At 42.0% G+C, this 284,857-nt stretch overlaps 20 protein-coding genes across 29 annotated transcripts; 6 read left to right on the top strand and 14 right to left on the bottom strand.

Annotated features, from left to right (window-relative positions):
* Positions 1-1,243: 1,243 nt before the first annotated feature.
* got1l1 (glutamic-oxaloacetic transaminase 1 like 1) lies at positions 1,244-8,843 on the top strand (the record flags this gene model as incomplete). Its single annotated transcript, XM_084552331.1, has 8 exons — positions 1,244-1,418; positions 2,528-2,709; positions 3,003-3,126; positions 3,831-4,048; positions 4,136-4,286; positions 5,230-5,395; positions 6,079-6,221; positions 6,782-8,843. The coding sequence occupies 8 exons, from the start codon at positions 1,244-1,246 to the stop codon at positions 6,913-6,915; spliced, it is 1,293 nt and encodes a 430-aa protein (XP_084408457.1). The 3' UTR covers positions 6,916-8,843.
* Positions 8,844-16,685: 7,842 nt separating this feature from the next.
* prlhr2a (prolactin releasing hormone receptor 2a) lies at positions 16,686-19,455 on the top strand (the record flags this gene model as incomplete). Its single annotated transcript, XM_084550617.1, is given in 3 exon segments — positions 16,686-16,736; positions 16,740-17,215; positions 17,951-19,455. Coding segments are annotated over 3 exon segments (1,164 nt in total). The 3' UTR covers positions 18,588-19,455.
* Positions 19,456-19,991: 536 nt separating this feature from the next.
* On the bottom strand, positions 19,992-32,145 carry rab11fip1a (RAB11 family interacting protein 1 (class I) a). Of its 2 annotated transcripts, XM_084551185.1 has the most exons (6): positions 31,158-32,145; positions 26,442-26,878; positions 25,378-26,311; positions 22,342-23,994; positions 21,874-21,979; positions 19,992-21,349 (listed from the first exon to the last, which is right to left on the bottom strand). In XM_084551185.1, the coding sequence occupies exons 1-6, from the start codon at positions 31,505-31,507 to the stop codon at positions 21,146-21,148; spliced, it is 3,684 nt and encodes a 1,227-aa protein (XP_084407311.1). In that variant the 5' UTR covers positions 31,508-32,145; the 3' UTR covers positions 19,992-21,145. The 2 variants fall into 2 exon arrangements, with proteins under 2 accessions (XP_084407311.1, XP_084407312.1); XM_084551186.1 differs by lacking the exon at positions 22,342-23,994 and having other exon boundaries at positions 31,158-32,135.
* A 668-nt stretch (positions 32,146-32,813) lies between these two features.
* Positions 32,814-68,989, bottom strand: adgra2 (adhesion G protein-coupled receptor A2). Its single transcript, XM_084550689.1, has 19 exons — positions 68,053-68,989; positions 50,943-51,014; positions 41,882-41,953; positions 40,885-40,956; positions 40,726-40,797; positions 40,238-40,401; positions 39,623-39,836; positions 39,246-39,410; positions 38,938-39,136; positions 38,673-38,822; positions 38,424-38,585; positions 38,117-38,317; positions 37,800-37,989; positions 37,310-37,518; positions 37,093-37,220; positions 36,890-37,013; positions 36,646-36,794; positions 35,816-35,905; positions 32,814-35,666 (listed from the first exon to the last, which is right to left on the bottom strand). The coding sequence occupies exons 1-19, from the start codon at positions 68,352-68,354 to the stop codon at positions 34,247-34,249; spliced, it is 4,155 nt and encodes a 1,384-aa protein (XP_084406815.1). The 5' UTR covers positions 68,355-68,989; the 3' UTR covers positions 32,814-34,246.
* Positions 68,990-72,845: 3,856 nt separating this feature from the next.
* pdlim2 (PDZ and LIM domain 2 (mystique)) lies at positions 72,846-106,486 on the bottom strand. The gene is made up of 10 exons (XM_084552213.1): positions 106,230-106,486; positions 97,090-97,206; positions 94,222-94,373; positions 91,342-91,411; positions 90,878-91,029; positions 90,002-90,065; positions 78,466-78,584; positions 74,988-75,136; positions 74,152-74,263; positions 72,846-74,060 (listed from the first exon to the last, which is right to left on the bottom strand). Exons 2-10 carry the CDS (start codon positions 97,180-97,182, stop codon positions 73,868-73,870), a joined length of 1,104 nt encoding a protein of 367 aa, XP_084408339.1. The 5' UTR covers positions 97,183-97,206; positions 106,230-106,486; the 3' UTR covers positions 72,846-73,867.
* A 945-nt stretch (positions 106,487-107,431) lies between these two features.
* sorbs3 (sorbin and SH3 domain containing 3) lies at positions 107,432-128,525 on the bottom strand. 5 transcript variants are annotated; one of them, XM_084550686.1, is made up of 21 exons: positions 125,958-126,094; positions 121,318-121,390; positions 120,392-120,580; positions 119,066-119,138; positions 118,492-118,625; positions 118,325-118,388; positions 117,589-117,627; positions 117,425-117,512; positions 116,509-116,617; positions 114,920-114,973; positions 114,649-114,756; positions 113,951-114,006; positions 112,620-112,690; positions 112,004-112,065; positions 111,856-111,902; positions 111,544-111,658; positions 111,324-111,449; positions 110,102-110,635; positions 109,866-109,969; positions 109,646-109,752; positions 107,432-108,381 (listed from the first exon to the last, which is right to left on the bottom strand). In XM_084550686.1, the coding sequence occupies exons 2-21, from the start codon at positions 121,327-121,329 to the stop codon at positions 108,374-108,376; spliced, it is 2,100 nt and encodes a 699-aa protein (XP_084406812.1). In that variant the 5' UTR covers positions 121,330-121,390; positions 125,958-126,094; the 3' UTR covers positions 107,432-108,373. The 5 variants fall into 5 exon arrangements, with proteins under 5 accessions (XP_084406812.1, XP_084406814.1, XP_084406811.1 ...); XM_084550688.1 differs by having other exon boundaries at positions 107,433-108,966; positions 110,534-110,635; XM_084550685.1 differs by lacking the exon at positions 125,958-126,094 and adding an exon at positions 128,485-128,525 and having other exon boundaries at positions 107,436-108,966.
* A 3,488-nt stretch (positions 128,526-132,013) lies between these two features.
* Positions 132,014-134,405, bottom strand: LOC311492832 (E3 ubiquitin-protein ligase NEURL3). Of its 2 annotated transcripts, none has more exons than XM_084551249.1 (4): positions 134,312-134,405; positions 132,952-133,464; positions 132,684-132,839; positions 132,014-132,568 (listed from the first exon to the last, which is right to left on the bottom strand). In XM_084551249.1, exons 1-4 carry the CDS (start codon positions 134,340-134,342, stop codon positions 132,381-132,383), a joined length of 888 nt encoding a protein of 295 aa, XP_084407375.1. In that variant the 5' UTR covers positions 134,343-134,405; the 3' UTR covers positions 132,014-132,380. The 2 variants fall into 2 exon arrangements, with proteins under 2 accessions (XP_084407375.1, XP_084407376.1); XM_084551250.1 differs by having other exon boundaries at positions 132,952-133,461; positions 134,312-134,359.
* A 3,002-nt stretch (positions 134,406-137,407) lies between these two features.
* On the top strand, positions 137,408-139,490 carry nkx6.3 (NK6 homeobox 3). The gene is made up of 3 exons (XM_084550819.1): positions 137,408-137,971; positions 138,509-138,678; positions 139,031-139,490. The coding sequence occupies exons 1-3, from the start codon at positions 137,557-137,559 to the stop codon at positions 139,259-139,261; spliced, it is 816 nt and encodes a 271-aa protein (XP_084406945.1). The 5' UTR covers positions 137,408-137,556; the 3' UTR covers positions 139,262-139,490.
* A 1,644-nt stretch (positions 139,491-141,134) lies between these two features.
* On the bottom strand, positions 141,135-158,942 carry inpp5l (inositol polyphosphate-5-phosphatase L). The gene is made up of 16 exons (XM_084551441.1): positions 158,603-158,942; positions 152,662-152,703; positions 152,264-152,364; positions 151,523-151,610; positions 148,631-148,694; positions 147,934-148,037; positions 147,629-147,681; positions 145,556-145,675; positions 145,229-145,313; positions 145,037-145,132; positions 144,875-144,949; positions 144,546-144,619; positions 144,339-144,450; positions 143,878-143,946; positions 143,732-143,791; positions 141,135-142,928 (listed from the first exon to the last, which is right to left on the bottom strand). The coding sequence occupies exons 1-15, from the start codon at positions 158,660-158,662 to the stop codon at positions 143,750-143,752; spliced, it is 1,185 nt and encodes a 394-aa protein (XP_084407567.1). The 5' UTR covers positions 158,663-158,942; the 3' UTR covers positions 141,135-142,928; positions 143,732-143,749.
* Positions 158,943-161,795: 2,853 nt separating this feature from the next.
* LOC311492735 (glycerol-3-phosphate acyltransferase 4) lies at positions 161,796-176,108 on the bottom strand. Its single transcript, XM_084551112.1, has 13 exons — positions 175,063-176,108; positions 173,656-174,325; positions 170,692-170,761; positions 170,289-170,589; positions 168,636-168,710; positions 168,455-168,544; positions 166,362-166,455; positions 166,117-166,232; positions 165,930-165,985; positions 165,744-165,829; positions 165,507-165,635; positions 164,178-164,257; positions 161,796-163,209 (listed from the first exon to the last, which is right to left on the bottom strand). The coding sequence occupies exons 2-13, from the start codon at positions 173,821-173,823 to the stop codon at positions 163,101-163,103; spliced, it is 1,374 nt and encodes a 457-aa protein (XP_084407238.1). The 5' UTR covers positions 173,824-174,325; positions 175,063-176,108; the 3' UTR covers positions 161,796-163,100.
* A 575-nt stretch (positions 176,109-176,683) lies between these two features.
* On the bottom strand, positions 176,684-181,215 carry polr3d (polymerase (RNA) III (DNA directed) polypeptide D). The gene is made up of 9 exons (XM_084552157.1): positions 180,946-181,215; positions 179,938-180,105; positions 179,525-179,568; positions 179,283-179,437; positions 179,070-179,194; positions 178,823-178,982; positions 178,435-178,682; positions 178,200-178,352; positions 176,684-177,432 (listed from the first exon to the last, which is right to left on the bottom strand). The coding sequence occupies exons 2-9, from the start codon at positions 180,097-180,099 to the stop codon at positions 177,316-177,318; spliced, it is 1,164 nt and encodes a 387-aa protein (XP_084408283.1). The 5' UTR covers positions 180,100-180,105; positions 180,946-181,215; the 3' UTR covers positions 176,684-177,315.
* Positions 181,216-185,238: 4,023 nt separating this feature from the next.
* Positions 185,239-188,484, top strand: phyhip (phytanoyl-CoA 2-hydroxylase interacting protein). The gene is made up of 4 exons (XM_084550966.1): positions 185,239-185,735; positions 187,038-187,212; positions 187,385-187,502; positions 187,595-188,484. Exons 1-4 carry the CDS (start codon positions 185,568-185,570, stop codon positions 188,139-188,141), a joined length of 1,008 nt encoding a protein of 335 aa, XP_084407092.1. The 5' UTR covers positions 185,239-185,567; the 3' UTR covers positions 188,142-188,484.
* A 647-nt stretch (positions 188,485-189,131) lies between these two features.
* Positions 189,132-190,758, bottom strand: ppp1r3c2b (protein phosphatase 1 regulatory subunit 3C2, duplicate b; the record flags this gene model as incomplete). The annotated part of the gene is given in 4 exon segments (XM_084550781.1): positions 189,132-189,993; positions 190,182-190,220; positions 190,222-190,255; positions 190,327-190,758. Coding segments are annotated over 4 exon segments (996 nt in total). The 5' UTR covers positions 190,388-190,758.
* A 1,156-nt stretch (positions 190,759-191,914) lies between these two features.
* gins4 (GINS complex subunit 4 (Sld5 homolog)) lies at positions 191,915-197,216 on the bottom strand. Its single transcript, XM_084550638.1, has 8 exons — positions 196,744-197,216; positions 196,571-196,657; positions 193,658-193,771; positions 193,470-193,567; positions 193,300-193,388; positions 193,065-193,155; positions 192,818-192,922; positions 191,915-192,555 (listed from the first exon to the last, which is right to left on the bottom strand). Exons 1-7 carry the CDS (start codon positions 196,840-196,842, stop codon positions 192,826-192,828), a joined length of 675 nt encoding a protein of 224 aa, XP_084406764.1. The 5' UTR covers positions 196,843-197,216; the 3' UTR covers positions 191,915-192,555; positions 192,818-192,825.
* Positions 197,217-198,973: 1,757 nt separating this feature from the next.
* arid5a (AT-rich interactive domain 5A) lies at positions 198,974-206,641 on the bottom strand. The gene is made up of 7 exons (XM_084551248.1): positions 205,649-206,641; positions 204,367-204,437; positions 202,058-202,226; positions 201,910-201,962; positions 201,110-201,207; positions 200,867-201,026; positions 198,974-200,759 (listed from the first exon to the last, which is right to left on the bottom strand). Exons 1-7 carry the CDS (start codon positions 205,767-205,769, stop codon positions 199,584-199,586), a joined length of 1,848 nt encoding a protein of 615 aa, XP_084407374.1. The 5' UTR covers positions 205,770-206,641; the 3' UTR covers positions 198,974-199,583.
* A 2,279-nt stretch (positions 206,642-208,920) lies between these two features.
* Positions 208,921-218,857, bottom strand: dbnlb (drebrin-like b). Of its 3 annotated transcripts, XM_084551867.1 has the most exons (15): positions 218,466-218,857; positions 216,119-216,174; positions 215,773-215,885; positions 215,609-215,683; positions 215,166-215,315; positions 214,655-214,732; positions 213,411-213,562; positions 213,251-213,305; positions 213,006-213,077; positions 212,641-212,764; positions 212,268-212,384; positions 211,796-211,870; positions 211,521-211,579; positions 211,368-211,440; positions 208,921-210,246 (listed from the first exon to the last, which is right to left on the bottom strand). In XM_084551867.1, exons 1-15 carry the CDS (start codon positions 218,546-218,548, stop codon positions 210,110-210,112), a joined length of 1,419 nt encoding a protein of 472 aa, XP_084407993.1. In that variant the 5' UTR covers positions 218,549-218,857; the 3' UTR covers positions 208,921-210,109. The 3 variants fall into 3 exon arrangements, with proteins under 3 accessions (XP_084407993.1, XP_084407994.1, XP_084407995.1); XM_084551868.1 differs by lacking the exon at positions 212,268-212,384 and having other exon boundaries at positions 218,466-218,726; XM_084551869.1 differs by lacking the exons at positions 211,796-211,870; positions 212,268-212,384 and having other exon boundaries at positions 218,466-218,728.
* Positions 218,858-219,248: 391 nt separating this feature from the next.
* On the bottom strand, positions 219,249-225,599 carry ube2d4 (ubiquitin conjugating enzyme E2 D4). The gene is made up of 7 exons (XM_084551624.1): positions 225,333-225,599; positions 223,664-223,727; positions 223,489-223,520; positions 223,261-223,338; positions 223,001-223,106; positions 222,516-222,609; positions 219,249-221,924 (listed from the first exon to the last, which is right to left on the bottom strand). Exons 1-7 carry the CDS (start codon positions 225,354-225,356, stop codon positions 221,879-221,881), a joined length of 444 nt encoding a protein of 147 aa, XP_084407750.1. The 5' UTR covers positions 225,357-225,599; the 3' UTR covers positions 219,249-221,878.
* A 14,237-nt stretch (positions 225,600-239,836) lies between these two features.
* On the top strand, positions 239,837-270,889 carry tcf7l1b (transcription factor 7 like 1b). Of its 2 annotated transcripts, none has more exons than XM_084551111.1 (12): positions 239,837-240,727; positions 240,846-240,918; positions 241,024-241,151; positions 258,544-258,627; positions 265,506-265,641; positions 265,993-266,095; positions 266,707-266,790; positions 268,511-268,654; positions 268,773-268,932; positions 269,021-269,128; positions 269,335-269,386; positions 269,983-270,889. In XM_084551111.1, exons 1-12 carry the CDS (start codon positions 240,542-240,544, stop codon positions 270,459-270,461), a joined length of 1,737 nt encoding a protein of 578 aa, XP_084407237.1. In that variant the 5' UTR covers positions 239,837-240,541; the 3' UTR covers positions 270,462-270,889. The 2 variants fall into 2 exon arrangements, with proteins under 2 accessions (XP_084407237.1, XP_084407236.1); XM_084551110.1 differs by having other exon boundaries at positions 268,770-268,932.
* A 3,875-nt stretch (positions 270,890-274,764) lies between these two features.
* tgoln2 (trans-golgi network protein 2) lies at positions 274,765-280,527 on the top strand. Its single transcript, XM_084551582.1, has 4 exons — positions 274,765-275,742; positions 277,485-278,485; positions 279,096-279,179; positions 279,265-280,527. The coding sequence occupies exons 1-4, from the start codon at positions 275,688-275,690 to the stop codon at positions 279,268-279,270; spliced, it is 1,146 nt and encodes a 381-aa protein (XP_084407708.1). The 5' UTR covers positions 274,765-275,687; the 3' UTR covers positions 279,271-280,527.
* Positions 280,528-282,216: 1,689 nt separating this feature from the next.
* On the bottom strand, positions 282,217-283,238 carry LOC311493065 (dual specificity protein phosphatase 18-like). Its single transcript, XM_084551583.1, has one exon. It carries the CDS (start codon positions 282,865-282,867, stop codon positions 282,328-282,330), a length of 540 nt encoding a protein of 179 aa, XP_084407709.1. The 5' UTR covers positions 282,868-283,238; the 3' UTR covers positions 282,217-282,327.
* Positions 283,239-284,857: the final 1,619 nt, after the last annotated feature.

Below are 284,857 nucleotides of genomic sequence, written 5' to 3'. Positions count from 1 at the left end.
CGTTTCATTTTCGGCCCGAAAATATAACCAAACAGCCCTATTCTTTCTCTCGTTGCTGCTGGCCGAGCCTGGCTGGTAGCGGTGGGCGGTGTTCGGTCACCTGGCGCTGCGGAGTCACATGACGGTAGGCCTACAACAAACTCACGCGAGGGGGAGGAGGAGCAAAACGAGCCTGATCTGCTCTGTGACAGCAGCGGCATCTAGACAAACAGAGTCAGGTCGCTTCTTTAATGAAACGAGAGAAACTGAAACTTAAGTATCGATCTCATTACATTGGTATCGATCAATCTCGATAGCAACGTTGGTATCGATATTATCGATATTTGGATCGATCCGCCCACCTCTACCGGGCAGGCTGCTCAAATGTCCCTTAAACAGCTTCTTAAAGAACCCCCCTTGCTCAGCTAATTGTCGAGCCTAACTGCTTGGTTTGGCCATCTACTGCCATCTAGTGCAGTGATTTGTGATTTCCAGCTTCAAAGACTGGCTCACTTATTTCTCTCCTTTGAAATAATAGCTGTGAGATGTTCTGGGGTTTTCATTTGCCTTGAGATTCACTGCCGCTTCTTCATCCCCTTGAAATGACTGTTCTTCAATTCTGTGCCTGGAAGAAACCCTCTGTATCCAAGAGGCATAACGCAGGAGCCCTGTGGTGGATTGTTATATGAAGAACAGGTGTCTGGACATATTTAATAAACACACGTATACAGAACATTACTTCCAAAAGCATATTTAAATGTCAAATGTACAAGTCCACACTTAGCAGCACAATGAAGAGGTTGTTTGAGACAGGCGAAATGAATCAGTGAAAGCCAGGGCTGCTGGAAGTTCTTTGCAAAAATATGTGCACTGATCTGCCTTTATTAAATGCCGCCTCTCCTTCCAAATTGTGTTTTCATTAAATAACGGCAGCTTCAGGTCAGCTAAAAAGCATCCAAACAAACCTTAATGAGGACATGAGGGCCCTCTTTGAGCCGATTTGCTGTCAGATTCACAGGCTGAGGCGAATACATCTGGGGCCAGTCCTTGCCCAAACTGATAGCTGATCCTCTCATTTGCAGACAGCCTGACCAGTTTGATGATGACAAAGGTAAACTCACCAGACCCACAAATTCGGGAGTGACAAACTCATCCATCACCGTTGCCTGGGCGACAGTAGCCAAATACATGCTGTAGCTTAGCAACAGTGCCTAAACAAAAAAGGCTTCCAGCTAGTGGACTGCTTTGTTTGGCTGGGATCAAGATGAGCCGACCCGACAGCAGCCTTGACAAAAAAGGGGTCAACCAAAATGGAGACCCGGGAGGTCATCGCTCCGTGTTTACCGATACTCACACATCAGCAGTGAGTCCTGAAAAAAGGCTGCTGTCTGCCTTTAAGAAAGACACTGAGGCTAAAAAGGTTTACCTGGCAGGGAGAGGTGAGTCCGCTCATTTCATTAAGCTTTTTGTGTGTTTTCCTTCATCAGCAAATGAGAGAAGAGATGCATGTTCAACCACTAAATCCTGCTGTTACAGGTTTGCTTCAGTGCAAAAATGTCAGAATTATTCAGGCGTAGTTTGAACTCTTCGTACAGAATAATGTGCCTTTTTGGAAATAAGCGAAATAAAACATGTGTCAGTCACGTTTCTTTCATGGTACATAGACGCGAGCAGAAAAAAAAAAGGATTTCTCTGTATCTGGCTGCCTCGGCTTTAAATCACAGCACTACAGTGGTTACCTGGGGCCATTTACAGTGAATTATTACATAAAATGACCCATTCACTGTGAAAGTTAGGTTATTACCGACTTATACTTTTGATGGAGAGTTCACAATGAGCCAGAACAAGAATTTCAGTAAAATCAATCCCTCCCCTGGCAGTCAGCATTTACAGAGCAGCTGCTCTAAGATTCAGTGTTTTTTTGTAAAACAGGGACAAAATGTGGATGTGACTGCACCATTAGGTTGTTGAAGGTGCATTTTAAAGCCTGGAGGATGAGTCCCCTGTCACTGTGATCAGCTGTTAGGTGCTGACAGGGGCTGCTAGAGGCCCTCTGTGGACCCAAGGGAAATAACTGCAGGCAAACTCTGCCATAAAATTGCTTCAATTTACACTTTTTAACACTTTTTACAGTACAATAGCTAGCTAAATCTTTGCAGAGATAATGCAATACACAAGCTGTTTTGACAACAACTGCCCAAGGATCGATACCTTAGTGCATGTGTTTATTTCTGTGACACCCACTCATTATCTATAACCTCTTATCTTTCAGGGTGTCACACGGGGCTGGAGCTAACTGCTGGCACGCCTACCGCAAATTAGAATAACTAGAAAACACATGGACGCAACAGAAAATTCTTGAGGCAACAGTGCCAGCCACTGTATCATCTTTTCGCCTTCTATATGATATGATCATCACAAATCACACATTGAAATTTGTCAGCACACATTCAAGATATACTATATTTGTTCTAAACGAGGATGGACATAATGGCACTGTGACTGTGTCCAGGATTTTTCAATTAGTTGCCTTTGCTGCCTTTCACAGAGTATTACAACGAGGAAGGGACGACCTTTGAATTGTGTCTTGTTGGAAAAATCAAGCAACAGTTAAGCGCCGATCCAACTCTTCGTCCAGAGTATCCTTCTTCTCTCGGCCTGGCAGAATTCACGCAGCAAGCCACAGAGGTTTCTCTGGGGAAGAGGTCTAGAGCTATAGTGGAGAACCGGGTAATCTCACCTGTACATACAACAAACTGTAACTCCTTCCTGCAGCAGCATATACTACACTTACTGTATTTATGTTGGCACCTGATTTTGCTCACTACCAAACACACAGAGATGAAGCCGTAGCCTGCAGCCTATCAAGCAAATCAGGCAGGCTACGGCCATTACTTGGAGGTGCTGTAAAGAGCAAATTGTCAAACCATCGATTTACCTGCAGCCGCAACCTCAGAATGAATCAATACAAGTGTCCTTAACTTCAGTCATAGACATAACCCGGCTCTTGGTGTTTGTTGCAGGTGTTAGGTGTGCAGACTCCCGGTTTTATTGCTGCTGTGCGTCTTGGAGCTGAACTCCTGAGGCACTGGCCCGATGACCGTCCAGCCTGGAGTGGGAAAGTCTACCTTTCTGCCCCATGTGATGGTAATTAAAGCATAACTTCCTCGACAAAAAAAAAACAAAAACACATTTTGAGGATATAACACCCCTTGTTTTAAAATGTTGCCCATTAAATTACAGTATAATTATAATAATAATAACAATAATAATAATAATACATTTTATTTTATGGTGCCTTTCAGATCACCCATGGTCACCCAAAGTATGCTCTTGAAGCATAGATACATGACTAAGCTGACGATTCCAGTGATGTAGTGGAAGCCCCACAAGTGGTTTACATGACAATGATTATCAAAGGAGAAGATGACTCATATACCATAAATAACTAAACGAAACAAATGATTCAAAAATAATAGCCAACACCTGTGTCCATAGCAACTCATATTACTGTGACATGCTTCCGAAGGACAGAAGTTGGTAAAGAGCTATTCAACATGAATAGACGTTAACTTGACACACATGAGACAAGCAGTGAGAAAAATGACTGTATTAATAAAGAATATTCACTTGGTTTTTGCAAATGTAGATCGGGAGCTGGAGTTGAACATGAACATTTTTGTACTTGGATTGCGCTCTTTAATTTTCATTTTAATATGATGTGTAGACCTACGCATACTCTGCATGTGATAACAGTAGTGGCACATGTAAGGGATGAAAACAGCGCTGATACATTGATTTATACAGCTTTAAGCATCTAATATAATGTGTTGTCTTGATCCTCCCTGCAGAGTCACTGGCCGGTGTCTTTCAGGGCGCAGGGATCAAAGATATCCGTGAGTATTATTACTGGGATGACAGACACCGGGGCGTCTGTTTGGAGAAGCTTCTGGAGGATTTGGAGAAAGCTCCAGAGCAAAGTGTTGTTGTTCTGTCAGCGTCCGCCCACTATCCGACTGGAGCAGACATTTCCCAGGATCAATGGGCTGTGATTACGCAACTTCTCAAGGTAATGGCTGACTACATTTATGGTTATCAAGAAAGGCTACAACGACTTAGATCCTCATTTGCCGTCTCTCTACGCTGTCTCCAACAGAGGCGCAGACTTTTTCCTTTCCTCTTGTTGCCCACTCATGGTCTCTGTTATGGAGATTTAGGGCGAGATGCTTGGCCTGTTCAGTTCTGTGAGTCGCAGGGAATGGAGCTCCTCTGTGCCCAGTCGTTCTCCTCTTGCTTCGGACTGTATGGTGAGAAAATAGTGTTAAGAATAATTTGCACCAAATGGACTGTACATGTCAAATTAAGACTTTGATGATGTTTAATCAGTGCAACAGTCAATCAGAACTCAGTTTCTTTTGTGCAGTAAGACAGTGTCTGTCCCTAATGCAATATACACCGATCAGGCATAACATTATGACCTAATATTCCATAGGTCTCCCTTGTGACTCCAAAACAGTTGTGACTCCTCAGAGAATGGACATGGGCCTTCTGAGGGTGTCCTGTGTTGTCTGGCAACAGAATACTGTCAGTGGGGGCCTTTGGGTCCTATGGGTTGATAGAAAATTGATCGGTTTAGGATCTAGTGAATTTGGAGGCCAGGTCAACACCTTCTGCTTTTTCATGTTTTCTGAGTTGTTCCTAAAGCGTTTTTGTGTGTGTGTCTGTGTCAGGCTGCATCCTGCTGGGGATGGCTGCTGCCATCAAGGAGTGTCATAGCTATGGGGTGGGGGTGCCTGGTCTGGTCTAGGTGTGTGGTACATGTCTAAGTAACATCCACACGGATGCCAGGTCCAAAGTTTCCCAGCAGAACATTGAATTGTCACAAGATGGTCAATGTTATTTACTTCTCCTGTCAGTGGGTTTAATGTTGTGGCTGATCGGTGAATGTATTATATATGAATGTATACATTCATGTCTCAGTCATTGTGCACCAACAAAGGCACATTCATGAACAGGGTTGACTGTTGTGTGTTCCATTGCCTTGCAATTTCACTATTTGCTTTTTTTCCCTCCATGATATTGAGAATATTCATGTGCACAGAATGGAGAGAATTGCTTTGTTTTCTGATGCAAACGTGTACATGTACGGATTGATTTCAGTAATAGCATTTCAAGTGGTAGAGTATAACATTACTTCTGTTCTGGATTACAATGTGCCTTTAGAACGGCTCATCTTCCTCTCCTCCCCAGGTGAAGCTGTTGGACACCTCCTGTGCGTCTTCAAGCAGAACTCAGTCCTGTTGTCTGTGCAGTCTCAAGCCGAGACAATAGTGAGAACACTGTGGGCCCAACCATCCGTAGGAGGAGCTCATGTTGTCGCCACCGTGCTCGGTAACTCAGCACATCTTGGTGAATGGTGAGATATGTTCCACTTGAAGGAATTCTCTGGTATTTATGTAATATGGTTTGATGTTAGCATTACCACAACATCAGTATGTGTCTCTAGCTGAGGTTTCAGAAGGTTGGTCGAGGTCACATTTTGTGATGGTGCAGTATGGCGAGGTAGAACCCAAATGCAGTACACACACAACGAGGCGAGGGGTAATCCAGCATAAAGTAGTTTAACAAAAGTAATCCAGAAACCCATAAAGATGTCAAAACACAAGGAAACTACTAGAAACTGGAGGGAACACAGGCATGGAATAACAAGGAAAACCACAAAACATCAAATGAAAAACACAGACAAACTGAGAGAGGACAAAGGGAAAGGCAGGACGATATTAGCACACCTGAGCAGAAGGGTGACGGGGCACAGGTGATCAAACGATCAAAGAGGGGAAACACAGGAAGTAAAGCAGGACAAGAAACACCAAGGAAGAAACGAAACAAAATAAAAAAGACACACAAAGACAGAAAGAAACCAAACAAGATTACAACAGATGTATCAAAACCACAAGATCATGACAATAATGGTAGTGGTGACAAAATCCTCCATTTGTTAAATGCACCTCTTGCAAAATGGGTCTTTTGATATTTTGTCTGTATTGGATTGCATATTTTATACATATATTATCAAACTGTTGTTGTTTGTGTTTGCAGGCAGGGAGAAGTTAAGCACATTGTCAAGAGATGCATGCTGATTAGAGCCATTTTAAGAGAAAAGCTGAGGCTTTTGGGAACTCCAGGATGCTGGGATCACCTGACTCACCAAGGTGGACTCTTCTGTTGTGCAGGCTTGAATGGTGAGCAGCATACAGCCTACAGTTTCACATTTTTGAAAGGATTTTCCTGACAGCACACGATTCACTGCGCAAGCCAAGGACAAAATGAAATGCTGTCAGACAACTCGTTTCCATAGCTCCTTTTTTTTTTTGTGTGCTAATCTGCATGATCTTTTCAAATGGATAATTGGCTTTCACAGGACATTTTTTTCATGTTCATGCACCGAGTCAAGGTCTGACATTCTGCCTCTGTTTGAGAGGAATAATACACTGTTGCACATAGTTATGAAACTTCAACTTGCAACACACATTAGCATCAGGCACACATTAACTTTTATGTGTGCCTGATGCATCTGTCCTTGATTTTGGTACCACCAGAGGGATATGCAGGGATATATTTTAAGCTTCTTAAATCAAGTGATTGCTAAATATATGATTACTTATTCAGGCTTTTTCCAGCTTTTTAATTCCATTATGTAACAATAAAACATATAAACCCATTATTCATCTCATTAATTATATACTGATGCACTTCCACTTGTATGACTTGATTTTTTTTTTTTTCTTTTGGACCATTTCAGGTCACCAAGTAGAGTTTCTGTCAAACAGGAGGCACGTGTACCTGCTCCCCAGTGGTTGCTTGAATGTGAGCGCAATCAGCGGCTCTAATCTGGGCTATATAGCCGAGTCCATTCATCTGGCTGTGACCACTTGACGTGGACCACGAGGCTTCTAACATTTTATAACAGTCACAGTGACACCCCTATCCATTCACTCTCACATGCACACACACATTCACACACCAGTGCCATGCACCGGAGGCAACTGGGAGTTCAGTGTCTTGCTCAAGGATACTTGGGCATATGGCATGTTCCAGGGATCAAACAGCTAACCCCTCCTGTTCGTGGACATCCTGCTCTACCTACTGAGCCAGAGTGACTGAAACGCACTGAAACTGAGCCTTTCGCTTGTTATGTATTCAGTTTCAAGTTCACTGTGATTGCAAGTAATGCAAAGAAAAAACAGGCAAGCAGTAATGCAATTACTTATTGAACTGGTGCTGACTTTTCACACAAAATCCAACAGTCAGCAAGATTGAATTAACACCTGGTTTGTATGAGTTGTTCAAACGCTAAAATGTGTAAAAATGTCAGTTTGTGTCTATTTTGGGTCCTGTCAGTGTTGTTTTTACGCCCCAGTTCTTGATTCAAAGTGTTAATTAAGTAACTTTAGAAGCACAGGTAAACAGATTTCTTTTCCTTTAGACAAAGAGTGGTTTCCATCGACTTCTGTCTTAAATTTAGGCGAAGCTTCATGTTTAAGAGCAAACACCGGGATGGTGTCAATCTTCTCAAATGTACTGTACCCTCTGCAGAATATTTTGTGTACTGTAAAATGTTTGCTTCATGTACAGTGAGAAATGTATCTGTGATCATTGTCATGACTGGAAAAGAGTCATTTTATTTTAAACCGAGTGTTCACTGAGTTTTTGTAAAATCAAGGACAGTGTAGTGTGAACACAGTGTGAATAATTATTGTCTATTGTGAAGAAGAGATGCTGTCCTCCGGAGCACTGAATCAAACAGTACTGAATTATCTGTGACTCACTGGTAACCTTTGGAGGAATAAGCCTTAGACAGAAAACCACAAATTGGTTTGATGGATGCTATCTGGCTTTGTAAATTCTTAGTAGCTGTTGCGATTGTCAGCACCAGAAACTGCCTATGCCTGAACAAAGCAGACCTCGGATGCGTCTAGAAGTTGTATTCTTCTGTACTATTATTCCATCCTCCATTCTATTTAACTATCACCAGTCACTATGACAAACGTCTCTTTTGCCTCATATTACAAATTTCCAATCAATCGGGTTCACATTCATATCTGACTAATGTTTATATGGCAGAAAGATCGGATTAGAAACACAATAAGTCAAATGATTTTCATTTAAATCTTATTTCCAAACTCATTTCACGGTCACCACAGGATTAAGAAGTTTCGAGTTGTATTTATATTGGAGCTCCAGTGCATTTCCCTTGCGCTCAGCTAACAAACATTCCCAAATGATATGAATCTATTTAACAGCAAATGCTTGTTCATCTGAAAACATCAGTGAGTAATCCTCTCCTCTATCATGCATATCTGTGTGGCGGTAATAAAGCAATACAAAAATTTGTGTTATTTTCTGATTCTGATAAAGAAACACGTACTTTTTGGAAAACACTGGGCTTTTACCTAAATAAATTTATATCCTCGGGAGCTCTCCATTCATTTGTGAGATGTGCCATTATTGTCGCCGCACGCTGTTTAGTTCTGAGAAACAGGTTGCGACAAGGTGTTTAATGGAGGCAGTGTCCTCACGCTTTTCATTTCACTGAACCTAGGTGACCAACTAGGATAATAATCATGCACCATCATACAGAGTCTGAGCCATTAGATTTCCCTTTGATTTGAATTTGAACATGCTTGCATGTACACAGCGCTGCGGATATTTGCTCGCAACAAGTTTGTGAGAAGTTGTTCAAATGCATCCGGTAGTTATGCCCACATACTGTGTGGATAAAGGTGGATGCCTAAATATAAAAAATTACCATGACAACCAAAAGTTCACAAGGTGCAAAATTCAAAAGTAAGCAGCTACATCCACTATTTAATTTTCTCAGCATACGCAAGCAGCAACATTGACGTTAAGACAGTCTGTGACAGAGCATAATCACATACCAGATAACTGTCGCAACTTTGTTGTGCAGCAGGTTGCCAACCTGGGCAGCAACTCTGGGACACACCTGGGAACTACTGAAGATGAGTTTCATCAATTTCAGGTGTATAGCTGGTTTAGCCCTAACACACACTTGTAATCTGAAAAGGATGCACTGATTGACGGCAATTGGTGATTAAATAATGACTCACACTGAACACTGAACAAATGCTATTAGCTTCAAGCGAAAACAGAACATAATACCATCGAAATGACAATTACTGAGAGATTGTCTGGAAACACAGCCATCATTTCAAGTGGGGTGTGAATAGCACCAAAATGATCTGAGCTGTGTCCTCTTCTGTTGTAGCAGTAATTTGAAATATGCATGGCTTTCTAAACTATGAAAAGGATTAATACCTTTTCTAAAATTGTCATCTGGCTCCTGCAGATCGAAAAGCATTTTCATCGATTGACTATTGTGTCACACATTGAGTTGTGACCTGACCTGCTGACTGACCATGTCTGTTCATCATAGAACAAATAACAGCTGTGCTTGAGGCAGAGATTTCAAGGCATAGATCATAAACATGTACAGTATGTCTTAGTTTTGACAGCAGTTCTTTGAATCACTGCTTTGACACACTGGAGGCCTGGTTGTCAAGGTCACAATGACAAGGTTTACGTGCCCGTGTTTAGTAGGCTATATATGTATGTTTACTGTCTGACTAGAAAATGTTAAATTTACTAAACAGTCACAAGAGTTTTTGGTGAGATACTGAAATAATGAAGCATGAGTCAGATAACTGTTAAGAGATAAACAGGGGTTTTAATTAATGCAGAATCGACCGGGGTTATTTCACAACCTTACGGCTATTGATTCAATAGCTAAGGACTTATTTCATTGCAACGGTCAACCTCATAAATGCAGGTCAACCTAATAATTTCAGGAAAAAATAAATAAATGCGAGGATCAAGATTTATCCTGTGGGGGACCAAGAATGAGCAAGATTTCAGTCCGTTTAATATTTATTGACATTTTCATCCATCCCTAAAAAGTCATTTGACTTTTCACATGTTCTTCTTCAAGTTAAACTGTAACCTGATTGTACAGCACTAACAGCAGGTAACTATTTCTACATAAATCCTCATTAGTTTTGATACAATAAACGGGATGATACCCGTGCGATTTATTGTCCCCATGGGGAAATTTCTCTTGCGCTCAAATGCTGCACATGTGTAACTGCCACCATAGAGAATAGTGTAATAAAACAAATAATAAGTCCAAAAGCACATCACAACCACAAATGACGCATCTAAAAACCTATATAAAACTAATTCAATAGAATAAATGCTGTAAAAGAGAGTCTAATTCAAAAGTTGCATTATTTTTTATTCCTATTTTTATTCCTCTGAGTAGTTACCAGCTGCATACAAGCTTTGAATGTTGAATCTGAAGGTTGTACTTGATAGCAATACAAATCCATCTGCAGAGAAGTACACAGTAGAGGCTGATCAGATCCTCTGGCAATTTAATGTTCAGGTTTCCCGCTCAAGTCTTTTTTTTCTCGCTCGTGTGCGGCCTCGGAGACAAGTGGACGAGCAATGCTAGCAGCCCTGAGAACAACTTAGTGGCAGAACTGAATGCCAAACTGCTGTTATTACATTTGAAGACACTTAAATCAACAAGGGACAACAACCCCCAAGAATGAATGTTTGATTAATTATTTTTCTGTTAAGAACAGGGAAGAGAAAACTGGACAACATTTGACCGTGTATAGATTTTTCAGTAGTCACTTGAATGAAAATGCTGCAAAGCCCTTTAACGATATTGAAAGACGAGGAAATTCTGCGAAATATAAAAGCTCCATTTAAAAATTCTAAGTCAACGAGTCTTACTGCAATTTCTCCTGTGGCTTCTGCTATTTTAATCTCCCCTATATTGTTTCAGAAGAAATTTTGCCAATAATATAATTTCCACAGAGTTTTTTAAAAGCTCATTTGGTTTGCTGAGTCAAGAGATTAACTTTCCTTCTTTTCATAATTGATAGCATGTTTTGTTTTTTTTCTTCCAGTAACCTTGAGGATATGTGGTTTGCTTCTGTCTCAACAGATCGTGCTGACAGGAGACCTGGGAACTGCACTATGATCGACCGCATACTGAAAGAAGAGTGGGATGAGTTAGCCTCCATTGATCACAACCAAACTCTATAAATGCTTTAAATGAATGTGCTGAAACCTCAGACAGTGGATAACACGGCCATGGCCAACGTCACATCAGGATCTCCTCTCCAAAGCCTGTTCATCTGGCTCCGTACATGGCTTTTGATTCAGAATCAATCCCACTAATGACAGCATACAGCCAAGGCTGTTTTGTCTCTGCCTTGGCTTGTTTAGGAGAAGCTGAGAGTTAGTTTGCACAAATGAAGCGCCGTGCTTACAGAGCTCCATCTCTGGTTGTCCTCCTCACAAAAGCCACTCAACAATCAGACGCCACATTACGTCACCTCCTTATCAGTCTGCTCCTCTGTCCCCTTTGCAAATATTTGTGACCGTGGAAGGATGACGGCTCAGGCATTTAGTGATCTCTCCTGCACTAAACCAGATAGGAGTGTGACCTGTTGGGCATGTGTCAGCAACCATTACTCATGACTATGGAGCGCCATTTGTAAAGTTGCGTATGTTGAAGTGAACACACAATTATTCCCACATTTAACTCCAAAAACATTTTTAAAAAATGAGGTATGAATTTTTTAAAGTCACTTTTATGTCACATTTGTTAAATGTAAAATCTGAATGTTCAATCTTATGTCTAAATGTTAAATATTAAATCTAAATGTTCAATGTTACATCTAAACGTTAAATCTAAATGTTATATGTAGCGCTGGGTGAAACTAAACATTGAGCTACTATTCTAGGGGAATGGACCATATACTGTACAGACCCACACATTACTACTGTTTGTCTAACCTAGTAAAGACCAACAAAAGGTCCGTTGGTAACCCTGATTACCATCCAAGGTGGTGCCTCTACCACTGTGAACAGGAATGTACTCCAAATTTCCTTGAGTACAACGTACTTTGTGTCTCTTTACTGATACACGTACCATTCCTGTCTTTTGTTGATACCATTGTGTCATTCAGTGCATACAGTGGCACTTTCTCCAAGTAAAAAGTGAGCTCGGCTATCAGGAGACAGAACAGTCAGTCAAGGAAGCAAATATTACAGATGGATTCGGATTAAACACTTTTTTCCAATGTTTTCTATGGATTGTACTGTAACTAAGAACTGTTTTTGCTTTGTTCCCTTGTGTTTTTATGGGTTTCTTAAAACAGTAATGCCAACACTGGATTAATGCTATGATTTTCCAGTTAAACAGCGTTTCTATCCCCATGTGTAGCGTACTACATTGTGTTAGGGCACATCCTCCAAGTACATGTCACACTAGATGACATAAGTGGCCTTTAGTTAAAGGTGAATCTCAAAAAGGTGACATGCAACTTTCTCAGCTGAAGACTGTTTGAGAAATGTAAATTATAGTATTTTAATTAGACATTAGTGACCTCTGACCACTTAAATGTAATCTTTTTGATTCATCAAGTTACTCTTGTCCTGTTTATATATCTCAAACAGAAGAATACAACTGTGTGATTGCTTACAGACATCTTACCCATCCCTGTACCTACCCCTTACCAGTACCAAGAAAATTGGTGCTAAATCCATCAGTTACTCAATATGTTGTTGACACAGACATCCTCAAATACCTTACTTGGCAAACAGCATACAAAGTTCAGATGGAGTAAGATCCTTCTCTACATTACATTTCTATGGCATTCAGTGAACATATTAGATGATTACTATAGTGCTACTCTTATTTGGTTGGAAACAACATTTTACCATTATTGTTGTCCTTTTGAAGAGAGTTAATGTTATGAGTTTTTTTTTTTGCAAATCTAGCATTTAATGGGACAAATCCACTGTGAGAGTTTGGCGAGCAGCAAACAACTACCTCTGCTGTTGAAAGTTCATGGCTGTGAAAATAAAACACCATCTAGTGTAAAAAGCTTGACTGATGTCCTGTGTTCTTTTGATAAAATAGATAGAACGTTATATCCAGCTCTGACTTCTACAATACCTGGGTTTTAGTGCATAAACATGGCTGTATTTGTTCAAGTCTCTGTTGAAACACTCAGTCCTCTGGTTGTGGACATAACCTCACAATAAGACAGGGCCCTGACTCATGAACTTCTCAGGAGGCATCAATAGACAAATAAAATTTGGAAACAATATACTCATCGAGCTGTAGCCATTCTTCTCCTAGAAAAAACACCTTACACCCTTCGCAGGCCTTACATGACAACCCACACAGTCTTTGGAGAGCAGATGCGCCGCGTGCATCACTTCTCCAACATCTGGATGCTCAGTTGACACTTTCAGGTCCAATTGTTGGTCACTGAAGCTGTTAAATTTGGATGTTGGGATATTATAGTCTTGCAGTAACTTTTAGAAAGTTGGATTTGAGACTGAAAGAATGGATGCAGCCTTATTAAAGTTTCCAGCCTTTTAGCGTCTTGGGAAATCTGGTGCATTCTTGGTTACCATCCTATAAAGAAAAGATTGTGATACTGAGCATATAACAACCATTTACTGATTTTTTTTTTTTTTTACTGATTTCCTCTGTTAGTCATCAATATATGAGAACTAGTGAGGGAGAAGTCTAAAATTGTGCTGTATGTTAAATATAGGATTATTTCAATGAATGACATGGACAATCAAAATATTTTATCAGCTCAATAACAGATCAACGATCGACAGGATCAACAGGGTGAAAGCTGTTAATGCTGTTGATGTGGCGTCGCAGTTACCTTGTAAGGTGTTAGTGTTTTACAATATGTATAAAGACTGAGTCAACTCTCACTTTTTGTACACATGCTTTTTAAGTTGCCTGACCCCGATGCAGTGCCACTGGAGCACTGAGGAGACATTTACGTCCAGATAGCATTAGCTTTATAAACAATACATTTTAAATGTGTATTGTAGATGACCAGCAGACAGTGCAGCAGGATCAAAACGAACGGGCTTAGCACGGAGCACGTTGATCGCTAGCTAACCTAGCAAAGAGTAGGCTACATCTGCTGAGCTAGCATTAGATAGTTTTAGCTACAAGCTAACGCTAAACTCTGTTCGGTACATGCTACACTAGTAGGAAGACAAACTTAGCTGGAAGGAGTCGCCGTCGCTACCCCTGGAGATGAAGATACATTGCTGAAATTCCGAATTGCTGGTAGTCAGTGAAGGGCAGAGAGCGAAACCGCTTATTGTTTTGGTACTTCCGCTGACCGGCAGCGTGAATTAGCATAGTAGCTAAATATTTAGTTTCACCAAGTGCTGACATTTACATTTAAAATTTAGATACAGTATAACATTTTACATTTATATTTAACATTTAGATATAACATTTATATTTAACATTTAGATATACATTTATATTTAACATTTAGATATAACATTTATATTTAACATTTAGATATACATTTATATTTAACATTTAGATATAACATTTATATTTAACATTTAGATATAACATTTGACATTTACATTTAACATTTAGATAATATTTAACATTTAGATATAATATTTAACATGTATTATTCAACGTTTAGATTTAACATTTATTTTACGAGAACAGTAAATAAGACGATAAGTCCATAAATATAGTTGCAAATGTGACATGAAAGTGAAAAAACCTAATCAACCTAAACCTAATCACACCTAATTTTTTAATGCAATGACATGTCAATTTGAAGGGACACGCATGGAGGAGAATGCAGAAATGCAATGTAATGTACTGTAATGTACTGTCATTTGTCTAATATTGTGTACTGAATTAGTAGACTTCCACCTGTACACGCTATATAGGCAATTTGGGGTTTGTAGGATAAATTATCTTCCACGTCAGAAACTCCTTCAGTCGTCAGAGCTTTCAATCAAGTTTAAAGCAGATATAAAAACAGATCCATCCCCCATCAGACAGACTGCACCTGTTGATAGCCTGGCAACACGCAGTCCCTTAACAACGACAGTCTAAGTGTTTTCAGTGCTGTTTCAGAGAGCGAATGCATGACTTTAATTCCTGCCCAGAAACGCACACGCGTTCATTTGAGTGAGAAGCGCGCATCTCTCCAGAGGCGCACAGGAGCTCCGCGTTGGATATCCTCTGCTCTGATCTGATAGTCTGCGTCTGAAAACGGAGAAACCAACACACGGTAGGTGGTGGTGCTACTTAGGCTCAATTACTATTTATTTAAAGTATTTAATGCCAAACTAAAAGTCAGAACATCGAATATTTTAATTGAAAATGAAAACGATGCAAACATGCGTGAAATGCATTTCTCCTAAAGTTAATGTACTGTGCTCGAGTTAAGGGGCTTTAAAACACCTCATTGTGTGTTACTGATATTTTTGACAGAGCGTTATTCTAAGGCAACATATGTACAGTGAATGAGTTCAGTGCCTTACATTGATGATTGCTCAGCTAAACTATTAAACTGATGGTAGCTACAACACTTATTATGCATTGATTCTGTGCCAGAAGAGATACAGCAATATTAAAATCAGCTGGGAAAAAAATCTCACCCTGACAGAACAGATGAGCCAAAGATCATTATTTTATTTCATCGTTTAAATTTACGTTCATGAAAACAATAGCCACACTAATGGCTGGTGAAATTAAATGTTACTTCTCTCTGTCCACTTCCACTATCTATCGTAGGATGTATGATATTGTGGCGTCAATGCTGAGCACAGTCTGCTGCTGCAACCTGTACTATAGTAACCTGTGTTTTTAAAGGAAACTGGCAAAACACACACACACACACACAGAGAGAGAGCTGAGGAAACTGTTACAGTTAATGGTTTATCTGATTCAGATTCTTTTCTCTTTTTTTTTTTTCCAATATTACACTGCTTTATAATGGTAACTTGGTTATTTTGATGAACTGGCATCAAGAAAGGAATTTTGGGACCTTTGGGTGAAATTGCAGCAGAAATTGTTGTAATTTACTGTGAAAAAAAAAGAAAGTGATTTTTTTCGTCTGCTTCGTCTCAAAGAGATCAATATTTTCAGTTAATTCAAAAACTGAATCAGCATCTTCTGCAAGTCTTTAATAATAGTAATAATAATAACAATAATAATGATAAGTGATTGCCAAACGTGTCCCTGCTGATTGGAAGCATGGCCTACCAGCTGGATATGTCCTTCAGTTATGTTGTGTATACTTCACTTCCCCATTACAGCTATATGAATTGAATTAATTCAGCTAGGACAAACATCTCCCGTGTTGTCCAGACAAACACGGCACATGCGCAGTGTATGGACGGATGATGGTCTCAAGTAAGTCTGAGTCACGCAGCAGCATTTGCTTTAATATTCATTGTTGAAGTTGAATTATTTGAAAGGCACCTGGCTCAGGGGGACATGCTGCCTACAGGATGACAGAATTACATTTGGAGCAATAACTTCCACTAATGTGGGACTTGAAACCGAAATAGAAGCATGTCTCTGGGGTGATTTCAAAATAATGAGGGGAAACTTTGCTGTGTTTTGAGCTGGCTCATGAAACTGCTGCCTTATCTACCTTACACATGATTGTAATAAAAAATACACATTTCTTCCGATGTTTATTAAGTTAGGAAACTACATATCCGTCTGCAGTAACGAGATTTGTGTTCATCAGTCATTCAGCATGCTCTTGTCTCCAAATCTCAGCCTTGGTTTTGTTTCACACTGCATGTTCTTGAATACACAGACTCAACTTAATCATAATTTCATCCCCCTAGGCTAACACCATCCTCTCATGATGGAGGGCACAGGCAGCGGCTGGGCAGTCGAGCTCACCCCCTCTTGTGTGATGCATGATGTGAATGGGAATGACTCTGGTCAGGTGTTTGAGGTGGCGCTGCAGAACAGCTCCACCAAGCGCAGCTCCCAGTTTGTGGGCGTGGAGCTGCTGCAGTCCTTCAAGCTGCTCATCATTCCCTGCTACACTCTGGTGGCTCTGGTCGGAGTCTTTGGCAATTACCTGCTCCTCTACGTCATTTGCCGCACCCACAAGATGCACAACGTCACCAACTTTTTTATTGGGAACCTGGCTTTCTCTGACATGCTGATGTGCGCCACGTGCGTTCCCTTCACGCTGGCCTACGCCTTCAACCCACACGGCTGGGTCTTCGGCCGCTTCATGTGCTACCTGGTGTACCTCATCCAGCCGGTGACCGTGTACGTGTCGGTCTTCACCCTCACTGCCATTGGCGTGGACAGGTAAGACAGAATGAGCCATAATGAGGACTGCGGACAATATTTGTAAGTTGATTTCAACTGAAATTTTTAAAAATGCATCCAGCGTATGTCCTAATCCTAATCATCAGATGGGCAAAAAGCAACAAAGTAGAAAGTTTTCCATTTGAAGCATTTATGCAAATAGCTTCAGTCCGCCGTATAGAACCCGTACTGCTCAAGAGGCCTGACAATGAGCATCACTATCTGTTAAAGAAAATTACACAGGATTGCAGAGGAAGCTGCAGATGCACCTGGATTCTTGTGCTATGAGCTCTGAAAATAGTTAAGATTACTCTAACATATTTGTAATAAGTAAGTAATCCTTGAGATGTTACAAGGATAAGCGATCCAGAAGTAGTGTTCTCTCTGCTTCAAATATTTTCTCGTTATCGTTTTTTTTTTCTAGCTCTGAAGAGATATTACGCAATGAGGCACAAAGAGGCTGAAAAAATGATTTATCGGCCTGCAACACGTTGCTCAGTGGCCTGCTTTGTTTGTTGACCTTGCATAGAGTGAAAAAGCTGAATTGGATTGGATGTTTGTGAAGCTAAAAACATAATGATGTATTTGATTGGATGGAAACTGCCAGTGTTTTGGCCTGGTGATTACACTGACTGGTGAATGTTGCTGTTCTTCACCCCTCAAATGAGGTCTGTGTTTTACACGTTTCCATCTGTTTCTGTCTACCGTCTTTTCTTCTCCTTTATTTCTCGGCAGATATTATGCCACCGTGCACCCGCTGAAAAAGCGTCTCTCAGTCTTGGCGTCCACCTACCTTCTGTCTGGGATTTGGCTGCTGTCCTGTGGTTTGGTGGCTCCGGCTGTGGCTCACACCTACCACGTGGAGTTCAAGAATGAAGGCTTCACCATCTGCGAGGAGTTCTGGATGGGCCAGGAGAGGGGGCGGCTGGCCTACGCGTACAGCACTCTCTTTATCACCTACGTGCTCCCTCTGTCGGCGCTCTGCATCTCTTACCTCTGCATCTCCGTCAAACTGCGGAACTGTGTCGTACCTGGCCACCACACCCAGAGCCAGGCGGAGGCTCAGCGCATGCGCAAACGTAAGACCTTCCGGCTGGTGAGCCTGGTGGTGGCGGCGTTTGGGATCTGCTGGATGCCCATCAGCGTGTTCAACGTTCTGCGGGACATTGACATTGATCTGATCGATAAGCGGTACTTCCTGCTCATCCAGCTGCTCTGTCACCTGTGTGCCATGAGCTCATCCTGTTGTAATCCTTTCCTCTATGCCTGGCTGCACGACCGCTTCCGTGCTGAGCTCCGCAAAATGTTCACATGCCGCCGTCGCATTGGCATCTCAGCCAACAACTGTGCCACAGCGAGCGTGGTTCTGTGAAGCTCCTGTGTGTTGGTGCCATTCTGGTTATATTCTGATCACATTCAAGCAATGCAGAAGTAGACAGATAGTATTTCTGCGTCTGTAAGGTGATGCAGCTTTCCCTCAACACCTACGTGATACCACAACAAAAACATCCCCGTTGTTTATCAGTACGCGTAGAAGACAACTCAGCTGTGTTACACTGAGCTCCAGAGATGTGTTCTACAGTAAATGATTCCACTTGTCTTTACTTGTCAAACCCTGGTGCCTACATTACCCACAATGCAGGTAAACCAGCAACGATTTGACCAGAGATTTGGATGAGATAGGAGCTTTAAGCTACAGATATGTGGCAGGTTCAGTTCTTTTTAACTGCACATCCCCAGATTTATTTCATCGTCAGACCTGATCCCTTTAATCTAGGAACCCGGCAACTATTGTCTAATGACTTAGCCTCTACAGGCAACAGACAATATTGTGGGCCTTCTGGTGTATCATGCAGATGACGCTCAGACTATAACCACTTTAAACCACAAAAAAAAAAATGATTTGCTTATGGTACTGTCTTGACAGATTCAAAGCAAGGTTTACCACACAGCAACCAAAGCCTGCTCAGTGACGTAATTGGTCAATATTAGTCAGACTATCTATAGAAAAATGAAATTCCAAAGTCTTGTGTAGAAATTCTGCATATTCATATACAGATGTCTGTTCATAGTTGCATCAGACTCAACTGGCATTACCATCATTTGTGGCAATTTGTAGTCTTGTTGCATAAAGTCTACAACTTTTTATACTGTGAGACATCTAAACACACGTGAAAGATCAATGGAGTTACCCTTTAAGCCTGAACTCAGCTGATTGGTTGTTGTCTGCCATATGTGTCTGTACAATCACTCTGGGTAGTTTGCCTTAGATTGAACTTATCTATTTTTGAAATGTCTCATCAGCATGTAAAAATAGTGTTGCTGTATATATTTTGGTGTTTCAGGTCATTGTTGGTTTTCATCCTTTCTAAACAGGCAACAGGGATTTGTTGCCAACATTTTAGCATGTTAAAGTGAATAAAGGACTATTGTGTAGATTAACATTTCACTTATGTATGTTTTCACATCGAGCGGCACAGTGGCGTGGTTCGAGTCAATGGGCCAACTAGGCCTTTCTGTGTGGAGTTTGCATGTTCTCCCTGTGCCTGCGTGGGTTCTCTCTGGGTACTTCAGCTTCCTCCCACTGTCGTTAGGTTAAGTGGTGATTCTAAATTGGCTGTAGGTGTGCATGGTTGAATGGTTGTCTGTCTCTGTGTGTCAGCCCTATGATAGACTGGCCACCTGTCCAGGGTGCTCACAAGACAAGCGGTTACAGAAGATGAAAGAATGACTGAATGTTTTCGCACCAAGTGTAAATTACCACAAACACAAACACTTTGGTGACATAATTAGTGTCTTTATTTCAAATAAAAGCATAGTGTTCAGAATCACTGCTTCCAGGCGTTCACATCACCAGTACTATTATTGTTTTGTGTTTTGTCGGACAAACACTCCATAGGTCGGGCTGTACACTGTATGAGCTCTCACTCCACGGAAAGAAGCGAGGAAAAAACAACATCCCTCTATTCAACAAACCATACACCACATTAATGAACGGAGGCTTGAAGGCACAGGTCTGTACGTTCTGAAGATTAATATTGCTGTCATCTGGTTTGCTACCAAGACATGAAACAGTTCTAGTTTGTAAAGGCATTCATTAGTGTAGTTCAAATACAAAGACAAGGCTGGCTATTAATAAAACAGAGTGCATTATTGTTTCTCTGGTGATTAGCTTTTGATTATCTCTTGGATTTTATATTTCATCAACACAACACAAACATCACAGTGATCGCAATCTTGCATAAACTTTAGAAGAGCTGGATTCTGTACTTGCAAAATATATACATTATATAATAGTTGCTTGCTTTTAGTCATGCTGGTTTTCTAAATAACACCTCTTCAAAGCAACAATAGGCACAATATCTCTGACATTCGACTGTGGTGAGTGCAAGGGACTATGGTGTTGATTGTCCGGTTAAAAAAACAAAACAAATCAATGCTTTCAGAAGAAAGTTTAAAAAGACTTACGTGGTGGAGGGACAGATGCATTAATGGCTGTATGAAGTTAAGCATTTGATCATTCATCACGCAGCAATAAATTACACAGAGCCCAGTGTATAAAGTCAATAGAATATTTTTTTAAAGTATATTAAATAAAGCTCAACCCTTTATTATAAGTATGGTACATTAATCAATATTCTGAATATATTCTTAAGTAACAAAGCAAATTGCAGTACCGTAGTGTCAAAACAAATACATTCATTTGCTTGTATAAAGGTTTTTTCTTTGCTTGTTTATTAATCATCAAAAGTTCAGAGACAGCTTGTCAACAGTCTCAAACCTATTGACTCTAAAAAAGTGCATATGCTCTAAGACTTTCATCCTGTCTCTCAGTACACAGTGACAACAGAATTAAAAAATAAAAATAAACACACAAGAAACCGACTTAGTGTCCATACGTGAGGCTCTCTTGCTCTAGGAGACATTCCCTTACACTGGCTTAAAAGCGTTGAGGGATTGCAGGATACTGGGCTGCTCATCAATGACGCGGACCAGCAGGTTGTCTATGTACTCTTCGAGCTCAGTGATCTTGGCATCCTTCCTGGACAGATCGGTTTGCTGCTTCACCACTAGCGTGATCAGCTCTTCCTGCGTCAGCTGAGTGTAAGGCCCACTTCGCACTGTGTCCGCCACCTGAGGGGCGTGAAAAGACACGGATACAGTACATGTGTCACTATTAAAATATACTGACTGATTTATTGAACTGTTGACAGCTTGTTGGTTTGTCCCTGGAGACAATAAACTCTTGACGCAGGGTTACATTTATATTACAACCCCACTGTATATTGCGGTTAAAATAATTAAACTCCATCTGCTTAGATATTTCTAAATAATTATAATAATTTCTTTAGTCAATCTGCTATGACCAACAATAATTTCAGACTAGATGTGATTTTAGACTTGTAAAATCCTTCAGGTAGGAGCTACCAACAGGAATTTTTGTCAAGAAAATAATTTTACAATTCAGTTCAATTCTAGGAAATGAATGACCACTATTAAATAAGCACAATGTAGATTTTGCTACAAGGCGAAACAGTCCAGGTCAGGCTTTCTCTTGCAGCTAAATCTAGTTAGCTTTCTGTATTTCTGTGAGGGGATGTGTGAAATCGGTTGGCACTTTTCATCCCAGAATATAATTTATGGCAACAAGACAGTACCTTAATCTTCCCTGGTGTGCTCTCCCGAGCCCTTATTTCTTTCACAGCAGGATTGCTGATGGGCTGCTGGATCTCAGCTGAGCTCATGGGTTTCACAGGATGAGGCCTGTAAAGAAAGCGTATATGTTATCATAAAGACCTAAAAGGTATAAATGACAAGTTTAAATGCAGCAAGTTAAAAAAGATAGAAAATCGTCGCAGAAAATGCAAAAAAAAAGAAAAGAAAAATATTATATGCACTTGAAAAAGAATCAACAGTATAGCATTTTGTCATCTTGCATATGATTTCACCGTGATTGAAGTGCAGAACATAGAATTAATATCATGGGGGAAGTAGAAAAGAAGAGCTTTTGTGTTAGTCACACCCAAAATACATCCCAACAACAACTTATCACAACAGAACAGCGCCCAGTGCAATGCGGCATGTTCACAAAGGCAGACTTTGTGCATAGCCTAGTGCAATCTCACCTGCGTGGAGTTAAGCCTAGCCCACCTCCAATGCTATTCTGAGTACTGACAGGCTGAACCTCAGAGGGTGAGACCCATGCTCGCAAAAGTGTCTTTCCCCCAGACAAACTTCCTGCCTGGGATGCTGGCTCCTCCATAACAACTGGTAGGGGCTGTGAGGAAGTCAAAGCTGACTGTACGACAAAAGGTTCTGCTCCAAATGGATCCTCTCTTTCATAAAAATCGCTTTGTGTTTTCAGATCAGCTTGAGACTGCAGTGAGGCATCTCTTGTGGAGAAACTTTCATTAGGCGTGGGTAAGCTTGTTCTTTCTTTATGTGCTGGCTCTTGTTGAGACATGAAAGTCTGATCATCTGAGTGAGTTGTGGGTGTGAGAATCTTCTTTCCCCTCTGCGAATTCTTTCTTTGAAAAACAGGACTGGCACGTTTTGACCCATCGTCCATTTTCTTGTGTTGACTATGTTTGCTTGCATCGTTGTCATTAAAGCTTCCGAAGGGCTCTGCGGGTTTTTCTTGAGCAAAAATTTTATCAAGATCCTCTACTGTCATTCCTCGATCTTCAGGTTCCTGCTCTTTCTGTACATTGCCAATTAAACTGTCATTTACTTCTTCATTCGGCTTCAGGTGTGCCCACGGGTCTTTGGGAATAAGGTCAGTACTGGGGAATGGGTCAAAGTCTGCAAAGTTCTCCTTTGCCTGCCCGCCTTCTTGTTGTGTTGGTTGGCTAACCCTTTGTCTGGGTTTAGCTGTGGGTACTTCTTTGTTCGTGGTGACTTTCCTTTTATCGTCTGATGAAGTTCTGTCCATGTCCATTTGTCTCTGTGGCGTGGGTTCGGATGTTGCTGCAGGTGAAGGGTGCAGCACCTTTCTTCCTCCATCTCTGGATGTCCCTCTACTTGAGGTCTCAGCAGACACTGGGACTGTAGATGGATTAGTCTTCATGAGAGATTGGTGAGTGGTGTTCTGGCTTTGTCTTTGACTGGAAACTACTACTGGCTGCGGGAGTGGGGAAGCCACTGGTTTAGGTGGAGCAGGGGCAGCTACTTTCTTTGATGATATAGGTTTGGTCTCCTGGGGTTGTGTCTGATAATGTCTCATGGCAGGGCTCTCCTGAGACATGGAAGACCTAGGACTTGGTACATGCTCTACTGGGCCATCCACGCTCATCTCTGGACCCAGAAAAACAGGATCGTCTCTATGTCTCTGATTGACCTCAGCTATTATGTGATCCCATCGAGTCTGCCCTTGCACTCCGTGTCTTTTCTGAGGAAAGAGGGTTTCATAATCAGGAAGTGGTACAGACTTATTTGCGGCCTCTTGCGTTCCATCTGCCTCTACGTATGCGGGGTTGTTGATCTCTCGGACATGAACTTGATTTCCTCCCGTTTGTGTGCCTGCATACATGGGTGGAAGGAGGGCTTTCTTGTTCTGAGCTGCCATTGTGGGTGAAGATCCCCCAGATGACAAATTCTCTGTGCTGCCAGACAAGCTTCGCCTTATGTTTTGCGGTGCTAGGGACGTGTGGAGGTTGGAGAAAGTACCAGGGGACTCAGATGGGACACTAGAGAGGGTGGACTCTGAGTGGGCAGGAGAAGAGCACAGCTGAGCAGGGTTTTGGCAGTCACTGGGTTCAGGCTCCAAAGATTGAGCCAATCTGCCAAGGAGTGAAAACAAAGGCCTACAGGTCAGTGTGACCACAAGTCACTTCACCAATGTAAAACCCATCACCAGTTAAACCAGTGTATTGCATGTCAACAAGCTGGAAACTAATTCAATTCATTCCCAGCCACAACCTTGCATAATGTAGCCCATTTTTTTCATATTTAACACAAAACATTCATAGCTCTTCACAACTTTCCCAAACCATATAAACAGGGAATAATGTGATGTTTCTGTGACCCCTTACAAAAACATTATCACATTAATGCACCAAAAGGAGCAACCACTAAATAAGACAAAATAATTTGGTCTTAAAATGGTCCACAGTTTAATGTTATTGGCCAATCTACACACACAACGTCTGACAGTCATATGACTTCGAATAACTTTGTATTTTTACATGTGACTTGGCCACGCTGAGGTTGTCCACTACAAAGAGATCATCCTACAATGAGTCACAAATCACAAGTAAATGCCACAAACAACTTAAACTGCCTCGGCTAACAAACATTCTTGAAAATAAGGGCTTCTGTAAAACAATGGCACAAACAAAGCAAAATCCTCTTACCATTACGACTGCAGTCCAATCCAGTCCACAAACAACTACAACAAATCTAATCTAAAAAGTTAACCGAACAACCGCGAAGAAAGCAACACTGTGGCTCAGTCAGCCCTTATGAGCTCTGTTCACTCCACAACCTGTTCCACAGCATCTTCAGTAACAGAAGCCACACCTAGTATCTGATCCGTACAGAGACCAAACTGGTCCAACAAGTCCGTCAGCCATTGGAAGGAATTCAGACAATCACAAGGCTAAGTCATTGTTAACACAAAAAGGAAAGAAAGTTGTGTTTTTTACCAAAGTTTCAGTTGACAGACATGGTGAAGAGAAAGACTTCACAAACAAGTGTTTCAGCTTTCTGAAATAGGATTTCTAACTGGTATCAATTACATGTTAATTATATGCAGTATGTGTAAATGGATAGAAATAAAGAATGGAAAAAAAAGTTAAATACAATAGCTACACTATCAAAATAGTGCCAGCACAGACAGTTTATTTTGCAGTACCAGTGAAGACAATAGTCAAATGCCACTGAAGACAGTCTAAGTATTGCAGTGAGACTGCAAACAACCAATAGCATCCCAAGTGGCATAACACTAACAGTATTAGTGCAGAGTGACTTGCTGGGAGCTATGGTTAGAAATGAGGATTTGGTACTGTAGGGTCACTGATCCCCAGGCAATCTTATTACTCTTTGTGTGTACGTATGGATGTGTCAAATGCAGAAACAAATTACTTGCATGCGTATATATACACTTGGCCCGTAAAGCTGATATACATTGACATCCACATTTAATGTAGCCAAAGGAGACCTACCTGGGTTTGACTGCAGACACTTTAGCATTGCGGTTGAGGAAGACCGTGGCAGAGGGGTTTTGTGGTTTGATGCTGGATTTCTGAGGATCCGCTTGGCTTTCATTATTGCTTAATGGAGGATCAGACCTGAGGGGAACGTCCTCAAATGGGTTGGTGGAGTGGTGAGAGACTGGCTGGTTGGGTTCTCTTAAGTCGCGCCGAGGGGCTGGGGTGGGAAGCTGCTCCTCCTTAGTTTGTTGCTGTACCTCCTCCTTTTTCTCCTCTTTCTTTCTGATCATACCGAAGAGAGACGACAGCCTGTCACTCATGGAAGCCTCCTCCTGACGTTTCTGCTCCTCAGCTTTGCGGCGTTCCTCCTCGACCTGGTTTTCTTCTGCTTCCAGGGTGCTACGTTGTTCTTCTTGCCTCCTCCTTTCCTCCTCCTCTTCCTTATGTTTCTTCCTCCTTGCTTCATCCTCAAGGAAGCGTCTTTTCCTCTCCTGTTCCTCTTGGTTTCTGCGCTCCTCTTCCTCCTGCAGTCTCTTGGCCTCTGCCTTGTATTTCGCCTCTTCCTCTAGCCTCTTTGCTTCTGCTATACGCCTTTCTTCTGCCTTTCTTCTATCCTCCTCCTCTTGATGGCGCTGTTGCTCCAGTAAAGCCTTATCTGTAGACTCGCGGCTGTGAGGGGTGGCAGTATTAAATGAATCTGCAGGGAGATCAGAGGTGTGTTTACGAACGTCCTCAACAGAGCCTTGGCCTGAGCTGTTCAGACTCAGTGTAGATCCACTCTTGGGCTCTGTCTCCTCTGCGTACACATGGCTGCCGTTGATGCACAGGTTGTTCAGGTCACTGTTGCTCTGCTTGGAGCGACTCAGTAGGGAGAAAGGACCCAGAGACACCTTGCTGTCTGAGCTGCCTGTTCGCTTGTGTCCCAGGAATTTGAATTTCTTTTTAACTGTGGGAGAGACAGTGAAACATGAAGTCATTGTTGAAATACAAAACACCATTATTTACTGTGCAGAGGAAAACTAGCACTGTCAACACACAGTCATCAAACAGTAAAGAGCACAGAAAGGTTTCATTACCTTCAGGAGAGTCCACATTGAGGCCAGATGAGCGGCTGCTACTGAGAGATGAATTCTTCTCAGGGAGAGTACCTAATGTAGACATAGACTGAGAGATGTTACGCTGCAAGTTGGATTTAGGCGCAAAGAGGTTTTTGAGTTTAGATTTCTTTTTTGTTCCTGGAGATTGATTAAGTGACTGTGCATCAGCCTCTCCCTCGCTGTCTGTGAGGACCTGGCTGACAGAGGGGACAATAGCCGAAGCAGAGTCTGAGAAGCCATCTTTCTTCTTCCCACGGACTTTGTCCTTAATCTTGGAGATGCGGGAGCGCGGCTTGTCCTGCATAGAGAGGTCAAACATGCTGGCTGACAAGTTGTTTCTCATAAACTGAATATCTAGCAGCACCTCCCCTCGCTCCTTGTCCTGCTTTCCACTCTTGTCCACCAGCTTGAACCATCTGAAAATGACAGAAAGAAAGGATCAGATGACTAAAATGATTCTTGTGGACGGAATTTCTTTCAGAATTAATGATCATAACTATTGTGCATTATTTGCACCCACATTTTAACGGTTAATCTAATCTCAGACACACTTCAAAACCTAAAACAGTGACACCTAATTTATAAGCCTGGGTCACCTACGCAAAAACCTGGCGTGCACCTTCTCAGAAATGTAACTGCGTGTTGCAGTTACGGCTGTGACTGGTCTAAAAGGTACCTCCTTGTTCACATGACTGAGCAGCTGGACAAGCACATAAAGTTCTCCTTTGTTCAGGCTCCTACAAATCATCAGCTCAGATGTCTTCTCAATGTTCTGTGTTTCAGTGATTTCTGTAAAAGTTACTGATGATCAACATTAACTATCTTAAACTCCAACATGAGCTGCTAAGTTTCACTTGCCATTCACAGTTAAACTCAAGGCTGACCAGTCGCCTTCTAGTGTTTTAATTACATAATTACAGAACAATACAGCCACACCAAGGCACAGGTATAAATGCTTTTGACAGCGCTCTAACCCCTTAAGCCGTAGGCTCTACGTAGACCAGTCGCAGGAGTATAAACTACGCTCGAAACTCAAACTTCCACTTGTCCTCAATGGACTTTATTGAACCCCGAAGGAAAATTCTGGTTGTTCCTGGCCTTGTCTTGATATCAGTGTATATTACGACAAAAGAAACATATGACACTAGTTAAATTGTGCGGAAAAGGTAATGATTTACTTTTATTATTCTTGGCTTATTATTTCAGAACACGTGATGGGCATGTTTTACTATTTTTTGATATTACATCCAGTCCTATATACCTGCCGTGTAAACACACAGTGTGTAAGACTTGTGCAATGTGAAGGAGACAGAGCATTTGCAAACAGGAAAGAAACTGTAAAAAGTGTTTTTGACATCTACCACGTTTGCTTTTGCTTACAAGTAAACATTTATACCACTTTATAGAATATACCAGTATGTATAATGAGTATCACCATACAGTATTTAAATACAAATATGGTTTGAGCCTCAATAAGATCACTTCAGCAGGAGTAATATTATGTTATTTGCAAGATGAATATAAAAAACAATGAATCACCATCAGTCATGCCATAAATAGATGCTGAAACAAAATGACTTCCTGTTAACTTACAGTATGTCAGAGAGATTGGCTGATATACATCATTAACTAGTGTGCAGCTTGTTCCAGTTCCTGTTGGTAGTACCATGCCAACCGCAGATAAAGCCTGACAATTACAGCTTTGTTTGGGCTCTCCCCTCTCATGTCCTCTCTGTTGTACAGGATCAGCACTTATTGTTTGCAAGGGAAAGGTAAGAGTGTTCTGGAGGGCGCTACTTAAAAGCGAGCCAAAACAAGCAATTACCGCCATTACACACGAGCGTTTTCTTGTCCAATTTAAGTCCTGCTACTGTTCGATGTACTAATACTGTGGCAGAAGTGCCCATTATGAAAAGCCTTTTCCCTTTGTGAATTTGTGTTCTGCTTCACTTCAAGTAAAGGTGTTAATCCCTAGCATCATTTTGTACAACATGTGAAACATTTTAAGGTTCAGTATAACATATAAACAGATAAACTGAGATAAATGGAGATAAATGTAAGACACTCATGCCTGTATTTAAGCACGGCGTCTATTAACCAGACAGTTCATACAGAGTTTACTGTCATGGCATTCATTTTTTAGTGTCATGAGGCAGACTTCCAGACAGCTTCTTGTGGGAATAACAGCCGGGAAACAAGCATGGGAGTGTACCAGCATTCCTCACACTTTCACACACACACAGGGAGGTGCTGTGCAGTACGTGATGTAATGAAAGTTACTCTGAACTTAATTCAAACGTTTCTCTTCTCCCACCCTAAACAGAGACTGCCAAGGCAAACAATCGCTAACCAAGTCAAACCACAAGGACATGGAGATAACACATTCTCAAGACGGTTGAGAAGTCGTTTGTCGCTATTCTTGCCTACATCAATTACAAGAGGGTGTACAATTAAACTACACAATGCATTGCTACAGTTATTAAGACAGAGTCAGGGTGTACATGTTCAGTATTGTTTGCATAGAAATACAGAGCCATGCCTCTGATCCATGTGCTCATAGGTCCTACAGGACAGGTTCCCTCTGTTTGCTGTTGAAAAACGCTTCTTTTAAATGTGTAATGATTAACAGGGGAGCCCGTGTTTATCCTGTGAGTCGACACCTGACAGAATTTCACCAATAAAACAATGAGGTGTAAAGAGAGTCAAATACGGAAATGTTGCATCGAAGTGTTGTTATCGTTGCACTGACGTCATGTGCTGACAATTAATTGTACTACAAAGGATCATTAAGTGACAATACCTTATTTAGAATGACGTTAATGCCACAGGAGGAAAGCTTTATTTGTATTCAGTGACGTTGATGCTAATGCTGGGTGAATACTGTATGTCAGAAAAGGAAATTCTTTACAGCCAATGCTCTACCCTTTGTTTACAAAATAAATACTGTGGCTCAGGTGTCTGAACAAATGAACCTGACTCAGGGAACTCACTCTGGAAGTGGTCCAATATAACGACTCCAAAATATCTAGAGCTCTCGATTGGCTGAGTGACAGAAAACTGGAAATGTATCTATCTGTCTATCTATCTATCTACTGACAGTAAACTAAACAAGAAAACTGAAGATGTCAACTTTGGCTTCAAGAATATGTGACAGCAAAATGAATGCAAATAATCACTGTTTGTTTTTATCAATTATTTGAGAAAAATATCAAAAATGTTTTTGAAAAGACTGAGAAAAATGTAGCTCAAATAGAGCTGCAAATACGCAAAAATGGCAATTATTTAACTATGACTATCATAATCTTTAACAAGCTCAGATTCTGTGGCCTTAAAACCGAAGTTCATCTCGAATTTGTTCTTTTGTGCTAGAGGTAACAGTGGGGTTCCCTTCGAGATGGAAAACAAAGTATTCAGTGTCACACCCTGCATTAGCACAATGGGGAGGCAGGATAGTAATCTAACACCACGCTCTTCGAGGCACAAAAAAGCAACATCCAAGGCCCAGCATGCATACTGGATCCTTAAAGGAGACGCAGGGAACAAGACAAGCGGGGAGTTGAGACATGAAAAGGAAATAGAAAGGAATGAACTTTGCCATGAAGGTGTAAAAACCTACTGGGCAAACACAAGATAACATTTCAGATATGACGGTACAATAACCAAGTGGATGAGGTCATTCCAGCACCATATCTTGGCTGTCCTTGTTTGAGTGATTACTGAAAATGCACAACCTCGAGCTCACTCTTTACCAATGGTCACTTCAAAATTAGAGGCCATGAGAAGAGTTTACCAGTGTGGAAAATGTCTATATTAGACTATAATATTTTTAAACTTCCTCTTATATAAGAGGGTGTGTGTATATACCAATTCCACACTAAGACCATGTTTTATTTTGGTTCCTGTTACACCCACGCTACACCCATGCTACGTCAAACCACAGATGTCATTCATATAATGCATATGGGTGTGAGCACACGCCTTGTAAGTTAGTAAATAGCCTGGAGGAATGTGGCAGCTTAACAGAAGCAAAACGATTTGGAGACAGGCCTCTATCTTCTAGCTGGCAGTGACAAAGTTGGCGTCCCACCAGCTTACCAAGTAAAAGTCTCAGACAAACGGTTAGGGTTGGCCCAACGAAAACAGACGAGGAAAAACAAGAACAATAACCTTAGACTGTTCAAGATACCAGGCACTGATACGAAGAGGCAGTCTAACAACATGTTCACGGTCTGTTGATAATACCAACTTTGACTATTAGTGATGTGTAGAAGGTGCCGTGACAATTTCAAGTGCAATTGGAAAACCTGAACCGTGTAGACTCAATCACTTAATGGAAAATGGAAATATGCTTTAAAAAGAAGCAGCCTCAGCTCAAAACAATGTAGGAAAAGAAATGTTAATGAATACCAGAAATAAAGAGGGGTGTGTATTGGAGGTTAAAGTAACCTAATATTTGTTTAACTACCTGTTTCTTGGAGGGACAAATTGTCAGTCCATGTTTATGTGGCGTACAGCTCTGTGACCCAGAAGAAGATGAACTTACAGAAGAATAAGTTTGTCTGAACTTGTGCATAACTAAGTGGGACCCAACACTTAACCTTAAAAACAAGCAACAACAACACAGATAGATCTAATGTTACCATTGTTGAGAGTGGTTTAAAAGCCAACTGTGTCCACATAACCGTAGTTACTCACTCTGCCTTTTTGCGGGACTTGTTTTCATGGAGGTCCAGTAAGTTGACCACGGCTTGTCCCAGGAACTTGTCGAGTCCCACCTGAGCTCGGTGCATTACTATGATATACAGCGTACAGCGCTCGGCGTTTCCCGGGTGGAAGAGCGGCAGGTCGAAGGCAGCCTCCTCTTTCCACACCGGAGCGACACATTTCTCCGCCACGGACGTAGAAAACTTGTCCTTGGCCACCTGGATGATGGCATAGGCGTCGTTGGTGCCATTCTTGCCCTTAACACGCAGGTTCCGAGCCTGATGCACCGTTACCTGGACACTCGTGGGATACCACTGCTGGCTCTGGTCGGCCAGAGACATCGCGAAAGTACGTTAAGCTCCTATCAAAAGTCAGTCCTAATAGTTTTTTAAGATTCGTTCAAAACGTCGGACTGGTTGTTAACCTCTTCCTGAAGTCAGTCCTGCGTCCTCTGCGGCTTTGGGTTTTTGGTTACCTAGCTTGCCTACAGTCCAGGAAGCTCGGTTTGATGTCGTAATACTTCTCCCTCCTCTTCGCAGCGCTACACCTAAGCCTCTGATGACATTTGAGTTGAGTAACACTCGGTAAACCAAACGGACGCTAGTGCTAGCCTGGGTAACCCACCCAGAACATCTCTGCAGTGGGACTAATTCCTTTAAGAGGCTTTCATCAGCACAATTCTCCTACTTTGTTTTACTGCTAAGTTGAACACTCCACTTCCCTGATGTCACGAGTTCCCACCCATACTCTACATAGCGCCCTCCGATTGGCTCATATTTCTGTCAGTTTTTAAAGTCGGTCGCTGATTGGGCGGCTGAGGAGGAAGGCGTTGAGACGTTGAAGACCGTTAACCAGCCCAGCAGTATTAGTCACTGATCATAAAAAAAATATGACAACAATTAATACTGACCTGAGCCCAGTGATGGAAATGTAATACTTCAAATATAGAACACGAGTTTTCTTACTTTACTTTGGGCCTTAGATGACCGCGTATGAGACTGAAATGTCTTGAAAATAAAGCTCACACATTGTGACTGCACAGAATAAATAAATAATAATACGCCAATAAAATGCAGATATGCACATTAGACATTTTAAAATCACGTTGTTATTTACTGGTCTGCACTAAGACCTAAACAAATATAATGTTGTTTGTTCTAAGTGAAACTGTGTTAGATTTCCTCAATGTGAATCCACGAGTGTGCTAAACTGCCCAGAGCAAAGCAGGATGAAAACACATGTTTTATCTCACACTGACAGCTACAACTTGTTCTGTCCACCACCACCAGCAGCCCTAATGTTTAAGTCTAAGTGCATATTAGGCAACATTTTAGGTATTTTAGGCAACATCCTTTTACCAAAAGAATGTTGCCTAAATAGCAGAAGATAACATTTCATATCACGTCACATGTTTTTTTTGTCTGGTGTAAATATGCACAGCGGAGTTCGCTCCACAGACTGAATGTTTTGGAACATTTAGTAAAATGTTTCATTAATAACTTGAAATGTGAATTATCGAAAAGCCAAGTGTCAGAGGATTCATACTTTGGTACATGCTAGAAATAAATTAAAACCTAAGATAGAAATGGATGAATCATTATTCAAAGAGCATCTTATGATGGTTCAGTACTTCCTCTTGAATACACTCTACAACTGTGGACTTGGTCACAAAATCATAGTTATTGACGCAGAGGCAAAGTCAAGATCAGACCTATGGCTCTTAAGAGTCATAAACAGGGCATGTCTTTTGTTTATTTTCCATTAGAGGTTCATTATAAGTCAAAGTCACATGCTCGTTGGGACTGCTCAAAATGCTCAGAATATGTAATAGTAGGCCGACATGCCACAGACTGATGACAACACCAGGTGTGCTGCAACAATATGTAGTGGCCCAAAGAACAATGGAAAGCGCCTTGGCAATGAAGTGCATAATAGAAATACTGCTTCCTGTTGCTGAAATTTCCTGAATTGCATGTGTATCAAACTGATTAAAAAACAGAAGTATGACTCAGGCTTTTGTAAGTCTACTCAAATGTACTGCTTGTATTCTAGTCGAGCACCTGGTATGTAGAAATATTTGTAGAATGTAGAAATGTAGAAATGTAGAAATTACACTTCTGTCATTGCACCAGAATTGTATTTTACTGTTGGATGAATTTGTCATTGTAAAACCTGTGAAATATCAGTACTATATAAGGTTAATACATTTTTTAGTGCAACACCAACTGAGAAGTGTTTCTGCTATCCAGGAGGGGGCAGTCAATCAGATATTTGTATTCTTTCTAAATTTGCCACACAAGAGAAGCTCTTCCAGTGCTGATGGGAGTACAAAGAAAAAAAGGAAACATTTTTTATAATCAAAAGTCTCGCATAGTGTTTTTAATTCACTCTGAGATTCTGTACAACCACATTCACGCAAATCCTCTCTCACTCTGCTGTGCACACACACACACACACATGCGCACACACATACATGCATAAACACAGAGAGAACGTACAAGTGCATATGTGAGCACACACAAACAGTTACTTGAAGCAAACGTAATGGTGAAAGATTGTCCACAGATTAAATGCATATAGCCGTACTTCGGAAATGGGCCATCTTCTGTTCCATTTCATGCTATAGTTGATATGCATAGAAAAATCACAACTGCAACAATAAAGCTTTCATTAGACATCCAAAATCAACATTATATGTCAATTTCAGAGACATCTTGTACATTTTTGGAAAGTGAATAAAATAAATGCGTATCTTATGTTTGAAAATGACATTAAAAAAACCTGCGTTATTCAATTCAATTCAATTCAATTTTATTTATATAGCGTCAATAACAATACAAATCGTCTCAAGACGCTTTACAAAAACCCGGCCTGAAACCCCCAGAGCAAGCCTTATTATTTTTTTCCATTTCACAGCAAACTCTTACGATGCTACAGAGGCAAAAGTACCAGTTTAGGGTCCTGGATGCCTTCGTGATATTACATCTTAAATTATATAATTATTAAAAGACCATACAACATAACCCTGTCATTTAGGATTTCATTAAGGTCATGCATAGATGTTCACATGTAAGTATAGTTTATACTGTGGTTTCACTTTTCCACAAGCCACTCTTCATTCCAACAGAGCTCTGGGATTGGTCGGTGCCACTCATGTCCTGCTCCAGCTCTAGCACAGAGTTTTTTAGGGTGCCATTTGGGGCTGCGGCCCCTGGCACAGTGGTGGTGACACTGTTCAAAGGGTACGAGCAGCGCTTAGTTTCGCGTTCCGCAGATGCGGCCAGTTTCAAATTGTCTTTGCTGGCACATCGACGCTGAGCACCGTGCATGGCCGCTCTGCTGGCCATAGACGGCAGCAGTGGGAAAGGTTTGCGGCTTCCACTGCTGCCCCCGTCACTTCCCTCTGAGGGGCTGGTGGCTACTGACTCTCCCACTCGCTTCCCATTTGTCAGTGGGCTGCCCTGGTTCTCTGAGAGGCTGTGGTGGAGGCTGCCATTCTCACTTGTGGCAGCTTTGTAAACAGCATGTGATGAGTTGAGGTGCTCTAAACCTGTGGGGCCCAAAGCTCCAAGACTGCCCCCACCTCCAGCAGTCCTTAGAGCTTTGAGACGATAGTGACCTCTGCCCTCACCCCGATGATAATACTGGCTACTTCCTTGTTTAGTTCTGCTACTCACTTTCCTTCTCTGAGGATGTACAGGTGCTGCAGAGTTAATGATGGGAGGAACATTGTTTGTTGGCTTGGTGACGTTGTCAGTACTGGTGCTAGTGTTGTTGCCGGTAGGGACACGTGAGGTGTTGTTTGCATTGTCTTGTGCCACCTGCAGCAGGTTGGTGAGCTTGCAAGGCCCAGGGCCGACGCTGCTGATCCCACTTGGTGTGGATGATGACCTGGCTGATGAAGAGTTGTGAGAGTCACCGGGTGGATGGCAGTTGATGAAAAGCTGGGATCCCTGCTCAGACGTCTGCACCCCACTCCCAGTAGTGCAGGTGTGTGTGTAAGTTGACATGGGATGTGCGCGTTGATAACCCGGGCAACAAGCCAGCCATGAGGCCTGCACATCCAGACGTCGGAAGCAGTGGTGCACCACCAGAAACACCCCCAAAACTATGGCGGTCACCCCATAGAGACAGCTGAATAACAAGCTAGTGTGGCCTGTTAGCCACATTGCCATGGCTCCACAACACCACAGAACCACAAAAAGGAAATGGGTGGCCACCAGTACAGAGAACTGTGTCTTCAGAGAGTACTGGTCCTCTGGAGGCACGACAGGGCTTATAGGTCCCACCGCCGAGTCTGTGGACAGCAGGCTGGTGCTTCCTGCCAGCGCAGGATGGCTCTCAGTCACAGGAGTGGACAAGGTGGTTCCTGTGCATTTTTTGGCCACACGGTGCCTCAGGCGAAACACAGTGCACAGGAAATAGATCCAGGTCACCAACACAACTAGGCCGGCAGGGACAAAGAATGACCCCAGACTTGAGCGCCAGACCAGCCAGCAGCTGCATGAGCAGAAAAGATGGAGGAAGAGTCAGTGCAAAACAAGGACATCTTTGTGTATTCAACATATCTCTCTGAATTATTCACTTCAGCACCAAACAAAATAACACAAAGCCCAAGTGACTCAAGGATAAAACAGAAAAGCACTTACTAAGGGCTGTTGTCTCCATAGTTGTTGACATTGACAGCTGCGGTGATCCCACAAATGATAAGGGGAACTCCATCAGCTATCAAATAAAACCTTGAATGACAGAGAACACCATATCAAACAAAGGTTCCCAGCTGCAGTTTTAGAAATAAAAAGCAGTTCTTGTTTGTGCCACAGGATGCTGTATGACCTTTGGCTGCTACAATGTTTTTGAAAGTGAGCATGACCGTATCATTTTCCTTTTTCTGTTTTAATGTCTCTCCGGCTGTCTATAATCTGCACAGAGCTGTGTGACCTTGCACTCTCTTAGTGGGCAGAGGGTTACAAGGGTCAATATAGGCTCCCAAAGTCTGTGATTTATTGCAGCCTGGTCCCATGTGGCCAAGCGGGCAACAAAGGAGTGGCTGGAGGTCCAGCGAGGTCAGGGGCACTGTGTATGATTGCAGCTTCAAGATCACAGGGGTAGGAGAGCGAGAGAAGAAATAGAGGGGAATATTGGAGAAGACAGTGCACTCCTTGAATCAGCCAGCACAGATTTATGACAGCGCCCACTGCTTCTGTTGTGCTGGTCTCCTACATTCCTCCCCTCCCCTGCTCGGAGTTCATCTGACTTTTTCTTGCCTTACAGCAAATACTCTGTTATGTCCCTGAAGGTTTTTAAAAACAGAGGAACTATGGTTATTGAGCACAATGACCACCTTTGACGGCGCACAGTTTGGGTGGCCATGCAAAAGAACTCCTGCATCTGTCTAAAACATAAACCATATTGACAGCAAACAATAATCCCATGGTACAGGAAGTGGGTGAAGGTGAGTTGTAGCTTGTTCACTGACCTGAGCATAGGTCGCTGAGTAGGCGGAGTAGGGGAATCTCCCTCTGGCTGCCGTGGCATTCTCCACACAGCTTCTTTGTAAATGACTCTGGCGCTGACTCCGATCCACAGCAGGGTTGACAGCGAGGAGTAGTGCAGGGCAATGCCCACCTGTCATGTAATGCAGCCAGATTAGACACCAGGGTCATAGATAAAAATAATTAAAATGGATTAAAAATAATTAAAATGACAAATTCAATACATACTGCTTGACAAACCACTGGGTAGCTGGTCAAGCTTATGCCTCCTGCGTAGATTGCTGTTGTCATGGCGATGTGGAAGCAGGTATTCAGCAGTGTGTGCCAACTTTTTCTTGATATGTGAATTGAGCTGCAGGAGCACAAAGTGAAATCATGAGAATGTGTAGTAAATAACAGAAGGCAGCAGGAAGTCATAAAGACGAGAGTACCTGTGGTGTAATATATGTGTAATGATGATGGTGAAGAGGCACAGGAGCAGCACTGCAGTGCAGGCGTACACCACAGGGTGGAGCACCTTTACGGAAATGCCCGTGGAGTTGGGAAAGTCAGGCACCTCCTAAAGAGAGATCACACACGAGTCAGATGAAAGTCTCATTCAACCTCTGCCACCCCGGAAGAATGATTAAATACTCAGGGCTATCCTACCTGCAGGACAGCATAATTGCTAAGCACATAGCAGCGCATTGTGGAGGTGCTGCTGTCGCTATGGACCAGCCGGCAACCCTCCTGACTCCAGCCTCCCTGCTTCTCCGGCCCCTTAATGCTCCACTGAGCTGCCACAGCATCAGTACCGGGGGACAAGTGGCGGAGCGACACCCAGATGGGCTCCGAGTAGTTCCACACGCTGCAGCCGTCTGACAAAGATAGGGAGGAAATTATCAAGACAAAAAAAGTGCATTAGTTAAAAAATTCAGACGTGATCATGTTCATATTTCTTTATATATTTTAAAGCAATATATGATTTTTACAATGTGAGTTTTTCATTTTATGTTGCACAGTAAATAATAGCTGAAAATAAATATGTTGTCATATCTTACTTACAGAATACCAAAATAAACCAAAATTTTAATTATATTTTACTACTATGAGTAAAACAAAAATGGACTCCTTTAAATGGGCTCATGTGTTTCCTTACCAAGCCCAACAAAGATGACAGGAGTGTTGACACTACGTCTGCGAGAGTGTTCAACAGTGCTGCTCGAGTTCCCAGACAAAGGAAAAAAGCTGCCAGTTCGGAAAGCTACAAACTGTAGCTTACAGTCTGCTGTGGCATCAGGAGGAAACAGAGTTGCAGGAAGAGTCACTGACGCCAGGGCTATAGAATTCTGACGGAGAAAAAAAGGGCACATGCAAATCATGTAATGAATATTGAAATTCACCATTAAACCTGTTACCACAGCATGTGGTAACAGAGGGAACAAGGCGAAGCAAGGAGGCAGGTTTATTCTTCACCTTTAGGGGGAAATTGTTGAGGGAGGTGTTATGGGAGCCAGTGCTGCAGCGAAAATTAAGCTGTTGTTCATGAGCTGACTCTGGAATTTCCATTCCCGGGCTTCCCGCTGACACCTCATGACGCTGATATGCAGTGCAGGTTATACCAGTGAAGTGGGCTGGTCGAATTAGGTGGGCCTCCATCACAATGTTCTTAGACACCTGTAGAAATCAAGTTGCAAATTTACACACAACTCCGAAATTTCACAAATTACACAAACATCTATCTCTGTGTTTATCTCACAATAAACTATGGCTATATTTGTACCATGGAGAAGTCTTGAGCGTGACTGTGAAGCTGAGGCCAGGCCAGTGTCTCTAGCGAGTAGACGATGGAGCTACAGGCTCTCTTCTCTCTCTGAGCGAGAGCAAGGATCTGGTCATCCACCTGCATCAGGTTACTGCCCATCTCAACCATCACCTCTGACAACTGGAACAGATTTATGAGGATAATAATGTTACACCTGGCCCCCACTTGTAAAAGGCCCTTTTAATTACGCAATTAAATCTTTCCCACCTCTCGCAGCTGCTTGACATATTCCATAAACTTCTCCATGATTTGTGCCACGTACATCACGTCTACTGAGTCGGTAAAACCTGCAGCCTCGAGCGTATAGGTGCGGACTTGATGTGCGACCGTGACAGCATTGGATGCATTGATGGGCCTCTGGGATGAAAGAGCAAAAATGCAATGAGGACATGAGCTGCCATGTCAAGACACTACATCTACATTATATATATAGAACAGGGACCATGTACTGTGGTTTGACAGCCATACTGACCAGGATGAAAGTGTGCAGGACACGGGTGATGCCATTGGTGTAGTGACAGTTTGAGTAGTCACCGTCCTGCCACTTTCCAGTTCGGTCACAGTATCGAGAGGCTTTTTTCTGCTCCATACCCCCCTCGATAGTCAGAGAAGGGTAACGCAGCTGCAGGCAGTACTGATGAGAGGTGATGCCTGCCAGAGTTCTTGGCCACCTGTGGATTGAAGCCACGGAATAGTAAGAATGCTCCAGCTTTAGTATTGTAACGATATATATGTATATGTAAATAGTACGGCACATAATAATATATAGCTGTGACTAACCTGAACTCCCCACGGTTGTTGACAACTTTGTCTTCTGGACAGAAGGAGGCGCTGTTCTCCAGCACCACTATTTCTACAGTGCGAGAGGTATTGCCCCGCCCAGTAGAAACCACACACTCCCACTCTCCACTGGCCTCCACATGTACGTTGAATAGGATAAGCTCACTGGACAAAGACGATAAGGACGGCTCATTATAACACATTATTACCACACACCGCTTCAACTACAAACAGCATTCATCTTTATTTGCCCAGTATTGTCTTTGCAGCTCTTTGCAGAGATCAAAAACGTTTGAATAGCGACTGAAAGACAGCATCATCAGAACAAATTAGGGCAAACCAGGGCACTCAGTGTGTATTTATAACTTGCTATTCACCTGGTGATGAAGGTGCAGTCATGCAGCACACTCTTCTCAAGCTGGACATCCATTTCTGGGTCAGACGTCACCAGCTGACCGTTGTGACGCCAGTGTAAGGTGGTCACCTTGTCCACCAGAGCAGCGGTGCAGTGGAAGGGCAGCCGATCACCCCTGAAGACCACCTGACGTTGGGAGGGCAGAAGCGACAGGGTGTGCAGCTCCAGAGGACCGTCTGAGCAGCATGGAGGGAAAAGACGCAGATGTGACCGTTACACATCACTCTGAATAATTTCTGCTGCTCTCTCATTATCCAACCTCAGCTAAATGTTTCCACAGAAGCTATTATAAGTCGGCTGTTCTACAACAGATTGGATGCAGGCTGCAGCAATTCGTAAATGCAACCCACAGGATTAGCTGTCAACACTGCTCACTGATACTTTTAGAAATATGTGCCTTCTGAGCTGCTGGGATTAAAACACTTTTGACTCGTTTGGCCCAATAATTCTTGAAATAGCTGAGATGATCTTGAATATTATTATGGTTGCACTTTCACTGTCATTTACAGGGGCAATGTTTGAAATAAGGTGGTGAACCGCCGCATTCGCCCCCGTCTCACTGTAGAGAAGCTCTCACCACAGCTCAGCTGGCTTTCGCTTAGTCCACGCAGAGGCTTTCCTCTCAGGCTCCTGGGGAAGGCACACAAGGTTTCGTCCCCTAAACGTGCTGAACTGGAGCGGAAGAAGCCTGGGACCCAACGCAGCCCACAGTCACATGACAGGTATTCGGAGTTGAAGTTTCTAAAGGGAGACATAATCATACATGATCATGGGAGGGTTTTTAGGATTCACTCAACCTGAGCTCAGAAATACTTTCAACTGAATCTTGAATTACAACTGTTATATGTTAGACATTTCTTGTTTCCATCCTTAAATAAAGAGGCTCACTTATTTTCAGTACTGTACATAACAATTAAATTTGTTTAGGTTTGGAATATTTGTAGAGTTATCCTCTACAATATACTGTATATCACTGTGAAACACATTAAGCAGACCCTTCAGATATGTAATAGCATACTGTGAGACTGAACTTGTAGGTAAGTGCTGACAGAATTTAATACTCACACTAGCTTGAGGGACGGTAGCTCCTCGAACACCCCTGAATCCATGGTGGATATGATGTTGCCGGAGAGGATCCTAACAGAAGACAAATTGGACACAAACAAGTTAGCTTTACCACAGAGAGTTCAGGATTTTTATGGAATCAATGAATCTGTCTCTTACAGTTTAGTGAGATTGGTCAGCCCCTGGAACATGTCTGCAGTCAGGCAGCCAATGCGGTTGTTGGAAAGGTCGCTTAAAGTGTAAGAAAAAACAACAGAGGAATGTGTTAGTTATTTTCAAATTATGAGAACTTGTCTGAAGCACGCAGCCTCAGAGTGTGATGTCTCGTACGTATACAAATACATACATAGCTTGCGTTGCCTCTCGTGTATTCTACTACAGTTTGCAATTTTACTTTGCAAGCTCTGAAGTTAAAAGTTTAAATAGGCAGGCCTGCAGTCCCAGCCACTTTCCCTTATCAGGACTCCATACGATCTGAGTAAAAGTTTATCACCAGAGGGGTAAAAGCAAGGCCCCTGCTCTGTTGTCCACCTCTGAGTGTGATATATGGCTGCAGCCAGAGAGGGATCTGCTCTGTTGCACCCCTGACACTACCCGGCAGAGAGCTGTCCAGAGCATGTGTTTATCTCCCCCTGTTTGTTTTGAGAAGCCCCAGACCTTGCAGGGAAAACACAAGTAGGAGGAGGAGGGAAGGGGAGTCACACCGAGCGGCGCAGGCCAACAGTTTCGACCCATGCTGCAACCAGACCTCTGTATCCAAAAACACAACGAGTGAGCAGGGAGCGGCTGCAGACAGTTGCCTTGTCACATTCAGTGAAGTTTGAGGAGCCTCGGCGTAATCTTGAGGTTTCCTCAGGGGTGAAAGTCGGGCATAGAGAGGACATCCCAGGGCCTCCACAAAGATCAGCAGTGAAGAGGCCTTTATGGTCGCACTAACCCCAGGAGCTCAATATAAGGCACGCTGCCATGAGCTGCCAAAACAGTATATACTATCATGGGTTTGTCTCGGCTACTGTCAGTCTGTGAACAATCTTAAACAAACTAGCCTGTCTCATACATTTAAGCCAAAATTTATGAGCCTGTGTTCCTGACTTCTATTAATATGTTTGTTGCTCTGAACCCGCTCGGAATGTGGATTGTGCTGATGTGTACTTACAGTTTCCGAAGCTCAGATAGGCCTTGGAAGGCTCCAGGCATGATGGTGCTGATTAAGTTGTGCTTGAGGTCCCTGGGTGAGGGCGAGAGAGAGAGAAAATGTTAGGTCACTATGGAAATGCATGCAAGTATGACGCTGGCAAAAGAATTGTTCCACACCTCTTGCTAATAGTTAGAAGTTTAGATTGACATATCTCATGTAGGAGCTAGTAGCTTAGCATAAATGCTGGAGTCAAGGGGAAACAGGTTGCCAAGTTCTGCCCAAAATAGTAATGCAATCTGTCTACTAGTACCACCAACGGTTACTAATGAACAAATTAAATCTTGTTAGTTTAATGTTTATGAAACCAAAGTGTAAAGTGTGTAACACTTGGCCACGAGCAGAAACAACTAGCAGAGATTCCAGGAAGTTAGCGCTCATAGCCAAGAAACAGTTCAGCACATAACTGGCAGAAAATCGCCAAATGATCCGTTTCACTCTTTGATTTCTGTGGTGGGCTTTCCAAAAATGTTGAACAGTTCTCTGGGCACTAAGAGAAGGCTTCTTCGAGTCTAAAACAAACGATAGTGCAGACTCGTTTCCAAAAACCTGGCTCCTCTAGCACGACACAGCAGGATGCTTCTGCCCACAGATATGAAATCTTATCCCGGCAGCCACCTGGGTTTGAGACAAGCAGCACGCAGAGCCTTAAACAAATAAAATATCAGTGGATTCTAAAACAGCTAGCAAGAGGGTTTGTCGTATTTTCTGCTTGTTGGATCTTCCCACGATTAACTTGACCACCGCAAACCATAACTATTCATTTCTTTAACTGTCTATCTGGTTTCATATTATCTGCTGCACTTATCTCCACCCTTTTCCCATTCCACACCCATGAGTTAAGCTCTACAACCATACCCCTTCTCCACCAGCCAACCTGCATTAGATTATGAATCCAAGCCTTTTTTTTTTCTTTTTTCCTCTTTTTTCTTTTTTATCGGTCAGGTGGGAATAGCGGGGTTAGATCAGGTCAGGAGACGGATGGTTATTGACAGCGCATGTTTTCTAAGTTCCCACTGCATGAAAAATGTCTGCTCCCATCGGACCAGTCACAGAGAGGGATTTCCTTACAGGGCTTCACAGGCATCAGTGCAGTGGCGGCATTTTTTTCCTATTTCTCGCGAAGATGCCTCGTGGTATTGGGGACTTTCTGGTGTTGTTTTTTTTTGTTTTGTTTATTCACAAAGATTATCTGTCATTGCTGTTCTCTACTGAGCAGCCTCACACCACATACAACCTCAGGCATCTCTCAGCCATTGTTTTGTCCACTTTCCAAGAATTTAGCCTGTCTGGTGAATCTAGGCCAGGGAAATTGTTTTACAAAATGGCTTCCAGCAAAATGATTATACGGTGCGGTATGGCCAGGATGTACTCAAGTGATCAGAGGTTTTTGCTTTTGGTCCAAGATCCCTCTATGCCATGGTTCATATTTAGATTATAAACAGGAGACAGGTTATAATGATGGAGCGATCTGGCCTCAGACCAATAAGGCTGAAGTCTATTTGTGTTTGCCTCAAAACATTGCCTCTGACAGCTCGGCCTAGCTCTTTGAGAGTACGCCAGCTTTTCAGGCAGAACACTTTGCAACAATTTCACAGCTTTTTAAAAAGGAGGAGATATTTCCACCTCTACGATTCTGACAACAACAATACTCTACTGTGTGTTTGTGTCCTTGTGGGTCTGTCACAATGTACTGTATGTGCTGATCTTTGTGTGCCTGTGTCCCTCTCTCAATATACATGTGTTTCTGTGTGTCAGTAGCTGTATAGGATTTGTTGACCAGGGCGGGGGGAGAACAATACTGCTGTTTCCAGTCTGTGTGTCCCGGGGCTCATTAGTACAGCGATGAAAGACGAGGCACTGCCCACTGTTTCCTTTCACTGAGGTCTGTCTCTCCCTCCCCGTCTGTGTCTTTCACACTCATGCGCAAGCGTGCATTTGTAACACTGACCTCCATGTATAACCTCTATCAAACATGCATAGATTTGAATTAAAATGACAGCTAAAGCAGAAGTCATGTAAAGACCAAATCCAGATTCTCACTTCTTACGTCCCTAATTTTTCTATGAAAGTAAAGATTAAAATGTTCTTTTTTTGTGAGTGAGATCCTCTGTACTCAGCTGCTGACAACTGCACTACCAAATGGAAAATACATCAACAGAAACACAACCATCAAACTACCTAAACACACAAATACACAAACGCTTGCACAAACAAGCATGCACATGTTGCTTTTACTGTTCAAGCATACTTGATCCTAACCATAACCTGCACCAGGTCACTCTTAAACACCCACAAAGACACAGAGTCACCTGTGACATGAATAGTGCAGAGATCATAAGTTCCTTGAACTTTCTGAAGATGAGCTGTTTGAGCAGTGACCAATCTCCAAGTACTAAATCATACGCATTTCCTGTCTGGCTTGAAAGAGGACAGCGCTCTGTGTGTTTTGGCCTGCTGAATTATCAACCTCTGATACACTCTCTTGTCACCAAGCTGGGGAATGTGAAGGAGCTCACCAGAGTCAACAAGACTTGCCAAGAACTGAGCCTTTACGGTGGCCCAAATGTCAGAGCCAAATCTCTCCTGCTGCACCTCGCCACTTTCCTGCGCTCTCTGATTTGTGTCCAGTTTTATATCAAACCTACAGTCGAGTACGAGCTGCGTCTCCTGCAAGCCTCACTCTCAGGCGATGACTTGTCTGTGTGCCCTCTGGAGTAGACGGTGCCCTCTCTGACAACAGCTTCACAGCTCAGTGGCCTTGACACTGATGACAACGGCTGTCACCAAGCACGAGGATAACAGCAGAGACAAGAAAAACTTCAAAGTCTCATGCTTTCCGTGCCTGAAAATATCATTGTCTATCCCAGACATTTGAGCAGTAGCTATTATTTGTTGTTATCCTCTTCCATAGTAGCATGGCCTTCAAGAAGCTACATGATTGGTAGCAGCGTATTATTATTATTATGTCTACAGCCTTTCTGTTTGAGTTATGCTTTGTAACCTTCTGAGTGCAGGGCTTTATCCCCTTCGCCACATGTGGCCTGTACGATTGGATTGTGACAGACTCAAGCTCACTACCAGCCCAAAAGAGGCTATTGTCTGCTGCTGCTGGGCCTAATACTAGAAGCTGCCATTAAGAATCTCTTTTTTTCCTCCTCCTGATCAATGGGGCTGGTCCTCTGCCATTCTGAAGAGTCATTGCTCCGTGGGTATAGGGGATGAGCACCTGGGCCCCATGCAGACCAGACTGGAGAGGAGCGACGTGCTTGTAGGGCAGCGAGAGGGTAATAATGAAGACATGGTCTGTAAAGCGCTTCAGACATGGAGTGCTCCATTATCAGGAGCACAGCAGCAGGGACTGGAGTGCTGACATTGTTTAGGCCCTGGCCCCGGAGGGAGCTGGGAAAATGACTGAAGCCAGGAATGGCCACTCATTATCACCAGACTGGAATCAAGAATTTCCTGTTGCTGGATTTTTTTAATGGAAAACTTTACATGGGGCTAATTCCTATACAGTAAGATGCAGACAAATGTAAGCAACAGAAGACAGAAACAAATACGTCTATGGATTGAATATATTTTTGAAAAAAAGCATGGGTGTTTAACTGGCACCTTGGTTCCTGACAGAGGTCAGTGGAGACCATTTTTGTGCCGCGTGTCATTTCCTGTCTGGTTGGCGTCGCTTGCAGAGGCCCTTGCTCGTTTATTTTTACAGTTTCCTTTTTCTCCTTTTTTACTAGCTAGCGTTCCCCTGTAGGGAGGGGCAGGTGGGTTAGGGGACTCAGTACGAAGCAAAATCATCCCTGTGTATGGCCCCGTGGACCCCACCTCCCTACTCCTCAACACACTTGCTCACAATGGGGGCTCTGTAACACAGGCCCCAAACGTACTCTTGCCTTCCCCCCAAAACAGGAAACCAGGATCTGCCGAGCTCTTGTTTTTCTACTAATTTCCTGCTTTGCTGCCCCTTCCCCAGATTATTTTCTTTGCTTTTTCTGGTTCCTCTCAGATTGGCTACACCTGATCAACTTTTTTGTCTGTGTTCATAAGGAAACCAACTGCCTTAGCTCAGCCAGGAAGCTGAAGGACACTAGCTTATATCCACTGGACACATGCTTAAGATATTTTCTTTCAAACCTTGACAACCCCCATCTGATCATCCCCTGTGCTGTACTGTGGTTCAAACAAATAAGGCTCTCAACTCTGCTCATGACTGATTATAACATAAACTGTGGATCCAACCAACTGCACTGCAGTTAGCGGGATGTACAGAAAAAGCAATACTTTTATTGGACGTGTAAAATTTCCTAAGTTGATTATATGTTTCTATAATGTGCAGCAAGAGGAGATGAAGCTTGTTCTGCCAAGGAAAACTCTGGAACCACGGACCTTTATTGACTCTAGTTCTGGCTTTTGGAGTGGCCGAGAGAAGGGGGCGATGCCCTCCTTGGCAATGCTCAGAAGACCTACCAGCATGCACGGCTTCAGAAACAATGGAAGTCTGTTTACAAAGTTAATGTAACATACTTTAGATTATAATATTTGTCTTTCGGATTATTAATCATGAAAAATCCAAGCTTTCAAACTGAGTCATTCAGTCTCAATCAGTACATTAATGGAGAAAGAGTTGAAACCATGTGTTACTGGGAAGGAAACAAAGGCCGGCGTCTTTCATTCAAATTATCAATGAGAAGATATTTTCAGCCAGTAGGTGGACTACAGCATGTAGAGAGTGTCAGAGGGGAGGAACAGCGAGAGACCCAGTGAGCTGGGAGAAGGAAGATGCAAAAGTAAAGCAGAAAAGGAAGTAAGTCCAGAGAAAGCTCAAGTTCCTCCAGAGGAAAATGCCATTGAAACCATATCAAGTTTGCCGCAGGAGTGTGTGACAGGGAGTTACTGGCACATAAAGCGTACGATTTGGTAATGGGCTTATGAGCGGGCTTGCTCGCTGTTTCAATAAACCCCCAGAGCCATGACTGAGCTAGGCTTGCAATACAAACACACCCCGTTCCTTCAGTTTATCTGAAAGACACATCTGGAGTCTATCAACTCCAGCAGCACCCCCTTTCTGTTTCCACTCTCCAGCACGCTTAACCCCTTCCTCACCCTCTCCGCCCCTTAATGTCATGCACTCTCATTAGTTGACCGTTGCCCAACCAGGAACCACTCAATGGCGTGTGCGGGAGAACACACTAACACAAATGTTCATTTTTCCTGCGAGGGGGAAGCGAGACTCCCATGTGCAGCCTCTGCAGCTTTCCTTAGGTTTCCTCAGAGTGGTGGGCTGGTACAATCTGAACCTTGTCCTAACCAGACTGGTCTAGACAGAAGGGCTCCTTGCCATGTCTACACATTCTCCACTGTTTTTACATGCTATAGTGCTGCCCACCTATTTTTTTGTTCCCACTCATCAAGGTAATTCCGCTTAGCGTATGTGGAAATAATGTTAATCTCCTGCTAAGGAAAACAACTTCAGATTTATATAAGACAAACGGAAGGAGTGTGTTTTCCTTCTCTCCCTCCCTCTCCCTCCGTCTTCCTCCATTTCCCTCTCTCTACAGCCACCACCATACCATCTTTAGCCATCTCGGCTCCACTTCTCCTGTGTCAGATGGCAAAGTTGTTTAAGTTGGACTTCTTCCTAACCCCAGCAGCTCGGAATGGCAGCGAGGCGATTTCAAGGTTGGCTTCAGAGGCAGCCAGGCAAAGACTGAGTGACCCGTGTCCCCGTCTGCACGACAGATACCATCAAGTGAAAAAGTAATAAATTGGCCTCGGTATTGATAACCATGATGTTATAATGGTGTCTGTTCTATCATGCATGACATTTTCCTAAACAAATCTGCACTCTTCTCGTGGCCCGTGTGATTTATTGGTCACAGGTTTCATTACAAACTTCCCTTAATTCTTGTTGCTCTACAAGCATAAATCACAAGCAACTCCTAATTTCCTGCTTACATAATATTTCCTGCACACATACTCCTCTGTGGCGCATTGAGTGAAAGTACAGTCGTATCAGTTAGAATAGGTAGGGGTCCTTTTAGAAGTCTATCATGCTGACAACACCTTGAGCCTCTAAACAGTCCTAACCACAAGTCTCACTTCTGCCTTTCAGACCTGTCGGCTACAAACACCCTGCTGCTCCCTCATCCATCATCATCACTGCCCTCTGCTCTCCCTCCCTGCTCCATGCTCCCTCTCTCCCCGTAGGGTGAACAGACCTGGTAATGAGGGCCCCTTGTGCCCTGCCTGCCTGTCCTGTGTCCCATGGTGCAGTGGGGCCCAGCTGGACAAGAGCCAGACTGCCTCGGCCCTCTGTGCTCATTATTCTCATTACCTTCCCTCAAATCAGTGCAGGACAGGCTGCTGGGATCTGTCCACAACTCATAAAGGTCCCGGCTTGTTAGTGGGGCTGCCAGCAAAAGCTCCTATCAGAAGAGGTGGAAGTACACAAATAGGTACACAAGTACAGTGTCGCAGGCCTCCTGCTGTGTTTGAATGTGACTTATTTTGCACATTCAAACACAATTTGCTCTTAGCAAGCACCGCCACAGAAGCGAGGTACATTTCAACTGGTGTGTTCATCCCAGGAGATGGAAACACTCAAGGTATTCCAAGGTCTAAATGTAGCTGTTGGATGGTTAGCCTATTTAAAAGAGCTACAAAAACACAGTAGTCCAGTAAGAGGGCAAAAACAAACAAGCCTAAATTGCTCCTCTGCACTTGGGTGGTTTGGCAGGTTATGAAGGCAGTAGTGGCTTTGAGGAGGTTTGTCCCAATGAAAGGGCTAACTGTGTAGATTGCTGCACTGTTTGGCTCAGGCCCGGAGGAGGGTGGCCTGCCCTGGAGCTGTATTCTCCCGCTAACAACAGCAGATCAGACTGCATTCAGCTCTGAATAGAAGTCTGGTGTGAGCGCGTGGATGTGTGTGCGTGTCTGCTGAGAGAGTTACTTTTGAAATGACAAGGCAAGAAGTGAGGGCGCCCATACGAGAAAACACACTCGAGAGTTACAGTCACAATAGAGATGGGCTGAGAGTGTGAGAGTGTGTGTGTGAGCTGAGCAGACTGTTGTTTATCCTTGTCACATAGGGGATGAGGTGCAGTGTAATTCCCTGATGTGTGTTTACTCAGCCCTAGTGGGCTGGCCTTTGATTACAGCACTGACCACATAATATGAGTAACTGTTCACTACTGCTGCAAATGACAAGCACATGTAGACGACACGCTGGAAACAATGAGGAGACAAGAAGAGCCCCGGGCTGAAGAGGCAAAACGCGACTGAAATCTCACAGTATGTAGAGACAAAAACTCACAACCAGACCTCTCCTGTAGGCTCACATCTCAATGCATCCCTTCAAACCCTCCCATCACTGCAACGGTGAATTTCAATGTGGCATTTATCACGGCATTTTTCCCATGAGCTCAGATGTAATTATAAGCCGTTCATGGCTCAATTAAAGGTTGGAGACGTCAGAATGACTGAGTAAACCTCTACCGCCATGTGTCAAAGAGCCAGCAGAGTTTGAGTCAGAGCAGTGAAATGAGGCCTGCGTGATTTACGTTATGTCCTCTCCTTAAACCAGACACTTACATCTCCCACTGTGGAGCCTATGCAAGTGTGTGTGTGTATGTGTTAGTCTGTCTGTTCTGTGTCTTTCTCCCAAGTCCCAGCTTTTTGTTAAGCCTCCAGGAAAGCTCCACCCTGTTGCCCCCTGCTAGTTTAATCACTGTTCCAGGTACAGGCGGCGGTTAGTGGATAAGCTCAGGTTACCCGACCCACCGACCCTACAGCGCTACAGGGAGCCTTGTCTCCTTTCAAAAACAAGCAACATCGGCTCATTTTACATCAAACACTTCAAGCTGCAGATCTTCTTTAGCTTTCCTTTTATACCAGCTATTATCCAAGCAGCATTAGCCCCCGGGATCTTGTTGTTGTCTCTTCCTGTCAACAGTTTTATCAGAGTCCTTGGTGCCAGACTGTTGAGGTAAGAACTGACAGCTTGGCCTTGAAACCATTCAACTATGGTGTTCTCACACCAGACATAAAAAAACAGCAATTTCAGCAAATTTGGCTTTTGGTCTCGACTGGCACGTCTGGTGTGATCTCCAGTAGGTAGGTACTAACAACCTAACAACTGCAGCAAATTGCCATATTTTTCTTTCTTTCAACATTTTTGAGAAGCTCGTTATCTTCATGGGTGGCAGCCCCGAGTGGCATGTGGAACTAATATCCCTTACCTCTTACATACCCACCCTTTCTCCTTCTAGCAAAACAAGAGCGTCTGCCAGACTACAGCATCCTGACTGAAGCTTCACTACGTGTGTTGTTGCCATAAATTTTTACTGGGATGCTGGTGAAACAGCACACCTTGGAAGAAAAATGTGTTTGGTGGGAAACATGCTGGCTGTGAGCCTCACATCAGAACATACACAGAGACAGAGGCAGTAGCCTGTGGCTGAACATGAGCCAATAGCAGTTTCCTCCATGTTTCCTTTCCTGTTTGTCAACACAAGTGCTGTGCATCCTGTCATAACTCCCAAGAAATTACCTCATGTATCACTTGTCTCACACCCCATTCAGAGAGATTAAGATGCTACTAAGGAGGGCCAGACTGTCTGCAAGCCACAGGCGAAGCTGCCAACACACACCTCCTGCCAGAGATCTCCCTTATCTTGTCTTGTGGAGTGGGGCTTACCTGATAATGAAGGACTGAAGTGTAATTATGTGAAGTTTTCAACATAACTCTGTGATAGGCAGTCTGAGTGTATCGTCCTCCCTGCTGGAGAGAAGCCCATGATTGGATGGAAGCGCACAGCGCTGCTCTGATCTCCACAGATCTGTTCAGATCTCACTGATAGCCTGTCTGTATGTCTCTGCAAGGCCTGGGCCAGATGCAAGCCAAAAGCAACACACACGAGGACGCAACACATAAATCTAATCTGAGCAATAAACATGACATTGGAGCATCTGCAGAGGCGCAATCTTAATAAAACACGATAAGAAGCAGGACACTCACAGCTTCTCCAAAGCATAAAGTCCAAAGAAGGATCCATTTCTCAGAGCTCGGATTTTGTTGTGGCTCAGTAACCTGTAAAAAAAAAGAAAGAAAGAAAAAGAAAAGCATCATTAGAAATTTGCAACAGAAACTAAAATATGCAAAATAACTATCTTGATCATCAAGGTAGAGTTCAGTTTTAATCGGACATGAAAGCCAAAGTGTCCACCTGGAGCTCTGGTCACATGAGAGATTAGCCTGACCAGAGACATTAGATGTTTCCAATGAATGTTAAGAAGACAGAACAGAACATCAAGATTAGGAGAGAGGCTGTAATCTTGATAATAATTTCGCATACATTTTTACATCAAAAGGATCATTCCACTTCAAACAGACCAGGTTAATTAGCCCTTCCCCTGCCGGCAAATCATTTGGACTATTGGGCTGTTATCAGACCAGTGGGAAGTGAGTCTGAGATCATTTTGTCTGACAGAGAAATACTAAATAATTACAGTAACCGCTACGGCTCTGAGAGACTGGCCGTTGTCAAAGGCAGCTAGGATATAGAGCTTTAAGGGAGTCTTTAAAATAAGAAGCTCCGTTCTAGGGACAATATCCTGAGCTCACTGCAGAGATATTGTACAATCTTATTTTCTATATAATGCACTGAAGCTACAACCGTGAGCCTGTTAGAATTCCCAGCCTCAATGGACCCATAATTTCTAATTAGAGACCATTGGGTATTAGCAGATATGTTTGCAGTCTTGTGGATGTTTATAATGACCTATTCTACTATCTCACAAAATGCAATTAGCTTCTTTTCGGAGGAAACAAAACTACTAAGAAAGGTCATTCTCTGAAAGACCAAGAACAGGTGATGCATTTATTTAGTAAGTCACATTAAATGTCAAAAAGATCACACCAGGTACTGGTAGGTGGGGAAACTTTGAAAACAAATATGCTGCCAATCTTGATTACATTCACTACAATAGCTTCCAGTTAAACAAGTTTGATGTTTGCACAATGCACAAAAGTTTAATAGGACATCTGCGTGGAAGATGGGCACACAAAGCCAAAAAAAAAAAGAAAAAAGAAAACACGACACCAGAGAACAGGATCCATATCACATCTGTGTACACTGTGAAAAGCTGTGTCTTTGGTTCAGATTCTAAAGATTCAAACATGACTGAAGTTTTACTTAAGGTCAATACAGAATGCAACAAGTCAGTGCTGACTCGTCAATATTTAACCAAGACCAATGTGTCCTAATGCAAACTCCTAATTTTCAGGAGACAGATTTTAGTGTTTATACAATTACTGTGTCTGGCCCTGTGGATCCACTGACCAGCCCACGTCTGCTCAGCAAGAACTCAGGGTACAGCAGAGGCCCTGCTATGGCGACAGCCTGCCATCATTAACACACCCTTCAGTTTCACATCATCCTCGCCCCTACCACATGGCTTTTAATGGGCTGTTTGCGACATTAAGCGTGTTCTTAATCGAGAGAGTGAAGCTGTGTGCGCGCCTTTAAAGGAGGGAGCTGACTGTGAACAGTCTGAGAGATTTACAGATTCAGCAGCAGCAGTCAGCCCCCCTGTTTCCTGCCACATCAATAAAAACACTGCCTTCAGCTCTGCGCCTTCCCGCTCAGTTAATGACCAGATTTAATCGTCCAATCTTGGTGTAGTGGGATAAACTGGCCTGACTCACGTCTTCACTTGAGTGACTTCACTGACAGCCACAATATTAGGACGATTAGGCAAAAAAGAAAATGACAAGAGCAAAGCCAATATGGAAAGCAAATCATCTTCTGCTCCATTTATCCTGGACACCTCAGCCAGTATCTTCCTACAAATTAGAAACCAGAGAAATGCATTTTTAAACTGGGCTGCAATCGAGACACTAGAATTGCTCCACCGATAATGACTGTAATAGTAAAAGTGAGGCCTCTATGACTAGTTTGCTCAACATTTAAGACCAAAATCACTGTTTATTTTAAGCTGTGCCGTGAAAACATGCTATCAATAGAACTGCTCTCCCAAAAATTTCCAAAGTTGTAGTCCCAGAAAACCAACGTCATCCCAGATGAGAGCATTATTTCTAGCTTTGGAAAAAAATAAAAACATGTCATGTTCACAAATCCGCACTGAACGGCTGAAATAAATCATAGTTATTAAGTCAAGACATTTGAGAGTGGATGTTAGTCGAGAGCACTCCTCTCGTGGTATAGCCTGAATTTGAACCTGTGACTCCTGGGCCTTGAGGTCTCTCGCTCGACTTTGGGCACTGAATCTCTCCTATAAATGGATGCAGGCCCAAGATGAAAGCTACAGAAGATCCGGAACTGCCTGAATAATTCAATACAGATAGGAGAGGAGAAAGTCACATCTGGCAAAAAAAACAAGCCATTTAATTCAACACAGATAGTTTAGATACAGATAGTTCCTCTTTGACTAAGCTTATTATGCAGAAAACGATTAGTCAGACGATCGTGCACATGTTTGTTTTTGGTTAGCTCCGATCCCATATGTGTGCATGTCTGCAAACCTTTAAGGATAACACATTCTCTTTCATATATTTACAGCATGACTTACGCATATTCATTCTACGAGCCTGTACAGATGTGTGTGTTGTGTTCAAGTGCACCTGGAAATAAATAGCATTTTTATGTGTCTTGCAGTCACAATAATACTCATTTTAACCCACAATACCTCAAGATGGTTGACCAGGACTTAAAAGCTGACTTTCATAAATAAACAGAAACTATAAAATGAGCTAAATGAATTCCTCTTCCAGACAACAAAAGGCAGATTTCCAGGAATGCGGGGGAGTTGCAGAGACTGGACACTACTGAAGAGTCCCCAAAGCCTGATGTTTGGAGCACAGTGGTAGTGAAGGACATTGTTCTTTCATAAACAATACGGGGAGTACAACTCTGAGAAAGCGAGAGAGGCAGAACTCTGTAAACAGACAGAAATAGTCAGCGTTCCCATCAGGCTAAACAGGAAACCCAGCCAATTAGCTGTTTATTCAGAACCCGGTTACAGAGGTCAGGGGTTGTAGAGAGAGCACTTCCTGGACAGCCATCAGACAGACGGAGCAGTGTCCCAAGGCAGGTGACAGCTGAGGCATATGAAAAGGCATCGCTTCATCACAGGAAGCATACAAAGGTTAACAGAGTTTTATAAGCAAAGAAGATGAGTAGCTTCTTAGTCATAGCGGCTAAGCTACTAGGAGGCCTAATGTCTGCTCGGGACTGTTTTTCTACTTGTCTTCTACAAGTGTCTTCTTCCTGCTCAACATCTTGACTGATCAGATAGCGGAGTTAATCTGCTTTCGAGAGCTGTAAGTTGTACGGTACATGGCATGACAGTGCGCTAACTCAGTCCAGACTACGGGTGGTATATCAGAGCTGCATTTACCATCCCTCATTCACTTAACCCTTTCAAACCACAAAGGCCTCTGAGTAATCTGATGGGCTAATTGAATTCATCTCATCTCTGGAAAAAAAACAAAAAAAAAAAAAAAACAGGGCCACATGTCAGTCTCCAAGATCTTGTTCAGCCATTTCATATAATTTCGTTTACATGGAGATCAAAAAGCAGGAGGTCAGATGAAAAGAGCCAGGTCAAACAGAAGCACAGGCACCGGCTTCCCTTCTGCACAGTTCTCTTGTTGGTTGTAGAGTGCAACACATACTGTATAAACAACCACCTGCCTTCAAGTGTTAGTGTTTTCTTTGGAAATTAAATTCAGCTTTTATTACAACATTCTTTCACCAAAACCTCCAGAAAGCTGCCACCATCTTATAGGAGAAAGTCCTCCTGTACTCAAGGAACATTAAGCTGTATTTGCACAAGATGCTAATAATGAGCAACCACGTCCCCAAATAGCTAAATTTGGCAAAATTTAAAAAATAATTTGTATATTAAAATTGGCTCCGTGCTTTTTAATTTCTGAATAAAAATATGGGATGATTTAATCTTTTGATTATCCGAAGCACTTGTCGTACTAGACATAAGCTCAGGGTTTTACTTGCTGCATGATGGAGTGTGAAACGTAAAAAACATACAAAGAGTGTTGTCTAGTAAACCGCAGCAGCTCCTCCCTGCACCATGCCACTCACTTTGTTGGTTTGCTCAATTTGCTTCCTAAACCCGCAAAGCCTTTGAGGGCCACACAGGGGCATGACAGCATGTCGCAAATCGTATTTGCTCGCTGATTTACTTCCGCTCTTCCCCTGACTCGTAGCTGGGTGGATGTCTCAATGTAACAACTGCCCCAGGCCTGGTGTGGGTGTGGGTGTGTGTGTGGGTGTGTGCACCTGTGTGTACTGTAAACTGTAACGGCCTGTCAAAATGTTCCTGCAGCTGCTTTTGATTTTAGGCCGTTGTCAACCAATCAGTTTGCTGTGGAACCGTCTCTGTGGTGGAGCTGGGAAGGCCTGCTGTGTGGCATACAGCACCAGCGCAGGGAGGAGCTAACCAGAGTCTCCCGAGCTTTCCAAATGACAACCTGGCGCTGATGGACAGGGCTGGAAAACACATCCTTCTATCTCCTCTCCTAACCGCAGTTGGAATGCCATAAATCCGGACACAACAGGATGCTCTGTATGCTGTTACTCACCGCTGAGAGTTTGGTGATAATATCCTTTCACTCCCTGCTACACACACTTAAAACGTTGAAAAATTTGTAAACCCACACAGGAAATGCTCCAGCCTGGTTTGGCATTTGGTCCGGGACATCAGTGAGGCGCACTTGAGCAAAAAGCGCTGAATTCAATTGGCTGCTGTTGCCCTCTAAATATTTAAGCACGCTGGACTCAGACAGTGAGTTCTGTGTGGCTGCAGGCCTCTGCAGAAACCACAGGCAGAAAACAGGTTTCAAGGAGGGATTTATTTTTAATAAGAATTCATCTGCAGGCTAAGCTGCCTGCGCTCATTACCTATGTCTTACTCTTTGAACAATAGTAATGTTTTCTGTCGTTCTGAGGCATTCCTGCAGCATCACCAGCAAAACACCTCGAGCCGCTGCAGCGTGATCAGCGATGAAATGATGTAGAAGCTGATTAGATGCTTGACCTCCTACCTCACCCCGGGCACTGATCTAACTCCGAGGCCAAAAGAGATAGAGGGGCACAGGTTAAGCGTAATAAAGAGTTAAAACAACCCAATGGGCCGCTGTGTAAACATCATTTAACTTTGGATTGGTCTCTTACCCTCAAGGACCACACGCGAGCTGAAAGACAAGAACCCTTGAGAGAGATTGGTAACGTGGCATAAATCCAGTCCTGAATCAGAGACCAATGGGAGCCAGATAATGAGAGTGATTTTAAATGAGAGTCTCAGAGCGTCATTATTGAATTAAGCCTGCTTTAATTAGCATGCTGATTTGATAATGCACATGCTGGTCTGTGTCACAGCGGTGCTCAAGTTCATATAAATAAAAAGTAATAAGAATTTAGCCTGGAGGAAACCGAAACTCTGCTGAAAGCAACGCCATTATCCACTTTTACGCTAAGGGCACAGCATTGTGGGAGCACTTTACTAAGTGTGTCTTACAGCTGGGAACATTATACACACCAAAAAAAAAAACAGGTTTTTTTAATGCATTTTCCCCTGTTTTGCTTTCCATTTGAGTGATTTTTCCTTGCCGGCGTTTCATTTCAGGGATATAGGCAGTTCACGGAGGAGAACTAAGTGAACATGGCAGTATTTCTCTTCATATACACATCACACACATATCACTCAGAGTAATGTGGGCAGACGGAGTGGATCAACAAAATATTGTGGTTAAACCAAAGGACGGATTAAAAGCTGTATTACTTCATTTGGCTGTTACCAGTTTTTCCAACGCCACCTCCTCGACCCAAATGCCAGGTCTAATGGATCAAACGCCATTGCAGACCTCCAGTGCGTTACAGTTTAACCTCACAGGCCTCAGTCACAGAGTCACATTTCAGCTGATAGCTAATAGGATCATACCTGTGCCATAAGGGAACGACTGTACACATCTTGAGAAGGTTTCAGTGGCAGACAGTAACACACGGAAACACAAAGTGACCATTTGATGTGTTCGGGTTCCTGTCTGTGGGGATTAATTTACAGAAATAGTTGGTGCAAACCTTAATTCCTGGTTGTTATTTCTGAGTTGTGATATGTCACAATGTGTGTGTATACATGCGTCACTGATTTGCATTAATAACGTCGCCAAGAGCTACACTCTAGCATGCACAAGGCCCAAAGCCTGAAACTGAAGCAGCTAACAAACAATTGTTAATTTATACCTCAGCTTTTCCTTTTGTTTGTCTGTGAAAAAAGCACATAGCACTGAGGAAATTTGTATACGAGTCTGAAGCAGCAGTATTTTTCTTTTTTGTACTTATTTCTGTGGTATTTTTGTATTTGTCAGAAGTGATTTTCACATAGATGGAAGATAACATGTTTTGAATAAAATGTTTAATTATGTCCCCCGACGTCTGAGGTTTGGCGAAACTAAGTGTGGCTTTCTTAGTGGGCTTATAGTTTTGGGACAGTAAATGTGTGTGAGCAGGCTGTGAAACATAAAAATAAAACTGTGAAGACCATGCAGGCAGCCAACCCCAGTATAATGAAGATGTTTTTTTTTTTTGCTTGTTTGTTTTTGAAATTTACGTCTGTGCTGTCTGTCGCTTTTATCTTGAGAAAATTCTTTTATGTGTAATAGTATGACAAGCATCCAGCTCAATGACGTTTACAGTAACTCGATTGCTGGCAGTTGGAGTTCGAGTCGTGCTTCGAAAAAACCTGCATCAGTCTCTCAAAGTCCTTCCTGCTAATGGACACTCTTGCAGAGACAAGAAAGGGAAGGTGGAAAGAGGAGGAATAAAAGAGAGCAGAAGCAGAGAGATCTCTCAGACTGGGAGGTGGTTGTGTCATTTTTGTTACAATAAGTACTTTATAAGAGGCCTCCAGACTGGGCTCACTATTCAGCGCATGGGTCCATCCAAATAGCTTAACCCTTTCGTTGTAAAGGGACAGAGAGCCACCTAAGCTAGCGGTCCCACGAGCCGCCCATCCCTCCCCCCTCGCACCCTGAGCCTGTCCTCAGAGAGTCACGGCACTGAATGTAGCTGAGAGACTAAATGCCCTTGAGCACAACAGGCACTTTAGCAGCAAATGCATGTCAAGATGTGAATGTGCCCATTGTGCCTGACCCACCAGAGGGCTTGTCGCAGCTACCGGGGAACGCTGCCAAGTTACAAGTCCCATTTACCGCCTGTCATGGAAAGGAGCATCCGTGTAATTGCATGCAAAATATTTTTCATGAAATCATTTTGCAAGCCCTGATTGAGTAATTCAGTCATCAAACGGGGGGAGGAGGGCGGAAGGAGCCACATGAAGGAGTGGAACAGATTCTTGTCATCCGTCTATGTGACAAAATATATGAGTTAGATGATTTATAGTATGTCAAGACTCTTGCATTGCTCGGTTTTATTATCATACGTTTTTGCCTCGGGGCTCAGTATGGAGACCGAGCTCCTGCATCTGATATGTGCAACCACTTATTATAGAGTATACTGCATTGTGCTTGGGTTAGCAGGCTGGGCCAGGGAGTTCGGCTTTGTGGTTTGTGGCTCTGTGTGTGTGTGTGTGTGTGTGTGTGTGTGTGTGCAGATTTAGATGCACAAGTGTTTGACCTATCAGATTTATTTATATGGAAAGTATGTATGTTTAACTCGATGTGTGCATGTGTGTGCTTAAGTGGCCCAAAAGCAACTAGTCTAAAATTAAAATCTGGGTTTTTGAAATGTCTCTAATTAGAGAGGGGAGTACTGCAGCCTATTTTGAGAGCTGTGGCCATGCACGCCCTTCCCATATGTGCGTGTGTGCACAGGCAAGCAGGCTAACAATACACACTTCGGAGAGGAAGGTCATATTAGACAATTCATCGAGCTTTGCTAACAGGAACTGTCCATGAAGTGTGTTTCTATACACAATTTATGAAGGCTGAACAAGCAGTGAACTTTGAAGACATAAACAAGTAGCTACTAGGAATATTAACCGTCAGCGGACACAAGCTAAAACACAAGCGCTTTACTGTAAAGCTGCAATAAATCATGCCAATATTTAGAGTCAGAGACAAACCAAATTGGAAAGTTTATGGCTGCAGAGAATGAACACAATAGCCGATTTAATCACTGTCTAAAGTGTTTTTACGCTTTTAATGAGGCAATTTAGTGAATTTAGCCGTTTGAGACAGAGAGTGGAATGTGGTGGATGCCTGGCTAACATTGTCTCATTGTTCGGTCTCATAACCAGCCTCTGTTTTCTGCTTCTGAGCAGAGACGGCTGGGAAATCGGGCTACTTTTACAAAGGGTTGGCCAAAATCCTCCGTGCCCCCAGATACTCAGTGTCTTTACAGGCATCTGGGAGAAGGTTGCACTTTTGTTTTGTAGTGCTCTTTTTTTTCTCCTCCTCGCTGTGTGGCCGCGGCGCTTTTAGAATCGCGATCGGTGGTCATTGCCTCAGTCATATTTACTGCATGTCAACTGGTTTCAACACCAGAATTTACCACAATTTATTAAACAATCACCAGGAATGTTTTATAAAAACATGGTAAGCCGACATGCTTTCCAAAGAATGATTTGATTCGAGCTGAAGGAATGCGCACTCACAAGTGCACGGTATCTTTAAACAGTGGTTTGGTCCATCAGCACAGATTTTAATAAACCGTTATTGCTTTATTTCACAACTGACTGGAGCTGTATGCTTACAGAAGGAGCGATGGATAAAAGAATTGTAGAGACAGATTTTTAATATCTTGTGGTTCTGCGTAATAGCGCAACAACACAATAGATTGGAGTGATGGTAGAGTAATTATGTAGATGAGCTGATGCTTGTTTTTATGTTTTTACGAGTACATTTACAAGTATGTCTTTGTTTGAAGGTAAAGAGCTTCTAGTTTTTACATATTAATATGTTGTACCTCGTATGAGTATGCTTTCATAAGGAGTTACTGTACTTGTGGACACTGCCAGGGTGGCTGTTCCCAGCACAGTATCAGGAGAGTTTGTGAAATAGCCATAAAATGTTATTAAAGTGATTTGTTTGAAGCAGAGCACGAATGTGAGAGTACCGTAATGCAATTCAATTGCCGTTACTGTTCCTGCCAAAGCCAGGCAGAGGGTCCATTTGAACACAAACCATGATCTTATCCTAAGCGTTTCTGTTGCCCAAATGAAAAGGAAGACGAAAGAGGAACATAAAAATGAGACAAGATTGGCACTAAGTGTAAAAATGGGAATCCGGTCCAAGTCTCTTGGATTAAATTTCCACATCTGACTAGAGCCAACAACACCTCTCCAGCCTCTTCTGGTAGATGTTAGTCTTTCAACCTGCCACTTTATGTAAGTTGTGCTCAGTATTACGAGAAGAAATGGGAAATGTGCGTCCACATACACAAATCAACTGATGCGTTGTTGCTTACAGTCTTCATGCTGCGCTAAGCCGTCAAAACTTCTCATCTTCTCTTGCAGTGCAAATAAAACATGTTTTCCAAAATGTCAAACTGAATGCAAACTTTCTGTTCTGACCTGTTATGAAGGTAAGAAGCTCTGGATTCTCAACAGTATGTTCTGTGGTTGTGTTTCTCTCATAGCATTGTGTGCTCAGTATTTTTTTAGTTTAAATAACACATATCTAACCTAAGTTGAAAAAATGGCACACATAACAATGACATCAATGTCTGCATTGGTCCACTGGTAAGTTTTTATGTTTTTGTCTTTTTTGTGGTAGTTTTTTTTACACTGACTTAAAAAAACAAATAATAATAATAATAATTCTGCAGGGTTGTTCATGCTTTCAGCATCAGCTGTTAAAGAAGAGCTGAATTTGATATTGCATTAGTCATGGAAGTTGTGAAATGCAGGCTAATCTGGATGTCGTGTCATGATTTTGGCTCTCAATACTTGCTCTATGATCCATGACTGGCTTTCTCAAAGCCCTGAAAAGTTTGTATGTTTTATAGGAAGCTGTTTCAAAACCATTATTGACATGGTAATGAAGTTGTTTTTGTACAGCTTTACCCCCCATACCTCTAATAACACAGTTGTAGTATTCATAGTCATACATACGCAGGTGAATAAATCTAGTAAATTAATTTGACTCGAGAGTAATTAAAATGTAAATTAAGCGCATAACATAACTGAGTTTTTGAAATCCAGAAGATGATGTACTATTGCTGTGGATTACTTTTCAAGAGAAAGCATATCAGAAACACTAAAGCACACACAAGCCACAGGCATTCCCACTATAGACACCCATTATCTCCAACAGTATCCATGTGTTGCCGACCCAGAGCAGGAACCTCGGGGGCCGCTGTGGTCAGACACGGGGAGAGGGAAGTTAGCACTGGCAAAGAAAAGTCAAAGTCAGGCGTTTTTGGAGTAAGATAAGAAGAGAGCGGCGGGAAAGGGAAAACTAAAATAACAAAAAGCCACTTGAGGTATGAGATTACTGTGACAACACATCACTGTTTTTGCCAAGTTTGGGAATATCGCAGCCTTTTAATCAACAAACTCAACAAGGCGATAAGTGAAATGCACATTCATCATGCAGACATCACGGCAGCTACAGCGCGGCACCGCACAGTGGGGAGATGTCCCACTCTGGTCACATTACCTTGACCTGCGGGGGCACAATAAAATCCAAGGCTTGCATGGCATTAGCAGGTGCTGCAGCTGCAGTATAAAGCTCCGAGTATCCCGTGTCAGGCCTTTGTTTGCTTTTTTGATTTATTGCTGAGCACTGCCCCACCTAACATGTGCGGAGGAGAGCTTGCTCCCCCTCCTCTCAACACCTTTCCCCAGATAAATAAACCCTATCGCTGCAGGAATGCTTGGGGTCCACTGCTCTCCCTGCTATTGGAATTCTCCCTGCTGATAAGATGATGGTTTGGGACGTTTCAACGACATACTCCCGTCTCAACACGTACTGACTCACGGACCCAACATAAACCAGCAACACATCTGCTGGCCCTTTAGTACTCACCCACACAACAGCCACAAGTTAGAGACAAACAATGTGACTCAGAAGATGTAATGGTGATTAAAGGCACACGGATTCATAGTGCAGCCAATCGATGACAGTGCTGAAGTGAATGGGCTCTGAAGGACCTGAGGAGTCATAAGACGCAATAAACGATAACAGGCTAGATGATGGTGAACTAAACGGAGCCAAAAAATACAATTACAAAGAAACTGGATGAATGTGGGATTAAACATAAGGCTGACCTCTCCATCAGAGGCTCTGTTCCAGTAGCCAATTGGTTGTATTATTGGAGAAAGATTTCATTTCTAACCTTAACCCTAACCTGTGAAAGAGAAGATAAAGTGTAGCTACACTGGAGACTCAGTATATGCTTCAAAACATTTTGTTCTCAGGTAATTTAATCAAAAGTGCTGAAGGATTCATTTCCACCTTCTGATTCCTGGGTGAGAGTGACATAAAAAGATTTAACTCCGATCTGTTAAACTCCACCCAGGGGTCGGTTAGCTTAGTACAAGGACTAGAAACAAAGAAGCAACTAGTTTGGTTTTTGAAGACTTCAATGTTGATACGTTGAAGTTGACAAGTTATAGGACTGCTTGATTATGGCAAAAATCATAATCACGATTATTTTGATTTATACTGTAATCATGATTATTAAAGACGATTATTCACTGAACAAGCATTTATTGAACTTTTAACTCTGGTGTTTCTTTTAACACGCTAAGTTTGAACTGAAAAACAAGAAAAATACAAATAAATAAGAGAAAAATATATTAATAAAATTAATTAAATAATATGTAAATATAAAAAATAAACACTATCCCAGACTTTGTCAGGGCCAGCGTGGTGATTTTTTTTCAACAATGTATTCTTAATACAAGATTCGCAAGCGACAGTACCTCGACCAATGAGCTGACAGCAGGATTCCCGCTGTCAGCTCATTGGTCACAGAGCAGGAGACGGCCTGGGAGTAAGTTTACCGTAAATGCTCGTATAAAGCGCCCTGTTATTCATTAAATCAATTGACATTTTACACACTATTTTTGATTTTCACGGTAATACGGGACAAAGCGCGTCCCGTGTCAGCTCAATATGGGACGCGTACTTTTGTTTGTACGGGACGATTCCGTTAACCTATAGTCGCGTGACATATATTTGTTTGTTCCGAGTCAGACTCCTCGAAACCTAAGTGTTTCCACACCACAGAATTCGCTTTACCTTTCTTCCCGACAAAGGCTGCCTTTCCGATCTTCTATAATCTTCTTCTACACTGTTTTTTCGGGCGGGGGCGGAGCGGAGTGCACAGGTGGAGATGGAAGGGTTCGCTGCATTTACCACACAAGACACGGCGTGAAGCAGAATGATCGTTTTATTACGATTATCTTGTTTTCATGATCGAGGGAAGCCAAAATCGAAATCGAAATTCAATTAATCGATCAGCCCTAACAAGTTAATTTGCTAATGTTGTCAGAAATGGCCTGTGTTAAAGCGGAGAAAAAGTGTTCCCAACGGCCTCATACTTTAATTCTGACTTTGCATTTCCTACATTAAGTTACCTGGTCATGAGTTACCTGGCTTGACAAACTGTAGCTTCCAGACACCAGCAGATGCCTAGCAGTGGTGTTCTCTCAACCCAAGCCTGATGTTTCCACTTAGCGCCAAGAACTTTGTGTACACGACTTCCCATGTCGTAACCACAAGCCCAAAAGCTCCATTTGGAGGCAAATGGATGGGTTTGGGTTCCACTTGTCTACAGGTAGCAAAATCTCCCTACCATGACCTCCAAGACTAAATAATTAACCCTTGTTTAATCTACGCAAATAAATAAATAAAAAATAATTAAAATTCTAGCGAGGTGAAGCAGCAGTAATCTAGCTGTTGGCTATCGCTATTCAAGATAATTAAACAATTTGTATTAATATATCACAGAGTGGGCCTGTTACGATAAAGAGTGAAACATCTAAAAAAATTGTCAATTGTAAACAATAGGAAAAGTCCATAATACCAACGCTGGAGGTTATTTGTCACACATCCTGCCTCTCCTCTCAATACCAGGGTTAATCTGATTTATAAAACACATGATTCTAGAAACATATCGATCCAGTAGTGTTGTTGCACTGACACAAGCACACATCTGAGATTTACCACAGTTTCAACAGTAAGAGCAGGTACAGACAGACTGGAAACAGTATGTGTAAGTGTACTTAAGTTTTCTTGGCTTACTGTATCTATGACAAGAATTAGCTTGTCCCTTGTTTCTGGGTCTCTGGGAGGACGTTGGTCACGCCACGGCACTCTGGACAGAGCTATAAATGAAGCTGCATGAGTGATGTGAAATCTAAGGGAAAAGGCTTTGTGAACCTTATTTTGGAGCCGAGTCACCAGCGACTTGGTGACATGGTGAACCTTTCATATTTGACCAATGCCTCTATACATGCACTATTTAAAGTCTCGGTCACTACTGAAGCTGCAGTTAGGCTCCCTCCCCATTCCTTCGGGTTGGGACCTGATCTTGTGAGCCCGTGGGTGTAACCAAGATGGATGCAGAGTGGTGAGACATGCCTAAATGTGCTTATGTGCTAAATGTTACATGCCATCACTGTTTGCAGCTGCTTAAGCATAGCTTGGCGTAAAGATATAAAAGTAGAAAAACAAAGTTACACTTAGGCTTTTGTAGATATTAAGCAGTGAATGTTTTTACTATGGAGGTTTACAGGCACTTGTAGGCAGATGTTAAGTTTTTCCTCATGCTAAGCAAAGACTCTGCCAACTGTAGCTTCCTATAAAAGTGGTATCAAGCACATTAAGAAGTTAAAGAACAAGTTAAAACTCGGTCCAGGCCATGGTTCAGGAAGGACCTCCCCATCTGCAATAAACTGTAAATGTATATGTTACTCCAGGTCATTTACGACCATGAGCCTTCGTGGTAAAAATATTGTTGTCCTAGCTGGAATATTTTTATCTACCACTGCATTACTATCCAGCAACACTGACATACTGGGCTTAAGCTCAAACACGCAGGGAGCAACTGGAGCTGTCTTGGGCGACCGGGCATTAGGGCAAGGCTGGGCGGGATGACCCCACACCCTGAGCATCTGAGCCCACTCATTCAGCCTGGCACCCACTGAGCCAGAGCCATCCGTCATCGAGAACGATGACAACAAAATACGCAGAGGGAGGAGCACGGCATTGACTTGGGGAGAAACCACAAGCAATGAAGCACCAGCGCATTCGCACATAAACTGCCACTGTACTGTACGTTCCCTTCATTTGTCTGTTATCCATTAAAACATTAAAACAAACACAGCTGCCACCACGCAGCGCTGAGAAAGTTATTTCTCTGCATGTTTCTGAGCTGTCGCCTGGATGCATATGATATATATACACGACCAGGCGCAGATTTTTCAAATGAAACTTCGAAATAACAAAAGATTCTCATTCACACTCTTCAATGGAGCGATAACAATAGAGACATGGAGCAGTGCTTTGGAAGTGAAGCTATGCTGCTACACTGAAGAGCCCTTCCTCCTCCTCCCTCTCACCCCAGTGTCGAAGATCTGTTGGTCAGGGGCTGGGGAGTTTTTGGTCTCCAGGGGCACATCCCTCTGAACCGCCTGCCAAGCTTCTCCTCCATCCTCATTCTTGCTCAGCACTCTTTTTTTTTTTTTTTTCATTCCCCTCTTGGTTCCCACTTCTTCTGCTCCCCATGTTCAACTTTCTCCTTCACTTCAGCCTCTTTTCCACTTCCGTTATTTACTCCTAGTTACCCCCTCAACAACAGCACTTTTCAGTTTCACACTCTTATCTATTTTCCCCTCTCTGCCCTTCCGCTCCTCTTCCTCTCCAAGTGATCCAGCTCCCTTGCAGCCGTGCATAATTAGGCCAAAACACAAGCCTGCGCAGGCTCACATCTGGAAGGAGTTTGGACATGGCAGTTTCCTACCAAGACGACTAAATATTTAGGTTGAGAGTTACTGCATGTGGATGAACTCATGACAGAGGGGGTGGGATGGGGAGGGAAGTGGGGAGCTGGAGATAAAGAAAAAGAGGGAAAGTGGGACAGACGACTGGAGCTCATGGCAGAAGGCTGCGAACAGAATTATGCATTGATAAACTAGTGATGAGTGCGAGTTTGTGGAAATGGCGATTTGTGTAATCTGACAGGCAGCAGTGTAGCCGAAGCATTTACAGGCCAAAGGAGAAGGTGACAATATTGGGGCGACTGTTTGCTCCTTTATGGCTGGCAGGAGCAACAAACAGCCAACTAATAGTTTTAATAAACAAATCCCCGTTGGGATTTCCCATGAAGCTGAGGGGCCTCAGCTGGAATGTTCACAGGGGCCAGCTGTTGTGCATTACACATAGCAGCCGGCCCCGGAAGCCTTGGGCCTTGTGTCCTCCAGCCTTTGCCTGCTCAGCATGGAGGAGAGGATTCTTCCAGGCTGCCCCAGGAGAGAAGGCAGCGGGTCTGGTTGTCAGGCCCTCCGATCGTGAGGAGGAACCAGGGCGGCGTAGGGCACGGGGAACGCTCCCCTGCTGCACCTGGGATACAGTCTGCAGTCTCTGAGAGGACTGAGGAATGTCAGGAATAACACGAATATCAACACAACTCCTCACATTCCACATCTGGAGCTAATGTCATGAGCAGCGATGGGAACACAGGCGCTTGAAGAACTTGCCGAATCTTCAGGAAAACAAACTCGTTAGCCGGGAAAGGTAAAGAAAATGGCGAGTGGAATTGTTTGTTCCTCGCGCGGAGGCTCATAAAAAGTGTCACAGAATGCGAAACATCTGCACAAAAACAACCCGACCAAAATTAGTAGGTGCGTGGATAGAAGATTATCTTCAATCACCTCGACCACTGCTACCCAAGCCATTTTTTTTCCCCTCTGGTTTTAAGCAATGTGTTCCCCAGATGTTTATCCTTCCTTTATTAACCAAGAAACATAAGGCCCTATAAATGGACTGCTGGCTGGCTTTAGCTCTCCCGGGGCATAAATCCCCTTGCTTTACCTCATATGCTTGCTGCAGAGGGGCAGTTGAACATGTTCTTTTTTTCTCTTTCTCTCTTTTTTTTTTTTTTTTTTACTGTGCCCATGTACAGCCTGCAGTTCTCCCACTGTGTCAGAGTACAGAGTCTGTAACATACTGTGGGAACGTGCAGCGTCTTCAGAAAGTCTGAGCAGCTCTGAAGAAAGTGCTGCATTACGACAGAACAAAATCACCACCCCAAAAATGTGTCACTAATAGATTAAAAGGCCATGTATCACGAGCAACAGTGTGTTTTGGCCAGTGCTGTGGCCCTTTCAAGTTTGGTCCAAACAGAACACACAAATATCTGCCTCATAATTAAACATATCACAGTAAACGGGGCTAGAATTAGTGCTGTCCAGCTCTCACCAGATGTTTTTTTTTTTTCTCCTGACCAGAATGAGACAGTGAGACAGGGTGTTGCAGCATTTAAAGTAGGAACCAACCCACCAAGAAAGCAAAGGGTCTGATATATAAAAAAAATAAAATAAATCTGAATGTGTTTCTGTTTTTTCAAGTTTTCCGAAGCCAAGTCAGCTGGACCATGTGCACAAAGAGATGGTGGCGGAGGGAGAAAGTGTGAGCTGAACATGGAGCGCTTGGCTGAGTGGAATTTAAAGTGACAGAGTTGTGTCAGAGAGGCAGGACCAGATGATGGCTGCAGTCAGCCCGGCCTCGCCGATCCTCTTAATGCTTTACAGAGAGGCAACTGCTCAGCCTTCCACTACAGAGTTAAAGTAGATCAAGATGTAAACTTCTGACCTAACAAGCCTTATTACTGCAGCAAGTCCCCAATACAGTTAAAACTAAGGTCATGGGGTCGTGGGTGTGTGGGCCTGAGACTGAACACTGAACTCTTACAAGCAGTTCCATTACTCAATTAAAACTGATTTTCACTATCCCATAACACACTTGTATTTGAAATATAATTAGGAAATAAAGTTGTCATCCAAAATGTATTGATTGGTTATTACTTTTTCCACAAAATATGTTTATAGGCTACTATCAAAATCCCGGGGCAACACCATAGGACAGTCAATGGACTCAATTTCAAATTATTCCAACTCACAGTGTGACTGTCCTGTTGGGCAGCAAACTGGGATCCGGAAGTTCTGTCAACTCTTCCTTGCTGCAGCTGACCCTTTTACCCACAGCCTGGACGCCGTGCGCCTTGGAGCGCTCGTCTGTGCAGCTGCAGCCGCTGGTGGAGGCGAGCAGCCCGGGGCAAGCCTGGGTGAGCCTCGGCTCGGAGGCGGACAAGAGGAGCAGCATCAGTACCAGACGCCCCGGCAGCAGAGGGATGCCAACGCCGGGCGCAAACATTGTCCTTCGGCTGGATCTCACCTCAGCTGCACCCCCGCCTCCAGTCATCCCATATCTCCACCATGAAGCTTTCAAAGGATGGTAAGTAGGGCAAGAAGTAGCACAATTATATTTCAGGCCCGGGGTGAATGGTAAAGTAGGAGGTCCAGCACTCAGCGACGAACACGCACCACCCGGTCACTCCAAAAATATTCAGCACCGTTGATTTTCCAAGTGTCCCGTTATGTCATGGCTGCCCGGGCGCACAACTCGCTTTGGTCCAAACGGCTAATAAATCCAGTTGATGTGTGTCCATCCAAACGTCTCAAACAGCTACAAACTCGCGCAGCACTCTGTCTTTAAAAGTTACTGTTTGTATTAATTACCTTAAGAGGTTTACATCTCTTTTGGGACACTTGGGAGTGTCCAGATAGACGTTCTCTCGCCCTTTTAAAGTTAATCCAAAAGTAAAAGAGATTGAGCAGTCACTGTCAGAGCCGCCGTATCAGTTATATGAAGAAGTAAAGGGGGAAAAAAGTATAGTGGCTAACTTTTGTCAGATGCTTCCCTGCTTTTAAAAGTTTTCCTCGGTGTTTTCTCCAGTCCAGGATGTCCCCTTGCTCTCACGCGCAATTTTAAAAATTGAAGCAGAGGGGGAAAAAAATAAGCTTTAGCTCGGATGAGACGTGACCTAGTCTGCATAGACTCCTGTATAATTTCCAGAATCTAGCGGTTTTTGCCTGCTTGCCTCTGTCACACTCAAAACTCACTTAGTTACTACCCCAAGTGCGCCCATTCCGTCTTCGTCTGCGCTCTGGTCCCCGCGGTCCTAGCGCATCCGGCTCAGACAGAGTGAGTCAGACAGAGAGGAGGTTTCACATGTGGCCACCTGGACTCAATTCACACACCTTCATCAAAATGTATCACCGGGTCTCTTAGGCTATTTAAAGTGCAGGACAGGAAATTGTCTAAATGAAGCACTGCACGAAAACAAAGCAAATGCTTGTTACATAAACTATGCAAATCGACATAATTTGAATTTCTTATTCTGTATGCAGCTTATTTCCATTTGTATTGCAAAGTAAACTGATCATAAATTATTACTTATAGTGGTGTGTATTTATAATTTAAACAATAAATGAGAACGTTAATGAGCTTATTTGATCAAATATCGTTTCAGTATGGTTCCCATGCCACATATCTGTTGTTTGGCTGCTTTTCATTTTGAATCAGCGTCTGCCAACCGTGCAGGTTGTAGAAGTCAGGAAGGTCTTGATTTCAATGTGTGCCTGCGCCGAGAGAGCAAACTCAAGTTATGAATGAGTGCTTAAAGTCTCTGGTGTATTGTGTGTTTTGCCAGATCAAAGACTTTTCATTCAGTCAGCAGGAAGGAGAGGAAGCAAGACTTTTTTATAGATACACATCAGTAAGTTCTATATTGTTACAGTGCTGGAAAGTGTGATCTTGAAAATGTACAGAGTCTGAACTGTTGTACTGTTGGTGAACTCTGTGATATTTTTGCTTCTGAGAGGTTTGCTGTTGCCCATTACCAAGGTACTTCAGTGTAGGTTATAGTGCAGTTATAGTGCGCAGTAAAACTGGCTCTAAATACAGATTTGTTTTTGCAGTTCTAAAAGCCAAACCAACCTTCTGAACATTAACAATTCAGTCGAGTGAGATTGAGAGTGTTATTCTTTGCATACCATTGTTTATGTTGTCAGAGTAAGTAAAATTAATTACCTAACAAATCTACTGAATGTTGGTGCTCGCACAACTAAATGCTTTGATTTATCTTGCTCCTGCAGGGCAAAAAAATAATAATAATAAAAAAAAAGCATATACCAAACTCTATAATCTTTTGTTGAAAGAAAAATATTTAAAAAACAAAAAAAAGACATTTCCCATCCCCCTGAAAGAATCTTTCCTCAAGGTCTCCTGTTCACATTTTTGGCTACGTGTGTGGAAAGTTCCCAAAATACAGTAACAGATTTCAGTTTTAAAAATACTTTTTGATATACGAGAGGCCCGGGAGGATGGAGACCGTGGCGATTCAAATCTGGAGAGTGTTTCAGAATATGAGAAGGTGAACCAGGAAAGCTTTTGAAAAGGGATTTTATGCAATTGGGCTTGACATGTATTCTCTGAAATATCCAAACTGCAGGCACCTCAGTCATGCAAGCAGCCTGGCAGTATAATGGTGCTCTGTGCTCTGACCCACACAGCAGACCCCCGGTTTGTTATTCCTGTATATGATACTGTACGCTGGAGCGCGCTCAGAAAGCCGGTGTGATTATTGATAGAAAGCATGAGGAGTAGATGGGCGCCTGCTCAGCACTGAAACAGAGGGCTGTTTATCCAAGCTGTTAAATAAGGCTTCAAGTACAACACCCCCCTCCAACTCCACGGGGCCTAAATCTCTCTCATCTGGAGAGCACAGTTTCCATTTTAAATGTCACGTCCCAAACTGCACATTACATCAAATTGTACTTAATGGCATCCAGACAAACTTTAATGTCGTTCCAACATTTTCTCTCTATGCACACCACAGCCCCCTCGCCCCTTATAGCTAGGCAAGCAATCTCTCCTTCTCCCTGCTCCACATCTGGACTCCATTCCAGGTGGGGTATTGAGAAAGAGGAGAACACTGGGAAGGAAAGGTGGAAAGCAGAGAGGCTTGGCTCAAAAGCAGAGCTGAGATAATGCCTTAGCGCAGATTTTGGTGGAACTGAGTGTGACAGACGATAAGAGAGATGTTCGATGATTCCTCTCGGTTAGGCTCATGTTGTCCTCCAAACCCAGCGGAAATATCACAAAACAGCGTAGCCAGAGAACCAGAGTGCTGAGATTGAGGCACAGCACAGGATTGTGTTTCTGCCAGTGGATAAACAAAAGAAAACTTCCAGCCGGGAAGCAAACACCAGGCTCTCTATAAGGCCATAACTGGTTGCAGAGTCTTTTCTGAGGAGCCCGTGACATCTAGTGGTGCAACGAGCAGCACACAGAAGGTCGCCGCCTGTCACCCCCACAGTGCTGGGCACTTTCTGGATGAGTGGTTTTAATTACCAGTTTATGGGGGCATTAAACCCGCTGCTCCTATATTTTATGGGGTTATCAAATCATAACACTGTGCCAGATTTCCACTAAAGATCTTTGGTACCCCTTAAAAACTAAAATTAGTAGCAGAACAGAAGCAGCGCTCATTCCACCAGTATTGTGTTAAATAGTTTGATGATTTTAATCTTGTTTTTATATATGGTGATTTGCCATCCATGTGGAAGGACTCATACCCATAGTTTGGTCCCTTGTGCACTAGCAGTACAGTTAGAAAGCTTCATTAGCTGCATGTCTATATAAACCTATTATGCAGTTAGTTTTTCCACATTAATAATTATCTTTTAATTTGAGCTTCAGTTTGATTTTTGTGCATGCTATGGAAGTAAAGTAGATAGGTGATACTTCTGTGTGGTACCAGTGCCACTTTTTCTCCTCATCTCATTTTCCCCAAGTGCAGAGAAACACATTTGAAAGTGTTGCAATTCTGCCATCTACTGGTCAACACTATGAATTACATGACTTCTCTCCAGGTACTCCGGCTTCCCCCCTCTGTCCAAAGACATGCTCGTTAGGTTAACTGCTGATTCTAAATTGGCCGTAGGTGTGCATGTGAGCGTGAATGGTTGTCTGTCTCTCTGTGCCAACCCTGCGATAGACCAATGATCCCCTACTGTGACCTTCCAGAGGACTAGCGGTTACAGAGAATGAATGAATCCTAACAGAAATATGAAATCTAGTACTTTATATAGTTTATGTGCTCAAGGTGAAAAGCATAAAAACTTTTGACTTGCATGTTTTATGAATTTCTTACATCACTCACACAGAGTTCACATCAAAGTTCATCAAGTTCTCAAGGGTAAATAATTACCCAGGCCAATGTCATACTCTGTCAAATGTAGGCAACACCCATCCTGCCAAACCTGCTAGTCCTCGCCCATTTTTGAACGTCCTGAACTCCCGTAACCACCATATGCAAATGTGTGATCTGAAAGACAAATTAGCTGGGAAGCTGAGCAGGAAGCATACTGACAACAGATGTGTGCAGTAAGTTCAGTGTCAGGCTTTGTGGTTTGTGTAAATATGTAGTCAAACTGAGGTCATCAGTTACCTTTACCCCAGTGTTCCCAAAAACCAACATGACTGCAGGAATTTATTTTTTGTAGGTTAAAGATTTCCAAAAATGACTAATATGTATCATTTGCATCATTTTGTCATTGAAATCTGGGTTAACATTAATGTTTATATTCAAACAGGTTATTTTTCAGAGCCAGCATTTATCAAGAAAAAGCACATGTGTAATTAATAAAACTACTGGCTGCATGCCACTAGTATCATTAATGCGATCAGTTACAATTGTGTTTATCTGCAAAGACACAAAAAAATAGCTCTGTTGAAGATAAAAGACAAAACCTTCAGCTTCTTTACCAATAATTGTTACTGTACCTAGATACATTCATGGGTTAAAGGTTTACCAAATGTGAGAAAACACACACTCTGAACACACTGTACTATTCAAACACAATCATCACCACCGATGCAGCTTCAGACTGTGGTTTTATTAAGTGCCACATGAAATGTGAACATGATAGTGTATCTCTGAGTACTGCTGTAACTGGACAGGTGGCGTCCTGTGAACTAAATGTCCTGTGCATACGTTATGCCTTTTAAATGATCTGTACTGAAGAACATAGTTCAATCACAAAAACATCAAACATATTTGAATACTGAATGAATCTCCAATCCCTCAAAAGCAATAAAACAGCCAAACAATTGAGCAAATAATATGTATTTTTGTTCATTATTTCTACTTATAAATTCCGCTTACAAAAGAAATACAGAAAAACTCAAGGGCTTTTGGCCTGACTCTAGCGCACAATTCACAAACTCCTTTCTGTCTTTAACAACTTGGACCCCCTTCCCTCGTCTCTCACTCATGCACACACACAGTCATGCAAACAGATGCAGGGAAGGCACGCAGAAGCCACCACACTTCTGCATGTGAAAGCATGCACCCATACACACCCACACACACCCACACAGCACTGTCGGTGTACAGTACTTTTTTTTTTTTTTTTTTTAAATGACATGCAGTGTAGGTTAGATTTTGGTCCCTTTGTTTCAGCAGGAACTTCAAATGATGATCCTGATCCTCAGACTCAGTCCTGTTGCGTGAGTCTAAAGCGTTTGTGTTATGTAAATCTGGCCATAGTACAATGTGATGTGGCTTGAGTCCATGGCAGCTGTGAATCATTAACGCTAAGAATAGCCTAAAGAAACCACGGAGGTTGGGCCATTAGAAAAACAAAACCCCAAATTCTTATACAGTTACAAGAAAGGCAAGAAAGTGTATCATAATATTGCAAAGTATGGTTAAATGTGATCAGAAAAAAATATCCTCAGCCATGTCATTGATTAGTGTCCACCTCCATTCTTCATCTCAAGGTCTATAACTGAGTCAGATGAGGTGGAGTCTCAGGCAGACAAGCAGCCCTGTATGAACAGAGTGGGGCAGGCGTCGAGTGGCAGGCTCATTGACGAGGGGACACGGTGGCTTGAGGGGAACTGCCTGGACCCTGGTACCTCTCTTTGGCATGCTTCTCACAGTACATCACATCTCCAACCCAAAAGTGACCTCTCATCCTGAGGTTAAGGCCACAATCTGTGCAGGTGTAGCACTCTGGGTGGCGGAAGCAGTCGTCTGTGATGCGCACGGCCTGTGTGCTGTGGAAAGATGAGCGCAGTCAGAATATACTTGATAATCGAATGAGGTAAAGTGTGAACATCCCAATCGCCATAGTGACTGTACACTTACACAATGTTGGTGCCACACTTCTCACAGGTGTGGGATTTGCTGACCCCTCCCACTGATGGAGTTGGTTTGGGGACGTTGGGGGAAAGTTTACTTGGAAACCTCACAGCTGCCTCTGGAGACAAACATACACAATGTGTGAATGGAGCTGCTCATGTGGATGTTCTGACTTTCTTGTGTCTCTCTCTGTTCATGGCATCAACACTGTCTTCACTGGCCTCCATCAGTGGAGCTTGTTTGTGTTTTACACCAGTCATCATTAGCTCAAGATGCAGGGGACAAGATTCATGAATTGGGTTTCCAAACATTGACCATTATCACGTCATGAAAGAATGTTATCACTGTCTAGATTTATCTTTACTGCTATTTATCAAAGAAAAGGAGGAAAAGGAGGACAGACGAATTCCATATGATGTTCAAAATATGAACTGCGCACTGGAGGGCTCTTCTCTACATCCAGAACTAGTGATGGACATATGGAAGTCAGTAACTCAACTGCGCTGCGTGATAAACATTTGACAGGGATGGTTTCAAGATGGAGATGCAGCCAGCAAACAGGAGGAGGAGAAGATGTAAATTATGTTGCATTTGACATCATGAAAAATATCTTAAATTTAGGAGAAAGGAGTTCTGGATGTTAGCCAGTCCAAACTTTTAAAATGCATGCAGTCTGATTGGTTCTGTAACATGTGTGTGTGTGTATATATATATATATATATATATATATATATATATATATATATAAAAGCAAAGTACACATTTAATTGTATGTGAATGAAAATATGACCACCTCCATTTACAATTGTGTGCATTTATTTGTAATAAAAAGTGCTTCCAACCTTTCTCGTCGGCCTCCAGGACCTCTTGCAGCATTTTAAAGGTGTTGGACTGACGAGGTGCTGTGCGGGACTCCTTGTTCTCCTGGATCATCTTGTACACCTCCGAGTCCCTGTCGAACTTCTGCATGGCAAAGTCAGAGCTGGAACTGCTGCAGAATGAAACAACACAGGTCATAGGTTATTAAACTCAATCTAGATTGCACGCCACAGGTGAGAGACCAAACAGTATCCAGTTACACATCACATGCTCAACAGGATTCCCTTTCTATCACCTTACAACAGGTGCTGTTCTTACTTAGAAAACAGCCTCAAGGCAAAACCACAGTGCACATAAGGCTAACAGCTTAGGCTGTATAGCATGTGTGGAATGTTTCCTAAAGCACACTCACTTGCATAAATGAATTAGAAACTCCTATGTCTGACGTAAGGCATGAACTTTGCACCAACAGTCTATTCAAAAGACAAGTGACAACACGAGGAAAAACTACATTAACACTGCAGCTTGTGGTCATTTCTATGAGTGAAAGCACAGAATAGGGGCAGAAGGTGAGAGTGAACTTTCACCTTAGGGGGAGTAGACTGTCAGCTAATTGATGAATTAGAACAAAGAACACTGGGTCATTTTACAAGCACATTCTTTACCCCTACTTTTGTAGAAAAGTAGTTACTTTTTACTACCTCTTCCACTGATGTGTATACCAGGCTCCATCTACTAAGAAACATGTGCATTAAAATCTAGATTGACAGATCTACTGGTAAGTTAAATGTAGCACAAAGACCACTTATGTTCTTGTATTTGTCCGGAGGGATGTGTGAGTGTTTGCTGTCAGTAGGAACCGGTTGGCCAGGTACACACTAGTCAGGCCAGGTGTGGGTGATGCCTCTCACCTGTAGCAAGCTTGTCAACCAGTATCAGTCAACTTAACCCGATGGACTGTCCCACCTGTTGTCACTCAGAATAAAATCCCTGAATGTTTACACTTAAACAGACACCTGTGGTGTGAAGAATCTGATCCAAGACTGCTCTGATTTAACATGAAGATGTAAACGGGTCTTCTATTCAGTTATCTTAGACACAATTAAAGTAGCAGTTGTAGAGTAGTTGGGCAGGGGTAGGTTAAATATGATTTCCTCTGCATTCTTGCACAATGAATCTGAAATACAACGATTATGGTTTAATGCAGAGTTTAAGCCGCAGTTTGGTGTGTACAATGTAGGGAGCGTAGTGCTATTTATACAAAATCCTCCACTTTACTTGTTGATAGTACAAGTGATCAAACATGTAGGAAGGCCGTGTCACATCTTTTATAGTCTTAAGTATTCATGAGCCACTAACAAATACTTGCTTGTTTTCTACGTTTGTCTCCAGGCACTTTGAAACTGGATTTGTAATGAGGTCAGGTGACATGCTCTCCTAGTCAAGAGCATTTCACTATAAAAAAATAAAACAAACAAACAAAAAATCCCATTGTAACCACTGTCCATCAGCACTGTCCTAAAACTTGACCACCATGCATAAAGAGGGTTTAAGGATACTACCACTGATTAATATATCATACAGGTTTCATAAGCTTCTTAAATTCCTATGTATATGTTTTATACATTGCATTTCCCCATAAATGATCATGGCTGCAACAGGACACGGCAAACAGACAAGCCAACAAATACGTGAGCGAAACAAATGTTCAGACCCTTTCTTCTGCATCAATGAACATGGGTCAAATTGAAAACAGACCTCTAAAGCAGAGCCTCCAAGTTTTCCACATGCTCAGCTCCACCCTCAGCAATCCATTTCCCCCTTTCATTTTGCTCACCATCCCTCCTGACATGCAATCTCAAAACAAACGGAAAATCTAGGTCTAATGGGAAGAAAATAAATAACAGGACTGAGGGTCGGGGAGAATGGCATGCATCTGAACAAGCACAGTACAAAGATCTGTGGTGGAACCACATAGATTTCATAAAGCATCAGAAATTCAGCTCGCTGCTTTCAAATGCTCTTTACATCTTCACATCCATGCAGCATCTACAACTGAGACAACCGATTTCTATACCCAGGCTTGGCCTAGGGGAACAAAGATAACTTAATGATAGGGACTCAATATGCTAGCAGCAAAAACACATGTAAGAGTTGCAATCCACCTAAAACAGAATGTTTAGATAGAAAAACTCAGAAAGCGCAAACTCACCTCAAAGAAAAAAAAAAAAAAAGAGTGAACAAAGCGAGGGAACACAACTCCAGTAATAGTCCTTTTATTTCTAACAGTCAGAGAGCAATTTAGAAAATAGAAGGGAAAAAAAAAAAGACAATTTTGCACACACGCAGATGCAGAACTGAACACACACCTCTATCCAAACCAGACAAGACAGAAAAACAAGAGTCTGACTGAAAGGTGTGCCCCTGGGCTGAAACTCATTGGCCACGCGACATAAAGGGGTGGGTGAATGGGTGTCACTGAATCTGTGATTGGCTGCAGAGGAGCAGGGAGAGGCTTGCTGTGCAGGCTGGGGGCTCCAGACTGGGGGCCAATCTGGGGGAGAAGTACAATCTGTCTTTGGTAATACAGGGTGTTTGGATATGACTACAGCTGCTGACACGTCATATCACTAGCCTTGGTTACCTAGGGGGAACTGGGGCCAAAGTCAACCAGCCTGCACTGTGAAAACACAGGCACCAAGTTCTCCAGCAGAGAGTGCAGACACAAAGAATTAAGTGAGAGACTAAAAGAAAAATGTTCATTTCTGCTGGGACAAAAGCATTCCAAAAAGTGCACAAAGGGCAGCACCTGCACACTAATGAGTCACATTACTGCTACACCACCTCATCAAAGAAGGCGACGCAGGAATAAGCGGAAATGCTGGTGAGGGACACAATATGGTGCTTCCCAAAGGCTTATACTTAATTGTGGTCACAGACTATGAATGCACCTGCAAACAGCTCTAAGCACCAGCAATCAGCTGCACAAGGGCAGTGAATTTACAAACTTTGGAAATCAAGTTAATAACCTGGTTTGACAGAACAGGAGGAAACAATAACTACAATTAAACAAAAGATTTAACCATGTACCGTACTTTGACTGCTAGAAATTACTTATGTCAAGCTCACATAGATCATTTTTGCGTAACACAATCAATGCTGTAATTATTATTTCATCATTACATTAGATACCTCAGCATAATATTATGTTATCATGTAAAAATACCATATAAAAAATGTGTGCACTTTGGTGAACCTCATACAGAATGTGGTTCAAAACACTGGCACATTAACCATGAATGGTCCATGGAAACAACTGCAGGCAATGTTAAACATGATGATGTGCAATCAAGTAAGTAAAGGCACATGGACTCCATGGCTCACCATTTACTATTCGTTTTATAGTGTCTATTACACACTCAAGTTTGTGGCACATGTGCCCCAATATCTAAATATGCAACATTATAAATAAGGTCCCATCCTGTATCTGTAGTCCCTTACCTGCGTCGAGGGGACATGGGGACATCCCGGTCGATGGGGCTATGAGGTGAATAACGCCCTGGTGGGGTTGGGGTTCTGCTGGACACGTAGTTATTTCTGTAGTCTGAGGGGGAGTACTCCTGTGGAGGAAGGGGAAAACATCAAAAGTCAAACGTTTTGCAGCGGTTTGCAGAGGAATCTATTGAGACAGCGTGCAAGTGCTTAGACCATGATGCAATGTGACTGTAAAAGACACAAAAAGAGCTATGTTCAGTATACAGGAAGGAATTCACTGGCAGTGTTTCTGGATCACTGCTCTACCAAGCAGCGGTTTTTGGCACTGAACGTTTGCAGCATCGTTCTTTCAAGAAGAGACAAATCGGAGGAGCCTTTATTGTATGAGACTCTGGAATGAAGCAAAGTCTGACACACCTATGTGCAGGTTAAGATCAAAACAGGTGAGAGTCATCAGTAGTTAACAGATTGAGTTTATCTGATCACAAACACTTCATCAGACTTCATGACTTCACCACATCTGACTGAAACCTAGAGGTTATTTCGGTTTCCAAAACCAAATAAACGATACACTGAGTCACTGTTTGAGAGCACCGGGCACCACATATAATCAGAGTTTCTACTGCATGAGTCACACCCAACATTCTTCTCTTCCTGGCGTTTTCTGCTGAGCAGTCTCGATCACAGCAACCTACATTAACTTTCTATCTTGATTACCGTTTATAATCAGAGCTCTACTTCAGCCCTTAAGCTGATAAATGATGGATGGAGTGGAAACTGATTTTTGGCGAGCACTGGAGAGGCTGTATGTATTTCATTAGGATCCAAATGCTGTGCACATCTCGCGGTTAATAATGGCGCTTAAACAGTTTCCACTGTCGTAAAATGAGAAAACACTCCACATTCTGCCAAAGAGAACACTTACTTCACAAGTACTGTAATACAGGAAGGAAATGGAGAAATTTCTTGGTTAAGTGAATAAAAGTTGACCTGACAGAAGAGGGCGCTACATACCTACTTAACACACAAGCTCATAAATGAAGGTCCCAGGAGATTTGACAGTGATTTGTAACTGGTCTTAACACTGAAGGTGTGTGCTCCTGACTTTCTACTAAGAGTCAAAGATGATTTATTACACTTTAATTATGTCATAAGACAGCATAAGTGGGCAACTAGTGAAACTGACACCAGGCACATGTCCACAATAAACACTCAGCACACCTGGACTAAGTCTACACAGCACGTAAATCATCCCAGACACTTTTACTGTCAGGAATCCCAACAAACAAATAGTTTTTAACCACAGCAGTGTCTGCGTCTAACCATGTCCACCTATAATGCTGACCACTTACTGTGTACAAAAGATATGTCCATGCACTGCAACATCTAAAGACGGCCTGGTCTTTTTATAAAATGGCCAACTATTTATTTAGGTTTGCAGGAGAAACAAAGATATTACTTAATTTCAGGCCTGTGTTCAGTCAAAGGAAATTTACTCAAATAGTGATCAAATAGCCCACAGACAACTCAAGAATATGTCTCTCAGTATAAAGCTCAAAGTTTTTCTCCCTCAACCGTCACCAGCTGGCATGAGACTTGCACAAGCTCCATCCAAGGGAGAAATGGCTCCACCCGTCTCTTTGAACCAGCACAAGCTTGAGACTCAAGTTGGAGCTGATGCTGAAGCTTGGTGCCGACACAGTGGCATGGATGGAGTCAAAGATTTGTGTTTCCCATGCCAGCACCCGCTTCCAATTCAGCAACTCTTTGAACATTGTTTCTGTTCTCAATTGAGTCCAATTTTCCTCTTCTTTTTCCTTAGTGAGTGGGCAGATTAGTGGTGAATGCCAGGAAGCCTTTACCAGAAACGATCACTGGGACGTCTCCATGTGATCCCTCTCAGGATAAACCTACCACAATAACTCAAGGCTCATGAGATCACATATTTCATATCGTCAGAGTCCAAGAATATAGACATCCATGTCCTCTCCTGCTGTGAACCAATCTAAAGGGCATATACCTGATGGACATACATGATTTAGAGATTCCTTCAGGGAGACCTAGTGAAGACACACAGCATGTGCATATGAATCCACACTAATGCAAACCAAGCGCATGTTATGTAAGTGTCTGGCTACTGAATGTGGATCTGCATGCTCTCCAAGAATTCAGGGATAAAATCACATCTCTGATCTACGAGACTCAAGCAGAATGCAATGAAGTAAAGAAAAACAAAAGGAAGAGGGAGAGAGAGAAAAACAAGAACTCCACTGTGACAAGGAGTATGCAGCTGTGATTGAGTTTGACCTTAGAAAGTTAAAAAAAAACCTTTGCCCAACCAGAGCCGTTCTCCCGTCAACATTATCCATTCTGCAGTAGCCAAGGCCAGGATTTTATTGCAGTAACCATGGCACAATTGGCACTGGACTTACACTAAGCTCCCCACAACATCTTCATTGCTCCATTGCGAGTCAAAACCATTACACATGGTTGATCTCGGAGATACACTAATTTTATAAACTGCACCATTGCATTGCCAACATTGCCCCCGTGTTTGATGCACTGTTAAATTCAGGGAGGAGCACAGGCGAGCTGAGGAAAGCCTATTATTTTGTCTTGGATGGGAGCATGGTCAGAGATGGGAGAGACCACTGCAGAAAATCATCAGCCAATTTTTTGGTGGTTTCTGTGGCTGGCGAGAGGAGGAAGCTCTGATTAAAGCTGCACTGAACTGTAATCAAGAGTTCATAGTCAACAAACCCAAGATCATTAAGGCAAGTCACTGGTATGCTGTCCTGGCTTTAGGCTGCATATACAATAACATAACCAGTTATTCACTTTACAACCGGTAAGTTTGCAACTTGTATTTGTTTTGCTAAAGAGGATGTATGACCATAAGCAAACACTAACCCTCATGTTTTAAAAACTTCTTGAATTGCTTGTTATGAGCAATACGGTCGAACAAACAATATGCAATCTGCTGAAGTCACATCGGAATATTTAGCACATGTATTATTGTCTAGGTTTGTTTTTTCTCCCGCTGTTCTGAGGTGGATGGGTTCAGTTAGAAAAGGTGACGTCACTTATTTCCAGAGACCAAATTGAGAGCCACCTGAATAAAAAAAAAAAAAAAAAAAGTGACTGAAAGTTGAATGTTGTTTGCTCATGCTGCCAGGCTAGTGTCAGTCAAACCTGATCAAACCATAACCACACAGTCTTTAGAGGCCAGAGATGCTAACTATTAAAAAAACAGGTACAATAGCTATGTTTTTAAACTTTAAACTTCTTTAGTGATGGATAGTCGTATAAAGTTTTTGAAATCTCTAACTTTCTGCAAGATGTGTCCTTTGCAGCAGTAAGACAGCTGCAGAAAAGATGGCAGCCTTGTTGTGGAAGGTTGTGTTGAAGCCTGATATTTATTTGAACTATCCAACTATGTATACTCGCCTCATTCGTGACAGGGGCAAAGGGACTGGAGGCTATCCAAGCATGCAGTGGGTGAGAGACAGGCTGCAACCTTGTGTCAGTAAAAAGCAAACTGACGCTTATGGTATTCAGCTCAGTTTCAAGGTTAAAAAATAAATGAATAAACTTTTGGTGTACTTGGCCTCTGCTGAATGTGCTTTATAGGTAATATCAACCAAGACACGAGTGATGAGCTGCAATAAACCACATCTCTCAGTGCATAAAGCAAGCAGCCACCTACATTAATTGTGCCTGTCTGAGTGTTTTACACAGTTCTGCCAATATGATTTACACAATGGAGTAACTGAATCTGTGTTTATAATCACTTTGTTGCTCTCAAAAGCATTTCTGGACAACTGAACATGTGTTGTGATTTAAGTGAATAAATAACCAAGTGTTTTGCTGATGTTAAAGAAAGGCTGGCTACGGGAGACAAATATAGTGAAAAAACTGTCAAAAATGCAAAACTATCATTGTAAAACACAAACAAGGCTTTGTCTATAAGTGGCCACTTCATGACACAAACAAACAGGAAATAGCAAAGTGAAGTGAGGGCAGCTGTTTCAGATCAAGACCCATGGGAGACACTCGGGACAGTGCCAGCAGAGGAGCCTTCAGTCTGGCTCCAAGCACGCCACTTTGCATGATCATTACCACCCTGCAACTTCAATTACAGGGCACTGGCCAGCAGCACATAGAAGTGACTAGTGCCTAGAGCTGCTTATATTTTGGGAAGCCTGGTGCTGCTGTAAGAAAGTGCTTTAACTGCTCATTCACTGTCTCCACCCCAGACATGACTGCTGTATTACAATGAGGTGGGGGACACCAGACATCCTGGGCTGGGTAATAATCAGAACTGTGTACACTGTTTCCTATCCAGCAGAGCACACTGGTGGAGGTCCTGAGCAAAGACCCGAGGCTAACTGTAACCTACTCGTTATCCACTGTCACTGATGGACCCTGCCTTGTAATTATGTCTGAGCAAGGCTGAATTACTGTGTCCATATTTTGTAACAGATAAAAACACAAAATACGGTTGAACACAGGACATCATCTTATATGAAAATTCATGTCATTAACATTCTTTACCTTTTTATTGCCTCACATCACACTGCTATGGGAGGATAGAGGTCTCAGACTACAATGCTGAACATATTAATGATAGACTAGAACAGAGGGTTGATGGGTGCAAACTGTCCACAGATGCTCATGAAATGAGCCAATTTCCTATATTCTACCCAACTAAGTCTGGCATGTAATATAAACAAACAATTCTGAAGACTTGGTTATCTAATCTTAGCATATGTTTACTTTATGTTTATTTGAAAAGAGTGACATAACCTCTTACATATACAGTACCCAGTATAAACTGCAGTACACAATGAAGGCTTTAGAAGTCAAGCTAATTCTTCTCAATCCACTATAATCAGTTCTACATACAAATTCTTGGCTTTGGCTTACATAGTGCAGCATCCAATAACATGGAATAAAGTGACATATCTTTGTGACTGCAGTTGTAATATCTCCTCCTCCCTCCATTTGCTCACCGCGGCCACACACCATCAGGCCGCTCAAGATATAAACCATATGTACAAGATTATAGTCTAAATGAACAGCAGCAAGAACACAACAACAGCGTGACTGTGAACATACAGTCATGAGTGCAATGGCGCTACCGTCAGCTCCAACAAAGCAACATTTAGTTTGCCTGCATGCATGCATGCCTGTGAGACTTTACTTTCCAGTCTCCAACCCTTATCCAACATCAGTGCCAAAGTAAATTGTGCTGGTACACATGAATGTAAAAGTATATAGCCCGAGACTCATTTGACAATATTGACATCATGGAACATTTATTCCGTGCTGCAGTTTCAGTTTAATGTACATAATTCCTGAAGCTCAGTGCATGATTACTGTGGAGAAACCTGAATGTGTGAATAATGAAGCAAGTAACCGTACAGTGAATACTTTCAGAGAGTAAAGCCAAAGAAGTTTCATGTGATCATAGTGTAGGTGGTCTGAGGGGGGCACTCACACACACTGCCACTAAAACTCCAAGACACAGTGAGGGATGAATACAAGCCCGAGTGTTTATTTATACATGAAGAGTGCCATGAGCACTAACATTTCATTTCATTACTATTAAATTCCCCCACAAGGCTCCAACTGGAGCAGATTATCAAGCTCATTAGACATCTGGAGTTCATTATGGCTGGACAAAATTTTGGTGGACTTTATGTTACTTCTAATTTATGGTCACACAGATTTTCCTCTTCACATGTATTAAAATAATACATGTAATAAATAATAAATAAAAAACAAATGCACAATTTAAACCCTGTGTGTTGATCAAATTGTTAATAATGAACTGGGAGAGAGATCTAAGGTCTCCAAGAGCATCACAACAATATGTCTCAGTCTCTGGTTTCACACAGACGTCCAATAACTCTACGGCGAAACACAGTACCATGAGAACAAGCACTGCTTAATACCCTACTGACTAATTTCCACTAATGACTAAAACACAAATGTAACACATCAACAAGTTATGCATTTATGATGTCTCAAAGCAGCAGAGTTATTCCCCAGTGTTAACTGCAGAGGCCATTTTACCTCTTTAACAATTATGATTTATGATCAATTATGTGGGGGGCCTAGCAACCATCACCCTCATACATAACAGTTGTCCTGTTTGAAATGGGAGAAATATGCCAACGTGTCTATTTTTGTTGGCATGAAAATACTGAGGGCCAGTTATTCGCGTCGTTGCCTTGACGACAGCGTTTGGAATGTTGACATACCGCTCAACCACCTTCGTAAACAGCACCAACTAGTAAAAGGGTCCATCTCTCCCCGCCAACATTTCCTCATAAAACTCGCAGGGCTAACTGTCCCCATGAGTACGCCCGGAGGCGTGGAGAATCAAAAGTTCCCCAGTTTGCTTTTCCACTCCAGGGGAAAGAAAAACAGGCATGCTGATCAATCAGTGGGGATGAGGAGAGGCATGCTGCCCGTGGAGTGGCCACAATGGACCCCAAGCTTAACGGCTATGAGTCCACGTGAAAAGGCCTCACACTGTCCAGTCAGAGAGCTCACTGTGCTGAGAAGAAAACATCCCTCCACCATAGCCACTGCCAGCTCTGCTCCCCGGACACTGGCTTGGCTTAGCCCAGTACCGACATGCCAAACCAAACAAGAGGCCTAACTCATGTCCGACCGAAAACGGGGAATTATTCCAAGCCATCATCATCAAGTAAAAAGTTATGTATGCCTGTATGTAGAGTTGGAGCAGAAGCCACTACAGGTGAGTTGACCTTACCCCTGAAAGACTTTCTAATAACTGCAATTTTCAACCAACAGTGTGCGTAATATATAGCTTTTATATTTCAACTTCATTTAAAAAAAAAAAAAAAAAAAGGTTAGTTCTATTCCAAGAGCTAAGTCTTTATTTCTCCTCCCAAGCAATGACCGCAGCTTTGCACTCCAGTCCACCACAGCCTCGAGAATAGAGCAGCACAAAGCCTTTGGCTGGTGTGCAGACTGTGAGGAGAATGATGGACAGACATGTATAGGACAGAGGGTGTATGGATGAATACACACCCTGCCCTTTGTGGATAAAGAGCTTAGTGACACACGTCATTCAGTCAAGGCCATGCCACGCAATTTAGCATAAAGAGGCAAAGTTTGAACTGCACTGGGCAAAAACAGTGTGTCACCCTGCTGTAACTGGCCATATTACACTAGGATGGATATTTATAAAGTACCCTCCCTGTCCCAGCACAGGATCAGGCATCCCACTAAGGCTACCCTCAGGAACCTCAATGTGCAGCAACTGCAAACGCAGACACGGAGCTTGGTCTTAATGGCCGAGTGACGGGTCATGTCTCACGAAAAGTAATTTAGTTTTGGCCCTGCTCGCTGCAACAGAGATCATGTTGTGGTCACTTCTTGATGATATAAACAGATGCTCTGAATCATGACCACGACCAGCCAGTTGAGATACAACCTCATGCCTGGTTTTCAGGAATCTAGGATGAACATAGCCAGTCACATAAGGACATGACAAAAATTAAACTACGGGGTACAGTGTTACACTGTTTACAATCCTAAATAAAAACACTTTATCATATGTCGACCCACAGGGGTTTAAAACAATTAACTCTAGCACTAGTTTAAAAGGAAGAACTGGTACGTTAAAATGGTTGGATTGTTATGAACCCATAACATCCTTCAGACCCCAGGTCAAGAGGTATAGAAACATTCAAACATTCCAATGGCCAAATGTTCATGAAATAGACAATGTGAAGTTCATTTTCAGACATTGTTGTCCCAACTGTATCACAACTGTTTTGGAGGCACAAGGGAGACGTACACAATATTAGAAAGGTGGTCATACTGTTATGCCTGATTTGTGTATACGCAAACATGAAACTAGAAAACAAAGGTAAAAATGAATCCCATGAAGAGTATCCACACTCAGTAGTGTAAAACTGTGATGAAGAGCATTCAAGCGAGCGTTTTTTGAATGTAAAAGTCATGAACTTGTGTGTATTTTTTAACATGCATTTTCAATATTTGTCATGTGAGAACATGTATAATAATGTGCAAAGAACACGGAACAGTCTCTAGTTTTTTGAGAAGGCTTAAGTACAGTGATTGTCATCCAGCTCCCTGGTGTCCACTCTGCTCCACCCCTACCCTCCTCAGTCCCAACTCCAATCAAACAATAACAGGCCTTGTGACATGAAGAAAAAAACAGCAGCAGCCTTCCACAGCATCTGCCATCACAGCCACTATTGTACACAGGCTTTTTCTCAGGATATCCAACACCCTGGAAAATGGGGGATCCTGTTGCGCATCCCACTCTTCTCACTCAAGAAGCCAAAACATGAGTGGAAAAGCCTTTTAGGAGCTTTTCAGTGAGGTTGATCACCTGATACAGCAGCACTCTGCACCTCTCTACCAGGACAGAGACTCTTGTCATGGAGGCTCCACATCTCAGCACTCACTAGGAGGCTGTGCCCCTGCCAGCCAGAGCAGCATAATGCACAATGTATTAATGGCAGGCCTCTTCCCAGACATTTCCCCAAAGAGTGCTCTGAAAGAAATCTACTTACTAATCACAGCGTTGCAGTGGGAGGCTCATCAACACTATAAAACCAGGGCAGACATCGCCTGGAGGAAGGGGTCAGCCAAAATCCAAAACTCACATCCTCTGGGCTCATTTAACTCTAAGATACTAAATGAATAAAATAAAGCCCCCCCAAAAAAAATGCTTCCGGAGGGGCTAAGACAATACAGATTCCAACATAAGAAAAATGAGTGAAAGAATACATTTTAACATGGTAGGGAGAATGGGAGAACAGGCGACTCCAGAAATACCACAAACACGCAAGGCCGTCCCGACAGGATCCCGCTCATTCCTAAGAGTTTGCTAAGGGAGCTGCCTGCCACAACCCAGCTCCTAGTACGTTGCTGTGTAGGCCGACTTCCAGTTTCCTCCACCATGATTTGAAGGAGTGTGTTTTTGTACATAGTTTCAGAAAAAAAATCGGATATCTTTTACAATGTTCAGGAACAGATAACACAACAACAAACAATCAGCAAGCTGTAATCAGTCAGTACCCCAAGGTCCCAGTGTCTATGTCTAAATGAAGACTGTTCCAACTGCTTTCTGTACAAACTAGAGGACAAAACATCCTGACTTTTAGTTCCTAAGGTGGAACAAAATGACCCTGAATCCTATAGGTTTCATAATGCATGTCGCGTACCTCAGTGGTATTTTCTTTTTTAAGTAGACTGTCTGGTAAACATTCACATCCATTAAACTCAATCCCAAGTTTGAAAAAAAAAATAAAAATAAAAAAAGACTTCTCAAATTTTACACATTTTAAATTGAACCTGTTGATTATGTTATAAAGCTTTACAAACAGCCAAACATGACAAAATAGAGTTGTTTTTATATGTCGAGTATTACTCTTCATGACAAGCAAGCTGAACTTTATTGTAGAATCAGTACCAGCTCCAGTTTGACTTAAATACAAACCACCCTTGCACAGTTCAACTTTTATCACATTAAAATCATTATCCTTTTTAGCAGTGACAGTAAGACTTGAACCTAACAGCTTTATCATCTCCAGTTCAGTCTACTGTCTGTCTCATGTATCACTTGGGTGGGAGCCAGCTGGAGAGCTCATGTCTGCATTGGGGGTGACCAATTAATCTTGCTTTCCAATTGCTGGATGAGATTCAGAATATTTTACTCTGATCTGATTAAATTAAAAATGCAGCCATCTCTCTATGAATGGTTGCTGCTTGTCGTCTGGCTCAATATGCTGTCCACAGCATTATCAAGATTAGTGGTGATGTATAACCAACAACATTATTTTGAATGACAGGTTCCCGTTATCACATTAGTACATAACACTTAGACACAAAATACTTATTTTTACTTCAAATGTGCCTTAGCTTACAATATTATTACAGCTATTTGTCTGTTAATATCAGTTTTCGTACATCCCACATGCAGATACACTGTCTTCAAACTCAGATGTTATACCCTTCATGCCCTAAAACATCAAAGAGACAACATGCTGAGGCTTTGCATATTAGAGGGGATTCTGTGACGCATTCCTAAAGACTGTACTTTGCTGGGTCCCAGTTTCATGGTGGCTATAACTGACAGGAACATTTTATTTCAGTAAAATCTGATTACATACTGTATGTGTAGAAAAACTAATGGCCGAATCTTCAAAAGACAAACTTGGACTGAGTTGAGATCTTGGCTACACTGGTTCATCTTCCTCCCAGTGAGGAGGAGATGAAAACTACCCTAACATGAGCCACCAGTCTCAGAGACACTGCTTTGAGTGGCAGTGCATCTGAAACCTATTTATCATGCAAACAACACAAAGAATCCAAAACTGGAAGAGAAATCTTAAAACTGGACCTTCTCAGCCAGCTGCCTCTCAAGGAATGCTTGAATGTTTTGAAGTTCAAACCTCTGCATATTTATCTAACTTTATGTAATGTCCAGAGTTATAAAAATGGCTGGAATTCCTTGTGCCACTACAAAAGGTCTTGTACTGTATGTTTTTCCCGCTCTGTCATCTCACATGTTCTGTCCTCAGTGGGACCCATGCATGAGACTAAGCATGTAGGCATAGCTGAAATAGCTCATGATGAACTTTCCCACAACATTTTCTCTCTTTAACTCACTGAAGTCATTCCAGGCGCCTGAGTCCCCCCTTTTGGTTTTGTTGCTGGAATGGTAAGTAGATATAGCACAGTTCAGCTGCAGCCTTATGATAAGTCTGTATTTTACTTGTTTCCATATTTCAGGCTAATGAGCCTCAGTTTAGACAACTAAAGGTTAAGGCCATTGTTTTGATATGAATTATTTTTTTATTTTTGGACTAGGCTTTAAATGAAACAGTTCCAGACCGCTGTTGCTTAATGTCAGATATTTTCAAAGACTGACCTTTGTAGTTTATACACTCCCTGCAATAAAAATGTCAATCCCTGTCTGTATCCTGCCTTAACTGAAGTGCACTTCACAAATGATTTATAGGGCAACTTCTGTGGCATCAAAGACTAACAATTCAATAGGAAAGGCTGAGAATTCTAATGTGTTATTCTCACAGAGCAGACCAGTGGAGTCAAAATAAATACAGCCCTCACAGCAATACACAGAGGAACAACCCTTCAATTCTACAGTCTGAGTGAACTGCAGCCTAAAACTCCGACTACAGATGAGTCACAGTTTTACTTTCCATGCATGTATCCAATACATGCACCCAGACAATGATCCCGATTGCTAAATATCAATAAATATAAAATACCAAAAATCTGTGTGACAGAATTCATTGTCTGGCCAGCTGGCTGTAGGAGTAATCTCATGCTTGTTTATAACCAACTGTCTCCATCTAATTTTATAGCTGAAATTAAGTTGCATTTTTGCAGGCTAGAAATGTGTTAACTAAAGAAATGGTAGACAAGTCTTAACTGCAAATCATAGAGAACATAACTGCAACAAAAGTCAAAGTTACAAATCAACCAAAAGATAGTTGAAACTAACCTGTGACAGAGGTCTGGACAGCCTGTGACTCTTCTCCTCTGGTGACCAAGAACGCAGCTGGACACTGTAACATATGGAGGAATACAAGTCAAGGGTACATGTGTATGCACACCTACACACTGTGAGACCATTGGGTATCTCAACCTTCAGACATAACACCTGCAAATTAATTTAATGAGCTGTGATTACAGACAGGGATATTAGATTTTTTATTTTAGTAATTACTACTTAGACCAAAATAGAACACAGGGCAGGAAGATTTGTCTGTCCAGAACAGTGACAACATTTTGGTTTGAACTGTGGCCTACTAAATGTTTTCCCGGAGAGTCAACAAATGTCCGAGCATAGAGAAACCATGGTGAACGTTCCACATTCTGCCTTTTGTTAAAGTGAATGCAAACGTAGGAATGTGATATCCTGTGCATATCCTTTGTTACTACAGTACAATCCCATGGCTCCACTTTCTGTCTGTTATTCCCATACCTATTGACTCGCCTGCTGTAGAGTCAGGAGAGTACTTTCGGCAGCCTTTTGTTCAGATCCTAGCCTATTTAGACAGTGAATGGCTGGGTTTCTAAAAAACACTCAACTTCCCATCTGAACTGTGGAGCTCTGAAATATTTTTTTAAGAGCATGGTCATGTTGAAAGGATTTCTTTTTCATCTAACTGTTGAGGCTAATTGTCCAAACTGTAATTTATAAGTAATAAGATTATGTGTGCGTGACATGATCTTTTCAGACAGTGTAACCCTTTACTAATGCTGTAACAAAAGCAAACAATGAAAATGCAGAAGATTCAGGAAGAGGGTGTCAGAGGAATAGAATATATCTGATTTCCAACACAAATGCACTAAAATCCATGGTGAGGGAAGCTACCTCTTGTTGGTGGTTGGTGTCAGCCTCTCCCTCTTTCCGTCGGGGCTGGCTGGAGGATCTGGTGTGTAGGGTCCTGGGGACAGTGATGCAGGGCTGCAGATGGTGTACTCTCTGTAGTTCTGGTTCTCATCTCGGCTCACTATTACTGAATCCTACAAAACAACGCAACATATATTGAACATAACTTCAGACTTGAGAGCTTTTTGCCATACAAGTAGTGAAAGACTCTGAGATCCATAATGACACATACAAGAATATAGGAGCAAACTGTAAATTATTTTAATGTATTGTACTTGAGGGCAATAAATTTAAGGAGATATGCAATAAACCAATGTGTGATGGATGAATGAGTATAAATGAGGCACAACTTCTGTAGTCAAAACAATCTATAATATAAATCAAATAGGTACTTGTGTGGGCCATGAATAACAAAGAAAAAGACAGATTTAAGCTCCTGTACTGACCTGAAAGCGCCCGGTGAGTTGTTCGGGGGTGCTGATGCCGTTAGTCTGCCGAGGGTTGTAAAATTCAGGTCTTGAAAGACACAAAACCACAGAGATCAACTGACTGTTAAAACAAATAATATCTGACTAACCAACGTTTCCTGCTCCAGCCATGCACCGAGATAGTTTTACGATTCCATTACTGCTGAATTTCAAAAACAGACAAAAGAAAAAAAAAAAATCCATTAACGGAGTTTATGTTATTAAATATTTCAAACTGGTTAAATTACATTCACTATAAATGAATGTGCTGAATATTTGGACGCATATTATTCAAGGGAAAACCTGAGTGAAGGGAGAGAAAAATAATAAATTTTTTCAGGGTCACCTAAACTTCATTTAAAAACCAATGGTGAATTACCAGAGGAAGAGGAAGCCCCCAGTCCTGACTGTCATCGAGGGATTTATTTGTGCCAAATTTCGCTATGATAGACGACTGAATTCATGAGCTCTAGCAAAAAGTGTGTTTTGAAGTCACAGGGAACTTTGACCACCAAATCTTTCTCAGTTCACCCTCAAATCCAACTGGATGTTGACAGCAAATTTGAAGACATTCAAGGTTTTCTTTTTGATATCCCTTCTGTTGTTGCTCTGGCAAGTGTCCATCGGTATGAATCTGGAAGATTAGGATGAATACTTCAGGCTTTGTCCTCCACTTTGAAAATATCCTTTCAATCTCTCCCTTATTTTCCAACTTCTTCCTTCTTAATAGAAAACACATTCTAAGTAATTCTATTATGTTATTATATTTTCAGGGGAAAATATGAGCAGTGAAAACGCCAATGCAAACACAGAGTGCCCCACTGGCTGCAGGACCAGTGGCAGACTGCCTCTCAGCTGAGCCCAAGGTAATGAGGCACGCAGGAAGGCCTGGATGCCTGTGGTAAATCACCCAGAAACACACCTCTAGCGGCCTCGGCTGCACACACTGCTTGAAGAGAGAGATGGCAATAACACAAAAACTGATCCATAAGACGGTTCTTCCCAAAGGGGGGAATTTTAGGCCTGAAAAAGTCATTGCTTTGAAACAGGAACTGCACAGCTGAAAAATGCCACCATCTGCTTAAAAATTCTACTTTGTACCGCGGTCATCAGAACACCAGACGAAGCAGTGGTCTTTAGACATTGAAGAATATCTGAGGTCAGTGATAAGATTAGTGTCTAGACTTTAATCAATGACCTGAGGTTGCAAGATTTCTTTACAGAAGAAGAATTAGTGGTAAAAATGCTGTGACCACAGACATGTGAATGTGACATAAATCATCTGAAAACCTCTGCTGATAGTAGCTGTATGCAGCTGTCAGTGAGGGGGGCTGGAGTAAGTTGCTTCAAATAAGGTAAATGGTAAGAAAACATCTTAAAGTGAAATAAAACACCTAATATCGATAGGTATAGCAGAAGACATAGTTAGGCTGCCAAAGTGATAATCACTTAAATACTTCACTTTTAGAAACATATTTTTCTATTTGGATTTGAAAATCAAGTACTTAATATTAAATGAGCTCAACTGAAAGTTCACTACCAGCTTTGATCAAAGAGGAATCTCTGTTGTACAGTACCACCATAGCTGTGTGATAAGACTATACCCAGGAGGTATTGTGATCGCTTACTCCATTAGAGACAGGGACAGAATCCAAACGCTTTGGTAACCATGACATCACCCAGCAGGCATCAATGAACAATGAAGTCTAAACAAGATGCTGTAAACAAAGCCCAACTGAAGACTTTTGGGGGTGAACACAGCGATGGTGTGATTGCTTTGTAATTTAAAAATATATTGTGCTGGCGTGATTATGACACTGGATGCAACAACAAGCCACAAACTCGGTATACAGCAGCAGCTAGAAACAACACTTTTCTATTCTGAGGATAGACTGAAGCCAGCGTCTTCCAGTGGGCAACACCATCTGTGTTATGACGACCAGTGCCCACATCACTGTTGGTTTAATGAGGACAAACTGCCAAACAGGCGCTGAGCTAGAAAGACTAAGCACAGAAAAAACATTACAGATTTCTGCTACTCAGTTAGGATGCTCTCGATAGCTTGTCTGAATACAACTGAGTATTAATAATAATAATAATAGTTAACAGATATTATGCTTGATGAGTAACATTAAGATAGCAGCAGAGGAGTCTTGGTGGCGAGTACCACTGCAAGTTAACAGAGACAGATTAAAGACATGGCAGAACTACACAGAGGCATTGTCCTCTGCAGGCAAGGAGTAATGGTGTTGTTTCTGGCTTGGTGGGAGACATTAGGTCAGATGGGAAAAATTCACTCACATGGACGTAGGACATCCATGCAGGAAGTATGTGGAAGTGAGGGTGTGTATGTGTGCATGTTTGTGTCTGCATGCAATAAGGGAGAAAGACTAAAGAAAGAGAGCAATGGCTGACAAGAATTGAGAATGTAAGGAGGACCTTTAATCAAAAGGCCAGCTAGGAGCAGCCCCGACTCAAAGGAAAGGCTTTTTGGTAGCCAACTCCCTGTCATCCATACAAGGTCTCAAAACAAGGTTCATTAAAAGGAGCAGGGAAGGGAACACTGTGGCTCTCGTACATGCTGGCATTTCCCCTGATTACAATCACTTGTTTTGTTTGTGGCCTGCTTGCATAGTTGTTAAAAACAGCGTAAAGAATTATGTAACTGGGCCTGCGAAGGTGGCCTTGGCACACACAGAAAGATCAGGGACATATGGGATTTCCATATGGCAGACTACACTGTACAGTATTCATTTCATTTTTTATTTTTATTTATTTATTTATTTATTTTTTTTTTTAAATCCAACATACCCATATTCACAAATATTAGTCTAACAGCAGATCTGACTGCCCGCATACCTCTCCACCAGGAGCTGCAGCTGAGTTTTGGAGTTCTTGATCTTGTTCTGGGCCTCCACATTCAACATGTCGGCTGTGTTTTCCCCATTGATCTCCAAGATAATGTCACCAGGTTGCAAGTCTGCGTACTCTGCTTTGCTGCCCCCGTTGACCTGTTCAACAGAGGAATGAGCTTCAGTTAGTTTCTACTGGCCCCAGGTCATGAAAATAACACTTTATGGATGCTATTCATCTTACAGGCATAGACACCTCAGTATCTTATGACTCCATGGACAATTTGTCAGTGTGTGACTTTCGGCAATAACAAATAAGTAAATGAGAAAAGGTGTTGGAAGAGATGTTCCTCTCTTTTGTCGCATTCTTAAACCAAGTGTGTTTTATCCAACTCAGAGCACTCATTGTAAATACCAAGAGACACCACAGGATTTCTTCCACACACATGGAACAAGGCTGTGCCGGTCAATGGCAGACAGATTCATAACACCCTTGGGGAGACATCATTAGTGTGACACTACTTGACGGTTTGACGGGACCTGACCTTTGCAACCAGTCTCACCGCATGTCAAAGTCAATGCTATAACACCACATCAGAGAGAATTCCACACTAATGGGCCGAAACATAACGTCTTCACTGCCACGCTCAGCTTTGTTCCTGTGTCCCAGGAATACGCACCCTGCATGTAGGCCTAGAAAATATGGAGGTCAATGCTGTAACTGCTTAAAGTTTAGAGAGAAGTATGACATTCGCCACAAACCGTGCTTGCCTCACAATTAAAACCAGAGATGCAATAAAACAAAGAATGCACAAAATAAAAAGAGTCAGTGAGAATGAAAGTCTCTGTAAGGTCTCTCTAAAGGATATTGTATCCAAAGAGAATGCCAGTCAACGAGCTGTTTGTCAGTCAGTTTACCTAAGCAAGAGGGCAAAGGTGCCAGGTCTATGGGCCCACTTGAGAGGCAATTAAGTGTTGCTGTGGTGATCCACAATAGTGTGTGCCTTTTCTGATCAGGACATGCCTGGTTTCACATAAACTAAGATCAGCTGGGGGCTCTTTTCCAGGGTCTGTGTCCAAGAGAAACAGGGGCAAGCTATCTTTCAGGCCAACAGGAATAAAAGAGGGCATCCATGTCACCTCTGTGCCAAGCGCCTGCCACTTCAGCTGATTCAACCCTATGGCAGCTTAACCACTGTGGGAGATGGTGCAAGCCATTTCTCACGTACGGCTTTTCAGTCCCTTTAAGCAATGAAGTTTCTGTTTCAGTCTGAATTGCTGACTGACTTACCTGCACACCAACACATTTAAAAGGATGTTTGATATTTGAGACAAGCAAACACACTGGTATTGTTTGGTGTGTAGCAGTAACAAAATCAGACTTGAGCCCATTATTTATGAGAAGACCTGTTTTTCTAGCATAAGCTGTTAAGAAGGACTAAACAATAAAAAATGCTTTTGAAGTTGAAGGAGCTTGAAACCCCAGCTGTTTGAAGCATTGGTATCCTGCCATGGCTTTGCCATAATTTATTCTTTATGGTCTGACAAGCTGCTGGGGGAGTCTCAGGATGTGCAGTGGGCAGAACAGGGTGTCTCTGGCATGCAGAAGTCTGTGCAAGGTTTCCTGGTGGTGTTTACTGCACTGTCTGCTTACAGTGGTGATGTTTCCGTTTCTTCAATTCCATCTTGTCTTTTTTGAACTGAGACTGGGAAACTTAGGTCACTAAAAACAACACGAACATGCTTAAAGGGGAACTGCCGTTTTTTACAACCTGGACCTTATTTCTGGCATAAAATATGATCATTTACTCACCCATATAACTTGATGTCATTTGGAGTCGTTCGGAAGATATTTAGCTCCAGTGGACAGCCGCGTACATCCATATAGTGGGAGTGATCGGTGCACTGAAACGCAGCCTCTAAATAACGCATTATCTGCCGCGAAACTCGTTCATGTTACCAATATTTTGTTATGATACGCTAGTGCTATTCCCCGTCGAGTTCCCCCGGAGTTACCTGTTATCATCATCCAGGGTCTGTAGATTGACCTACAGACCTCTGACCTGGATGATGTCATCTCTGAGCGCCGTGTGGCTTGTTTACCTGTAACTTGCTGCTCCTAGTTTTTGCAACATGGCTCAATATTTTTCCGATTCTGAGGTTGTGGACGATGACTTTGTTTATGATGGACGTCCTTACCGTTTTGAGCCAGAGTACACAGATGAGGAGCAACACGTCCGCGATTAGATAACAGGTAACTCCGGACTCACTGGGGAATAGCACTAGCATATCATAACAAAATATTACATAATATTGGTGAAATGAACAAGTTTCGCAGCAGATAATGCGTTATTTAGAGGCTACGTTTCGGTGCCCCGATCACTCCCACTATATGGATATACGTGGCGCTCCACTGCAGCTAAATATCTTCCGAACGACTCCAAATGGAGGAGTTAACGATCGTATTTTATGCCAGAAATAAGGTCCAGGTTGTAAAAAACGGTGGTTCCCCTTTAAGTACAAATTTACTGAAGCACGTGGTAATACACAGGCAGTGACAAAACCCACATTCACACATTGCCCTCTGGGATCAGGAACCCCTCACCTCCCACCTCAGCTTCCACTGTTACTGTAATCAGTGGTTTCCTTCTAATGCAGTCTACTTCCATTCTATTCTAACGGGTTCAGTAGTCAAGGAAATAGGTACGAAGCAGCAGCGGACATAAACAAAGACAAGAACAGAGACACAGAGAGAAGGAAGTTGACTTTGCATGAAATGCCATTACAAACCCTGCCCTCTGTTTTAACAAAAACAGAGGGCAGGGTTTGATAAAGCGTGATGAAGTTCAGCAACAGGGCTCCTGCTGAAAAGTACCTTTGATACAGTTATGGCCTTCTTGAAATCCCTCCCTCCATATATTCTGAAGCCCCATGGTGAGGGACCGATTAGGTTCACTGTCAGCGCCATTGAGTGATCACTCTCGTCAAAACTCTGTAAGAAAACAAAACAAAAAAGAACATAACAAAATTAATTGTAAGTCACACGTTTCTGCTAGACAGGCTTAATATTAGATCAACAGGTGAAAACTGAACATTAGCACATCCGCCTTTCATGTCCAGCAGCCCTTCACTTCCACTGGCCTAAGTCCTCTTGGCATGGATTGTGCAACCACATCAAACAGGAATGGGGAGAATTTGAAACCAAAGACACATGACTAGCATCGCTAAAGTGCCAGTACAGCCAAAGTTTCATTAAAACCAAATGCCCTTTCAAGACAAGGAAAACAAACATAAACAAAAAATCATGCAAGCACAGCACACAAGGAGCTAAACATTTTCTTGTGGTTAACTGTGCCCATTGAATGCAATGCATATATACACACAATACATATTGAGAGTATACAGTGGTAGTATGATATGACATGTAGTATGGTAGCACTTCAGGACATCAAGTTTATGTTTAAAGTTTTTCATATGATCAGGTTTGATTTGTTTGGTAATTTGAGTGTTTTATATTTGCATGGTTAGACTATTTGGAGATTCTGCTGTGCTTTATTCTTCCTATGGTATAATAAAACCATAGGAAGAATTATGATTGTTGGTTCTCTTATAGACAGACCTATAATGAACGTCTTTAATTTAATATGAATAGACCAACAAGTCATTTGTGAGATAATTCACAAGTTTTTTGTTCCGTTTTATCCATTCATTTTACGACATGCCTCAAGATTGTGTACAGCTTTGGCTGATTATTTTTTCCAATCAAAAATAAAGGCAGCTAGACAAATAGCGATGGGAAACAGATCCACCATATGTAGATCTTTCATTTCTGGTGAGAATAGAGCTTTCATAATATTACACATTGCAAAGTTATGATCGGTGATGACAGTGTGGTGTACACTACTGTTTGTGGCATGCAGATTTTCTCTAGAAGCCTTAGAGACCCTTTTCCTTGGCTTATCTCTGTAGAAGTAGAAAAATGATGATCCACATGAGTAAACACAGGACATCTGACAAATATCATCAGGCATCCAACTCCACATTGCTGAACTTTCACTTACTCTCCTATTACTCCACTAAGTTTCTCAGCGTCAGAATTATCCTTGATTTATCACTTTGCTGACATGAACAGCATGACAAGACGATAACGTCCCTATCAGCAAGGCATTGAAGGGTAAGCCAACATGTTACAAAACATGACACAAACGTTCGATATAAGTTAAAGCCTTGTAAATACATTCTCAAACGTTTAACTATGAAGGTCGAGTATTTTCCAGCAGCTGTGCATGAAGCCTGTCTGTTGTATGACTGCATGTGGAGACAAGGAGCTCTGTGGTGTGATGATGTGATAAGCACTTACAGGTTCATAAAGACATCAGCACCTGCACATTGCAAACACACACACACACACACACCCAGAGCTGCTGTGTCTGTGACTGAAACACATCTCACTGAGCAAAAAGGTGCATGTATTTTGGCTGAAGACATCAGTGCAACACGTAATACATAGGTGCACTCTTAGATGATGACATAAGCTGTCTTAAGTATAGAGTTCTTCTTTAGAAAAGAAAAACAAACGACCACACTGAGACAATTCCTCATCTGTTGCTCAACTCTTAACACAAACAAAGATTAGTCTTGCATCAACCTCGCACGGAAAACTTACACTTCAGTGTGGTCTGTTCACTTTATATAGAGCCACAGTGCATCTGTTTTTCATGACAAACTACTCATCATTTTTTTCCTGCCTATTTACCAAACATAATTTTACTTTAGTTCAGAGAAAAGCAAAGTTACAGAAACATAAAGGAGTTGAGCAGATGGACCTGCACTGCCGTCCTTTGCGTCACTGATTACAAACTGCATAAAAACTTATCAGGGGGTAATGTGTAATGATCAAACTATAACACACAACATTGTACACGCTGTGACACACACGGGCTAACCTTGTAGAATGTAAAAGATGAGCTTACTCAGTTTATATGAATAAGGTAATAAAGTTCTGTCAATGATTACATGATTATATAATACAGTTATCAGAGTTCCTGAAAATATGAAGTGCAAGCAGGACAAACAGATATCAGAGAATCAAGTGAAGTGGATTTAGGACAGCAGCCATGATACTCCCCTAAATCCCACCAAACACTGGCCCGTTTCATCGTCTACACATTCCACAAATGTTTGGGACAAGCAGTGCAGACCTAGTTACTCATTAACAGTCTGGGCCAATTAGCTGGGTTACTGGGCTCACCATCATTAGGGTCTCTTAATTGCTGTGGCCTCCAGAAATAAGCACAGTTGTGATAATGACAGGGAGCAGCCACCCCAAACTTTCCCAGCCTCTGGGGGTGTCAATTAGTTCCAAGAGCCTCAGCAGCTTCTCCTATAGAGTGGCCATTATCAACAGAGCACCCTGCTAATTCTCTGTGTAAACGTTCACCGTTTGCATCATAAAAGTTCTAGTTGTGGACAACGTTAAGAGAAAGGATGGGGAAAATATGCAGCACAGCTGAGAGCAAAGAAAAACAACACATTGTGCTGATGATGATGATGATAAGTGGCACATTCATGTGCTGTGTTTAATTGGCCACTGATGAGCTTTTAAGAGACTGAGCTTCTGCGCACATAAAGAAAAGTGCTGAACGTAGTTTAATGAAACATGGCACATCACACAAAAGTACCATTGGGAAGTTGCCAGTATACATGAAGGTGAATTCTGTTCTGGTGACATCGAGCTGCTTTTGCCACAACACCAGTTTGGCAGCACAATTAAACACCCAACACAATGTGAGGAATTCTAGTCATGAAGTCATTTCTATGGCTCACAGTTCATCCCACGGCAGGATGTCAGCATAAGGAGAATGGGAACTGGTACTGCAGCTGGAGTGAAATGCTCACTTCTGACTAACACAACTGGCAGGTTTATGACTTACCTGCATACCAACAAACAACTAGGTGTCAAGTTTGACAGACTACAAGAGATAGCAACATTTCCTAGACATGTTCCTCTCTTGGCTCATACACTCAGCAGCAAATCTTTTATGCAAGTTCACATTAAAACTAATATTGAGAGTCTTTATCATCTCTACAATAAAGAATACATTAAATGATCCATTTGAAACAATACTTTTTATTTTTTCTATATGTAAACTAAACTATCCTCACTGGCATACAAGTACAGGCTCCAAACAGAATAATATGAAACACTCGTGAACTAATTAACATCCCCTTGTTAACATACTCTCCACTCCAACACTAAACTGGCTCCCAGCTGTGTGTAAACACACTCTACTCCATACTCCTCATTCCTCGATACCAATGTAAAGAGACTCCCTGTTTGTAGAGAGAAGGGTCTGATGGGTCCCCACTTCAAATTCCACAACAACTGAATTATGCATTTGTTTTTCTAGTTCATTCATTACAAGTCACAGTTACCGTAATGTGCTGCACATGGCTGCGTGAAGTGTAAATTGTACAATTGTTGTGGATAAGACTGGGCTGTGAGTTGACCAAGACATGAGAAGAGAGATGACAATGGAGGATTCAATGACTGGGAAGTCTCCATCTTCTAATCTTCCAAAGAAAATGTAAACTTAGGTTCAGCGCTAGGTTTGGTTAAGATTTCCCAACCCAGGCATTCACATTTTACATCATTCATTATCTAGCATATTTGCTGCCTTCAAATGAAAAATTTGAGCTAGTGGTTACAACATGGGCGGTCACATACTCAAAATGCTTGCAAATGGTAACATCAGCCGTAAGTGGTGACTGTCGCCATCTAGAAGCCACCGGGGCTCACAGTTTAGTAGTCTAACAACCGGGTAATTCAATGTTGGCATAACTGAAAAGCATAATAAAAGAATGAGGCGGTTGGAAATAAACATTTTCCTCAGACATCATAAAATTATGAAGAAAACTCTATATGACTAAATTACAATATATTAACTTGCCAAGCACCTTTGCTATTTCTGCAAACACATCACAACTTGGGCACTCGGACCCCTCACAATTAAAAACAACAATAGCTGCCAAAACAGTGAAACCTTTTATTAACCTTGACTTAACATTTGACCCCTTTAGTACCTTTAGTGCATTTCCTCAGCTTTTTTTAGTTAAGTGAACTACATATCTGTTTATGCCTGGTTTGATTTGGATTTACCTTTTTGTTCCCCATCTCATGTTGTTAAACCAAACATCACAAGGTCTTGGATAGCTGCTCAGGCAAAGCAACTAAATATATTGATTATCTGTTAAAAGAGCACCAGGTTTCCTCAACTACTAAACAGAAGCTAAAGGATCACTCTCTCTTAAAGAGCTGCCATGTCGTTTCAGCAAACAGTTATTTTTTATGTGAGAGACAAATCAAAAGCAGGTCCATTGCCTTTGAATATTATATACTGGCACAACTTATTACTTATTAGCAACATTAGACTAACAAAAATTCACACTGTTGAAGACACATATCTCAGCCTTGCTCTTGTAAAAATAAAGTACACTTCAGGATTGCAAAACTGATGAGAAAACTACAATGAGTTTGGGAATCGCTTAATTGTATTTCAGTTTCCACATGGATTTTCCAGTTCCAGCCTGCCATGTACATACTCTATATGTTAAAGGCCTTTAGGCACTTGTCACGTCTATGAGAGATTATTCCTACAGGCAAAACAGATACACACAGGCCCTTCATAAAGGTGAGATTCAAGACCCACTGCTCCGACATGCAGAAAGCCTTCAAGGATTCATTTGTAAATGGGTTGTTAGATTTATGATATATCCCCAAGGTCAAATATTCAATATAATGATTTTCTATAAATTTCTGATGTTGCTAGTAGTTCACGATACTTTCATTCATCTTCTGTAACCGCTTGTCCTGTGAAGGGTCGCGAGGGGCTGGAGCCCATCCCAGCTGTCATCGGGCGAGAGGCAGGGTACACCCTGTACAGGTCGCCAGGCTATCGCAGGGCAGTTCACGATACTTGAAATATTAAATAATGTATAAATACAGTGCTGACCCTTCTGAGGGTGTCCTGTGGTGTCTGGCAACAGAATGTTGTTAGTGGGGGCCTTCGGGTCCTGTGGGTTGAGGTGAGGGGCCTCTGTGGATCAGGCTTGTTCCAGTGCATCCCACAGATACTTGATCAGTTTGGGATCTAGTGAATTTGGAGGCCAGGTCAACTCCTTGTGCTGTTTTTTATGTTTTTTGAGTTGTTCCTAAACCATTTTTGTGTGTGTGCCTGTGTCAGGCTGCATCCTGCTGGGGATGGCTGCTGCCATCAAGGAGTGTCATTGCTATGGGGTGGGGGTGCCTGGTCTGGTCTAGGTGGGTGGTACATCTAAGTAACATCCACACGAATGCCAGGTCCAAAGGTTTCCCAGCAGAACATTGTACTATAACAAGATGGTTAGTTATTTACTACTCCTGTCAGTGGTTTTAATGTTGTGGATTATCGGTGTATCCGTCACATTGTGTAAGCTAATGCTGCTGTTATGAGAGTAAAAGTAAGTAGTATTCAGTTTTTATTTCTGTTTCAATAAAAGACATTACAAAGACATTAGCTCTGAATGAGTTAAACCTGCTAACACAAGTCTGAGATTGCGTGTGTAATTTATTTGATTGTATGTTAAAACTTATGCTGACTCACCCTTGATGAGTCACTAAATTGGATACACACGTTACCAAAACACTGTTATGACAACCAGTAGTCATATTTGATGTTACGTTAGTATTTAATGCCATCAAAAATGAATTTTAAAGAAAGAATGGATTAAAGAACATGTTGTGAGACAGCAGCGCAGGAAACTATTATCATTATTATGTTTAACAAAGTAAACACTGAGCATTAACACCTCATTTATTCCAAAGAATGAATCATTTGGAAAAACAAGTTGTTACCATATGCCCAGAGCTTGGAATTGTCAACTGCATGGCATTATAATAAAAAGTTTGATAGCTCTGTTTACTAAAATGTCTGGCATACAAACCTACTCTTCACCTCTTCCTTAGTGCTTAACTGAGAAAGTTTTTCTTAAAATCTGAGCCAAACTCCAATGGATTGAAAGAAACAAGCACTCGTTTCCCAGCATGCCGATACCGAAAGAATGGCTGATGAACATAGCAGACACATAGATTCTGCTAAAAGCTCTGGCTGAGCTTTGAGGTGAAGAAACACTCTTAGCTGAACCACTATTGCTTCAGGGGAATATTCCTGGTATGAATCACACACTTGTCAAGGCTCTCACTGGTTGCCATACAGAAGTGTGAACTTTCCATAGCACTCGTCAGTGGTGCAGTCTGCTGTTGTTGACTCTAAGCTGCGTGTCACGCAGTGAAATAACAGGTAGGCACCTACCTGGACACACACCCACTGAATAAAAGGGTGAAGAATGTAATAGCGAGCCTCTCCCTGGACTGATTCAAGGGAAATAACATTCTGTACATTCTCCAAATCACACCCATTTGGTCAGATATAGCTACAGTCTCTAAGGAGATGAGAAAATATTAACACATGATGTCAGAATGGGTGTTGGTTGATTACCTTCGGTGCTGTTACAATAGCTCATGTGTCATCAAAGTAATCATGGACTGAAATGTACTTGCACTTGAGTTACACCCTTTAAAAAAGAAAAACTAAATACATAACTAAACTAAAAAACTAAATGCATTTACAGTAAATACAAATTTACAGGTAATGGTGCTTTACTCAAGTCTCTTCCTGTCGCTTCCTAATACTTTCTACTCCACTAAATATTGTCCTTTTTGCTTCTCTACATTTATCTGACAGATTTAGTTGCTAGTTCCGTTACGGATTAAAATCTTAGTAAAGGTGTGACAAGTTGAATAAGATATTTTGTTATTAATAAACCTACCCAATAACTTATACAAGTACAGGTGGAATGATTTATTGATAACAGGAAATCTTAGAAATGCTTTGATGATGATAATATTTCAATATTTTTATGAACTTTTTATGAAACAAAACAATCAACTGATTAATAAAGAGAATGATCAGCAGATTAATCCATAAGGGATCAATGAAGTTGAACATATTTAATGCTGGATTTTTACTTGTAATTTTTACTTTTACAGTGTGGCAATAGTACTTTTACTTAAGTCAAAACTTTAAAAGTATAAAACTTTAAGGGTGAATGCTCATGGTGGGTTCCTGTAAACATCTTTGTTGCAGCACTGCTGTTATAGAGCTGACTGAATAAGGCTCACTGCGAACTATGGCTTGTAACAAAACAAGGATAGTGTAACACTGTGGAACATCACTTAGTGAGCATGTTACTGCTGTTCACGCTGAAAAGATCCGACAGCTCCACAATCAGGCCTGTTCACCACATCCTCTGCATACGCAATTGGGCACACACCAAGAACCACCATGTTCATTACATGCATGCTCTCAAAATATATGCTGCTGCAACTGTGCCACTTTCAGAAGAACGTTTGATGCTTACTTAAAAACAGTCCTTTGCCTCACAAATGGTCTACCAGTCTGATGTAAAGCGAAAGAAGTAACTGTCAAAACCATCCTGCACACTGAAAACCACACTTCTCCGGACAAGATAAAGAAAAAAAAACTTTCGTGTTTCAGACTAACAGATAAACTGACTTCCTGCGTACTCGTAAGAGGAACAAACTGCTTGTTATAGGACCAAAAAAGGTTAAATAGCCCTCCTATTGTAAAACAAACAAGAAAAATCTGTCCCGGAGTGAGAAGGTAACGACTTGGCCCTTTCTATGTTTTCTTGAAGAGCTGCTGTTTTGCTCTATCCAAAATTATAGTGGTCTGTTTTTGGTTCGTGGATGGAGCGTTCTCTCAAAAAACCAAAGCCATCAGGAAACACAACGCAAAGAATAAGAGGAGGGTAGGTAGAGCACACACACATGAAATGCAGAAGAGCACATTCACAATGAGCATACAGAAACAGCAGGCGTGAAGGTTTCACGGTGACTGTTCAAAATTATACATTCAGAAACTCCTCAAGTAGTTCCCCATCTGCTGAACAGCCAGGCCTATTTATTTTCCAAACACTCTAAGACAACTGGAGCAAGAACCATGTCTAGACATTGTAAAAGAAACGAGAAAAAGAACAGCAGCTTTGGAGAGCTGGCTTGAACTAAAGTAGACCTGCTAATTGAGATTCATCAGCCTCAACAGGAGTGAGAAAATTACACCCTCAGCAGTTGGACTAATGTGAGTTAAATACATAGAGTTTCCTGAGGCTGCACCTGGCACAGCCCCTCTATAAATCACATGGACTACCTGATGTGCAAAATAATCTTCCCCGCTCTCCTGAGTCCAGCAGGGATGGAAAGTCCACTGTAGGTACTGGAAACGTTCACTATGTGTGGGCTTAGGTTGTTCTAGTCTGTAAGAGCAGCGTCCAGTTTCCACTAATATCATGCACCATTATCCAGAACAGATCACAAGTGGGCACTATACACGTTAACTGCACACATACCCTCACTTGCAAGTTCATTAGGTACACTAGTGAAAACAAATGCCGCCTAATATAACAGTTCTGCAATAAATGCCCTTTCGTGCTTGTTTAAACAGCAGCAAGCACGAAGGTGGCAATAGCCTAACTCTTCGATTACAATGGGGTTGCCAAAATAACAGAAACATGTGTCAGTTCAACACATTACAACAGCGTTAGCAATAGTATTACAAATCACAGCCTCCAAAATGGAAACACACTTGAATTAACAGCTCTCTTAGTTATTTTAAATAAATTATTAATACCGTAACCTTCATGAAGCCTGTTACATTATAATGTATTTGTCTCACTGGTTTACCTAACTGGTAGGTGAGTGCATTTGGCATAAGCCATATTTTTTAAATGCTTAACTGCCTTAATTTTAAAGTTTCACTTTTTAATTTTTTTGAACAGAAGTATCTCAAGTATAATTACTCACACTGACTGCCATAAAAACAACAATACATAAAATTATGTAACGAGAAGATAACAAATAGCTGGACGCTAGTTTAGACGCTTCAAATCCTCACTTACCAAGGTGCCTTCTCCACCTGTTAAATCTCTGCGCCCTACTCCACAAAACACTGAACCCAGGAAGGGGTAGGTTCCTAGTCCAGCTCCTCAGCCTGAAACTGCCTCCAAAACTAAGCAGAAAGCAGCTCTACGAGCACTCAAGTGGTGCCAGCCCCTTGTCTCGGTCTCTCTTCTGATGTCAGATGTCAAGATGGCACGCCACCTGTAGCTGCGCGCTCAGAGGTTACACTGGGACGAGCTCGCGGTGCCATGTGCAGTTACCAAAATACAAAGTTTTGACACAGCCTGCGGCAACCCGGGGCGTGTCACATCACGGAGGAGGGAGGAGAAGAGAGGAGAAGAGAAGAGAGGGGAACGCTGCAGTGATAATTGAGCCATTTATCAAAAAAAAAAAAAAAAAAATCTTGCTTTGTGTCCACGCGCCACCTGCTGGCGGAGTTTGGCAGCGCAGCACGCGCTCAAACCAGATTAGGTAATTGAGGTAATGGCTTTCACCTGGTGCCACAGGTGTGACTAGCTGGCTGATTGGATAGCTGGTTTATATCAAATAAATGTGATACTAGTGTGAGTTAGCGTCGAATATCGATTTGAATCAACTTTCTGTACTTTAGGGTCGTCGATAAAACGAAAGCAGCTTCATTAAATCAGTCAGGAGTCAGTAAAACCACAAACTGCATGACTGCTTGTTCAGCATATCACTCCGCTCAGTTATCGCAGTGTTAAGTAGTTCCAAATTTACACTTAATATTAAAATGTTTTGAAATCAATCAATTGATCAACTATCAATCAAATATATGCACGTAAATACTACACGATCCATAATTATACACACTCACTTGCCAGTTCATTAGGTACACTAGCAAAAATTAATGCATTCTGATATAATAGGTACACACATGTTTCTATTAATTTGACAACCACATTTTAGTCAGTGGGCTGGGCTAAATGACAGAAACAAACTACATCCTACAAAATGACCGCACAGTTGAATTAGCACATTTCTTACTCTTGAAGGAAGATGTAGAGCAGGACTGTTGTATTAGAATGCATTTGTTTTCTCTAGGGTTGGGCTATTTACTGAAATCATATCTTTAATGAAGCTGTTTTATATTTAATGTTAGTTTTTAATCTTTCTTGCATTCCTGTTAGGTCACAGAATCAGTAACCACTTAAAATGAGCATGATGAATCAAAATAATGTATTAATCTTGAATAGACTACAGGCCTAAAGTTGTGAAAGATTATTAAACACTGATCCAGTTTGATGAAAATGTCTGTTCTTTATCCATTGTATTAAGAAGTAGATTGCAGCTTATTGTTTTTTTTTTTTTATGCTGATAATATGATCAAAACATTTAACAAAGCACAAGCACTCAAGCTACATTCGGTATCACTCTGTAATGTTTAATAGATTTTTAAAAATTACGTACCATACATATGCAATACATTTTTTAAGCAAATATATTATACTTTCAGTTTATTAAAAGGTTACAGTCTGTACAGTCATATCCTGTGCCTACTAAATATGATTCTTTTTTTTAACAGTAAAATCATGAATATATCATATAAAAATAACTTCATCAAAGGATTCCTAATTAGTACGACAAACTGGTCAAAGGCTTCACCGACACAAGCATGAGTGATTTTCCGAATACTGTTTTCAAAGTGAGAATGTCGACCCCATAAGCAGAGAAAACATTGTAAAAGCAGTAGCAGTAGTAAAGTGAGCTGGTTAGTTTTGGCACATACGGTATTAATTCAGATACTATAAAGGATCATTTGACCATTTGCTGTGGCTTTCTCTTGATTCAACTATTTAAGATAAATGCAAAATCTTGTATAAAAATTACAGAGATCTGAAATGTAATTTCAAAGCAAAGAAAGTTGTATTACAGCACAGAACACAATCCATCTCTTTACATTCACCTTTGGCTTTGCAATCCGTGGCTTCAGAGGGATACGCGTCATCCAAAAATCAATAACTTGCTTAAGAAACCTGCACATGCATTAATTCTATTTAGTTTCCTGCATACCCTTGGGGAAGGCTGTAAACGTTTCTTGATATGTCTGTGCCCTTTCTGTGCTTTACTTTGAGCACTATTTACAGATGGTCATGGTGCTTCCTCAAACCTGCCCCGGGCATTTTCACAGATCTGAATGGAAATATGGGGAGAATATTGAAAGGAAATATTAATGATCCAACAAAATGCTGAATAAAAATTCTCATCTACATTCAGAATTCTCAGCAGTGGTTTGTGGAGGCACTGTGGTGACAAAAAGCTGAATGCAGCATCGCCGATCTGTGTCAGGACCTCAGAGGGAACTGTGCTGTTCAGTGGGAAAGGAATGCAAATTTCCTCCAGCTGCAAATGGTTGTGGAGGACAAAAGTCCATTCTTTGCATCTGAAACAGTATCATCAGCATTCATTTCTTTTCTTCACAAGTGATGTGTGTGTGAAAACACTCTCCAAGTCTCTGTGCAACACACATACATGCAGCGAGGTGATGCGAGAAATCACATAATGCCGACCCCCCCTTCAACTCTCTTCTTGGAAATAGAGTGCACATGCTACTAAACCTGGTTTGGGATTGTGGTGGGGAATGGGATGAAAAAATTATTATTAGTTGGGCTCTTATGAGTCCCCGATGGATGTGGGCAAGCAGTAAGTGAGGAAGTCAAACCGGTGTCACGTAATTCCCAGGAAAAGTCCCAAAAGCATGAGTCCGTTCTGACGTACCTATAGAGGGCAGAGCAAGAGCTGTGGTTACAAAACAGAAACAAATTGGGAAAATATTCTATAACTAAAACAATGTTTTACAGTTGAAATGAACTGTGCCAGTGACTCCTGCAATGTTTCATGATGTCCACTAGAGGGCGAACTGACGCTGCAGATTGCAAAATAAAAACTACTTAATAGTCCTAGAATCACTGTTGTGTCATTTCATGTTACAACCATTGGAAATCTGTTAGGTCATTTTGTGTTTATGCGTTTGCTTGATACATCCCATTGCTTTACTTCATGGGATGTATCTTTAATGTGTGCCTTCTAAACAACTCCTATTATAAATACAAAGTTTCTATCTAATAGTCCAATACTACACAATCCAAAAGGAAAAGGAAAAATAGAGAGATGACAAATTAAGATGCTTTCATAGATTACACGCAGAGGCTGCCACTACTAAAAATATGTGAATTGTGGACTTGAAGGTCACTTTATAGTAAAACCTAACTGAACTGAAGCGGGTCAGCTGCTCTGTTTGTGCCTCAAAACCTTTGACTTTTAATCGTCCTCCATCTTTGCTTGATGTCCTGCTTCACTCTTTTGTTTCTTCAAAAAAAGACACTGAAGGCGTAACATACCCTGAAAACTGCACTTTAAAATGAAACTGCACAAATCACAAAGCTAAATCTCTTACCTACAAACCAGCCATCGTCACATTTTTCCATCACTTGTACAATGTCTCCTTCTCTGAGCTCCAACTCGTCTGAATTCTGTGGCTTGTAGTTGTAAACAGCTTTGAATCTAAAATTGCGAACACGGGCAAAACAAACAAAGTGTCTGAACCATAAATTTTTGAAAGTGCTTAGCCAGCATTGAAACAATATGAACAAATGAAAATAAATTTCCAGACGTACGGTTGGCGTTGCACCGCTGCTGAACCAGGGATGTTTGGGGCTTGTCTTTGCGGCAGGGAGTTGCCATGTGGATTAGACGGAGCAGCCCGGATTGGTATTGCACCCTGGGAAAAATAGAAACCTCATGTCAGGCATTAAGAAAAGAAAAATGAAGAGTCACATTCCTGTCTGCAAAAACAGTAACACCACGCGTGTGGACATGCTGCGATGTTCTCAGAGAGGCAGTGAGAGCGGACCTGTGAGGGGTCAGTGCATCGGGGAGTGTTGGCTGTGGGAGCTCCTGCTCTGTGAGTGGAAGGTGAAACGGCTCTAGCTGTGGGGCTCTGGTTAGCTGAGTGCGTCCCAGCCCAGTGACTGTTCTGGTTGCTGGGTGAAGCAGTTTTGGGGGTGCTGTGGAGCATACGATTTGCCGTCTCTTTAGGTACAGGTGTCTGGGTGGGGGAGCGTGACTGTGAAGCTGGGCTGCCATATGGCACAGGCGAGGACGGCTTCGTTGGGGAGTGCTCAGGTTTGGGGCTCAGGGAAGTGGGGGTGAAAGGGGACAACGGGGACCGCGGGCAGGGTGAGTGGAGTGGACGTCCTGGACTCTGGGGCCCAGGGGAACCGGGAGACAATGGCCCCGGTGAGAAGTCATCCGTGGAGTATTTGGTGCGGGGCATCTTGTTGACCTGGACATAAGTGGCAGGGAAGATGCCGCTCCGGTTTGTTCCTGAGATCCTGCCCTCCAACCACTGATCATCAACGCGCCTGGTAATGTCGATCACCTCACCCTAAAGAAAGGAAATTAGGAACATTTTTGATAACTTGCTGTAATAACTGTATACAAAGCAAATTTGAGACTGTTTATCGTGTACACATCTAAGTGATCAGTCAGTTCCTATGTGACAGTAATGGCAGCATCTTCATCTTTTAATAGATGCTTTAAAGCGATGACATCTGCACACCGACTCAAACGTTGCTCTGGTGAAAAGTCTTTCTCAGTCTGTAACTGTTGTTAGGGGTTTTGAGAAGACGTTTTCAGAAGAATATTTTGAAGTTTTGTGGAACATTTTAATTGCCTTCGTTCTGGGAAGTCAGATGATCAAAACCAAATCCCATTAATACAAAGCAGATACAAAGCTAGTGCCTGCAGCCAATTTGCTGTCCACAAAATAGACTGGCCACATACTTACATATGTTTTCATGCAGCTTAAACTAACAGCTCTGGTAGGTGCATTTTATTACACAGCCAGGCAACCAGTCTCCAGACACTGTGCTACTCGGAGTTAACCAGCTGCTCCATATGTTGGTGGTGGCAGTCTTCTCACATAATTCTTGGCAAGGCAGCATTTCAAGATTTCCAGCCAGACACTCACTTCATACGTTTCAGTACCAAAATATACAATGATATACGGAGAATAAACATCCTCCTCTCTGTGCCTGCTCCTACAGACACACTACAGAACACGAACCACTCACTTTGCGAAAAGAAAGTTCGACGGGTAGGTCGGCGTTGAAGTTATACAGAGCCACAGCTTCACCGTAGTCCAACACCTGAATAGTGGGAGGCTTTATAGGTGTTGGCTTCTCTGTAGGAGGCAGAATCTATGACGGACACAGAGATTTGTAGTCAGTTATGATGTAAGTTCATTGCATTATAGATACTGTGTTATCAGATGACGCACATAAAGAAACCCACCTCCACATAAGACGTAGGGAAAATGCCAGCTCTTCCGTGGTGTTCTCCTTCAAACCAGTTGGCATCTACCTGCCTGTGGATGTAAACAATGTCGCCCTTCTGCAGCATCAGCTCCCTGAAGAAAGAATAATGAGACACACAAAAGGAAAGAAAAAGACAGATTGCAGAATTGATTGCTTGGAAAATATACTGTGCAGAAAAATAAGACTTCAGGTTTGATCCAGAGCATTGGATGAAAATTAGATATTTCAGAAAAAAAAAAGCAAGAAAGTAATTAGATTATTTATTATATCATCTCACACTATGACTTACTTGGGTGACTGAGCCTGAAAATTGAACTTGACTCGTGCTGCTCTCATCTGGAAAAACAAACAAATTCTTCAGTGTTTTGGGAAGGCTTCCTGTATTTCTCTTTACTCTTTCCATATCTTTAGGCAACAAGAAAGTCATAGACACGTACCTTTTTCTCCTCTTTTTTAGCTGTCCGCTCCATGGTTTCATTTGCAGGGGAAAGACGGTCTACTGTGGAGCAACATGAAAGCACAAATGTATGAGTGGAGTGTAACATGGGCACTCCTTTGTTCAGCAAGTGTTGTTTTGAACGTGTAAAAGCAATCACAGCCTTAACAACTGCTTAGGTTCAAAAGGGGTCTAAAGTTTCCAGGAAAAACAATTGGATAAAGCTAATCTTTAATCAGGTCTTCCGTGTTTCACTTCCTATTTCTGTGTGCTTCCTCCCCACCCATCTACAGCCGTTTTCTAAGGAAAAAAAAAACTTGCAAAGACTTTCCGTGCCCCCACCAGCCTCGTCTAAAAAGCGAAATACCAGAGCAGAGGACAACGAGGGCAATGAAAGAGAACCATGAGACCATCAGACCATCATTAGATTACTTAAAGCTCTCATCAAATATATGCTGCTTGATTAAATGAGCGGCCTGGTTTCTGGAACTGCACGTGTCTTTCAGTGGGACAATGGATTCAAGAGAGAGGAACTCACTGACAGCGTTCTTATCAAAATCATTATCAAAGCCATTTCAGTTTGTGTGTGCTGCTGCACCGAAAGGCAATAAACTTACCATATGTGGGAGTAGAGGATGATGACGTGCCAACAGAGCGATGGACAGGCTGAGCTGATGCTGGTGAATAGCTGAAAAATATAAGAAAATATATGTTTATGTTTACATGCCTCCTAATCACGAGGAAATAGTTACTAATGGCATCAAATGACTAACAACTTTTTTTTTGCAGATTTACGGCAACGCACATCTGTTTGCAGCTGGTTTTCATACACAAGACAGAGATAAGACAAATACTCAGACAGCTAGATTGGGCGTGCAGCTGATGCTGTGGGAAAATCTGGTTTCAGTAAAGTAAGAACTTCAATTATCTTCTCAACCTCTGTCAGTCCATCAGTCCATTCATGATCAGAAGTCTGGGTGTTTCTCGGTTAAGAATTAATCCAAAGATTCCTCGCTGGCTTCCCCACAGCTGCTTTGCATATTTCCGGACAGCGTTGTTTTGTATTCCAGTGTTTGCAGCTGGGCGCCCACAGCTAAACAACACGTCCAGTTAACTGAGAGCAGCAATGAAGTGACGAATTCCCACTGCTGCTTGCTTTAAGCTTGCACGTCCCTTAAGACCGGAAAAGGTCACAACCCGTGAACTCAACTTAGCAAACAACAGCGAGAATCCTCCAGGAACGCATTACGCACATGGTGAGAAATGTGGAATGCTGTCTGCCGTTTGAAACACTGTACTTGAACTTGTTAAATGAACGGCTTCCTGACAGAATGTCTGGCACAGAGAGTCACCTGATCGACTAGCAGATACCCCGCAAAGTATTAATGGTTTCTCTGTCCAATAACAGTGCTGGATTTCTTAAAGCAGCAGGAATAAACAGGGTCAGTCACCACTAAGCAATGACCCCATAGCAAAGTGGATTAAGAGGCGAGGAGTTTTGCTCAGAGGAGGTCTGTTTTGTGTTGACTGACCCTGGATTTTCTATTAACCTGTCCTGCATTTGCTTCTACTGTATAACACAGTTTCTTTAAGATCAGCTCCATCACTAGCTTGATTTACAGCGTATGTCTGCAGGAACTTTCCCACCTGTTGGTGAAGATTTTGCGTCACTTTGACACATGAACAGAAAATGAGGAGCGTGCCACAGTTTTGCAAAGAAACAAAGGAAAAAGCCTTTTAAGTCCTATTAGATAAAGTCAGCACTGGATCAACAGTTTACACTACATGTTTGGGTCAAACTGAGTCTGTTAATGCGTCATGATGTGTAAAAAAAACACAGGTTACACTGGATTGCAGAAAGAAATAGAGCAAAAATGTGTCTTAAATTATGAAGAATGTTATTAAAACCAGCTAAACATCAGGTGCAGTGATTTTGTCATGGACTAACCTGTAGTTTGTAGCGCTGGTCTTTGGAGCAGTTACTGGATCCCTGCCCCTGGCCTCCTGCAAGCAGAGTGAACATTAAACACAGTTTGTTCCCCACAGCGCCACTAAGCCCTCTGTACTGTATCTCACAGCTTGGAGGAAATCTCGTAACAACTCAGACAAAGTAGAGGTGCTGACCACTCCCAATGGAGCAAGAAATCCCCTGGGTCCTATCCTCCTCGGGCTGCAAACAACCCCAACTCATGATCTGTCTGAGCTGTCTGCGATTCAGTCAAATTAAAGCCTATAAAGCTGATGATTCAATCACACAAGAATCAGGAAAAGCATGAGAATCAACATTTCTTGGCATGCCACTGTGGAGCTGCAAAGGAAAGTTTTAAACAACATTATCAAATAGTATGCTTGATAAGACAGTCAATTTGTAGATTTTTGGCAGGCACTTCTATGTTTGCTGTGAACTTGCAGGCAGATGATTAACAAAGCAGATCGGTGTGCGAGGCAGGCAGGCAATTCTTAGTCTGTCATCCAGATCACAGAAGGAAAAAGTGGATTTGTTCAAAGCTAGCAAGCGGAGGGATTTCATTGAGACGCAGCTTTCATATAAATTTTGGGAAGTGAGGGTGAAGGTGCGCGGGAATTCTGCTAGATTGGGCGGAGGGGGATGCTTCAGCAGAGAGAGTCAGGAGGCGGGCTCAGTACCTCACCCCGGCCTCGACGCTGCTTCTTCTGGGACAGTCGCCTCTCCAGGCCCTGAATCTCGGAGTCCAGCTCAGCCTCAAATCGACTCAGCTCAGACACCAGACTGGCCTGAGCCCAGGTAGTTATAGAGTTGGAATGGCAAAGTTAAAACACTATACACACAGTCTGAATCTGGGAGCTAATGATGTCCCTTTTCAGCTTAAAAAACCATTTAACCCTAAACGAGTGAATGCAGCAAATCAGAAAGTAAAAGTGTGTTAAAGATTCTCACCTCAATGGAAGGAGACTTTGGTTTCTCAGGAGGTTTTTTCGGGGAAAGTTGAGCCTATGAACATATAAAAAAAGATGATTCAACCAAATAAAGTGATTATACCACACACTGGGGGCTTGCATGGTTGTTTAATTGGAAATTTGTTTCAGAATTCTCATCTGCATCTACCGCTTGCCCTTTTCACTACATTAACTTTTCCCTTCTTAACCTTGCAGCCCTGCCGTGTGGAAGGATTCTGTGTCATAATCTAAGTCTTTGAATTCATAATGATGTGACCATGAGCAGTAGATCCACTAACACATTTTTGCCATGCTACCAAAAGAAGTAACCGTAATACTACAAAGACATCCATCCATGAGTATCTTAATGGAAGCCTTTTGATGAATTAGCTCCTATGACAACGCGTTTCAGTTTGTGCAGAAATAAATTCAAGCCAAAACATCTCTTAAAGATAAAATGTATGATTCATTTTCAGTTTCCAAAATTCTGAGATGTTAATACAGTAATTACAGATGTTAATACAGTAATTGCAGATGTTAATACAGTAATTACAGCTTCTCAAAGCGTATTTGACATAAGCTGGATGTCAAGATGCTAGCGGAAGTAAAACTCTTCATATTTCTCCTAAGCCATACCTCTTTCACTCTCTATATACAGAGAGATTACTCCCCCGACAGCTGATTCTATCAAACATTACTTTAAAAGGCTCTGCTGGTGAGATCCACGGAGCAATGTTCATTTTTTTTGTAAAACCTTGGCTGTATGTGTCTTTTTGAATGCCAAGGCCTTCCCCTCGGCTCGGAGTCATCCTCACTACAATCACAGACTATAAAGTCACTGTGAAGCAGCACAACCTGATATGGTCTGTGAGCTGGATTACTAAACGCCGTCCGGGGGATACAACATGGGCCGATGTCATAAGGAGGAAATGAAATAAGTCTCCTGCCGTGAGCCATTACTCACCACAAGAGGTTAACACCATAATACAAATCACAAGACACCTCAGCTCCCGTGGGGGAGTGTTAACAAAGATTTCTTTTCTTCCCAAGTGCAAACGCGAGGCACAATATGCACCAGATCTGGGACATTGTTGCATGAAAAGAAAAACTTGTGCAGACAGCGCAGGGCTATGCAAAACAATAAATTACAACCCCAGAGAGGTTGAAGTGGCAACCTCACCAGCCCATAAATCAGTGACGTTCACAACAGATCCTGATAGAGACACCAAATAAATACTGAGGTCATGTTTATTCTTGTCTGAAGCTAAATGAATGAGTGATGGGAGCCCACTGAATCTGAATCTTCTGAATAGAAGAAGTGAGCTCATCTGGTGGTAAGCAGCATCCAGCGTGCACTGTGCACTGACCACGGGTTATTAGATACCTCTCCTGAGAAGATGAAATACGAGGACTTAGGCTGCAATCCTTAAAGAAAAGGTGACCAACCTGTATTTGAGCTCCACACTGGGCAAGCAGACTACACAAAGAATTCCAGTGGCAGGAGCCAACAACAATGCCGGATAAATCTGAAGGCTAAAGAATCGCACAAGAATATTTTTATCCTTCTATTGACAGCATGTGATCCCGTACCTGTCTCCGGCTTTCTGAGGTGGTGCTCCTTCCAGGCTCAAAGTCGAATATGCTCTTCGGCTGAGGGGGCTGTTTTCCTGGGTCTGACAGCTTATCTACATCCTCGCTCCTGAAACATAACACCCCGACACACACACACACACCATGGACAGCAACTTAATCACGGCTTCATTGTGAGTGCCTGTAACAACAAATCCAAACTTGCCTGCCCCGCACATTTTCCCTCCACTTATCTTGACGTGGTTGGTATTCACATAAGACGTCACATACCCTCTGTGTGTGATGTGAGAAATAAATTCACATCTGTGTGTATTCTGCTCCCAGCTAGACATTAACCCCCCTCCCCCCCGAGTTTCATGATCCAACAGAAATAAGTATCAAACTTATTTTAGTGCAAAGGGAGTAACCTAAAGTTCAAAGCAGCATTCACACATTGGGAAATTCACAGATTTCACTTTCTCACGAAGAGTTAGATGATAAACTTTGATCTCTGTCTTCAAAATATGAAGCCAGTCACGGTTATCTTAGCACAAAAACTGAACTCAGTGATCAGAAACAGCTAATCTAGCTAAACAGCTAAAAGAAGACGTGAAGAACACGCCCTCTTTTCCAGATGTGTGCTAAGCTAAGCTAACTAACTCTAGCTTAGAGATATTTAGATCGGTGATAGTGGTATAAATCTTATCATTTACTTTGTCTTGGGCAGGTCTTTTTATTTTATCACCACCAACAAGGGACATACATCTATGGTTGACTAAAACTTTATTAACTTTACCACAGGTGTAAATTGAGTTACTGTCATTCCGTCTCAAATTAACACATGATGTTCCTTTCGTCTTTGCAGTGCACGCTGGGAAATGAACGGCCACCCCATGACCTTAAAGCAGTTTCGTCAAATCACACAGAGCGAACTCACCAGTCTGGCAGCGCTCCATAAGGCGTTAGTCTGAAGAGATCCTTGTCCGCCTCGATACTTTCCTCTGTGCTGGCAGGTAAGCGGAGCCCTGCGGATCAGAGGATCAGTGCAGATACATTTTTAAGTAGATAAAAATGATGATGTAATTTGGTGGATTCACTCACGTTCAGCGGACCACGAATCTGAATCCTCCGTGTCGGAATCTGGTAAGAAAAGAGATCAGTTTTAGACTTCTTTACACTCGGTGCTTTACACAGATAAATCAGAAAATAAGAAGACACACCTCCACGTTTCTTTCAGATACTTAGAATCACGCATGACTTGCTTTTATGGTTTTATTGCTCTTTACTCGTGACTTCATATGAGTACTTTGAACTCAAATTACTCAAATTATTGTAGTGCGCAGTAATGAAAGTGCGGACAAACGTGACATGAGTTAGTGTACTGTTCAGCAACTGCATATTTCAGCAGGATTATTTTTAATAAATAACTCAAATCTGGCTTTTGAATGATGAATGATGAGTAATCATATTACACAAGGGTAGCGAAAGAAATACCCCTAAAGGAAAAAATGGTCTAAAGAAAAACAACCCTGCAATGGTGCCACTCACTGAAAATATCACCAGGAACGTGTTTCTGTTAGGCAACACGTAAGCACAGACAAATGAACAGATTTGGGAGGGGCTGAGATAAGACACTGGATTATTGTCAGAGTTTATGAACAGAAATGACATAAGACCTAAGGGCTCTTTCATCATGTCTCATTTTGCCTCTGCAATAATGTTTGCTGGATCGTCTCTACCTGGCAGCAACAGAGAGGAATTCACTCTGGACCTGAGTGTGTGAGAAAAGAAGAAGGAGGAGGATAAGGAGGAGGAGGAGGAGGAGGAGTGTTCTTACCATCTGGCTTCTTGTGAATCTGTCTGAACATGCTCTTGTACCAGTCTCTGGGCTTGTTTACACTCTGGTGGAGGAAGAGAGGGGAGGTGCAGAAAGTAAATCAACCTGACTTATGAATATGCTGTAAAATAAAACACATCAGCTGGAACAAATGCCGTCTATCTTACTGATCTGGAGGCGATGGGCATCCCGGACTCGTCCACTGGACCAATTCCTGAAAACTTGATGAGCCTCTCCTCCCTGGTGGGGGTCCAGCTGCGTGGCAAAGTGGCAACGCCCTGGACACCGTTGGGCATCCCACCTGAGTGACAGTCGCAGCAACAAGATTGCACTGATTATGCTTTCATTTATAACTGGTTTCTGCTTTTATTTCTTATTTTGCAAATAAACAAGTCATTTCAAACCCCCCAAAATAAAAAAACTAACTTTTCTACTTCCCATGACTTTCACTGCCACATACATAATTTACTCAGGCTTCTCAGTATTAAGCTCTAAATGCACTTTTATTTAATCTCACGCTTACACTTAAACATAATGTCTAATAATTCAGTTATTGTCAAATGCCTACAACAACTTCACTAGCGACAGAGTGAACTGTTGCCTTTCTGAGCTCATAATATTAAACACGAGTGATCATTTAAGTCTCCTTTCATTTTAATTTGCACCCAAGAACTATTTATTTCCAAACTTTATTTTTTTTTAGCTGCACAGATGCCCAGGTGTGAAAATGTATAGTCTCACCATATGACTGCGAGGGTCCATAGTAGGATCCAAAGCTGAGAGTTCCTGGGCCTCCTCCATTCAGCTCAGATGCCTGGAGAAGAGCAGAAACGTGTAAATCAGTCCAAGCACAAACAAATGTACAACTTCAGCACTGGGTTTAGAAACATGTCCATGGCTGGATGCATAACATGTGATGCTTCATTTTTTCCACAGGGAGGAGCACTTGTTTATTGAATTCCACTCACTGAAAGACATGTTGTTAACACAACCTCCAGGGTATCGCAAATCAAATCAGCTTTGTTTGCCATATACACTGCCTGGCCAAAAACAAAAGTCGCCACCAAAAAAAAAAAAAAAAAGGTCATACACTCTAATAATTCAATGGACTGCCTTTAGCACACACAGCACACATTCACTGTGGCATTGTTTTCCAAGATTTATTTCCATCCAGTGTTGCGTTCATTTTTCACCAAGATCTTGTACTGATGATGGGAGAGTCTGACCACTGCACAAAGCCTTCTCCAGCACATCCCAGAGATTCTCAGTTAAGGTCTGGACTCTTTGGACTCTTTGGTGGCCAAGCCATCCTCATGCTCCCTGAACCACTCTTTCACAATTTGAGCCCGAAGAATCCTGGCATTGTCATCAGGGAAGAACAAATCCACTGATGAAATAACCTGGTCATTTAGTATATTCAGGTAGTCAGCTGACCTCATTCTTTGGGCACATAATGTTGCTGAACCTAGACCTGACCAACTGCAGCAACCCCAGATCATAGCACTGCCTGCACAGGCTTGTATAGTAGGCACTAGGCATGATGGGTGCATCACTTCATCTGCCTCTCTCTCACCCTGATCCCCCTCAAACAGACTAACATCTTTTCCGCGACCACGGGATGTGTCTTTCGACATGGTTGTTTAAGAAATGAGAAGCTACTCATTGCATCAGTTGGGGTTAAATAACTTGTTGCCAGCTGAAAGATAATCACCCATGCAATACTTATCCAATAGAAGGCTTGTACCTATTTGCTTAGTTAAATCCAGGTGGTGACTTTTTTTTTTGGCCAGGTAGTGTACATGTACACACATATATAAGAAAGTTGATCTGCATTTAACCCATTCAATTGAGCACAAATCAAATGGTGACATTTTAGGTGCTTGCATCTAAGCCATGGACATAGATGACACTGAACTAATTCTTACAGTTCCAAAGTTGCTTATTGAAACACTACTCCACAGCCTCCCAAAACATCACCATTTGCCGAAACCTGGGATCGAACCAGGGTCCTTTAGATCTTCAGTCTAACGCTCTCCCAACTGAGCTATTTCGGCACATTCCACACACCTTAAACTCTCCAGATGGCAGCCTGGCAGAGCGAAATGGACTCATGGGAGGCGTAGGGAGTCCAGGCGAGATGACCACCTCATGGGTCAACTCTGGAGACGTTAGGATGTGCTGACTTGGAGGGACCCCAGGCGCCCCGGAGAAAACGATCCGGGAGCCATTTGCATCTCCAACCGCTCCGGCGCTTTGCTAAACACAGAGGAAATAAGAAATATGTATGAATGAAAACAATGCGTGAACTCTGCTCCTGTCGTGTCCTCTTGTTGGCCATGGGTAAACAACGCACTGCATGGGAGGTCATGTGAACTTGTTAGCGGTCCAGCCATTCTCCAGAGAATAACTGCCCTCTGTGGGGGAGCAGCTGATGAAAAGACCTCTAATTTATTTAAAGCACTAGCAGTGGGAAGTGGTGTTCCACCCACTTCATCATTTCTCTTGCCGCCACTGCAGAAAGGCCTCATTGAAGGTGCAGAGTGGGGGCACTGAAACAGGAGAGGACCATTATGAGCCCATTAACTCTCTATTCACCAGCCCTCCCTATTCTCCATCAAGGGGGTGGAGCCGGGGCCAGAGAGGTTGGGACGGGGTCGTTGGTGTCAACCTCAAAGTCCAGCAGTGGTCTCCATAGTGATCTTTTTACTGCCCCGGTCCATGATGGCCGGAGTAACCCCTCTATTAGAACACCATGTATTTGAATCAGGTGCTTTGCTCCTCTCTGTGTGGTTGCCAGGGGTCATGGGAAAGCCCCTGTGCCTCCCGCTAACGGCTGAGCCGTTATCTGCACCAAAGGCATGTTGCTATGACACCTGACTGGACTTAGTTGTGTCACACTATTGAGGGTTTTTCCACGCACTTACTCACATCAGTAGCATTTGTTTAACAGTTGGAATTCTTAATGTTTAGCATAATTAAATGTACGCCTTTACCTGAGACTGCATGTGATCTGTTATGGTCCTTGTGTGACGGTTATGAAATTCCTGTGCCCAGCATCCAAATTACCTGCGAATACATACAACATCTTTATTTGAGTTAGTATTTAAATATTTCCCAACTCTCTGGCAAAAATACAAAAAAATGTAGCCACACAATATTGAACCTGAGTTTTACGTTTTTGTGCGTAATTGATAGAGCAGACGGATTACAAATCTTAACAACTTTAAGTCCTTCTTTATAAACAAGTTAAGTCCTGATCGTTGTACAGACATGTGTGACCTTTCCAACATAAAGCCGAGCTTCAAACCAGCAACCGTAGCACAGACGTCAACAGAAATACACAAATCTTTTATACAAGTATTGTATATCGCTTTTTTTTTTTCTTTCATTCTTATTCTGAATTATGCCCCTTTTAACCCTTGGTATCTCTAGCTGTGTGTGGGGGTAACACCAGGCCTCCCTGTCATAAATCCACAGCCCTGACAGCTGCTCCATTATCCCATCCCACTAGTATTCCAGAGAGTGGGAAAGTTAGCGTCACCCACTTTCCCCCCGTCACTAAGGAAAAAACCCACCCAAAACAATGAGTGTGACTCACAAGCCCGCCTCTCTCTTCCCAGCCATTCAGTGCCGTAATAAGCCGGGACTTGAAGGGACTGGATGATGGAGAAGGACGGCTACTGAGAGCGGAGAGTGGCTCCTAATCAGTTGCACCTCAGACTAACAGATTAGGACTGGTGATCCACATCAAAGGCATGTGGAGAATGAGGGGGAGGCCATTTCCGCTCGTGAATGAGGCAGGCACCTATAGTGGCTAAATGGTCCATAATAACATTGTAAGCATAGAAACCGCAGCCTCTCTACGGCCCTGGGATACCTGCAAGCCTCTGCAAAGGCAAACTAATTCTAAAACCTTGTGAACACAGGCTGTGTTAAAAACAAGTCTTATCCGGAGTGAATAAAAACAGGAGATAGAAATGGTAAGGATTTTTATGAAACGTTGCGGCTTCGTAACTTGGCAAGAAAGTAATGACCAAGTGCGAGCCAGACTAGCTACTACGCTCTGAATGCTGGCCAGCACAATTTGTGCTAATGAGTTTTCCATGCGCCATTTGCAGCTGAACATTAGCGTCTATAGCCATTGTAGTGAAGAAAGACATAAGCTCCCTGTGTCTCCGTGCACATGGTTATGAGACAGCGCAGAGGCCATGCAGTGACAGAGTCAACGTCCTAGCTTCCAGACAACAGTGTCACTCATCATGAGTCATCATCTCCAAATAAGATGCGTTACGTAACAAGAAGAAGATGGGAGCCAGGGGATCGTGTCCTCAACAACACCATTAAGGTCAGAGCATGACAGATGATTTGTTATCCCACAAAGCAATCACGGTAATCTCATTTACAGTGTGTTTCACATGCTGATGGGTTTTTACTCCTGGTCTCCCTGAAGCAGACACTTTAAAAGCTGATGAGTAATGTTCAACAGAATCTCTGAAAAGGGAACACATCAGCGCCTTTTCCATTCATTTCTGTAATTCAGTTTTCAACAGAAACACACCCTTGACGGTCATCCTGCATCATATCCATGTGTTTTACCAAATAATTTTACAAGATAATCCAGAATCAGTCATCCAGTTCAGTATTGTACCTCCATAAAGCTCCATGGGAAAATGTCAACATCCTGAATTTTAGTCCCCGGCGTGGGCTAAGCTTCAAAAACACTGCTACATTTCCCATAATTCAGCTCAATAGATTCCTGAATCTCTGAATTCCAATCTGACTTATTTGAACCATCGACCACTTTAGGTTTTTCACCATATTTCTAAAATGTTGACACACTCCACTGAAAAGCCGAAGAGATTAAATATCCTTCTCCACCAACGTGGCTTCCTGATGAGTAAGCTCAAGTCATAACACCATGTCTCATTTCTCAGGGGAGAAAAAACCAACGCAGAAATCCTCCTGCACCGAACGCATTCCCTGTTCGAGAGCACCAAACACAGTCCTACCTAATAAGGAAAAATCTGTGTTGATATCTAGCAAGAAAAAACCCTGTCCAGAAGTCTGGCTCTCTTCGGGTTTGCTCTGAAGTGCATTCTTATGTAATTACTGAGACTCACAGGAGGCACCTACAAACTCTCACACAGAGACGGGGCTTTAGAGCTGTCGGCGTCTGAGCGCCTTGATGGTCCTCGGTAAAATATGTGAAAGTTATAGGCCACGTGTTTAAAAGTTCAACCCCCGTTAGGTGTGAGGAACATAATTACAACCGGATCAGTTTTGGGATGAAACGAAAACAGAGCCATAAAAGGCCCATGTGCACCTCAGATGAGGAGATGATGTCCTGCTTTAGACAAGCCTTCTCAACACCCCATTTCCATATTTGTTGAATTCTCCTCTGCTCCTTCTTTTACATTCAGTCCAGCACGGGGTAACCGAGAACTCGGAGAATGAGAATCAGGGGGATTGAAATGATATGAGATCTCTGCCTCTGTCCCCAGGAAGCTCATCCGGTCTCTGGAAGCAGAGGCAGATGTTAAACTGTATACTGTATACACACACACTCAAAATGAAACACTGCTACGAATTAACCAAGGAAACAAGCACGAGGATTACTTCTCCTTTTTACCCCAACTTAAGAGAGCGGATGACTTTTCACTGAAATTGTTTAGCCCAAGCAGATGTACTCAGCAGCCACGAGGTCAATGAACTTAACCACACCCCTGTGATTCCTGTGAATCACAATAGAAAGTCTCCGCTGCAGGTAGTAGCAGCACAGCATTAATACAATTAATACCAGGCAAACCTTAAAAGTTGCGTGACAAGACGAAACCCTACATTATGCAGTTCATGCAACTGAAGAAACGTTAGTCATCAAATTTTCTGTGTCTTCCCCAAAATGATGTGACCAGGTCTTTCTGAGAAGACCCTGACCCACAATGACCTCCTCCTCTTATTCCAATAAAAAACTGTCCATATGTTCAACGTGCTTATTAATCAGGGAGGATGGACTGAAATAAAGTCATTAAAACATTATGACTTGATATCCGATCCATTCATTAGCGCAAGTCTTGTCTCCTGTTTGTGTGCAGGGTGGCGAGGCCAAATTATTGGGTTAATCATTGACCACTTCAGGTGAGAAGTGAAGTCTGACGATGCGAGTCCTGGATCTGAGGAAAACCAACCAAACTATCAGAATCAATATTAGCTTAAGGTGTTCTTTCCTTAACGTTGAGCTCGGACCACTGATTACCATTCAGCTTGAGCGCTCTTGAAGTGTAAAGACATCCTGATCTGCTAATGAAGTGTTTATTTCCTGAGTATTACTGCAACCTGTCCACCGACTTGACAGACAGACAAAGCCTTATCACCCTTTTGCACGTACACAGTGTAACTGCTGCCCAGCCGGTTACGTAACGGGGCCGTTAAAACACAAGAAATCCTGCCTTAAAAAGTGTCGAGATGGTAATTACAAGCACATTTACTGAGTAAATAAAACAGGCATTTATTTCTAAACATGTGAAATGAGTCACTCTGCAGCTATGTGAGGGATCACGACTGTGAGGTTGATCGCACAACCCTGCTGCCCTTCTGCAACTTCACAGAACGGAGCCCATACAAGGTCCTGGTCCCGCAAGTTTATGATATGCAGTTATTGGGGGATGCACACATTTATCAGGGGGGAAGTATTTCACCGCCTTGTATGGTGCTCCTCCAGTCTGAGCAACAGGAGGAGTCTGCATGCTTCCTGTCAATGGATTGGCGATGTGTTCCCAGGAGAAGCTCCAAAGGAATAAATCACAGCCTCCCGACGCAATAAATGACCCGACACTGAGTCGAAGTAGTTTAGTTTTATCACATTTGTTCTTACAACAAACACACTTCACATCAAAAAAGATAATTCCCCATTTGGGCGCACATAAAATCTGCCAGACAGCACATGAGAACAGTCACTCTCGGAGCACAGTAAGCGGAGAAAAATCTACAAATCCTCATGCCTGTCATGTTGCATCTTCAACTCTGGGTGTGGCCGGTGGATATGAGCAGTGACAGCTAGACCCCCAGTAATATCACAAAGGGAGTCAGGGGGGGCCGTGGAAATCTCTCTGACAGTAAGGAGAGGCTCCAGTGATGCCTGGACAGTGCTGGGGCCTTCAGGGTTGATATCTGTGGCAGGATCGGGGAGTATTCTGGCGCAACAACTGATTTGCTCTGACTCTGTGGAGTTCACCTGGCTGTACCAGTGCACACTAAACCACTGGGCAGAGCAATGAGGATTGACCTGTTGGGAAACAGTGCCCACAATCCTCTCTCTCTCTCTCTCTCTCTCTCTCTCTCCAGCTGTTTTTCCCTCCACTTGCTCAAAAAGGTCAATCAGCCAACTCCCGTAGTCTGTATCAACATCAAAACTCCACCGATCACAGCCTTGTTTTCAGGTACACTGCAAAGACACCGTAGTCCTGGGTAAACCTGAGGAACTAATCCTGTGGAGCAGCTTGTAATCCTTGAGCAGTCAGACAGGTTACTCAACCTTAAAACGCCGCACTTGCAAAACAGACTTAAGTTCCTATACAGCCGCAGAGTTTAAAATCAGATTTAAATCTGTGCTCCCGTGTGAGACGAGTGTACTCACCTTCAAAGCGGCAGCAACTCACGCCTCTTTCTGTCTGCCTGAGTCGTACATTGAAACCACACAGCAGACCTTCTCTGCACTTTCTCTCTCTGACTCTTGAAACTGGTCAGGACACACAATCTCTTCCTCTCTCTCTCTCTCTCTCTGTCCCTCTCTCTCTCTCTCTTTCTCTCTCTCTCTCTCACTTGCTCCCAGCCCTCGTTCTGCCTGCCTCCGCGGAGGACTTCCCGGTTGACAGCCATCGCCATAGCAACCCACTTCAGGCCCCCGCTCAAAAGGCACCCTGCTCTTGGCTTGTCAGTTCGGGGCACCTCCTTCAGTGAAGGAGCTCTATTGTTGTGATAAGGTGATATTTCACAGAGCAGGGTTAACCGAAAGGGGAATGCAAACAGTTCATCACCTCCACCTCCCAGACATGTCCAGCGACTCCACGATGCCCCCCCTCTAACTCTATCTCTCCCATGCCTTCTTCTCCTTTTGTGTCTGTGTGTGTGTGTGTGTGTGTGTGTGTGCAAAGGCCAGGTCTCTGGCTAACCAAAAGGCACGAAGGGAGAATAGAAGCTCTTTCTGTTCCTGCAGCTCTGGAAGTGTTTCAGGGTCATTACTCTACTCCATGCAGTCAGCCACTGACAGCACAAATCCGACTAATTTTCCCATCACGATCACACACACACACACACACACACACACACACACACACACACACACACACACACACACACCAGAAATACATTTGGACGACAAGGTTAAAGGAAATATTCAGAGGCTGAAATTATTCAAAGTAGCAGATAAGTCATTCAAATTCTGAGGACTGGATGGTTGAACGGTTGATCAAATCATTGAGCCAACAAACATGAAAAGGTAATGAGCACATGCTGAAGTTCCTGCTGCCTCTCTTGCTTATAATTCTTGCCCAAATAAAACCAGGAAGTCAATTTTCTTGCCACTAAAGACAAGTAAAGCCTGAAACCGATCCTGCTGACAGGCTCGCATCGGTGCTAAGTCTGCAGCAGGTATAGGCTGCGTTACAAGGTCCACGTTGTGATGCAGTCACCTGCTAACACGTGCCGTCATCTGCTGTGCTCACATAGGCACACTGTGTTCTGGCAGCAAACTGGAAGCAAGACAAAGAATGACATTTAACAGGGCCTTGAAAGTGGTCGATCCATTTGTTTTAAAGCGCACGTCTCTGTGTATGTGCTGGCCGGCCTCAACATGGAACTGAAGGGCTCAGCTCTTTTTTAATAATTCAGCGGTCTGGCTTGGTAGAGCAAGGCTCTGGGCAGATATCCATTTACTGAGCCTGTACTCCTCACAGGGTTGTTTTTGCCAAACAGTTGAGCTGTCGAACCTGAGGGGCGAGCTGGGCAGAGCGGGCTTTCTACGGGAGGCTCCCTTCATAATCCGCGTCCCGCTGGAGCAGACTTTCACCCCGCTGTGACCACGTCTGACACTCTGTCACTCTGCAGCTAAGTGAGGTAATCATGCAAGAGGAGATTGCAGGTTTGGCCCCGAGCTCGACACCTCTCGCACACTGGATCCTTGTTCATGTTTGTCTCCTCGTTAAGCAAACAAGAGGTTTTCCTCATTTCCGGCTCCACTTATTTTTTGACAGAGACAATCAGGATAGGAAGGAAGGTGCATGATCTTTTGAGTCTGTTCTTCCTTGAGATGGATGGACTCCAGCAGACCTTTGCCGTGCTATAAAGACCAACCACTGTCCTTTCACACAGCGCCTGTGTGTTACCACAGAAGCTCATTAAAAACATGACAGCTACAGAATCATGTGAGTGAATACACCCGGATAAGGTTATATAATAATCTCTGCTAAATGAGTATAGCTGCTGGCTTTTATTTAACCAGCAGATTCTCCATATAAGAGACAGCAAGTCTAAAAATCGCAAGATAAAGTTATCTCTAAACAAAGATATAACTGTATGAGTAAATAAACATTGCCATAATGGTGGAGGACAGATAAGGAACTGCGGACATCAGTGCTGAATATGTCATTCATACCACAGGTTGTGCTTTGAGGTAGAGCTTGTGGAATGTCTCCGGGAACAAACACAAAAGCATCAGGGTTTATTTTAGCTGTAAACAACATTTTTTCTGTCCAGAGAAGAAACATCCTAGGACAGTCGGCAACCCTCACAGGTCCTGGTGCTTATTTTCAGAATCTGAAAAATGTTCGAGAGGAAGATAACCATCTTTTGAACCACGGGCAGTAAAAAGGTGGCATGTGCTGAGGTGATGTCTTCCTCATAATACTCCCTTTCCCATGTAGTTGCTCGACAACATTCTGAGGTGACACTGTCACAACAATGATAGAGCCACGGCAAACAGCCCTGTCCTGCTCGCCTCGGTGGTTCCCATTGATAAACTGAGTGATGGAGAGCAGAGATAAGGCAGTTCTTCTCAGATCAGGATTTAAATTAAATGCTATTAAGACTTCTTAAATATTTACTTTCTAGTGATACCAAGCCCTGGTGTAGTCACAGTGAGAAGTGGAGGCAGAAGTTGTACTTACAGGAAAGTGCAGGCCCAGCAGTGAGGTCTCTTCAGTACAGACGGAGAGAGGAAGTGAATGAAAAAGAAGGAGGGAACCACTGCTGCTCTTCTCCCCTCTCTCTCCCTCTCTCTTTCTCTCCCTCTCCCTCCCTCTCTCTCTCTCATTCTCTAACAGGCTGTCTTTTATCTTTGGTGAATGATTCAGCGTGGGTCTGAATGTTTGACTGGGAGTCCGTAGGCGTGCACATGTGTGTGTGTGTGTGTGTGTGTGTGCGTGTGTGTGTGCTTGTCATGTGTGTGTTTAAAGCTCATCAGGGAGAAGGCGCTCAGTAATAGTTTCCATCCACAGCTGGAAATAATAGAGATTCCCATACAGGCACAGGCTCGGTGGAACCACCCTCCAGTGTCTAACGCGCTAAGGGAAGAGGAGGCGATTTCCAGAGCCATCTCAATAAACGGGCCTGAGTGACACACATATTATAATAGCGTGGTCTATTCACCCTCTCGGGCCTTTAGATGTCGTGCCTGTCACATTCATATGAAGCACAAAAGACGGTCTGGAGTGCTTTCTACGAGATCCAGGTGGCACAGATCATCTGCTCACCTGTCACTTTGCAAGCCCCATCTGTCCTGCGTTTCCTCAGTAAAATTTCCACACGTGCAGAACACACCAAGGCACCCCACACGTGCAAACGCTCAGACACACATCAGTATTTCCATGTTCTGTTCCAGTACCAGGCCCCGCTTACCCAACTTGCACACATGGCGGCAAAGTGTAATCATGTCGATCAGCTGCACTTTCTTTTCACTTTCTGCACAAGCGGGGAGCTTCTGTTCAGCTCCTGAGGGAGTTATCCGTCCGTTCCCGCCTACAGGCGCCCGGAAGATTCCTGCACCCTGTGTTCAGAAGGAGCTCGCCACTGCCAGCCAAGGTAAATATTTAACAGGGTGGCAGCGAGATCGGGAACCAAAGGTCACACCTCTCGAGTCCATTCTCCTGTTGGCACCTGGAAATAAGCCTGTCAACTCCTTAAAACCTAATATCCGGACGAGCAATAAACTGTTTAAAGATAGCAAAGACTTTTCTGAATCTTAGTTACAGCTGAGAAACAAGCAGCAGTTGCAATCGGTTTTCCATCAGCGGTCTAACAGCATAGGAGACTCACAGTGCTAATCAATGGAGTCATACTGCTGACCTATATCTCCAAACTAGGGAGCATTTTCCAAAAACCAATGACCACAGCGCCCAAAATATTCTCTTACTTCACTTTTACAGACTTTGTTTTGCAATTGACTTTCCTACAATAAATGGTACCACACTGCCCCCCAGTGGTTCTAAGGAGAACTGTGGCGATGATAGTTTTTACTAAGAGGCACAGACAGATGTCGCCAGAGTCATTGCCACAACATTAGACAGATTTTTTTTTTATGTTTGTTTTTTAGTATAAATTCTCACAAAAAAAAAAACACTTATTGCATTCATAGTTATTGCATTCAAACATACATATATTCTACTGTATTATATTAGATTAAATGAAACATGCAAACCATCATTACTACCAGCATGTTTTTCGCAGACTGTATATAAATAATTGGTTAGATAGCCATTGACTGAAATTGGAGCGTGTATGTAGGTTAGATTCATATCATGCTCGACACACGTATATACGTATATATGCACACACACTTGAAGAACGCATGCTGCACAAGATTTATTTTTACTGTCTTTGTTGCTCTGATACAGTCAATTCCTTTTCAGGTCAATCCTGCAGATTACATCAGACCTATAACCTATATATGTCAAGAAAGCACACCAATTGTAAGTCATCAGTCCAGGCTGCAAGCAGTCTTTTCCATCAGTGATCTGATAGTGTATGAGATTTGCACGTCTGACCCATAAAGCTAATTTTATTCTATATTCTATATTTATACTTTTGTTTTTTGTTTTTTGTTTTTTACTTATGGCTTGAATCGGGACCAGAGTAACCAGTTTCGTTCCTTCCCATGTACCAACATGTGTCGTAATGACAATAAAGAATCCTTGAATCCTTGAATCCTTGAATAACCCTAAAACCTGGAACCAGTTTCCAAAAGCAACGGACAAAGTTTCAAACAAAGGTGTCCCGGTGGTTCAAAGGAGAACTGTGTGGATTATAAGAGGCACAGACAGATGTCTCCAGAGTCACTGTCAGTCTGGAGTGGAGCGGAGTCTGTTGTAGCAGCAGAAAGCATGCTGAATGTTTTGCATTAATGCAATTCAATAGTACGACAAACCACAGTCTTCAAAATAAAAACACAGTCGAAGATTTAGAGCTGAATGTCAGAGAAAACTATAACGATAGCAAGACAATAGATACTTTTTTTTTTTTTTTTTTTTTTTTTGCAAAATAAAAGGCTCCTATCATGTTTTCCTACGTTCTCTTTGATATTAAAATCTGGAGATGATTGTTATTTGGTATCATATCCGTGGACAGACAAGGGATGCATCCATTGGTGTATTCATAAGGAAGAAGAAGGCTGAAAGCACTTCTTACGTGTGAATTGCAAGAGCAAGAACTCAACTTACAAGACATGAACCTCATTATACAAGCGTAACAAGTAGAAATCAAACATGTGGCTGCGGTCAAAACTAATCTCTCGGTGCTGTTGGTATGAAGTGTACAGTTCTGGATCACATATTCATTGCTTTCTAAGCGAGGACAAAGCCAGCGTTTTTTGTTGCTGAGATGCATTTTCGCTCCTGTCAGGAAGGTTCAGCCTCCTAAAACACCCTGCATGTGTCCAAGAGAAATGTGAGATCCAGAGTTGATTGACTCACATGTAGCAAACCAGTAGCTAAACGGTCTACTACTGAATAAAGAAATGACAAACCCTTGGATGCTGAGGGTGGTAATTTCTTGCACTGTCAGCGACATCAAGGTCAAACTAAAAAACACCTTGATTCATTTTAACCAGCGCTGTCAATCATTTACATTGCTGTGATTGTAAAAGTTGATTGCAACTGACACATTAGAGCAAAAGGTGTGTAACTGTGAACAAGTAGTGAAACTCACTGATCGTTGAACTTTCACATCCAGAGAAGGATGTCCTAAATAGGGGAATAACAGCAATATAAACATTTACTTTAACTCATTAGGAGATAGTAGCTGTGTTGATTGATTAACTGGCACCTCTATCAGTGTTAACCACCAATTGAGCAATGATTAGCAAGGCTCATTTTATCTGCCGTGCAACTGTGGTGTATGCATCTCTGCCATTTTTTGTTGTTTCCAAAATCCACAGGGTAATCTGCTCTTACATCTAAAAGCCGCCCTTTATTTTCAAAACGGTTTGTTCTTGGTACTTGAGAAAGCCCTCGATAATCAATCAGACAATCAGACTATAATCATGGTTCACATAGTCTGGTACACGTGTCATCTAGAAAGCGGTGTGTTTATTCTGCAGCTTAACAGCACGTTCAGCTAAAATAGGAATAATCGAAAGTCTGGCGGTGAATATAACAGTTTATTTTTGTTTTAACAATCAATATAATATAACATGATTTTCAGACAAACATACCTTACAAAAATAATAGATTTACCAGTGGACAAATATATACTGTACAGTTTAAATTATTATTATTATTATTTCTGTGAGTGCAATTAATATTTTTATATTATATTTTTTTTCACCGATTTATTTCACAGGTATTTTTTCAAGTTTCATGCATTTCAAGCATGATCAGAACTTCACATTCCATATCTCAGTGTTATCTTATGTAACATACTGTTCAGACATCAAGGAAAAGAGAGGTGCAAAACGTGCAACAAAATTTCCTGGTTGGACTTCAGCCAGGGACAGAGTGCTCACATGGCCCAAGATCCCCAACTGTTGGGCCTCTGCACCAGGACCCAGTGCCATACAGCGTCTTCACTGCTATAGCCACTCGTTAGTTTGTGTTTGGTGATGGCTGCCTCCTCTGAAGGAGTTGATCTCGTGCCGACACAGCGGGCAGGTGCCGAACTCCAGGGACACTTTGAAGGCGCACGTATGGCATACGCACTCGTGGCCACAGGACAGTGTGATCTTGGCCTCCTTCACCATGCACACCACGCATACTTGATCTGTTAGCGGAGGAGAGGAATCACAATTACAAGACGTCAGATACAGGTTGATTATAGGTGATTACAAGTGTGCAAGTGAAATCTGAGAGCACCGGCTGGAGGGATTCTCTCTTACCGTCTGAGACTTCCATGTCGAGGCAGGAGATGGAGTCGTTGTTTCTGTTGAGGTTTGAAACATCAGATTTTAAAGTGGGGTGACTGTCAGCATCAGGTGCAGGGAGGGGTGCAGGGCAGGATCTTCGAGTGTAAAGCAAGTCCCTTTTCTGTGAGCCTGCAGAAACAAAAATCATCAATTATCATTTTATGTATTTCATAGGAATCATGCAACACAGTTGGATAAAATAGGGCAAGCAATTTCATGTGGTTCCAGTTCTTCAACTTACCAAGGAGGTAAATGGAGGTTGTCTGTCCGTAAAGGTCTATCATGGCCCACAGTGGCCGTGTGACATCGACTCTTTTCAGCAGCTTGTGCTTAATCCTGTTGTTGATGGTAACATACACCTTCCCAGATGAAGTAACCCAAAACTCCAGCTCTGAACCTGCCCGACAGTAGGAGTCCGGCACGGGGGCAGCCCAGTGACCGTAGCCGTCGGTGAGGTCGGGGATGGCCAAGCTGGGCAGGGGCAGGGATCTGTTTTCAGGGTTCACGTCGGTGAAGCCCACTCGGAGAGCTCCGTTCCAGTTAGAGCAATCCTTCAGCACTCTCAGACGGACCCTCTCCTGGACTTTCACGGGGCGGTTGCTGAACACCACGCCGTTCCTGAACGTCCGTTGCGTCCTTTCTGCAAGGCGTCTCCCGTGGCTGAGTCGGATCATGTCTCCCACAGCCTGATGGTGGAAAGTCAGAGGGCCGAGGCAGAGCGGGCCGCATCTGTGTGACGTCTCCGACACAACTGCTGGGAAGGAACAAAAAAACACTGTTATGGATCTTGAAGAGCGAGTCGTGTCTACACGTGAAGCATAATACAAGTTCCACCTGTGCAACAATGTTGACAGACAGTCCCCACAACAACAATCTGGCATACCTGAGTGCAAAGTAGTAAAACTGGTATGAAGTTTAGACTGTCAGAAATAAATTATTATTATTTTACCTTATATTTAAATCCAGAAATGACATTTGGTTTTGTTTTGATTTACCATCACTGAATTGACAAATTCTAATAAGCTCAAGCTGTTGTGAGAATGTGAGAGAGAGTCAACCTTCTCATTAGATATAGTAATTAATTTACACCTAACAGCATGTCTCTATTACTGTTATTACGTGTTTCATTACGTGAAAACCTAATGATGAAAGTAGGACAGCAGCCTTGTGCTTTCGCTTTGATTATCATGCAACAGTTTGGCATTCACACCTAGGATTAATAATTGATCCTCCGGCCCTGTGAGGATTTTTGTTGGAGGTGTGACTCACACGGACTTGATGCATTATTCATTAGTGAGAACCGGAGTTTCCAAGAAAAATTCCATCATGCTCTTATCTCCCTCGTTATACCTTTTAAAACTGTTTTTCAAATCTGAATTAGCCAGCATCTGCTAACAAATTAATAAGACATGCAATTATCATATTTGTTTCTTGAAACACTCAAATACTTTTTTCCCCAAAAGATAAAAAAAACCTTACATTTAAAAAAAATGCAAATGCTTTACTATTTAGTCCCTTTAAGCCATTAAAACTGCATCGTTATGTTTACTTTAGAAATCAAAAGTCAAGTTTTGATTTGCAGAATAACATAACCATCTCACCAGAGCCATTGTCGCAGCTCTCCTTCACCATCTCGAAGATGCAGACGATACTTTTCTTCCTGAGCAGAGAGAATGATGTGGTACTTTGTCTGTGTCTGGCTTCATCTGTCATGAAGTGGGAGTGGAGTGGAGCTTTTAAGCGGTGCACGTGTGGTTTCACAAACACAAACATCCCCTAACTCGCATGGGAAATGGGAGTGGCTGTGGGAGGAGAATCGTTGGAAAATTACCAAAAACGTGGAGAATAGAATAGTCATGGGGTATGGAGGCGGGATCTGTTTTCATCTAACCTGCTTTACGCTACCTTTATAGGAGCAATACATATATAAAATAGATACCGCAAGCAAAAATGTTTCAGTTTCATTCTATGTCGACACCTTATGATTCCCCTTTAATAAACAAACATCACATGCACCGTAAGCTTGTGCACATTTCTCTACAAGAGACTGATAATTCTCTGATATTTCTCAGTCTCTGCATCTTTTTCTTCCCAGTGACGTGTTGAACACTGGCACTGCACGCACAAATATCCAGACTTAGCTTTTCCTTTCACCCGAGCAAACCCTACTATTTGAATATTCTCATGTCGACGTTTTTTATCAGAGCAACAGCACAACGTGCCCTTTATGAAATTAGGTACAGTTTGGCCTACTTTTAATAAAAGAGACGGTTTCACAGAACGGAAAGCCCCACCAAAAGATTGGATACCGTTTCCTTGAATGGCTGGGAATTTAGAGGAAGTCACTGTGCTGAGAGCATGCTGAAGTTTATCACCCCCTTTAAAGTTAGTAGTAGGAGTAAACCAGTGTGTAAAGTAGATATGTCGCCCTCTCCTGGACTTTCCCTTTCTAGTTTTTTGGCAGGCCTGAACATGTGACTGAATGAGGCGATGACGTGATCCACAGTAAATTTTCCATGCTTGGAAAATTACCTGCTCCGCTCCAACCACAGGAGAAACTGTCATATGACTTTTCCCAAGAAATCCCAACCATCCTGTAACCCTGGAAAATACTTCAGGGCACACTTATGAAAACGACACTGATCAGCCATAACATTAAAACCACTAAGAAGTGAATAGAAATAGACCATCTTGTGACAATGCAATGTTCTGCTGGGAAATGTTTGTACTTGGCATTCATGTGGATGTTACTTAGACATGTAGCACCCACCAGACTGACACAGACACACAGACAAAAATGGTTTAGGAACAACTCATAAAAAACTGCACAAGGTGTTGACCTGGCCTCCAAATTCACTAGATCCCAAACTGATCAAGTATCTGTGGGATACACTGGGACAAGCCTGATCCACACAGGACCCTCCCCTCGACCCATAGGACCCAAAGGCCCCCACTGACAACATTTGCCAGACACCACATGCTGATGAGTCACAACTGTTTTGGAGGTGCAAGGGAGACCTACGCAATTTTAGGAAGGTGGTCATAATGTTATGCCTGATCAGTATAGTATTATGCATATACCAGAAGAGTTGGCATCTGTAATGTGTATCTGATTCAAGTTATACATTTGTCCTTTTTACAAACAAGAAGGTAATACTCTAATCTACTAATCACTTTTATTTGTCCTCCAGTGCACAAAAAAACACAAAGTTAACACTTTTACAACAGACAACGTTTAAACCCTCAAGCACAGCAGAAACTCAATTTCTGCTATACTGAGTAGAAAGAAAAAGCTCAAGCATGAGGACAAAAACAAGTGTCATGTGACTTACAGGAAAGAGAGCGACCGTCTTCTAGACAAAGCGACAGGAAATGGTTGTAAGGCTGTTGCAATAATGAAACCGAACTCTGCAGATCAAGCCCCAGACATGCCGCACTGTCATTGTGTTAATTGCTTGAGGAGACAATTAAACAGGGACCGGAAATTTTAAAACCGACACTCATAAAAACATACGTAATAATGTAATGAGGCTACTGACTGCTACTGCTACAGCCTAGACCACAAACACAACCATTTCCACATACAGTTCTATTATTTTTTTTCCATTATATATATATATATATATATATATATATTTATTTATTTTTTACAGTAAAATTACAATAACATTAAACAGTTGTGTATTTTGTGCAACAAAAATCAGTACCATATATTAATAATACTCATAGTTAAATGAGAAATGGTTTGTTGCCATGTTAAAACTGAAGGATCTGCAAATATGGAGAGGTATTTAACATGAATTTGAAACTCTGTTTTCATTTACACCGATCAGCCATGACATTATGACCTAATATTGTGTACGTCCTCCTTTTGCTGCCAAATCAGCCCTGACCTCTTGAGGCATAGACTCCAGTAGACTAATGAAGGCGTGCTGTGGTATCTGGCACAAAGGCGGTAGCAGCAGATCCTTTAAGTCCTGCAAGTTGACACATCAGGTCTGTGAGCATATGTGTGGGTTCTGATGACTGTCTGTCAGAACAAGAGCTGCAGTAAGTCATCTGGGGGAGAGGTCGATAGGTAGTGAACACAGCAGACATGGGAACGCCTCACAAGAGCTACAGTTCTGGAGATATTTGTGTATAAATATATATATATATGCATATATTTATCTGGTATTAAACCTGGAAACAGAGCTCCTCTCCTCCTCCTCCTCCTCCTCCTCCTCCTCCTCCTCCTCCTCCTCCTCTGTGCACTCCAGCTGCACCACACTTGGTCAGACATGGCAGGCCATCAAAAAATCAACTTGTTCCCACTCCACCTGTTCAAAACACCATTAATCTGCTGCCTTCCAATAAAAGGCTTGGCTTCCAGCGCGGAGCCAATAGAAAGCCATTAAAGCTGTGAGACCCAGGCCAATCCCAGGCTGCATTCTAATGGGGCCTATCTTTATCAAGGTGCCACCGCATTTCCAGATAGTGCTTATTTATTATTTCTGAGCAGAGAGCCAGCGGGAAACATACGTCTTTGGGAGAACACCGAAATCTGTGTCCAGAGGGCTCGCCTGACCCTTCAGATATGGAGTTATCGCATGACAAACCATGGATGAGAAGAGGTGAAAGGCGAGAGTGAAGTTCATCTGCTGCTACACTGTCTCTGATGTGGTACAGTTTGACAGACACCAGGGACGTCGATAAAACTCTGCTCTTAATTGTTTGAATATTTGGAAGTGGAGCGTGTGCCCTCAAATAAAGACGTCGCCCGTGGGAGAGAAACCTCCTCTCTTGCCCATCGAAGATCTTCCGTGCTTGGATCTTACTGGATGTGTTACTGAGTCACATACTTCCCATGGATCCAAACATCCAGGGCTCCTTTCTGTTCAACAACAGTCTGAACCAGTTCCCCTCAGATCTCAAGGCACCGGTGTGCCAGTACTCAGTGCCCAACTCTTTCTACAAGCTCAACCCGGGCCTGAACAGCCAGCTGCCGCCGGGGACGCCTCACGGCATCAGCGACATCCTGAGCCGCTCCATGATGGGGATGGGCTCCCCGGGCACCACCACCCTGCTGTCCGGATACTCCACCATGGGGGGCTTCGGCCCCTCAGTCACCAGCGCGTCCGTGTACTATAACAGAGACTACAACTCCTCTCTGGGCGGCTTCTCCAAGCCCGGCGGAGAGTGCCCAATGAAGGCTCGCAGTGGGAGCTGCTGGGCAGAGAGCAGCTGTGAATGGAGAGGTGGGAGGCAGCAGTGCACCAACAGTGAGTCTAAATGCTGCAGAGTGGCCTCAGCATCCAGCTCATCAGCACAGTGCAACTTCCCTGTGTCCGTTTGTGAGGACGCAACAAGAGATGTTACACATAAGAGATGGAAGAAATATCCAGAAAACCAGCACAACGCTTGTAGTGAATCAGATTCAGGGCAGATATAAAGTTTATAGTGTCAAAAACTCAGTTATATCAAGTACTGGATGCTGGATTTAATTTATTGATCTGAAACAGTTTTCATGTGATATTATTTTTTTTAAATTTACGTTGCGTTTCGGTGGCATTTCAAACATTCAGCTGAACATTTATAAAATTTAGGTACGGAAATGATTTATAGATGATCCTGAATAAAACTTATCAGTGGATTATCAGACAATTAACTGAATCAGAGCACGATGACCGCATCTGCTTAGTTAAAGAAATAAAGAAATAATTGTCCATGTGAAATTTAGTGTTTCAGCAGGAAAGGTCATGAAAATGCTCAAAGACAAACATTCACCCCCGTACTGTTTTCTGCTCTGATATTTCCAGGCGGCGGTCCTGTTGTGGAGATGTCGAGCAGGAAGAAACACACCAGACCAACGTTTAGTGGACATCAAATATTTGCTCTGGAGAAAACCTTCGAGCAGACCAAGTACTTGGCCGGGCCTGAGAGAGCCAGGCTGGCTTATTCTCTGGGAATGACTGAATCACAAGTCAAGGTAGAGCTGATGGTACACTTCTATTAAATTGTGCATTTGTGAGTTATAACTTACTTAGATAATGTTTAATATATATATATACAATAATAATTCCTATAAATTTTAGTGATATATGTGTATGCGGTTGTGTTGTACCATGCAGGTTAAATTTTGTTCATAAAACTGCAGCAGAAATATTTTTCATTTAAGAAGTGAAAGTGGAAATTTAATTAAGGGGTTTATGAGAAAAGGTGTGTAATGCAGGGCTACCTGTTTTTAATTAGCTCACGTGTCACATACCGTTCCAGATTATCAAAGCGAAACTCACCCATCCAGAGTCACGGAAAATTAAATGGCTGCGGTTGTGTTGCAGGTGTGGTTTCAGAACCGGCGCACCAAGTGGAGGAAGAAGAGCGCCTCGGAGCCGAGCTCCACGCAGGCCGCCCACGCGGGGCAGGGCGGAGAGGCCTCGGAGAACGAGGTGGAGGACGAGGAGTACAACAAGCCCCTGGACCCGGACTCCGACGACGACAAGATCCGGCTGCTGCTTCGCAAACACCGCAGGGCGTTCTCCGTCCTGCGCCTCGGGCCCCACCAAGTCTGACCACCTGCACACGCTTCTCAGCAGACCTGCATGCTGTAACAAATATAGACGGTGGATGACAAGTTCAGGAGCATGTTCAGAAGACGTCCAGCAAAAGTTGAATAGACGAAAATCGAGATGTTTACTTTTATAAGTTACTGTATAAAATCTCTCTGGCCTGTTACACTGTTATGGGAGAATTACGCCATACACACAATTTTGTAGAAACCTGCATGAATCTGGTGGTGTATAGCCTACTAGCCTAATAAATAATAAAAAAATAAATAGACCTGAATCTATTCTTTATTATTATTTTTATTGTTATTATTTTAAACAGTTCAGGCTGTTTGTGAATTTCAAAATGCTGGTTATAAAACCACATGTGCCATATGTAAAATAACTTTACAAAACGTTCCTAATCCATGCATAAACCTAATCAAATATTTCCATAATATTTGCACGTTTATAATCAGAATATAAGGAAAAACAAATGTTTTAGAGTCTCTCTCACAAGACAAAAGGGATCAAATTTCCTCAGGCCTTCAGTTAAAATGTCAGAGAACACATTTCCAAATAAAAGCTCCATCAATGCGTACGTAATTTTAGGGCATAAATCTGGTGAATTTATTTATAAAGTAATGCCACATGTGGCGTTCTCTTACGTTGCACATGGATCACAGACTCTTTCAAAAGCAGGGACACGTGTTTGATATCATTTAAATCTGTACAGAGAAAAAAGTGCATATTTAAAGACAAAGGCTCTAGATGTGAGATATGTTATAATGAACTGTTCTGCTGTTAATCCTGCTAAATGCTTAAACTGAATAGTGACCTGAAGTTTGCTGAAATAGATTTTTATTTTTTTTTTCCCCCTTTGACTTATCTGGCTTTTGAAATACATTGTAAAAATGTTAAGGTGTGCAATGCAACACGAAACACTTGAAACTGTGCACAATAAATGATTGGGAACTATCAATCAAACTTGCGAGTTATTTATTTTTTACTGGTTTTAAATGAAAAATCGAGCTTGAACATTTGTTTTTTGTTTGCTGTGGCTCCAGTTCTGGCATATTAGCCGTCAAGTGACAGTTAAAACGAAACGGTGACCAGAATGGCACAAAAAGCCAAAGAGAGGTGCAAAGGTCAAAGGCCAAATCTTGTGTGATTTACTGGTGTGGTATGGCTTAATTGAAGACAATGGCCCCCCCCCCACCTTCATCCCACTGCAACACAAAATCAATACTAACAGACCAGTGAGTTTAGGCTGCATGTGGTTCTTCAGGCTGACATCAGGCCAGACGATTCTCTCAAATTAGAAGCCGAGGAACACTGTGGAGAAAACTTGGCTTTGTGTTGAAGTGACATGCATTTTCAAATTCTCAAATAAATGGGGGTGATGATTCAGTATTATATTTTAGTCTCCTTCCAAAGGCTCCACACACATCGTCTTAAATAACTTTCAGCCATTCCAGCTTTAGAGGGCAAGCTTAACGCCTCCTCTGGTATAGATGTCATTTTTCTGCTGCCATGAAATAAGCTGAATTCTTTAAGTGTGGAAAACTGAATGCACGCTGTGAAGACACATGAAAACACAGCCTAGCCTGCTGGTCAAGTTTTGGCTAGAAATAAAAAATTAATTCATGTTTGTTTACAGTAAAAGGTCAATTACAATCTCTTTTCCCAGAATCAGCTACAGTAAAACTGAAGCACCTTTGGATCACAGGTCGTTATGTAACCTTTCAGGTTTACAGCCCTGTTGTGTTAAATAACTGAAGATTCACGTGATCATATCTGTCATTGAATTTCCCCAAACAAGATAAGGGCAACGTAAGCAAACTGCAGATGAATGACTTTACGATTGTCCTCCTTGAGTCATGAACAACAATGCCACATATTTCTGATGGGTAACATTTTATTTACAAAAATGAAACAACGTGACGGTGTAGTGTTTGAGCAGAGTTCTTCTAAAGGTAATACTGGCCTTCTAACCAGCTCCGCTCCTGTGACAACATAGCTTACAAACAGTTTCAATCTACACAGACATTTGCATCACTTGTTTCTTGTTGCGGCGAGGTCCCGCTGCACGAACATGACAGGCCTAACTCGACTTGGAAAAATGTGTGAAAAGCGTTTCAGTATCTATTACGGGGCGTGTGCTGTTCCGCCAAGCTGTGCACGATTCACAAAACACTCAAAAAGTTTAAAATACAATAAGTAACAAACAGTTTAAATCCACTCAGTTAGTTATTATTAAAGCCAAAACATCAAACTGATAATAAACACATCAAAAAAAAAACATATTACTGCACTGGTACTACAGTATGAGACTACGAATCGAGGAGATAAAACGAGACATAAATCAAAAATAAACAGTGCCTTCTGAGTAATGTGTGGGGTGCGTGTGTGTGTATACTGTATAAACACAGGATTTCGTGAGGTTTTAGTGAAGCCATTTGATCCAAACAGCCCCGCTCTGTAACTACAGCTGTGAGTAAACATGAGAGGTCTACAGGATAATTCTTTTGGCAGTGAAATAAGGTCAATGCCAATCAGAAGAGGGCAAGAGGAAATGTCTGCGTCCCAGCCAAAGTGAGACCTGCAGAGTTATAACTTGTGAAATAAAGCACTTGGTTTAATATACAGCTGGTACATAGACAGAATGTAATGATAAGTTCAACGTGGTATGCCGAAGCGGGTAAACACAGCTGTAGATGGGCCGTTGTTGTCGTCTGCCTAGTGTCATTTCTACATGTCACAATTAAATTCCATTCTGTACTCAGGAAGCATCTGACATGTTTTGACCTGCTAGGTGTGTGTGTGTGTGTACTGGCTACACGTACTGTACGACAAACACGTCAGTAGGAAATCCTGTATGAATTATCGTGGTCTTATCTGCGGAGGACATCGAGCTAAACATGCAGACGTGCCACTGAGACGGCAGCATTCCTCTACCATGCTGTGCCTGTGGTGTAAAATGCTACAAATGACAGTGAAAAATAAATAATTAAAATACAAAATAAAAACATACACACACAGTCAGTACTGATGTCCAATACTTGATATGAAAGATCCCATATTTTTCAGTTTTAATAATAGTTTTTTACACAAGACTCTGGCTCAGAATAATACTAATATTCTACTGAATCTTAACCTAAATGTTGTTATGATACTGGATTAAAAAGTTGCCTCACTGACTGAAGAGGTTTTATAAATTATTTAGAGCCAATAAAGAATGAGTATATGCGTAATACTTTAGGTGCCTTCAAAAACAATCAAAGCAATCAAAATCACTCTAATCAAAATTTTAAAAATGCTTTACTCATGCATGTAGACAGCTACGTAAAAAGGGCCTGGTGCCGTTCAAGAAATAGCCTCCGTGGCTGCAGGCAGGAACATGGGAACATCCACACTGACGATGAGCTTTGGACATGAGATCTGAGGGCGTGTGGACAAATTTGGAAAACTGCCTCAAAAAAAATCCCTGACAGCTGCTGAAAAATCTGCGCACATATCACCAGAGCAGTACGGTATGTGGCAGTGGGATCAGAAGTGAGACACCAGTGATGTGAGAACTCAGCAGAGGCTGAGTTGAGCCCTGCGGGTGACGGGACGGTTCGGTTGTAGTGGGTAACAATCATGCTGATTACCCTCTGTGGGGCGGTGCTCTGAGGACGGCGTGGTGACAGACCTGCAGCAGACACGTACACACATCATAAATTATGTGCCAACAGAATCAAAAGCACTGGCATGAGTAGACATAGGACTCTATTCAACCTTCTTATTTCCTCTCCAAGTAGATCACAGTGCAGGCACAGGATACAGATATCTTACAAACAGTCACAGTCACATATTTACTTATTGCATATGATGTGGAAGATCTCCCTTGAAGCTAAAATGTAGCTATGCAAGGTGCCGATGCATTGGGTTTAACTTGTCTGTGCCTCAGAATGTCTCAGACAGGAATGTGAGCTGTCTGTAGCATCTTTCAAGTTCCTTCATTGCATGGATCTCATCATTTTGCAGCTCTCTGAAGAAGGACTACCATGAAAACGCCGTTCATTCTTAAAAAAAATGCATTTAAATGGCAGCAAAACAAAATCATTGCCATAAAAATGCCAATATGCTGTCCGGGACAATGAATGTCTCTCCGGCCGGCCATCCAGATGGTAATTAATGAAAAGAGGGGGCCTGAAATGCACTTAATGTGTAGCCACAGTGACAGTGGAGAGGATTCAATAGGCATAGATCAGTGAGAGGTGCTGATCGCCTGTGCTCCAACTACACTGGACACAAAGGACTGCTTGTGTCCCGTAGGCACTTCATCTTAGTTCATATCAGGGCTCCTCTGGGCCAGCCTGGTTATGGCTCTCTGGGGACCGGAGCTAGATTACTCTGATCGCTCTCTGAATCTTGTCTCTGGAATCACCACATAAGAAACATCTGCACTATCCACATGCGGTACAGTACACACACACTGGCACATAGTCTTACCACTGAGAAGACTCAGAGTCAATGGTCATTTGTCTTCAATGAGAAGGTCAGGAACACAGGCTATAAAAAAATACAAAAACATATAGGAGTCACTTCAGGTGGCAGATTAGCGACCTGCACAACATACTTCGCATTTAACCTGTTACCTTATGGTCTCCCATACAGACATTAGGACCCACTGTGTTGTAAACAACACTCTTCTCACCGTCATCTCTCTGAAAAGAAGAACAAAACAAATACAACGTCACATTCAGCAGAAAACCTCACATCCTGGTCCTTTAAGTGAAAAGATTGCAACAGTATAGACACCTGCAAGTTCAAATATCATAAGATGACATGAGCAGCACATTTACCAAGGTTTGTATGGGACTATTATGTTAAGACTGTAGAAATGGCACGCTGAGACGTACAGTGATAATAGAAAATAATAAAACGTCATATTTTGAAATGCAACTGAAATCAATTCCTGTGTGTTTTTGCGCAATGTCTTCCACTATAAGTCAACTATAAACCAGCCTTCTGCTCAGCAATGAAAAACAAATACGCACAATATGGAGAAAGTTAACAGTTTCAGCCTTAAATACAATAACAGCAAGCAGTGACTCACCCCTTGGATCAAATCTTGGGCCGTGTGTGACATGAGAATACGATCGCACCAGGCAGGGCAGCGTGTGTTCATGTACTGAGTTGGTTTAGTGTACTCTTCGCTGTAAGGGTAGCTGAGCATGACACAAAAAGATAGATATTAAGCAGAAGATATTTTTAAATTCACCATGTTTTGCTAGTCGTTCAGTCACGAGTTCAGTTATTTTACCTGGGTGGAAACGTGATGTCCTCTTCCCTAATAACGTCATGAAAGGCTGCGACTTCTTTGTCGTATTTCAAAAGCTGAGGAACAGAAGCCATTACCGATAAGAAGCAAAGGAAATGTCAACACATTAAAAAACAGGCATAATGTGAGTGAACACAACTTCAGCGCAGGTGAAAATGCAATTCACTGTCACAGTTATCGCGGTTTTTGTTTACCTCCTTTTGTATTAACTGAACTGACATTCATAGGACGTTATTTCCGCTGATAAAATCTAATCTAAAATCTGTAAAGACGTCAGATTGTTGGGTGAAAAACTGGGACTGTTTTCTTACTGCTCTGCCATTGTCCTCTCTGAAAGCGGCCTGGTGCAGGTACGCAAACAGCTTCTCCTCAATTTGAAGCAGAACCTGCAGATGGAATCAGAGTAAATTGTCAGAACTGACTAATGTCAGCTGATGTCCTAAAAGGTTTTTTGTTTGGCTTGCTTTAATCACCTGGTGATCATTGTCTTTTTCTTCACATATGATTTTCGCCACTTCGTTACTGCTGTCCTTCTTCACTGTCTGCACATCTGTAGCAGTGGACAGATGCTGGCCGAGGAAACAATAATGCACAGGGAGGGTCATAATCAGACTGATACACATCCTTGTCGCCTAAGCTTTGGGAGAACGAATGTCGCCACATACCTGTACTAGACTTTGTGTGTCCAGACGGAAGTTGAAATCCCCAAACAGGAAGAAAGGCAGAGGAGTGTAGCGGTCATCTGATATTCTGGGAAGAAATACTACTGTCAGATGTCAGTGGATCTTTGTCTTTATTAAGCTGCATAAGTATGAAAATATTATAGTGGGTGTCCTGCTTTTTGCTGGTTCAATGTCATGGCTGACTGAGACGTTTATTGGGAAGTAACCTGTAATAGTTTTGATCACTTAGTTGAACCCCGAATTGTATCTTCTGGTGTCATTTTAAACACTTTACAGTCATGCTTTTGCATCGCTGTGTGCAAGTCTGACCTGTTGATGACATATCTGAGTGCATTTTTGCGGTTGGCTGAGTAAATGGAAGGACTGGAATTGCAGGCAATGAGGTTGGAGGCATCATGGAACAGGTGGACGTTGACCAGGTCCAGACCTCTGTGAGAAACACACACACACACAGGCAAAATGTAGTTATGTGTGGCAGGTGAAGGAGGAGAAGTTTAAACAACCTGATAATGGCAGAGCCTGACATCAGATAGGCGAACATGTGTGAGGGCGTGTGTGCATTTGTGTGCCAACACAGGTGTCACTCACGAGGAGCGTTCTTATCAATGAGTGCACTCGTGTTAATGCTGAGTCCACAAACAAGCACATTTGTCTTTTGTGTCGACCGCTCGCTCCTTTTCTTTGGCTGTCACCGGAAAACAATTAATGTGCATCCAACAAATGAGCTGTGTTGACTCACAGAGTGTTTTGTCGTGGCACATGGATTTTTAGCCCCTATTGTTATTAACGCCAGGCAACAACACAGCACAGCAGATAGCGAACAGGAAACAGTTCACAGTTTATTGCAAACACAGACAGTAGCAGCAGCACCGTGTGACTTGTTTCCTGGTTCATGATATACTGTACATGTAATGTATATATATTCTTTGCTAATAAAATAAAATAAGATCCTGTAAAATCCTGCACACAGTCTGATTTTGCACAATTGTACCATAATGCTTTGCAAAAACAGTGCAAAAAACAGCTAACTTGAAGATACCCCAAAGACCATGGTGGTGAGAAAGCCTTTCAGCCAGGCCTGGGTCTTGTATCAACAAAGGTGTGAAAACCATCAACTATCAAAAGTGAATATTAAATGTCTGGTTAAATATTTACTGATTAAAGTTTGCCAGTTTTCTCGAGAAGCCGTTTGTCTTTGGAGAGCATTTAATATTTGAACACAGACTCACTGAACTGAGTCAGGCTTTGTTTGGAACCTGCATTCACGTTTTTTAGATTACTGGAAGCAGAATAAACAAGCTGTACAAACAACGACACATTATATCCTTCTAAAGTTGATATGGTACACTTCTTAGCCTGCCTACTTTTACATTAAAGAGATATGGAACAATACAGGAATTAATTTTCAGTCCTATTATGTCCAGTTGACGAATAAATGTCCAGATATCCGTTCTATTTTTAGCTCCATTTGGGGTCTTAACTAACATTTGAGGAAAATGTCCGGCTTTTAAGCAGCTAGCTGCCTTTGGCTGTTTGCAGTGTGGTGCTGGGCAGGTAATGTAAAGTGGGATCTGAACGTTGTTGTTTTTCTGTATCTGCAAAAATGAGAAGACAGATACCAGGCTTTAAAAACTACAACAATGAGCTGAAAGATGCTGAAACGCTAGAGCAGATCTGAACTGTAGAGAGGGGACATAGTGACCTGTTTATTTACAGTCTTTGGACTATACCGTAGAAACATATAATTTGAAACTGGTTTGCAAAGGAAAAATAATCATATCCCAAAGTAAGTTATCAAAGCAATATTTATATTTTATGAGTTTTTTTGAGTCTCAATGAGTATCAAAAATCAAGTAATATATCAGCAGCAGTTATACACGTATTCTGTTACTATTGATATCCATTATTTGTATCACATGTGCTGCAGGAATAATGGATATGATTGACTCGATTGTGTTTCAGTAATGAAGATAAGAATGAATTTGCTTTAGGGATTCAATTTTGTGCACTTTTTGCAGTTTTAATGATTTTTAATTTTTTTTTAAATGTTATTTCAATTGACTGATTGTCTGAATAATGGAGTTACTTAATTCATTTATTTATTTTTTCTCTTTTATTGAGTGTGTTGCATCAGTTAAGTGATGTAGTTAATTATTCATTGTGAGAATTGCGTATTTTTTTGTTTTGTTTCTGACAACTGATTATTGGAGGAAAAAACAAAACAAACAACAAAAAAAAAAAACTGTTGATGACTCATCACGCACTGAGGGGTGTGTGCTAACAGGACAGGTTTTCACTTAAGTCAACAAACAACCAAAAATTAAAGTGAGTGAAGACTAACCACACCGCTGTATCAAGCTGAGATGAGTGTATGTTACGTACTGGTTGTGTATGATCCAGCGGGTCCTCATGAAGCCCTTTCTGGACCACTTGAACTGCAACAGACACAAACGGGAGTGAGTCGCTAAGCAGTAGTGAGCTGTGGCTCTAATCGGCCAAACTGATAATTATTGATTCCTGCACATAATTTGTCTCATCTCCCTGTCAGAGGTGGCAGACAGCCTCAACCGCCCCAGTAGACTCATTTGTCCCAACATCTCCCTTTGGCCCATGCGTACCCCTCCCCACAACCTAGACACACACACAGACAAGCATACACAGATGCACACTCATGCATACATACTCACATCAGGCCAGAAATTCTTTGGGAATTTTTCTTTCTCCACTGTGGTGACCCTGTCCAGAGAGCCCACGTACTTGTTCTGCCCCAACACTGCTTTAAAATCCTTAACTGAGAGAGGGGGGGAGCAGTGGGAAGGAGGTGACATGTAAAAGAGTGAGAAAACATGCAAACAGCAATCAATAAACTGGTGTTAACCTCATCAGAGCGGCATACGTGATGAGAGGATCTATAAGCGGGCCATTAGACTGCGTTTGGTGAACAACAATCGGTTTGGGCCGCTCGCCGAGTGGCAGCTCCGGGATGTTTATGGTTCTTCCATAAGCTTTTCTGAGGAGCTTTTTCACACCTAACGTGACTGGACTATGCAGCAGCAAAATAACAGCTGCACTTTAAATTCTGGTTCTTTGCAAATGTCTGGCCGAAAGAGATAGCCATCGTACTGGCATTACACACAGACGTGTCTTAAAGTACCGCAAATTAAAAAATAAAAATAAATAAATAAATACAAGATTTGGTCAGTTATATGCAACAGTGCTCTTACTCCATCATGAGTGGGAGCTATTCATCAAAACGGCAATGCAATGCAGGGGCTTTTTCCATTAGTTCTAAAACGGTCCGCTTAGAAAAGTAAAAATAGAAGCATACATCTAAATTCATGAATAATAAATATTCAAAATGAACGTAAATGTAAGGAGATTTACCATTAAAGTCATATTGATAGATATTTTTCAGTGTCTTGTGGATGAAGTACATGCTCCCCAAAGCCTGTGGAGAGAAAAGGACATCCTTATAATTGACTTGGAGCAACACAACACAAGTAGAATATACAAGAGACACGTTTCAGTTAAGTTAAATGTACACATCTCTTAAAGTTTCTTTCTGAAAAAAAACACATGCACCATTTTTAATACTGCAGCTTTATGTTTTATACAACTATTACATCAAACAACACAGCAGTGATTCACAGTCAAACAAAACTGAGGTAAAAACAGGAGAAATCATCTCAACAGCTGACATGATGGACTGAATCTCCCATCGCACCAGCTGAATTGTGAACCCTTTATTGAACGAGACAGTACGACACAGTGCATTGCCGCTCTCCGAAAAGACACATGAAACTTTAAAGAATAGAGACGTTCCGAGCGAGCGTTTAACTGCGCGGCACATCCACAAACTGCCCCTCAGACACACACTACAGCGTCCAATCATTCCCTGACATGGGGCTGACAATTTTTAATGTACTAACTGCCTGCTCCACTGATCTGATTAATCATGCCCTGTGAGATCAATAAAGACAGAAAATTAAAACCATTTAAAAGGTATTAAGCAGTAGGCCTGCTGTCTGCCAGCGCTGCTGCTGTGACCGGGGGCCGAAGAAAAATCAGCCGGCACTCAGAGGGCTCGGGGCGTGACGGACCGCTGTGCGACTCCCCCCCCGTCTCCCCTTCACAAACACATCCAGCCGGAGCATGAGAGATCTCTCCCTGAAGAGATCATTTATCTTCAGTGCCAAACTCGTCCTCATTTAATAAAATGGAAGTGTCTCCGTGGTCGGCTCCAGTGAGCAGCAATTAGTGGCCAACTTGTCTAAACTAAGGTTAGAACATGGTCGGAGACTTATGTGGTACAAGTCTGATTGGACTGATAACTTAGCGCTGGCTGAAAAACATTTCTCAGAAGCGATTTTCCAAAAAGTTGCTATTTTAGTTGACGACTGGGTCAATGTTACGATTCCTGTAAAGCATTCAAAGAATTCTGATAATTGGCTCATAAAACCTAAATGCGGCCTGGTTTCTGTTGGATTAGTAACAACGTTTTATCAAGCAAAGTACACATGAACCAAACACTTTCTCCTCCACATTCTCCTCCACATACTCGGCCAAACACCCATCTTCATCAATCAGGTTTGTGCACAGTTTAATAAAAAAATATTGACTTACAAGTGATTTTTTATCAAAACACCATTTGTACTGGGAATGCATGCAAGTCTGCCCCCTCTACCTCTGCAGCCCCTCTGAAAAGAGAGCCCTCCCTCCCCCCACCCACCAAACTCTCTAGTGGCCATATAACTGATGATCTGCAGCCGAGGGGAAACAAATTGAAAATCAATGCAGGTGGCACAGACGAAATGAGAATGAGCCACTGGGTGTGGTGGGGGGGGGGGGGGTTGCAACCCTCTCAGGGCAAACAGCGGAGGGTGCAAACACTCAACTGCAGGGGAAACTTAGTCCCAGCTGTCTTCCAATACACTTTATTTATCGTGCACAAATGGGCTGGGATCAATAGTTTTAATCTAGAGTTAAATGTATTGACTTTGGCCTGTCTACCCCACACCTGGCCATTGACTTTCCCCTTTTTACTTCATGCACCTTCAGTCTACAGATGCAGCCATTGACCCCTTCTGTCAGACGTCCAGTCTCAGGGTATCACCGGGGAGGAGCAAGGGTTAATAGCTTAAGAAATATCCAGCCACTTGCCTTCTGCTGGAGAGGTGTTACCTCCAACAGGGGCAGAATTTCAGACAAATAACTGCAGACAAAGCCGTTAAAAGGACGCACAGAAACACAGGCCAGCTCCGAGGAAGACACTGGAAGCTTGCTTGTGCTACGTGAGGTCACTTTAAAAAGGACTTTAAAAGGACGGCAAGAAAGGGCTTTCACGACAGGTGTGGAGATTGAGGCTGAGCTCATGACCCCCCAAACAACACCGTAATGGCGCTTTAGTAGCTTAAGTGCAGCAGCTCAGGCCTCAGCTACAGAGACGGACTCTGGGTTCAACAACAGGTGAAGTTAGGAAATGCAGGTAGCAGCGTGAGTGACAAGACAAACCTCCTTTTAACAACATCTGCCCTATCTGCACCCACACGGTGTGATGACAACATTATTGTTTCACACTAGGTCATTGAGATCTATGTCGCTTATATAAGGCAGGGATTTTGCACTTTTAAGATTGTGAGCCTTGATCTATGAAGCCTAAAAATTACACTCGAGTACACACAAAGACACACACACAGAACCTGACAAATAAATAAGTAATGTTTCAGCGTGCTCTGATCCTGACGTTATCTGGAATGGAAACTTTTGGGAATGGTCTCAGTTTAATCTTCTCCTGTGGAAAACAACATTTGTTGCAATTACCCTTAAAAAATGTCTCCATGAAACTAAATAATAACTAATCAGTAATATCTAACTTATTTTATCAGATAGTATGATTTCAAGGTACAATTTTCTTCCTGTGCAAATAAATCATAATCACTATCACCTTTGTTTAGATGTCACACCCAGGCAGTTTCTGTATGACAAGCCCTGAGAACACTGACACATGCACACTGTATGTGCATAACATGATTAACTTACTCTGATACAACTTTACAATGCAGTAAAACTGTAGTCGCTTTAAAGGAATGGCAAAACATGCCAGCTCTAGATGGACCAACAGCATCTGCACACTCAGTCAGGACTAACCACTCCCGATTTTCTCCCCCAGTGCACGGCGGCGCATCAGGTTCTCCAGCTTGCTCTACATGGAGGAGGGCACCATCTAGTGGAAGTACATGGGAACCACTCTGACTGAGACGTTTGTGTGTTTCTTACCGTGAAGCTGTCTTCTGCCTGAAACTGGTTGTCCACATAAATGCAGACCCTGTCGAAGTCTTTCATTTCCTCACTGGACTCAAGGTTCCTGGGGAAAAACACAAACAGTGCAAAGACAGAACGAAGAAAGTTAATATTCTGACATCTTAAAGTCCAAACTATTCTTGAGATCTGTCTTCTTTCAGACAAAGGCAAAACAAAATGTATGCAAATTACTACCTAATACCTAATTTGCATATTTAAAGATAATCTAGTAACATAATAACAAAAAAATAATAGCAATCTTAATGCAAGTAATAAACTGGGAAATCACTGTTATCTTTTTTTTTTCCCCGTAAATAGTGGTTACCATTACAAATGTATGGAATTTTACAATGCAGACAGAAATGTTCACCTCAGTAGTGCTTACTCTACGCAAATCAAACTTTCCAGTTTTATTCCTGGGTATATTCAAAAGAAGGGGTTTGTTGATCATTTATTTAACATTTTACTTTTAAAGACAAATATTGATTTTTGTCTGGTTGTTGACAGCTGTTATGTGATGAAACGAGATATTCCAAAGTCTCTCTGTAAAAACCTTTGACACTCATATGTAAATAAAATGAAACAAAAATGTCCCACTGTTCAGATTTCAGTTCTAGAAATGCAAATTGGCTCATATTTAACCAACTTCACTTATACAAAAAAAAAGCATTCTCTTAATACAGGTCATCAACTTTACAATCAGCACATTAATCCTACCAGAAGAAGTTTTCTGCGTGGCCCATGTTGACCATATAGTCCTTCCCTCCCACCTCCTGGAAGTGCAGAGCGATGAACCGCGGCTTGTGGCTGTGGATAGTCTGTAACAGAGCAATGCAAATAGTCTCAGCCTAATGTACAGACTTACATTACAAAGTAATGAGAAGTGAAGAGGGTCAGCACTATGTGTTACAGGATAAACTATCATTTAGGTGTCTTGGTGTTAGGCCTTGCGTTGCTACGTTATCAGCACAGTATCAGGTTTCCAGAGGAACCTGGAGCGCTCATACATATATGGGGATGTCACTGGTTTAAAGATGAGCAGCTAACCATAAAAGAAGACCAGAACAGCAGAAATATAAAGAGAAAATTAAAACATAAAAGAGGCCCAAACTTACCTTATACAGTTCTTGTAACCATTCATTTTGAATTTCACCCACCTGGGAAATGAGGAAAAAAAATCATTCATACACGCAACTCAATGGAAAATCACTGTTTCCTTGCTTAAAGATCAGGAAATATAATGGCCAAATAAAACTAAACAAGTCTACTGTTTTATTTATTCACTGTGCCCACGTACAGAAAGTGAACGCTGCTTGACCTGCCTGTGGGGGTGCACAGAGCAGGACAAGTAGATTACAATTACAAATAGGGACAGAAATCAGATATTACAAAGGTTTGTGTACAGGGATCATGATGGTGCGGTGCGTGATGCTCGACAGAAAGTCCTTCAACAATAATAACATATTTAGATGCAAATTAAGCTGCTTTAACAGGTTGAGGCCACTAGATATCGCTGTAGGACGTGAGCTCGTCAAATCACACAAACTGCGTTACCGCCTAAACTGTAACTGCTTAGAAAACTACACTAGACATAACAAAGTAAGTTATCGTAAACGTCCTGATAACAAATGATCGGCTGTGCGTTGTCTGTGGAATCCGTGCACTCATCACATGTAATTGACAAGTCTTCAATTCGCTGCACGACTGTGTTTCCAGACATGCTGACATTGGTGAATACCTGCCTTTTTTTTTCCAGGCACATTAATCCTGTGACTTTAGTGAGGCACTCTTTTATAAAGAGTGAAAAAGGTTTCCCGTGTAGAGTTGGGTGAGCTGACCTCCTCGGAACTGGCTATTGTGGCATTTTCCTGTGCTTTGTTAGCAGGCATAATAAACAGCTGTAGAGCTTTCAGACTAGCTGCTATTTGTTTAACTTTCTGCCCTCGTTCAGCACCAGTGTAGGCCTGACGTTTGGCTGTCGTATATTATACCACTTTCATCACGGCAACAGTTTCATTGCATATCAAGCAGACACACTTCCCGTCTTCTGTGAAGATATGTTCATTTTCCCACTGTGTCTGAAATGTTCTGCGCTCACTTGTTATCTCGCTTTTATTTGGCTATTTTTGGTCACCTGTGGCAAAAGCTCTTTTTGATTAATCTTGTTTTGTGGAGAGGCTGTATCGTTCAAGGCGCTAGCGCCACCTACTGTTTAAACTAAATAGTAAAATACAGTCAAGTGCAAGTTCTATGTGTGGGCCACATTAGTTTATATGTTTAGGATTCGATGCAGGACGCAGTTGGTCCGAGGGCCATAGTTCAGAAACCCCTGGTTTAATGTCTGCAATTACTGTTGAGACGTAATATTATTGTCTAGTATCTATCTTTATAAAGATCATAAAGATGCTTCCTTTAATAGTGTTGGTATGTAGCAGTTGGCAGGGTAGCAGCTGCAAATGCGCATGGGAAATAAATGCGGTACAAAACTGAAGAAATAAGACTTGCTTTTCTTGTTATTTCACTACTTATTTTAAGATGAAAACAAGAAAACATAAAAGTAATTTTTCCTTTCTGACTCCTATAAACAATTTTACCACATTTTGTTTTACAGATTGATTTATTATAATATTATTATAATATTAATAAAATATTAATAAAATATATTAATAAAATATAATAATATAATAATAAGGTGCAGTTTGCCGTCAGAAGGCAGGTGAGGTAGAGTCCCATCACACAGGGACTCTACCTCACCTGCCTTCTGACGGCAAACTGCACCTTACCGCACCTTTGCACATTTTTAAAAATAAAAATAAAAAAAATAAAAATAAAAATCCAAGCTGTAACTATACATTGCACTGATGTACATAGAATTTTCTATTTTCTATTTATTCACTATATTTATATTATATACAGATGTTTACATAGCAACTGTTTCACTGCCAACCTCACCCACTTTAGGTCTATTTAGGTTTTTATTTTATTTTATTTATTATTATGTGAGAAAGAGAGAGAAACGTTTTTTCGATTTTTCTGTATGTTGCAAACGTATTGAGAAATTGACAATAAAGAAATCTTGAATCTTGAATCTTGAATAATAAATGAAGCAACTCCTGAGAGAAATTTCTGGTAAAATGTAACATCATAGAGAAAGGCATAAAAGTGGGAGTAAATGAAACACAAAACTTTGCATTACCACCAGTTAAAATTAATCTAAGATTAATTAATTGAAAAATTGTGACTTTTTTTGGAGCTTGAATCAACAACTGTATAAAACGATGGACCAGCCCTGTGTGCTAAGGTCAGTGCTGGCCATCGCTACCTTGGTAGTGCCTGTCTTCTGCTGTCTTTAAATTGTGTCAAGCTAACCATGTTGATGAGTAAACTCTTCTAATTGTATGATATGTCTGAGGAAAATACTGATATTCCAAATCACCAGCTCCTTTTATTACGCTGTTACATTTCCTACATTAAGTTAGCCAACCTTTAGCTCGCTAACCTGTTAGCCTCTGTGTCTTCTCGAAGCTGACAGTTGCCTAACAACGTTCTCACAACATACCGCTGATGTTAGCCTTTTACGTGACATTTTGCATACACAACTTTCCATAGTGTAACCACAAGCTCACGAGTTCCAGTTGAAGGCACCATTTAGCTAACACTGACAATTCAAAAGCATCTAAAACAATTTTTCAATGGCACAAAATCTACCCACCGTACCTTCCCGAACTACCGGTCGAGGGCGATCGACATATTGAGCACCACTGCTTTACAAGGCGTCATTGTGTGAATTCTTGTAGAAATAGCTAAAGTGTTTTAGCTAGCAAACGATCATTAGCACAGTTAGCTGAAAAATGCCACTTGGAAGGGTACAGATGCCATACTTCTATTTCTGTAACATCATCAGGTACGTGTCTCTGATCTCTTTCAAGGACCATTTACTAATTGAAGATCATATTTATCAGACTTCTAAGGCTGCCAACTGTAAAAGGAAACGGCTGAGAGCCATGCACATCAATCCTATTAGTAACATCAGGGGTAGAAAACTAAAAACATGTGCGGAACTTGCAGATGTGTGTAATAATTACCTGTACGGCATAATTAGGGATGCTTTGGATATCAATAAGACACCTGTAATGACTTATACGATGCCACTCTTCAAATAGGATACACAAAAAGAATGGAATAATTATAGCCTCTAACTTTAAAAATGTAATTTCAGGTAACAGGCCAAATGAAAGTCAGGAAGTCACCGCTCACAAAGGACAGCCTGGAAATATCATCCTGTGTTATTAGCTGCTTGTTCCAGGATGTAGTCTCATTCAAGTACAGCTGCACTGGTAACAATCTGGCAGCCATCCACACATCAACTGTGAGCTAGTGTTTAATAACAGATGGCCACTTGACAGTTGAGTATACTATAAAATATGGATGAGCAAAAGAGGTGGCTAAACCTTACACAGAGCAATCTGTCAAACAAGCCTCATCCATCTTTGTTCGGAACAACGGGTTGATTTCTATTAATGCTGTAGGTACTAAATGCTAGGCTACACCCTTTAGTGAAGGACTCTAGTTTGACCAAACAAAATGTGTTTTCGTATATATGAACACTTTTCTTTTTCAGGATACATTTCAGGTGCATTCACACCACCTAAAAAGTGACTTTGCATAGTGTATTTGCATGACAGGGATGACTGGAGCAGGGCAATTGTGAACTGAAGGACTCTCTCACATCACTCTGACAGCCGACAGAAGCACTCATGAATATGAACACAGAACCACAGCCTCTATCCACAGACCCTAATCCATTCACATTTATGACTACAATGGTTGTGTTTTACAGACACAGTTCATTCAGAATGAAACTAAATTAACTTTTGACACACTCAAAACTGTAATCAGATGTATTTTTCCCCTTCTGTGGCAAATATGAAACAAGGAAACAAGAGCTGGGACTCCAAGAACTCCCAACAAAATTTAGCTTTTATGAACTCATCATGGTGACTAAGTTCAGCCTTTGCTTTTCCAAGCAGAAAAATGGCTGGTGTGTGTTTGGAAACAGTGTGTTCCAATAACTTACAGACCCTCATTTGTTTTTGTATGAATAAAGATAGAGGTAAAAATATCTATTCATTTCAACAAAGTCTACATAATAAGTACACAAACTCTGCAATAACAGTATAAGGATTAATAAACATGGTCCGCCACACTGACACTGGATAGAGTGTTGTTGATCTGTTCAGTCATAGACGCTCGGCTAGCCCAGCACTGTAAAGCCAAAGGATTTATTCTGTGATGTGCTTAAGGCTTCTGTCTTATCCCAAAGGCTGGGAGAACGTTTAGGAGTGTTTGTTTATAGAAATGGGGGGCCTAAGCAAAGTAGAAAAGCTCAAGTCTCCGGGGAGAGATATTCATCTGTTTACATATCTCCCACAATGGGATCTAACATGTTTTCATTGGAGCTAGGTCTGGCAACCGGAAACATGGTCCTGAGCCAAATTTCCATGAGTGTAAGAGCCCTCCTCCCTGCAAAGTCTAAAACTTTTGTCTATCAGTTCCAGGCTAAAAGAAAGAACGTCCTGGGCATTCAGCAGTGTGTTTAGAAAAAAGTTAGATTACAGCCTAACCTCTTTAACCCTATATAAAATGAGAATCAAGCATTTCAGGCTTGGCTATAAACTGCAACTTATATAATATCACTGAAACGCCACTGGATGCCATAAAGTGAGATAAGGATACTATAAAGTGACTGCTGAGCAACAAAGACCCTCTCATGATAACAAGTGATTTTCAACTGGGACTGATGGTAAAAAGCTGTCAGTTAAGGGGTGTTAATGACACCTGGGGCACATACACCTGGACAGAGTACACAAGACTACTATATATAGGTAATAGGAGGGGGAACTAACTACCCTTCCAGAGGATCTGAAAGACAAGAGGAAAGGCACAAAAACCCAAATAGTGAAAGCCAAGAGATGTCTCAGAACACTTTTGAGTAATGTGTCGACTTGTGACTGTTACATCGAAGTACACTCACTTTCCAATTCATCAGGTACACTAGTGGAAACAAACGCACTCTAATATAACACTGTCGGACGAAATCTCAGCTTCAAAAAGGTTATGTTATTCATCATTAGTTTAAAATAAGAGAGCTGTTGCTTTGACCGTGTTTTCATTTTGGAGGCTGTGGTTTGTAGTGTTGCTGAATAGCACTGTGTTGTACTGACTCTTGTTTCTATTATTTTGACAACCCCATTTTTAGTAATTTAGGCAAAGCTAAATAATAGAAACACTTTTGGGTTGAATTAAATCCAGTTTAATAGCACCACGAAATACATCCTCCAAAATGATCGTGCAGCTGAAATACCACCAAACAAATAAACTAGACATTATAACATAGTAGCTACTAGAATACACGTTTTCTCTACTGGACTGTCTGCTGAGGGTATGTGGGTTTCATTATCTTCAATGAACCAGGAAGTCTAGTTGAGATTTTCAAATGTCCTTGGGCAAGACAGCACGAAGAAACCAGTTTTCCATCTTTCTAATCTTATTTCAATTAACTAAATATGAAACCACACATTTAGGTTACTCACACGTTTTTACAGGAAATTTGAGATAATAAGCATTTTAAGATTCACACTGCCCATGTTCGGTGGTGCCTCCTGACCACAGATTTCTCAGGTAGCACCTTGGTTTTCACTTATGCTCCAAAGGTCAAGGGAGGGGTGAAACATTTAATAATCGATCAACTTTTATCTTTGAATCGACGATGGGCCGTACCAAACAGGTGATAGAGACAACTGAGAAATTACCTGCACCCAGTCAGTAGACGGTGTGGTATTTTATACATAACACAAATTAACTGCAGTTAGAATAAGAATAAACTTTAGTGTATTTCTTACATCCTTACACCAACGTTGCGTGCTAGCGGGGGGGGGGGGGGGGGAGCTCATTCAAGGTAAAACTTACCTAACGCACTCTAATTATCCATGTACTGAGCCCGGCTCTGTCAGGTATAAATAGCCCCTCTAATTTTACTTTTAAATTCCTACTTACGTTGTCAAAGAGCGAGCCGACATTTGCGGTGACAAGCAGCACATCGGTGAACGTTTCCATGATACCGCTGCACCTTCGCCGACAGTCCGAGGAAACTCCGCAGCGTCGCAGGCCCGGCGGGAGCTTATGAAGGCTTACTGGGGCTGCGCGAGTCCAAATCTCAAACGGTACCAAGCTACACCTCGAAATGCGCCCGCATCTCAGGGGAACTACTGTGCAGCTTCTCGTCCAACTTGTTTGTTGTTAGCGGGCAGTCGTGTCAGGTCGTCATCACATGCCGGAGCGGCGCTCATATTCGTCGCCGAGACGAGGAGCAGTTTGGTTTAATTACGTGGATTTCCGTCTTCCCTCCTCCTCCTCCTCCTCCTCCTCCTCCTCACCCTCCTCTTTTTCCCCTGGGTTAATTGGACTAGTAGCTTCTAAGCGGACTAAAGCCAGCCTGGACGGCGCATCTGTTGCCGCCTTTCCAATCGCTCAGGCAAACGTTACCGGACCCAGCCGTTAGTGTCGAGCTATGAACTCGCGCTGCTCCGCCCATTCACTGTGAGCAGTCAATTACCGTGCTCCTCGTGTTAACTTTACATCCGCTACCTGCATCATTTATTACTCACATGCAATACTATCAGAAATTGCAGCCATATTTTTTTTTTCCCTATTCATAACTGGAGTGAACGTGCGCATGAAGTGGCTGAGATTAAAAATTAACAAGAAGAACAGAGTTCAGGAATAATATAAACATACACCGATCAGCCACAACATTAAAACCACTTACAGGAGAAGTAAATAACATTGACCATCTTGTGACAATTCAGTGTTCTGCTGGGAAACTTTTGGACCTGGCATTAGTGTGGATGTTACTTGTAGCACACACCTAGACCAGACCAGGCACCCCCAACTCGTAGCAATGACACTACTTGATGGCAGCAGCCATCCCCTGCAGGATGCAGCTTGTCACAGGCACACACACAAAACGGGTTTAGGAACAACTCAGAAAACATGAAAAACAGCACAAGGTGTTGACCTGGCCTTTAGATTCACTAGATCCCAAACGGATTAAGTATCGGTGGGATCCACTGGAACACGAGGCCGCTCCTCTCAACCCATAGGATCCAAAGGTCCCCATTAACAACATTCAGTTTCCAGACACTACAGGACACCCTCAGAAGGCCCATGTCCATTCTCTGATGTGCCACAACTGTTTTGGAGGCACAAGGGAGACCTACACAATATTAGGATATTAGGATATGGCATAGGATAGGTCATAATGTTATGCCTGATCGGTGTATAATAATAACGCTCTCTTGTGATCCTGCTCCTTTAATCAGTTAAAAACAACAACATATGATATACTTCTAAATTCCTCATGCATATTTTTTTTATGTGATAGGTGTGTTCCATATTTTTACATTACAAAAGCCTTTTAATAGTGTCCCAAGGGACCAAACGTGATAAATTGGGACAATAACCGTAAATAGACTGGCAAGTTGCCTAGAAATTGTAACTAATAGTTGCTTATTTTAGTACACTATTACTGTACATGATATGTTTGTATAAGCTTTATCCCTACAATATTCAGTAAACTCACTTGCTGGTTCATTAGTTCAGTTCATTTAAATATAGCCACAAACATGGAAAACTGGTTTGTTTGTGGTGGTGCAGCCTTTCACTACCAAGGACATTTTACATTTCTACTCGACTTCCTGGTTCAGTGAAGATAATAAACAACCCACACAGACTCACCTGACAGTTCATTAGGTACACTGGTGTAAAGAAATGTTGTTTACACACTGGCCTAAATCCCCACACAATATGGGTCAATAGTACAACAAACCACAGCCTCCAAAATAAAAAAAAATAGAACGCCATAACCTTCAATAAGATAAGGTTTAGAGCAGGACTGTTATGATTACAATTAATTTGTTTCACTAGTGTACCCAATGAACTGGCAAATGCATTAGTCATTCAAATCTTACAAGCATACAGCATGTTATTTCACTTTCCTTTTGGGGGAGTATACTTCATGTCACATAAATTATGTTTTGTGACTTTGGTCATGTACTTCCACAGCAAGGTCTCAGCACCAGTCATTTCTCAGGGCTGAAGAACAACGCTGTTTTCTTATGATGTCCCATTTTACTTGATCTCGCAATAAACCAGAATTGACCATATATAGATTTCAACAGACATCAACCCTCCATTGAACACTGTACTATTACAAAAGCAACTTGTGAGATGACACAAAATACCACAATGTGTTGCTTAACCACCTGAGGAAATTCAGAATATGTAAAAGGACTCCATGCCCGTCACTTTGCATTCCATAGACTTGTTCTGTGCAGTCACACAACAGGAAGTTTGTCATTTTCTTCTGTGAAATTTGAGTCCTTTAACAAAATACATGTTGCCCGAGCGCTTTCACTTCATTTAGTTTTGCTTTAACATATTTCACAAGAAGTCAGAAGCAAATATCAATGTAGTCATTATGCTCTTGAACAAGCCACTTCCTCCTACATCCAATTATCACCACGGCAGAGTAACCACAATGTTTTTTTCCAGTAGTACTGCCACACTCGAGCCAGCAGCCATATAACACTTATCTGGAGTAGATGGCTCGGTGCCATCCAGTAGTCTGGGTTCCAGCCTGGGGTAAAAGCCCAGACTGCTGGGGGCCCCCACTCTCGCTCTCCATAGTGCTGTTAGCAAGCTGTTCAACCATGGCATGGCTTACACAACCAACCTTTTGATTCTTCTTCTTGCTTCCTCTTACTCCTCCTCCAAGCACAGTGTGCTTTATTCACCAAAGTCAATGGATCCATTTGAAACTATTGCAAGAGAGATGCAAAACAAAGTTGCCATGCCCATCACCGGTTTGGAAACAAAGACAGAGAAAAGAGAGAACGCTCTCTGAAAGGGGACTGAGGGGACTGCCAGACACAGTTGCCTGGATGAAGCAGCTGTAAAAGAACCTGCCATTTACATCCATGGATATAGATCTTATTTAGACCTGATTATGAGCGCATATAGTGTCTGCTAGGGAAGTAACGCAAAAAGTCAACTCAATTCTCTTTGCATTGTTATTTGGTGTAAATTACAATCAACTTAAAGGGCAATTTTTTTAGCAATAAAACTTGCACTGCATTAGCCCACATCAAGATTTTGAGCTCCACTGTCTAATATTTAAAGAGTGTATGCTGTTTGCTTTGGTTGCAACATATCAACAATCGCTTTTGTGCCCAGATCAGAGGAAGAGAAGCACAAATGAGTCAAAGGTAGAGTCACATTCTTGAACATTTATTTTGATTAACAGATTTTACACAATCTAAATGACTATCCCTGATAATACCACACTAGCGAGGCCAGGGCCTCCAAGAGAAACCTCAGAGGCCGTCCACCATGGTCCTTCCAGCCTAAAGGGGAGTCAAAACTACAGCTGCAGTCTCTCCTTGAAACCTCCTTAAGGCTGCCAAGTATGAGAAAGACCCTTAATGAGGGGGGGAAATAAAGACAATAGCTTTTAGAGTTCATTTAAAATAAATGAGGCAGGGTTGTTACTGCACAAGCAGGAAGCCAATAAAAACAGTTTGGAAGTGTACTGGTATGATTATGTATCAGCTCATTGGCATTTTAACTATGTCCAATTGGGATGATTATTATCTTACATTGCTAGCTGTATGCCATTAACATTAAAGGGACTTTACTCAACTTATGCTGCATTGGCCGGAACAGGAATACCTGTCTAAATTAAAATAAAACTGCTGCAACTGTTGGTGCACAATTTCCACTTCATAATGTGAGGACTTATACATTCCGTGGAAAAACGCAGAAACATCCCATCAGCAAATCCTATAGTGACTACATGTGTTGATACAAGTCTTAATGTAAAACACAAAGCTCAAAATACATCGATTTCTCTCTTGAAAAAAGCCCATAAAAATATTTGAAATGTAACAAAATCCGGCATCGTGCCCTAAATCCTGGGTACGGGCCAGTCATGAGAAAACCCAAACTCAGTCACAGGTTTTTAGCTTTAAAACAAACTAGTTTTATCTACAGTAACTGTCATCCCAGGTAAGATCAGGTCTGTAACTTAAAACATTGTAACATGATACAAACATGACAGTTAAATCCTTAAAATTAAAAGTAGAAAATGTCAAACAAAGACAAGAACTCTGATAGAAATAAAACACGTTTTCCCTCAAAAGACAGCCACTGAGGAAGACTTTCTGTGTGCACCGTGTTTTCATTTCTAATGTTAGTGACGCTTCAGTCAAGCTATTCAACACAGGGCAGCAGACTCAGGATGACCCGTAACAGCGATGCAAACTTGACATGCCAGGCTGAGGCAGTGACAGAGGAAGCCAAATGGAGTACTGTTGACATCAGGGAGAGAAATATCCAGTCCAGGTGCTCCAGACAAGAGAGTCCACTGCTGACTGCCTGTGAAGTCAGAGGTGTCCAGGTGGGCCTCTAAGCCAGTCAACCACCACAAAGTTTGCATTCAGGAGCGGCTACGATCCTCTTGAGTGCCCACTAGCATTTTGCTGTATAGCTTCTGTTGCTCTTCTTTAAAGGTATCTTTTACCTTTCCACGTTTCAGTCCTCCATCCCTAAGAAACAAAAAAACAAGCTGATGAACAATTACTGATGGACAGAGAAGGTCACCAATATTCTGCTGCAGATTAGGTTCTACTAAAGAGTGAAATACAATCTTATGACGCTGCAGCAGACTTGATGCACAGTTTATTTACTAAAGCTGCCTTCAAATGGGCTCATGTTCACAAAAAAGAGTCCATATGAACCGGCCTGTCTTGTGGCATTCACGATCACGATCACGATCTCGATCTCGTAACTGGAATTTTTTTCTTTTTTGATAAGATCTGAATTCACAAGTTGTGACGCATTTGCGGACATTTTCAGAAATGACGGAAGTGGATGGTATGTTAATATATTGCAATTTAGTTCTATAGTTTTCTTACGTATGAGTTAAATACAGATATTTCCAGTGGCTCTATGTTTTCGTTATGCCTTTACATTAATCTATGTTGAGTAATCCGGTCGTTAGCTTGCCAACTGGTAGCCTCTGTGACTTCTAGGTGCCAACAGTTGCCTAGCATCGGTACTCTCACAAATTACAGTTGATGTTACCACTTGAATACCAAGCATTTGGTGTACACGACTTCCCACGTCAGAAAACCAGTTTTATCAGAAGGAAGCTTAAGATGAACGCACTGTACACATAGTTTAGAATAAAACATGGTGCCAGGGAGACGCTTATCTCTAGTGGTACTTCTGCATTTGATATCTTACTTGTTGCTGGAGTAAAAACATAGGTGTAACCCACAATGTTAATGATTATAAGATTGTTAAATGCACAAGTCAAAATATCTGATATAAAAATGGTCTATAATATTGTACACTGTGTATTTTTATTGACCACATGTTTTTTATATATATATATATATATATATATATATATATATATATATAATGTTTATAATGTCTATATCTAATTATTTTATTATGTTATTTCATAACATGTGGTAGTGTAGTGAAGGTGGTAGGAGTGTTATCTTACCACAGAAGATCAACCAGCCCCCCTTGTCTTGCTATGGCTGCCTTTACACGATTGGCAAACTGTACAGCATCCTCTCCCTCCTGTTAGAGATTAAAAACATAAGTATAACGCTGTCAAACAAGTGGTAATAAATAAATATTAGCTGAGTAATTATCCACCCTAAAATCTTTATTTAAATATTCAGCCACATTTGTTGCTGCTCTACAAGAAAACTGTCACACCCAACCAAAACGCTGTGGTTATTCTCTGTGGTCGGCCTACACGTACACGGAGACGGGGGCTGAGAAAGTTACGCTCTGCAGTATTAAAAAAATGGAAGCTCCTGTTAAGTTTTATAACCACAAACATGCACATTGCACATAAAGTCACTGCAAACTTATTATTGTATGTGTCAGGAGACAAACAGAGGAACGATTCTAGTCATCAAACCATAAATTCACTTTATGATGAATGCAGCTCACTCAGTCCAAGATAAGAGCCGTTGTTCAGCTGAAAAAAGCTACTCCACAATGCTCTGCTCCCACACACACCCCCTCTAAGACCCAGTGGATAAAGATATATTTCATAGTGCGTACTTTTTACACTGATCAGCCACAACATTAAAACCACCAACCAGTTAACTGAATAACATTGATGTTCTCATTACGATGGAATGTTCTTCTTGGGAAACGTGCGTCCTAGCATTTATGTGGAAGTTACTTTGACATGTACCACCACTGGAACATTGTTGCTGACCAAACACACTCCCATGGCAATAAAAAGGCTGTGTTACTTGGAACTTGGTGCCACATGTGCTCAAGATAAGTGACACATAGGCACCATGTAAATTCAGACCAGGCCACCTTTTTGCATTGCTCTGCGAGTCCAGTTCCCACGCTTATGTGCCCTTTGTGGAGCTTTCAGCAGTGGACAAGAGTCAGCATGGACACCCTGACTGGTCTGCAGCTAAGCAGCCCAAAACGAACTGTGATTCACTGTATGTTTTAAGGACACCTTTCTATTAGCTCGTCTGCTGAATGAGACTATAATGGGCCACCCTTCACCCTCCATGTGCATCAATGACCTTTGGTCCGCCATGACCCTTGCGCCAGTTCACCACTTTTCCTTTCTTAGACCACTTTTGATCAATATTGACCACTACAGACTGGGAATACCCACAAGAGTTTTGGAGATCCTCCAGCATCATAATTTAGTCCCTTTCAAAGTTATATTTCCTATTTGAAGCACATCAACTTTAAGGACAAAATGTTTACAGCTGTCATGATACGAGATAATCAATGTTATTATAAAGGTGTATGTTCTCTCATTATAAGGTATGGTTCGTCTCACCTCTCTAGACATGGGAGGAAGGTACCACACGCTGCAGACGATGGCCCAGCTGCTCATCATACGTAAAAGGTAGTTAACCATCCCAAACTTGCTGCTGTTCCAGAAAGCGTCTCCAAACCGGGGATCATACTGCGACGATCAAACACACCACAATCAATGCATTAATTATTTGGAAAAAGATAGCAGTTAATTAATACTGATGGGTAAACGAATATAACACGAAAACAAGAACCTTACCTTAATGGCCACAGGGTAGACTGTGGCACCAATGTCAAAACTGCCCTTCTTAAACATCATAACTGATGTGTTGTTGATGCAGGTACCTGGGGATTTAAGAATTAATAAAAAGATAAAAATGAGGCCTATGTTCCTTTTAAAGAAAAGAAGATTACTATAGCGCGATTAGAAAATCTTTAAGCTCACCTTCTGGGAAAATGAGAATGGGTAGTTTAGATTTGTCTTCCACGTGGTCACTCAGTCTGCAACACAAGCATTATGTAGTTTATTTACAAAACGTCTGATTCAGAAACAACAATTATTAAAAACAAATTCAGTGTTTAGTAAGAGTTTTACAATGAAAACTGAATAAAAGCAGAGGTTGTAATGCTACCTTTTGGCCACTAGATGTCTGTCTTTTACTTCTGAGCGTTCAAACCAAACGTGTGGGCAAGCCTTGACCATGGATCTCTGGATGACTCCCATCAAGCCACCGTGAATTTGTCCAACCTGACACAACATAAACACAAGCAAATAGCAACACATCTATTTATGGGAGTAAACTCACTTCAACAGACAAGCAGCTGCCATCAAAAGACTTTAGGTGTTTTCCTTCCTGATAGGAAGCAATATAGTTACCATAGCATAGCAGCCGTCACTGGCGAGGATGATAACATCGATTGGTGAGGTGTGGTTAGCGACACAGATGCCTCCATTCTTGGGTTTATTCTCACTAAGACAGTGGAAAGAAGGGGGCTGTTATACTATGCATTATTAAATCTCTTCCTTCCTGGAGCATCTTTTTACCAAGAAATGAAACAACACTTCTAGTGCACAATATGACAACAACCAAACAGTTTTAGTTCAAATTTGAGTATACCCTCTTCTTGTGACAAACAAAGGACCTTTTTGTGTCTATCTTAAAAGGTCTGACCCCCTGAGCATGCAGGAGCTGACAAGTCCACTTTCCAAAGATAGTTAAGTTCTTAAATAGAGATACCGAGAGAGGGAGCACACACGCAACACTTCCTATGTCAGCTGAGTATTTTTAGCTCTGGACTGGGAAGGAATACCTGTTACAAACTATTAGTCTGCTTAATGTTCGTAAAGCCACAACAGGTGATACAAATCTTTATCTTACCTATAAATACTTTATCTGTATGTCCATCAAATATTATCAATGCATTATCACTTTTTGGTTTCATTTATTTAATTTCCCACAGTAGTGGCACCGAAACTGTGTAAATTCAGATTGTCATATAGACTGGAAGCCTGAACCTCCCCCACCCACAAACGTTTTGTAGGGTAAAGGTGGTCTAGAGTCACTAGCAAAGAATCGGCTGGCAAATCAAATCATTTTCGGGGGCTTTATGTGGTGATGGATATATGGTCATGTCATCTGAACGCCACAGAGTTGAACTTGTTTGCAACAAAATAGCTCTGATTGGTTGCAGAACTATCCTATTATCTGCAGAGGCATTTTTTTCTCTGTATCGTCACCTCGCGCCCCATAATGAAACCTAAACAGCGTGTTACCAGACCCATGCTGTAGCCTGAGAACTGTATCTGCCTACACCAAGCTACTTCTCATAAGTCGCTACTCTTATTTTGTCTGGCGTTTCAAGATATGAGCTGTCATAACTTCCTCTCAGTTACAACTCTGCATGATGGTGATTCTCAAATTCAGTCAAGCCTGTAGCGCAGTTCACAGGAAACAACACCAGCTGGTATAGTTTACAGTTTACGGGTAAATGCGAAAAGCAGGAACTTCCTGTTCGATAACCTGTTGTAGCCTCCACCTGACAAAAGTTCTGTCTCCTGTTTCGTGTTCCTGTAACTCTGCAATATTAAAGTAAATTTCCTTACTTGCACAATCAGTTCTGCATAGTGACACTTCCACATTAAGCAGCTGTTCCATTTTAAAAATGGCTGCAGCTTGTTTTGGTGCTGAAAGTACTACTGAGGGGCTTGTACTTTAACTATGCTCATAACGCCTGCTGAAATAAATATGAGAGTAGGCAGTTTATGACTACCTTCAGGCACCCTCCCTCTCATATGTACACTCTGGAGGCTCAAATTTCAACTGTTAACACGCCCTGTTTTTTGTAAACATGACACATCTGCTATTATGAAATATGACATACAACCCTGCGGATGAGGGTTGAGCAGGTTCATGTTTGAGAAGGAAGAATGAGATCATGTGAACAAGCCCAGCACTCCCTGAGGGGCTTGGAATAGTTACATAATATACTTATGGATTCATTTATTTAAACTTAAAATCTGATCTTAATCAAATGCTGTGACATGCAACAATGTCATGTCATTATGTGGAAAATATTATCTTGCCAAATGCAACAAAAAAAATTTTTTTGTACATTATTGTGTCAAATGTAGCAAAGCTTAAATAAGATGTGATTTTTTTTAGTCACATCGTATTCACAAGCATTTTTGTAACCGACTAAAGTTTTGCAGAACTTTAATCATGCACCAATAGGTTTGGCAGCATGCAATTCGTTATCAACACGATATAAAACAATTTAAAAAATATTTTATTAGTTATGATAAAAGTGGTTTGCAGTCTTCCATCTCCACAAACCACATGTACCTGACTTAATGAGATCCCTCCTGTTGTTGCATGCAGACTGTCACAACCATTAAAAGCACCTCACTGAACATTACTGGTCATGCAACTAACATGTGTATGTAAAAACAGAACAGTGAAGGTCTTTTACCTGTCGTGATAGGTTATGATTGCAGTCAGAGCTCTGACACATATTCTGTAACACATCAAGTGGACTTTCTCACTCAGGAAATTTTTCATCCTGCAAGAAGGAGCACACCACAGCATGATCAGATCCACGTCCGTGCAGATATTTTTCGATGAAATAAAACAGTAGTCGTGATCAGTCTTACCTTCCATTAGGAAGTAGCCCAATAACAGAGGTGAGGACCACTAGGAGGCCTACACCAGTGAAGGCAAGTGTTACCCTGATGGAGAGACAGATTAATAGGTTACATATAATCATTTGAAAAGCAACCTTACAATTAAACACTTCAGTAAATGCTGAACTCTATGCTTTGGTTCAGCTATTTAAAAACCAATTAGTCATTTTACAGGTATTTAAATGCAAAACCATGGTCAAAAATGTTTTGCTTTACACAACAAACTTTGAGTGGAATAACTACTCAGTTAACATGTAAAGGACGTGAGCAATGTCCAGGAGAATGAGGATCTTGTTATCAATTACACACTCCACAACCTGCAGGAGGCACATTAGGCAATGGTTAAGCGGGCCAAGAGATCTACTTAATCTGGATGAACCAATCATCCAGGACTGGAGAAGGTGCTGATTAATTTGTGTCAGGATTAGAAAAAACATTAGAGAGGTGAATGTTTCATGCAAGTGGAGAGCCAAGCTAATATTTAACTGGTCAAGTACTGAATGAGAGAAGCTATACAGCTGGACGGGAGACTAGAATGAGGTCTGTCTGCGCAGCGATGGCCTGATTCGTCTCCCCACTGGCAACTGGAAGCGAGCCAGCCAGGCTTAGTACTGAGTCACTGTCCCCGTGCCTCTCTAAGAAGAGCCTGACCAAGTCTCTACTCACTGCACTTTTGTGTCACCGAGTACTCCCAAACTCCATGCAACATGCTCACGTTTATTTTCCTTGACACTACCAAACACTTCAGTTGCCCACAGTAATTCACCACAGTTTTTATCTTATAAAACCATACACAGAGCAGGCAAACGTAAGGCCTGACAAAAGGGAAACGGTCAGGCTTGCGTGTTACTAAAAGAGGATAACCCAAACCCTAACCCCATAAACATGATAGAACCCAAGACAAAAAAAGTTTCTTCATGAGGAGAAAAAAAAACAAAAACAAAAAAACACCACAGAATTGGACCACATGGCTGCTCATTTGGTTAAAACTGTTGCATCACAAGTAAGGGATCTGAAACAAACCCTGCCAGCTGTTTTTCTTTGCTGCTGGTTTTCCTTTCTGTGTGCTGGTCTAGATTTGCTCTGACAGTCAAACATCTTGCTTGTCAGGTGGGTTGGAAACTAAATTTCCCACAGATATAAATGTCATCCTGGGCCCGGGTGTATGTGTCAGCTCTGAGATGACTGATGCTTGTTCGAGTGCACCTGGTACATAAAAGGGCACTTCGGTTTGAAACGTTTCCATGACGGGGACGTTTAATATGTCCAGCGCCACATGAGTGTGCAGTTGTATGGACGTGTGTACTTGTGTACTCAACCTGGCACCATCTACTTGTCTCAATCTCCACATAAAGATACTTATCTAAGTGATAATTCAGTAATACTGGCAATAGAAATATATTCAGCTTTAAGTATATTATGGAGGGTTTGTAACATGTAAATTCAAAGCTGAATCCAAATACAGAATTTGTTTAATTACGTCATACTGGTAGCTATTTGTCCAGGAGGGACTCGTCTTTCATTTCTAGACCTGTTTCAGTGTCTCATTCAGTCTTTCCACTAAGGTTACTGCGATAAAGTCTACGGAAATATTATATAATCCCTATTCTGGAGGTACAATACCTGAGAGGAAGCAGGAAGCCATAGCGGATCAGCAGGCCCAGCCCCCATAGGACGGTCAGCCTCAGGCTGATATAGTGGAAGTTGTTGTTGCTGCGGGTCAGCAGATTCCAGGACTCCAGTTCCTCAGCAGAGAAACGCTTGGTAACTTCATCGTCCATGATGCTCTCCACTCCTCGCCGAGCAAAATAGAAGATGTCAGACATCTCAAATTCTGGGGCTGAGTCCAGGTCTTTGTTGCTGCCGCTCCGCCGGATCTCCTTGATTTCCTCCTCGAGGGAGGTGGGCTCCTTAGCGATGATAGCTGGAACAGTCAAAAGAGACAGGAAGTCAACAATACTCACCTCTAAAACAAATACACCTGCTGAACAAACACATACAAGGACAAACTGATAGCACGTCGTACCATTTGAGTAGGGTTTGTACAGAGGGTGATTCTTTTCTTTTGCTCCTCTCTCTATCCTTAGAGTGGCCCACTAGAAAGACAGAACAAAACAGTGCATTACAAACTGAAAGGTAACCCATATTGTAACACATTTAACAACAACAAAGACGTTTAATCTAAAAAGACAAGTCTAAACGCAGCCCAGATGCCAAACAGCTAGTGCACCTGCTGAACTGGAACACTGTTGTAACGTTTGACTTACTAAATGGGAACATATGAGAAAGTGATTGCGGTGAACTGCTTAATTTGTTTCTGTCTATTCAGGACATGGCTGTTCGTGTTTGTGACCACAATTCAAAAGACCAAGAATATGTACTCAGGCAGGGCCACTAATACGGTCACGTGAAAAACCACCCCATGGTATTGTTGACTTTTTAAAAATATCTGATTAAGCACACCTTTAATCCTCTAAGAACAGTGCCTACTAGGCTTTTGGGGAAAAAATATTATGGATGACCAAGAGTCTGGAAGGTGTTTTAAAAAGAGATCCAACTTCTTTTTTAAATGGATCATGTCACTGTGAGGAAAATCTACAACTACCATAGATATCAAATGACTGGCATTTTGTCCAAGACCTGCTTCCCAAGTCAAGTCAGCCCAAGAGTAGATCGTTCAAGAAACATAGCTGTCCAAAAAGAACGTACGAGCTAAACTACAGAGTCTGTTGGAATGAGCGGGGACACGGTTACAGTAGACATGTTTGAGGCAAAACTTCAGGAGATGAACTTCAGAGCAACATGGTAGTGGAAACGTTATAGTTAGTGGTTGATTTTGTCCTTAGAGAAAAGCTGAGGAGGTCTGTCTGAAAGTAAATGATAAACCACAAGGGGACATTAAAACATGATAGTGACTCCAAGCACACTGGAAAAACTACTATAGAAGGGATGTAAAAAGAAGAAATTGTGGATTATGAAATGGTCTAAGAATTTGTGTGGGTGGGTATATGTGAAGAAGAATAATGTGGATGGAATTGAAGTCAAAAATTTCATCTGGTTGATGTCACAAAGTGATGGGCGACTATGCAAAATGCCTACCATCAGGGGGCAATACTGGCTTCTACTGATGTTCTTAGTTTTTCAACAAAAACATACATTTATTGATATATATTTTTGAATCACTTAATGCCTGGATTATCTGTGCAAACAGCCTTGCTTTACGAAACTTGAATTATGAAGCCCATTTCTCTCTGTTTAATATAATGTAATAAGTGTATAAAAAGTAAAAAAGCAGCCTAGCCTTTAGTGTGCACTCTGCATGCAGAGGAAAAAAAAAACAAACTCAAGAGCAGGAAAAGGACATAGTGTTCTTTTCATAGCTGTATGACAAGCAGGAAAGATCAGGAGGAGTGGGATGTGCTGGGGTACGTTGTACTTGGCCTACAGGCATGGGATAACTTCCAAGCTTCGTCTGTATCAGTCAAAGATAAGGAATAAACTGTCACCCCACATTTGAAAGTATAATACAAGAGCACGGGGTGTGACTGAATGTATGGGTCAGAAACACTGGAATCAGACGAGGGCGCTGGGGAAAAATATTCCAAGAATGTGTTAACGCTGTCTGCAGTTTCTGGCTGCACATCTCAAACATTTACCTTTAAATCACTGAAGGCATAAACCCTTTGTTAAATAAATTTAGCCCACAGTCGTGATATGCCGATTTGATTGTGCATACATTACAGGACAGTCCAGCATTTGTTTTGGTTTCTTTTACAGTTACCTTTAAATGGTGTCGTGACATGTTCTGTTACTGAGTCATCCGTTAAAAATGCAGCTGCAGGAAAATGCAGGAGCAAAATAAAGCAGCACTACTGTAGCACGTGGTGTATAGTACTATAGCTGCAGGATTACAGCACAAACACCTTCAACTTATTTGATCAAGGAATACTGATCAACGGTTGCTGTAGTAAGATAATAATACTATGTGAAGAATACAAATATATCAAGAACTAGCAGCAAAAGCAAAATGCTGCTGGAGGTCTCGCGTTTAATCCATTCAATTTAGAAAGGTCTGAGTTTTCTGCCTTCCTCTGCCCATGACGTTCACTTTTTTAATTCAACACACCTTGACCAAACTTTGCAAACACATGCAAATAGTACAAACCATAAAACACTGCTTTGGCAGACTGCCTGCTCTATGATGCATATGCCCTTTGACCTTTTCTCAAAATGTAATGGCTGCCGCTGGAATCCTGAGCTGGTATCTCCCACTGCTTCGTTTATTTCTGGCACAGGATCGACTCTCAGAGGTGCTTGATGGAAAGTGATGACTGCTTTACCGGCGACGGTAGGCCACAGCAGGGCCTCCGTTAGATTAATGACATTGCTGGAGATTCAGAGTCATCTCTTGAAAGTAAAAAAACTGCGATTCAGTATGCATGCATATGAAGCCACATCATAGACAACGGTTACTGACAAGGTCTGTACCACTGTACCACAGTTTTCTCTGGTTATGTAACAAGAGAAGGATCCCCTGTGGCTCTGATGTTAATCTGTATCAGCCAGTTAATAAAATGGCCACTGGTTGGATGCTAAAGACGAGCACAAGGCCTGCACCGAACCAATGTATTGAAATGTGTCATTCGTTTTCTAGACCGCTTTTCTCCTTATTTAATACTGTTGTTGTAGAAAAGTTTTCTACAGTTTTCTTTTGCTGTTGTGCTTTCCAGTAATGCAGAAATGATTTTGAGGAACAATGTTAATATGTTTTAAAGACTGTAGTTGGTTGAAAAACAGGATGCTTCAACTGAGAACTGAGCAACGATAGAAACGGACCTTTAAACACTGTTGTGGTTTGTTGATTTTATAATTAGCTTCAATTCATGTGTTTAATTTATTGGCTGTCAATTCTCTTCACACTGCAGTTTCCTCATTTATTTTTCCGACGAGCAGAAAAGCAGTGGGTCAACAAGGTCAAACAAGCTCTTACCTCAAAGATCTTCAGCAAAGTCTTCATGTAAAGACGGCGGATGCCAAAGGAAACCCCGAAGATGGCTGGCACTATAATGAAGACCAGCAGCAGGGTGAACCACACGGTGAAGGAGATGCCCAGCAGGATACACACCAAGTTATCAAACGGGTTGAAGAAGAGCTCCATCTTAAGAGTCAGAGGGGCGATGAAGTGTATCAAATCGTTGAAATCACAGGGCTGAGCAGATGTCTGAGGAGGTGCAGGTCTCCACCTCCTGGCCCCCAAGTGGCCCCTGGTGCTTTGTCACAAAAAGGCCTTCATCCAGATAACTTAGGGGACGGAGCCTCTCCTCTCACTCAACAGAAAATCATTACAAACACAAGCGAACATTTTGGCGTTGCCCTCTTGGGCAATATCCTTAGATTTCATTGGTTTCAACATGAATTGGCTCCTGGAGCTCAGCTGAATTAAAAAAAATCCAAAGGAAATGGAGGCTGTCCTCAAGGCAGCTGCAGTGAAATGATGATGGCCGGTGCTTGCTGCAGATGTCCTTTGGTATTTGAGAAAAACGTCCCGCTGGTTAGAAGAGATGCAAACAATGAAACAAACACGGCTGGGCACAGTGGGTGGTTCCCTTGTCTTGTCTGGGGAAGAACCTGGGGCCCCTGCGGCTCAGAGTCACAAACGCCTGCAAAGATGTAAACAAACAGTCAGGGAAATGTATGTACAGCACATGCACTGGTAATTTATTAATCAGCATATGTGTCCATGTACAGGAGTCTTCTGTGTACGTTTTAAACACTGCTGTGGTGTCTTCTAATAGGGAAAAAGAAGTCACTATATACACTCAATGATAACACCAGATGGAGCAGCTAAGTTTGCTGTCATCAGCCACGATGCAGAGATAATGTTAGCCAGAGAGGCCCTCCATCCAACCTCAGACCGTGTGGTGATGCAGCAGGACGGCTAACCAGAGGCTCCATCCCCAAATGAAACCACACTGGATTAGCTCGGCTCACCAACAGTTAACAGCTAGCCAGCGCTTTCTAGTGATGATTTAGCAGCCTGCCCGGCCCGGCAAGTGAGCACGAATACGAGCTAGACACAAGCCACAGCTGAGTCGTGTAACCGAAGACTCCTCAGCACACTCGGGGCGATTTAAGAGCCCGTGTTGGGAGGGTTAGCTTGTGGCCTCCGAGCTAACAGTGAGGCTAGATTTAGTCTCCCGGCGTGCTCCACCTCGTTCTGCTAACGCTAGCTTGTTCTGAGACAGTGCTGTCCGGGAGTACTTGACATGCTGAGCCCAGCCTTTTAAGTATAACCTCATTTACACGACAGCTTGGTGTTCTTACGCGGGTTGTCGTCCTCTGTGTAAAAACACGCGAGGTAAAAACAAGAAAAGAAGGAGCTTCATAGTTAACCAACCTTCAGTCACGTTAGGTCCGGCGCCGGTACAGTAGGGTTTCTCTCGTCCATCACTTTGTCTTTGTCTGAGGGACTGTAGCCAAACTCCACCCGTCGTCGGACAACATGAGAGCAGAAAACGGAGGGTAGCTACGTAGCTCTGCCGAACAACAACACGCTCAGCTGTGCACCGACCCCTGGTGGCTCAGGCCTGCTACTACACCCACATGTTAAATTACAACTGTTGTGGCTGTGGTGGACAGCGTTGGGAAGGATACTTTCAAAATGTATTCCGTTACAGAATACAGAATACGTGCCCAAAAATGTAATTTGTAACGTATTCCGTTACATTACTCAATCTGAGTAACGTATTCTGAATACTTGGATTACTTCCACATTGAATTGCATTTTATAAGTGTAGGAATGCGACCATCAAATCCTGCTTACTAAACAGGCCTATTCTGGTGTGTTCTTCTGTTCCAACTGGCTGAATGTGTTAGGCCCAAGTCTCCCTTAAAGTGCAAATTATATATTATAATTTGCTGTAGAGAAACAAGACTATAAGGGTATGTTTATGCAAAAGATGTTTTGCTTTGTTAAAAAAGTGAAGAATTTACCAATTTTCCCTTTTCAGTTTCTTTATTTACTCAGCTGTTAAATGTGGGAAAATAGACAAACATAAAATATTCTGTTTTTGTACAGAATTTGTTATTACCTAATATATCTAACATAGGTGTTGCAACTTCAGGATGAGGCAAGCAGAGATTGCACTGCAGTTATATTGCGTCCCTTCTCTTTCTTGAAGGCGAAATGATCTTTGAATTTCCACGATGAAAACGCATTCTTGCCCTGTTGTGCCGGTTCCAGCTCTACCTCTGCTAGCTCCTCTTCCGACTCCATTGTGACTGATCACGCAGCTCATTTTTTCGTTTTCATATTGGGGCTTCTGGGAAATGCATGGAGTTGGCTTAATTTATTTAGAAAGTGAATAAACTCGTGAAACAGAAGTATCGTCATGTAATCCATTGATTTCAACAATGTAACTGTATTCTAAATACCAACTATTTAAATTGGAACTGTAACGGAATACAGTTACTCATAATTTGTATTCTGAATACGTAACTCCGGTACATGTATTCCGTTACTCCCCAACACTGGTGGTGGAGCAATGTTTTCTTAAGAGAGCCTGTCCGTGTACAACTCTGATACAGATATGCAACTTTAGTAAAGGGAAATATTAATCGCGGCGCTGAAATGAACAAAATGTGTGCACAGATACAAATAAATATGGCCGCCTCGAATGGATGCCCACTGCTCCAAGTGTTCTCTCTACATGTGTTCACATAGATGTGTTAAATGCAGACGACAAATCCCTTGTATGTATATCTATATATATATGGCCAATAAAGCTGGTTTCTTTCTTTTGAGATAAGAGCTGCAGGGTGTGAAATATACCCAAATTAGCCATAATATTATGACCAGGTGATACGTAATAACATTATTATTATAATATATATTCTTCCGTCTCGATATCTTGTACATTTGTCCACATGCTAATTTGTAAATTTTTGCTTATACTATTTTTATTTTATTAGATTTTATTTTACTTATTTTTTTATTTTATTTTATTTAATCTTCCTTTTATCTGTGGTTCTTAAGAGTGTTTTTTTAGAAGCAGGAAAACGGGCAAGTAGGGTGATTTGAGAGACTTAGACAAGGGCCAAACTTTGACGGTTTGACAACTGGGTAAGAGCATCTTAGTGTACCTAGTCTGCAGTGGCGATCAAAAGTGGCCAATATCCCCAAAAATATCTCAAGCCTAAATAAATAAATCCATCATTTGATCTGCGTGGCATGTGAAAAACACCAATGTGTTTATTTGTGTAATTTCAGTGGACCAAATGCAACCCAACCTATTTAATGTGCAGGATTAACAAAACTCTTTTTTTTTTATTCACACATTTACATCCATGTACAGTCTCGTCAAGTAATTTCGGATATTGAGGAGCACAAATAGTAGTGAAACTTAGCACACCATTCAAGCTTTGATATGCGTATCCAAACGCCCATTAATGAAGAACAAAATAAAACCGCGCTTATCTGCCATTTCTATATAGTGTATTTCGATTTACATGTTTTTTATAGATAAGCTGAAAACACAAATCGATAGACTTCTACTGGAGGTCAGGCTCAAAAGGGGCACTCCATAGCAACAGTTAACATCCCTGCAGGATCACCGCCACCACTCAGTTTAAGCAGGCTCAGTCTCAAGCATCACGCACTGCTCTCCAGCAGAGCCTCAAAGTCAGGGGAGCAAACCATTTTGTGTTTGACATTCCCTAATACAGTCAAGTTGCCTGTCCTTCCCTCGGTATTAACAGAGACCAGCTCCTGAGAAAACAGAGGGGAAAAGCAATGTTAGTGATTGTGTAGATATATATAATAATGTAAAATGACCTGAAGAGAAGACAAGTAGACGAGTTTTCATGGTGAAAATAAAAACAATTATCCACCTACCTACCTTATTAAGAGATTGCATTTCTGCAAATGTTCAGGCTGAGTGAGATGAAGACAGTAAACTAACTATGTGCTGGTGTGGTGGTATGGGACTGAATGCATCTTGAGGGAGAGCTCACTGGCAAGAGTGGGTGAGGAGAGACGGCTCTCTGGCCTAATGCTTGACGACAGTTTAATCGTTACTGTAGAGCTCATTCATTTTCATTTTTTATTATGTATTGCTGTGCGAAAGTCTAAATTAAGATAAGTAATCAGATCAATGCGACAACTCCCTTCTCTGGAATGTGCCAACGTGGCTGCATATCATCTCTGCTGAGCATAGTTGTGCCTAGTAATGGTTTTAGGTGTAAATATTTATCACAAGTAGCTGAGTCAGACGTAGGGCTTACAGCCAGCTTTTACATCCAGCCGGTGCAACCTGATGTTAAGTGAATATGGGCCAAGCATGTGCAGAAGAAGGTAGTAATTCCACTCTGAGAGAAATTATCACATTGGGTGTTTACACGGTTATCAAGTGATAATATTTCATATTCTCTAAATCCGATTGAAAATTATTTCCGTTGTGGCCAGTCTGGTGATGGTTGAAATAGTGAAACACTAGACTTTGTGTAAACGTAGCCAAAGACAATATACTGTTTTACCTGAAGGAAAGCGCATGATGTTCCCAGAGACACATCAAGCGTCACTTGTCCGAGGATGAGCTGTACCCGGCCAGACTTCCGCACAAGCATCTTTCCCAGAGGACCCTCCCGCAGATCCTTCAGGTTGCAGTTGTTGTCTTCAGCTTCCTCTTCCTGTAAAGAATTAAAAACACAGTCTTGCGCGTACTACCTCCGTATCGTCGTGATTTAAAACGCAGATGAAGGCTGTAACTACCTGATTCTCCGTTTTCAGAAGCACAGACTGTCCATCCTCTGACTGCACCTCCGTTTTCACCGGCCTGTGCTCTTTCGTGGGCGGCTGGCCGGGCAGCGAGTCAGGCAGCTGGATGAAGAACAGCTCCTCCCCTTTGCTCAGACTCCAGCTATGCAGCAGGTCATGAAGAACGTCAGGCTCCGGGAGAAGAGGGGGGCGGAAAGTTCCCTCTGTCTTCTTTATTTCCGTTTCCTCTGGTTCTTGTTTCACTGAAGGGAAGTTCATGGGTATTACGAGAGGGCAACTAGGTTGACAATGTGCTTGCAGAAGTATTGAGGACACAGGCTGTTGATTGAAAACTGCTACTTCATTCCAAAATAACAACACGAAAACAATATTCTCCAGTCACCTTCAACTCCAGACTCCATGGGTTCACAGTCCTCCTCTTCCTTCTCAATTTTAACAGCAGCAGCATTAAACTCCTCCTTGAATCCCCAACCCGACACAGCGAGGGGAAGCTGGACGGGGCAGCTCCTCCGCTCACTCTTCAGGAAGGGGTCGTCTATGAACTGAAAGAAAGCAACAGAAATGATAAATTCTTAGTAAATATACTATGCTGTCTCTTAATGAGGACGATCAGAAACGAAGGCACTCACATTGTCCCGCTCCAGCTTGCGCAGAATCTCTTTGGTCTCCTCCTCAGTCTCTCGCTTTTCTTTTTTAATATTGATGATGGGTGAAGGTCCCACGCTCGGAGCATCTCTCTCACTTTCATAGCCAGCTGTGTGCAATAATGGGATTCACTTAAACCGCACAATTACTCATGTGTGATGTAAACCAGATTAACTGCACTCGTATCCAGACCCCACCTCTCTTCTTCATCATCATCTCCGCCGGCCCCTGCTCAAAAATAGAGTGGGACTGGATGACCTCTGGGCGACCTCGGCCCCGGCCCCTTTCTCTCGGACCCCGGCCTCGATCGCCATCTTTCCGGTCTCTCCTCGGCCCGCCTTCAACTTTTATTCTGTTGGGACAGATAGAGGTCACCAATCAATGAGACAGTTAAATACACAACTTTAAGAAGGTTCTTTGCTTATTTAAGGACACTCACTCTTCTTTAACTTTTCGGCCAATAATGTTGGGTGTAAACGTTTTCTAAAAAGTAAAAACAAAGTCAAACATTACAGATACAGCAAACATTTGAAAATACATTAAGGTTTAGACCTTCTCACTCAAAGATTTTTTTCCTGAAGACATCAGAACTACAAAGGAACACATATGGAATTAACCAAAAAGTGTTAAACAAACCAGAATATGTTTCATTACCTCTGTTATTACCTTTTGCAGTTCATTTTCTACAATGTAGAAAATAATAAAAATAAAGAAAAACCAGTCAATGAGAAGCTGTGTCCAAACCTTTGACTGGTACTCTATATCATTCATGCAAAACATTACAAGCTGGTTCACATTTTTATTGGCTTGCACTTAACTGAACAAGCAGTTTCTGAATAATGAGTTTTCTACCTTTTTCACCCCTCCCAGGGTCAGGTCTCTCGATCGCATCGTGGGGAGACGTCCCGGACCGATGCCGGCTCCGGGACGACGGCCCATCAGCGGGGGTCCTGCATTACCGCTGCCTCCAGGAGTTGGCACGCGTTGACCGCTGGGGTCACCTGAGTCTGCCATCCTGAACTGTGTCGGGAGCGGCTTTGTTATTGACTGACAAATATACGAACACTAATGCAGAACATTTTTACACTATTTAAAGGGGTCTAATACAACAACAATACTACTACTATCACTGGGAAAGATTTTTCGAAATTGCATTACTTATCTCCAAACTACTGAACCAGTTTCACAATATTCTTTTAAGAATAGACTGAATGTGTAAATATTATCCAACCATAACTATGTCTTTTTATCAGAGCTAGATCGGAAAGAAATACTACAGTGGATATAAAAAGTGATATTCTGAAATCAAGACAGACTCTTATCCAAATAGATTAAGGGCTGTAGTAAAATCAAAGGGTGCTTCAACAATACTTCATTCAGTATTAGTTCAGGAAAGTATGCAGACTTACGCAGTTAGGATTTTTTTTAATGTTTATCGTTTTCCTCTGAAATATGATTGTTTTTTAGTGGCACTGCATTTTATTTATTTATTTACATTAAAGGTGCAAAAGTCTAGATAAAATAAAAAAAAAAAAAAAAAATGTCAACACAGAAAAACTGTGTTCTTCTGAACAGAGATGAACATTATTCCTAGAACATAAACCGCTGGGGTTCAACCACTGCACAGCTTTTAGTTCAGTGTCATACGCAACTAAACAGATATTTTACACAGCCACTTTGCTATTTTTCAAACAAAAGGCAAAAACTCGTCATTTTTTTTAAAATTATCTGTCTAAATGTCAGCAAAAAATATCAGCAACACGTGGCTAAATTACATCATGAATTATCCCCTTCTAGTTTATTATCATTTTACGCTGTCAGCGATAACCTTCGCCACTCCGTGCTTCTCCAGATACTTACGTTATTATTCCTCGGTTGTCCCTGGTGAGATATTAATTCACAACTTGAGCGTCAACACACATTGTTTTGTGCCAGTGCTGTTTCTGTTACAGCATGATGATGATGATGCACGCCGCCATGACACTTCCGCATTGTCACCGTCCTCGGAGCTCACGTGGCTCGAACATGCGCAGAAAGATTCGCATGTACATTTTTGCCAGTTTGAATTAAGAGCACAGGGCACGATCATTGACTGATCATTGGGCACGATACACACTGCGATAGTAATAGCCTTCAGTGTCATGTTAATGTGGGAAAGGCGCCATGCTACAGTCCCGCATTTACATGTGCAAATTTGTCTTGGTCTTTGGCTCATTCCAATTACAATAAACATAGAGACAGAAAATAAAAAGAAAGAAAAAGCTGTAAAGCCAATCAGCATACATATAAATAAAGAAAATGCAGTTTGAAGAGACATTTATGTAAAATGTAGCATTATGGAGCACATAAACACATTTTTTACCAAAGATGGTAAACTTCTGTGGCACTATAAGCATGTACTTTAGATCCAATAACTCAGACCTTTTTTGGAGGTGGTCCCGGCCGCCAGTGACCCCATTCTCCCAGCAGTGTGAACACACTGCACTCAGAATCATTTCAGTGTTTATTTGCATGCAAAGCGCAAAAAAATCTGATGTGACCAGAGACGACTGTCCGGACCTCTCTGCAAAACTTGTAAGATGCAAACAGATGCACGCAAAAAAATTAAACCACTGAGAAGCTCCCAGAGTTGTGGATGACAAGAAGAAGGAGGCTGAGAACGTATCCAGCACAACTGATGGAACAAACCACCAAAGTTAAAAATACGTTGACCTAAAAGCAACGGCAGTGGCGCTGTCTTTTGCAAATGTGTGTCCTGGTACGAGAGTACATACGAAAGGTTGAAATGAAGAGAGACTTGTGCATGTGCTCATGTCAAGCTTTTGTGAACTTTGTCCATAGTTTGGACATGCAAATAAAAGCAAATGTGATGCTATGAAGTGTGTAAAGCAGGTAGCATCCAGCAGGAAGGACAAAAAGGATAAATAAAGCCCTATGCAGCGCTGTTTCTGACCGTTTTGTTGGATAGGGCCAGATAATCATTTCAACCGGTCTCCTGATATTCAGAAGATGTTTGTTGTGATCTAAGAACCCGCACAAGTTTTTGGATACAAATAATAAAACATGCCAATGCCTGAGCATAATTCAATTTAAAGTTTGACATCCTAAGTGGGGTCAATTTCTCCTCTCTAAGTTCAAACTGTATGGTCCCATCTCTGGAGCTGAGAGGGTTATTTGGACAGAGGCGGGCTGTCATGGCATGACTAATGATGGATGACTACAGTTTAATTACACTCTGGGGGTATCACTCATCCGCGGCTGACTGGAAATGAATGAAGCTTTTTCAATACTGCACAAAGCCTGTGAAATTACGGCAATACATCTTTGTCACTTCTAAAATACAATACAAATATAATGTGTTTGTATATGGTCGGCACTCTCACTATAAATTCATCCCTTTGTTATCTGCCTTCATCCTATGCTCACGTCTATTGTTTTAGCAGCAGATTATAGCCATTCATATGGGAGGGGTTTCTTTAATCCCTAATGGGAACCGAAATTGAATTGTCCCATGAGGGTGAACCAGTACAAAAACATCCCTCGGAAAAATTAATGCCAGTGGAAATCTGCTTATTCTGGACTTATACACAGGCATCCCTCGCCCCCGGATAGGCTGAGGGGAGATGCCCCGCGGAGTTAGTCCATATGGCATAACAGTTGGCACATGTATATTTTTGAGGTCTTGATGGTGCTCTATGTGATTTACTGGGACATCACTCGCAGAATAATCTCTTTTGAATATTCTGCCCCCTCCCCCCACCCCACACACTCCACATACTGTTACCATATCTGAGATGTGACATTATGCAAGCAGCTAGTATTCAGACCATATTATAGTGTGTTTTGCACCTCAGGGCAGACTTGCTGATGTGTTGTGCATGGTTAGCTGGCAAAGGCATGATGCTGACGAGGTGGACTGTCTCACTGTGATCACACTTTAGTTGGACAGTTCCCTCTCTTTATTTTTTTTTTCTCCTTTTTGGTTTTAATTCATCCTGTGCGGCTGCATAGGAGTCAAGTAAACATCACGCAGGGCGCAGAGCAAAGAAAAAAAAAAGGAGGGGGAGGTGTTGGGGGTTAGAGCGTGACACACAGAGAGAGGGAGAGAGAAACAGACGGAGAAAGAAGAAGAGAGAGGAGACTGTGTGTTAGTTTCACCTCCTAATCAGTTTTCCCGGGGGATCTATCATCGACTGCAGCAGAGGAGGCGAGTAGACAGCGAGATAAGAAGACGGTGCTGTTCAACCTGGCTGTGATCTTCTCCCATCCCAAATTTGAGCCTCATACAAGTAAGGAAATCTTTTAAAATACCCTCTTTTTTTTGATGGTCAAAAAATAAATCCATTATGTTGTCTTTGATGTATAACTCTGAAGTTGCTGAGACCAAATAATCATATGCAGCTGGAGTTTGATTTGTGCGAGAGATGTCAGCCATAAAGTCAGAGGAATACAGTAACTGGGGGTGATAGTGCATCAGTTTTATTTGCATGTTGCATGATGGCATTTGTTTTGCCATCTTTGGACATTTATTGCATCCCACCTATGTCATCTTGCATGAGACTGTGAGCACATTTCAAACAGCAGCACCGGCTGGTTCATGTAATGAGACTGGTGCTCATTCTCCTAAATGGTAACGCTTGGTTCGACTCTGCGAGCTTTAACAGCTTCTTTATGGAACTCAATTGAACAGACAATATCAGTTACAAATGGAGCCGTTTCACTCCCTGGTTTAAAAGCTGTGCCGAGGAAATTGTGGCTTTCCTTCCTCCCTCTCATGCAATTACCAGAATGTGTTTTAGATAATTCTCTCAGAAACAAACAGTGGCTTTGAACCAGGGAGCTGCCCTGCCCTGTATGCATTACTGCAGCTGCAACATCTGTATGTGTTAAGCCATTTAGGATAAGAACTGTAACTGAGCACTATCAATCCACTGCAAGCACTTAAAGATAAATGATCATTTAGGATGCGAGCTCTCATTTGCCTTATTTGGAGCAGCTGCCTATCAAGAGTATCACCGTGGAGATAATTAGCCCACATTGATTGGTGCAGACAGATTTTTAAATGAGGGCTCGTGTGAATAGTGTGGAAACCTTCGCTTGAACTGTGTTCACACGTATTCGATCCAAAAGTGGAACAACATGCAGAGGCATGGGGCTTTGATGACTTGTCCTGTGAGGATCTACTCTTGCCCCAGTTTCTCTCTGTGAAAAGACACCAGGGTACAAAAAAAAAAAAAAAAAATGAGAACAGCAGCTGGAAAACAGACGCATGGAATCGCACGTGCGTGATGCAACGGCTTTCTCTCGCTCTCTCTCTGTCTCTCTCTCCTGGTCCCCGTGTGAACGAGCTATAGCACAAATTTCACAGTTCACAGGCTTTAATGAGCCGGTGCAGCCCGTCCATCATACTGACTGGAGAGCACCTTTAACAGACCCAGCAGTCACACGCTGACTCCACATCAAGCATTTGTAGGATCACACAGACAAGAAACTGAGCTTGTTGTCATTGTTATTTTTAGTCACATCTATCTGCATGTGTTTTCAGTGTGAGAGGGCTCTTAATAAGCGAAACAATGTGCTGCTTTGGTGTCAAGATGCTGAAATTTAAAAGGGAGAAAATTCTTATCTTGATCAGGCAGCTATACCGGGGGAAGACAGGTGCAATAGCAAACTGTGGGATGAAGATTACAAACATACTATGGAGGAAGAGATGACCCAGGGAATAACAGAACTATTGTTCAGGCACTGAAGAGGCTTAGCATCAGTTAAGAGGAAGGAAGGTGACAGGTAATGAAATAAACACTGACTGGCCAATAGATTACCCCCGCGATGGTACTCAAGGCTTTGTGCAGCAGCCTGGATCTAAGTAAAGATGATCGTACATCACCTGCAGCTGATACTTTATCCTCCCTATTTTCACAGAAAATTGCCGTTTGAAGATTTCCCTTGAGCGGCAGGGAGCTCTCTTGCTTGGCTGTTTAGAAGGCAAGCAGAAAAATATTTCAAAAGTTCCTTTCAGTTTAAATTGTTGCTGACCGCTGCAGGAACATATTTGTTTGTGACCCCTTCCTTCCTTGAAAATTACAGGAGGGGGATGAGGGAGGCTGCAGCCGTGTGGTTGCCGGGAGACTGCTGTAGGTGGATTATGAAATGCACGGTGAAAGCAGAGGCCAGTCACCCAGCTGGGAGCCAATCGAGTTGTGTAATGGTGGGAAATGTCAGTTGAGGGCAAGAAAAGGGAGGAGGAGGGGTAAAAAAGAGCAAGAAAGTGAATGAAAAGCTGACTCACAGACCCTTTAATGAAAGGTTAATTTGATTCCGGATGAGTGCATTCAGCCGTGGTGTTTTTGAGCAGCTGCACACTTTCATTTCATAGTTCTTTGTGGCACAGTTTAATCTCTTGCTCATCTTCAGCTTTGCTGTTACAGTCCTAGATTACACTCACGACTAATGAGCCGGTTTTACCTCTAATTTTAACAGAAATGGACGCCCCTCTTTCCACTCCCTGCAACATCCAGATCTGCGAGGTGACCTGTGACTCCTTCCGCATCATGTGGGATATGACCCCTGAGGACACGGCCAGAGCCACACACTTCTTCATTGACCTGAGCCGCAAAGAGAGCGGGGACCCCAACCGCTTTAAACACAGGGTCTGAATATTTGAAAATGCTGCATGACCTCACCTACCTTCCTCCGTCCTCTCCCTGAAGGCTATCTGCTCCACTGTGTTGTCTAGGTTCATGGTCCAGATCCACAGCAATCAATTTTCACCACATGATTGGCTAGGAAACTCATCCTTGTGCTGTATGCCCTTTAAAAATAACAATGTGCAGCCAGAACGAGACAGGAAAACGCGAGTTTTATTGAAGTCTAATTGGATTAACAGATGTGTCTGTCTGCCTTTGATACTAAGTCGGAACACAGAAAACTACAGTTGCGCCCTTTCAGTCACATCCAATACAGGCGAAAAGGAAAATGCGTGCAGTCAACAGCTTTAGGCCACTGACTCACTTGCACATTGTTTCCTCTTAAAGTGGACAAAAACTGACAAGAGCACAGAACAGTTTCCATGTTAATTACTTCCAATGCACATCATTAAATTCACAGATTAGACTCATTCCAGAAAACGCAGACATAAACTGACAAAGAAACAAGAAATATTTAACTGCTTTGCTTTTTATTTTATAAATGCATTTGTCAGGGACTATTAGTCTCAAAGTGTGAAAGGAGTTTTTTGTAGCCACCAGCTAACAGCTAGCTAATTTACTTTTAGCCATGCTAGCAGCACGACCCACAGAGCTAGCACAGTTAGCAAGCTCACAAGTTAAATTATGATCTTGAACATGTAGAAAACATCATCCCTGATTAACACCAACATGTTAGCAGTCATTGTGAGAATTTTACAAAGCATTAGCATTTAGCTATATGTTTCCTTTCAAACACTGTGTCCTTCTCAGTAGCTGTACTATTTGATTACTCTGATAAGGCTGAGTTCAAAAGGGTCCCATATTTACAATCTCCCTTCGTTGCAGATGCAACACACTGATCGTAATTATGATCAGTTATTGCAGCCAGCATTCAAGGATGAAAAAAAGTGTATTTGTGAAGTCAGTGCATGGCTAGGACTCAGTGAGGATATGTTTTCTCTCTCATATACAAAGTGGCACAAACAAACTTGCATCAGAGATGTTGCCATGGATGTGCGGTCCTCTGAGGCTGTAGTAATTAGCTGTGCTTCTTAGAGGCCTTGGTCAAAACAAAGCCGCTGGTTTGATCAGCGGTATCCTAGCTACAGCAGCCTGGCCTTGAAATGGAATATAACGCTAAAAAGGCAAAGTTTATGGAGGGAAATTTACGACTAACCGCTTTCATTTACATTAACTTTGAAATGTAGCCCACAGCGGCCTATTATAGCCTTGCATCCTGTCCCTGATGTCGCTTCTTTCCTGCAGGATGTGCCAACCAAGCTGGTGGCCAAGGCCGTGCCTCTGCCCATGGCAGTGAGAGGACACTGGTTCCTCAGCCCGCGGACAGAGTACTGTGTGGCTGTTCAAACGGCCGTCCGACAGCCAGACGGTGACTACCTGGTGTCAGAGTGGAGCCAGGTGGTGGAGTTCTGCACTGGGGGTAAGACATTTAATGTCTTTCAGCTAAGGTAACACCACTGATTATGTATGCAATGGAATATGAGATGAGGACAAAATGTACACTGCACAGAAGTGGCATAAAACTGCACCATTAGCATTTGAAAGTAGCTGTAGTGATTATATAACTTTAAAAAAAAATATCATTTTTGCAGACTATGCCATGGAACATCTGCAGCAGCTTCTCGACAAGGCCAAAGGCTCTGCAGGGAGGCTACTGAAGTTCTCTATGTTTTATCGTAACCAGCACCCAGACTACTTTGATTATGTCAGGTCAGAGCTGCAGTCTTTCTCTTTAGTCTGTACCCAAAGCAGTGGCTACAGGACTTAGGTGTAATACTTTTCCTCTTTGTGCCCTGATTTAGGAAGGAATGTGGGGGACTGATGAGACCGGCCCTAAAGGACAGCAGTGGGAGTCATGGCTCTCCCATCAACGGCAAACTGCAAGGCGTCTTCTTCAGCTGCAACACAGAGTTTGATACAGGCCTCCCCCCTAAAGACTCTCCATACGGGCCCCTGCGGTTCCAAATTCCAGCCGGACACCTGCTGAACCCCAACATCTGCCTGTATTTTGCAGACTTCTACTGTATGTACACAGCCTACCACTATGTGGTGCTGGTGCTGGCCCCCGTCGGCACAGAGGGCGATACCTTCTGCCGCACCCGTCTCCCTATGCTGGACTTGGCCTCCAACCCGTTCCTGACATACACTGCCCCCCAGAGGCAGGGGGAGGAGCCTCTGTACTGCCACGCCAGCGACGTCATCCTCGAGTTGCTTTTCACAGAGCCGGTTCATTTGGATCAGGGCAGCGTGGAGCAGATCAGCGGGCACCACCAGCTCATGAGTCTGACCACAGCCAACGCCAAGAAAGACCCGAGCTGCAAAGTGTGCAACATCAGCGTGGGGCGCTGAGGGGAAACGCTGGTTTAGTAAACAGACCTGGGCGCCTGCAATGCATAAAGACAAATACAGTTGAGCCCAGAGAACTGTAGGTCAAAACACTGTGGAACCAGCCACCTCTTGGGGTGTCTCTGTGCTGCTCCCCCTCTATCTCCCAGCCTGAACTAGAATAGTGTGTTTTAAATAGAAGATTTGTGTATTGAAGAGCTACAGCTGGATATACCGTGAATGACCATGCATGACTGCTGAGCAAAACACAACAAGCTTCCTTGTTGACTCATAAGTTTTCTCTTCATTATGTTTTCTCTCATGCTTTTTCATCGACTCCGCTCTGATGTGTGTGTTCTTTCCCCCATAACTAATAATTTAACACGACTTGATCATTTCTTTTCTATAGAAATTATTTCCACAATATTGTGATACCCTCTCCACAAAGTCACAGCCAGATGTTCCGTCTCCTAAAAAACTGAATGTTGCGTTTGTAACTTTTACTGCAGAACAAACGGCGAAAACCACAGGATGTGTTGCGGTCTTGAACACAGTAGAAAGGTGCGCTCCCTGCAGCAACTCTCTGACGGCTCGCCTCAGCTTTGTTAACAGTGCGGAGCTAAGATTAGCTCTGTTACCGCTATGGGTACATCAGTTTATCCCTTCCCAGTACACTCTGACCTACACGGGAATCCCAGAAATGCCCAAAGTGAAAGGAACCCCCCTCCCCTGTGGACCCAGTAAGTCATTTGGCGGTGACTGGCCAAAATGTAGGACATGAGATCAGAGTGTGATGCTTTATGCAAAAGAAAACTGAAAAACAATTAAATGCAAGAAAACTGACCTGCTATAGAGTATTTTTTATATAAAGCACTTATTAACTGACTGAAAACAAGTAAGCACAATTTCTAAGTGGAAAAAAATGCAAACATAATAAAAATACTCATGACACTTTCAGCTATGCCTGATGTAATTTGCGCCACATAGATAGTGATCATTCCTTGGCAGAGTATGTCATGCCCTTTCACTCAGATTCTTCCCGCGGCAGAAATGTGAGCTCACGCACACAGCAATGCTATAATTCTGTCCACTGTTATTGTCCCAGAAAGGCTCACTGTGTCCTCCCGGCAAATACATTAAACAGAACTCTATCTTCCGTTTGGCGTCTAGCACTTTAGGGATGGCAATGTCAAATTCAAAGATGTCTGTCTGAGGGCCTCCGAAGCGTTTCTGCAGGTACGTGCAGGGCACATCTCTGTAGCTCTGCCACGAGTCAAAGGTGATGCGAACGCGCACATCCTTCTGGAAGCTGATGTTCCTGACTCGTACGGTGCCTTGGAGGGCCTGTTCGGAAATACTGCAGTTCTCCAGGATAACCATGCTCTCCGCCAGTTTGGCACGAAAGGCCTGGAAATCTGCAGAGGGCTGTGGGAAACCCAGTTTGAGTCGTGTTCCCGGGCAGCAGGTGCTGACGGTGCAGCTGTAGCCATCCTCCGTCATGCTCCCCAAGCTCTGTAGCGACGGCAGCAGGTGGAGGTCAGGCTGCTCCTCTTCGTCAGAAAACACTCGCACGGCCGTCAGAGACAGCCCATGTGAGTCGGCAAAAACCACACGTTTGTTCTTGATTGGCAGCAGAGCGTCGTCATCGTCGTCCAAGTCGCTCAAGAAAGATGAGAACGGGTGGGTCACATAGCTCAAGATGTCAGAGGAAAGCTGCTCTGAAATTTGAGGACGGATGCACGGTCGCTGGGGTTTCAGGATGGGAACCCAGACGTGAGGACACAGTTGTTTACGCTGGTCCAAGCAGAGCCGGACCGCAATCTCCGCAAGTCCAGATGACTGGGCCATTGAGCCCAGGCCAACCATGGACAGGACACTGAAAAGAAATAGACAGTGATTTCAATAAAGACTGCTGTCCTAAAAATGTGATCAATGAGTTCAACGTGACCTGTTACCAAAACTGTGACAGTAACTTTAATTCAGTGAAGAAGTGATGCAAGGTAATTCATCCCAGCAGCAGCAGCAGCAGAAGCACTGCACATTAGGTTTGAATAAAATGCTTACGTCGTACTGGACATCTCCATACTGCTAGTCCGGTGTTGTGATGAAAATAAAACCCTCAGTGGTTGACTGGAGTTCTAGAAAACAGAAGCAGTAGGTCAGTGTTACAATTATAATCTATTATAACATCACAAAAAATTAGTATTACCTACAGACTCCCAGCTAGCTACTCCAAGTCCACCCTTTACCCACAGAAGAATCTGGCACATCCTATTTATACTACCTCGGTTCAGATGCCATGTCGTACACTCCACCCTCTTCACTCTCCTGACCAATCAGCCGAGCTTTGTGGTTAACTGTAATGTCTAATGTTTTACAACCGTCTAGGATTTCATTTTTCATGTTTATGTGCTACCTGTACTCAGTTTGATTCAGTATTTGACTGTTAGAACAAGAACATGTGATCAAACTCTTAGCCATGGAGATGTACTGTATATAAAATCAAGTCTTTGTATTACCACCTCACACCTGTGTTGTCCAGTGTTGATGTATCATTAAGCTTCTCTTGCACAGACGGTATATAAAGATTTATATACATTCAGTTTATGGCGTGTTGTGTGTAATTCCGCTCCGCACTGTGGAAACTATGCCAGTGATCCTGGACTCTATTCTCAGACCTGTCAATGGACACAGACCCCACTGAGGTCTGGGCCTGAATCCAAGCACTCTGCTAGTTGGCTCCTGCCCTAAAGGGATCACTCTCCCGCAGTCCTTGAACGTGTGTGATGCTGAGGGGGACCGGATTACAAACTACTCTCAGTGGGTCAGTCACTTGATCAAGGACGAAATTCAAGTATTACTCCATATAGAGTTAGAGGGAGGGAGAGGGCTCCTTTGAACGCATGCTGTGGGTGCACAGCAACAGTGCGCAAATGCACACTTGGAATCAAGTCCAGGCCTTCTACCCACTTAACTGATACTCCACACCTGTCCGTGAAAGTGATTTTTAAGTCCACTGTCCAATCACTTTTTAAAAAAATAAATAGGTAGCATATTTTCCAGCTGCAATTCCTGAGCTCTGCTTCCAATTTGGATTTTATAGAGTCTGCACTTTAAGTCCATATGCATCAGATAAGTGGAACTTGATGTTTTGATAAACAGCTAAAATGACAGAAAATGTGTGTCAACCACGGCACATGCAGATTGTTACATTATATAAGTTGCACAATATCCAGACTTATTTAGATGCATTTAAAGGACATACTGATGACTTCAAATTTTGATGTGAGAGATGTGTAAATTCTGTTTAAGATATGATTATTTTTAAAGAATGCATTATGAGAAATCTAGGAAGCTGTTTTAGTTGAAATGTTAATGTTGGGTACGATGATTAATACATAATGAACATTCAATCACTTGCACGTCCATATTTACAGGCATTTTCCATTTCATTACCCAGTATTTTAATGAGAACAACGGCATGCAAGTACTTGTAGTACTACTGTGTATGAAATCCTGATTTTTTTCCCCTTGCTAGATCATCAACATACTCTGTATATAAAAATAAGTGTGTTATCCTAATCTCTAATTCAATATGAGCTGGATATGCAGTGCAGTTTAAGAAGATGACAGCCTGCTCTCTCAGCCTCTTATTAGACCCAATTACTGGGCAATCCATGTGACAATACACAGCAAAAGGAACTGACTGCAACCTCTGAGATGCTTACATAACCATCTTTAACGGCCATAATGGCTCAGAAGACGATATTATACACATTCTTTAGAGTTAAAAAAAAAATAAAAGTTCGACTTATGATGCATGGTAATAATGTAAAAAAGTGAAGAGGATCACAATGTGAACAATATTTTTATTATTTACAATGACACTAATGTATATTAATTAAAGGGACTGTCTTATTATGGTACCCAAGTGAAGCACCAAACATACACACAGATTATCACGTGCCCCTCAAGATGGTAATCACTGTGATGCCAAGCGGACGATTGAAATTACACCTTCGGGTCATCTGATAAATCCTGTTACTGAGCAATGACGAGAGTCATCTGGATATAGTAACAGGACTGATAATGATGAATTAGCAGATTAAACAGACCCCGACACACCAGAACGCATTAGAATTATGCAACCAAATTTATGAGCATAAACATCTAAAAATAACACCACAGCTCTGCAAAACTACTTTAGCGAACAGGGTCTGCTCACAGTCTTCACTTCTCACTAGCAGTGACCTTTTTCTCTGGGACATGGCACCACTTTCCATTTGTATTGCTCAAGTTAGTTCTCACTCGGTCAGGAAGAAGAATGTGTTTCCTGGTGTGAAACGGTAAAAACTGCCCTTTTCTCCTTCAGGCTATTTCACGAAAATAAGGAAGGGCTCATTTTACAATCTCCTGCAGCCAAAACAGCACAACAAACCTGCAACATAAAAACAATGTGTTAGGCGCATTTAACCTTAAACTGTCCATCATCTTGTGGTTGTTTTAAAAGACATTCCCTTTTGTCATTATTTGTTGCCAAGAGACAATGAACTCTGCAAAAATACAGAGCTAAAAATAAGATTTCACGGCAAAGCTTATGTAAGATCTGTAGAAATAAATTAGCAGATGTCTGTGCAAGAGTGTCTGAGGGCAATACTGTGTTAATGAGAAAGATGACAGACAAGAGTCATTATACCTACCTCCACATTCAAATTAATTGCACGGCTCCGCTTGAAACGAGTGGCGCTATGGTGCGATACCGTATTAAGTGCTGAGAGCCTTCTTCAAGATCCACAACATAATCTCTGATGGAAGAGACACAGTGGAGATGTTACTGTTGTTTTAATGTCTATGCAGAAAAATACAACACTGAGTGAAAAGCTAACACTGCCACCTACTGGATTTGGAAATGAGTAACAACACATCAAATGAAGTTGAATATCGTACCTCTGATCATCCGTTTCAGGCTCAACCAAGATGTTTTCCTGCCTCTCCTTCACCCGCAGAAACACAAAGGAGTCCAAGTAGGGCTCCGGCACTGGATATTAGAATTCACGGGATAGTTGTCAATGAAAATGTCATCGCAAATGCCACCATCTCTCAGTGCATGCTAATAGAAATATTTCGGGCATGGGTCAGCCAAGTCTGAGCAAATATAAAGAGAGCCTGTGAGGACATTTACCTGCTTTGAGCATATCCACAGTCTGTAAGTTGGGCGGCATGCGCTTCAGTGCTACGGCCTTCAGGTAGGTTTCTGTGTTCGCATAGTACCTGCACCGCAGATATGTTTTTTCAGTCCCAAGTGTTACGACAACCACAGCAGTTTACACAACTTCGTGCTTCTATACTCACTCTTTGGCAAAGGCAAACTCCTCGGGTGAAAGCAGACACGGCTCTCCGTCACCTCGAGACTTTTCTTTCTCCAAGACATGCGGGAAAAACTTCTCAATCTGGACACACACACAGAGCAGGCAATTTTGTGAGGAGGCACCAAGTGAGACCAGAGATTTATTTTACTATGAGCAGTTGACCTGACTGACCTTCTGCAGACGAGAGCGCAGGTAGCTGCTGAGAACGAAGCGGATCCTGTCTATTTCCATGCGATGGATGCTGGCCTTTGAATCGCCTTTCTTCACCCGCTGCAAGTTGGATTCCTGTTGGAGGAAAGGTCACAATGCTGTCAGACATTTATATTCCTCTTATTCAGGGTGACTTACAACAATGAACATAAAAAACAGCTGATTTGGAATATGTCAGAGTATTGCTTCAAATATTAGTTGCATTTTACTTTGAATACATACACCTGCCAGTTTACCTGTTTTTATGAATGAATGAATATATACATATCAAGTAAACAATAAGTCAAAAGAAAGTGTTTATTTGTTATAGTGTAGGAGAATGTAAATCAATTCTCCCTGACTGAGAGAAAATAAATCAACCTAAATCTATTTAACAAATTGAATAATCTTTCAATTTACCAAGCACATATGACCTGTTTTATATTATTGTAAAGTGATTACTTCAGACATTGAGCTGAACAAAATGAGGAATCTGAAAGTGTCATGTTGATCTCTGGGGTACTAAATAATCTTTAGTTCAACAGATGTGGGATGAACTTAAAGTACAATTAATCTGGGGCTGTAGCTTTTTTTTTGAGGTTTTGCAAATTTATTAAAAATAAAACATAATGGTAAGTATGGCACAGCCTTTGCCATGACGCTCAAATTTGAGCTCTGGTGCATCCTGTTTCCACTGATATCTTTGAGATGTTTCGACATCTTGATTTGAGTTCACCTGTGGTAAATTCAGACCCACAGTTGACAGTGCATGTCAGAGCACAGACCTGTTTGTAGACCTCCGAGACAGGATTGTCTTGAGGCACAAATCTGGGGAAGGGTACAGAAAGACTTCTGTTGCTTTCCAAAGCTCCCAATGTGCACAGTGGAGTCCTGAACCACCAGGACTCTTCCTAGAGCTGGCTGGCCGTCTAAACTGAGCGATCAGGGGAGAAGGGCCCCAGTCAGGGAGGTGACCAAGAACTGTCAGAGCTCCAGTATTCCTCAGTGGAGAGAGGAGAACCTTCCAGAAAGACAACCATCTCTGCAGCAATCCACCAATCAGGCCTGTATGGTAGTGTCAAGCCGGAAGCCACTCTTTAGTAAAAGGTACATGGCAGAACGCCAGGAGTTTGCCAAAAGGCACCTGAAGGACTCTTAGACTATTAGAAATAAAATTCTCTGGTCTGATGAGACAAAGATTGAACTCTTTGGCGTGAATACCAGGCGTCATGCTTGGTGGAAACCAGGCACCACTCATCACCAGGCCAATACCACCCCTACAGTGAAGCATGGTGGTGGAAGCATCATGCTGTGGGATGTTTTTCAGTGGCAGGAACTGGGAGACTAGTCTGGATAGCGGGAAAGACATCATCTTTCAGCAGGACAACGACCCTAAGCATACAGCCAAGATATCAAAGGAGTGGCTCCAGGACAACTCTGTGAATGTCCTTGAGTGCCCCAGCCAGAGCCCAGACTTGAATCCGATTGAACATCTCTGGAGCTATCTGTGCACCGATGCTTCCCATCCAACCTGAAGGAGGAGGTGCTGCAAAGAGGAATGGGCAAAACTGCCCAAAGATAGGTGTGCCAAGCTTGTGGCATATTCAAAAAGACTTGAGGCTGTAATTGTTGTCAAATGTGCATCAACACAGTATTGAGCAAAGGCTGTGTATATGTGATTTCTTAGTTTTTATTTTTAATAAATTTGGAAAAAATCTCAAAAAACCATCCTGTAGTGGTGCTGCTATAGGTTTAGGTTACTGGGAGACCTTCCATGATGCACTGCATCTGCACATTTATATTCAACTGTAGTTTCACAGTTAATACTCGCTGGCTCTATCCACACACTATCAATCCTACATTTATCACATACTCTCGTTTCCATCCCGTATACACTGATCAGCGTCAATATTAAAACCACTAGCCTAAGTTCTGACTCCTGGCGAAATGGACAAGGGCCTTCAGAGGGTGTCCTCTAGTGTCCGGCACCAGGGTACCGTTGGTAGTAACAGCTTTTAGGTCATATAGGCTGACAGGGGGTGCCTCTGTTGATCATTATTCCAGCGCATCCTGTCGATACTCAATCATTTATTATTTGGGGAGTCTGAAAGCCAGGTCAGCATCTGAAGTTATCTATGATGAGCTACTACTGAGCTTTGCTGGGGAAGGTTTGCTGCTGCTGTTGGGGAAGGTCATTACTATGGGGTGGGGTTGTGAGGTCCGCAACAGAGCGTAGGTAGGTGGTCTATGTAACATCCACATGAATGCCAGTACAGCCAAACAGCAGCAGGACACTGCACTGAGGAGAAAATCAATGTTATTCACTTCAACTGTCAGTGATGCACCCACGCTGCACATGTGTTTGATCCAGATGCATGCATGACTTTATCTCCTTGCATCTGATTCTTCTTCTTCTCTTCTCTCTGACCCACTCAAGGTTTCTCCCTTTAGAAAGGGATTTTTTTTTTTAATCTCAGGTGCTTGCTCTGGGGATTTCAGGCTCTGGGTTCTGATAAAGCATCTTGAGACTATTTTGATTGTTACTGGTGCTGTGCAAATAAAAATTAATTCACTCCACTTCACTACAGAAATTGTGCTTTGCACCAGAAAACAGGAAATAGTTACAGAAATCACAAAGCAGTTACATATATAACATAGGACTGAGTACTTTCACTTTTTACATATAAAGTACATTGTGTTATGAACACTTAAATATGCAGATTGCAAAGCGTATTACAACATAGATAACTACACCTACAGCACTGCAGTTTAATCAGATATTTAAATGACAGTTGGCTACAGTCACTGGTTTATTCAGACATGCAAGAAGAACCATGCATGCTGCTAAACACTAGAAACAACCCACACAGAAGAAGGTATTCCCCGGGTAGTTACCATATGAGTCAGCTGCTCCATAACACACTCCACCACCTCCGATTTGTTCTCCAGCAGCTCCGGCGAGAATTTCTCATTCAGCCAAGCCTGAGAGTGACACGTATATTACATATAACCGAGACGACACTACTGATAGATTTTATAATAATAATAATAATACTGTTTCGGCTCACTTCTTCCAGTTTGGCGATCAGCTCCGCCGGGGTCATAACATCCTCCAGGCTGTCATCGTGGTTGATGTCGCTGCCGTTGTCAGAGAGAGCGTCCGACATAGTTTGTGTTTTTTTCAACAACGTATACAGATAAAACACGACTCTTCGGCAAAATACAACGTGTGTGTTCAAACGTGCAATTAAGCCAATTCAGCCTGAATAATTTAGAAAAATGCTCTGAACAGACTACAAGTGGTACCGAAGCTCCTTGTTTATTCGCGCCAAGAGAACATTTCTCGCGAGATTTGGTGATCTGTCTGCAGGCCCCGGGTAATGCTTGACAGGCAACGATTTTTTTGTACAGGATGTCTCTGTACATTGTTGCGTTCACGTGGTGTTAAATCAAATGCTTTAATTTATTGTCATTGCCACTATTTCCGATCATGGTTGGTGTAAATGTGTACATCTTTTGTTATATAGAAGAGGTATTGTAAGTGTGTAGTAGTAGGGTTTCCTGAAATACACAATTCAGGGAACACATGTTAAACGTTTGTAACCGTTTGTGAATAGTTTTCTAAACATATTTTGTATATTTTTCATCACAGTGAAAACAAAATTGATTTGCTCCCCTTGAAATATTGTTTTGTACACTTTTTGAAATGTGACGACAGATTAACAATTAGCCGGAATTTAGAGCTAGCTAGCACCACTGACAGTATATAGTACAGTCTCAGGTCAGCACTGGCAGTCTAGCCCTCTAGCCTTGCACCAACCAACCAGTAAATGTTACTGAGACCAGGGGCTCACAGTGACCTCTAATTCATGTAAGGTAGGTTCTGACAATGTCCTGGTCCTGCTACACGTGACAAGCTATATTCACAACTTTGTAACAGGACATATTTGGAGAGGTCCGACTTTACGAGTTTGCTTATGTTTTCAGAAACAGCAGAGCTGGATGGTAAGTCCAAACGAGCAGCGCCTTTTGTACCATTCTTGTACCTTTGTTAAGGCCTTTGTTTTTGCGTTTTCATATATCAATTCAGTTGTTGTACTTTAGTTTTTTTGTAATTTTATAATGTGCATGAGTAAAGTAATACTGCCTGCATTAACTTTAGCTTGCTTAACTGTGAGCCTTCTCACAGTGAGGCTTTTGGACACCAACAGTTGCAGACATCTCATGATTTACAGTGAATGTTAACGTTTGTTAACTTCCTATGTCGTAACAACAAGTTCACAAATTCCGTTTAAATGCATCATATCGTCTCCTGGAGGGTGCCTGGTGATGTGAATCCTCTCTGGATGACTTACAGTGGCCTACTTGTAATAGTACCAGTAGTGATGATCCTACAGAAATGTCACATGTCTTCTATGTGATTGTCTCATTCACAGTGATCTTCAGCCAGTGTCGCAAGATACAGCTGATGGTTTCTGGACTAAAAGCTGTTCAAAAACCGCCAAACTCCACATAAAACCTCCCAAAATATAAGACTGATATCTGGATTAGTATATAGAGTAGTCCAACATAAGAGTTAATATAGTGAAAGCATAGAAATCATACAGCAACAAACTGCAGCAGCCAGCCACCACAACTGCTCACATCTGGCTACTACGAAGCCATTTGCCTGAGCAAACTCAAATTTTGTTCGACGGCAAGATAAAATACAAAATCGCCCAGTTGGGCATGAAACTGCCCAATCTGGCAACACTGAGTTCAGCCTTGGTGAATTTAACAAAGACGCAATGCGCTGCTTCGTTTGTTCCAGCTGTCTCAGACCACACTTTTGCCTGATTTCCTCTTTCCTAGTCATTGCTCTTGCTTCAGAGTTCTTTGTTATTTTCACCACTAATTATCTTGTACCCAAAGTGTCACTGTCACCACAGTGACATACAGCATTGCACACCACCTCTCACAGCAGACTATCTGTGCTATATCAGACCTGCAGGGTTGTGTAACCTCAACCTGGAGAATTGCAGCTGCTAAGGCAGATCAACAGATACCAACAGCTGCCCACAACCAAAGTTTACACTGAAAAATAACATGAAGTAGCATTTGAAAGACGAGAGAAGGCTTATTAGAAAGTGCCGCGTTGACTCATTTTGTTCATCTTAAAAGTTGGCTGTAATTACAGTAAATTGAAAAAGCAAAACACTGCTCAACTGAAAACAGAAGGACAAAAGGGTTGAGTATTTTTATGTTTATTTGTTAATATTGCTTTGACTTTCTCATTAAATACAATGACAATGACACCCACAACATTTAAAAATATGTAACAAGGTAAATACAGCATTCATACAGTAGCATGTTCAACAGGCTTTACAGTACAGTACAATAGAGAATAGTGGAGAGTTTATCATTCGTTCTTAAAAAAAAAAGTACAGACATTTTGAGCACAACAGTTGTAAAATTTGTTTTTTATCTCTCAGTCTTTGGCTTAAAGATTTCTTGCTTTCTGCTTTTTCCTAAAAAAATAGTTTTTATCAGTTTACATCATAGAGGGACATATGCATTGGCACTCGTATAGCAGCTAAAGAAATACCACATGCTTTCGAAATAGTGCACCCATTTGATGCACTTGGACAACTCAACATGTTAAGCTCATAAATATCTCTAACCTTCACTGCTCTAATTTAACTTATTTGGTTTGTTTTGGACCACGATCCACACAGTCAGACAGCTAACTGCAGTTTCCCAATGTAGGATGGCTCTGAGTTAAGCATATATATTTTTGTGTTCACATTTACTGTTTTTAGAACACACAAAAAAAAGCCTCAGAAAACTACACTTAGCAATAGAAAACTGTTTCAGCAAACTCATTGTTTGTCTTCTTCAATCGAAAGGTCTATGTATGGCATATAAAGAATCACAGCTTGTGGGGATAAATTGGATTCATGGCAGGTAGGGCATATCCAGTTTGTGGGTTTAACAGAGGGATGGTGTAGGGATATGGGTAAACAGCAGGCCCAATGAGAGCAGGGTGTGCTGGACTCATTGGTAGTACATGACGGTACATTAGCTGGGATTGAGGTAGTCTCATTCTGTTGGGGAGAAAAGCAGGGTGCAATGAAGGTTGGTGCCGAGAGTCTCTCCCTGTTTTATCGCAGCCCGGCAGGACATATGACACTGGCAAGCTGGGAGTGGAATGAGACAGACTCTGCTGAGCAGGAGGAGCCTTTTGTAGCATTGTCCTGGATTTCTCCCTCTTCTCTGTCTGATAAGGCCATGGCGGCATGTTGTTCACCTTCTTTCCACAAGGCAGAGCGTCATCCTGCTGAAGCAACCTGCTCTGGTGGACTTTATAACTTGGCCGAATAGGAGCTGGCCGCAGAAGCTGCACAGATTTTGGATAAACTTTGGTGAAACTTGAGGTAGAAGTTGGAACCCAACCAGGCTTCACACCAAGGGAAGAGAATGTGGTGAAAGGGTGGGAAAAACATCTGCCAGCCTCTTTGTGGTGCAGCTTCCAGGCTGAGTCTTTAATTTGGCTTTTTACTGAGTCAGCTGTCAGTGTTTGGGAGCTGATGTGAGAAACATCCTTATTCTGTCCTGTAGGGTCTTTGGGAGCCTGACTGCTGTTCACAGGCTTACTGTCCACACTACAGTTGGATGTATTCAGTTTTGAACAGTTTTGGGGCAATTTTGAACTTGACGCAGGTTTAACTTCAGTCCCTGCTGGTCCGTCCTCTGATGAAACAGAGCATGGGGAAGGGCTGCGGGAAGAGGAGGAGGATAAAGGGAGCGGGGAGCCATCAGAGGAGTTGCAGTTCCTGCTGGAAGAAGCCCGGGCTGGAGACTGCGAACAGTGGATGACAGAGGGCCTTTCTTTATCTTCGCCCTGAGGACTTTTTGGCAAGTTAAGACTAGCCTGAGCCATTCGTTTCTTTTTCTCCAGAGGAGAGATGACCTCTCCAGTTGCAGGAGGCATAGCAGTAATCCAGGGTCTGGATGTGGTGACCGGGAGAAGGTAAGTGTCGGATGTGGCAGCCCAGAGGGCAGAGTGACTTTGGCAGGCAGCTTCTGGACTTCTTTGGGTAAGCAACTGCAAAGCAACAAAGCGGATATGTTATGATATAAAACATACAAACTCTGGAACAGAAATCTGTTGATTTATCTTCTTTTTTTTGCATCAGAGATGTCATTTGTTACCTCAGGATCAATGTCTCGATCTGAGTGAGTCCTCTTTCTCTTCCCCTCCGTCTTGTTCATTTTGCCATCCATATTTCTCTTGTATGGCTTCCGTGGTTTGCTCGGAGGCAGAGGCTTGTCGTCCTCTCCTTTTATGTGCCTCTCAAAGGGAAGAACCAGCCTGTCACAGCACATTTCGGGAATTAGAGTCTGCTTATTGTGTTATCCAATCTTAAGGTTGGCGGGAGACAGGATCGTCCTCACCTCTCATAGTGTCTGCGAGTGCAAGTAGCAGCGCTGGTGCTACCTGGACTTCCTCCTAGCTCATCATACACTTTCTTCCAGAGACGTCGCGCTGTCACCTGTTGGTCAGCACAGTGGGATTAAAATGTATTTCAATTCAAGAACATAATAGTTGCAATATATTTTTACGTGCGACAGGTAGACACCTTTAGAAATAATCACATTTTAAAGGGTTGTATAATATACCTCTACTAATTTTAATTTGTGGCCACTAGAGGGCCATTAATAAAGTGATCATTTATTATATAATGTCATCTTTTTGTACTGTTTTTATGTTAAAACTGTTATGAACTGATGGCGTTTTGGATCTTATCAGTATTAATTTCTCCATGCATCATGGACCCTGGTGTTCAGAACAAGTCCTAAAAGTGTCTTTGAGGAAGGGTAGTGGCTGGGTACCCTTTAAATGCCACGTCTGCTGCTTTTTCAGTACTGAAACGACACTTTCATTTTTAAACTTGTGCATACGTAGGCGGTTTATATTGTTGTGTTTACACCCTGGGAGACAGCGGCGGTGGTCAACTCCAGCCCCGCTCTAGTTCCATTTCAATATGAGTTTCACTCTCAGAACTTATCCCACAGTGTTGACATCAAAGACAACAGAGCGCAGGTAGTGATACGTTGAAGAGCTCAGCAGCCGAAATGTCCTCTAGTGTGGCAGAAACCACTACATTAGAGCGCCTGACCTACAGCTTATTTTCCACTGAGATGCAAGTGAAGCCTTCAGTTAAAGGATCATGAATAACAGTTAAATAACTTACTGAATCATAGCCCCCAAGTTTGTCAACAGCTTTGTAGATCCCCCAAAGATTAACTGGAAGTGGAAAAAAAAAAAAGCACACATGAGAACTGAGTTCTTTTCAAATTACATGTGAATATTGTGTTCACACAGCAAGCAAATGAACTCACTCTGTTTAAAGCCCAGATGTGGGATCCTTTCTATTGGTGTACCTTTGTCCTTCATAAAAGAGTGCAAACGTGATACAAATGCCTTCTCCTCCATCTGCGCTAGACCGGGCCTCGCTTCCTCCTCACATTCAGTCGTAGAGTCATGAATCTCAATGACAGAGGGGGAAGCCTAACGATGAGAGAAAACAGATGCATTTAAGGAACACGTCTTGCACCAGAATGACTTAGAGAGCTCCTTTAATCGTGCAGGTTACGGCCCACCAATGCGAGAAAAAAAAAAAAAAAAAAAAAAATGTTTTTACAGTTGAAGGTATGATGTGATGGGAAAAAAAGACACACAAAGTCATCTCATGACACACAAATGTTGAAATGAAACATCAAAATCAGAGAATAGGGTTTTACCGCTACTTTCGATAGATAACCTCTACACATCCTGTCTGGAGAGAAAGCAGCAGACTTGTGGGGTTTTTGGTCTAGAGTTGTCAGTCACAGGTATCTCAAATGTCGCTTTAAAAAACAAACTTAAGTTTTGTAATTTTTTTTTTGTAAAAGGAAAATATGTATTGTAAACCAAGCATTAAATATAGACGCTGCTTTGCAATGTCTACAGACATGGGTGGATGTGTTTCTGCTAAAACTGGCGTCAGCAACACTGAAGAGGATATTTAAGAAATTGGGTGTATTAAGTGCAGACTGCTAAGAACTCTGGCGTAAGAAATTGTCAATGTCACTATTTGTGGTTTTCAAGAAAAGAGAAGTAAAAGAGAGAAGGCATGCAGGATTAAAATCATCTGAAAGATTTCAAGAAGTGAAGTATGAAACAGCTGGAACTTAAGAAGAGAAACACTTTCAGTATTTTAGCCGTGATCCTGATATCCTAATCAAAGAAGACAAACTCAAGCCAGTAAGCAGTGTGGGGGTCTGACTGACTGGCAGCGGCTGGTTTTACGCAACATCGCTCCTGCTCGCACGTCACAGCGCTGACGTTAACCTCTGTTACTGCGGCGAAATCGACTGTTTTGGAATTCACTCCAGATATTTAAATGTGAGATCCCACATTGCCACTTAGTCTATCAATTTCAATAGATTAGATGTGACAGGAGACCGCAATGGACAATGTCAATATTTGTACTTTGAATCACCACACATAGAAGCTGCTATTTCTGTGGCACTCATTGTAAAACAAAACAGCTCAAGGTGGTTTCATATTGAATCAAGTTCCTCTATGTGGTTCCTGGTTCCGAGAAGTAAACCTCTACAAATGAGTAATAGTGAAGGTGCAGGCTTCTAACCAAGATAGCCCCAACTGAGTCATAGCTATGTGGCTCCACACTGCTGTTCCCAGCTAACAGCCACTGACTTTCCACTGTCACCCTATATTATCTATAAGAACTCCTCAATGAGCTGCTTTATATTTCGCCAATCTGTTACCAATCACTTTACGTGCAACCCCAGAACTGCCTGTGGTTCATGAATAAAATGATATTCTGCACCTATATCTAAATCTATCTGTATGAGAAGGTGGTGAATGTGTCAGAATTTTGCTTGGAATTGCAAAACATGTTCATTGGTATTCACCGAGTGCCTGTTAAGTTTCAGCCACAGATCTGATTCACAAAACTTCAAGATTTACGCATCAGCAACTGCCTACAGGAAACGTCTGCACTATAAGAAACATACTTGTAGCCCCTCATCTGCAAATCTCTCTCCCTCAGATTTTCACAGGTAACATTTTTTTTCTTTTTTTTGGAAAACCGTGTGGGTGATGTTGATGTCACTGTGTCGATGTGCGATTCTCACAATGATTGTCAGTGGCGTTCTGGATTGATGTTATCACAGGCCAGTAGTCACCACAGAAACCACCAGGCTTTCAACTAACATCAGCTCTGGAAATTTGATGAGCTAATTTGTGTTTCTCATATTATACCTCTCATTTCAGTTACCAGAATAGTGGCTGTGTGTGGCGTCGCTCCTGCAGTTTCTTTATGCGCAATGAAATATTGCGGTGTGCGAGATGTGCGTGCGTTTGTGTAGAGCCTCTCAGAATTCAAAGCACAATCACTTATTCCTTGTTAGTCATTTCACAATAAGCGCAGATGAGACGACTGTACGCACACACAATCAGCACTTCAAAAAAAAAAATTTCGCCACTATCTCAAATCCACTAAAAAAGGGAAATGAAAACACAACACATAACTAATTCTGAGTAGTCATGTTTGTAGTCACTGATTAACTGTAACTGATGGAAACGGCCCAGAGGCTGCCAGAAGACCAACTGACATTTTATCAGCAGTGACTGAGGCTGGTACCTGTTTGGCTGGCCCCTTCTCTTCGTCACTGGTGGCTGTTTGTTGTGATGTCTCACTCTGGTCCTCTTGAGCTTCAAACGTAACAAGGAAGAGACTTTTAACACTTTTGTCCATAAATACATATGTAAATTTGAATTCAAAGAACCTCAACGCAGAAACCTAAACCACTTCTTCATTTTGAGAATGTAGCAATGCAAAGTCTAAACAAATTGAAACCCTTACTCTCTTAAAAATATATAAGCTAAGTGTCACCACTGCTGGTAATTTCAGTGATGGTCAGAAGATCGATCAGCACAAAAAGGAAAATAGCAATCTGTAAAACATATTGTCATCTGAGTGTGATATAAAACCACAGGTTGCAAAACCACTTCCTGCTCATGAACATAACCGCTTGTATGCAGCACTGTATGATATTGTAACACAAGAACTACAGTATTTGTTAAGACCATCTCAAACAAGGTGCAATTACTGTAATGCCAACATTACCTAATATACACTACAGTTAAACTAGCATGAGGACAGATGAGCACTGTTATAATGTTGCTTATGTTTACATTTATTATATATCTAAAAGACTTTAGCATATAAATATATACATCTCTTTTTCTATATGTACTTATACATATACACATGTCTAAAGGGAAAACTGAAAAAATGAATCATAAACCTGGGACTGAAATGCAATTCTGAGAATGAAATGTTCTTCACAACTCGTCAGCTCTGTACCTCGTAGCCCTCCTCCCACAGTGATATCATTTTTGTGCAAAACCAATATGCTTCTCTTTTGAGATCACTTATTTCCTGTGCTGCGGCTTGAACCTTTAATTCTGCTTTCAGCAGCCCCAGTAACTTCTCCATTTTGTGTTTAAGAAATATTTTTGATATATATAGTTTCAGACACGCACTGCCGACTCTTTACGGGTATTTAACTTTAAAACGTGCGTTTGCAGTGGTGTCCTCAACCAGATATTGATCTCAGTCTCATGATTGTGATAGAGTAATATTGGTACTTTAGAGTGCACCGTAAAATTGAATCCCCTTTTCTTGAAATCGACAACAAATAGTTTGCTTCTCTTACAAAATAATCTACTTTAACAATAGCAGACTAGAAACAAGTTCACATATACTGCATAAACAATACAATTCAAAGTCCTAACATTGAACAAAATCAGTTAAAATTCAGTTAACTAAAATGACACAGTGTTAAACTTGTGGTACTGAATACGTAAAAGATGAAAAATGAATCGTATCAGGGTTTAATCAAGATAAAGGTAACGCTCACCCATTTCCAGAAGCTGTCTTCTAGTCTCTGGCCTCACTGTGTTTTGTGACAGTAATTCAAGTGACGCTCTCTTCAACTTGACACCACGAAATAGGAAGGTGTCTCCACAGGACAGTTTCATTGGTCGGCTGATCGCACCACAGCAGATGAGGCTGGGAAACTGAGTTTTTTTTTCTTCTCCTTCCTCGCTTCGCTCAATATCTGTTCTTTCTGTTTCATCTCCTGATTTTCAGTCAACGGCAGCTGTATTTAAATCCTGCGACTAGATGCGCCGTTTGAACAGAGTCTGGTGCAATAAACCTAACAGTGCTGTTTGTTTGTGAGGAGGATTAAATTGCTCTTATATTCACAGTGTCATCAACACATATGGAAATTTAATGGCATTTCTGATAGCGTGTGTGCGTGTCACTGCAGATTATTATGTACATAAGAAACAAGAGATGACTGTTAAAAGTCAAATTCAATGTTTTCATGTCACAATAAAACGACATGATATTAAGACTGTGTTAAAAACAGCTTTGAACGTGTGCAGATGCTGTTTATTTGAAAGATGAAACCAAACCTAACACATGATAAAAAGCATGATCACCTTCAGTCCACAGGCTGGACTCAAATCAGCAAAATTGTCACATTTGGGGAAGTGAAAGAAACATTTAACCGATGTCCAGATAAAGCTTTGAGGGCCCCTAACTGTAGGAATGACATTTCCTGGATGTCAACATTACTAACTTGATAATACCATAAAATATATTCTCAAATAAAGGAAGCCCACACTTACTGCATGCCTGAGCAGGAATCAAACATTTCATGAAGGACAACGCCGGACAAGTCGGCTCCTCCACGACTGACGCAAACACACACCTGTGGCACCGGTGCTACTAAAAGTCCATCCACACTGTTCAGCCAGAATATTCAGTTTCCACGATGCATGTAGAAATGTGTGTGTGTGTGGGAGACATTTCCTGCATTTCCTGTTTTACCAAAATGTATATCATTAACTGTCACAGTGGATTTGCATCTTGAACTCAAAAATATGTAAGGATGATATTTAAAGCACTACACAGGTAGACCACATTCAAATGAGTCTACGGGATTAATTCTACATGGTGAGAAAGAGGATTTTTATTTCAGGATGATGTAACTTTAAGTTGCATTGCTTCGTGTTCAGTGATCATAGCGCTGATCTGGGATTGCATCACGTCAAAGCAATTCAGACGTCTAGTCTCGGTCCATGTGCGTGTAGTTGTAGCTCACAGCAGCTAATACCTGAGCGAGCGCGGCTCACATAAATGGGCAGTCTTTGGAGACTGGCAGGCCGCTGCATTGCTTTAAGAGCTTCACATTTTAAGGAAGAGGGAATGTGCTACTTCTTTAAAAATGGTTTCTACTGACCATAGCCGAGAGATATTGGTTAAAAATAAAACGCCAAGGACAATGCAGAAGCAGACTTTCCCACTAGAGACGGGCGCCAAGATGACAAAAAACGGTCATCGTTTTCCTTACTACCAGTCATGAGTCACGAGGGAGTTGTCTTTCTGCTGCCTGTGGACTCATGCCAGTAACTTTAGTAAGCGTTTGAGTAAATTTCCTCAGGTTGTGCATTTTGAAGTCACTGTCACAAGGTCAATCTTTTCCCTCCATTTTCCTTCAGCCGTCTCAGCCTTAGCAAACCCATACAGATCTCGTGATTAAAAACAGTCAAGAGTATCGAAGCTGCACTTGACACTATCCACATTTCCTCCGCATGTTTTTGATCTGTTTAAAAAGGGGGGTGCCCTATTCCTCCATCTGTTGCGGATAGAGAATGACATTTCAACAGGTGATTAACATTTAAATGTCAAAATAACCAAATATCGACAAACTGCCCAAATCTCAGAGGGATTTTTTTTTTTCTTCTTTCGTCTAAGATACAAAACAAGTTTGTGCTGCACCTTTTCGAAAACATTTTTGAGATGATGAGCAAAGCTCTGTGCGACGATGGAAGGAATTATTTAAGCGTTCATTTTCCCACTGCTCCCACCAAGCATGAACTGACTCAGACTGAACTGATTAAAAGAGATCAACAAGAACCCGTTATGTGAATCTAGATTACATTTCTGATACACAGCAAGACTGAAAATCTAAAAAAGCAACTTGCGGACATTATGTGCTGGGTGACTGGAACCTCTACTAGTTTATGCCACCCGTGAGGCTTTATAGGAAATGAATCTTAATACCATGTAACTGTGGCAATATGATTTTCTGAACTCTTTGTGAGTGTTTCTATGTTCTGCAGCAGCTAAAAAAACAAATGTGGAGACGATGAGCAAAAAAAAACAAAAAAAAACATCAGTTGTAAGTTTGAGAAAATCCCCAGCTATTCATTTCAGACTTTCACTGTCATAAACATATGAGGTTGAGATGAGGGTAGCACAATGTAAATGAGAACATGTGGAGAGAATATTGCGATTCCAACACAGAAAAGATTTCCTGTCTGAAGTGACTCACTATCCTGGGAACCATCTGCAAACAGGCAAACTAAAAAAAAAAAAAAATAATAACGTCAACAGCTGGGTTACAAACAGTGGTTTTCCAGGTATGAGTACGAGGATTTGTAAATACAAATAATACTTATAAAGCGGGTAAAGTTTTAATTGTGTGGGCTAATATTTTTTTGTATTTATAGACTGTGTAGGCGTACGTGGAAATTAACCTGAAACTACACTACATGATTAATATCTGAACAAGCTAATATTAATGTACATTAGAGAAGTTTCAGTTAAAATATGAGCTGCAATATAAGCTAAGATTTGGCACGAGGCAAAGTCACGAAACAGGCATCCGATCAGAGGTAAATCAGCCTCGAAGTCTGAGAGAGAAACCACGCATGTACATCAAAAGATTTAAATGTGAAAACGGTAAAAGCAGCAGAGCTAAGATGACGCCAACAACGTGTTGCTTTTCCAGTTTCTCGCGATATTAAAACAATAAAGTTAATTATTTGCTTCTCCTTCACCTGAACAATGATTTAAGTGAAAGATGTGGGAGAAGTAAAATCTGATTTTCATGTGAAAATGAAACCTATGCATTAGAGGTGAATTCCCCAGCTGGTGCCTCATTCCAGGAAACTAACTGTAGAGCACATAATGAACGTGTGTATACATCTGAGTTCCTGTTAAACCTCTGAAAATCCCTCAAGTTTTCTGTTATTTCAAGCTTTTTCTATAGCGTGTGCAACCTATGACATCCTGAATGTATTTGAAAAACTAAAAACTAAAATGAAATAATGGCAGTGCAGCTTGATTGTTTCTTTTATTATGAAGAATGTGCATTACAATAGACTCTGGGAAAAACAAACACCAACGATGCAGTGGAAACATGACACCCCTTTGTGTTCGTGATCAATTGATTTTTCTTTTTGTCAACTGACCCCGAAGTTTCAGGAGGAAAATTGTGTTCCATGATGAAAACAGAGAACTTGCATAAATTCTGCTATCAAGCGGTTCAAATGTCAAATTAAAATGCCACTAATTTCCTTCACACGCCCTGATTATGGCACCAAAAAAAAAAAAACAGACATCAGTTATCAGAGGTCAACATCAGTCCATCAAGAGCCAAAGAAAATGTAAAATAATGCCGACTTGCCTTTGACTCTTTGCAGCTCATCCTTGAAAATTTAAATATGTTGAAATGATGCGGTTCAAATGAGGAAGGACTTGAAATGAAAATAGTTATTTAGTCACAGTTAAAAGGATCTTAACCATTTTAAGCATTCAAATAATAAAGTCTATCACAGCAAACATCACCAGCTTTTTTTTTTTGTTTGTTTTCTTTTATATTCTCATTTCAATCACAGTCAGATCAGTACAGGTTTGAAATTCACACAGGATGTTACGTGTCTTTCACAAAACAAAAAAAAGGGTAATTCAGTCTGCCGGTAAAGAAAGGCAAAAACAAGGCAAAAGGTTCTGTAGCTGGTACCATCTTTGATTTCTTATTTTCTTTTTTTTTGTCCTGAAATGGACACTAGGAATTGCTACAATTAAACTAAATCATACCTGAAAAAGAACTGAAGCCACTTTGTAAGGAATGTGAAACAGAAGTGCTGTCAATGCTCACAACTGATTTTAGGACTGATCACGTTCACTTTGGGGGCTGGGGGGGGTTCGGTCTTCACAAAGACTATGCCATCAGTTGCTTACAACATCAACAATTTAATAGAATTGCTTTCTTGAAATGAGAAGCTTCAAAAGCTTCTGGGCCACGGTTACCTTTCATGTTGGTCCATGAGGTGGAGGCTCATATGCTCCATTCAGTCTGATCTCTTGTGTGTGAGGACTGACTTTAAACTGCAGATGTCCTCTGTGCCTGCACTAAGATGATCTGAGGGGGGAGGTGGTGTGTGTGTGTGTGTGTGTGTGTGTGTGTGTGTGTGTGTGTGTGTGTGTGTGTGTGTGTGTGTGTGTGTGTGTGTGTGCTGGTCTAGATGAGTTCCACGTAATTGGCAGGGAACATTCCAAAACGGCCGTCTGGCCCGTAGCCTCGCCACCAGCCTTCGTCTATCATCTCGATCCCGGTGATGATGTCGTCGGGGTCGAAAGAGATCTCAGTGTCGTCCGCTGAAAGAGAAGGAGAGCAGGGTCTCGTAAACATGAGCAGGGTTAGGTTTCGTCAAACATTCCCTGACACCTATTTAAAGTGAATCACAGATTATTTTATTTAAACAAATGTCTGTTGAGTCACCGTCACAGAATGACTATGGCCTACCGGTTAGAGCACAGCCGTATTTCTACGTTTTCATTCTTACAAACTAACTGTGGCGAGTTTCATAGAAAAAATGCTGAACAAAGTTACTGCTAATGCTGCCTCTAAAATCAGAAACCTGGCTATGAATGCAGAATGCCAAATCACCAGCTGATGGGTTTAGAGATTGCTGCAAATTCAAACCAAGCGTTTCCTGCTATTATGGGAAATATTTCCTGCAGGAAACGTAATATGTTTTTATGTTTCGCCAGTGAGCTTGGGGCTTATCAAAAATGCAGTAAAACAAGTCCGTGCCCAATTTTGTAATTTTTTTGAGAGAGCAAAATTTTCAACCTCCCTACCCCCACATCCCCTTTTTTGTCACTCTCCACTGCATCCGCTGCTATAATAAAAAACTGGTTGAAGTTGGTGCACATGCAAAAAAGAAAAAGTATGAAGCGCCCTCATAGCTGAATGGTTACAGCCACATAACCGCAAAGTCCATAGCTTGATTCCCTCAAGGGACCCGTTTTGCCTTTCTCAAAGGGGATCCCTCTCTTACCACATGTCTCATGTCGGCCTCTTTGCCGTTTACTGTGTAACAAACGTCAAAAACACATAATAAACCAAAAAAATAAAGCAAATGTGACAGGTGTATTATCAATGTATTAGTTCAGTTTAACTGAAGAAACCACTTAGATGAGTGGTGAAATGTCTTCAAGAAACCTTAAAGTAGTCCGTGAGCTCTGTTTCAGCCTCGTTTTAGATATGATTAAGATTCAAATGATGGAAAGTTGCTGGTACATGAAAGTGCAGACAATAACTGGCACTGGAGCGATGGAGCTGACAGTAGCTGGAAATGTTTGTAGTTGTGAGTTTGCATATGAGTGCAGTCTTTCAGTTTGTGAAGGTGGAACAAAGTCCAAGCTAAAACATGTGGGTTCAACTTATGAAAAAACTGAAAAAAAAAAAACTGAAAAAAAAAAACAAAACTCACCAGCCTGGTAGTCATACAAGGCTCGGGCACAGGTGCCTCGTTCTGGTGTCTCTTCAATAGTTGCATCATCCACCTGGGGAGTAATGAGGTTACGCTGCAGATTCATTTATTTATTTGAAGAATAGTGTCCTGATAAGTTAAGTAAACACCCACCTGAGCGGGCTCTTCGGAAGCCGTCTCTTGGACGTGTGAGTTGGGAGCCGGTGCCTCCTCTGGAAAAATAGATTGTAATGAGTACAACTGTGTGTGAGAGCCAAACTGTTATTCCACCAGCAGGTGGCAGCAACACCACAGTTTGTCTGAATAGAATAACGCATTCTTGCACTGTGTACAACATTTTTACATTGAAGCAGATGGAAGGGTTTTAGGGAACTGATATAACAAAAAGGGTTAACACTGAGGCTGGTACATGGGAAAAAAAGCCCCACCTTTCCGCTCCTCTTGGGGTGCTGCCTCCTGCTCATCATACTCACACCTGGACTGTCCATCATCCACATCAGGCTCTTATCACCCAAAACACAAGCACAGACATGCATGTACACAGGGGAACACCATCACAAGTCCACACAGGCATAATACCACGACCACCACCACCACTACTGCCAAAGAAAGGCTTACAGCCTTCTTGGTACGATTCAGTCAAGCAATAACAAGAAAATTCTTAAGAAAACAGAAACTGAATGGAAGCATGACTCATGATGAGATTAAAGATTATGCAGAACACGCAGATGATGACACATCAGAGCGACAATAAGAAATGAAACACTGAGTGTTTGTTACGTGTGAATGTTACGTGTGAATCTGACACCCAATATATAGTATACGTGTTCTTCGTGTGTATGTGTGTGTGTGTGTGTGTGTGTGTGTGTGTGTGTGTGTGTGTGTGTGTAAAGCTCACACCTGTGGCACGAACAGGAGAGGCGGAGCCTGCTGGCACAGGAGAAGCTTGGCGCTGAGGTGAGCTGGCTGGCTCAGATTCATACACTTGCTTAGACAGAAAAGGGCTTTGAAGGCGCCCTGAGCAGAGACACACATTGAACCGTGCAAGAAAATGAACGAGAGTACTCAATGAGCCGACCGGCTGAGCAGAAGGAAAGACAGTGTAATGGAGACAGTGTTAACTATGACTATGAGACAACTGTGGGAGACAGCATTCACCAGCTACGTACCACTACCGCAGAGAGAGGCTAAGAGTGCTTTGCAGAAATGCAGGAGAGACATAGACATTTAAAGCATTTTTATGAAGAAGTCATGGTTTACAGCGGGGTGATACCTGGCTGGGGGCTAGCCGGGGCGGCAGGGGGGACATCTGAGTCACTGGGAGTCATTCCCCTCTCTCTCTGCTTGAACATGTCTCTGGGGTTCATGGCACGTTGAGAGATGAGAGAAGCAGCCTCCTAGAAATGATAAATAGAATTAATATGCACAAAAATGATCAAATACAGGTTATTATTAAAAACACTCTAACTGCATATATTGGAAAGATGTTGTGCGATGCAAAGATTGGAAGATTTATGTTCCACTGAGCTTCAAAGGAGTCCCATTTGATTAGAAAGAGATGCAGGCTTGTCTTGAAAATAGAAAGAAAGAAGGAAGTAGATTAATGGGCAGAGAGTGCTTTCAGGAAGGGGAACTCACATTGGCCTTCTCCACAGATTCACCTCTCCTGACTGCTTTCCCCTGGGGTGCCTGGTTCTGCTCCTGCTCCTCCTGATGATGTTGATATGAATGTTGGCACTGCTGACATTTGCTACCTTCCTGACTTAAGTGTTTACAAGATGTGTGCTAGCCAAACTTCCCATAATTCACGTGTGCACTCGTTTCAGCAACGGTCAGCTTAAACTGATTTACTCACAGCATAATGTTGACAATGAGGCACTCACCCAGCGTTGTTTCTCTTGCTCTCTACTGTCAGCTTCCTGCTTCTCCTGATACTTCCTAATAAACATTTAGAAGACAGAGGAAATGAAATTTGAGCCTTTCAACGGCTGCAATTGCAAACCGGTCATAAGCAGTGTACGTTTCCCTTCAGTTGTGACCTACTTTTGTTGCTCGATTTGAGAGGCCCTCTCCTTATCCTTTTTCTCCCTCAGTGCTGCCTCCTTGACCTCTCTGTCTTTCCTCTCCCTTTCCAGATGCTGGCGCTCCTCGTCCGCCTTGCGCCGCTCCTCCTGCCGGCGTTTCTCCTCTTCTTTCTGGAAGCCAAACAGCCCACCAACGTCAGTCTTGCATTTAGTATTTCGCAAATATCATTAAATTTGATTTGGCTACAGCTGAAGAAAACTGCAATACAATGAGGACTGTTTTCTGGGTGGATCTGTGACAAGCATGAAGATGATCCAAAACTGCAAACACAGGACCAAGTTACACCAAAGCTTTCGCTGAGTATGGCTACATTTTGGATGGATAAAAAAAACTGCATGCCTTGTGTTTTTCTCATAAGAGTTTAAGAGAAACGGCGATGCGCGTTCAATATTTTTAAACAGTAAACTCTGTTTCAGGGAGTTCTGGCACTTTCGATGAGTCAGCGATTCAAAATTATTCAAAAACATCACGCATGAAAATATTTTAGGGATGCTAAAGACACTCTTCACATTGTGTTAGTCAGCATAATGATGGGCTCAGGAGTTTATCTTTGGATTAATCCCTCCCGAGAACCTGAGGAGAAATCCTGTCCAGACTTAGCTCTAGATTATCCGTTAATGTTTACAGATCCGCTCTTAAACCTCTTCAATCACACCAATTAATATTGGACATGTTGGCATTTAGCATTCAAAATCTGGATGATCACGTCAGTAGAGACATGTCTACGAGGACACATTGTAGCTAGCGGCGTCAAGCAACGGCAAACAAAGTGGTGCCTGAGGCTAACGTTAGCAAGCACACTGGTGTTGACAGGTATTACGACTGACAGGTAAAACCTCTCCTCCAGGTCTCTCTGAAGAACAGACACTGTGTGTTGACCACGTCTCCTCAATTCTTCACCCACACTTGTTTAGCTTTCTGCTTGGTTATTACCGAGCATTATTACCAAGGTATATCAAGTTGAGTGGCTCAGTAGGTTCTCAAAAGGTTGTTGCACCACAGTCTCTCTGGTGTTGCACAGTAATCTAAGTAATATCATCTAGTGTGTGCAAGTTTAGAGATTCAAGAGAAGAATATCTGTGAAGATTCTCCTCAAGTGTGTGATTCAATCCAATTTCAAAGTCTGGGATTTTAAAACTCCTGTAGTCTGGGCCCATCTCAAGTCTATTAAGTATTAGCCTAATGCAAGTTCATGTTCGTACCTCTGCCTGTGCCCAGAAGTTGTCTTTGTTGGTCTTTCTGATTTCTGACATGGCGTTGGTTTTCTGGTACACTGAACCCTGCAAGAAGAAAAATCTTATGTAATATGATTTTGTAAACCTAACAGCACAGTTCTACATTGTGAGAGAACAAACAATGATGTAGTGTCCCAACCAAACAGTTTCAGTAATACTTTAATGAAAATAAAATGTCTGATTTGTATTCTCTCCTGTCCTTATATATTGTTGAAACATTAGCAAGTAAAGCATCTAATATACTGTTTATAGTGTTTCATGTTCATCACCTAAGATGTGAGCTATTAACTGACATAAAACATGGAAGAAAAAAGTGACATTCAAGAAGGTCAGCATTTTTTATTTCCAGGCAGTAATGCCTGTTGTAAATGGAAGTTCATAAAAAAACAAAAAAAAAAAAACATTTTGAATGTGCCCATGTTTTGTGATTAAGGAGCCTGGTTAAGACCTAGCCCACTGCTTATCATCAAGTGCATACCACAGGCCCCTGGGGTCCGCTGTCCTGGAAGCGGCTGGAAGCTTCTTTGTGGAAACTGTAGTTGGCTCCCGAGGCTTTAGCCACCTTTTGCATGATCGCATCGGGCTCCACGTCCTCCTCTGCTCTGGCGTTTATCGTTACATGGGCTCCCTGGAACAGTAAGAAAGAAACAATCCTTTCATTTAGTTCACAGACCATCAGGGAAACACCTACGGTTTTTATCTTTGTTTATACATGCACCGCCCAGTTTACTGTATGTACTGCTCACAGGTATGATATGACTAAAATAACTCAACAAAGCTACTGCACTATTAAAACAATGCTAACAGTGCGCTGTAAGCTCTTCTCTTAATTCTAAGCTGTAAATACATTATTAAGATGCAAAAGAGCAGTTCTGTAAACATAAACAGACTAAAAATAGACACTCAAATGCTTATTTTTACCTTAAGGAAATTGGCCATGGAGCTGACATGATTTGCACATATTCCCTTCCTGGCATCCTTTACACCTTCTCCAGTCTGAAACACAAATAATTAATCTACAGGGTCAATGGAAGCCACTACAAAGAGGACAAACATATGGGCGTACATTAGCAGACTCTACTAACCCAGTTGATGAGGACATATTTAGGCAGACCCGAATTTGGATCCTGGACCCGGCAGAAAGCGTACATCACTTTTCCACTGTTAAGTTCCTCCACCAACTCCTCCAGGCCTTCATCTGATACACAAACATTGTGGAAAAGTCAAAGGGTTACTGTGGTTTCGTTGTGTAACCGTGGACATTTTTTCCCTCTTGCAAATGATGGGGTGAGAGAGCAGAGCCAAGCAATCCTTTTGTGCCTATATTCCAGTACCGCAACTGCATGCTGACAATGAAATTCCTGCACGCATTTGATAATATCATGTTAGGATCATAAAAAGGGCGATAACAATATCCACTGAGTTACTCACCCCCCTTTTCTGCCAGGCGAATATCATTACTGTTCCCCTCGTAGGTGAACAAGCACCTGCAGAAAACACCAGATTAAGGATTATCATAACACTGGATGAAAACAGATCACACAGAAAGAAGAGTCGGTGAAAGTCATTTCACACTAAACACGGGATATTTTCTGAACTTATTTAAAGCATCCCCTTTTTTGTTACACAAGATACATTTCACAGAGGAAGTAGGATGGTGAAGTGTAAATATGTTTGCAGTTTTAATCCTCTTTTAAACGAGCCATGTCCGTTATCTTTACAGGTGGTGTTCCTGTAAACATCACCAGTAAGGACTTCTTAAGCTGAATCCCTTTCCTGTAGGAAATCCATGATTTCCATTAGCACAGAGGCACTTCTGTGCTCTTTAAGTGGACATGCAGTCTTATCTTCTTGATGTCAGGATTGCTCAAGTAGTTTTCAGGGTTACTCATGGGCCAAAAAAATATTTCACAGTCATATTAATCAAAAGATTCTGCTGACAAGCACTTGAATGAATGAATCAACTTCGTGGATGACTAGAGGGTAGGGAAACAGAATTTCACTGTACTATGTTTAATGACAGCAAAGGACACGACAAAAATAAGACAACTGATCAAAGCAGTATTTTACCAGGTTTAGGCATGTTGGAAAATAAATTGTAATTTAACCTATGAATTGAATCGTTTAAAGAGGTTTAGTATTCTACTTTAAATGACTGTATTCAGTGGTAATAATGAATTTAAACAAATTGCTTTTAATGCCACAAATTCATTTTTCCCATGATTAACACACGCACAGTCTGTGATTGTGACCCTTGGCCGACCCGTAGTTTCGAGAAAATCAGGAAGCGATGCAGCAGTAATGAAGCAGAAACAAACCCCCTTGAGCAGAAATGGATAAAGAAAAGTCTCTTTTTAACGGCAAGGTCAGCTTCAACCGACTGCCGCGCGGTTCTCTCGACAAGACCAACGTTATTTGCATTTACTGTGAACAGAGTTATCTCCGGAGTGTGTTAACTATCAAACACACCACTGCGGGCCAAGCGCACCGCTAATGCAAAGAGCCCTTCTCTCCCTCGCCAAAGGCAAACCATGCTGGACAGTTTGCATTGTTGTGGTAGCGTACCTGTTGAGCATTAGTACCTCTGAGGTTAATCTGGAGCGTAATCTGGGCAGTATTTGCCATAGTTATGGCCTGTTCCAATAATAACATACATTTGGATAAAGCAAGCATACGAGTCCACTCTTATGTTGACAAGAGTATTAAAAACTTTTAGAACAGAAACAATTTGTGATTGATTTGCAACTGAATATTTCATTCAACTGACAGTCCTACAAATATATGACGAGGCTTTTCTGTCCCTGTTTGCAAACTGCCTTAGCTGCATTTACGAATTAGCAAAAGTTCAGTAGTCAACAAAAGACAGATCAACCACATATGACCGAGCTTCAGCCCAAACAAACACATTGTAAATATGGTGTAATACAAGCCACTGTGTCCAATTCACTGTGGCTTTAATAAGGCTTCTGATCAATACAGTACGTTTAGTACTTGGTCTCTTTCTAGGTGGTACTTGCTCACTTTGAAACTTGCCAATACAAGATCACTTCTTTATTCTAATTTTATTTTTCTGCTGAGCACAACTTCAGGAAAAAAAAAAAGTGCAAGTTGCTGAGTTAGTATGTGGTGGCTCTTGAATGCCTTTAACTGAGACATATTTCCAGAGTGAGCACTGAGCCAGAAGGACTCCCTGAACACCTCCTCCCTGGGATTAATTAAATCAGGTCGTCATTAAATACCACAGCCACCATCAACAGGTTATAAACGTAAGGCGCTCACACTCCTGCAATGGTAGCTAACCAAGAGGAAGAGGAAGTTCTTAGATTTGTTAGATATGTTTAACTTCTGATGTCTCACCCGGAAGTGGGTGAGGTGGGTCCCAACTTACCCCATTCACTTGAATGATTTCAGTTAACCAAAAATAAAAATACACACGAAGTAAGTATTTTGGTCTGCGCTTCAGGCTGCACGCTAATTAACAGTGTTACTAGCTGTTATTGTTAGCTTATGATTAACGTTAACGGACACCAGACTGACAATCACCATGAGAACAATAAACTCTCATACCAACAAGGCTGAATTAAAACTAACGCTAACGCTTCTACAAAATGCTCTGATGTGGGTAAAATGCAAACATTAATTCAGGGTTACATGTTAAGTTTATTCAACGTAAGGTTGGGGTTAACTTACTTGACGACTGGCTCAAAGCTAGCCAACAACGTAGCTAACAACCTGTCCTATAAAGAGCTAGCAGTGCTTTCAAAATGTTGCTCCTTACCAGTTGGTGTTGGATTTTTCATCTACCACTTCTTTATATGCAGCTGTTAACGCAGGGCCATTTTTGCTGAGGTTAACTGCCATCGTTTTGCTGAGTACAGCTAGCCAGCTAGCTATCCGGGATGCGCCCTTCCTATTGGGAGGAGTGGCGAGTGATGCTGACTTTCAACTGTGGAAAGCTAGTTCAGCTAGCGGCTACGTTTTAGCCAGGGTGCCCTCCATGTAGCACAGCGAGACAGTCCGAGTGAGCGGATACCTTGTGCGATTTTAACGTGTCTACATTCTTAATATGAACTAATCCAGTTCTAGTTCATAGTAATCGTTAAGACATCTCAATTTATTATTTAATGAAAGTGAGAATAGTAAAATATTTCTCTGTGCGACTATTATTTTTTTTTAGCACCGCAAAAACCTTGCATGTGAGCTACTTTATCAAACGTACCCAAGCTGGAGCGCCCGCAGGTACAGTTGTGCTGCACACTAAGCATTTTTTTTTCTATGGTACAATTATTGTCCTTGTTTAATTGAGGGGAAAATACAATTAGCCACAGTGTTTTTTATTGTACCCCCACATTTTTCTCTGCTCTTCTAGATCATTATTTTACATTATTTTCTGGTAATTTATAGACAACCACTTAATAACATCTAAACACACTGGTTCTAATTATAGACTTACATTAAAATAATATAGACGCATTTAATATATAAATCTATGGTTCTGGCTCATACTACTTAATTATTACACAACATAAAGACACACACAAAAAAGTGACTCCAGACAATAATAAACCAAGATGAGCTTTATTCATGTTATAACAAGGTCAATAGTTATCTTGTGTAGGCTATGTGGAGACATGTTCATGATGGCAGGTTGAAGCACACATATTCCAAATTTTAAGATGCACAAAGGCTGGTCCTGCATTCAGAGAAAGCCAGGCTGATTTATTATTATTATTTTTTTTTAAGTAAATATTGGTTCTGTTCAAGCAGGTTTCCAACGTCTACTGATGAGATGAATTACCCTTTTCATGGGATACAGCCCTGATAGCAAATTTACAAGTTATGACACGTTCTCTGTATTTATTTACAAAATGAGGGTTAAGGCTAAAATTTTAGTCGGAGGTGTTAGGCAGATGAATTGTAACGAAATCCCTGATATCTGGCAAATGGCTGTGAGAGGGTTCTCCAGAGTGCAAAGCATGCCAAGCTGCCTATATAAACTCTATTGAGCACACTGGACAAAGGGACGTCAATGTAGCGTCACTTGCGTGATGAATTGAAGCTGCATTCAATCGTACATTTGGAAGATGCTCTGCTTTCAAATAAATAAACAGCCAGATGAACAAACAACAGTGCACACAAGGATTGAACTTGTATTACAATTGAGGCCTTGTGACAAAAATACTTTCACTGCATTTAGAGGATATATTTTAAAAACATTTTAGTATATACTGTATTTCAGAACAACTTGTTTTGACAAATTTTCTCTACAGCAGGAAACGGTGATTAAAATCTCTATTCAGTGCCTAAACCTTGGTGTTAATTCTACAATCAAAGCTTCTAAAATCATCATGCTTAACTACGTAACTTTCTGGGTGAATCCATTAAATAATGCCTCAAAAGTAAAATTTCTTTCCCCTTGTAATATTCAATAATTCCCTTTATATTGGCAGCATCAGCACATTGAGCCATGATTTGAAGAAAATCACAACCTTTACCTATCTACTTTATCCAACAGTTACAATAGATTATTTTAAAAACTATTACATTATGACACATCACAATCATGTTCAATTCTCGTGACACAAATGAAAAGAAATGCCTAAAACTAAAGATACAATACAAAGTCACAAAATGTATCACCCAGACAAAAATGTTTTTACTGTCAGTGTTATTAATTCAAAAACAAAAACAAAAAAGACCCAGTCATGAATAAGAACATAAATATATGCAAAGCTTCACATTACCTGATATTTAAAGCAGATGAAACTGTCAGTGCGAGTTACTGTATTCATTCACCTCAAGTAACTAGATGCACATGACTTCAAATAACTAGGTTCTGCAAAATGTCAAGTCAGTTTCAAGTTCCTATTTTCAGTACAAGGAACACCTGCTGCAACCAAAGGCTATTTCAATTTAGAGAAACACTAGCATGTTTAACAAAACAGCTGTTCACATCCAAGTCTTGTTCACAAAATAATAGAAATAGTAGTGAAAAGAACTGGAGAGAATGATTAATGACAATGATGGTACCTCTTGGACAGTATATATTTACGTGCAGCTCAAACCATCAGGCCCCCCGTCTTTGATCGTACTGCCCCTTCAGGAAGCTTTTTTGTTAGGTGAACAAACCAGTACATGGACATGAGAACTTTTTTTTAAGAAGCCTGATGATGGGAATTTTTCTCACCATGGGTCACTCCATGTAAAGGCTGATGATTTGGTTAAGATACCTGAGTAACTGTACTGAGGAGGTGGCACACAGCTACGCTATATGCCAAAGAGTAGCTACGTTCATAGCTACACAACACAACAAGTAACAAGTTGAAGAACAGTAGTATTTTGTGCACTATGAACACCAGCCATTGATGATTGCTCATACAAGAAGTATGAGCAATGACAGCATGAGTGAGAAAAATGGAAGCGGACATTCACCTCATGGAGGTCCGTGACGGCAAGTCCGGGCTTTCTAGCTATGAACAGCAGCTCTCCAGTGTTTTCAAAACCACTAACTTACAGTTACGAATTTCAAATAGAGTGGATGATAGAGACCAATCCTTCCTTACGTCTTTCACATTGTTCCGGGGAAGAGACAGTATGTGCCAACAGAACAGCTGCTGGTAATGGCACTGCACCATTTTGTGTTCAACAGAGAACATTCTGCCTCAATTGCACATATACCGTTTGAAAATAATAACACAGAAAGGCCACTAAATACAGTAATAACAAGACATCCTGTGGGGACACAGACAGTGCACCTCTGAAATAAAGAAATAACCAATCTCCTAAATTAATCAAATATTATGAGAAGCACAATGATATGACCACTTGACAGTGAAAATGATATGCATATGAATAGCAACAAAGATAACTGATAATCACGACAGCAGGAGTAACAGTTTAAAGTCTGAGAGTAGCGATGGGGACTGAAAAGTTTCAGGTATTCCATATGGGAGTGTTTAAGGAGTCCGTCAGATCCTGCTCAGCAGATCCATACAAGTCATGAAGGACAGCACAAGGTAGCAGCTCAGCACACAGAAAGCCAAGTGGCACTGTACCTCACTGTATCGATTCCTTCTCCAAAAGCTGGGCTGTTGTAGTTTTTTTTTTCCTCCTCTGTTGCTCATTTGCCTCAAGTTACAAATCATTTGCGTTTCTTTTGTTCTCAATTGTGTTTTGATCTCCCTGGTATTCTCACATTGCATACTTCTGTGTCCATTCTCTTGCTAATTTGTTGTACCTGTAAAACACATACACAGTTTGAACATCCAAGCTGAGAAATTCATCTAAGATTTAGATATACTTGCTTTTAGCTACATGTTAGCATGCACATGATGGCACTTCCACAACATGCCATATGCACAGGAATGGTAGGGGCTGTTATAGGAATCTGAACGGTGGCAAGACAAGCTATAGACCAAATCTGCAATTACCTTAATGTGTTATTGCCGCTGTACTCTAGTAAATTTGCTTGTTAAAGCAGCTGGCAAGAAAGCAGTACTATTTTAGAAGTCTAGTGGAAACTTGCAAAAATCTGTCGACACAAGTCCAAGACTGTTGATGGAGAAAAATGTTGGGAACAGTCCCAATAGTAGATTCTGTCTACCCATCAACAGACTCCGAGCTTGCCAAATAACTTGTCAAGTACTGAGAGTAACTGTCCAGAAATAATAGTGGAAGAATAGTACTTTATGCAGTCTGAGATGTGTGATACTTTGAAAGTATGTAAACACTTACAACACAGCTGGTTGTGTGCAAACACAAGATTATAAAGCAAGTAAATCTTTAGTATTACAGTGAAATGTGGTAAATGCTCATGTTTTACACTCACTTTTCCCTGTCAGCCTTGTATGTATGAGCGATCTCAGGTACCAGTGGGTCATCCGGGTTTGGATCACAAAGAAGAGAGCAGATAGATAATAATACTGAGGAAGAATGAATGAGAAAGTTAAAATGAGAGAATGCACTACAAGAATCTCATTGCTGTTGAATCTCACAGTGACAGGACATTTATTATATTTATTCATTAGCAATGTTACAAAACAAAACAGACACTTATCTGTCTCTTACCAAATGCAGAGATCTATTTGAAACGATTATTTCCGCTGCACAATTGTTTTGCTTTTCAAAAATAGGGTGAGGGGTTGTATCTATGTCCACATGCGCTACATGACATTCTGAAGGTTTTTACTTTAACTTGTCTTGCTGGAGTGTAGCCAGAACTACAAATAATTTACTTTAGCTATGAAAGAGTCTGGACCCAATAATAAAAAAAAAAGCATAACACATGACTGTAAATATCGTATTATCTCTTACCTTTAGATACCGTAAGTGCAGGTGACCACTGTGACCTCAGTATGTCAAGACAAATACTTCCATTGCTGTTGATATTAGGGTGGTAAATTTTTGTTGTGAATGCAACCTGTAACAAAATATAAAGAGGAAGTCGTATTTTTCCAGTAAATCCAATTACATTTGCAGAAACAGAATAAATAAATAAGAAGCGAGCTGCATAATTTCTGGAGATTAAATATTGGACCTCATTGTATGACACATAAAAGGAAACCCTTACTCACTTTTGGTGGTTTGAAGGGGTAATCTGTTGGGAAGTGAATGGTGAGGAAAAACACTCCACTCTGATAAGGACTATCGCTCTGTTGAAATGAAAACAAAAAAAAATGTATTGGCAACGGTTTCAATTCGAGTACAATCCAATCGTATTTATTTAGCATCTATAACAATACAAACTGGTTTCAATGTTTATATTGCATATTTCAGTCGAGGTAAGAGAGTAAGTCACTTACCGGACCCATTATTGTTGCCTGCCAATGAAACACTGAGGAGAAAAATTACAATAGATCAATGGCACATATATTTAGAAACCCCAGAAACACATTCCTCCAGTCTTAAAAATATATTTACATGTATTAGGAAACTGTTATAGAAATACACTGATGCAGCATCTCTTTAACTACTTACAATCATCTCCAACTGGACCAGCAGAGCACTGGGCAGGAGGGTCCCTCTGCAGGTCGGACAGTTCCTAGAGGCAACACAATAGTGAATAAGCCTTGAATTTACTGATGTAAAAAAATAAAAATAAAATGAAAATAACTGGTTTTGGAAAGAGAATGGCTTTATCATTTACATTTATATTGAGTTTATTAATCACATGTGTACTTGGTAGATATGGTGACAGAATCATAGAATCTCATGATTGCTGTCAAAAGGATGAATCATGGATGCCCTTTATTCATTTTCAGATAACTTCTACTTCTCTTGAGGGACTGAAACAGTGTTGTGAACTAATATCTTTGAAACTTCACTGGGGTCTGAATCATTTCTATCTTTGTTGAAGGTGGGCTAACTTTGTGTTAGCTACTAGGCAAAGATGTTTGCGTTACAGATTATGGTTATTATCCAGCGCTGTTAATAAATGTTTTAGTCATCAGTTCAGACCACTGAAACATTATAAAGGTCAATGAAAAGGAAAAATACACTCACTTACCAGTTCATTAAGTACACTACTGAAAACAAAGGCCTTTCCAATATAACAGTTTTGCACTAGTTTTTAACTAGTGAAGATTATGATATTAAGCATTTGTTTAAAACAACAGAGAACTCCTTTTTTTGTCAGTGGGCCAGGCTAAATAACAGAAACACTTTTATGTTCAATTCAATAGAGTTTACCGTAAACTTAATTTTTCAAACTGATCATACAGTTGAATAACGACCTTTCTTACACAGTTTCAACATAAACTTAAAAGTCATGAAGTGAGATTTAGTGCAAGACCGCTATAAACTTGTGCACCTAATGAACTGGGAAGTGAGTATATATTCTTCTGAAATAACCAAGAGAGAAAAATTACTAGTAATATTAAATCAACGACATCAGCCCCATTTGACACCATAGAAGAAACAACAATGAGTACAGACAGCAGAGAAACCGAAGGTTAAATAAAAAGGCTTAGCTTGTTATTTAACATCTCTGGAAAGGAAGACTATCCATTCAGTTATATAAATACACACTGTGGCCTGCTCCAGTGCCCCATTTGCCTTTCCATATATGGCAACGCTGACACTAGGGTTCAATTTTGGCAACCATCAAACAGCTGTCATTCTGCGACCAAACACATCAGCAGCCACAGCCTTAGCGACCAACCACAAGGATGAAGACAAAGTGACATGCTAACAATTTACTGGCAAATCCTGTACACGCTAACTAATCAAAGCAAAGACCACGCAATTTAATGTTGGCTAACTAACTGCTAGCTTAAAGCTGCACTTGGAAATAGTGGTTTAGTAACGCTAGTCATCTTAAAACTCAAGTATCGATAAGGTGATTGGCCTCAGAAAGAAGAATAAAATATCAAAAACAAACAAACGACAACTGCCAAAAAATAACGGCGCTGTTAAGTTGGTTATTGACAGGGCTACTGTAGCAATGCACCAAAAAGGCCACCAGTGGGTTAGCTCGCCTTTGTCTTTGAATTATTTTAACTAAGAGCACAAAAAGGAAGCTAGTGCGGCTAATTTGACCTACACAAAAGGTTACACACGTATAATATCTTCGCATGCGGTGCCACTCTCAGAAAAATGTATTCGTCTTAGACGGTATGGCTGGCACAGAAACAAAATATACACTCACCTTCTGAATTCTTTTCAACGCCATTGCTTCAATGGCTATGCTAGCTAGCCTGTCAGCTAACAGTTAGCACTTCACACATACAATTTGGCTTCTGTGGCCGCGTACTTCCAAATTTCACTTTACGTATGATCAGGAAATCACGACTATCACACAGCAGGCTTGTGGCTTTTGTTTTCTAGTGCGGCCAGAGCAGCCGACTGTGTGCTATATGTTGATCTTTCTTTAGACTGCTACAGATCAACCGAGATATTTTGCTGTCTCTCTCTTCTCTCATCCCTACTCTTCTTGGTGGCAGCTGGTGGACGGTATTTGGAAATATCGCGAGACTTTTCCTACAAGCGACAATTTGACTTCCTACAACTTCCGTGGTTGCACATGAACATTCAAACATACATATTTAGCAGCTTTTAAAAATGTTATCTTCATCTGCTTAGTAAAATCTGAATTTCATTACGTTTGACTATAATATACTACATAATATGAACAAAATTATTTAAATAAAAAAACTGCAATATGGACATTAATTTGTGAACTAAATTTATCGAAATATGCTGCTATGGAGTGTAACTCCATAAATGTACATGTAACTATATTTTGGCTGGGGCACTCAAATCTATACTGCTATCTCATTTAATAGTTATTTACCTATTATTTCTTTTATTGTTTTACGTTTTCATGAAATATGTAATTATCAATATCACTACAATAACTACACGTATAATCAAGTTCACAAAGGGAGACAGTGTTGTATTAACAATGCACAATACATTCAAACATCATTTTACACTCTGACTTTAAGGCAGTTAAAAAAATGAGGCCAGGTGTCCACAAGATGTCACTGTTTGAAAAGAACAAAAGTACACAGAATGACATGGTCAGAATACCTTATATAGTTCAACTGTGACTGAAAGCATTTTTGCAAGATTTCATACTTAATTTTTAATTTAATGTTCCATTTCCAAGAATATATATATATATATATTTTTTTTTAAGTTTTGTTTCCAGGTTTTTTTTTTTTTCCCCAAGTGCGGGAGTGCATAACAATGGATCAGCAAAGTACAATGAAGCCAAACACGTATATTATTTACACACACATAAAGAATAGAGGAAAAAGACTATAGAATTGTTCATTCAATACCCAATCACTGTAAAGGCATATTCATCTGAGTCAGCTGCATGCTCCGGTTTCTGCACAGCCTTGTCTCGCAAAGCCTCATGAGCTTCCCTTTATATGTCTTAAACAAGGGCGAAAAAAGAGCTCTCATTATTTTAGTGAGTATGTATGAATGGGTCGCTGTGTTCATTCTTCTTAAATGGCTGATTCAGTGTCAGGTTGAGGATCCTATCGTCAATGTGACACTGAGAGGGACCATTTTCCTTTGGAAAACTGAAGATTCCTTCAGATAATATCTTATTGTTTGCTCATCTCTGTGCTCTCAATGACCTGCCTGTCCTCGGGGCTTGCCTGTAATCAGATTCAGCTAGCAGCAGAGGTAGCAGTTTGGGTCTTGTGCAGCAGGGGCCTTGTGTTTTGAGTTTGTCTACTTGGAGAGGCCATTTGTCAGCATGAGGTTTTCAGACACAGTCAAGCCCACACTTTGTTGGCTTGAAGCCTCTGGTTCACAAAGCCCATGGCTACCCTTCTGTAGTTTCCTCTGAAATCTCAAATCACATTGATTTGGTTGTTTCTTTAAATCTAGAGGATTTGTTACTGACAGAGATACTAATGAACCATGCAGTTAGGGGCTGCATGCTATGTTGTGAAAGTTCAAAGCAATAAGTACCAAGTGATTTTTTATTTTGGTTTAAGTAAGGCCGCACATCATTGACCTGTGTGGGGAATTTCCCACCCATATCCAGAAGTTGAGTTTTTAGTTACAGGACGCCCCAAGTTCTAAACTGATGTGTGACCCAAGGTGTGAATGTGTCAGACGTGGAACGATATGGGTGGGGGTAGGAGCTTAGTTGACCTGTCTCACGAGGAATATAGCCTGTAGTGTTGTTATTTGAAACCACAGACTCAGCAGACACCAGTGATCTGTCCTTTTGGTCACATGAATCATCATTAGCAGAAGTTCAATTCAGAAAGCATTCCACTTATGCTAAAGCTGTGTCGGAGCTTGAGTATATTCCGCTCGATGGCACTTTTCCCATGGTTGCCATGACAAAGCACATACGCTCACTGTCATTTTCAAAATTAACTTAAATGGGTCCTGCTAATGTCTAAATTATCCAATAAAAGCACAACCAATTAATGCTGAGCACAAGCTGGGCTCACAATCCCCAGAGGTGTTCTACCTTCGGTCAGTCTATTAGCTTTCTGAGGACTCTCTCATGGAACAAAGATCCATTGTCCCTGCATACTAAGAGATATTTGTTCACTCCTTGTATCAATGGTCTTGATTTGATTATACACTCAGGCAATATGTGCAAGCAGTGCTCATGTTTGCAGTGAAGTCAGCACTCTGCACAATCAAATAATTCTTGAGCTAAGCAACTGGAAAAAGGGTCATTATGTATGGAGCAATCAGCGTTTCATGGCTCATTTCCTTAGCTGTGATTTGATTTTGCTTGTCAGTGTTAAGGTGGCCTTTGACCTGGAAAATTATTCCTCAAATCTTCCTTTTCCTTTCATGGGTCTCAGTATTAGTGGGCTTCTCAGCTTGGATCAATAACTAAAAGTCCATCATAAGAGGTTTCTGTAGCTTCCTCGTGTGTTTTTGTGGACACGCTAGCACATGTTTGCCGCATGTTTGTTTTGGCTTACAAGGTTTACATGATGCAACCACATAAACATTTATAGCTTGAAGAATGTGCTTATTAAATGGCATTATATAGTATAACCGTGGCCAGAGAGCACTTTGCAGGTTTTCATGGGATTTATAATTTACAAGCAGGGGTCCTGGAATAAAGGTATTACTTCATTTTAGTTCATCATACTTGTTTACCGTTAACAGGGTGAGCAACAAACAGTGGTTTCTTTCAGAGTGGTATTTTCAGTGTTTAAAAAAGCATCTATTATAGTACATCACATTTAAAATCATCACGTTTGGTGGTGGAAATGTGAATTAAATATGGAGGATTTCTTGCTGAAAAGGACACAAGGTAAACGTTCAGACACAAAGTTCTTGTCCAAGGGCGCTTGACTTTCCACAGCTGGATCAAAACAATATTTCTGTTGTTATTAGAACAACAATGTTAAACAATATTGATGTTTCCTTGCGTCTCTCGTGAGACTTAGCAAGCCTGAGTTATGGATTCATTCTCTCAAATGATTTATGGATTATTTTTAATTCTTCTCTGATTATCATGATTTAATGTCTCTCCAGAGGGGACAAAAAAAATGAGATCAGATCCAGTCTCCTGTGCCTCTCCCCTCTGATCCACCCTTATCAGATTCTCATCATGTGCAGCACAGACATGAACCACACATATAGTCATAAAGAACCAGTAATCCTTTGGGGTTAAGCACTTATAGAGCGATCCCCAGAGCCTGCTGTGTTTTAGTGTTGCACCACACTTCTGCCCCAGTGATTGACAGCTCTGGAAACTGTTTTACTGGGCTGCTCTTGCAATGAGTAGTCTCCAGAGCCTAGGTAATAACTAGTCTGGAGTGTTGACTAATACATTTAGCGGTGACTCTCCCTAATCAAATGTGTTCCAGCTGTTTGACTTCTGATGACAAATTCAGGTTTTCCCAGTTTGCTGAGCTTCCTTGAGAGACAAAGGAGGGATTTCCTCTGAAACAGACAGGCAGTGGCAGCACCAACAAATAGCTTGGTACTGTTATCAAATAGAAAGTTTGACTAAATATAAACTTCATCATCTGCAGCCTGAGCCAACTCAGGAATGAAAGAAAAAAGTGGGAGCTGTTGTCTGCAGACTGTCTACTGGAACAGAGAGAGAATGACAAAAAAAAAAAAAAAAACATTAAAAGAAGAAAAAGAAGTGTCTCTCTACTTGTACGTCTTTGTAATATTTTGTGACTATCTTTACTTTACAACCCTGAACACCCACTCGCACGTTCGCACACGCCCTCTCTTCAGAAGATGTGGGGTGCTACACGGTGCAGCTTTTAAGGCAGCCACCTGTTGTTTGACAGGATTTTACTGTGTAGAGGTGTGTGGCTAGCGTCTGTGATTATGTGTGAAAGTAAGTGACTGGGACATGGGGGGGCTGTCCATCCTGCTGCACAATAAACAGTTTGTTTCCCAGGAGCACCCCTCATGTTCCTGTTGTTGGCTCCATCGGCGCTCACTGGGAAACGTCCTGGCCTCTATTGTCCAGGAGGTCAGAGGTCACAGGATGCTCCTAAAGGCCCAAAAGGGGAGGTAAGAGGTTGGATAGCGAGGCATGATAAAGAGCCACCCACACACACACACACACACACACAAACACCCCTTAAAAACAAAATGTTAAAATTGCCTCTTTTGCTCGTCTCTTGTCGCAATGTCTTTCATTAGAAACCTCAGTGATTATCAAGAGTTTCAGGAAATGAAATCAGCACAATGGTCCAACTGACTGTTTCGTATTGGATGTCCTGACTGCCTTTTGTACATATTTGGAGGCCCGTTCCTTATGTGCCTTCTTTGCATATCTTTAATGGATAGTCCACTCCACATGCTTAAAAAAGTGGAAATTCAATCTAAGCAGCTAACAGGCATATCATTAAAGAAAAAAACAAAAAAAAAAAACAGTTGAGAACAGGGTGGTTTTGTACAGTTTCCACCACTCAAATGTTATATTATAACTGCAGACAGACCTTAAACACTGGCTGTGACAATAGAGCAGATACATGCTTCTGATTGCAGTGACCTTTGAAACTGAATATAACATAAAGAGCCAGATAAATGCTGTTTTTGCCGCCAGATTAAATATGTCACCTCAGAATAACACATTTTTCAGAGTTAATCAGAGACGCAATGCTGCACATGATGGTAATGTGTTGTGCCTCTCTCACTAAACAGAGAACAAACTGACAGAAGGGACCGAGTATCTGCCCGAGTTCCTGTGTCTGTGTGGAGATGTATCCATGTGATATTTCCTGTTTAGGTCTTTTAAGGGCTTTTGGGCAGTGGTCTTTTTTTTTTTTTTTTTTTTTATTGAACCAAAGAGCTTTAAGGCCTGCAGCCTGTCCTGCTCCTCCGCGTAGTGGAGGGATGGGATGTGTAGACGTGTTGAACATTCACAGAGACACATTCATCTTTTTTATGGGGCTTTGAGCAATATTCCAGATGATGGTTGCGTTGACTTATATTAGCTTATTTCCGTGTCTTGTTTGCCTCATTGCAATCGACAGCATCTCGCCAGCGAAAAAAAAAAAAAAAAGGCTGGGATCCTTCATATTTTGCATCTGTCCACAAACTGAAACTATTTATTTTCATGTGTGTGCTATTGCCACAACCGAACGTGCTTTATCTGGCAGATAAAAACTCTTTTTATTTCCATTGCAACTGCGGAACAAGCATTAGAGGAAGACTTCTTCAGATATTTTCCTGTAAGTAAAAGTAGCAATAACTGTATGATGCAGTTATGTGGAAAAACTACCCAGATACAAACATATTGCTTTACATGTTTGTACATTTGTAAAGTCACTTGATCAAATTACACACCATTGAGCAGTTTAATCCAAAAGAATGTGTTGTTTTTACAAGCTGTTCTTTGGATCTAAAACTTAAATCAACAAAAACTGTGTGGTGTGTGTTAGTAGAGAATAAATATACTTAAGTACTGCACTTAAATAAAACAGTTGCACCACCTCTGCACATTTGTGGTATTTCATTGTTCTTGGCTTTGTTGTTGTATGCACTGTATGAGGATTTGTAGCGTCTGACGTAAGATGAGAAAGTAGAAAAGGTAACATGAGAGACAATAGGCCCAGCACATGGCCATCTTCGTTTTTCAACCACAGGCAATTATGAATATAATGCCCATAGTTTGAGTTACATGTTATGAATCTTCCTCCAGGCCTGACCCTCACCTTGCCTTGCCCCGTCATATCAGGTTAGGACTTATACCGAAGTAGGGACGTGACAGCTGGAAATGGTTTGAGGCTCTCTGGATAGTTTGTTTTCAGAGCACGCTGCAGAACTGGATGAGAGACACGTGTAGGTTAGCCTTTGGCTGTAATGCTTGTGTGCCTCATGGCAATAAAACTCTCACTGTGAATGATATCACTGTAAAAACCTGCACTGCAGCTCATCCGCTCAACTCTCGGTCAGACAGTGTGACGGGCTGATCCGAGCCGTCCAGGTATCCCAGTAATGTGTCGCTATCTGAGATAATTGGCCTCCTCTGTGTTTTGAGCACTTTGACCTGTTGGGGATTCATTTCCTGGCCTGTTGTGTTTCTAAGTCTGCAACTGGGGTTCTGGCATAATTTGCGTTCTCGCTTCCCAATCCTTCTCAGATGGCGGGGTGCTTTTCCTTTCTTTATGACCAAATAAATCTAACCGGTGCCAAAGAAAAAAAATGGGATTAAAATTCCCTGTTCGCTGTCTTGAGGAGCCCAGCTGCACTGCACTGTTTGTTTTCCACCGCGCACAGTGCAGCTGCAGAGTCGAGCATTATGGAGAGGTGGGCCAAAGCAAAACAGAAATGACTTATTTTTATTGGCACGTATCTTAGCATTCACTCAGTGATAATTGTATTGTGGAATTAGAAAGCAAGAACAACACTCTGGTTAAGATAACTAATATAATTAAATGAGCTTCGTGTTTACATGTAATATCTTGAAGGCGGGGTTTCTTCACTCAGAGGACTTGTTTGGTTTTACAGTAGCCCTTATTCTCACAGCTACATTCTTGGACATAATGTATTATGTGTGAAGACAAATAACCGTCTCCAGAAGACAAAGAATGACAATAACCCACTAGTTTAAAGCTGCTTTAAACTAGTGGGTGAGCAGCACCCACTGTGGATTCATTATGCTGAAATTATTTAACAGACACACAGCCACAGATGAGCCCAGAAAGTCAGTCACACTGCAGAGAGAGAGAGAGAGAGAGAGAGAGAGAGAAAGTAAGAGAGAGAGAGAGGTGTCGATCACCTACAGATAACGCGGGAAGAAATGTGGTGCAGCAGGTAAGACATGTCTGTGAGCAATATTATCTGGGCCGTTCAGGTGAGTCTCTGTCTGAACGTAAAGGGCCGTGACTGCCCAGCAGGTTTCAGTTGAATGTGTTAACTTAATACCTGCCCTGACCTTGGAGAAAAGTTTTCCAACGAAAACAGGGAAACGTGTTTGTTTCTTTGCTAAATAATGCGACCCGTCCCTTGCCGTTTCTCTTGCAATGCTTTTTTTTTTTCTTCTTCTTTTTTTCGCACAAACTGTCCTCTGCAATCACATTTATTTTTATTTTCTGGGGTTCAGATAGATGCATGTGTTCAGCGTGACTCATGTTCCCCTCAAAGAGTACACTGCCAGCACACACGTATTTACAGATAGAAAAACATGGCATCTATTTTACTCTTTTAATAAGAGCTTTCCAAGTACCAGGAAAATACATCTGTACTTTCCACTGATTTTTCGGTATTTTCTCTCTCGCATCTAACAAACAACACCTTTTATCCCTAATTAACCAAGGCCTCACGAATGATCTAGTTTGACTGATATGTATGATATAATTTGCACCCGAATCAATATGGTTGTAAACAGCTTTTGGACATAGCAATTACATCATCGTCACATAGCAAGGTTACACAGGGGAAAGAGATAATCCCATTGTGTCATTCTCCTCATTACTCCAAAGAGCAGAGAGTCCCACTTAGAATGTGTCTTAAATAAACATAAAAATACACTTATGCAACAGCAATCCATGTCTCCACTAACACATGCAGAGCCAGCAGCAGCAGGTTGAGTAGTAATACAACGGGAGGGAGTTTTACAGACCGATACATAAAGATGATGGTTTCCAGGCCCTGCGCATTATTCTGACAGGCTGTGTGCTGCACATAGTCAGTCCATAGGTGGTAAAAAACTGAACTAAAAACACTAATAATAAGTAATCCATGTGAAAAACAAAAGCCCTTGTGTACTTGGAATAACTTTATCTTCTCCTGTGAATACCCGCAGACAAAAACCAGCAAGGACGCTAAAAATATGCTAAAGACTTGTGGTGCAGTTTCCCAAGGCCAGAGAAAGGAAATAGACTGACAGTTTCTCCCTGACCCCTTTACTACCCCCCTGTAACCTCCAAACAACCCCCACGGGGGATCCTGTCTCTATGTGTAAAACAGACAGTCAAAAAGCATCCTGGAAACTTTAGAGCCACAAAAACAAGGGGACGTGAGGAAGTCCAATAAGCCTGTATGTAGAGAGCTCAGTCGGGAGATAATCTCGAGGCCACACAGACCAGGCGCCAAGCCTATAGAGCCTAAAAGCTCTGTGGCGCAGCACAGCAGCATGGTCATTGTTGTCTTTGGAAAGTAAGCAGCTCCAGCGAGGCCAGTGGTGTGAAAGCCACCTCTCTTCTTGAGTGTCTGCTCCAGACCCTGTTGTTGACATATAGGGCAGGTGCAGCTGCTCTCTACAACTGCATCAAGTAGAAAACTTACCCTTAAGACACACAAACACACACACACACTCATACACACAGAGCTTGTCACAAGACAGGGTTATATGGACAAAGACAAATCTACCATTTTCTTTAATATCTCTGCAACAATCAGCGAGGGGCTGCTGAGTTAACACAGGGCCCACAGAGATGAAAACAATGGCTGGATTCTTCTGGCTTGAAGATGGCTATGGGAAATGGCAGGGATGCCAGGGCTGATAAGTGACCGAGGGGCTCAAGTTACATCCAGCTGTCTGCTGCCACGCATGCCTCCCCGGAACGTATGGTTCACACATAATGCAAACCATTTCATTTGCGTAATGCTCATAAAAATCTGGCGGACATATTAAATAAAGTCAACAGCCTCTTGCTCGGGCAGGGTTTACATCACGGGAACTAATCTGCAGCTCTCAGAGGAGCAGCGCAATGCATCCTCAGCTGAGAAAACACAGATATTTGAAGACTGTGACCTCGCGAGCGATAATCTTAAATGGATCAATAAAACCAGGGGAATATCATCAGAAATCCTGGATGCAGCATCTGGAAAGAGTCTGACTCAGGTTTTCTGGACAATTATGGTAGTTAGATAGTTACATAGTAAATAGTGTCCACGAGGACCTGTTGGCATTGTTGGCTCTGCTTGTTTTTTTCCCTTTAACCATAAAAGCCAGATTTCCATATAGACACAGCAAAATAAAATGTTTGTCTTCTCGTTGTTAAAGTTATGGGAAATTAACGGTAATATAAAATCAAGCCTGTAAAAGACTATTACTATTTAATACAGCCTCTGTTTTTGTGCTGTAAACTGAGTTACACTAAAAAACTAGCGCCACACTGCATTAGCATCACCTCAATACCAGTGAGGGCCTCTTCCTGTCCATTTGGAAAATATAAGTACATTTTCAAGCAGCTGCACACTCCAAAAGGAGAGTGCTTTTGGCAGGCTTTGAAGTTCTCAGAAATAATGCTCCTTAAAAGCATCCTCTGCAATACAGAAAAACATGAACATGTATTTCAGACAAGAGGTGTGAGTGAGGACTTCTTAGCAACCATGTAAATCCGCAGCGGAGTACGTGTTTGATGTTTTTTTTTAAGTCTTATAATGTCGCAGCCTTTGTGTGAGCGGCATTGATTTGTCTTTGCTGAGGCAATATTCATCCGTTCATTTGTCCATTCACTGTATTTACTGGACAAATGTGTTCATTCATCCTGTAATCCACTGAACTGAATTGTTTGAATCATTTTGATGTGATCATGTAATAATTAATAAACTCAACTGTCATTTCATTACAGTAGCATTTCGGTGATCATATTTTTTTATTTTCTTGTCTTGAAAACAGGACCCGTCTTGAAACTGACACTACAAATGCAACAAAACACCAGCGCGAAGGAGAAAGGCAGGAATAAAACTTCGCAACACCGTCTTCTATTTTCCCTTCTCTGCACAGTTTAGTGTTTCAGTTACACCCTTTAGGCAGTAAAAACTGTCATCTAATCATATCCTCACACAGTCTTAAATGCCATATACGCCCATACCAGCCTGGAAAGGGGACCTTTCTGTGGATTAAAACGGATATGAGGTTATTTTTGTGAGATCCATGATTGCATGAGGCACTCCCATCCAGACTTAGTGTGATGACTGAGGAGGTGAGCTAATATGGCACAGCGGTGATGCAAAAAGACTCGTATACGTTCAATGCAATGGCGCCTGCCCTTTGGCTGAAAAACAACAACAACAAGTACTGGGTTATAAATCTGTTGATTCCTGTCAAAAAACAAAACAAAAAGGAAGTCACCGTTTACGATGTTTTTTTAGTCGCAACATAAATCTGCTGTTTTCCACCTTTACAGTAACATGCAGGGAAAGGATTAGTAGTTGATTATGGTTAATTTGCAAATTTTTCATAAGAGATCTGTCTGAGGTATATTTCCAAAATTTTACTGTACACTGCTACACGTAGTAAATAATTTTTAGAGTTAGACAATCATTTTTTTTATTATTATTCCTTGGCAGTTTTGCTATAGCGATATCACATTTTAGTACAGTGTATTGGTGTAGCATTTGAATTCAAGCTTTAGGACAAATAAAGCAGCTCCAAAGTGACCGTGTGTCTCTTTAGGAACAAAATACAAGCTTTTAAAATGAAAGTTTCTTAGAGAACAAATTAGAACCTGAAGAAAACTGAAATATCAGCCATTTAAGTAAAATATAACAGATCTGGCTCCACTTTTTGGTGTCACAGAAAAAAACTTTATTATTCCAATATCAAAGGACTTTTCAACTTTAGAAGAGAAGGAACACCATGCGTCCCTGTATTAAACTTAAAATCAGCAACTGTGCAGATCTGTATTTTAAAGTGGGCTAGTTCACATCAGCTGAATCCAGGCTCTAATATTAAATCTGTTAACAAAAATCTAAGTCTAATAAACCGACAATCCAGTTGAAGAAAAGTAATGATGGATAAATGATCAACACTTGAACACGTGTGGACTCACACACTCACTTTTGTTGTCCCACAATGCAGTGGAAAAAAAATACTGTTAAACTACAGTTTTCTTTCCATTTACAACATTTACAGTGGCAGTCTGCATTTAAATATAACAGGCTTATACTGTTGACATTTCAGTGTGGATTTACAGCAATTTCTAACAGTGTGAGAGACGGTTGATACACACTTGCTGCTTACTGACTGTGGCATTATCATATAACAGATAAATTAACACAAGTAAGAAATCCTTGTACAGAGAGAATTGTATACATGGTTAATGAAGCTTGAAATGTGAATTGCAGATTCACAGATGTTATGATACAGGCTGCAGGCCTATCCTTTCCTCCATCTTTGAAATTAAAGCTGTAAATAAAAGTGAAATGGAGACATGGATTGCCCTTTGGATTGATGAAAAAACATGACTTTGTCAGTTTTAAATTTCCTGAAGTGAGATATATGGGAGCAACAGTAGCGCACTGTGTGATCTGACATATCCTCCGCACATTCTAACCAGCATTATTAGAGGACTTGACAGGGTGGGTTTGACCTGGCAAGGCATGTTGGACACACTGCAGCAGATCAGAGAAAAGACAAGGGAACTGCTTTAACACCTCTGAAACTGTGAGGGGAAAACGTGATGAGGAGATGGGAATTACTGCTGAATTAAGCACCACTTTGATTGGAAACTGATTGACCGATGGTTGGCAAAACATGAAAGGATGACCTTGAATTCTCCAAAGCGAGTATGGATTGGCACACAGCTCCTCTCTGCCTCTCTCTCTCTCCTCGCTCTCCTGCGTTCTCTCTTCCTCACATTGCTGCACACAAACATGCATACGCAAGTACACTCATCACTGAGAGGAACACATACAGAGAGACACACACACACGCATGCACGCACACACACACACACACACGACTGCTCCATCTCTGCTTTTTCACACTCCCTTTAGTGAGAGAAAAAAAAAAACCCCAACACACAGTCACGTACGACATGCCAGAGTTGAGAGAGCAACTTCAAAGTAAGGCAGATGCAGGGACAGCACCCTCTGAATAAATTTTCTGGCCACCAGTCGATCTGCCCCCGGGCTAAGATTGTGGCTGTTCGCATCTCTCCTGACCCCTCATCAGCTCCCAGTTAAAACCAATCCCACTCGAACACCGTAGTCACAAAGTGAAGGAAGCAAAGGTACGTAAAAAAAAAAAAAGAGGTTAAAAAAATCCACTTTCACGTGCTGCAGGTGTGAGGAAATTAATTTTCAATTTTTTTCAAATGTTGGATTGTCAGGTTTTCCAAACAGCCAAAGTGCAGCTGATTTGATGAATAAATCAGCGTGAGGGGGCTTCGCACTCACACAGAACACATAAAGGATACCAGAAATTTTGAATCCTGTAAATATATGGGATTCTGCTCACAGAATAATGATGCTTTCTGGGCAAAGCTAAAAGCGGCCAATTAACGTGCTTTATCATCGCGTCCACAAATAACAATAGGCATCGGTTTGCTTTCGGAAAGGTTGCTGTCTCGTATTGTGGTAAAACATTTGGGGCGCATTGGGATTTTTTTTTGTGTGTGTGTGTGTGTGTGTTATATCTCACTGTGCTGTTACGGCTTAAACCAACGCCTGCCAGTGAAGCTTTAAAAGCACGCTCCTCCAACTTGAACTGTCATTATTTAAGACATATTCCTGTTGAGCAACTGCTTATGCGTGTCATTATAATTTCTCTGTGTTGACTTGTTTTAATATTTGATTCCTCCATTAATCATTCATAAGACTATGGTGCATAAGCGCTGAATAATTGTAATTACACCTGCTGGGACGTGCACGGTCCATTTTATCTCTGACATGTAGTGTGTTTAAAAGAAGAAATCAATATTTCTGTGTTTGTTCAAGGCGTAGAAAAACAATATTGTACCTCGAAGTGAAGCCGAAGGGTTGCATCACATATTTGGACGGCCAAAATCAACAACTGGCCTGAGCATAATTTAAAAAAAATACACTCGGTACATTCTCTGCATACTGTCGCAAAAAACAACAACAAAAAATGTAAATGATGTACAGCCCTGAGGGCAAATATTCACCTGCGCATGTACATGCAAGTGCAACCATGTGTATGTCCGTGTACTAGAAACCGCCCCATCAGTAACTAACCTGCATGTAATTCATAGAAGATGCAGCATTCAGCTATAGTATATATGTTGCTTTTAAGTGAATACAAAAACACACGCGGACAAGCACACACACTAACTCCCAGAAAGAATCTGGGGATCTAATGAGGTCCGTGGAGACACTGCTGAATTGTCAGTCAACCCTCAGCTTGCTGACACGCAGTCAACAACATCAATGACTTTTTCTTTCTCAAACAGGGGAAGCCTGTCGAATTGCATCAGAAGAAAAGATAGGTCTGAGGTCCTTGGACGGCTCCTCGGAGGATGGGGTATAAGGAAAAGCTCTAAAAGAATAAAACTGAGAAACTTTGCAACTCTTGTGAGGAAACTCTCATTTTCTTCTTCTTTTTTCTTTTTTCTAAATGGATTTCAAATACATCTTTCTGTCACTGTTGTGATTAAGATTTATGATCAGGTTACTCCACAGGAACAACAAAAAAATATGTTGAAACCACTTCCCGTGTTCTTCCAAGACTGCTTGCAAAACCAGGCCTCCAATCCTGTTCCTCAAATCAACAATGGGGCAATGTGTTTCAGTCCACAGAGAGACAGGCAGAGAGAGAGAGAGAGAGAGTGAGAGTGAGAGAGAGAGCAAAGGAGAAAACTGAGCCAGGCGTGATCTGTCACAGAAGAGGCCTGGCTGGATGTTCACAGTCTCGCTGCCTCACCGCCATGCCCATAGTTGTGCCATAATGGGCCACGCTTATCCCAGGTGTTATTGCGCTTTGTCTCTCTCTGAGCGTATTGTTTCGGGACGCACAGACGTGCAATTTGCATTGAAGTGTGTAATTACGAGTTTGTCACTAAAACCTGGCCTGTCATTTTCACCCAGATGGAGGCAGTGTGGTCGCTGGTGCTTGCCTTGACAGCACTGGAGATTTCAGCCGCTCACACCTCACGACTGACTGCTGCTGCTGCTGAAGTGTATTTAAACTAATAAAACATAATTAGGGAGGCGCGTAATTTGGGCTTGTTCGCGTGTCTTAATTGCAGTGCGCCTTACACGGGCAGGAGAGATGGAATACAATACGATCATATGTGCGAATAAGAATCATTTATTTGGTTCCTGTATTTGGATCTAAACTTGTGCGTTCCCAAAATTGCCTCCAACATTTCACTGCATGGTTTGCACGGTTTGCTGTGCGTTGGTGGCTTGAGGGTTAAGAATAGCTGATCTGCATTGTGGTGAATGAAGTGTCGGTTTTCAGCGCAAACTCCTCCTCTACGGACGGGCTGCGCTTTTCTTCCACTTGAACAACCAAGTAGTTTTCGGAGCGCATTCCCCGGCAGCAATGTGGAGGGAAAGGGTGACCGCGTCCAGCTGAAAATTCACTACTTTTGCATTGCGTTTCTCCTCTCTCTCTGCTTTTTAAATAGTTATGAACTTTGTGTTTGCGAAGGGAGACAGCATATCGACGGTTCTGGGGGAAAGCAAGCGAGTGAAAAGTGAAGAAAACTGCAGCCCGGCCGCCTCGTGTTTTTTCCCCATTTTTGTTTTTCAACTTGAACCATTGTTTTCTCACGCATGGATATTAGGAGATGAAATCGGACGTGTTGCTTGTTCTTGAGTAACCTCTCGGTCGCTTCGGGCTGTAGTGTATGCGGTCTGTAGGAGGAGGAGAGTTAGTCCCATTCCTCAGCAGCACAAAAAGTAGAGACACACAGGGACCACAAGTTGTCCACAAGCTGCGAGGGAGACGAAACTTTGCCAAGTTGCTGCGCATCCGGCCGCAGACGCCAAAATATTCATCGATATTTTCTATCCGCGTCGCTGTCGCAACTTTAGCTGTGGATTATCCTCGTCATGGAACACGGGATCGCGTTCAGGGGATGAAAAGGGAGTTTTGAAACATGAACATTTTCCTGTAGTTGCTCCAGCGGCTCGTTTGGACTACACTGACCCGATAAAAACTCAATTGTTCTGTGCGCTTGTATTGTTTTTTTTTTTATATACCCCTCCTCATCTTTCCTTGATACTCTCCACTAGCCTGCGAAAATGCCACAGCTGAACGGAGGTGGAGGGGATGATTTGGGGGCGAACGATGAAATGATATCGTTTAAAGACGAAGGGGAGCAGGAGGAAAAGATATCCGAAAACGTATCGGCGGAAAGGGATTTGGATGATGTGAAATCCTCCTTAGTGAACGAGTCGGAAAACAACAGCAGCTCGTCGGACTCAGAGGTCAGTAGCTACACTGAACGCTCCCTGCACCGCTCGGCATTAAAAAGGAACGTGTTTTAATGTTGTGTTGAAAGTTTCAATAGCTTCTTCCCCTCCGTGTGCATGTTCTCCCTTGTAGCAAGCGGAGAGGCGCCCCCAAACCAGACCCGACTCAGAAAGTTATGAGAAAACCAGAGACTACTTCAGTGAAGGTAAAAATAAAACCATCCTCTTGTGTTTTGAGCACTCTGGTTAGCAATTATGTCGCCTCTGTGCCCTGATTAACCCTGACAAACGACTTTTCTCTCCCCCTGCAGCCCTGAGGAGACAGCAAGATGGTGGCTTTTTTAAGAGTCCTCACTATCCTGGCTACCCGTTCCTTATGATCCCAGACATCGCCAACCCGTACCTATCCAACGGCTCACTGTCCCCCAGTGCAAGAACAGTAAGTGTCCGTGCGGACGTGTTGCTCTCTACTATCTTTTCTTTATTCTGTCGCGCTCTGCAGGAAAAGAAGAGAAAAAAAAACTTTGGCCGTGCGTAAAAGTTCCTTGTGCACTGCCAGACCGCCATATTCCCTCCCCGAGTGGCCTCTCAAGGAGTACTAACTACTTCTTTGTTCTTTTTTGGGGGATATAAATTTCTCCCTGCCACCCACACTCGCGCAGACTTGCACATGACAACTTCTCGTTTGGCTCAAAACTCAGAGGCGTTAGTCATTCTTTTTCATATGAAATAATGCATGGCGGTTCCTTATCGAAAACACACTGCGGGGCTCACACTGTAACTTCATTGCACATTTGACAGAGAGCGTCTGATTTGATCTTACACGCTTGGTTATTCTCCTGTAAGGACTTATATGTGCAGAAAGATTGTTGATGTTGTTCAGAGATTTATTTTAGAGGACATTTTTGTGTTTGCCCACACCCATGAAGTTGTTTTCCCTTTTCTACTTTTCATTTCTTTGGTTACTGTAGAGGGGCAAACTGTTCTTAAAGTTATATCCTGCAGTAACAACAATGTAATACCTCGCTTTGGCGCACATGCGTGGCATTTCACTGCAGTGTCCATGACGGATGTTGTCCAGACACTTTAAATGTCTAGATAAGGTTGACAGTCTGAAGCGAGTGTTGTTGATACAGACTCTGCAGTGCTTCATTAACTTGTTGCATGGTGGCATCACACCAGTTGTATGCCTGGTTAGAAACGGCTAATAATATTTAACAGTTATGTTTTCGGTTTCTTGCTGCTGCTGTTGTGTTATTATTTTTTCTAACATACAGTACGTGTGTCCTCTGATTGGAAATGTCATTTATTTTTTACCGCGGCGGTTGGTTAAGGAATTGCTGAGACGTATATCCCTAATGTTAAGAGACACATAATCCCTCCATCAAGAACACGTTAGTTGAGCACTGCTTCCAAGCAGACATGCAACACTTGATCCAATTTAACTAACAATATTTGTGGTAATGTAATTTAAATGGGGCTCTGCAAACTTCCTTGGAATAATCCCTGCTGCAGAGCGGTCTTCCTGCAAGCTCGTCCATCCCCCAAGCCTCGTCACCCACCCCCCCTCGCCCCCAACCCTAGCAAAAAACAAGTACTTTCGTTAAGGCCTGGCAGGCATCTGACTGAAAAGATCCCCCTACTCTCCCACCCACCTCCCCCTTTTTTTCTGTCTCCTTTTCACTGTTCCCGGCCCACTCCCCCTCGCCTCCCTGTACCTTCCATTCAATTAGAAAGGCGTTAGTTGACCATTGTTATTCTGAGCAGTCTTGATGGCTTCATTGGAGGTCTCCATTGGGGCTCATTAACTAAATGGCTACTCTCCTTGCACTATATGATGCGCGCTGCCTTGTAGTTGGTTTGTGTTGTTGGTTTTGGCCACCAGAGTTTGGTACGACTAACATAATGAGGCAGAGATAAACCCGCTTGAATACAGATGCGTCATCTTTGGTATAATTAAGGCATAAACCTACAGTCTATAAGTAATTAAGTGTATTTGTCTGTTAGTCCTAGCTTTATTTCCTCATGCCTCTCCCGTATTAAAGCCACCCACTTCCTTGTTTTTCTTGTTGCTTGAGGCAAAGTAACAAATAATTGAAAGGGATTTTAAATTCAGAGGTATAATCCTCCCATGTTTGAAAAAAGAAGAATGGGGTCAATAGGACAGAGTGAGCTGACTGCGTCAATCATCACTGTGGCAGAAAACAAGCAGGCAGACAATGGCTGGCATACTTAGCAGACGTCTTAAGGCCTCCATATTGCGCCGCGCTCATGGCTTGGGGTGAATGCCGTTAATGTGATTGATGAGAGATTCAACTCAGTGCCTTTTTAGGCTGGCATTCTGGCAGTTGGCTTTGTTTACACCTGTGGTCGAAGCTCAATACAGTCGAGATTTACCGAATGATATTTACCAGCGGCGCGCTCTAATGTCCGGCCGGCGACTTTTAGTTCAGCTAACGAGCTCCGCATTTACGCTCACCATGACGCGCTGATTGGCTCAGGGGGGGGTAGAATCAGCCCCCAGAGTAACTGAATTTGTGCTGTCACTTCTCCGGTCTTCAGATACAAACAATCCTTGTGCCTGCAAACACTTTATGATATCGTGTGGCTTGGAACGCCTCGCTGGGGCTGACAGATGTGTTTTATAAGTGCGGAGTGGTATGTGGTTGTACTTGAGCTGCATGAGACACATTAAAGTTATGGCTCTCGAACAGATCATGTGATTAATAAGAGTTTCCATCTCCAGGTGTGGAGCTCATAGTTTTCAGTAAAGATGTACAGCACAGTGCGCGAGGCTGTCATTTTTGCAATCCCAACTATTTACAACTCCCCCTCCTGTCTGACGTCTCGGTGCTTTTGTGTAATGATATGAACTAAAACAGTATAATGCACTGTGTACTTATAATAGATACGAGATGTTGCTCAAGTGTCATCATGCGGTAATTGTACTCCGCAATGTGCTACACAATGAAGGATTTGAGTCCCAAAGTTAAAAAAAAAAAAATTCTTTTGGATGTGGCAACCCTATCATGAGCAATGAGAGACAGGCCTACATGGGATCAGCACAGAGTTCCCCTGAGGGCCAAGCATAACTGATTTAAAGCCTGCTCAGAGCTGACATTCCGCTGTAATCCACCGAGAGCTGAGGAGGAGGTTTTATGTTTGCAGAGATGTTCCACCAGACTTCTGCCTCCTGTGGGGTGCAGGGCCGGAGCGTTTTCTCTTTCTTTTTTTTTTTCTTTTTTTCGACAGCGTCAGCCCGACAAACCCAGCTCATTGTTTGTCAATCCACTGATTCGCATTGTTCCTGTAGAGACAGACTAGTGCCAGATTTAATTGGTGAGCGCACACTCTGCTTGACGCCACCTCTCGTCACCTTCATCAGCACTTTTAGATAACTCCGCGAGCACATCATCGTCGTCGTCACTAAAGAGTGAAATGCCTCTTGTGTGTGAGAGGTGGCGAGTAAGCGAGAGCGAGGTTAGCCGCTCAAACATATCTTCATCAAATATACGCAGTGGGACGCTCAGACTCCCGAGCATGATTGTTGAATAGAAAATTGTTTGAGATTTGAGATATGAATGGAGAGCTTGTATAAGCCTGAACATGTCAGGGGCTACGATTGCATGCCTCTCTGACTTCTTTTTTTTTTTTTTTTTGGTGCTTAAAAATGTGCAGACAAAGGAAAGTCAACACCGACATTGTCCTGCTGAATAAAAGGGCCTCTCCCTGCATAAGCAAAGCTTGTTTGTGTGGAGGTGTCTTTTCATCAGGTGGCTCACTTGGCATTTCACTCACCTTGTTGCGTATGTGTGTGCGAACGGACAAACATGCAACCATGCGTGCTGCACGTTTGTCTGTGTGGAGTCTGTGAGTGTTGGCGGGTCGAGGGGGGGGGCGGGGGCTGGGGCGTTCAGGTGAGGCTGTGTGGATATTTTGCAACAGAGGGAACAGTGTACGGCGCTCACAGTCTGACAACCCTCGGCGCTGTGCTCCCGAATGCTAGCGCGCAAATATTTTTTCAGCCGAGCGCTGTGTCAACAGAGCTAACATTTTTGACTTGGTTTATAGTTTTTAAAAGATTTTTTCTTCAAAGGCAAACACATCTACATCAGTTCGGTGCCACTGTTCAATTAGAAACAGATCTGCAGCCACCGCAGAAATGCCATTGCTGCCTGAGAGCTCTTGCCTGGAGTGATTAATTTTGATAATGAACTCTTTGCTCGGGTTTGAGGAAATTAAATAAAATTTGGCAAAAGACGTTTGGAAATATAAAATTGTCATTTAGTTTAAGGAGGAGAATTTGTTATATGTGTTTTGAAATTTCACTTGGGTTACATTATACATTGTGTCATACTTTGACAACTTGTGTCAGCAAATACTTTTGCTTTGCGCAGGGGTAGTCAAAGTCAGGTCTAATTAGTGCAGCACAAACCGAAGCAGTTTATAGCGGTGATTACATCGCCATAGTATGTTCCACTTTACGTTCCTCTACATGCATAAACCAGTCACCGACAAATAACCAACAAATCAGTAGATGTCATAACTTTTTATAATCTCCAGCAGCTTCACACACAACCTTTCTCTCTTGGTTTTACGGGAACATGTATGTGGCTTTTCAGACCGCTGACGCTCCTGCTTCCTAACAGTGCAGAAGTGTGTGAAATGGTGTCAGTCCCGGTCTGTATCCTTCCCTCTCTGGTCTCTGTGGAAAGCATGAGCTGGCGTCAATTCCTCCCGCTACCCCATAGCCTGCTAGTTCACTACCTAACCCACCCACTCGCCCGCCTGGCATTAGAAATTCTGTTTATAGCGCTCTCTGGCTTCTCGAGCGCAGGGCCCATCAGGAGCATCTCAGCACCCTTTGAGGAAAGGATAACCAACATCTCCCCTCTCCAGCCGCAGACTCCCCCATGTTCGGTGGCATCAATGAATCCCTTTGATGTGCCAAGATGAATATGTGTGCAAATGTTTTTTTTATCAATTTATGTGTTTTTCTCATTTGCTATGTTTGGCCGGGGCTTCTGTGCAGTTTGGTACATCGCTTTATCCCTGTGAAAATTTAAGAGAACTTGTGTTTAAGTTGAGAGACATTTGGTCAAAGGTGATGATCTCTAACACGCCCGAGTTCACACCAAAGCTTCTGCTTTTTTTTTTTTGCTTTTTCTTACATGGAGGCAGTTTTGAGCTGTGTTATTGACCACAAAACAAAAAAACTGAAGCATAAAGGCGTTTCAATAAACAAAAAAATCTTTAGCTGTTTACAGAGGAAACTGCTGCTCATGTCTACACATGTCCTGACTTTTGCACAAATTGCAATTCTTAGTGGGTGGCCACTGCAGGATTGAGATGTACTGATATTCAGAGCACAAACTGTCGAAATCCAGACCTCACTGTCTCTTTAGCTCTTTTGTTAAATTGAAAAAAAAAAACTAAAACTTTTTGCAGCAAATTTAAGCTGTGTGAGATGGAGGAGTCGGACATGGAGACGTGTATCATGTGTTTCCGTGAATACCGGGTTAGTCATATGTGCTCTGTGGTGTTGGGTGGGGTGGGCCCCTGGATTTGTCAGGAGCGCTGTCACTCTCTCACTCCCAGCTGACCACAGTGCTGAGACAACTTTTTGTCGCAATTAATACTCTGAAATCCAAAGTTTCTTCTTTCAAGAAGTTTAACTTCTTTTTTCTTTTGTTGTGTCATATCTATATGTCATGTATTTCGGTATTAGGACTAAAGGAAATGTTTGAAAAGATTATAGATTATAAATGCAGCTAGCCATAATTACTTTTTTTTTTAATCAATGATTAGCATTGAAATGTCAAAAAATAATGAAAAAGGTGACTTTATATTTCCCAAACACAAATTGGCATATTTACATGTCATATATTTACAAATATTTACAAAGGTTTGAGTTTGAAGTCGAGTGAAACTGACGAATTCTCCCAGATAAAAGTTTTAAGAATAAGAATAAGAAAAACCTTTATTTGTCCCACAATTACTTTCTTGGTTGCATTTAATGTTTTTTTTCTTAATCCGTTTATCAATTCATTGATTTTTGTTTATTTTGCCTCTTCAGATAAACTTTCAGATGAACCGATCATAAAAGCGATCCTTACTCATTCCCATAATTGCATATAACTGGTTGGTGGAGGGTGCGGTGGCAGTAAACTGTCTATTGGGCTGTCCCGTATAAGTGTACGTGCCCTGTTCATATAACCACTACTGTTTAGCTCACATAAAGAAATGTTTTCCCTCTATAATTGTACCTTAAACGCTTCGCTCCATGCTAATAAAACGTGATTGTACAGCAGGAAGAAAAAGAAAAAACTCTAAACAGGGTTTCATCAGTCTGGTATTCCAAGCAGCTGTTTTCAGTTTAAGCACTGCAGGCAGCAGGAGAGGCAGAGAGAGCAGGCAGGAGGAGAGATTGTTGATGAGATGTGGTGGTGGGAGCATAAACTGGGGCAGATACGGGTGCTGCTATTCCTTTGCCTGTTATCCCAAGGTGGGCCGGCTTCCAGACCTTGAGGCACTCACTTATCTGAGGGATTCAGTCTCCCACAGAGCACAGCTTCTCCTCCGTAGACCACAATGCCTTGCCGTTCCCTTCCAGTCGCAGCCCGATCAACAAACAGCGAGAGGATATCAGATCACGCACATGTAGCATCAGCGCTACCAAGATTTACATCAGGCTCCGGTTCAGTTCACAAACAGGGCACAGAAACGCTCTCTCTGCACATGGCCCGTTAAAGGCCATGTCATGCAGTATGTGTGTAGTATCAGTGAGGTTGTAGTGGTCATACTAAATTAAGCCGTGGATGGATATCCTTCCAGGATGAGGTTAGTTGACAGCGAGCAGAGCAGCTGTTCTTCATGTTGAAGTTATAAATCAGTTCCCACCGCGTTTGTCCCCCGCAACCGTGGAGCGGGTTTTGGACTGCATGGTGCGTCTCAAGTCTCCCCGACGGACACATGTCACGTCGACACATTGCACCTGCAAACACGTGTGTGACCCACACAGATGCTAAACAGTTCAGTTTGGATTTGTTTTGCAGGTCATCAGTTTGCTGACGAAACAAAAGTCTCTCTTCCTCCCTTTTACATTTTACATCTTACATTTTGCAGCATGGATGTTTCTTTCACTCGATAATGTCAAACGTCTAAATCTTACTACACACTCGTGGGTGTATTTGATGATGTATCGCAAGAGGCCGATGTGCCATCTGAATTTAGCTCTGGCTCTAAAACTGAGTGGTAGTATGTAATGGATCGCGCCGTATGTTTGCCTACATAAATCTCACAGGGAGCCTCGGGAAGTTTCCACCGTTTAATCGGATGCATTTATATAAGCAGACTACGTGTTAACCTGTGATTACTCTTCAAGTTAGTCTTCAGAAAATGTAGAACAGATCAACTCTAATAGAAGAATAGAAGTCATTATCTGAACTATTATTGTGAAGTTTCTTAAAGTTGGGCAAAATGATTTGGAATAGGCTTGAGTTTTCTGCTTTGAGTAGTTTTTAATAAATAACTAGTAAAGCTTGATGGGTACGTGTAGTCTGTAATTATCTGTTCAATATCAAACATTTACAAATTTCTCATGAGATTGGCCTGCTTATCCTAATATTGGTAATAAGTTAACCTTTGGTTGCCCCTTTCTTCCCCCCGTTACTCTCATAAACCAATTGTACTTGTTAAGAAGTCACAATGTTCTGCAGAGCATCAAATCTGATTAAAGCCGAGCAAAGGCTCAAGTCATCTAAAATGTGTGGCCTCCTTATCTTCCAGCAGACTTGTGGATCCTGTTAGAATAAACAGCACAAGCAGCAGAAATTTCTAATGGTCTGAGGTTCTCAGCCACAGGATATCACTCTTGCCTGACCTTATCTGCTCAATTTAAAATTATGAGGTAATGCTCTTGATTAGTTATGAGCAATGGATGCGATTGAGAGCCTTGTGCTCGGCAGACATAAGACGCTCTTTAGTGACAGCGGGTTTCCCCTCGTCCCTGCCCTCAGATAATCAGCATGATTAGGTTTCTTTGTTCTGACATGTTAGCGCTGGGTACGCTCAGGTCGGGCTTTTGGTGGCACTTCTTCTGAGAAATGTGCATTAGCGTGAGGTGAATCTTGTATCTGGTGGTAATGATGGACAGCGGAGGGTCAGATGGCTGCTCCACACCTCCGCTGGCACAATCCTGCATCCACTTATTTGGCGAAACACCAAATCCTTACAAATTTGACAGACTTATTTGCTTCAAATTTAGAGTAGCTACATTAAAAAAAAAGATCTAATCAAGCATATATGACATGGAGTAGGCCAAGGAGCCCTTTTGTTTGATTTGTACATGGGTTGGAGGGGCTGGCTATTGGAAATCCCTGAAGCAGGCTTTAGGGGCAGGTCTGATTCTCGTGTGAAATGGGAAGGCTCTATAGCTCTCGGCTGACTTGACTGGGGCTGTATGGGTGTGTTGGCAGGGGGAGCGCCGGTCATGAATAGGGTCTTTGACTACCTCAGACTTGCCCTGAAAGGCAGGACAAAGGCCCTAGGGCAACGGCTTAGAGCCTCACAGCTGAGCTACAGAATGCTTGGCCCAGTCTTCCTCCCTCCTTGCCTGATTTAAATACTACAGTGGCTTTCAGCATTCTGGCGACGGAGGCTCGCATTCACCGCAGCGCATTTACCATCAACTTTTCTCTCTGTATTTGTTTACAGTATGCCAAGGCCAGAGCTGTTTACGTAATCCATTGTATGGAATCCACCAGCGGTGCTGGTGAATATGCATCAACGAGCGTCTTAAAACTGCCTGAAGATAGACTCATGCTGTTCATATTAAGGGGAATTTATTTTGCCACAGACTAACTGTTGGCGTATGTGTACACCGCTGCTAATCACAGTTCAACTCAGAGTTGTTAATTATGCAGGATTTTTTTTTCCTCGCCTGTCTTCATGCAAGATGGAAATGTTGGCAAGTAAACAAGACAGAACTTGGTGCACACCTCTAATTGCTTGATTATTTTTGACAGATCTGTGTGACTCTTCGGCTTTCGAAATTTGCAAGGGGGAGAACACATAGCCATAAATCTTTTCTGCAGAGTTAATGGGGTTATTTGAGTCCTGTCCAGACACTCTCTCCCCACAGAGTGTCTAGTTTCAGATGTCACTCAGAGCTTTGTTTGCCCCCCTGGGTGAAGGGTTAGAGGTCAAGGTTCAGGGCCAGTTGGCTGAGTGGCCACAAAAGCTCAGGCTTCCCCTCAGCACATCCGATCCCTTCGTCCACACCAGCCTGCAGCCACAATGAAGGGATCAGTTTGCAACATTTGTCTTTTCTTATTATATCTCAAAATAATTTTTTGACTCATGTCAAGTGTGTAATTATGAGCGTATAGTTCAGGTTTTCACAGTGAGCTCATAAAACTGGCTACATTCTGGGCTCGAAACTTTAATTGTGTAGTGGAAACTTGTGTAATTATTAAGTTTCACTAGTGTTGCTGTCCAGCTACTGTTCTGCTCATTTATTACCAGAAAACATCCCCTGACTTTTTTTGAGATAACCTGTCGCTAGAGTTACCGTCAAGACCTGCCTCTCTTCTGTCGACTTTAACAATCAAAAATGGCACCTCAGCAAAATCTCACACAGCCGGTTAAAAAAAAAAAAAAAACTTTCTTTGTTCAAAACACCTCGACACTTTCAGCCCCCACCCACAATCTCAACTTTTCTCCCTGCCCCACCACCACCCAAACATGTCCTGCAGCCAGGTTTATTATGCCGTTTCACGCAGACCAAAATTGCAGCTGCATGGAGAACAATCTGGAGCACATTAGCTCAGGCGCTGTGATTTATAAATTGTTTCTCAGGCCATAAATCCCTGCTGTAATTGTGCACAAGCACCCCTCTCTTTCTCCAGTCACCCCTCCCTCTTTGCTCTCTCTCTTTCTCTCTCTCTCTCTCTCTCTCTCTCTTTCTGAGCAGCTTACAGTCCTTGGGTTAGCATTTAATTGTTTGCAGAAGTGTGCAGTTTGGATTGAGTAGAAGTTTGTTGCATTGTGGCTCAGAATCTGGAGTTGCAGAAACAGCTCTTCAGAAAAGACAATTATTATTTTTTACGCTGTTTTTTTAAAAAAACTTTTCAGTCGCGTGGAGCGAGCTGAACGTCCAGAGTGGGATGTGAGCTTTTTGTCTTCAGCTCCATGTTTCTGTGGTTCATGCTCTGCATTCCTGAATACTGTGTAATTGTAAGGGGCCTCTCCTAAACTCTATCCCAGGGAATCTGATATTTACAGCAGCCCCTGATCGTAATCACCTTGCCATTCTCATTAGATTGTATTGAAACTGAAAGATAGCAGCAGCTGTATACACTGTTTTACACAGCATGTCCAGCCTCGAGGTCTCTGTGGTCTGGTTAACGTCATAAAGGCATTTTTGAAACTGTAAAAAGTCTATATAAATCAATGTTAGCTCCACAAACGCATTTCTGAAAATGTGTAAAAAGGAATTTGTTCATTATTGACACATCAAATATTCCTAAAGCAAGCTGCCCCTTGCTTATGTTCATAGTTCATTGTTTTACTTTGAAGAGATCTGGAGGACACAACCTCATCCTGTCTTGTGACTTCTCAGTGTAGAGGTTTTTTCTCCTACCCCGAAGACATAGATGTATGCTTTTCAAAGCTTCAGACAAGTAAGGAGAGTCCTACGCATGAACGTGAATAGAATTTACAACTAAGCCTTTCCCAATATCATGATTTAGCGCTCAGTATCACTTTGCACAGCGTGATGAAAATAAAGCCTCTAGATTGCAAGGAAATGACTTTTACAAATGTTTCAGGTATAAAAAAAAAAAAAAAAAAAAAAGTGCTGGAAACCCTCCAGACCTCCCAGCAGTCTGCTGACAATACGCATAACTAATCCCGGGGAATGTCACGGTGATTTTTGTGCTGTGTCACACGTTGTACTGTGTCACACTTTGTGGAGGTTTAAAAGTACTTTTGAAAAGTCGATTCAGACATGTTTGAGATGCCATGTGTTATCTGGCAAATTAGTTTAATCCCTGTCCCCCAGATGATGCTATGTTATTTAAATAATCCGTTTGATTACATTGATTTCTTACAGAAGAAGTGCTTTAATATATATTTTTATTTCTCTCCTTAAATGTTTCTGTTCATAGATGATGTGTGTTTCATTTCCAACAGTCGCCCTCTGTGTCCCTGTGCGACAGTACCGACTGCAGAACATACCTGTGGCATTTGAGTGTGCGAGTGTGAGTGTGAGTTTGAACAGGACAGAGCTGGAGGAGACGGAGAGTGGAGTGAGTGGGGTTAGCAGTGGGGTGATAGGGATGTCAGGTAGTAAAAACTGAGATGAGGCAGGGCCCAGAAGTCTGCGGGGCCTGGAGATTTGCGCCTTTGCACTCGGAAAGCAAACACAGGAGGCATCTGCAGGCAGCTGTGTGTGTACGTGTGTGTGTGGGAGAGAGAGAGAGAGACGGGGGGAGAGGGGGATGGGGGGGGAGTCGGGGGGCTGCTGCTGCTGCTGCTGCTCAGGACAGGGGGTTGGGAGCTGGGTGGTGCTGTTGGGTGGTGGTGAAGAGACAGAGGGGAGGGGAGGGGGGTGGACTTGCAGAGTGAACACAATCAGCCCTCTGTTTTCATAAGACTTGTGGTATGTGAGAGCAGAAACAAATGTGTTTAATTTAGGCTCTTTTTTTTCTCTCTCTCTCTCTCTCTCTCCATCTCACTCTCCCTCTCTCTCTCTCTCCCTCTCGCCTTCTCCACTACACCCACTTATGCCCACCTCAGTTTTTCAAAACTGACTTTTCCCCTTCAAGATGCTTCACCGCCTCTCCCACCTCTGTCAGCTACTCTTAGGAAGTTTAAAAAAAGAGCACAGGAAAGCTTAAAAAAAGAAAGCGAGAGAGAGAAACAATCACCCACTGTGCCCTGTCAGAAAAAAAGACACACTTTTAGCAGACGTACTCAAATTTACTCTCGGAGGGTGGAGGTAAATATTTATCTACAACTTTTAGAAAAAGAAGAGAAAAGAGATTATTTTTCTGTTGTGCGTTTGGAGTGATTACCATGCTGTGGTATTTGCCCTGTTCGGTGTGAGAGGGTGCATGCTGGACTTATTATTGCCTCCTAAATACCTTGGCAAGAAAACTGCTGTATTATATTGGTAACCCATGCTGTCTCCAGTCAATTTGTGTTTGGTCATAAATGAGAAATTCAGGTCTCACTTGTGTGTCATTGGCGTAGACTCGACACACGCACGCACCTAGACTTACACACACATTGGATTTCTAAGTCGAGCTTTACTGTAAACATCCAGTCTGCCGCTGGTAACCACCTCGTGTTCTGGAGTTAATTATATGAACGTTTACGGCTGTGAATTTCAATGAAACGAGGCTACTCCCCGGACAATAAAAAAGTTGTGTTCCTGTGCGACGGGGCAAACAATGCCACTGGACGCGGGATAGGACGATATCTTTGACATTTTTGAGGTGTATCCTGTCATGACATCAGATCACGCTGACATTAAAGGAAGGAGTCTGCGACAATTGAAACCAGATCTCCCAGGTACGGGAAACCACAAAACTGACTTCACATAATTGACTTGAATAGCTTCGCACCCTACTCTCTCTCTCTCTTTATGAGATGGCCTTGCTCTTACCAGATGCATAATTATTTGCTCCTGTGTCTAATTATACGGTGGGTTTTATGTGACCTGCTGTTGTGCTCTGTAGCATAATTACTCACTTATTCCTAACTGTAACGCCGCTTTTCTTTAACTGATTAAAATTACCTGAAAGTCAAGGAGACAGACAATGGCTGCTTCGTTTAAGCGCTCAGATTAGCTCCATGGTGACGCTCTAGATGCAGGAAGCAATAACTCAAGGCCGTGTCATGCCAAAGGAAGAAAAGAAAATAAACCCTGAAACAAATAATTGCTTGAGTTGCAAAAATGCAAACGCCCGCTGAAGTCGCAGCTCACTCACAGGGTTAGAATGTTAAAGAAGCTTTTTTTTTTGGGGGGGGGGGGGGGGGGGGGTATCCTGGCCTTGTATTCTGTTAATGCGGTTTTATTACTGAAACAGCAGTAAATTCAGTCCAAGGACTTTTCAAATAAACCTGGTTTGTTGGCCAGTTTGGCCTTGTGCAGAATACACATGATGTAGTCATATGACACCACATACTCTCATTGAGTAATTTAAAGTTACAATCTATCCGCCAACATGACTTATTTTGGACTAATAAATAACCAGACACACTCACATATGTCCTCCTCAACAGGCTACTGAATGTCTACATATGCAGAGGTGTGTAGGGAGGCTAGCTGCAGGCAGCGTTTTGAACCATCTTGGAAATCTTGCGAAAACCTTGAAGCCGTGTTTGCTAGGACCTCCCCTGCGCTGCCTCCCCTCTTCACTCCCCTCTCTCCCTCTTTGCACTAATAGTTCTTTTGTGTACAAGAGCATGTTAAGAGGCCAATGAGCCTGGCCTTAATAGGCCACGTCGCCATAGAAACCACAGCACTCTGGATGTCTGACCTTTGACCCAGTTTTTCTACTGGCTGTGAATAAGAGTGCAGGACGACCAACCTGGTCACAATAGAAGCCCGGCAAACTGAGGGAGTGCCCCTGTCATACTCACTTAACTTCATTCCTCTACGGGCTAATGGACACTTCAAATGTGGTAGCTATTAGCGGCATGCTATTTCCACCGCAGCATCACCGGCTGTGTAGGGTTAATATAATGTAAACCGAGGGACTAGGCCTTAAATGCAAGTGAAGAGAGACCAAAATAGCAGCATTTTTATTTTCACGAGTGTCTGCGTATAAATGTATATAAATGAACTCAAACCCAAAAATAAAATAAAAAAAAATAAAAATCCATGTAGTCTGCTAGGATTATAATATATCTGCAATTCACACTCTCAACAAAGTATTTTTCTTTTTCTTAACATAGTCTTAATTAATAACTTCCCCTCTGGCCTAATGTAATCAATTTGTAGTGAACAGAATAAAAGGACTTCCCCCATTGAGAAAACTTTGCAGTGGCCCAGTCAGACATTGCGGGTCTGACCAGCTGAGCTGCTTGTCGTTTCCCCATCAATTACACACTAATTAGCACAAAGACTGCAGAGGTTTGCTTAAGAATTGTCACTGTAATTGCCTCTAATGTTGCCAAACAATGAGGCTTAATGCAAACTCTGAGACGAGGCGGGGGCTACTTATCACATTGTCTTTGTCCTGTAAAGCTTTTAATTGTGTTTCATGCATAGATCAGGTTGAGGTGTCAATGGCCCCGCATGGGCAGGTGATGTCAGCAGAGCAAACCAGGGAGGGACTGTTGTGTAGGGGGCCTGACAGGCTTATTGTCTGAAGTTGCTGTTCATATGAGCTTGGGGACGGTAATTAACACCTCAGCCAAACAGCACGCTGTGTGGCCCATTTGTTTTCTGTTGGGGGGTAAAAGAAAACAATGGGGAGGGGTTCTCCACACAGTAGGTGATTGACATTATCTGCTGGGGCGATCCCTGGAGGCATTCCTGCTGCTCCGCTATTCACCACAAGTTGGGCGAAGCCATTTCACAAGCACCAGGCCTCGTCTGAGCTGCCGATTTACATATTCTCTCCTTTATTTGGTGTTTATCTGATTGTTTGCTTGAGTTAATCCCATTGAGCGTATCATGCAACAACATATAGGCTAATCAGTTTTAGATAAGAATAGCTATTGGACCAATCAGCTTTTCCGCAGTCGCACATATAGTAGTTCTCATACATATATATATATATATATATATATATATATATAGGATTTTAGTAATTCTATGTGAACATGTGACAGACTGAGAGTTGCTATTACTTCTCAGTGCAGCCTTTAACTCGACAGATAGTTGCTAGCAAAGTTTGGAATTTTTTTTCTGTCCCTTTGGCAAAGTGTCTGACTTAGTTTGACAGCAAATGTCCAGACATCTGTCTCTTCTCCGTGCTCTGATGTGGGCCTGCAGTATGGCACCACACACTTCAGAGATGACAAAGACTCTTGGCTATGTTTTCCTCTGCTCTGTGAGAGCAATGTAACAATTAGAACCCAGCTCTGGCAGGCCACATGCCCCAGAGCATATGTTGTATTCTCTCTGTTCGAAAAACCAAAGGGCTCCAGTGTAGCTTTTTGGAAAATTTCAGTGGCATCACTGCCACCTTTGTCGCATCTGGGTCCTGTAAAAGTAGCACATTCTACTGATGTCTATTCTGAGTGTTGGAGGCAGCAGGGAAGGCTGGAAGACAATTAGAGAGCTACGAAAATGGATCAGCTAAACTTTAGATACACATTTCCTTCAGTACTCAGTCCGAGTATATTTACCAGAGCTTCCAGCTCCCATGCTGAAACAGGCATTGCTATGAGCCCCGACCATATGTCTGTATTTGTTCCTAATAAATAAGGGCATGTGTAAAGCATTACTAAATGTCTTGCAGTTAAAATGACATTAGTTTCGCTCTTGTGTCAATCTTTTGCAAACATCCAATATCACTAAAGTCTTGGCATAACTATTTGAAAGTTCCGTTTCAAAAGCCGGTTTTTCTTCCACTATTCAAACTTTTTTTTTTTTTTTTTTTTCCACTGAAACATTGAGAAAGTTTTACCTGAGCAGTATGGCCCACAATTCTCTCGCCTTTTGTTTCCTGAAACAATTCAAGCACCCGAGCACCCTCCCTCTCTCCCTCTCATGTGTTAGTGAGCAGTGTGTTGCTCAAGTGTGGACTGGAGCTAATGTGACAGTGTGGCATTACCTGGCTGGATGTTTCGGGGAGTGTGCGAACAGTGTGCTACACAGGGCACACTGGCAATTAAAAGAAAAGTAGGTGCTCAGGAAAAAAAAGTGCCTGGGGGCATGTTCCTCAGTCCTGGCAGAAGCTGTCAAATAAGGGATGGATTGGGTGGGAGAGCCGGGGTGGGCACGGCCGGGCTAGACCAAACGCTCACAATAGCGCTTGTTTCATTTGTGGAAGGACTCATGATTGACATAGATTAGACAGAGAAAACTGCATTGTTTTGGATTTTCTCTCCAGAGAGTAGCATTCATTAGGCACCATGCACACAGCAGAGTAAAGTTTCAATAGGGAGCTAGCAGCCTCTAAAAGCAACTGCCTCCTGACAGTTGTATGGAGTTGGGCCCATTAGTTGGAACCTGCGATTCAGCCTTGAGCAGTATAGCGAAAATGAAGAGGGCTGATGTCAACTCCAAGAATTTCCCCCCTTTTCGAAGGGAAAAAGGGTCCCCTTCCCCCTGCCTTGGTGCTCTGTTGGACCCCAGCTGTCAGGAAACAATACCCTCTGCCTGCTCCGACAAACTCATTCCTGAAAATGTTTTTTTTTTCTCTCTCCCTCCTCTCCCTTTCCCCCTCCTTCTATAATGTCTTTTCCATTTTTAACCCACAGTCATCCAAACTTCCTTCCTCCTTACAAACCCTGAGTGATGAATGGAGTTTTAAAAATCAAAACCTGAATGCATGACTTCTCCAGTTTGCTTGTTCATTTATCCTGCACCAACTTCTGAAAAGTAGACAAAGCTTTGCGTGGCTCTTAAACTGGTTTTGTCTGTCAGATAATATTTATTGTCTGTGCCATTCACCAGATGTTTGCAGTGGGTGGACATCAAACCGTGCATAAAATTTCATAAGTGCAATGCTAAGTAAATAACAATGATACTTACACGACGACTTTGTACAATGATAACAGTGGATGCATGGTGAGATTGTGCAACCGCCTCTGACAGCAATTATTTCACACAGTGAGCTTCTATGCCTACAAAGAAAAATAAACTACAGTGCATTCATATGTCCGCTCAGCATGGGCCTGGATGTTACCTATATACAAAACCCGTTTAATTAATTTGAAATTGTACCAGGGAGAAAATCCACATGCATGACAAGCTGCTGTATCCGGTATTTAAGCTGATTCATAAACCAGATGGTTGAGCTGTGCTTTTGGAGCTCTGGCTTCATGCTATCTCCGTTGCTGGAGGACAAAAAAAAAAAAAAAAAAAGAAACACAAAAAATAAATTCAAGAAAAAAAAAAAAAGCTCAGCTTGTTGCGTCGCGAGCAGTAAATCACGAAAAACCCTCCTCGAGTACACAGCTCTTATTCCGTGGCACAGCGGCAAAGGGACAAGCAGGAGGAATAATTAGACGGAGAGTGGCAGAAATCTTTCCTACGAGTGACAAAAAAAAGACAAACAAAAACATTATGTTAACTTTGATACATGTGTAAAAGTAATGATACAAGAGGAGGAGGGGCTGTGTTTGGGTCAAAGGGTCAAACGAATTGAGGCGGATAGTCAGGAGTGAGATCCGAGTGCACAGTTCAGCCTTTCGCTCATCTGTAGATGGGGCTTCCTTCCAGCTGTCTCTTCCCACCCGCTCAGCGATGGGCGCCCACAGCTGGCCTCTTGTTTTTCCTTGACAAACGGCAATTTCACAGTCTTCCACCAGTCCGTTGTGTTCACATCGCTCCTCGAACTCTCCTTCGTGCCAGCACCCGCTGTCTGACTCCAGCAGCAGCAATGTGGGTCTGGTCCAGGTGTTTGCTGGAGGTCTCTGCGGGTTCGACGGCATTCATACCACTTTTGCACACTCTAGGAAAAGATGAACAGTCTGCTCTTATATTAGAGAGTGCACATTTTCGTACTTTAGGCATCAGTCTGATCTCCTCATTGAGCCCTACTTTTGAATGGATGTTGTTAAATCCTGTGCATTTTATCATTTTGTTACCGTGCATGTGTATTTGGTTCTGTTGTTTAAATTTGCTCCTTTTCTCTCACCCACAGTACCTGCACATGAAATGGCCTGTTTTGGATGTTCCCGGATCTGCAGGATTAAAAGACTCTCGTTCTCCGACACCGGGGCATTTGGTAAGTTGACGCTATCTCTCAAAAGCGTGACACGATTAAGCCAGAAAACTATAAAAGTTGTTGCACATGGGCAGTTTTGCAGTAAAGACACAATCTGGAGGCAGGATGCTTAGCATTATTCATCGCTCTGGTTTGGTTGAGTTTTCATAGAGATGCAATAATCTACGAGCTTCCGTGATTAAGGAGCAACTTGTTAAAATACTTTTCTATGGCCCTCTGCAAATTCATTAATGTGAGCACCAGCAGAATCCCTCTATTTACCCTCCCTTATTTTGTGGCTCTTCCTCCAGACTACGTGGCATTAACCCAATAATCTAAGGAATCATGTAAACTTGCTTTGGGAATCCGTTTACAGCAAGCCACATAAACGCTTTAATCAAACTATCACTGTAATGTTGTTATTCACAATAACGAAGTTATAGTGTGCATGTAAAACTGCTGGTTCCCATCCATACAGCCCTCCCACTACAACCCCTACACCACCCGCAGGCCAGCTGCTAAACAGCCTGTCTGTCTTTACCACAATAACTCCGTCTCCACCATAAATCTCTCAAGTTTGCCATTCTTGAACTTTGCCACTCAGGTGTGAACTAGTCATCATGGTGTCTCACTCAGGTTAGACAATGCGGGGCCTCAGCAGACCTGTTTGGTTTGTGGCTTCGCTGGGGGATGTGTGTTTGGGATTGAAAACAGGAGATAACACGGAGCCAAGAGCATCTATCTAGCATCTCACCTGTGAGATTGCATCAGGGCGTTTTCTGGACCAGGAAGTTGTTTTAAACAGTGCGTAAAGCAGAAAGCCACTGTCACTACACACTGGTAAAAAGAGTCATTGTGACTCAGCCCCTTGACCTCACATATCCTCCCTAGATGCGCTCGCTGAGTTTGTGCTTGATTTGCTGGATCCTATAATCGCAACGATGCATGCATGACAAAGCCCTCATTGATTGGCATCAATGAGAAATTGTGAGGGAGTCACAGTTTGCTCATGGGAATCCAGCACTGACTTATATGTCGGCATGGAAAACAATTAAGGATATCTTATTAGAACAAATGCTGGCCTGTCAGCGACCCTGTTTTTTTTTTTTTATCTCAGACACAGCAGTTATGCTTTTATTAAATTTTAGTCATTTAGCCATAATCTAACATTATGAAATAATGTGTGAATTGGGGGAAAAAAAGCCAAAACAAAGAGTTTCACAGTAACAACCGGATTTTAAGACAACTACAGCACATTGTGTGAGGTTTAGGTCTGTGCTTGGATTGTTTCTGTTCTGTCCTCCGCTACTTTTTTATGTGACTCTTGACTGCATTGTTTGGCCTTCGCCTGTTTGAATGTCATTAACCGGAAAAGTCAATAGAGAAAGAAATAATGTAGAAGAGAGACAACGTGAGGGAACAACCTGAAATGTTTCTCTAAAGTTGTCTGAATAATAGGCATCCTTCACCTTCAGTGCTTAAATGTGTACTCTTTTAAGCCAAGAACAATCTTCCTTTTTTTCTATATGCATTTAAATGTTATTAAAAAGTCCTACGTGGGAAGATATAACATAGTCCAATTTGAAATGCAACAGAATATTAGCTCTAACAAGTAGTCTAATATCAAATATCTCAAATAAAACATTTAAACTGGGCGTACAAAGCATACAAGATAACTGGATCTTATTTGTACAGATGTAACTCTTTTGTCCTGAAGCGGTTTAAAAGGCCGGGAAGTTCACTGAAAGTGTAACAGCTTTCATTGTGTGAACCAAAAGAGGAAGTTGCTGTGCTTTATCCTGTGACATGTGTCCGGAGGGTCATTTGACGTGGGGTGGGAGGCTCTAATACCGGGTACCCTGGGCGCAGAGGATAGAAAGTGAAACACCCCGCCGTGCCCTTACCCCCCACTCTGGGCCAGGTGCCCACATGCCCCTCTGGTGTGCTGCTACTGACAGGGAGCCAGGCTGATTATGTGCTCATTACTCCAGCCGTGGAGAGAGAAGGAGAGTGGGAGGGGAGCAGCAGGCTGGCTCCCCAGGCCTGCAGGCTCCCCAGGCCCCAACACTGTGCACTAATGAGAGCAGGGGGAGCGGATGGGCACACACAGGGGGCCAGGGATTACTGCCCAGGGCCAAGAGGAGGCAGAGAGAGAGAGACCGGAGGAGAGGCGGTGAGGAGACACCAGTAGCGACTCCTGAAGCAGACCTGTCCTCCTGCATTCATCGTGTGTTTAATCTGACATTGTTGATTTTTTTTGAGAAGATGGACTGGCGTGGTTTGGATTATCTGCAGAGACAGATGTATATCTCATATTGTATATGCATGTTGATTTTTTTTGCATAATGTTAGTTTACTGATGAGATTTTTGCAGTCTCTTTACTGAGAGACCTGCTCAGTCTAGCTCCTCTGCAGATTAATAAATCATCCACAAGTGGAATTGTATTTTACGTTTTGCAAATAGTGTTATCTCACATTCCTGCTTTCGCCTGCGGAGACCACTGAAACCATTGTTGGTGAACTGAAATTGCCTTGACATTTCTGCTAATTCTGGCAATGTGAAACAAGGGAAGATGATGTAAAATAGAAATCAGGGGGTTCAGAGGGTGGAAGCAGAAGAGTCCAGGGAAAGACCATCCTGTCACTGTGCAGATTGGGTCCATAAGGCCTGTATGCTAATCGGAGCCCGCTCCGGCCTGAGATCCTCAATTATTCAACAGACAGGTTTGTTTAGCATTCAGTTGGTATTGCTTTTGGTAGGAATGGTGGTGATGGTAGTGGTGGGGTGGGAGGACTGGGAAGAAAGGGAACAGCCTCCCCTGTACCACACCCCCACCGTGCGCACACACACACACACACACACACACACACACACACGTCAAGTACCCCGAAAAACCCCATATCAGCCCCTGCGTTCAGAGGGCTGCCTCTTCATGAATAATACATCAAAGGCGCTGCAGGGCCAGGTGATGCAGTATGGGGAACTTGTTAGCCCATCAGTAGTGACCGAGCGGGACCAGAGGAGAGGAAAGGAGAGGAGGAAGGAAGGAAGTAGAAGTGGGGTGGCGGTAGTCCGACTCAACTTCCACAATGTACCTATTCGCAGTCATTAACACTCGGCTGATAATGATGTCAAGGCTGTGTGCTTCCCTCCCCGAGGTCATTCAGTCACTTGCAGTAATTTGTCCGCCATGCCTATTCCCCGTGTCATTACAGACTACACTATATGGTACTGTTATTCTGGATTAGAGGGAGCTGTGAATCTCTAATGAGGTAGAACTGACCAGAGTGTCTGTCCCTCAGTTACTTATCAGATCACGGCGCACTCAGTGCTAAAATATGGGCCGATCTGTAGCAGGCAGGGGCACAAGAATTGCCCTCTTTGTTTCAATATTGTATTAGTGTCTAGAGTAATCAAGGAACAGAGGTTCCTGGCCATGTCAGCGTGTCATAAGTCACTTAGTCATCCAATTGTTTAAATGAATTGAAGTGGCATGATGTAGAGCAGCATTCCAGAGATGCATCTTGACTCCGTGCGTAATGTCGGGTGTTATCTTCAGCTCAGCCTTCAATGACCATAGCATATTTTAAGAGGACATATTAAATGAAAAACGATGCTGTTCTTTATATGAAAGATATGCATGTACTTTTATATGTACTTGCCTTGGACCCATACTCTTTCAGCAGACCTTTGAGCGGTGGGAGTCCGGTGAGATTTTCTCATTTTGCATTAGGCAGTGAACAACCGGGATCCATCATGAAATCAAAGGGTTTGGGAGGACTGAACTGAATACTGATGGAAGGTCTGCAGTCCTGCTGGGCCACTGCAGAGACAAAATCCTCTTCAGAAAGGAGATAAGGAACCAGTGCTTTGATTCCAGTTAAACAGTTAAACTCACTTCATGAGCAGATTTATTATCACGGAATGAGTTCATGAGTGATGCTGTTTATTAGTGGCAGATTTATATATAAAAAAAAAAAAAAAAAAAGAAATGTTAATTTATGTATGTCAATTTACAAATATTTATTCCTGCACCAGATCCCGATGAGATTTGTGCATGTTTGTGTCTATACATGCTGTGCAGCTTTTGCAGACTCTCTTAATTTATTTAATGACCGCCGGGAGATATGGACTGCAGTAATCTGACGCCACTCGGCGCTGTATTATTCTAACCCAGAATTATAACGCCATTGACCTTTTCAGAGGCGATGACCAGACGTAAAGCACACGTTGTCCGTGATGAATGGCATAGTTTTGGTGGAGTGGTTGATTTTAAAGACATATGACACGGTCAGTCCCCTCTCACGTCCGCTTCCTGTTGGCGTTGACAAACAAGGCTTGGATTTCTCAGCATGCCAGGCATTCTTTTCACCCTGTCTTTCCTGGAGCTTTGAAAGGACTCTGAGCCTCCCACCCAGAATCGCCGAGCATAAAGACACACAAAGCTGTGGGGTTATTCAGTTTGTTCTAAGCTCTCTTCCCCATCGGCTGTTTGCCTAGTAATTCAATTCAGATGTGCAGGATCCAAAAACATGTTTGCTTGAATGAAATCCACCCCTCCACCCACATTGACCAAGGACTGTGCTTTTCTTAGCGCCGCTCCAAGTTGGACAGCCAGGCAAGGTACTGCCACCTCGGCCTTTTTAGCTTCAAACCCTCTTAAGAGACAGACATCTTTTCTCTGCACCGGCTCAACAACTTTCTGCTGTGTTGTTCTTTCTTTTTAAACCTTCCTGTTACCTGTTCTGACAAATAGCTCTAAGACCAGTTAGGAGTGTTTTACTTGCTTGCTGAGGGACCTGTTTGCAACAAGCACATCTATGTAAAGAGCATGATTTCTTTGTGTCAGGGTCGATACCATCTGCTATCTGTTCAATCATAACGATGTCGTTTCTGTTTAAAAAAAACAAAAACGGACCGGGTTCCTTGTGACTTACAGACATACAATACCGTCATGGGCGACAGGAACATTACCTCTACACTTGAACCAAATCAAAGACAGCATTGATGCATTAGTGTTTAGTTGTTAGTCACAACTGAACTATTAATCGAGTTTCTTTAATTTTACAAAACCACTTCTTGTGTTCTCGGGGGTCAGGAGGCCTTAATTAACTTGAATCAGTTCAAATATTGAGCTGATTTCGATTTATTTAATTAAATAGCACAGGAAATCTGGCAGGTAGGATACAGATCAGAGCAGTTTTGCACACTCCAGTTTCCGTCACATTCTGGTGAACCGAAAGGCAGCTCAGAGTTTAAACTAGTGCCTTCAAACTTAGAAATATGTTTAGAGCACACGATTCATGTATTCCAGGATATGAATAATTAATAGACTTCATTTCAAATTCTCACTGAACTGCTTCCCAAAATGTGTTGGCACCCAGGTCTAGAGGTCTCAAACAACCCTCACAATATAGGGAAAATCCAGGCATATTGTACATGAAGAAGAACAACAAAGCACATCTCAAATATACATGACATGTGGGACTGGGGATTTTGACCTAGTAAGTCAACACAATTTCTGCCATGAACCTTTATCAAAGCCTTTTCTGTGTTGTACGAAATTGGCTTCTCTGCACATCGTCATATGCATTGACCTTACATGCTCTGAGTGGAGAGAAAACCAAAATAAGTCTTGAGCAAAGTAATCTTAATATAGCCATGTTTAACACCAGTAAATATTTTCCTCACTCCATCTGGCATTACCAGAATCAAAGCTGGGATTTAAACACGGGAGAGGCCGATTTGCTAAAGATTTAAAAGGAGGAAAAGGTTGGACCTTCCTCTGTAAAAAAAAATAAAATAAATAAATAAATAAAAAAGTAGCAGAAAAAAAACCCTAAGATTTGGAACAATTCTAAGCAACGTGAAGCAGGAGAGTGTACAGAAGTCTCAATGCAAACCTTGTTCCCCAGCAGACCACGTTGGAGAGAGACAGAGGTTGAGAAGGGGGTGGGGAGGGATATTGAAGAAAGGTTAGCCTGGAGGAACAAGACTCCTTTCTCCCCTCCCACCCCTTGACCCTCCCATGTGACAAGTTGAGCCAACAAGTGCTCTATTCAGCCAGGCAGCCAGGGGAAATGACTGCTAGGCTGAGCGCTGCCTAATGAAAGTAGAGACGCTGGTTATTATTATTGTCTTCATCATCCCCCGTTGTAGTCGTAATGCCAGTCAGATCTTGGCATGGATCTGTGCATTTTCAGTGAGCGTGAAGTACTGCATATAGAAGATAGTTTCATCTCTGGGCGTTCTTCACCACTTGTTTTTTTTTTTTTTTTTTACAGAATTTTAAGTGGTTTTCCAACATTAGTAACACTTGTAATCCGCCCATGGGGGTGACTGCTGTCAGACGGAGGAGTGGGGGATGACGTCTCCACGTGTTTATGGGCGTTCAGTTCGCCGTGGCCCTGATTATGTTTGTTTGCGGCTTGATGCGGCGACTTCTGGACTCGGTGGCACTGTTGTTTTTCTCGTTTGGGCTGAACAAACAGTTCTCTCCTCAACTAAATGACCGTAATGATCCTGGCATGTGTCTGCGAGGCTTTTTAGTGCTCCTTGGTTCTGGTCCAGGTTGCATCACAGGGCTGGTCATACGCACAAACCGTGATGTTTACCATGGAAGGCATTCACATACGATGGCCTATTTAATCCATCCATTTCCTTTGAACAATGGCCAGCAGCGACTGTGAATCATGTGCAGTACACAGTTATGGGACTGTGGTTTGCTTGTTTTTAGGAAGCAAGGATGGTAGCTGTGATACATATGAAAGGCACGAACGACGCGGAGCTAAGCGTGCAAACAAATAAGAAACAAGTAGCTGAATTCAATAAAATGCTGTTATGTTATGTGTCCCACACTTGTTGCTCAACTCCAACTCTCTTTGTGTCTTTTCCTCAGTCCAACAAAGTCCCAGTGGTACAGCATGCCCACCATGTCCACCCACTGACGCCCCTCATCACCTACAGCAACGAACACTTCTCCCCCGGCACGCCACCGTCACACCTCTCCCCAGAGATCCTCGACCCAAAGACAGGTAATGTGTCTGAGGAACAGACATGATTTCAAACTGTAGTCTTTTCAGAGGCAGTTTAGATACATGTAAGTTACACTGCAATTGCTTCATGACTGCACTGAAGCAGCCACAGGAACGGCCACTTTCACACCCTTTGGCAAAAACACTTTCTGTTAGGAACGTTTCTATGGACATGTTGGGTTGTTTTTTTTTCCTCTGCTCTGTGAAGGATAAAAACTTTATGCCGTTACCTTTCAAACTAAAACTCAAAAAACTGATTTTGGATGGAGAATTAAATATTTTCAGAAATGTGAAATAATGTTTAATATAACACTTATATTAAAAATATGTCTTCTTCTGTGGTATCTACAGGTATTCCGCGGACACCACACCCATCAGAACTCTCTCCATACTACCCGCTGTCTCCCGGTGCTGTCGGTTCGATTGCGCACCCTCTGAGCTGGCTCATGTCACAGTAAGTCTGCATATCTAGATGTATTTTGTTTTTAAAGAGTGTGCGAAGGTATTGTTTCTCTCCTAAAAATATTCATGACAATCACCTCGAATCACTTCATTCAAATGCAGTTGTTTTGCTTTTTTGTCCACTTCCTGTGAAGTCACATTTTAGGAACCCACAGTTAAAGCTGCGAAGCTAGCTAATTAACTGTGTTGGCTTAGCGGTCAAGTTCACACAACTGATCCTAGAGTAACCAAATTTAGAAAAAGCACTATAATTTTTTAATAAAATTCAAGTCAAGTATGATAGAAAACACTAAGAGGACTGGACTTTTGTCATTTTTGTTGAAAGCAATGAGTTTTATACCACACATAAGTGCATTTGCAACATAAAATACATACAAAAAAAAAATATTTGAGTTTACCAGGAGGAATTTATGAACATTTATAGGTTTTGCTCCGGGTCTTGTAATCAATTGCAACGCCGCTGTTCCGCAAGCAGGGGATTTGAGTTGATGAGCGGAGGATTAGTGCTGCTGGGTTGGCTGTCAGCTGTGTTTGATCCACCTCACACTGGAGCCTTCGCTCACTCCGTCTCTCTCTCTCTCTCTGTCTCCCTCTGTCTCCCAGGCAGGGCCAGCCCATGTACTCCATCCCTCCGGGGGGATTCCGTCACCCCTACCCAGCACTAGCAATGAATGCATCCATGTCCAGGTGAGTAGATCATGTTCAGCAACACCACCACCATCCTCACGGGAGACATCTAGTATGTGTTGCTGCTATGAGACGCTGTAATCACATTTCCCTCATTTTTTTAAAATTTTATGTTAAATGAATGATGTGAGCTTTTAATCTCCAATTGTTCATATTGTTGAAGGGTATATTCTATTTTGAATGGCTTGAAAACTCTCAGCCCCATTAATTTGTGATATAAAGTAACATTAAATAACGTTCTTCGACTCGAACAAAACATTATCAGACCTTGGATAGGCAGCGGTGTCAGGACTACAAAGGGATGTACGCTCTATCAGAGACACGTTCAGCTTCTTAAACAGAGTGAACACGTTATTGGCATTCAGCGCTCCTCTCCTGTCTTTTCTCTCAGAGCTAAACTTCTCCGGTCGGGCCGGTGTTCTGAGCCGTTCTACAACACACACACACACACACACACACACTCACACTTAGCGCAGAGATGAAAGGGCTGAGAATCGATTAGGACAAATCAAAGCTCATCTGAACCTACACGTCCCATCAGACTAAACTCTCTGACCCTCTGTCAAAATTGGAAAGATTTGTAGCGAGCCTTCCGGTGTTAGTACGAGATGAAATATTCAGTAGGGTCTCTGTGATCAATAGCATGTGTAACTCCATCCCGAGATGAACTCGCAACAATCAGAACATACCTCACGGAAGTTTTGCACAGGTCCACGCTAGTACAGATATCATACATTTGGCTTTCCCATATTTATCGGCGTGGTACAATTAGAAACCTGCTAAGAAAATAGGGTGAAGCTCATAGCGTGTAATATTTCTGACAACACTCAGTAAGATGTACAGTATCTTGGGTGAGGAAAGAATAAAATGTTATGGCAACGATATAGTTGATAATTTTTAAAAGCTGCAGCTTGACTGCGTGCCATCCCTTGCAGAAGCCCTGATTTGTTTATTGGGGAATAAGGATGTCGGATGTTTACAAAGATAGTTGGTATGTATTTATCATCGAGGGAATCAGATGGTACCTCCGTGTTTATACTGTATAAATTATTAAGAATTTATAATTAAAAAACGAGAGAAAAAAACAAACTCGTTCTTCAATTAGACTCCATGCATTTACACACGCTTTCTTTAGATTATATTTTATATGAAGCCAGATGTCTATATATGTGTGCACATTATCATAATGTGGTTGTTAGAAACAGTTAAAAACAGCCTGCTCTGGTCTGAGTTAAATGTTAAAACACTTAAAAAAAAAAAAGAGGAGTTTTCCAACATTAGCTGGAGTGTGTGATACAGGGGTATGCGGCTTAATTTTCCCCTTTGTCCGCCACAATGCTTCTTTGTATTAACAATTGGAAATTGAGAGAGACACTTTGTAAAGGTGTTCTGTGCGGACGCCTGTCAGAACGCTCTCCATGGTCTGGAACGTGGTAAGGAAAGAGGTTTCAGGTGTCACGGCCATGCTGTCGCCATGGTAACAACACACTCCACTTTTCTCCAGCCATCGGTGAATAAAGGGGCTTTTGAAAAAGTCTTTATTTGAACAAAAAAGCAAGCATGTTACTCTTTGTGTGTATGAATTTAGTCTAGACAGAGGCAGCAGGCCCTGCGAATTTCACCTTCAGGGTAAGGCAGGGCAGTTTTGTGCCAAGTTAGCTGAACCCTTTCACTGTTAAACCTGCCAGGTTAAAATGTTGACTCCTTTCTGCCCTCCCAGCTTGGTGTCCAGCCGTTTCTCTCCTCACATGGTGACTCCGCCCCCGCACAGCCTCCACCAGACCGGCATTCCCCATCCTGCCATCGTCTCCCCAGCCATCAAACAGGAGCCCAGCGGTGACAACATCAGCCCCTCAATGCACGCGTAAGGACAATTAGAAAAAAATAAATAAACACTGCTTTTGCCACTGCACAATCTTTGCACCTCTTCTCCACCATTCACACGTTATTAACGCCGTCTTTTAAACGTTTTGGATTAGCAGGAAGTCCCCGGTTCCATCCAAGAAAGAAGAGGACAAGAAGCCGCATATCAAGAAGCCTCTGAATGCTTTCATGCTATATATGAAGGAGATGAGAGCCAAAGTGGTGGCAGAGTGCACTCTGAAAGAGAGCGCTGCCATCAACCAGATCCTTGGAAGACGGGTAAGCAGCACCGAAAAACAGACGAGTTAACAACTGTACCGTGCTAGTGAGTGTGTGTGTGTGCTTATCCGTCCTTTGATATCCACAGTGGCATTCCCTGTCAAGAGAGGAGCAAGCCAAATACTACGAGCTGGCCAGAAAAGAGAGGCAACTCCACTCCCAGCTCTATCCAGGATGGTCAGCACGAGACAACTATGTGAGTAGCACATTTCCACGCTCAGCTCTCTTACCTACGAGTAGAGAAAGTCAGAGAAACAACCTATATCCTAATGGTTTCTGTCAGATATGACTGTATCAGCTAATTCTAGTAATTGCACTTTTGATCTCTGGAACTGAATGTGTTGAGGTGGTTTACTTTCGCTATGAAGAGCGGTTTTTAACACCATTGTTTTATCTGTGCAGGGAAAGCGGAAAAAGAGGAAGAGAGACAATAAACCGGACTCAAAACCAGAGGGTAAGGGGCCTTTTCTTCCTGTGCCTTTATTAGTTTTTTTCGTAACGATCAAGAACAAAGAAAACTTTAGAAACTAACAGAACAAGTTTTATATACCTCAAGTGCAACCTGAAAATACACCTTTATTTTATTTATGTACATAAATGTACATGAATTCTGTCCTTCGCTAGCCCTTACTAACTTCTTTCCCTGCTTCTATACTTTGTCAAGCAGCTTATGAGGTTCAGTGCTAATAGTGGCAGGTATGTGTGCTGTTGTGCAACCAAATGACCACCGTAAATCTGCCCAAAACAAAGATTTTCCACTCTTCAGTGCACATTTGAATGTACATTTTGTGTCGTGTTCCTTTTTTGAATCATGCTGTACATGCGTGTTCATTTGAATATGCCGTGAACATCTCTTCTCGCTCACCTTGGTGTCATTTATTTTCTGGTCGGTTTCAAAATGTCACGTTTCAGAGCTGTCACATCGTATTCATCGTTTAAATAATCACTCATTCACTCCTGTCAGCCACCGCATTGAGGGACTTGAACCAGTTTTGAAGCCAGCGGCCGATCCATAATTCAGCTTCTTGGCTTCTCCTTTGTTTCCCCCAGACTTCTCAATAAGGACTAAGAAGCAGTGTATGCAGTACCTGCCCTCGGAGAAGATGTGTGACAGCCCTGCGTCGTCTCATGGAAGCATGCTGGACTCGCCAGCCACTCCCTCCGCCGCCCTGGCCTCCCCCGCCGCTCCTGCTGCCACTCACTCCGAACAGGCCCAGCCGTTATCGCTCACCACCAAACCAGAGGGACGCATGCACCACCACTTCTCCCTACCTGGGAAGGCTTCTGGTTCCTCATCCTCCTCTTCCTCTTCCTCTTCCTCCTCCTCCTCCCAGCCCACCATCTCCATCCCAATTGGTACTTCAGGTAGCCAGTCGAACACACCCATCCTCACCCGGCCAATCCCCTTCACCTCCCTGCACCACTCCCTTCTCTCCCCTCCTTCCCCCTTCCATCAGGCAGCCCTTCACTCCCATCATGCCCTGTTCCAGTCGCAGCCCCTCTCCTTGGTTACCAAACCAACTGAATGAATTCGCAAAAGGCAAATTTCTCCCATTTTATTGTGCTGTATATTGCTTTTCTTTAAAATAGGTAGTAGGACAACTTTTTTTCTTAATAATGAAAAGGAAGAAATATTATTGGTCAATATTTGACTGCCTCCTTTTCTACATCTCTCAATGAAAACAAAATTGTATTTTTTTGTAAAGTTTACTGCAGAACTGGTTTCTTTTTGATGCATTTATCCAATGAACCTCTTGTATAAAAGAACCAATGTACATAAAGTTTCTTTATAAAAGCAAAAAGAAACAAAAAACATGTTTTTTCCTTTTTAGCCAAAACCTGATTAATGTTAGTATGAAGTTTAAGTCCTAGTACTGGCCAATAATTTCAGCCCCACCCCCTTTTCGATTCACGAGTGTGTGCCCCTTCTTTGACATGTTAAATAAACATTTGAAATTGTTTCTTAAAAGAAATGCCTCAGTCCGTCTTTTCATCAGCTCACATGTTTGTCATTTTATAAGGAGAAATTTCTTTAACAAGGTAATGCGGTTTGGAATAATATTCTCATTACACTGACCACAGCATATAAGGAATTGCGTACAGCCATGTGTAGGTGTTGAGAATGTAGATTTAATAAGCAGTATCATTTTATTACAGCCACAGAGAAATTGGAAAAACAAGAGTGCACATACATACCTGTCATTTTTTTAATGCTTGCTTTATGCTTTATGTCCAAATAGGGAACATCTTCATTTAAAAAGTGCTGATGGTGGCGAGGACTTTAATGTTTAATAACGCAGAATTAGGCTAACCACACTGGAAAATGAACGCCTGAACCAGGGTAGCACAATTTCAACCCCGAAATGAATACAAATAAAAAAATAATAGACATCTGTTCCGTCTTGGAATACAGCGTCCCACAACAATGACAGAAAAGCAGGTCAGCCCCATCCCAGCACGCCGAACCCTGCTCGGGTTCCCTGTTCCTTTTGCACTTTTACTGCATCTTTATTCACCGTTTGGCACACTGCTTAGGCTTTAATTAACTCAGAGGTAATGGGATGGAGCCCCTGGGACCTCATTAGGCAATTTCAATTAGTGGAAAATACACAAGGTAGGTTACAGTTTTTGGTGGCTTTGGAGATGAGGAGTAGTGCCAGGGACGGACCAATTATGTCGGAGCAGAAGGGGACTGGCCTGGACGAGCCCACAGACTGCCCCCAGCTACTGATACAGAGATTTAACACATCTTACCTGCAGGGATGTTTCCTTTCAATACTGAGTACATTTTAACAGTCAAGATTACTTCTCCAGATATTAGACAGAACCGTTGCACAAACTGGACCAACAAAAATATAAATGCTTCAATAATGTTGAGAGTCGTGCATGACTTAAGCTAATATTTATCATACGTGCACTGTTGATTGTCTGTGACGGAATCACTGGTCAGTGCGATAAAATTACAGACAGGTTCCTGAAGCCGTAGACAGCCCCGCCTTCCATAGAGGCACCCCTCCTCTGTCTTATGCAATCATTAGCCATAATAAATCTTAACTTGTTAGCCGTTCGATCTTACATCATCTCGGGCACAAAACACACGCTCTCTGGTGCCACGGCTGCCCACTCAGAGTCACTTCACCAATCCATCAGTGAAATTACAGGTAATGAGTTGTCAAAACAGCCAGCAAATCTGTCTCCTCGAGGCTGTCCATCCAGCGAAATGTCCAATTCTCGTACGACAGTAGCCACTCAATGCCCAAGTGAATGACTTCAAATGTGCTGGTAAATGCATTTTCATACCTGCACCTGTTTCTTTTAATTTTATTTTTAAGTCTTTGTATTTTGAACATAAATTCACTGAAGGTGATTATTTGGAACTGAACAGGAGCTGTGTTATGCTAAGGTTCCCATGCTCCACTCAGGCTGTAATATGCCACTGTTTATCTCTAACAACGTGTCTGGATGCTGCTCCACTCAACATCTGCCATGTAAGCACGAGGTCAGATTTAATACATGTTAATTTTTGCTCATTAAATTCTTCCAATCTCTTGCCAAGGTTCTTTTTTGGGCCTTCCTTTGATCTTGAATTTATTCCAGGTTAACCATTTGATAGTTCACGCTCGTAATATTGCTCCCAGATCTGTTATTAAAATTTAAAAAACTGCAACCGCAGGAGCTCATATCAGCAAGTTAAAATTGGCTTTATGTCATTGTGTTCCGATTAACTACCACATAGTAAAAAAAAAAAGGTTTCTCCTATATCTGCACGGACTCTGTGACCTTATATTGCCACTAATAACAGGATGCTGCTTCACATGAGGTTTTCCAAAGCGATATTAATTGATTGTTTCTGTAGCATTCAGCGGGCTTAGCAAGACTCAGCTGGCGCCTTTGTGAAGACAGGTATATGCTCGCTGTGAGCCTAAGAACCTCCTTAATGTATTATTCATACCCGTTTGACCTTAAAGATGGGAATGCAAATGGGTGTCAAGAATGAGAGGGATCATCGGACTTTTCAAATGTCAAATAGCCTGCCACAATTAAGACATATTCATTACAAGAACCCACAGGTCTCCCACACCCAGCTGAGATGTAAAACACCCCCAATTAACATTTAGATCATTATCTCATCTCTGAAACCCCTGCACGCCTCCAGCCTATAATATTATTTGAGTAATCATGGTGAAAGACTTCCAGGTTTAGTGACTTAAAGACATTTTATGTTCCAGATGAAATACTATTCCATTGCCTTTCAGGTTGATATGCATAATATACTTGATATATATACATATATTTGTCATACGTAACCCTTACAATGACACACACATAAAATAATCACAATGTGCTTTTGTCAGTTTTTTTAATTGCACTGTGTCAATACTGCCATCTGCTGACAGTCTGTGGGTAAAACACAGACACATGTCAAGTAAATATCACGTCAACCTATAGGTGGCAGCAGCAACACACACGTGTTACCTTCTCTACAACTACTAAGAATCAAAAAAATGATATTGTATAATAATAAATATAACTTTTGATTCACTGTTGTTGACCTCTTTACCACTACGAGCTGAGGCCATTTTAGAAAAAGAATCCTGCGTCCACAACAGGAGGATGTCAGTCTCACATGCAGTGGCATCTGTATCTGGAAAAGGTCTAAATATTTACATGTTCCTTTGTTTCCGTATGTGCCATTCAAATGAAATAGTGCACTCAAGAAAGTCACGTCCTGTCTTCCCACCGACCGACGCCTGTTTATTCAAAAGATTAAGTGTTGTTTTTAGTTTTAGGTTTTTATTTTTATGTCAAATTTCAGTTTAGTGTAGTTTCTGCTATTTTCCAGACTGGGTTTGCTGGTTTCAGTGCAGTTTGTATCGTTTAAAACTGATTGATTTTTAGTATACACTCATTTTAGTATTAGTTAATCTAAAAAACTATCTGTCTAGATAGATAGATAGATAGATTCATCAGTGGCAATATTGACTAAGTTCAGAATTACAATATAACAACACAACACTTTGACCAATTGTTTAGTTTGTTTTATAATATGTTAATATTTTACAAGATATAATCTTGTGTCAATCCGCTTTTATCAAGTACATTTATCATTAATCGTATTTTTTACACATTGTTTCCTCTTAGTTTTTATACAACTAATAACTTCAAACCAAGAGTCACAGACATAAATTGCTCCACTGAGCTCAAACCTCAAACACATCTCATTTTACTCCAACCTGCGCTTCCTCAAAAACATAAATAGCTACAGATGTGCAGTGAAGGAAATGTGACAAATAATAAAAAGGGGAAGGTGTGGCTTTACATCCTCTTTGTTTAAATAAAACACAATGACCCATATAAGGCAGTGAAAAGTGTAACTGCTCCTATCTCGTCTGATGATAAGCAGTAAAGAATTGGTCCCTATTTGTTGTGGTCGTGTGTTGCTGTTTGTTCTGTTAAGGTGGCTGGACCCTGCCCTATAATTAGTGCCAGGACTACCCTCCATCCAGCGTCAGAGAATTGGCAGGAAACTTCACTGCAGATCTTTCTTACCCTGGACGTAAGCTATTCGAGCTTTTTCCCTTTGGTAGGAGCTACAGACCAATTTATGCAAAAACAACCAGAAACAGTAACAGTTTCTTCCCACAGACCACCACTCTGGTGAACAGTTAACCGTTAGACAGTCAATCCTCCTCCAGCAGCATTTATGCCACGTCAATAACAATCGAAACAGTCACAAGAAGCTTTACAGAACCCAGAGAGCAAGGAAAAAACTTCAGTCAAACAAGAAGAAGCCATGAGCACAACCCAGTTTAGATGGAGGGACACATCTGCTTGAGGCCGGCTGGGTAGTTAAAAGAGGGAGAAGAGAGGAGAGGAGAGAGAAGAGTAGGAGAAAAGAACAGCAGAAGGAATGACGTGAATTCATACATACTTCTGAATAATGCATACACGCATCATATAAATATGAGCCAAACAACAGTACAAGATAAAGGTGATGCATGTTACACTGGAGAAAAGAGAACACTCCATTTTTAACCCACAGTCATCCAAGCTTCCTTACACCTTACAAATCCCGAGTGATGAATCGAGTTTAAACATTAAAACGCTTGACTCCTAAAGTTTGTAATCATTTATCCAGTGCCAGCGTCTGTCTGTCAGATCCTATTCATTGTCTGGACGTCAGACTGTGCATATAGTTTCATAAGAGCAATAACTCAATCTCCACAGTAAGTTTGTTAAGTTTGCCATTCCTGAACTTTGTCATTGAGGTGTGAACTAGTCATCACGGTGTCTTAATCGGATTAGACAAAGTTACTGTTCAAGGAATAAACAAGAGCACAGAGGTATAAAACTGTGAGTGACAGTAGTAGTTGTAGTACAGGTGAATTGAGTGATATTGTGTATGAATATGTATGAATATGAATATGTATAATGCGCAGTGTGGAGAATTATGCAGGATATTTAGGTAGGAATGGTCAACTATAAGCATCAACACCAGGCCTGCTGGTGGGGCCAACACTAACATGGTGTGTAAAGACTCGACCTGTAGGTGGCAGCAGAAGTCCACTCTGTGTTTACATATCTGCAACAGAAGAAGAAGAAGAGCCAGCTCGTACACGGAAGCAGGAACAAGACTTGTCAAATCCTCCAACCTGTCCACTTGAATTTGTCAATGAGGATTGTGCGGTGATCACAAAGGAGAGACCGATTACATTAAACAGGTTTGATTTGTGTTTTATCGGTGCGTGGACACGATGAGGACGTCTTTGTTGGTTCTCACATTATTTCTTTTTTGCTGCTCGGTCAGAGGTGAGTGGAGTTTGATATCGTGTTACTATTTTGGCGTTGGTAAAGAAATGGTATTTATTTCATAATCCCCGTGAGCTCATTTAGCGCTTAACCGACTTCCGCGGCACAAACAATATTTCTGTAAAGCAACAAAAGAGAGGCTTAATTAAATGGTAGTCAGACCAGTCTGTTTGACATGACTGCTTCTCTGATGAGTTGGCATCGACTGGTTCCAGTCCATGTCGTGTGTTTCCTCTAATAGACATTATACGAAGCTTTCCCTAAAGCTTCATATAATTGAGGCTTTGGAGGTAATGTTGTGTGTAGATCACCAATTATCTTTGACATAATTAGACTAAAATGTCTGTTGAATATCAAAAAGGACAAGTAATCATTTGTTTAAATGCTCTTTGCATGCTCTCTTTTTTTATGTAGCTATTTATGTGATTTGACCTGCTGTTCTTTTACATTCAGTAGTTTTATTGAGGTATTAAAAGGTATTATTTGAAGGTTTTCTGTCCCTGTGTAATACAATTCAAAACAAGTATTCTGTTTCTGATTGTGATACATATTGCGGCTCTTTTTCATTGGGTTCAGGAAATTTCCTTTTACAGTGTGTAATGACCTGCTTTGATTCATACTAGATGATCTTTTGTTCTGTGTGTCAGGGCTAAACATTAATCTAGTTTGTTGGCTCAGTACGCCTACTATGGAAGCCAAATCTTGCTTGTCCAAGGGTGTTCGATCATTTGAACATCAAACATCTGACAGTACTTTTACCACGAAGTGAGAATACGTTGCTGACTTGAAATTTGATTGACTGTGTTATTATTTTTGTTTCTCAGCTTAATTAAAATTCATTTTGTAGGTGTAAGAAATGCTAGATTTGATAAAATCATAAATTGATGGCATAATATAACATGTAGCATTGTGCATTTACAATATATATATATATATATATATATATATATTTGCAGTTCTCCATCAGAATTTGGCTTCAAGGAAGTGAAATTTTTTTAACTTACTTAGGTTTATGGATGTTTTAAAATCTTTGTCTTAAATTTTTTTGTCCTTATCGGTTTATGGTGAAACAGCATCCAAAAAGTGGTAATTCAACTGTAGGATCATTTTAGAGGATGTAGTTTGTGGTGCTGGTAAACTGTATTGAACCCAAAACTGTTTCTGTTATTTAGCCTGGACGCATAATAATTCACTAGTACTACAAACCTCAGCCCCCACAATGAAAACACGGCTGAATCCACATCTCTCCATTATTTGACACTAATGATGAATACCACAACCTTTATGAAGCTAAGATTTAGTGCGAGACTTCTATATATGAATGCATTCGTTTTCTGTTATGTACCCGCTGTCACCTAATGTCATATTTCAAAGATAATTCCCAGTGTCAGGTGGCCTCTGCTCAAGTCATTGTCTTTTCTGTTATCCACTTTCCAGCATATATAATCTGATCATCTAAACAAATGATCCCAGTTAATTTATCCATTTGGAGGAAGCTGGCAAGAAGGAGTGTGAGATAGAACAGACGAGTAGTTGAGAATTACATATAAATGTTTGCAGTGGAGGACAAGAAAGAAATGTGATGAGGACAAGTAAACAGAGATGTCTGCTCTAAGCTATCAGTGCACAAGTCAGCCTTGCAGTGGAAGCATTTGTTGCCTTTCTTATTAGATGATGGTGTGGTACTTACTGTTGTTTTAATACTACTTCACCATTGTTTCTGTATATGTTCTTATTTACAGGGGCTCCAGCAGTTGGGAAGGACCAAACACAGAGTGATACAAAAGGAACAGGCACTCAGTCTGGTTCAAAACCTGACACACCTCCAAGCAACGGTAATGACGGGTCTCAAGCCCAACCAACTCCTGAACATGGTGAGGGCCAAAATGATGACCACGGTGTCAAACAGGGGACAAATCAGAAGACTGCAGATGACCCAAATGGGAAAACGCAACTTAACGAAAATGAAGTGAAAACTCCGGACGGACAAAGTAAGAAGAAGGATTCAAAGGAAGTGGACGATAACAAGGGAACAACAGAAGAAAAAAATGACGAGGACAAAACGACAGGAGACGATAACAAGGGAACACCGGAAGTAAAAAATGACAAGGACAAAACGACAGAAGGAGACGATAACAAGGGAACACCGGAAGTAAAAAATGACAAGGACAAAACGACAGAAGGAGACGATAACAAGGGAACACCGGAAGTAAAAAATGTCAAGGACAAAACAACAGAAGAAGACGATAACAAGGGAACACCAGAAGTAAAAAATGACAAGGACAAAACGACAGAAGGAGACGATATCAAGGGAACACCGGAAGTAAAAAATGACATGGACAAAACGACAGAAGGAGACGATAACAAGGGAACACCGGAAGTAAAAAATGACAAGGACAAAATGACAGAAGGAAAGGATAACAAGAAGGTCACGAATGAAGGCAAAAGTAACGAGGGTGAAACAACGAAAGGAGAAGATAACGAGAAGGACACGAATGAAGAAAACAGTAACAAGGACGAAACGACGGAAGGGAACGATGGCGAGAAGGAAACGACGGAAGGAGAAAGTAACGACGACGGAAAAACAGAAGATTTGGACGATGGGGCTGGAAAATCAGGGCAAACTCTGTATAACCCATCCGGAATACAGGAAGAGGCAGAAAGCAGTCATTTCTTTGCCTACCTTGTCTTTACAGCCGTGCTGGTGGCGGTGCTTTACATAACTTACCACAACAAGCGCAAGGTACTCTTTTATCCTCTTTGTAACATGCTTCCTGTTTCCGCCATCCCAGATTTACCCCAGGAAATTTACAGAGCTAGTTTATGCAGATCTTCTTCTTACAGTTTTTCGGTCTCCTTTAGTTTTTCTTTAGCTCAGGTGAATATTTGGTTCCTTAACTGTAAACTTGGAATAAATAAATATAAGGGACGTTTGGTCAGTTTGTGAATAGCAGGTACATTTCTTGTCCCAAAAATACACATGTCACTCGTGTCTGTGCAGTAAATAGGAAAGAAGAGCGAGTATCTGGTTTGACATTTCATCTTAAAGACAAGAAACAGGAGAAAGCCATAATCAGAGTCTGCCTTTTACCCTCTACATGGCAAAGTTATGCTTTCCAGCTTCTACTGGAAGCTACATATTCACTGTGCTGATATGATAGTTGAATATATGTTCTTATTGAACTTTAGACAGGAAAAACATGTTCTAAAATGTCTTTAAGATGCTGAAAAGCAGTTTAGCTCTCAGTTCTCTTTTGATTGCCAGTTTAATGAATCCACATTCGTCACACAGATCCTCCTACAACACACTAAACCAGTGGGAAACTTTCTTTTTCTCATCTTCTCACCCTCAGATAATTGCTTTCGTTCTGGAAGGAAAGAAGTCCAGATCCACACGCCGACCTAAAGCCACAGAATACCAGAAGCTGGAACAGCATGTGAGTTGCTGACGCTAAAATTAATAATTCCCTGATGACGTTGGGGTTTCACCCTGTGAGTTTTGAATTCTTTGTTTTCTTCCAGATGTGATCTCAAGCAACGGCGAGATCCCAAGCCATCGCATTGAGCGGCTGAATACACTAATGGTGGCATGAGAAGGAGAGTGGATGGTTGATGCCGGGGGTTGATAATTTATCGGTGTGCTGTGCATTGATTTGATTTTGTGTTAAATGGACACTTTCTATTTTGTACCTTTAGATGTTTATTGCATGACTATGCAGATGACACTGTTGCCTTATTGAAGGAATTAGTGAAATGCAGTGAAGGTGAAATAAGCATTCTGTTCTTTTGCACTTGGGTTGTTATTCCACTTTTTAGGCAGTCTGGTAGGTTGGCCTGACTAAGGTCCTGACTCAGGATATTTCAGTAGCAAATTAGCTGTTTGGATTCTAGCCTTGTTTTTGTGGTACATTTAGAGATTGCTCTGTGTACCTAAATAAGCCATCTGGATCTTTGTAAAATATGCTTGAGATGTAAATGTCTATCAGATAAAAATGTATCAAGATTCCATTTAGACGTACAGAAGTACCAGTGAAGGATTTCTGCTTGTGTTAACAGCCATGGTGTTGGCCAGATGAATGTAATAACAACCTTTATTTTTCAGAAGAGATGGTATCACTGTGAAGACTGACTCTGTACTGAAAGGAGTGGTTACACACTTTGAAATTAGCCTGTTTAGTTGGTGTTGAATTAATGGAAGCATCATTTTGACTGTTGGGACTGAACTGTTATGTGGTGTAGGGATGAACACTAATACATAAGATTTATTCTTTTCCTGTACGTGCGTGATTATCTTGAGTGACGACAGACCTGTGCCAAATTGTGACTGATTTCTACTGTGATTCAGTGTCGGTCTTGTATTGTGCCTGTTTCCCTTAACAGTGTATTTCCAGCAGGTGTTTGTTGAAAGGAAGCCTAAAGCTTGGGAGAAACAAGTCCATGTTATGTAAAAAAAAAAAAAAAAAAAAAAAAAAAAAAAAAAATTTATTGAGAAAGCCGCAAAGAAAATTGGAGATTTTATAATCTTTTTTTAGCAACACATTCCTCAGTGAAATGAAGCACCAGAACTAGTCAGAAAACGCCATGAACATCTGGCTAAGCAGCTCAGTATAAGGTGTTTGTATTGCTTGATAAGGAACGACACCCTGCCATCCTTCAAAGGTCTCATTGCACACCAGGCCGAGATCTGTGAGTCCTAAAACAAATGCTTTTTGTACTTTCCTGGCCTCAGATGAGTTGGATTTCTTTGCGACAGCTGCTGTGGTGATTTAGAGTCTAGACCTCATACACAGGTTTATAATCCAAAGAAGTATTCTGATTAGTACAAGTACTAATTCATCATTGTACAACATGATCCAAGTTAAAATCCTGCTTTCGAAAGTCTGTTAAAATACTATTTGAAGTATCTGAAAATAAATCTATGGGGCTGTGAAATACCAGAGGAGTGTTGGCACTTTTTTTTTTTTTTTTAGAGAACTACTTTAAAATTCATCGACTGTATATAAACATGGACACACCCTGCGTGAGGTCATTGGATTCCCAAAGAGTGCTTTTACAGCTCAGCATTGTTGGTCCAGCCCTCGTCATCTTGGCATTGAAGCACACGGTCGTAAAATGGACAAACAAGTGGAGCCTGAGTGGAGCTGAGGCAGGTGACGTCCAGCAATCCAGGTGAGATGACTAAAAATTCCCCCACTGTGCAGTTTTCTTATAGGGGGAAATTAAATTAGCAATTTTGACATTTTAACTTGGATTTTATGGGGACTGACTCGTCTCTGGAGCCAGCTTCAATTACCCATTTGAGGAACTGCATGTTTTTGACATTTCAGCCCCAGAGGTTACTTCTTGGTTTCAATGATTGTAATTTATAAGATTACTTGTTTTTACATTGTGAGAGTTTACCCTGAAAAGTACTTTTTGATTCTAGTTGTCAGATAATGTGGAAGAATAAAAAGTACAAACCCATCTTTAAAGTCATGAAAATCAAACCCACTTTACAAAAAATGTCTTTTTTTTCTCGGAACCAGAGTTTCATACTAGGAACCTGAAGATTAATTTTGTGCTGAAAATATTAAGAAAGTTTCTCAGAGTGCAGAAGAAATTTGAGTTTAGGAAGGAACAGGATTTATGATATTTGCTTAAGATGGGAGTTTTGGTCCAAACAAACAACTAGACTAAAATATTTGCACACAGATTAATAAATTTCCAGCCAGAAGGCCCAGCAGAGGCTGTACTTTCTGCGTCAGCTCAGGAAGTTCAACCTGCCTCAGGAGCTGCTGATAATCTTCTACACTGCAATAGTCCAGTCCGGTTTGGATCCGCCACCAGGCACGACAGGGACAGATTGCAGAGAACAGTCAGGGCTGCAGAGAAGATCATTGGTACTGACCTTTCCTTCCATCCAGGACCTGTACCGGTCCAGGGTCAGGAAGCGGGTCAGTAAAATCTCCACAGACCCCTCACACCCTGGTCACAATCTGTTTAGACTCCTCCCATCAGGCCGGCGTTACAGAGCGCTGTACGTCAAAACCACCCACCACAAGGACAGTTTCTTCCCCCGGGCTGTTGCTCTGATGAACTCTGAGCAGTCACAGAGTGCGAGACCATTCACATGAACAATAAACAATAACTCTGCACTATTGTATATAGTCACTGTACCAAACCCTGGTTTGGTGTATATATCTGCTCTTATTCTATATTTTATGTGTACAGATTGAGATTTATTTTATTTTTATTTCACTTATTTAAGTTCCGTGTGTTTATGTACAAGAAAGCAAAGTTACCGGAGTCAAATTCTCTGTATGTGCACATACTTGGTCATTAAAGCTGATTCTGATTCTAAACATACAAATTGAATTTAAAGTTAGATTATTCAAGGAGTCTTTTTTCTTTCTTTATATTTTCAAATACACCTGGATGGGTTTCTAAGTACACACATAATACACTGCCCAGACCCCAGAGGAAACACATGAAGTCTTTTTCTTTCATGACTAAACACTTTATGCTAACTGTCACTCATACAGTACATCCCATTCCCATTGTGAAACAAAGTCCCACTTCTACAGACACATGAGTGCAGTTATTCCTTCACAGTGGCATCATGCTCTTGGCCTCCTCTTCATAAATGTCTGGCATCTCTCCCATGGGTGAGGACACGATCCGGACAGAGTTGTCACCGCGAAGCACCATTTCATACCGGATGAGCTGTTTCCAGAAACCACTGTTCGGCCTCACCATGGGTCGACAGGTCTTCACCAACTCGTGAGCCTCCAGGAGAGTCGCACCGCGGTGCTTCATCAGGTAAGCCATGCACAGGGCGGCGGAGCGGCTCACCCCGGCGTTACAGTGCACCAGGGTGCGACCGCCGCGCTCTGCAGTTGTGTGTATTTTATCTGCCACCTCGTCAAAGTGATCGATGAGAGGGGACACGGGAGAGTCAGAGACAGAGATGTGGATGTAGTCCACCCCTGGTGGAGGAGAGCGCTTGGTCTCAGTAGCGTTGATGATGCAGGTTATCCCAAACCTGGACACCTGGGAGGAATCATTAGCTGCTCTGCCATTGCTGAGGTAAAGATGCTCGGTGACTCGGCACAGGCCTGAGAGACCCGCAGGAGTCGATTGATGCATGAAGGGCTTGAAATTTACCAGTAGCCCTCTTGTTTCTCTAAATAAAATACTTCAAGTTGAGCATACGCGGGGCAGGTCCGTACAGCTATGGCATCTCGGGGATGTCAAACGTCTGTGAGTGCGTCCGCTGTCGCCCCCTGCCGGAAGGAGGTCTTTCTTCGCCAGGTTTAGGTTAGGCAAATATTTTCACTTTACACCCATTTTCATTGTCATTTGGGCTGATTTACACTGAAAGCCATGAATACATTTAGTGTTGAAGCTTGTTGAAGCCCACTTGACATCATTTGACTGATGGGAGTGAATTATTAGTTGTGACCACGAATACATGAGATTTAATCTTTCCCTGCACATGGGTGATTATACTCAGAGATGACAGGCATGTGCATGACTGTGGCAGATTTCTACTGTGATAGGGTGTCTGTCTTGTATTATACATGTTCTCCAGTGTATTTCTAGTAGGTGTTTGTTAAAAGAAAGATGCAGATTCTGTCAAAAGTCATCAATTAGATGTCTTTAGACTTAGAGTCAGATTTTTAGGGGCATCTTCAAAATGTATAATAATGCTTGCAGTGTCAGAAGCTGTGGATTGTCTAGATATGTAAGGTATGACAAAGATCCCATTTGGCCAGACAGTTGATCAACACATATTTTTGGTACATCAAAACATTTTCAAGTTAAAATTATGTAATAAAAATGGACTTTAAGTACAGACACTCAGCTTTGATTAAAGCAGAAATTGAAAAGTACAACTACTTTTATACACAGTCTTTTATTTTCAGCGGGTCAAAAATGACTAAACACGTGTGTAATGCACTGTAGGGCCATATTCATTATTTAGGATATTCACCAACTCATCTTGAAGTGTTCTTTAACTTCAGCGGTTTATGTGGTTTATGCGTAGAACTGCTGCCCTACTGAATAAGGAAATGTGGTCCAATGAGTGTTGATGGCTGAATCTGACCACACAATATGCTGCATTTCCTCTGTCAACAGCGAACTTCACAATAAATGCAGTGCACCATCTCCCCTATCACCCATAATAGCCCAAGCCATAAAATAACCACACCTTGTTTGTCAGTACAAGACAAGAGTACACTCCACTTTCCTTTTGTATGTTTTTGAATTGCAACATGATCTTTCTGATTTTTTAAGCGTTCCATTTACAGCATGTGATGAACACTATGGTCAGTTATCCTGAGCACATCAGCTGGTTTACAGCGGTTGATTTGTTGTAAGTGCACTTACAACAAATCAATGTTGTCTCTGCTTAAGTGTTGACCACTTTACTTCAACTCAACGTCGATCTAAATGCCAACGCTCAGTCTGCTCTGAGATATGTCAGCTCTTTTGACCATTAAAGTTGAAAGGACACACAGCTGCAAAAGAAACATAGTAGTCAAGTGTCCAATTATTTTGAACAGTCGCAAGGCCCTTTGTTTAAACTGGGCTGTATCTCACACTCTCAGACAGTTTTGAAGTACATTCGCTCAAATTAAATCTGGGTCTGGGTGCTTCAATGTATTTTTTAATTTCTTTATTTCAAACTGAAAGTACAGAATCAAGATTGAAGATTCGACATCACTTCCACAATATGCTAATAAAAACATAGAGGTGTGAAATACTGTTTCTCCTATAGTGCTAATACTGTGCTACATACAGTATATGCTGACATGACACACGATAACTGCTGCTGCACTGCTCTACTACACTACAACATGTTACGACACAGAATACAAGAAGAGTTTCTAAACAGAATCTAATACAAAATCTACAAGTGTCATTGCACACTGCTCTTGATACAACTGTACACTGTATATGAAAACTGTTAAGACACAGGATAACTGCAACTTATACAATGAAAGAATGAATGAATGAATAATTATTTTGTGTATATAGTGTATATTTACTTTCTATTTCTTGTATATTTGCAAATCTTGTATATTTTGTGCTTATACTACACTGTTAAGTATTTTCCTGTAAAATAACAGTA

The sequence above is a fragment of the Chelon labrosus genome (genome assembly GCF_963514085.1).
Source record: "Chelon labrosus genome assembly, chromosome: 9".
In the NCBI taxonomy this organism is placed as follows: domain Eukaryota; kingdom Metazoa; phylum Chordata; class Actinopteri; order Mugiliformes; family Mugilidae; genus Chelon; species Chelon labrosus.
Note: the sequence above shows the minus strand (reverse complement) of the source record. Positions and strands in the feature narration are given on the sequence as shown.

Excerpts from the sequence above, each read along its gene's own strand:
- inpp5l (XM_084551441.1), bottom strand. The coding sequence starts at position 158,662 with ATGGAAACGTTCACCGATGTGCTGCTTGTCACCGCAAATGTCGGCTCG. Across the intron at positions 148,038-148,630 it reads CTATCAATATGACTTTAATG|TTAAGGATTTTAAAGCAGTG; the intron begins GTAAATCTCCTT and ends CCCCTCTCTCAG. Across the intron at positions 144,950-145,036 it reads AAAAAGACAATGATCACCAG|GTTCTGCTTCAAATTGAGGA; the intron begins GTGATTAAAGCA and ends TTCCATCTGCAG.
- tgoln2 (XM_084551582.1), top strand. The coding sequence starts at position 275,688 with ATGAGGACGTCTTTGTTGGTTCTCACATTATTTCTTTTTTGCTGCTCG. Across the intron at positions 275,743-277,484 it reads TTTTTGCTGCTCGGTCAGAG|GGGCTCCAGCAGTTGGGAAG; the intron begins GTGAGTGGAGTT and ends TCTTATTTACAG. Across the intron at positions 278,486-279,095 it reads CTTACCACAACAAGCGCAAG|ATAATTGCTTTCGTTCTGGA; the intron begins GTACTCTTTTAT and ends TCTCACCCTCAG.
- polr3d (XM_084552157.1), bottom strand. The coding sequence starts at position 180,099 with ATGGCAGACTCAGGTGACCCCAGCGGTCAACGCGTGCCAACTCCTGGA. Across the intron at positions 178,983-179,069 it reads GCAAGCTGGAGCGGGACAAT|TTCATAGACGACCCCTTCCT; the intron begins GTGAGTGCCTTC and ends GCTTTCTTTCAG. Across the intron at positions 178,353-178,434 it reads TTCTGAAAACGGAGAATCAG|GAAGAGGAAGCTGAAGACAA; the intron begins GTAGTTACAGCC and ends AATTCTTTACAG.
- arid5a (XM_084551248.1), bottom strand. The coding sequence starts at position 205,769 with ATGAAACTGTCCTGTGGAGACACCTTCCTATTTCGTGGTGTCAAGTTG. Across the intron at positions 204,438-205,648 it reads AAGACAGCTTCTGGAAATGG|CTCAAGAGGACCAGAGTGAG; the intron begins GTGAGCGTTACC and ends TTACGTTTGAAG. Across the intron at positions 202,227-204,366 it reads AGAAGGGGCCAGCCAAACAG|GCTTCCCCCTCTGTCATTGA; the intron begins GTACCAGCCTCA and ends TCTCATCGTTAG.
- dbnlb (XM_084551867.1), bottom strand. The coding sequence starts at position 218,548 with ATGGCAGTTAACCTCAGCAAAAATGGCCCTGCGTTAACAGCTGCATAT. Across the intron at positions 216,175-218,465 it reads GAAAAATCCAACACCAACTG|GTGCTTGTTCACCTACGAGG; the intron begins GTAAGGAGCAAC and ends TGTTTTCTGCAG. Across the intron at positions 213,563-214,654 it reads ACTTCTGGGCACAGGCAGAG|AAAGAAGAGGAGAAACGCCG; the intron begins GTACGAACATGA and ends TTTGGCTTCCAG.
- nkx6.3 (XM_084550819.1), top strand. The coding sequence starts at position 137,557 with ATGGATCCAAACATCCAGGGCTCCTTTCTGTTCAACAACAGTCTGAAC. Across the intron at positions 137,972-138,508 it reads GAGGCAGCAGTGCACCAACA|GCGGCGGTCCTGTTGTGGAG; the intron begins GTGAGTCTAAAT and ends TGATATTTCCAG. Across the intron at positions 138,679-139,030 it reads TGACTGAATCACAAGTCAAG|GTGTGGTTTCAGAACCGGCG; the intron begins GTAGAGCTGATG and ends GTTGTGTTGCAG.
- ube2d4 (XM_084551624.1), bottom strand. The coding sequence starts at position 225,356 with ATGGCGTTGAAAAGAATTCAGAAG. Across the intron at positions 223,521-223,663 it reads TGGTCCAGTTGGAGATGATT|TGTTTCATTGGCAGGCAACA; the intron begins GTAAGTAGTTAA and ends TTTTCTCCTCAG. Across the intron at positions 221,925-222,515 it reads TACAAGGCTGACAGGGAAAA|GTACAACAAATTAGCAAGAG; the intron begins GTGAGTGTAAAA and ends TGTGTTTTACAG.
- LOC311492735 (XM_084551112.1), bottom strand. The coding sequence starts at position 173,823 with ATGGAGCTCTTCTTCAACCCGTTTGATAACTTGGTGTGTATCCTGCTG. Across the intron at positions 170,762-173,655 it reads CTTTGCTGAAGATCTTTGAG|TGGGCCACTCTAAGGATAGA; the intron begins GTAAGAGCTTGT and ends CTGTCTTTCTAG. Across the intron at positions 166,456-168,454 it reads ATCATAACCTATCACGACAG|TGAGAATAAACCCAAGAATG; the intron begins GTAAAAGACCTT and ends CCACTGTCTTAG.
- phyhip (XM_084550966.1), top strand. The coding sequence starts at position 185,568 with ATGGACGCCCCTCTTTCCACTCCCTGCAACATCCAGATCTGCGAGGTG. Across the intron at positions 187,213-187,384 it reads GGTGGAGTTCTGCACTGGGG|ACTATGCCATGGAACATCTG; the intron begins GTAAGACATTTA and ends TCATTTTTGCAG. Across the intron at positions 187,503-187,594 it reads GACTACTTTGATTATGTCAG|GAAGGAATGTGGGGGACTGA; the intron begins GTCAGAGCTGCA and ends GCCCTGATTTAG.
- LOC311493065 (XM_084551583.1), bottom strand. The coding sequence starts at position 282,867 with ATGCATCAATCGACTCCTGCGGGTCTCTCAGGCCTGTGCCGAGTCACC.
- tcf7l1b (XM_084551110.1), top strand. The coding sequence starts at position 240,542 with ATGCCACAGCTGAACGGAGGTGGAGGGGATGATTTGGGGGCGAACGAT. Across the intron at positions 240,919-241,023 it reads CAGAGACTACTTCAGTGAAG|CCCTGAGGAGACAGCAAGAT; the intron begins GTAAAAATAAAA and ends CTCCCCCTGCAG. Across the intron at positions 268,933-269,020 it reads ACCAGATCCTTGGAAGACGG|TGGCATTCCCTGTCAAGAGA; the intron begins GTAAGCAGCACC and ends TGATATCCACAG.
- LOC311492832 (XM_084551249.1), bottom strand. The coding sequence starts at position 134,342 with ATGGTGAAGGAGAGCTGCGACAATGGCTCTG. Across the intron at positions 133,465-134,311 it reads GAGCTGCGACAATGGCTCTG|CAGTTGTGTCGGAGACGTCA; the intron begins GTGAGATGGTTA and ends GTTCCTTCCCAG. Across the intron at positions 132,569-132,683 it reads CGACATGGAAGTCTCAGACG|ATCAAGTATGCGTGGTGTGC; the intron begins GTAAGAGAGAAT and ends CTCCGCTAACAG.
- sorbs3 (XM_084550685.1), bottom strand. Across the intron at positions 116,618-117,424 it reads TATGGAGCGCTGCCAGACTG|GAGCGAGGATGTAGATAAGC; the intron begins GTGAGTTCGCTC and ends GTTATGTTTCAG. Across the intron at positions 112,691-113,950 it reads ACCAGCGCTACAAACTACAG|CTATTCACCAGCATCAGCTC; the intron begins GTTAGTCCATGA and ends TATATTTTTCAG.
- gins4 (XM_084550638.1), bottom strand. The coding sequence starts at position 196,842 with ATGTCGGACGCTCTCTCTGACAACGGCAGCGACATCAACCACGATGAC. Across the intron at positions 193,568-193,657 it reads TGCGCTCTCGTCTGCAGAAG|ATTGAGAAGTTTTTCCCGCA; the intron begins GTCAGTCAGGTC and ends GTGTGTGTCCAG. Across the intron at positions 193,156-193,299 it reads TGTGGATATGCTCAAAGCAG|TGCCGGAGCCCTACTTGGAC; the intron begins GTAAATGTCCTC and ends TCTAATATCCAG.
- adgra2 (XM_084550689.1), bottom strand. The coding sequence starts at position 68,354 with ATGACTGGAGGCGGGGGTGCAGCTGAGGTGAGATCCAGCCGAAGGACA. Across the intron at positions 37,519-37,799 it reads TGTCATCTTTGTTGGGCTTG|ACGGCTGCAGCGTGTGGAAC; the intron begins GTAAGGAAACAC and ends TATCTTTGTCAG. Across the intron at positions 37,014-37,092 it reads ACACATATATTACACCACAG|CTCAATTCACATATCAAGAA; the intron begins GTACTCTCGTCT and ends GTGCTCCTGCAG.
- pdlim2 (XM_084552213.1), bottom strand. The coding sequence starts at position 97,182 with ATGGCGCTGACAGTGAACCTAATCGGTCCCTCACCATGGGGCTTCAGA. Across the intron at positions 94,374-97,089 it reads AGGCCATAACTGTATCAAAG|GTCAACGGGGGCAGCAAAGC; the intron begins GTACTTTTCAGC and ends TCTGTTGAACAG. Across the intron at positions 90,066-90,877 it reads ACACCAACCACCAACAAGAG|TGTCCAGCTGCGTTCTTGGT; the intron begins GTAGCTTCCCTC and ends CATATGTTACAG.
- rab11fip1a (XM_084551185.1), bottom strand. The coding sequence starts at position 31,507 with ATGTCTCTGGCCGACCAGAGCCAGCAGTGGTATCCCACGAGTGTCCAG. Across the intron at positions 26,879-31,157 it reads AAGTCCCGCAAAAAGGCAGA|ATGGTTCAAGCTGGTGGACA; the intron begins GTGAGTAACTAC and ends TGTCATTTTCAG. Across the intron at positions 21,350-21,873 it reads GCACACCAGGGAAGATTAAG|GTGGCGGACACAGTGCGAAG; the intron begins GTACTGTCTTGT and ends CACGCCCCTCAG.